The sequence below is a fragment of the Pinus tabuliformis genome, chromosome 8 (genome assembly GCF_031772625.1).
Source record: "Pinus tabuliformis cultivar Carrire ecotype Pingquan chromosome 8, CPIR1, whole genome shotgun sequence".
NCBI lineage: Eukaryota > Viridiplantae > Streptophyta > Pinopsida > Pinales > Pinaceae > Pinus > Pinus tabuliformis.
In genome coordinates, this window is record NC_142294.1 from 977,964,284 (window position 1) to 978,252,641 (window position 288,358).

The window sequence follows — 288,358 nt, forward strand, 5'->3', positions numbered from 1 at the left end:
GCCAGCACGAGGTTATCCTTTAAGAGTTGGAGGACTTGTTGTTGATGTTCGATGTGATGTTCCACTGCCTGAACCTTAGAATTTTCTCTTCAATATGATGTGATGGATGGTGGTTGATACACATAAAGTGCCATAAATGGGGTCATTTTTGTTGTTGTATGGAAGGAAGTGTTATACCACCATTCAGCCAGAGGCAACCATTTGACCCATTGTGTCTGTTTATCAGATACAAAGCAACGAAGATATCCTTCCAAACATTTGTATACTATCTCAGTTTGCCCATCAGATTGAGGATGATAAGATGAGCTATGAGCTAACTGAGTACCAAGACAAGAAAATAATTATGTCCAAAAATTTCCAGTGAAAATGGGATCTCTGTCACTTACAATAATCTTTGGGTTTCAATGTAGCTTTTGAACTATTTCCATAAATGCAGTAGAAACTGTACTGGCTTTAAATGGATGTGATAATGCACAAAAGTGTGCATACTTAGTAAGTCTGTCAACTACCACCATGATGACACTCTTTCCCTCAGACTTGGGTAAACCTGTGATAAAATCCATTGAAACCTCCTCCCAACGTTGGCTTGGAATGGATAAAGGTTGTAATAGACCCGGTGTCTTAATTATTTCAACTTTATTTTGCTGGCAAACCAAACATTCCGCCACAAACTTTTGAATATCTGATTTAAGGCCATCCCAAAAAAATTCCTTCTTAACCCTGTGGTAAGTTTTTAAAAATCCTGAGTGCCCTCCTAAGGGAGAAGTGTGCAATTCCATAAGAATCTTTTGTTTTAGCTGGGAATTCTTACAGAGGTATAAGCGATCTTTGTACCATAACGAATCATTTTGCCAGCTAAATGTATCAGAAGTACTAGAATCTTGTTGTAGCTTTCGAATAAGTGCCCACACTTCTTCGTCATTCTTCCATTCCTCCCTTGCTTCGTTTATCCAATCTGGATGGATAATAGAAATGGCACACAACAATGCTTCCACATCCTCATCCTTTCTTGAGAGTGCATCTGCCACCACATTTTGCTTCCCTTTTTTGTAGATGATTTCAAAGTCATAACCCAACATCTTTGTGACCCACTTTTGTTGCTCTTCAGAGGATAATCTTTGTTCTAAAAAGTATTTAAGGCTATCATGATCCGTTTTTACCTTGAAGTGTCTTCCCATTAGGTAGGGTCGCCATTTCTTAAGTGCATGGAGTATTGCCAACATTTCCTTCTCATAAATAGCTTTGCTTAAGAACTTTCCCTTGATTGGATGACTTTCAAAAGCAATGGGTCTTTCATCTTGCATTAGAACAACACCAATTCCATTTCCTGAAGCATCACATTCCACAATAAAGGTTTTTGTGAAGTCTGGTGTAGCTAAGACTGGTTCTTCGCACATTGCCTCTTTAAGATGTTCAAAGGCCTTTGTTGCTTCCGGAGTCCATGAAAATGAATCTTTCTTCAATAATGATGTTAGAGGTGCTGCTATTCTCCCATAATTCTTAACAAACTTGTGATAGTACCCTGTCAACCCAAGAAATCCTCGCAGATGCTTTATGGATGTGGGGATTTTCCATTCCTTAATGGCTTTAATTTTGCTAGGGTCTACCTTAACTCCTTCATGAGATACAATATGACCCAAATATTCCACCTCCTGGACTCCAAAGAAACATTTGGATCTTTTTGCATATAATTGTTTCTCCTCCAATAGTTGTAGCACCCTGTCAACATGTTCAACATGATCCTTCCAAGACTTGCTGTAGATTAGTATATCATCAAAAAATACTAACACAAATTTTCTAAGGAATGATTTGAAAATTGAATTCATCAAACCTTGAAATGTTGAAGGTGCATTAGTAAGGCCAAAAGGCATGACCAAAATTTCATAATGACCCTCATGAGTTCTAAATGCCGTTTTCGGAATGTCTTCAATCTTCATTCTGATTTGATGATATCCCGAACGAAGATCCAACTTGGTGAAGTAAATTGATCCATGCAATTCATCCAGTAATTCATCAATAACAGGAATGGGGAACTTATCATTAATAGTGAGCTTGTTGAGCTCCCTATAATCCGGACACATGCGCCATGATCCATCCTTCTTGTGCACCAATACTACTGGAGCTGAGAAAGAACTTTGACTCGGTTGAATTATACCAGCCTCTAGCATTTCTGCAACCATACGTTCAATTTCACTTTTTTGGACATAGGGATATCTGTACGGCCTGATGTTTGGAGGAACACTTCCTGGAATCAGATGAATAGCATGATCATGATCACGCATAGGTGGGAGACCTTTTGGAGTCTCAAATACCTTGGAATGATTGTCCAGGACTTTTTTGAGATCTGGAGAAATAGATGATTCCAATGTGGAAACATCTAGCGAAAATAATTGTGCAATTACACCTCTTTGCTCCTTTTTTAGAAGCTTTGTCATGCCATTAGAGCTAATTATCTTTCCTGGTTTCCCTGCAATACCCCTTAATTCAACTTCCTTTCCTTCCGTAGAAAATTTAATGAAAAGTTCTTGAAAATTAAAAGCTATTGTACCCAACGATTGTAGCCATTGGACTCCTAGTACAACATCAGCACCTCCCATTGGATTGGAAAGCATTGGGCTAGTCAATACATATTCTCCCATGGATAGCTTGATATTATGGCACTTTCCAGAGCAATTTATTGTTCCTCCATTTGCAATCATCACTTGACACTCTGGTGCTGGATATAGGAAGCAATTCAATTCTTTTGCCACCCTACAATGAATAAAATTGTGGGTGCTTCCTGAATCAATCAACACTATTACCTTTTTCTTCTTGATTTTTCCTTCTATCTTGATGGTTTGAGGAGTGGTAATTCCCGCCAATGCATTACAAGATATGGTCAGATTTATTTGTTCTTCATCTAGGCTTTGTTCCTAGAGTATATCTTCTTCTTTTGACCTTTCTTGCTCCTTTTCTTCTTCCTCTTCACAATCTATGTAGAATAATTTCTTCTCAGCACACTTATGACCTTTAGTGTATTTGTTATCACAACTGTAACAAAGCCCTTTTGCTCTTTTTTCTTCCAATTGTTGTGGTGTCAACCCTATAGGTTGTGGAAGACTAGGGGCAACAACACTTCTGTCTTTATAGTTGTGAGTGGTATGCTTCCTGGTTGCCATAATTTTGCTTTCCATTTTTCTTGCTAACCTGAATGCCTTCTCTAATGAATCAGGTTCCCAAAGGCGAACATCATGTTGGATATTATCCTTTAAAGACCCTATGAACACATCAATCCTATGCTCCTCTGGAATATATTTTACCCTTATGTTCAATTTTTGGAACTCCTCAATGTGCTCCATTACTGAACCCTTTTGTTTGAGACTTATCAATTGGCTAAAAAAAGTGTTGTTTTTTGTATCTTCATAATGTGCTATCAATTCTTCCGTAAAAATTGCCCAAGTGATAAATTGTTTACGAGAGCAAAGCCATTGATACCATACAAATTGATTTGGTTCCAAATATACAGTTGCCATACGTACCTTTTGTGCGTTTTGCACATTATTGAGATCAAAGAATTGCTCCATCTGTAATATCCATGTGGCGGGATCCTTGCCATCAAACTTCCTCATATCAATTTTTGGAATATGGTGATTCTTTGATCCAACATTAGCATCTATGGAATCATGATTAACATTTCTTTTGTTCTCATCATGAGTTTCCTTTACTACCTTTTCACCATTAGTGACCCTTTCCTGTAGCAACTTCTTCAATTCTTCCATGTCTGTCTTCAAATCTATCTTCAAATCGTCCATCTTAGCTTCCACGCCATTTATCTTAGATTCCACGCCACTTATATTAGTTTTTGTGAGTGTGACATGTGTTGCACTTGTTCTTGTAATTTTGATATATCATGTAGCATTTCTTCCTCTTCTTCATGAGTCATGTTAGAGCTTTCAGGTTCCTTACTAGGTGTTTGCATTTTCTTTCCTTGGGGCATCAGTTACCGATAATAATGCTTTACTATGCCCTTTGAATTCCGTTAAACCAAGCTTACACAAAAATTAAAAAAAAAACTACACACCTTTTTTTCACTTTATAGAAGCCTGATATTGAATCTGATGTATCTCTATAATTTCGGATCATCCAGTTCTGAAATTGCAACCTATAGTAGCCTTCTGTGTCCTCTTTCCAATGCCACAAGTCTAACCCAAATTGGATTCTCCAAGGAAGTGTTATGTGAAATCTCCCACAGTGACTTGCTTTTAGACTAGTTCAGTAGAGCGAACTTGTACGACGTGCCACGAGTCACTATTTCAACCTTTGAGTCTGAAACATGCATACAAGAAACTACAGTCCGTCCTCTTTCTATACCTTCTTATGAAATTTCAATCCGATCCCCAGAGAGAAGGTTATGACAATTTTCCCCAGGTCACCTATTTTGAATGTAATTCAGGAGTCTGCAAAAAGACCAACTTCCTCAAATCATATCTCCGCAAATATCGTGCTAAAAGCTCTGAAATTCGGACCCAAGGTTTAGCACGATTTCTTCTCAAATGGGTTTTTTTGCAATTTCTGAAACGTTACAGGAAAAAATTTATAGCGAAAATTCCACGATGACCTGTTTGGAGCAGCAAAACCCTAGAATCCAAAGCTCTGATACCAAATGTTATGAAACCAGCTCAAGAAAATATAGAAAAGATAGATCAACGCCTTAGAATTCAGCCTCTTCAAGGGGGAAACCTCCTTTACATTACATAAATGAACAATTCTTGGATAATACAAATGACAAAACCTCCTTTCTATATATAGGAGTCTAAGGAGTCACAGTATAATCCAGCCGACCTAACAATAATAATATAAAGCCACAAAAATAACAATAGAGGGATTCTATGGGGCACAGAAATAACAATATGGGGGTAATAGGGGCACAACAATATAAATAAGGGGTATAACTACAATAGTAATGGGGTAATCACTAGTATTATAGGGACCCAATAGAATTTCCTTCAAACTTAGGTAAATCACTCAGGATTTTAGTAGGAATTGGAGGCCAATAAGGCGAATGAAAAATGGGATCATTAGTGAGATTCGAGACATCAGGAAGTTCCAATGTGGCTAAAAGTGGCAATTGTAGGTTGAATGGCATGTAGGGCCTTTAGGGAGGCCCAAACTAAGGGTTCCAACCTTTCTGGTAAGGATTCTTCCCCCACAGTGGATGATTTTGACCATACGGGATTTGACTTTGCCCCCACTAAGGGGTACCTTGACCATAAGGTAGATTTTGTCCAGGGTAGATTTTATATTGGCCTACCATAGGCTGTTGATAAGTGTTATATGTGGCATATATATTGTAAGGTTGTTTCACCTATTGACACTCGACATGAATAGATTGGCCCTGGTGTTGCAGGGCTGAACTTGTGTCTGCAAGGTTTGACCTTGTTGATATACAAGTTGAGCTTGTTGCTACAGAGGTTGACCTTGCTGCTGCAAAGGTTGGCATTGCTGCTACAAAGGTTGACCTTGCTGCCACAAAGGTTGACCTTGCAGATACACAGGTTGAGTAGGCTATTGAGCAAATTGTGTTTGTTGTTGCAAAGGTTGTTGATACTGCTGCAAAGGTTGCCCCTGCTGCTGCAAAGGTTTCCCTTGCTACTGTAATGGTTTCCCTTGTTACTGCAAGGGTTGTTGGACAATTCCTTGAGGTATAACCTATGGGTATTGGTAATTTCCGAATTGGATTTTACCATATCAACCAGGAATAGTGGATTGACCAGGTTGGACATAAGGTCCTTGTTTCCGGGAAAACTAGTGTCCATTCAGAGCTGCTAGTCCCACTAGGACGGGTAGCTATCCTAGAAACAAACAATTCAAAGTAAATTGTGTTTTCCTTTATGAGAGATAGATGAGAGAGAAGCAGAGAGTACCAACCTCAATCTTTCACTTGGCTCTTTGCTTGTTTCCTCTCTCCTTTGATAGAGCTTCACCACTCCTTTCCCACTTGTCCCGCTTCAAAGAACACCTGTAGAGTCAAAGCATCAAAACACCATCAAAGCATAGAGATCTATAACCATAAACAATGTAGAATCAGATGTACATTAACCATACAAATGCATACACAAATACAAGATTCATAATTATACAAGTATATGGAGGAAAACTCAAATAGCTTTATTGATAGAAGTAGTAGAAGAGAGAATTACAACCCAACTATTTGATCCAGTATCATCCTCCTAGCATGAAAGCCCTCTTCAGCTCATGAACAACTAGATCACCCAACAATACAATGTCTCAAAGAGAAATCAACAGTACTTCCTTACAAATTACAAAATTCCAACCTCTGGATCTCTAGGATGAGGGATCCATATATAGATATTTGCAGGGGAGTGAGTTAGCTTCTGGGATTTTGATTAGTGTCATTTCACTGATAGTTCTTGGTTCCACTTGGAGATTTCATGATCTCTTACTCATCCCTGGGCGAATTCAGAGAGGCAAGTGTCATATGAGCAGTTTCTAGAAGATTCTATGAGTTTCCACCTAGAAAAATTCCTCTTCCATTTGTCTGCTCTCGCTCATCACACCCTACAGAAGGGATTTTAAGTATGCAACACACCCTTTGTGTGTAGCACACCCTAAGCATGGAGCAATCTGTATGGTCCAGTTTTGACCAATTTTGAGCAATTTTTCAGGGAGAACTTCTGGGAAATGATGTAATTAGTTGACCTTGATCATTTAGGGCATGAAACAACACTTTTAGGGGTTTGAGAGCTCTTGGTTTATTGACATATGTGATTGGGGTTGCAGTGCCCAAATATGTCTATAATAGTTGCCCCCTAAAGCATGAGGTCGTAAATCTTCTGATGTCGGGTGAAATGCTTTATCATGAGAATCCAAGGTTTTTCGAACTGGAAGGTGACCTGTATAAAATACAATACAATACATTATCTTCATATTATTTTCATGATTTAGCTGAGGCGGACATTCCCATGCTCAGCTTTATAAATTCATTTTCATGTACGTAGGACAGATAATCGTCTGTGTGGCAGACTAATGATTCTAGTAGAGCCATCATCCCTTAGCTTGGATGATTATCTATGCAGCCATGGAGTACATTTGATGTTTTTATTTTCCCAAATGTATCACAGCCCAGATGGATGAAACTAGATCTGGGGTCTTCAAACTCATTCAATCTTCGCCCGATGTACAAGTCGATCCATGTGAAAAGATGTTCTGGTGTCGAACATGGAAAGACATCGCCTGATTACCAACCAATGATGTAAGCTATTAATAGGCACGAGAGGAATCACCAATAATGATAATGACCCTCAAGGTACTATAGTACAATTCACGTGGTGTGAATACATGAGTCCATGTCGAACACCACGTAAAATCTTTCGGTCGAAGGCCATTGATGTAAACCTGTCTCCGAAAGTGAGAAACTTGCCATTGAGGCATGCAAGCTTCAAAGTACTGAAAGGGTTGTTCCTAAGTCGACTTCTTGGATAATGAGCTAATGTCGACAAGAAGTGACCCGTCGTAGGAGGGCCTTAATGAATCCCACATCTACGACATGGAATGGAGCAAATGATTTTGTGGAGGTGAAAACGATCTGATGATACAAGGTTCAGGGTGGCGGTCATGAAAAATGGAGCGCGAAGGTATTGTAGCAGATGAGGTGTTAGCAGGGTTGGTGAATTCTTTGAATGACTTCTCTTGAACATATTGGTGACACTGATATGGACTAGTAGTGCTAACCCCATGGATGGTACGGCGGACCAATGGTGACGGTGAACGGAAACCCAACCCAACTCAATCACGATGATGGAGTGAAAGTGTCATGTTCAAGAGTGACTTGCTACCGATAGAGTTCTTCAAGTTTTCTTCCCATTTTTCCCCAGTCATTGCTGACCAGTACCTATTTATTTTTGACAAGCTTGAGGAGGATAACATATGCTTTGTCTATAATTTTCCCTTCGGGCAAACTTATCGCTTGGTGTTTAGCGAGCCTAGCGTCAGTGAGACTCGTTCTTGTCTAGGTGGACAAGTTTGTTGCTATTGTTTTAATGAGTTTAACAACAAAGATAACTCGGTCCTTTTCTTGTTTAGAGAGTCTGAAAACAGACGAAAAGGAGACTCCAGTAGTCCTTTTTCATGGCATAATCCCTTAAGTATAAAAAAGTGTAAAATAATATGAAAGGGATGACTTTTCGATAGTTTTAACAAGCCGACAAAGACAAGCGCTCGATCTTTTTGTTTAATAATTCCTCAAGTCCAAAAATATTAAAATATATGAGAGGGATAGCGTTCCCCTTACTTTAAAGAGTTGGGAAGGCTAATAGCTCGACGATAATTTTATATTAACAAGTCTAAAAAAAGTTTAAAAGAGGCTCGTTTTTAAGGAACGAGTGATATTTCTAGGCAGCAGCTGGTTCCAAGTAAGTTTGGAACTTCTCAAAACATGGCATTGTGAAGAGGGTGGCAATCAGAATCACTCGTCGCAGATGTTCCTCAAAAGGGTAAACAATCAAGTGGAAGCATATGGTCGGCCGAGTGAAATGGAAGTGACTGAAGGAACACAACCAAAGTTCACAAAGGGCAGATAGCAAAGCGGTCACAAAGGTTATTTACCAAAGGCGGGTTTATTTTTAATGAGCCTGAACCTTGTGCCAACATGTGCTCAATGCAGGTTGATTTTTTAATGAGCTTGAACCTTGCGGGAACATTTCTCTTTTCCTTTTTATGTAAGCTAGGAATGACCAAACTATAAAGCTAAAAATCTAAAAATGAAATTGGTCGTTTTTGCTTGTTTAAAAATGTTTGCATTCCCCTGGCATAAAAAAGTCTTCGATAACCATATGGAAACTTACTGTGGTTAAGCAGGATGATTTTCTGTCAATACTTAGACAAAACACTTCCTTCACTTTGTCAACCAAATAGACAAAACACTTGGTGAAGTTTGCATGCCCCCTAAGCTTCGTTACATCACCAGACTACTCGCAGTAATTAGGTGGATGGAATGAAGGTTCCTTTACGAGATCAAGAGAAAGACTTGACTTGGAACTGTGCTCAACCTTGTTTCATTTTTTAATGAGTGTTTCACAAGACAAGGAATTCTGCTCAGATCCTTGGTTTCATTTTTTAACGAGGTTGACACCAGTCAACGAACTATCCACTGGCGACCTTTGATCACAACTCATAAGGGGTCATGAAGGAAATATCTGGTTCCAATTCCCCCAGTACATAATGTACAACATCATTGAATTGATCGTCAGATGATGTAGGTATGGTAGGGCTTGGGGGCAATACCTCATGATGATCCTAACTATCAAAATAGTCAAAGTTCTTCTTAATATTTGATGATGTAGAAGATATCATATGATAGGTTTCCATTGTGACCACTTCTGCCAAATTACTTGGAGGCGGGAGGGAAAAAGTACCCATTAAGAAAGGGTCTTTTGGGAGACCTACTCCGATATTTTGAAGCGATTGAGAACTTCTATGGATCAATGGAATGCTTCCAGTAACTTACAAACTATTGAGGAGAAAGGTTAGTTGGCCAATGATTGTAATGCCGCCTTGAAAGGGAAATGCAATCTTTCTAAAATACATTGACACAACAATAGCCATATCATAAATCCAGGGTTTGCCTAGTAGGATATTGTAGTCAAGGTTTCCATCAATGACCTCGACTTCAATTTCTATTGTCTTGCCCCCCATTTCGACTTGCAAGTTACTTAATATCGCATACGGCATGTATGTTTTCCCATCAAATTTTTTTAATGTTGTTGATGATCGTGACAAGGGTGGAGAGCCTAAAGTTTTCCAGCAACTCATTGACATAATGCAGGTAGATGCCCCCTCATCAATAATTGTTCGATGAACATTTTTTTGAGGGCTTTCACTTGTATGAGGAAACTGAGTTGAGCTGGTAACTGAGGTTCGTATCCTTTATGATTAAAGGCCACAATATTGGAATCTTCTGGGTGAATCCCACCTATTGTTGATAATAGAGCTTACTTTTGGGAGGGGCAATTTTGCAGTACTTCAAGCGTCGACATAGCAGATGGCGATTGGGCCAGATCCTCTACTATATTATAATTTTGTGTTGCTCGTGCACGAGGATTAAATGTCAATTTGTGTTCCACTCCTTTTGGTGTCTTTATTGTTAGCTCAGGAATGATGGGTGGCACAACTTCTGTCGAATTTTTTGTCGAACTACTAGGTTGATCTGTAGCCTTGTTGTTCGACATCTGTGGATTCCCATAATCTTTATTCCTTGTCGATATCAAAGTATCATTTTGTTGTTTCAAAATGGAAAAAATAAGCACTTGGGATGGGGAATCATTGTCGTTAGCAACCAGATTGGTTTCTAGGTTTGGAAACGGATCAGTCAACACCACTGAGGTATTTGAACTCTTAAAGAACTTCTTAATCTCAACTTTATGCGGACAATCTTTCGTCCAATGGTCCTCATTGCATATGAGACATGGCCGATTAGGTTTCTTTTTCCCATAAGGGTTTCCAGAAGATTTTGCAGGAGTCGAATCTTCCCATTTCTTCTTTTTGTTTTTCCCTTTCTTCTTGCCCCCTGGTTGCTTCGGTACTTTGCCTTTTTCGGTCAACACGGCATTAACCTCCGAGGTAGGAAGTTTGTCATTTGCCTTTTTACTGGAAACTACAAGGGCTTTACCATATGGGGCCTTTGCGGTTTGCGTACTTGAGGTGCCAATCACATCATTGCCAGCATGAGAGTCCCTGTTCGATTTAGGAGGAGGAGGAACGGAAAATTCTGGTCTAGAAGCATCAGGAATTTTGTCATAGAGTGTGCCAAACTGAGTATAGATCAAGTCTAGATATTGTGCACGAGCAATGACTTGCTCTTTAGTGACAACTCCTCCCTTGGCCACATCTTCTGTAATAGAAGGTAACAATGACTTAATAAACCATTCATCTAGAAGCTGATCAGGAACATATGTCTTTACCATTCGATGATGACGTCACCACTCATGAATATGATCAGATATGTGAGTGGTTGTTGTCTATTTAAAATTGGTAAGGAGTTCCATTCCTGTTTCGTACCTTATGGGTAACTGAAAATGGGTTAAAAAGGTGGTGGCAAGGGTGCTGAAGTTATCGAATGAAGCTCTAGGCAATTCAATGTACCATTTCGTTGTCGGACCAGTTAGCGTTCACTGAAAAAGGTGAAGCCTAATCGAATCATCATTGAGGGTGTTGGACGAACACCACAGATGAAATGTCATCACATGATTTGATGGATCTTCACCCATATTTCCATTGAATTTATGAATATCTGAAGGAAGTTTATGAGGAATCGCTAGCCACCAAGGGGCATAAGCAATTGGATAATTTGTTAGTCGATTCAGATCTGGTAATTCTAAATTTGCTACAAAAGGCAACTGTTGATTCAGGTTTGGCAAAGCATACCCAGGATAAGATGGGATCACCTGAGCAGTGGGTCTTTGCATACCAGCATAATGTATTTGATGTTGATAACTTTGATAAGGTTGATGGGCATAACCATTATAATATGATTGTTGGTAACCATTTTGAATATACGGCTGCCCATTACCTGCAAAGCTTTGTTGCTCAGGTCCTCAGTAAGCTTGCTGGAATTGTGGTTGTTGATATTGCACCAGCCATGGCTGTGAGACCATTTGTTGTTGTCCAATATTGGATGTTTGACCAAGATGAGGGGTGATAGTACTCGTTTGAGCCTGAGTCGCTTCAGTTAAGGAGCCACTAATTGGTGGTTGTGATTGAGTTGCGGGGACAAGAGGTTGTTGTATTACGACCTGGGAGACTTGAGGTTGACATACAATAGGCAACGCTTGTACTTGCGACACCGTCACAATAGCCGGTGTAGTGGGAATGTTTGACACGGGTTGATTTTGTTGTATTGAATATACAACTCTTGGTTGTTGAGGCAGTATTGGCACCCAACCACTGGATGTAATTCCATCTTGACCCAAACTTTGTTGTAAACTCTCATATGGTTACTCCCCTAGAGGGAACAATGAAAAGGCATACTTCCCCCCATATGGTAGCAATCCAGTGTTCAAAGGGTAAATTGGTCTTTGGAGACTGGACTGCCCAAATTGATACTGTTGTGATGGATCAATTTGCTGAGTCTCAACATAAAAAACTCCAGATAAGATTCCGGATAAACAAATAGGAACAGACCATGCTGTCAAAAATAGTCCACGGGTGGACTTCATCTAATGGTTGAGAACTATTTGGGACAGATGGCATACCAGTGAACATTGTCGGAGTAGCAGCAGGAAGTTCTGATGCTGCTGTATCAGAGGACACAGTCTTAGATGTCGATGGTTGTTCAGACATATTGAGTCTATCCAAAAGATTTCCTAGCGATTCGACAGGAACTTGCGATGAAGTGTGATCAAAAGAACTAACTTCTATGGTAGAATAATATAGGTGGATCCCAGTTCCAAAACGCAATGGGGTACTAGATGGAAGATCCTCCACAATTTCTTCTATAGCAATCAGTCCGGGTGGAAGAGGTATACCATCAGGTCCGTAAAATATTTCTGGTGCCGAAGAAGGTATAGACTCTGCAGTGACAGATGTTGGAAGAGTGACACCTTTCGAATCAGCCTTACATGGAGATAGCTCAGGAATAGAAGTGTTTACCGTTACACTAGGATCAATTCTAATGTTCTCTTGTAACTGCGGAACTTCTTCTGTAGAGGTAGGGGTACCAGAAATAATTGGAGTAACTGGAGTCTCTGAAGATGTTGAAACACAAGTTTCAAATAAACTAGGAGAATTCGACCCAGTTAAACGATATTTCTTGGCTCGGAATGTTTTCGTTTCCAGAGTCAAAGACGGTTGACTCGTTAGTCTCCGCAAACAACGGGGTTTTGATTGACTTTCTTCCAAAATTGCGGATTACTAGATCAACTCAAAATAAAAAGGGGAAAATGTTATTCTGAATTAAATGAATTTTATGACACTTTGACACAACTTTCTTTTTCAATTTTTAAGAGTCGAGAAAAATCTAAAGATGACTCTAGTCGCCTTTGTTTTTTAATGAGCCTGAAGTGACAAGTGCTCAGATGGACCTTTTCTTTTAAGGAGTCTGAAAATGAACGAAAGTGACTACTCTGGAAATATAGAGAGAGGGATTACCAGACCAATCACAAAATTGCAATATACACCTCGGTGGTAAATTATAGATAAATTACCGAGGACTTTACATATGGTAGTTAATCTTCCCGAATGTTGTGTTCAGTGCATTGCGATCGATAGGGCGACAGACACGGCTTCCTAAGGATAAAGGATATTAGCCTATTGTGGTCTCCCAATATATACTTAACGGTACGTGGGAGCACAAGTTCATACAGGCACTTGTCATATCAAAGAGGAGGAATCACCCAACCTATGATGAAAACTATAGTTACCAGGCTTTACGACGCCAGAATACGTCTCTAACCTAGACTTCTAGATGTTGTGCTTTAGGTTCCAAAGTGTTTTTATGTCCATTGAGGTTTATTTTATAGTTGATCTTTCTTAAGAAGTTTTCCTTTCAAGGTTCATTGTGTAATGTAGATGTAAAACTCCTAAATATGAAATCTAAAATGATAAACAATCGTTTATTTTCTTTTAGCAATGAAAATCCTAGCTACTAAGGAAAGAAAAATATGATTCTTTCAACATAGCGCTGAGAGCACACACTAAATGCACTTTTCCTAAATCAATTTCCGCATGCAGTCTAAATGCAAATGCACATGCATGTATTTGTTTTTTAGTTCCCTTAATGTGAGAATGACAAAAAGAAAACTAAGTACAAATCTGAACTACTTTTCCTTAAAGCGACACTTTAACAATTTCTTTTCAAAAAACAAAAGTAAGACTAAGACGACACTTTCTCTTTCGAATGGAAAACTGTTTTCGACACTTCAAAGACTTGATAATTCAAATCAAATATAAAATCGACTATCTAAAAGAGGAAGACTTTACAACACTCTTTTTCTTGACTGAAAAAAATAGTTGCGACACTTTCGAATCAAAAGACGACAGTTCGATTAAGCTACTGTTTGCAAAGGAGGACTATAAATGATGAAAAATACATTAAAAACATTCACAATTCCTTATCAATGGAGGCTGAATAATGTGAAGGAAGAAGGCTTCAACAGCGATATACTGATCATAGATAGCAAAACTACTGAATAGAGCTGAAAACAATGAAGAAAAAACCAAAATTTGGACATAGAAATAGTCTCATTCAATCGTCACACCTGTCCTTAAGGAAAACAAGGATGCATATCACCTGTAGCACACGGGAGGTGCGATACATCCAGACTGCCAATGAGAGACAGTGCAATGGTCCAGGGATGAGATTGAGCTTGGTTTTCACCCAAAGTTTGTAGCTAAGTTCAGGGATTTAGGCTGAGCTTATGATAGACAGTAAACACAAAGTATAGGGGCTGATCTATTGAGGTTATTGAGCTACCACCAGGGCATTTAGGATGTTTGCAAGTCATATGTTCAATTCATAAACCAACTCAGAGATTGACTGAAGCAGTGTTGATCTACTTTGCAGTTGCATAGCAAAAGCAGTTCGAAGGCTAGCTGGCATAACTTCAGGCTCCGTCTTTAGTTTATAAATTAAACAACAGTATCAAACAAACAAACTATTTGTTCCCTAGTGGAGTCGCATTTTGTTTACGAGAAAACTAGTGTCCATTCAAAGCTGCTAGTCCCACTAAGACGGGTAGTTATATTAGAAACAAACAATTCAAAGTAACTTGTGTTTTCCTTTATGAGAGATAGATGAGAGAGAAGCAGAGAGTACCAACCTCAGTCTTTCACTTGGCTCCTTGCATGTTTCCTCTCTCCTTTGATAGAGCTTCGCCACTCCTTTCTCACTTGTCCTACTTCAAAGAACACCTGTAGAGTCAAAGCAACAAAATACCATCAAAGCATAGAGATCTATAACCATAAACAATGTAGAATCAGATGTACATTAACCATACAAATGCATACACAAATACAAGATTCAAAAATATACAAGTATATGGAGGAAAACTCAAATAGCTTTATTAATAGAAGTAGTAGAAGAGAGGATTACAACCTAGTTGTCTGATCCAGTATCATCCTCCCAGCATGAAAGCCCTCTTTACCTCATGAACAGCTAGATCACCCAACAATACAATGTCTCAAAGAGAAACCAACAGCACTTCCTTACAAATTACAAAATTCCAGCCTCTGGATCTCTAGGATGAGGGATCCATATATAGATATTTACAGGGGAGTGAGTTAACTTTTGGGGTTTTGATTACTGTCATTTCACTGATAGTTCTTGGTTCCACTTGGAGATTTCATGATCTCTTACTCATCCCTGGGAAAATTCAGAGAGGCAAGTGTCATATGAGCAGTTTATAGAAGATTCTCTGAGTTTCCACCTAGAAAACTGCCTTTGCCATTTTTCTGCTCTGGCTCATTGAACCCTACACAAGGGCTTTTCAGTATGCATCGCACCCTTTGTGTGTAGCAGGTGAGATGCATCGCACCCTCAACATGGAGTAGTCTGTATGGTCCAGTTTTGACCAGTTCTGAGCAGTTTTTTAGGGAGAACTTCTGGGAAATGATGTAATTAGTTGACTTTGATCCATTAGGGTATGAAACAACACTTTTAGGGGTTTGATAGCCCTTGGTTTACTGACATATGTGATTGGGTTTGCAGTGCTAAAATATGTCTGTAACAGTCCTGCTTATGGAATGTATGAGGGATTTTGCAAAGCTTACAAGCCATATAGGACATAATCTTGTTGGAGTGGTATCTAAGCCGTGTAAGTCTATTGATACTAGATATTACCTATCCCAAATGGACCAACAGGGTTGGGAATACCACAATGATAAGGTTGATTGACTCCAACCATGTGAGGTTGTGATCCACTCACATGGGTTCCACTTGAAACAAGAGGAATATTCGGATTTTACCCCCCAGTTGGTGGTACATTCTGTCCACTTGATAGAGGGGTGGAGAAAATTATGGAAGCCAGACCTGAAACAGTCGGTTGTACTGGAATGGAAGGTTCAAATGATGGTAAGGTTGTGATGAAATCATTGTTGTATTGGAACTGATATAACAACAGTGTGTACAGGAATTTGAGAGATCGTGTTTGGGACAAATGGACCAGTAGTGGGCATGGCATTTGACGACCAAATAGGATTTTGATACAAAGATAAATCACTAGGAGTTCCTGAAACTAACTAAGCTAAGGTTGTATAACCAGGTGCAAACATAGGCCCACTAGTTTCAAGAAGTGTGTGTGATGGGACTCTTCCTGTAAAAGGAAAGCCTTTTGGAGGAAATTCATACCATATTTCATCATCAACATGAGGAGTATGAGTAGCGGAAACTTCAAATGACCCAGATGAGAGGTTGGGATCTCACCTTCTGAATCCATGGGTAGAAACAAATGATGAGGAGGAATCTGAGATGTATGAGGAGATAACTCCAAAGGAACACCAGGTTGATCGTAAGGACTGTAAGGACGCTAAGGAGATAGCACAACAAGATCAAATAACAGATTTGGCGGACATAAGACAAACCTTTGTGGGCTCTCAATGGTTTCTGGATCAGATTCTTCAAGAGACAAGGAATCCAAAAGTGGTGGATGATAAGTAAGGGGTTGAATTCTTTGGACAATCCCAAGTTAAAAACCTTGAGCTTCAAGTGACTGAGGAAGTTTTGGATGAACTCCTTGTGAATACCCTTCAGTATTAAACAACGAAGGGGAACTTTGGGGTGAACTCAATGGTTCAGCCGCGATAAATTTATCTCAAGAGCAGAAGAAAGAGAGGAGATTCATTGAGTGCTGATTACAATTAAAATTTACAAGGATTAACTCAATATTGAACCAAGAAGCAACTGCATGGGTTTGACATGTTATCATTGGCAATTAACTTTATTGACACAAAATAACAAATAAATCAAAATGGGTAAAATCTGGGAAATAGGGTTTACCAAGTATCTGTGAACTGCAGTGATCTAGGTGGATGTTGGTGGCCACCCACCTATCCCACTTGGACCCCCACAATTGTCCCTTTCATTCTTTCAGTTTCCTTAATTATAGCACAATTTACTATTTTTAGCAGTTTTTCAGGTCCTAAACTTCCAAAACCGTTTTGAGGCCCAAAGTTGTATTCCTTGGATATATATTTCTAACGAGGTATTCTCTACGTCAAATGAAGAACATATGCCAAAGTTGCAACCCCAGGAAGTTGATGTACCAATTTACCCAAAACAGGGCCCATAGTTTGGCGCTTCATCTCCTAGGGTTAAGTTTTTGGATGTTTAGGGTTTTCCATTGTTTCTTAAAAATGAATAAGCCTTCAAGCCTCATTGTAAGACAGTTCAGAGGCATGTAACCACCACATCTCTTCTCAAAGATAAGCTACCATCACCCTAGCTGGTATATTTCCATTTTTGTTTATAAGCATATTTTAGTATTTTACATTAATGAAATGAAGTATTATTTCACTGTATCTCTATATTTATGGTTATTTATGTACTTTATTGCATTATTGTATAAATTCAGATCAATGGTATCAGAGCGGTTTGCTCTTTCTTTATTTTTCTTTGCATGTCCCCAACAAGGTCGGGATATAAGGAGTTAGGGCTTGAACTGGTCGAACCTTTTCAAGACCAGCCTCGCAAATCCCAATAGCCTCCCATGGCAAATGAAAATAAGGATGAGGGGGCAGGAGATCTATCAAAATCTTGCTCGAAGAGGCCATCGAGCAACAAAGGAACGAAATGATGGAAAATTTTGCCAGATCCTTCAGCATCTACCCAGAGGTGACGCATTGGCTTCCAATAGCTACTCTGGAAACGCTACACCTTTTAAGGTACAAGTTAATTTTGAAATCCCCATGTTCGAGGGTTAGATAGACGCAGATGCCATAGATAAATGGTTAAATCTACTAGAAGGGTATTTTTCTGTTCATGATTTTTCCAATCAGGAAAAGATTATTTTCGCTCTTCTCAAAGCAGCCCCCACATCAAGGACTGGTGGGAAACCTACTGCGAGTAGAAGGATGAAAGTACGAGCTCACTATTTTCAGCTGCACCCACTTGGAATTGATTCTAGGATGCCATCAAGGAGCAGTAATACCCTGTAAAAAGCTATGAGGACAAATACATAAAGTGGACCATGCTGCGGCAGGGAAGGGACCAAGATGTGCCAGAGTTCACAAAAAAATTTCATACCCTTCGAACACGAGTGGGTATCAAGGATTCCGAGCTGCATTTGGTACTCAAATACCATGGCTACCTACACATGTACATCTAAGACAAAATGGATTTCCTGAACATCTCCTCACTCAGCACGATGTATCAATACGCTTTCAAAATCAAGCAGAAGTTTAAAAAAAGAAGCGAGACTTTGGATCTGCAAATCCAAAGAATAAAGGACAAATCCAAGGCGGGGTGACCCAAGACAACCTGTCGAAGCTGCAAGAAAAGGACAACACTACGAAGTCAAAGAAAGACGCAGGAAAGTGGTGTGAGTTCCATAAGAGCCCCACTCACAACACAAGTGAGTGTCGAACCAAACAGTCGTTGGTGGCCGAGTTGAAGGCTTCAGAATCAGATGCATGTTCCGACCCTAATTCAGAACCCGACAAGTGGAATTACAAAGGGAAGCAAATCATCGATGTGGAGCCCAGCACCACTGTTGCTACCACCAAGGTCCAAAAGAATGAGCCTGAAGATCCAGAGGAGGGGGAGCAAATTTTCCACTCACAGATGTGGGTGAAGGGTTCATCGCTGCAATTAATTGTTGACAATGGGAGCCAAAAGAACCTCATTTCAAGGTCATGAAGTAGCTAGGACTATCAACCATACCACACTCACAACCGTACATTATCAGGTGGCTTCAGCAAGGACAAGATCTCCGAGTCCGCCAACAATGTCACCTTCCCTACATCATCAAGCCCTTCACAAATGAGTTATTGTGTGATGTTGCACCTCTTGATGTTTGTGATGTATTATTAGGCCAACCATACTTGTGGAGGTGACATGCTATGTATGAGTCAAGGCCTCGCACTGTTATTATTTCTTTGGGTAATTCATTATACATGATATCGGAGGTAGCCCCACCTACCGCCACCTATTTGATCACTGCTAAGAAATTCAGCAAGCTCATCTCCCAAACTAGGAAATTCATTTTCTGTCTATTTCACTCCCAAAGTAAGGGGAAGATCAGCACCACATCCATGGCCCTCGGGAAGGGTTCCTCCACACAGAAACAACAGCAGGTGGATACGGTCATGAAAGAAGATTGGGACATCTTATCCTCACCCACAGGGGTACCGTTTCACTGTTAGGTCAAGCATTCATCCAATCTGACTTCCGGAGCACCTCTACCCAATGGGCCAATCTATTGCCACTCCATTCTGGAAAATTCCAAGTACAAGTAGCAACATGATCAACATCAGGTACCACACAATTTTCAAGTGGGCGAAAAAGTTTGGTTGCATCTATAGAAAGAACGCCTTACAAGAGTCCATCAGAAGCTCAGACCACTCCGATATGGTCCTTACACCAGTACCAAGGTTGTGGGAAACAATGCTTTGGAGCACATCATTCCCCCATTCCTTCGCTTTCACTGATTATTCAATGTGGACCGCTGTCGACCATGCTTCCCACCATCACTGGGCACAACAGAGGTTGCAGAATAGCTCACCGGGGACCAAGTTCAATAGAATTTTCCTCATCTCATGGAGGAACTCAATGCAATGGGGACCATTGCTTCCTAAGTGGGGAGGAATGTTCCAGGTGGATTTTGGTGGCCACCCACATATCCCACTTGGTGTTAGGAAACCAGCTCACAAAAATATAGAAAATATAGATCAACGCCTTAGAATTCAGCCTCTTCAAGGGGGAAACCTCCTTTACATTACACAAATGAAAATATATTGGATGATACAAATGACTAAACCCCCCTTCTATATATAGGAGTCTAAAGGGTCACACTATAATCAAGCCGACATAACAATAATAACATAAGGGCACAAAAAGAACAATAGTGGGTTTCTATGGGGCATACTAATAACAATATGGGGACAATAGGGGCACAATAATAACAATAAGGGATATAATGACAATAGTAATGGGGGAATCACTAGTATTATAGGGGCCTAACATGCCCCTCTCCTTTAGAAAAGCATTTTCCTCAACACTTGAGTAGTTATGGATGCTTCTGTATAAAATTATCATCCTCCCATGTGGAATCTTGAGCGGATAAGTTCTTCCACTTGATGAGATACTCTGAAATTGATCGATTTCGTAGCTGTCGATTTCTCGTTCTATGACTGCTTCCGGTTCCAATATGATTTTTCCTTCCTCGTCAAGTTCTGGCAATATTTTTTTAATTGGGAGCTTGTCACCTATAACATTCTTTAAACAAGAAACATGGAAAACTGGGTGCACTCGGGAAGTTGCAGGAAGCTCCAATTTGTATGTCATAGTACCAATCTTTTGCAACACCTTGTACGAACCATAATACTTTTGTGGTAATTTATTATCCTTCTTAGCTTGCTCGAGGGACATTTGTTTATATGGTTGTATCCATAGGAATACCCAGTCACCTACATCAAAACTTCTTTCGTTGCGATGTTGATCTACATGTTGTTTCATTCTATTCTGCACCAACGTGAGGTTATCCTTTAAGAGTTGGAGAACTTGTTGTTGATACTCGTTGTGATGTTCCATTACTTGAACCTTATAATTTTCTCTTAAATATGATGTGATGGATGGTGGATGATATCCTTAAAGTGTCATAAATGGGGTCATTTTTGCTGCAGTATGGAAGGAATTGTTATACCACCATTCAGCTAGAGGCAACCATTTGACCCATTGTGTCTGTTTATCATATACAAAGCAACAAATATATCCTTCCAAACATTTGTTTACTATCTCTGTTTTCCCATCAGGTTGAGGATGATAAGATGAGTTATGAGCTAACTGAGTACCGAGACAAGAAAATAATTTTGTCCAAAAATTTCAAGTGAAAATGGGATCTCTGTCGCTTACAATAATCTTTAGGTTTCCATGTGTCTTTTGAATTGTTTCCATAAATGCAGTAGAAATTGTATTGGCTTTAAATGGATGTGATAATGCACAAAAGTGTATATAATTGGTAATTCTATCAACTACCACCATGATGACACTCTTTCCTTCAGACTTCGGTAAACCTATGATAAAATCCATTGAAACCTCCTCCCAACGTTGGCTTGGAATGGATAAAGGTTGTAATAGACCTGGGGTCTTAATTGTTTCAACTTTATTTTTTTGAAAAACCAAACATTCCGCCACAAACTTTTGAATATCTGATTTAAGGCCATCCCAAAAAAAATCCTTCTTAACCCTGTGGTAAGTTTTTAAAAATCATGAGTGCCCTCCTAAGGGAGAAGTGTGCAATTCCATCAGAATATTTTGTTCGAGTTGGGAATTCTTACATAGGTATAAGCAATATTTGTACCATAACGAATCATTTTTCCAGCAAAATGTATCAGATGTACTCGGATCTTGTTGTATATTTTGAATGAGCGCCCACACTTCTTCGTTATTCTCCCATTCCTCCCTTGCTTCATTTATCCAATCTGGTTGGATAATAGAAATTGTGCACAACAATGCTTCCACATCCTCATCATTTCTTGAGAGTGCATCTGCCACAACATTTTGCTTCCCTTTTTTGTAGATGATTTCAAAGTCATAACCCAACATCCATGTGACCCATTTTTGTTGCTCTTTAGAGGATAATATTTGTTCTAAAAAGTATTTAAGACGATCATGATCCGTTTTTACCTTGAAGTGTCTTCCCATTAGGTAGGGTCGTCATTTCTTAAGTGCATGTAGTATTGCCAACATTTCCTTCTCATAAATAGTTTTGTGTAAGTACCTTCCCTTGATTGGATGACTTGCGAAAGCAATGGGTCGTTCATATTAAATTAAAACAAAACCAATTCCATTTCCTGAAGCATCACATTCCATAATAAAGGTTTTTGTGAAGTCTGGCGTTGCTAAGACCGGTGCTTGGCACATTGCTTCTTTAAGATGTTCAAAGGCCTTTGTCGCTTCTGGAGTCCATGAAAATGCATCTTTATTCAATAATGTTGTTATAGGTGCTACTATTCTCCCATAATTCTTAACAAACTTGCAATAATACCCTGTCAACCTGAGAAATCCTTGCATACGCTTTATGGATGTGGGGATTTTCCATTCCTTAATGGCTTTAATTTTGCTAGGATCTACCTTAACACCTTCATGAGATACAATATGACCCAGATATTCCACCTCTTGTACTCCAAAGAAACATTTGGAGCTTTTTTCATATAATTGTTTCTCCTCCAATAGTTTGAGCACCTTGTCAACATGTTCAACTTGATCCTTCCAAGACCTATTGCAGATTAGTATATCATCAAAAAATACTAACAAAAATTTTCTAAGGAAGGGTTTGAAAATGGAATTCATAAAACCTTGAAATGTAGAAGGTGCATTGGTAAGGCCAAAAGGCATGACCAAAAATTCATAATGATCCTCATGAGTTCTAAATGTTGTTTTCGGAATGTCTTAAGTCTTAATTCTAATTTGATGATATCCTGAACAAAGGTCCAAATTGGTGAAGTAAATTGATCCATGCAATTCATCCAATAATTCATCAATGACAGGAATGGGAAATTTATCTTTAATAGTGAGCTAGTTGAGCTCCCTATAATCTGGACACATGCGCCATGATCCATCCTTCTTATGCACCAATACTACCAGAGTAGAGAAAGAACTTTTACTAGGTTGAATTATACTAGCCTCTAGCATTTCTACAACCATATGTTCAATTTCACTCTTTTGGGCATAGAGATATATGTACGGCCTGATGTTTGGAGGAACACTTCCTAGAATCAAATGAATAGCATGATCATGATCACGAATAGGTGGGAGACCTTTGGGAGTCTCAAATACCTTGGAATGATTGTCCAAGACTTTTTGGAGATTTGGAGAAATGTATGATTTCGATGTGGGAACCTCTACTGAACATAATTGTGCAATTACACCTCGTTGTTCCTTCTTTAGAAGCTTTCTCATACCATTAGAGCTGGTTATCTTTCCTGATTTCCCTGCAATACCCCTTAATTCAACTTCATTTCCTTCTGCACAAAATTTCATGAAACGTTCTTGAAAATTAAAAGCTATTGTACCCAAGGGTTGTAGCCATTGGACTCCTAATACAACATCAGCACCACCCATTGGAATTGAAAGCATTGGGCTATTCAATACATATTCTCCCATGGATACCTTGATATTATGGTACTTTCCAGAGAAATTCATGATTCCTCCACTTGCAACCATCACTTGACACTCTGGTGCCGGATATAGGAAGCAATTCAATTCCTTTGCTATCTTACAATGAATCAAATTATGGGTACTTCCCAAATAAATCAACACTATTACCTTTTTCTTCTTGATATTTCCTTCTATATTGATAGTTTGAGGAGTGGTAATTCCAGCCAATGCATTACAAAATATGGTCGGATTCATTTCTTCTTTATCTAGGGTTTGTTCCTGGAGTATATCCTCTTCTTTTGACATTTCTTATTCCTTTTCTTCCTCATCTTCACAATCTATGTTGAATAATTTCTTCTCAGCACACGTATGACCTTTAGTGTATTTGCTATCACAACCGTAAAAAAGCCCATTTGCTCTTTTTTCTTCCACTTGTTGTGGTGTCATCCTTGTAAGTTGTGGAAGGCTAGGGGCAACAACACTTCCATCTTTATAGTTGTAAGTGGTAGGCTTCCTGGTTGCCATAATTTTTCTTTCCATTTTTCTTGCTAACCTGAATGCCTTCTCCAATGAACTAGGTTCCCAATGGCGAACCTCATGTTGGATATTATCCTTTAAATTCCCTTTGAACACGTCAATCCTATGCTCCTATGGAATATATTTTACCCTTATGTTCAAATTTTGGAAGTCCTCAATGTGCTCCATCATTGAACCCTTTTGTTTGAGATTTATCAATTGGCTCAAAAGGTGTTTCTTTTTGTATCCTCATAGTGTTCTATCATTCCTTCCGTAAAAATTGCCCAAGTGACAATTTGTTTATGAGAGCAAAGTCATCGATACCATAACAATTGATTTGGTTCCAAATATAAAATTGCAATGCGTACCTTTTGTGTGTTTTGCAATTATGGAGATCGAAAAATTGCTCCATTTGTAGTATCCATGTTCCAGGATCCTTGCCATCAAACTTCCTCATATCTATTTTTGGAACATGGTGGGTCTTCAATCCGACATTAGATTCTACAAAATCATGATTAACATTCCTTTTGTTCTCATCATGAGTTTCCTTTACTACCCTTTCACCATTAGTGACCATTTCTTGTAGCAACTTATTCAAATTTTATCTTCAATTCTTCCATCTTATCATCGATGCCATTCATCTTAGCGTCCATGTCATTCTCTTAGTTTCCATGCCATCCATCTTAACTTGCATGCCATTCATATTAGCTTCCACCCCATTCATCTTGGTTTCATTTACCTTTAGTAGAGTCAAATTTTTTGTACTTGGTCTTGTAATTTTGATATATCATGTTGCATTTCTTCCTCTTCTTCAAGAGTCATGGTAGAGATTTCAGGTTTCTTACTAGGTGTTTCCGTTTTCTTTCTTCCAAGCATTAATTAATGCTAACAATTTTTCACTATTCCCTTTGAATTCCTTCAAACTAATTTTTCAAACCAATCTTATGCAAAATTTAAAAAAAATTACACACCTTTTTTCAATTTGTAAGAGCTTGATATTGAATCTGTTGTATCTTTGTAACTTCAGATCTTAAATATCTGAAATTGTGTCCTCCAGTAGTCCTTTGAGTCCTCTTTCTAACCCGATAAGTCAGATCAAGATTGGATTCTCCAAGCAAGAGTTATGCCAAATATCCCATGGTGACCTGATTATAGACTAGTTCATTAGAGTGAAATTGTACGACATGTCACGTGTCACTCTTTCAACCTTAGTACTTGAAACTGATACACAGAAAAGTACAGGCCACCCTCTTTCTGAAACTTGTTACGAAATTTCAATCTGATTCTCAAAACAAAAGTTATGACGATCTTCCCCAGGTCACCTGTTTGGAATGTAATTCGGGAGTCTGCAAAAATCCTAAATTCCTTAGATCATATCTCCATAAATATAGCAAGACAATCTCTGAAATGTGGACCCAAAGTTCAGAATGATTTCGGCTCAAATGGGTTTTTTTTTAGCTTCTAAAACATCGCAGAAAAAACATAATAGCGAAAATTCCCCGATGACCTATTTGGAGCAGCGAAACCCTATAATCCAAAACTCTGATACCAAATGTTAGGAAACCAGCTCACAAAAAGATAGGAAAGATAGATCAACGCCTTAGAATTTAGCCTCTTCAAGGGGGAAACCTCCTTTACATTACACAAATGAACAATTCTTGGATGATATAAATGACTAAACCTCCCTTCTATATATAGGAGTCTAAGGGGTCACAATATAATCAAGCCAACATAACAGTAATAACATAAGGGCACAAAAATAACAATAGTGGGTTTCTATGGGGCATACTAATAACAATATGGTGACAATAGGGGCACAATAATAACAATAAGGGATACAATGATAACAGTAATGGGGGAATCACTAGTATTATAGGGGCCTAACACTTAGACCCCCACAATTGTCTCTTTCAGTTTTTCAGTTTCCTTAATTGTAGCACAATTTACTATTTTTAGCGGTTTTTCGGGTCCTAAACTTCTGGAGCCGTTTTGAGGCCCTAAACGACGTTTTTTTGGAAAAGTGGGAGCAACATGGGTCCATGGATCGATATTTCTCTTCCCATAGTTGTAGTCCTCGGATAGATATTTCTAACGAGGTATTGTCCGTGTCAAACGGAGATCATATGCCAAAGTTACGACCCCGGGAAGTTGATGTACCAATTTACCCAAAATGGGGCCCATAGTTTGGCACTTCATCTCCTAGGGTTAGGTTTTTAGATGTTTAGGGTTCTCCATTATTTCTCAACAATAAATAGACCTTCGAGCCTCATTGTAAGACAGTTCAGAGGCATGTAGCTGCCACATCTTTTCTTAGAGATAAGCTACGATCGCCCTAGCTGGTTTATTTCCATTTTTGTTTGTAAGCAAATTTCAGTATTTTACATTAATGAAATGAAGTATTATTTATGTTGCATCTCTGTATTTATGGTTATTTCTACACCCTAGTTGAAGCCAAGGACTTAACTTACGACGGCCAATCTCCTCGAATGCTATGTTCTATGTATCACATTTACAAGGCATCTGACTCGGTTACCTGTGGATAAAGGATAGAAACCTAATGGGGTCTCCCAATATATACGAGACGATATGGGGAGTGCAAGTCTGTGTTAACACTGGCTAATGCAGAACCGTTCGATGAGAGCATCTGTATATACTTTTCATACTTAAGTGCCTCTGATATACCCGAATGTGTTGGAGAACCTTCGATATACTTCCATACTGGGACGAGATTTCACCCGCTGGATACAGTGCAGGAAGTTAACGACAGCTTCTATGTTTTAAGATGTCGGAACATGTCTCTAGCCTAGACCTCTAGATATTTGTGTTAAGTGACAAATGCTCCTTAGGTTAATTGAGGTAAATTTTAAGTTAATATTGAATTAAGTTTCAGTTTTGAGGGCTCAACAATGTCACCTATTCCTAGAATGCAACTAAATGATGAAAATTAAACTTTTCATTTGATGAAGGCTATTCTAACAAAGGAAGAGAGAAAAAACCAATCAATTCATCAAACAATTCCAAAAAGCATCAATACAATTTTTTTTAATGCAATATGAAAAAATGAAATCTAACCTTTCATTCTACTAACAAATGCGATGCGATAGAAATGAAAATATTTTTCTTTTCACTGAAGATGCAATAATGATTTTCCTTTCATTTAACTCAATCAATGCAAACGAATGCAAAAAGTAAAGGGAAACGCAAACAACTCACTAATCATGAAAAGTTCTTTCACTTTATGATTTGAATGCAAGAAATGTCTCGAAAATACTTAAATGATATATACTTTCACTTCCGAAACATAATAATGATAACAAGCACCTTCTTTCAATTCAACCAAAGCAAACAATTTGTGATCTATGCTTGACAATGGAGGTAAAATGATCTTCAAAACATCAAAATGGTTCAACACTAATGAAAACAATTTCATACTAAAGAACCAAAAACACTTGTAAAATATGTCCTGATACATAAGACTCTTGAACTAGAGTGATTAATCTCTGAGAGGCAGATCAATCAAAGAGTGGAGGGTGAGCTAGAAACCCTGAGAAGCAAAAAAACTTCAAACACACTAAAAACCAAATCAAGAGACAATTGTAGTTAATCAAGCATGATAATCAGGACAAACACACATAGACACTATGGAAAATCACTGATAAAGGACAAAAATACTAATAACAAGAAGAAAAACCCAATTTTCTCTTATACTCTGGGATCATTGCACCTGTTAAAGGAAAAACAACAATGAAAGCGTAATAATCACGACTATAATTAAAGGATCTGCGATGACATTGTGACTGTGAGAGGAAAACCTGCGATGGGAAAGAAAAATGAAGGAAAAATAAAAAAATCTTCAATACCAGACAAAACTCAATGTCCTCAAGCAATCACCAGCAAGCGAAAATAGTTATTGAAAAGCAAACAAGCTAGAAAACTGACATTTGGTCAAACTCATCACAACTTCAAGGTGAAGGATTGAATGGAAAGGGTTATAGCTTCCCCAGTGGAGTCACCATTTTTTTTTCTAGGAAATCATCTCTGCAGACAAAGACAATCCCTCTAGCCCAATGAGTGGGACTAGCAACCAACGTTGACAATCTACTGGACACTTTCTAAGTTATACTTGAAAAGGGAGACGAGGAAGATGGCCTATCTCATTATGATGCTATCACGTCTTCCTTTGTTGAATACCTTGAATAACCTATGTAACAGGCTTGTTCCTATTGCTCACAACGTTTATGCACCTGCACAAGAGATAAACAGACAACAAGGAATGCAAATACAAAAGCATATTCAAAGGTAAGTTACTTAACGAATCAAGGAGCATTAATCTAAATGATAGATGAGAATACACATTTAGGGAAAATGAACCAGCAGTTGTATATTAATAGAATAAAGAAGGAAGCATACAACCAAGCCTTGATGTCAATAGGCTCTCCTTGAATGATTGTCCAAGTCTAAGCTAGGCTCTCCAAGCACTCCTTCTCCAAGACAAATGAGTAGCAAATAGGCACAATCTTAGCATAAGGGTGAAAACAGACAAAGACCAACCATTTGGGAATGCGAGAAGATGAATATATAGGAAGGGAAAGGGAGTTTGGATCTCTCTAAAGATAGGAGTAGGCCCTCATCTCAAGGAGAAAGCTCGTAGGGATAAGACCAAGAGGCCAAGTTGGGATAACTCGACCTCATATATGTCGAACAACCTCTAGCTTGTCGCTTTGGAAGCTTCTAGATCACGAAGCTTCTCATCCTATTTTGGAACATTCCCTTTTAGGGATCATCACGAGTATACAAGCAAACAGAGCGATGGCATCGCGGGTCTAGTATAGTGCAACAAGTGACCATCATGGTTTTCAATATCATAAGAGCGATGATTCTCAAATTAGGGTTTTAGAGCTATTTCCTTCCGGGGAAGCTCAAGGCATTTTCCAATCAATCTAAGCTACATATATGAATGAGTACATTGCATAATGGTCAACTTTCGGGCACTTCGGGGTATGTCACAGGGAAGTGCGAGAGGTGTGACAAAATAAACTTAACGCTACCACTCAAGGTCACTTTAGCAACAGTTTAATAAGCTCATTGGACAGATTTAATTGGTAACACATGAATTCTTTTTGGAAAGAAAATAGAAAGAGACCAATGGGCATGGAGGCTTTGATAGAAAATTAGGTTAGCCACTGGTTATATGAACAGTTCTAGCAAAGGCAAGATAAATTGTTGTTTCTTAGACAAATCATCATCAAGGAATGTGTTGTCATTTCTACAACACCCTCCAAAATTTTGGCCTACACCTAAATTTAGGAGCCTACCTTGATCTTTCATATTGTCGTCGCAAGAATTAGGACTTGTTATATGTGTTTTCTCAAAGTGTTTTTGTCCCATTTGCAAGAAAATCAAATTGTAACCTTTTTGGATGTCAAGTCTCGCACATCGCATGTCAAATGTTGCAAATTGCATGAAATCTAGTTTTGGTTGTTTCAAGGGGTAATATTTATGTAAATGATTTGTTCTTACCATGTAAACATGTGTCACACTCATTTCCACATTTTTAAGCAATGTAGCACAAGTGTCATCATGGTCGTTGCAAAGTGTATCTTTGGTGTCACATACTTGTCATCACAAAGTTGTCACACTGAGGGAAGTTTGTTGTTCATGTGTTCTGGATGATATATGTTGTGTCGTCAAGTGATATAAGTGTGTGATCACAATCAAGTCTTATCATTGTTCACATCATCTTCCTGGATCCCACACTTAGTCAAATTTGGAAAACTTCCCGACTAAGAAACTTAGCCTCATCAGCCCTCCTGAAATTCATATTGTCCAATTTAGGCCATCAAGCAACAACCCTGCCTCTTGGCACTACGCAATACATAGTTCCTACCTCCAAGGACTGTGCACTGTTCAGTCTCATTGCTCAAGCTCGACCCTTGATCTCCAAAACTACACAATCCATCTCTCCAATCAGGCCTGAACTGCGCATTGCACAGTCTCATTCCTCAAGCCCAGTGCTTGAGCTCTTGAATTGCACAATTATGTAGTCACCTGGCCTCCTTTTCCTTCTAACACCACACAATGGGAAACTTTAGTCATCAAGACCTCATCTTGTCTCCTTGAGATCGCCAACTACACAATCATCAAGTCTAGTATAGCCTACACTGCCCATTGTGCAGTCTCAAGGCTCATACCTAACCCTTGACTGCCTGAGTTGTGCAATTGTGAAGTCACTAGGCCTCTCCTTTAGCCTCCCACTCGGTTCTGGCCTAGTCAATGGATCATCATGTAGAATCTTGGACCATGGGTTTATCGGAATAATATCATCTCGTCATGAGCGAATTGCAAATATGGGAACTCTATCATGTTATGATGGGATGATGAAGAAGGAGATGGAGAAATAGAACATGATAGAAGGCACCTCTATAGCTAAATATGCAATTTTATCAATCAAGAGAATGTAAAGGGACATTAGCTTGCGACTTCAACTCAAGACCTAATAACACTGAAGACTCCTCATCTCTAAGCCATTTGGAGGTGGACAAAAGATCATTCTCAAGAAGACACATAGCAATAAGTGGCAAGAATTACTTAACATTTCCATGTCATTAGTGTCATGTCATGATTGATCATATTCCACATCATTTTGTGGATTATGTATATTCTTATTCGAAAATGTATTCTGAAGTGGAAGTCTAAAGGACATGCACAGAATATGAAGGCTAATGCAAAAGTTGAAAAGTCATAGGGAAGTCAAACAATCATGAGGGTAGTCAAAGAGTCACAAGGGAGGTGAAGGATCACCCCCTTGGTTATATATACACCCTCATTATATAATAAAAATATTTTCACATTGGCTCCTCCCACAAGGTATCACAGAGACAAGTTAGTTCGCTTGGGGAGAAAGTAGTGGCTCCAATGCTCCATTATTGGAGCTAGTGGTGTTTGTTGTATACATGTGTCTTGGTAATTTTACTTAATATATGAATATTGATGGCCAGCACATTCTTCATGCATGGATTATGAATATTTATAATCATGTTCTTTGAATGTTTATAATTCATTTTTTTTTCACCTCTACTAAAGTAGTTAAACTATTTCGATTATTTTAGTGCTTATCTTATTGAGAATGTGTTGTAATGGTTGCAATAACCATCGCATATCTATGGAATATTATGTTGGATGTTAGAAAAATCTTTCTTGTTTGTGTGTGTCTTCGCTAGAGTGGTACTACTACCTATCTCTCTCAGAGGCTCACTTTCTTTTCCACCGCAATAGAAGAATCTCGACACACCTGCAACTGAACACTCACTAGGCACACTCACTTTATTTTCGAAAAAATACATGAATTCCTATCTCTTGCTGACAGTTACAGCCAAGGAAAACCTTTAAGAAAATGGTAATAGTGTCGTATTTTGGATGGGGATCCTATCCCAAACAATGTGAGGTCGAATTGGGACCACATATCAGGTAGGCCCCCTCAAATGTTGGTAGGTATAGCATTGTCAAAATTTCTGGTGCTAGAAGGAGGGTATCCATATTTTTATGGCTAATAACTCCACCACCCTCATCATACTTCATCTTCTCAAGGAAAAAATATTCCTAGCACCTCCCCTTCTCATATTCCTAAATTTGGTGGATCTTCTCAACCCGGTCTCGGAAAAACATGTGAAATATCTTACGAGAAGATCTGGGCCATCTAGCCCATAACCCATAAGTTTGCAAAGGTTGTTGGATTGACCCCTGCAGTACACAATATTCTTTATTTTCAAAAGAAGAATTTAACAACTCCTACTGGGATAGTGGTTTATACAGTCAAAGATTTGGTTCTCGCCACCCTTGAAGAGTTAGCAGAGACTGCAGAAAATGCAGAAAAATTAGAGCATCCTCAATATTTTAATGGTGGTGACAGAGACGAAATTGTACTCTTAGACAACACTTTCCGTGAGTTAGGTGGTTACAAAGATGAGGAGGAAGATCCCTCAGATTCTGAAGAAGAGGAGGAGCATAGAGACAAAGATGTGGCAGACCAGGATCTAGATTGGATTATTCAGGGCCCACTAGCTCTACTGGATGTTTTACACAAGATGCCAAGGCACCCAAAAAACTTGCTAACAAAGTACAACCATGAAAAATTTGTCAAAGCGGAGGACCATTTGGACAACTTCTACCTACATCTGTAAATGCTTGAGGTATGTTACAATGATGTTGCACGTAGGCTTTTCCCGTGTACCTTAGATGGCATAGTAGTTGTATGGTACATGGTATTCCTCCGAACTCAATCCAAAATTGGAAGGGGTTTAAAAAGTTGTTCCTTGAAAAAATTTCGATGAAAAAACCCCAGCCATGCTATTAAAGGAGTTGGGAAATTTGAATATGGATCAGAAATAAAAGGTTAAAGATTTTCAATATAGGTTCAATTACATATTGAACAGATTTCCTATGGATACGAAGCCTCATCATTCCATCACCATTGATTATTATACTTTTGCCTTACTGACAAAAATCACATAGTTCATTAAGAGAACTGTGAAAGGAACTTTGGTTGAAAATTACGAAGAAGCCATTGTGGTTGAAAAGTACTTGTGTTCAATTGGATTCATTTTTGACGATGAATTATCAAATGACTCCAAGGACACGAGTAAAAGGTATTAGGCCTCCTCAAGTAAGGCCATGGATAAAGATGTCATTGATATTGAAAGCTTGACCTCGACCATCAAGTCTTTTTCCAATGAGATGGAAGAGTTAAAATAGAGGTCAAGTGAGACCACCGTCAACAAGAAGCCCCCAAAATTCAACTTCTTGAGAAGGATTGCCAACTCTAGCAACAATAGCAATTAGCCAACCAAGTTTGCACAAAGCTCAAACATCGTGTTAAATGTTGAAAGCATGGGCATGGACCCATATTGTTATTTTCATTAATAATATCATTTAGAAAATTCACACCTGCAGTAGACTGACAACATAAACTCTTTGGCTACACATATCATTGATACTATACATTCATATGAGCAGACTGAGCCAACAAATGAAAAGGATGAAATTACTGTGATTGAAGGAACTTCGAGTGTTGGGCACACAGTGAATTCTTTTAGTTGTGTATTCGAAGATAAAAAGAAAATTGTTGAAGAACCGCCATTGAGTGAAGACCTAACTCAAAAGAAGAATAGTCGATATAAGTTGAGAAACCAAGGTCTAGTTTTTGAACCAAAGTTGACAAGGTAGAAACTAAAAGAACACTTGTTAAGGAAGATCACACCACCCATCAACTCAGCTCAAAACACTCAGAATAAGTCTATAAGTACTACTACAGTGAAATTTACTTCCACCAATGGTAAAAGAAAGTCCACCATTCTGGAAGTATCAGATAGATTCACTCCTCTAGACACTTTGGCGATTCCCATCGCACTTGATTATAACATAGTTGAAGACATGAAGAAATCTCGCGCTAATATTTCAATCTTCAAGCTTAAAATAATTGCAAGTCAGTGAGAATTTCTTGTCCAAGCTCTTGATCAGTCTTCCTCAGGTGATAACTCTTCTTCACATAAGGGATCTGGTAAGTCTTCTGGCCCCCTGGAGTTTGTTCTTAATGCATTAACATTAGAAGCAAACACGCTCTACCCTCCATTTTTATTCACATTTGGAATTTTTAATTACAATGTACACAATTGCTTAGTTGATTTCAGTAAATCTGTAAATGTAATGCCATTGTCCATAGCTAAGAAAATCAATGTTAAATGGGATAAGATAGATGTACATATCATTCATCTAGATAGGACTCTTATCTATGTTATTGGTGAACTCATAAATGTGCTTATTCACCTATCATCTTATCAACAAGTTCACTAGTGCATAAACATAGTAATTGCAGGCATATTGGAAGCTTACGGTGTATTACTGAGCAGGGCCTATCCAGTAAATTACAGGGGTATTTTTCTACTGACTAGTAACATTTATGGCTTCTGTATAAGAGTAGGAATAATTAAATATGGGTAGACTCATATCCTTACATGAAGCACATTGTCACACCCTTCGAGGGAAAGAATGAACCAGTTTCTTTCGCAAATATGATCTTTGGAAATTGCTTCTTGGAGACTGACCTTGCTTAGCATTCCCCAGTCCCACCAAACACACAGTTGCAACTCCTTCCTAGTCCAACTGGAAGAAATGACCTTTGTACAGTAGATAGTAGTAATACTATTGTAGGGCATAGTTCTTATACATATGATGTTTGGAATTTGTTTTTTGATGGTTCTAAGACACAAGAGGGCTCTGGATCTGGTTATGTTTTAATATACCCGTGACAGAGAAAACACTTGATCTCTAGTCACTTGGCATTCAATTGCACTAACAATAATGCAGAATATGAATCACTCATCCTGGGCTTACAGAAGGCCATTGACCCAAAAGTTGGAGTTCTTAAAGCAGTAGGTGACTCTGAGATCGTCGTACAGTAGGTACAAGATACTATACATTATGTATCACCTGATTTAAAAAGTTGTCAATAAGAGGTACAACGTTTAATTTCTCAATTTTAAGATTTTAATATTGTATTTGTTCCTAGAATGTGTAATGCAACTACAGATGCATTAGAAAATTTTCTGCTAGGTTTTCACTACTTAGGGATGGTGTTTCCATTGAAATTATTTATAAACCATTCATCCCTGATAATATCACTAATTTACGCATTTTCAATGATGACCAACAAATATTGCATTTCATGGCGAATGTTGATGTATTCAAAGATGCATCCATTGACATGGACAAGCACGATAGAGCGTTGCAAGATGCATCTCAGGAAAGTAAGGAGAAACCCATGTTGAAGGGTGTGGTATCATTAGAGAAGTTTTATGACTTACAGATTCGCTTTAGAGGACCAGTCAACGTCAAAACCCACAGTTCAACTTTTTTGCATGAGCAGATCAATCTTGGAACAGATAAATATTTGAAGTTTGTTAATATTGGTACTTGTTGCACACCACAAGAGTGGAAAGCATTCATCCTCCTATTCAAGAAGTATCGAGATGTTTTCCTGTGCACATATGATGATCTCAAAAAGTATGACATGTGAATAATCCAACATGTTATCCTAATTAAGGAAGAGGCAAAGCATTTTTTGCAAAAGTTGTGGAAGGTGCATATGATGCTTGAGCACCTAATTTAGAAGGAGTTGAGGAATTTTTTGGATGCTCAATCATCTACAAAGTGTGACATCCAACATGGGTATCTAATCTGGTCCTAGTAAGAAATAAGTTTGGGGAAATTCACTTGTGTATGGTTTCTAAAATCTCAACCGCGCCTCAGACAAAGACAATTACCTTGTGTCATAAATGGAGGATATATTACAGATAGTATCAGGGTCAGAACTTTTTTCTTTACTTGATGGATATTCTCGATACAACCAGGTTCTGGTCTTAGATCCTAATAGACTTAAAACTACCTTTCGAACGAAGTGGGCCACGTTCGCATTAAGAAGAATTCCCTTTCGACTAGTTAATGTTGGTGTAACCTTTCAACGCGCAATGGACATCACATGTCATGAACTAATAGGTCAAATCATGGTGGTGTATCTTGATGGTGTCAGGGAGGTTTTAAAGAAGAGATTCAACCACCTATGCCACTTGAAGCAAATCTTTGAGCAATGTCGAAAATACGGGATATCTCTTAATCCCAATAAGAGAATTTTTATAGTGTCTAAGGGAAACCTCTTGGGCCATATCATAGCGAAAAGTGGGATTAAAGTAGACCCTGAAAGGGTTAGGGCTATTACGTAGATTCCTTTCCCAGTGAACAAGAAATACATGCAGTCCTTCCTGGGGAAGATAAAATTTCTCCACAAGTTCATCTTTGATTACGCTCAAATTGTGAAACATATGAAGGATATGGTGCAGAAGGATGTAATTTAAAAGTGGGACAAAAGGGAAAAGGATGCATTTTCTAGTATTAAGGAAGCTATCATAGAAGCACCATCCTTGTAAAACCCATATTTCAACAAATATTTGTTTCTCTACACCTTTTCTTCGGATAGTTCTCTTGTTCTTTTGCTTACACAAAAGGATGATCAGAATAATGAGCGGCTCATATTTTTCATGAGTGCTAGCCGACAAGGACCTGAACTTAACTATCCCACCATTGATAAATAGGTGTATGCATTATATAAGGCGATGAAGCACTTCCATACCCATCTTTTGAAAAATCATTGTATTATCTTTGTTTTGCACCCAACAATCATATCGTTGTTTGTCCAACAAGAGTTGGCTAAGAGAAGAGTGAATTGGATGATCGATTTACAAGAGTATGATCTAGAATTCAAACTAGCTCACACTATTAAGGGCCATGATCTATGCCGATTAGCAGAAGAAGCAGTGAACACAACAGAAGATCATCCATCCGAGTGGGAGGAGGAAATTGATATGTACAATGTTGAGCGAGCCACCCCCACTACTATCTCAAACTCTTGGTATGAAGATGTGCACTAGTATCTTAAGCATGGAACTGTGCCATCTCACTTATCTACACAATAGAAGAGGGCAATCATATTGAAAGAATTATCTTACCAGTTCGTGCATTGGGTGCTTTTCAGAAAGCACCGTAATGGAGTATTGGTCAAATTCTTGGAAGCAAATGATTCAGAGAAAATGTTGCATGAAATCCATGACAAACCACTTGGAGGACACTTCGTGGGAGACACTACAGCACATAAAGTTATGTGGGTTTGCTTTTATTGGCCCACATTATTCAAATATGCTCACGTGTATGCCCGCAAGTGCTCGGTCTGTCAGAGGTGTGACAGTCGAGGAAAGAAGTCATTCGCCCCGTTGCAGCCTATCGTTGTGGAAGAACCATCTCAACAATGAGGTATGGATGTCATCGGTGAGAATTTCCCACACTCATCGAAGCAGCATCGCTATATTATCACTGCCATAGATTACTTAACACAGTGGATAGAAGTGGTCCCACTCAAGCAAGTGAATGATCAGAAAGTCATCAACTTCCTCAAAAAGAATATCATTTCCAAGTTTGGTGTTCTGACTTCACTTGTTTTTTACAATGCAACGTACTTTTCATCGCTAATATTATATGACTTTGCATTGGAAAATGGTATTGTATTGAAACTTTCTACTAATTACTATCTATGGGGAAATGTTCTTGTTAATTCTATCAGTAAGAAACTCCTCTGCACCATTAAGAAGATTGTTTTCTCTGAAAAAAGGAACTGGAACTCCGCTTTGGTGAATGCCCTATGGGTTGATCAGTTCAAGCCAAAACCTTCTCTAAATACGTGCCCCTACTTCCTGGTGTATGGAAAAGAAGTCATCCTACCCTCAAACATCTATTTTCTTGCCCTTCAACTTACACAAGAATCTTAGGGAAAGCCATGCTTATTGGTTCAGAGTAAGAAAGACACCCTTCACAAGATGCAAGAAGAGAGACAAAAAGCTAAAGAGAAATTTTCTGTTCACCAGAATCATATCAAAAGGTGGTTTGATAAAAATTCTACAGGGAAAAATGATTTCAGTGTGGGTGACCTAGTCTTGAAGTTGGACAAGGCCCATGAAGACGAAGGCAAACACACTAAGTTCCATTCCATGTCAATCAAACCATTTACAGTGCACGAAAAGCCTAGACAACACACATATCATCTTCAATTTAGATGGGAAGATTGACTCTCTTCTTTTTAATGGCCAAGATTAAACAATATTTTCAATGATGGTCTAGGTTTGTGCCCTACCCTATATACATAGTTTTTTTTCTTGTTTCTTTGTTTCTTTGGTCTTGCAATTTCTTTCATTCATGTAAATAAGTGTCATGCGTGAACGTGTTTTCTGGATTCTTTGTGTGTGGATAAGTTGAAAAGATTCTTGTGACACTACAACATTTGGCTAGCCTTTGGTCCTCCTTCTTTGTTTTGGTTACGTCTTTTGGTTAGTGATGTTCCAACAGAAAATACGATCCTTCCATAAGGATATTTTTGTGTTGAACCATGATACCTACATCTATTATGGAAACCTTATGATTGTACTTGGTTCTTTATGTTTCGGTGTTTTCATGCTTATCCAATCAAGTAGACTAGGAAAAGCGGAAAAATATAAACGAGCAAACCTAAATCAAAGGTCTTTGTATGCTTCTCTGAAGGAACAATATCTCCTACTCTCAATAAGTTGGGATCCCTCTTCTTCCCATGAAATGAATAAATGCCTATGCACAGTCCTATATAAATATATAAATAAAGGTAAAACAAGAGAAAGACTTCCTGCGCAAAGTGTTGAAGCAAGAAACTCCGTCGAGGTACTATCTAAGATCGCTAGAAGTGAAGCAGTGTTTCTATAGTGACTCCACCAGGGTACTATCTAGGCATGCTAGTAGCGAGGAAACACCAAAGATGAAAAACTACACTCTGAAAATCTAAATCTTTCGAACTATACTACCCTTTCCTAATTCGAAACATTGTGATATTGTTGATGTTATGTCTTTGTTTAACCAAGAAGGGACAAAGGGGACTATGTTTATTTATAGGGTAAGTGGGTAAACCAAGGTGATCTGCACGATGAATCAATACTCCCTGAAGAACTAGACCCTTCACAAAAGGATCAACTTAGACATAGAGGATGGAATTCTACCACTGTGTCGCCAAGTGTTGTCATTGCTACAACACCCTCCAAAATTTTTGCCTACGCCAAAATTTTGGAGCCTACCTTGATATTTCATATTGTCGTCACAAGCATTAGGACTTGTTACATGTGTTTTCTCAAAGTGTTTCTTTCCTATGTGCAAGAAAATCAAAGTGTTGTCTTTTCACATGTCAACTGTTGCACATCTCATGAAAGTTAGTTTTGTTGGTTTCAAGGGGTAATCATTGTGTAAATGTTTTTTTCTTACTATGTAAACATGTGTTACACTCATTTCCAAAGTTTTAAGCATTGTCACACAAGTTTCATCACCATCATCGCAAAGTGTATCTTTAGTGTCACACTTGTCATCACAAAGTTGATGCCCTTAGGTAAGTTTGTTGTTCATGTGTTCTGGATGACACATGTTGTGTCGTTAAGTGTTATAAGTGTGTTATCACAATCAAGTCTTGTCATTTTTCACATCAACTTCCTGGATCCCACACTTAGTCAAATTCAGAAAACTTCCTGACCAAGAAACTTAGCCTCATCCAAACCTACTGAACTGCATTGAGCAGTCTCATCCCTCAAGTAGTAACCCTGCCTCTTGGCACTATGAAATGCATAGTTCATGCCTCCAAGGACTACGCACTTCGTAATCTCACTGCTCAAGCCATGATGTTGAGCTCCAAAACTGCACAATTCATCTCTCCAGCTAGGCCTGAACTACGCATTGTGCTATCTTAGTCCTCAAGCCTAGGCCTTGAGAACTTGAACTATACAATTTTTCAATCACCTACCCTCCTTTTCCTTCTAGAATTGCATAATGGGAAAATTCAGTCATCATTCCCTCAGCCTGTCTCCTTGAGCTATTCAACTGTGCAATCATCAATTCTAGTCCATTCTAAACTACTCATTGTGTGGTCTCAAGGCTCAGACCTAACCCTTAACTGCCTGAGTTGCACAATTGTGCAATCACTGAGCCTCTCCCTCATCCTACCACCTGGTTTATGCTCAGTTAGCGGATCATCATGCAACATCATATATTAGGGGTTTATCATAATGATCTCGTCTTGACATGAGTGAATCACAGATGTAGGAACTCTATCATGCTATGATATGATGATGAAGAAGGATATGGAGAAGGAGAACATGCTAGAAGACACCTCTGTAGTTGAAGATGCAATTTGATCAATCAGGAGAATGAAAAGGGACATTAGCTTGCGACCGTAGCTCAAGACCTAATAACACTAAAGACTCCTCATCTCTAAGCCATTTGGAGGTGGACAAAAAATCATTCTCAAGAAGAAACATAGCAAGAAGCAGCAAGAATGACTTGAGATTTCCATGTAATTAGTGTCATGTCATGTCATTTATATGCCACATCATTTTGTGGATTATGTAAATTCTTATTCGAAAATGTATGGTAAAGTGGAAGTCCAAAGGACACGTACAGAATATGAAGAGTCATGTAAAAGTTGAAAAGTCATATGGAAGTCAAACAATCATTAGGGTAGTCAAAGAGTCACAAGGGAGGTGAAGGATCACACCATTGGTTATATATACACCCTCATTGTACAAGAAAAATACTTTTCACCTTGGCTCCTCCCACAAGGCATCAAAGAGACAAGCTAGTTCTTTTGGGGAGCAAAGTAGTGGCTCCAATGCTCCACTATTGGAGCTAACAGTGTTCATTGTATACATGTGTATTGGGACTTTTAATTAATATATGAATCTTGATGGACAACACGTTCTTCATGCATGGATTATGAATATTTGTAAGATTGTTTTGTGAATGTTTATAATTCATGTTTGTTTTCACCTGTACTAAAGTAGTTGAAATATTTCAGTTATTTTAGTGTTTATAATATTGATAATGTGTTGTAATGGTTGCAATAACCGTCGCATCTATGTGGATTATTCCACTGGATGTTATACAGATCTTTCTTGTTTGTGTTTTTCTCCACTAGAGTGGTACTACTACACCTCTCTCAGAGGCTCACTTTATTTTCATCTGCAGTAGAAGAACCTCGACACACCTACAACCAAACACTCACTAGGAACACTCACTTTCTTTTCGAAGGAGCATATGCATTCCTCTCTCTTGCTGATAGCTAGAGCCAAGGAAAACCTTTAAGAAATCAGTAATCGGTCATATTCCGGATGGAGCTCCTATCCCAAATGGTGTGAGGTCTAATTGAGACCACATATCGGGGAGATCCCCTTGAATGTTGGCAGGTACATCACTGTCAACAATATGGTAGGAGACTGTAAAATAAATATCAAAAACAGAGTATTATGATTTCTGCAAATGATATCTAAGCTTAAAAACACATAAATTCTTTGAATAACATGAATTTGAGCATTCAGTAAGAAATCCAGTTCATAAATATTTATTCAAACACTAAAGATTTAATGATCAAAGTTTTTACTAAGGAGAAAGAAGCACAGTAGAAAAATGGACAGCAACCATTCACACATGAATCTCTGAAAAATTTCAGATACAACATTGTTGATAGAAAATATATTAATCTCGAAAATGTGTACACAAGCACTATCTTGTCAAATATTCCCAGCCCTTAGTCCTCTTTCATGATCTACTTTATAGAATACTTACAAACTATTCAAGATCCAAAAACAGTTGATCTCAAACCTATTCATCTATCTTTATATTACTGAATCAAAAAAAAAAAAAAAATCAAGGAGGAGATAATATTTGATCCCCAAATCGAATTGAAGAGGTGGCATTTTTCTAAAAATAGAAATATTAACTCTCAAAAATTCCCAAAAAAATAGGCTTGAAAGATCCATTCAAATCTCCCAAACCATGATAGATGTGTAAAAACTGAAAGAAACTTTTGTTAAAGGGTTTAATCCCATCAAAAAACTCTTGGTTTTCAAAAAATTGTTTCAAGTTGTTCAGAAACCGCGCCCAAAATTATTGCCTTTTACAGGAAAAAATAGAGTAAAATAGAGTGTTTCCATTTGATTTGTCAGCGCCACCTATCAGATGTTAATAGGTTATGCTATCAACTGATTTTTCAACACCATATGTCAAATGATGATAGGCTAGGTGGAAATATGATTTTTCAACACTCTAGTTTTTAATTTTTCAAACACTAACAAATTAATTGTCGGCATGCTTGAAATTTTCATGAAAAAAATTCAAAAAATTATTTCAAATCATTACCTCTAAACCATACATCTTGAAACTAAATTGTGATAACAATTGGATCCAATGGGAATGTTGTCACCTTGAGAGGTAGCAAAGAACCCCTGTAGACCTCCCAACTCAAACACTACAACCTGCTTTGTGACCTGACCTGCAACCAAATCCACTGAAAACCATAGAGTTGTAAACTGAAAACTAAACTAAAACAAATGTTGAGAAACAAACTTGAAATTGACATAACTGCTGAAAATCCACTACTATTACAATTAAATCCACACTCTGCAAACTAAAGAAATGCTCGAACAAATTGAGCTTATTTATGTACACTCTTCTAATCTAACTTATTGAAAAATTGTTGAAATCAAGTAATACAAAAATGCCATTAAATCCAATCACATAGCTGCTCAAATAATGTAGTTTCTTGACAATGCTTTAGCAAGGTGAAAACTGAAAAATGTGAAAGATGTGGCAACTCATTTTGAACCATGAATTCAAAACTTGCACTGGTGAACAAAACAGAACCCACCTCCTCGGATGATTGTTTCATATCGACAAAAGGATCTCTGAAATCATGGAAAATCACCCTATCTTGATGATCCAAAGGAAAAGGACAAACTTCACTTATAACTGGTCCTTGTTCTATTTTTTTATGCTTAAGATCATCCTCAAAGAAAATGGAAATAGCAGGTTTGTATATAAATATATCCAAACATTCTTTAGCATATTCAAATATGGAAGCCATATTATGTGCATCGAGACTAATCTCTTGTTCACCAAACAATTTCGATTTGGTCTCATTAAACTTTGGTAACTTTGTTTGATGACTATCATTTTGATTTTCAAAATAATGAAGGGAAACAATTCCTGGCACCTGATCTTCTTGCAAATGTGAAAAGCTACCAACATGAACTATTTCACTGCCTAGAATTTCCATGCAAACAATTTCAGGGATCTGATTTTCATATACTTCTTCATGAGACAAGATTTCAGCAAATAAATGAGACAAAAAGCCTTGGATTGGTTGTCCTTACTTATATTTTGATCACACAAAAGATGACAAACTGGTTGCAGATCATTTCCTATTATAGGAGAAGGAACATCAAGTTGTTGATTCCCTTCATGATTGTTTACAAGACTATGGTTCTCATGTGCTTCACTTTTAGTTGAGATAGAAAACATTGCTTGTTGAAAATGATCATGTGTATCAAGGCAGCTAGTCTCTAATTTATGTTCATGATGTTGAAAAGGATTCTCATTCAAAGCCTCTAGTATCTCTTTATCCATGAGCTCTTTGTCACCATAAAAACTTTCAATATGTTCAATGAAGATTCAAAATATGCAAAACAAATTTTTACCAGCAGCAAGGAAGGATAATGTTTCTTATATTTCTAATAAAATGTTGTGTGAAAATCTCTAAGAGAATGCAAGCTACCAGGTGCCAACCTTTCATATTGTTGAAGAATCTAGGGCATCATAGTTAAGATAGGATTCTTCTGGCTATGATAACAATTTGTGAAGCACTTTTACTTTTTCTTGTTAGATTTATCTTCTTCTTATTATTAGTGTATGTTCTTTTACTTCATCAAATTGCTATCAAAATACAAAATACACGAACACAATATGTTTGCTCTCTGCCAAGTCCAAAACCTCTCTCTTAGAGAGGAAAACCCTTTGGTAAGTTTCTCTTATTGAAACTTATTATTTATTAATGAAAAACCCTAGACCTTTGACTATAATCTCCTCCAAGAACAAGTCAAGTCCTTCCTCTTTTCTGCACTTTGTTCCCTGGCACTTAATCTTCCTTCTTCCATCTCTTTTCTCCTTAGCACTTCATCCTCCTTCTTCATTATTTGACTGGAGATAGACCTAGATTATGTAAGCTCTAGATGAGATGCTTCTCTTCTATGCTTAGTGATATCCTTTTCTCATGTATGCACCTTCCTTCTTTCTACCAAACGAGATCCTTCTTGAGATGTAGATGTAGACTTGGTGTGACTATACAGCAGCCCTAGTTCTTCGAACATGTGGATGGTTTACTTGAATATTATGCTCCGTTGATCTTCACTTATGAGAATATTTCCTTCACTTGAGTAGAAGGCATTATAGGCCTAACTTACTAGCCCAAACAATGATAGATATGGGATCGTTATATTGTTGTTGTTATGACCGCAAAGATGAATCTATTTCTCACATGTGTGACCGTTTTCACCCTAGAAACAGTCCTTTTGACTTTGGTCTTGACTTTTCCTTCTTCGCTACATTATAATATCCTCAAACTCGTCTTCTCTTCACCTTTTCTTGGCTATCCTTCTTCGCTGATTTTTGGAGGTAAGTTAGCTTGACATTGGAGGAGTGGAAAACCTCTATATATAGAGGTTTTTCCCTCCTTTAGGAGGACTTGCTGACTATAGGCCAACTTCACTTATTTACTTCGGATGGCTTCTTTTGATGGTTCCATTGCTTGGAGGAGACTTGACTTTGCTTGCAGGTATATTCTTTTACTCTAATACATAAGTATACATAGTATAGCATTCCCTTAAGGTCTTCCATAATTTATTTAAACTCTTTGACTCACGTATAGCACTTTAACATGTGCTAGACCTATTTCAATGACCAAGAAACTCATTGACAAATATAATAAAAATAATATTCCTTTTCTTGAATAACTACAAATATCATAAGTACATTTATGAAGACCAAACCTAGTTACATTTCCTTCAACACTCCCTCTTAACTAGGGAGGTATTCATACAACATTACAAGGTGTTTGGCTATTTTTCAATCTTGAAGAATTCACATAAGAGAAACCAAATTGGAAATCCATCTATTATAGCATCATAGTAACCAACATTGTTTCCAAATCAAGGCCTTGATTGACAACTCGGTCCCTCAATATATCATAGCACAATGTTGGCGAGACCAATGAATTATAGACACCTTAGTCATTGTCTCTCAAGGTACATACACACCCGGTTGTTCATTGAGTATGACCTTCTAGGAATATTCTTGTCTTGGGTTCCCAGCCCTCAAAGAATATCATTCCTCTTGCCTACTCTTGTCTGGGATTCCCTACACATCCTCAAAGAGTATCAAATGTCAGATGATTACCCAATCCTCCCATTCTTTCTTCCCAAGTGAAGACAAGAATGTTGTGTCTACCTCTTCCTCTCAATTGAGGAAGACATGCCCAAGAATCCTCTGACAAGGTACTTTTCCAAGTTCCTTTATAATTGGGAACTTGTTATAACTCCCTCTTAGCTAGGGACTTGTTCATTCATTATCATCTTCTTCTTTGCGGGTCCTTCAGCTGCTTGATATCCTTCTTTCCTTTGATGTTATGAAGTCTTTATTCGAACTTCTTCTTGGTAGGGCACCATCCATCAATCATTTTCCTTCCTGGTTTGTCATGTCATTGCTTCCTTCATGTAAAGTGGCCTTCTTGTCATATATCAAGTTCTCTTGCCATCTTGTCTATGCTTCGGAATACTTTTTCATATGGATTCTTTGTTGTACTTTCTTGTTTCCATATTTCGATCTAGTAGCCCTTCATGACTTCATCCTGATATTGCTTCAACATTAAATGGTACTTTTGTTATATGGCTTCTTCATCGTGACATCTTTGTAGAGTAGAATTAGTTATTTGCACCTTTCATATCTCTAAGGCCTTCACAGGTGCTAAGGGTCCTTTGATCTTTTTCTTCCTTTGTCAAAGTTGTCATGCCTTCTTTCAAGAGATGTATTCAAAGTGTCTTTTCAGATAGTGATTCTTTGTAACCATTGTGTTCTTCTCATGCTTGATCTCTTTCTTCATTTTCTTCTTCTTGGATAGATTAGTCAACCACCTTCTACTCCTTGTGGGATCACTTCTTCATTGCCTGCTTCTTGGACTAGTCAACATTTCTTCTTGTTTCTTAGTCGGCAATCTTATACTCCTTATGTGAGTATTTCATTTTGTTGACCTTCATGGCATATAAGTACATGCCTTTGAGCATGTCATTGGTAAAATATATTCTTTCATACTTGATCATGTCATATAATGTTATGAAACCAGCTCAAGAAAAGATAGAAAAGATAGATCAACGCCTTAGAATTCAGCCTCTTCGAGGGGGCAACCTCCTTTACATTACATAAATGAACAATTCTTCGATGATTCAAATGACAAAACCTCCTTTCTATATATAGGAGTCTATGGAGTCACAATATAATCCAGCCAACCTAACAATAATAATATAAAGCCACAAAAATAACAATAGAGGGATTCTATGGGCACATTAATAACAATATGGGGGCAATGAAGGCACAACAATATAAATAATGGGTATAACTACAATAGTAATGGGGTAATCACTAGTATTATAGGGACCCAACATATAACTATTCCCATGACTCAATAATATACATGACTTAACTTTGATGCATACATATGTCAACTTGATTCTCCTTTGATCATATTAGCTTCATTTGGTTTTCCTTGGTGTGGACCTTCTTACTTCATCATAGCTTGCCTGCATATCATCCTTTTCTTGAATCCCATGAATGGGACTCCCAATGAGACATCTGCTTTTGTTTATGAATCTTCTTTTGAAGATTCCATCAGAGGGTCTTGAAAACCCTTACCCTACAAATGTTTCTTTCTTTTGATGATGGAGGCATTCTAAGATTCTTACTCATGATCAACTTTTTTTTCATAGTGGATGAGGTCCTATAATAGGTATTCTCCTTCTATATGAATATCTTGATCTATATGTACAATATGCTCCTTATTCTAGAAGATATTTCTAACCATGCATTTTGTTCTATTTCTAAATTCTCCTTATACATAAATATTTTGAACTTTATGTACATCATGCTTCTTGATTCTAGAATATATTTCTAGCCATGCAATTTTTTTCTATTCCTACATGCTCCTATACTATTCAAAACTTTGAAAGAAGGCTTTAAGTAAAGAAGTAGACTTAGTCATAGTAGAGATCTGGAGGATCTTCCTTCTTTTTCTTCTTTTCTTCTTCTTTCACCTATTGAGGTATGTGAGTTTCTTCCCTTTTTATTTTGTTGTTGTTGTCCTTCTTAAGTTTTGGACAATTCCTTTTGTAGTGTCCATATTCTTGGCATCCAAAGCATTGGATTTTGGACATATCTTTATTGCTTGTTCTTTATGGACCAAATTTTCCAAATTTTCCCTTTCTGTTGGCCATGGTAGCAAATGCTTGCTCCTTTGATCCCACGTCTTCCTTTTCTTTGAGTATTGTTTCCTCTATCTTGCATAGAGACCACATTTCACTTAGTGGGGTGGCTTCCCTTTTGGCATATATGCTTGATGTGAAGTTGCCCCAATCCTCAGGTAGAGCATTGAGTACTACAGTTGTCATTTCCCTGTCGGACATGACTTCACCTAGCTCTTGAAGTTGATCCCTCATCTCAGAGATCTTCGTGAAGTAGGTAGTTATTCCTTCCTTTGATATCTTTGTTTTGTACAATTCATTTTGTAGAGATATCACTTCTCCACTTGTGGTTACCGAGAATGGCTCTACTAGTTTATCATAGATTTCTTTTGACGTTTCATGTTTGGAGACATAAGGAATGAGAGATTCCTTGATATATTTTATTAGAATCCTTTGAGCTCTTGTCTCATCCTTATTGTAATTTTCTAAGGCTTGAGTTTGTTCCTTAGCAGGTATAGTGATATTCCTTTGATGTGTTCTAGAAGTTCATTCTCCTTGAGAGGTAAATCATTCATCTTCTCAATGCAAGAAAGTTATTGTTACCTACCAATTTGTTGCTTTCCTTGCAAAAATACATTGATGTATATTCAGAAGGGGACATATACTTACTTGATATATTTTGAGATGTAATGGAATTTCTTTCTCCTTGAAGACTTGATGGCTTGCCTTCCTTAGATCTTAATGTTCTTCAAGTTTCTTTCTCCACGTGGACTTGCTTGATGATGAGATTTTCTTGATGGCTTGTAGATGATGTAGGTCCTTCTTTGATTTTCTCTTCTTGTATGTTCCTTTATATAAGACTCTTCTTCTTGCTTTGTAGTCTTCCTTGATGAATGATAAATGGTAGACCTTCTTGTCCTTGAAGTGATTGAGACTTCTTGGCTTGATGCTTCAGCTTTTCTATATGTCCTTGAGATGTTCTTCCTTGATGAATCACCTTATGAGTGTTCTTGAGATGCCCTTTCCTTGATGAGCTGTGATACCATGTTGAATAATCTAGGGCATCATAGTTAAGATAAGATTATTTTGGCTATGATAAAAATTTGTGAAGCACGTTTACTTTTTATTGTTAGCTTGATCTTCTTATTATTATTAGTGTATGTTATTTTACTTCATAAAAATTCTATCAAAAGACAAAAGACAAGAACACAATATGTTGGCTCTCTGCCAAGGCTAAAACCTCTTTCTCTTAGAGGGGAAAACCCTTTGGTAAGTTTCTCTTATTGAAGCTTCTTATTGATTAATGCCAAACCCTAGACCCTTAATTATAATTTCCTCCAAGCACAAGTCAAGTCCTTCCTCCTTTCTGCACTTTGTTCCCCTGCACTTAGTCTTTCTTCTTCCAGCACTTTTCTCCCCGGAACTTCATCCTCCTTCGTTCTTTGACTGGAGATAGAACTAGCTTATGTGAGCTCTAGATGAGATGCTTATCTTCTATTCTTAGTGATATCCTTTAATCATGTAGACACCTTCCTTCTTTCTACCAAATGAGATCCTTCTTGAGATGTAGATGTAGACTTGGTTTGACTGTACAGTAGCCCTAGTTCTTCGCACATGTGGATTGTTTACTTGAATATTATGCTCCTTTGATCTTCGCTTAGGAGAATCTTTCCTTCTATTGAGTAGAAGGCCTTATATGCCTAACTTACAAGCCCAAACAACGATAGATATCGGACTATTATATTGTTGCCATTATGACCGCAGAGATGAATCTGTTTCTCACATGTGTGACTATTTTTCAGCCTAAAAATAGTGCTTTTGACTTTGGTCTTGACTTCACCTTCTTCATTGCACTAGAGGCTCCTCAAAATTGTCTTCTCTTCACCTTTTCTTGGCTATCCTTATTTGATGATTTTTGGAGGTAAGTTAGCTTAGCATTAGAGGAGTGGACAGCCTCTATATATAGAGGTTTGTCCCTTCTTTAGGCCGACTTGAAGGCTGACTTACTAACTTTAGGCCAGCTTGACTTCTTTTCTTTGGATGTCTTCTTTTGATGGTTCCATTTCTTGGAGGAGACTTGACTTTGCTTGGAGGTATATTATTTTACTCTAATACATAAGTATACATATTGTAACATGCCCTTAAGGTATTCCACAATTTCTTTTGACTCTTTGACTCACCTATAACACGTTATCATGTGCTAGACCTATTTCAATGAGCAAGAAACTCATTGACAAATATAATAAAAATAATATTTCTTTTCTTGAATAAATACAAATATCAAAAGTACATTTATGAAGACCAAAACTAGTTACATTTCCTTCAACACATACCATGACCTTGCATTTTCTTCTAAAGATATCATGGACATTTTCATCAAGGAATCCTCATGCTATTTAACCCTAACTCTACGTACATGCATGTGAAATTTAAACAAATAAATCACAACATCATCCCCATTATGATCTCTAAATTTTGGCAAATATGATTGTCAATCTGTGCACGGAATGCGATTTGGAAAACATGTTATATGTGCATAGTTCATCGGAGCATACCTTGTCATCTTGATTAATTAGGAAATTGCATCTACAATTATGCTTTGGATTCATCGGATAATGGAGTAACCATTTGTGTTTCGAGCTCAAGATATTTTGACAATGGAGTCTTCAGGTGAATGGTACACAACCACTTTGTGTTTGACATTTGTTCACCATCAGAAGTCAAATATGATTATTTGTTGTACTACCCAAGGATGATATCATCTTCATTCCCTGGAAACAGCGCTAATATGTTATCACTCAGAAGTTTTCCTTGGCTGTGAAAGAAAACTCACTAAAGAAACCATTCAAACCGATTTCGGATTGAAAGTTGGCCCTTCAATCTGGAGAGGGATTCCTCCTTAACTCTACCACTCAAGGTCACTTTAGCAGCAGGTTAATAAGTTAATTAACCAGATTTAATTGGTAACACATGAAATTGGTTTGGAAATAAAAGATAAAGAGATCATTGGGCATATATTCTTTGACAGAAAAAGATGCTAGCCACAAGTTATATGAACAGTCCTAGCAAAGGCAAAATAGATTCTGGTTTCTTAGACAAATCATCATCAAGGTATGGTAGGAGGTTGTAGAAAATAAATATCAAAAATAGAGCAATGTGATTTTTGAAAATGATATCTAAGCTGGAAAACACATAAATGATTTAAATAAAATGAACTTGAGCATTTAGTAAGAATTTCAATTCATAAATCTTTATTGAAACACTGAAGATTTCATGATCAAAGTTTTGAATAAGGAAAAAGAAGCACTGCAAAAAAACGGAAAGGAAACCATTCACACATGAATCTCGGGAAATTTGCACATATAACATTGCTAATATAAAATATATTAATCGCAAAAAAGTGTACACAAGGTTTGTCTCTTCAGAAAATTCCCAACAATTTTTCCACTTTCATTATCTACTTTATAGAATACTTACAAAATTGTTCAATATCCAAAAATAATGGATCTCAAACCTCTTCATCTATATTTATCTCACTAAATGAAAAAAAAAAAATCAAGGAGGAGATAATATATGATCCCCAAGTCGAATTGATGAGGTGGTATTTTTCTTAAAATAGAAGAAAAAATCTGTTAAATTCCTAAAAAAAATAGGCTTCAAAGATGTTAAAATTGGAAACCAGGCCAAAACTTCATGTGGGTCATCTTATTCATGGTTGATAATATTTTTATTAGATTCCTCTCATCGAGAGGTGTAGGATTGATATAAAGATCATCCGATTCCGATAAGTATTCATGGAGATATGAATTTATTTTGATTATGGAATTATTATCAAGTCGAACTACAACTCATGTAGGCTCAGAAGCCCAACAGTCGCATCTATTCACCCACCAACGTTGTGTATAAATAGAAGAGGAATTTTCCTCATTTTCACTCACTCATCTCATCACATCTCTCTCTCTCTACTACGCAGAAATGAGTCTCTTCTCTACTGCGCTGAAATGGGTCTCTCTCTCACACATGTGAAGCCGAAAACTGCTGAAACTGAAGCTGCAACTGCAGAAGTAAAGATTGACTTGCATGGCCTATAAGATCTCCTCTTTGAACTGCACTGTAGGTTCATCTGAACCTCCTCTAAAAGCCGCAACTTTTGGTGGTGGAATGAAGTCAATCCGATGAACAGTTTGCAAAATATCGACTGCCCTAGTTTGAAGCCGGAAATGGCTGAAACTGAAGCTGCAACTGCAGAAGTAAAGATTGACTTGCATGGCCTAGAATATCTCCTCTTTGGAACTTCTCTGTAGGTTCATCTGAACCTCCTCTGAAAGCCGCAACTTTTGGTGGTGGAATGAAGTCAATCCGATGAACGGTTTGCAAAATATCGACTGCCCTAGTTTGAAGCTGAAAACTGCTGAAACTGAAGCTGCAACTACAGAAGTAAAGATTGACTTGCATGGCCTAGAAGATCTCCTCTTTGGAACTGTGCTGTAGTTTCATCTGAACCTCCTCCGAAAGCTACAACTTTTGTGGTGGAATGAAGTCAATTCGACGAACGGTTTGCAAGATATCGTCTGCCCTAGTTTGATAATGAAGCTGCTAATGCTAATGCTATTGATCTAGGTTTTGCTACTGCTAATATGAATCAGATTTATTGTACTATTTCTCTCTGCTGAATTATTGAAGATAAAAGAAGATTTGATCAAAGGGTTTCCCCACACATTATGGGGTTTGTCCCTGGCTAGCCGCCACATCTTGTGTCTCTTGTCTTGGCTTGTTTTCTGTCGATCGTTTAATGTTCTATCTGCACTTTACTTTATGTACGTGTGATTGCTAATCTTTGGAATATAATAAGGAAAAGAAGTAAATTGTTATAAGCATAGAACATACCATAACTTAACATGGTATAGGAGCTGAGGTGAAGACAAATCCCGAGCAAGAGCAAGAGCAATCATCGAAGAGAATATTGGCAAGGCTATCCTAAAAGAACTATGGGGTCCTCAACACTCTTTCCTGCTGAAGACAAGCTCCGTGAGAAAGCTGACTATCACGAATGGAAGATGTCTATCGATCTAACCCTTGATAATCAAGGAGTGTTGGATCATGTGAGAGGCAATATTGTTGAGCCTCCATCAAATGCATCCGCTGCTGCCTGGAACAAATGAAAAAATGGAGAAGTCAAAACAATAGAAGATCATCAGGGACTCTATCGACAAGCACTTGGTGGCCTACATCTCTGAACTGGACACCTCCAGGGAAATCTACGATAGACTGGTGAGTTTATTTAATGTTAATGATGCAAATCAAGTTTTGTTTCTTAGAAATAAGCTGAGGGAAATCAAGAAGGGTAAAGATGAAAGTATGCAAGCATACTTCTTAAGAATCACCGAGATCAAGAACGATCTCCTATCTATTGGGGAAACTATTACTGACAGAGAAATGGCACTCACAACTCTTGGAGGATTGCCATTTGAATGGTATGTGTTCAAGACTACTCTTTTGAACTATAATGTAATTCCTGGTTTCGAGGAATTAATGGCTAGATGCATTCAAGAAGAAACAAGGGAAGAAGTGCAAGAAATGTCCATGCCTAAAGGTCCTCCTGCTGCCTTTTCTTCTCATGCAAAGAAAAGAAATAATTTCGGGACTAAATCAAAAGGAAAGGCTGGACCTAAGGCTAGAAGAAAATGACGATGTTACATTTGCGATAAAGGGAAACATGAGTGTCAAGCGGAAAGAGTCGATTGTGCGGACACAACCAACCTCCCTAGGAGCCTAAGACTCTCTAGTGACAAACAAGACAAACAAGAGCAATCCTTCTCTAAACATGCATTTACTATATAAGAAATCAAGTGTTTAGATCCTACCTGTAATCGAACGTTGTTGTAGCAGTCCAGCTCCGCTGATCCGGATGAGCTCCTCCTTCACTTTGAAACCTGCATACACTAACAATCAAACGATTAAATAGCACTTGATAATCTCATAAAATAAAACATATTTAACACATCGACCAAGGAGTACATGAAACAACTCATAAATAACAAGTTATTGAGAAGAATGGACTCATTTTCATTAATAGGTAACAAAAGGAACAAATACAACCTGAGCCTTGGTGTTGTGCAAGTCCCTCCCAGGGTCCATCAAGAGTTCTCCTTTACTTTGACAAAGCTCACCCACTTCCAAATAGAACAAGCAAAGATGGCAATCTCTCCTCACAAGCTTCTAAATGGGAGTCCTAATTCCTGCAGCATTTACCCTTAGAAATGTATAGCTTTCAACCTCCTCTCCTTCTGGCCCAATGCCTGTATTTATAGTGCTCAAGAGGAAGTTAATCAGGTCCACCATCAATGGGATAATCCCCTCTTTGGATGGGATAGCTCCCTTATTGATGGGATAAGTTCCTCTTTGGTAGGAGTGCATGAACCATCTGGAGGCGCTCAATACACGTCGAACAACCTTCTAGAATGCTCTAGAAATGACCACAAGTGACTTTTTAAAGATGAAACTTGCGCATTTTAACCTTTACAGGGGGACGCACCTGCCCCTTTACATACAGAGCGTCCAAAGACGCAGCTTTTGTGAACATTGGGTGCGTCCCCGCAGGTAAGGTTGAGAGAACCTGCGTCCCCAGAGATAAATACATTTATAAAAGACTTTCTCTCTTTTGGAGTTTGACATGGAGAGCAAAGGCATAAGACTTGCCTAAGAGGATAGCATGACTGTTGATTGAGCCATACTAACTGTAAATAGTCATGGTGACATTTTTTAGTGTAACAGATTGCCCCCTAAAGTGCGAAGTCTGTAATAGATTAGGGTTTTGTATTATCTAGGAAGGGTGAAGCGCTTTATCATTTCAAGGATTATCTCGTGGAGAGCCTGGTCAGAACCTGCAATTTTCAACACAAAATACATGTATAAGATTATATCATCACTGAGGTAGGCATTCCCATACTCAGATTAAAACTTTAACTAACAGACTAACTACTCTGATACAGGAATAATCTTGCAATACATCATAATCATAGACTTTTGTAGACACAGTATGGGTGCAGCCATCTGTTTATGATTAGTCTACTTAGATAATGAATACAAAACTCCTCGCAGCCTGGATGGTGGAAACTAGATCCAGGGTCTTCATTTCTACTTCTCGAATTGGTACGATTCTAGCCATGCGAATAAATGAGTTGATGTCGAACATGGTAGAAACCACTTGATTACCAGTCGATGATGTAAACTGTTAACAAGCGTGAGAGAGACCACCAGTAATGTCAATGGTTCTCAAAGTACCCAGTACAATCCATGAGATGTGAATGAATGAGTTGATGTCGAACATTTCACGGAATCCTTCGATCGAAAGTCAATGATGTAAACTGACGTCAAAGGCGAGAAACCTGCCATTGATGCATGCAGACTTCAAGGCACTGACGATTTCTAAGTCATCTCTCTAGATAATGTGCTGATGTCGATAGAAAGCGACCCGTTGCGGGCAAGCCCACAACACGAAATCATTGTTCAAGTTGAAGAAATGTTGCTGTAAGGACTGACTCAGGGATGGTCAAATGGATGACAAGTATTTTGCAGATGAAAGTTTTGCTTGCAGACCTCTTGAACACATAACGACACAACAGATGGCTTGGTGATAAACGACTCAAAGTTAATCCCCGGAACCCGGCTGAAGACTTTCAAAGTGGTTTGATCAACTGTGAGGTAAAGGATTTCCCAACCCAGGTGAATGAAAAGTGTCGTGTTCAAGAGTGGTAATAAAGTTTCTTCTGAGACAAAAGGTAACAAATAGGCTCATTCTTCTCTCTTTTCCCCCACCATTTCTGGCAAGTACCTCTTTATTTTTAACAAGCTTGAGGAGGATAACATATGCTTGATTATAAGCTCATCCTTCGGATGAGTCCAACCTAGTTTTGATTCGAACCCTAGGAAGGAGCGGTTCGTTCCTGTTTGTAATTGAACAGGTCCTTTACTGTGAAATGTTTAACGAGCCCAGTATAGGAGAAACTCGGCGTTTTTCAATTTTAGAGAGTCTGAAAAACTTAAGAAGACTCCAAGTTGAACTTTTTCGTAGATTTGTGTCCCTCAAGCCCGAAAAAGTATAAAATAATACCTGGGGGAACCGCTTGATCTTGCGACCAAGGAGTACTTTCATAATTAGTGCCACTGACCTGAAAAGTAAAAAGCGATCAAGGACACGTCGTTTTATTTCCGTATCGAGTTTGAAACGACAAAAACCAGACAATCTTTTCATGATTTTACGGTCAGAAAAGGGCTATAAGGGGACCGTCTTTTAATTTCGTTTTAACGAGTGTAAAAGAAACGCTCGGCAATCTTTTCATATTTTAGGAGTCAGAAAAGGGCTTAAAAGAGAACTCCAAGGTTTCACTTTTTCGTAAATTTTAACGAGTTCGAAAAAATGATAAAAATGTACTCATGGTTTTCATTTTTTCGTAAGTTTTAATGAGTTTGAAAAAATGATAAAAATGTACTCATATGGCCGACTTTCAATTTAATTTACGAGCAGGAAAAGACGGAAAGAACTCGACATTTTTCATTTGTTTTACGAGAATGAAAGATAGCAAAATAATCTCGGTATTTTCATGAGTTTAACGAGTCTTGAAAATAACTGAAATTGACTCGAGATAGGTTTCATTTTTACAAAATCTTGAAACAGAGAAAAACTATGCTTCGAAGTAGTTTCATTTTTTCACGATCTTGAAACAGAGAGAAAACTGTGCTTGATGCCCCCTAAGCATAACTGCTAGAGGGCATGCCCCCCAACTTCCTTTCATTCAACCAGTTGGATGAAATGAAGGTTGAGTTACGAGATCATTTGAAAGACTCGACCTAGAACTGTAAGAAAATTATGCAAAACACTGAAATAACTAACCTAAATATACAACTTAACATTTACGAGATCTAGTCAATCTCTCGACTCAAGTAGAGGAGGATTTGTTTCATTTTTTAATGAGCTTGACACAGGAAAAGAACTATGCTCAGATTCGGTTTCATGTTTACGCAAGCTTGAAACGAAAAACTATGCTTGTTATAAGTTCACATGCCCCCAGCATAATGACGCAAATCAAGGTACATGCCCCCCAAGCTTCATTGCATTCAATGAGGTGGATGGAATGAAGCTTTACTTTCAAGATCTTGGAAAGACTTGTGGGAGTTGTTTTATTTTTTAGTGAGGTTGACACAGGAAAAGAACTATCCTCAAAACCTTTGTTTCATTTTTTAAACGAGCTTGACACAAGATAAGGAACTATGCTCATAACTACTCTCTACAATCTACCTAACAAAAAACTTTACTCTAAAAACCTTGATTCATTTTTTAACGAGCTTGACACAAGACAAGGAACTATGCTCTAAAATCCTTGATTCATTTTTTAATGAGCTTGACACAAGACAAGGAACTATGCTCATGACTACTCTCTACAATCTACCTACTTAACCTACCCTTGTTTCATTTTTTAACGAGCTTGACACAAGACAAGGAACTATGCTCAAGACTCCTTGTTTCATTTTTTAACGAGCTTGACACAAGACAAAGAACTATGCTCAAAAAGTTCGCATGCCCCCAGTATAATGATGCAAAGCGAGGTACATGCCCCCCAGGCTTCATTGCATTCAACCAGATGGATGGAATGAAGGTTTACTTTCAAGATTAAACTTGAAAAGGGAGTTGTTTCATTTTTAAGGAGGTTGACACAAGAAAAGAACTATCCTCATACCTGATTCATTTTTTAACGAGGTTGACTCAGTAACGGGAACTGTCCTCAAAACCTTACTTTCTACAATCTACCTACATAACCTAAAATCTACCTGATTCATTTTTTAATGAGGTTGACTCAGTAAAAGAACTATCCTCATACTAGCCTGTTTCATTTTTTAACGAGGTTGATACAGGAAAAAACTATCCTCGTACTCACTGATTCATTTTTTAATGAGGTTGACACAGTAAAAGGAACTTTCCTCACTACATCCAGTTTCATTTTTTAATGAGGTTGAGACGGGAACAAACGATCCTCACACACACTGATTCATTTTTTAACGAGGTTGCCACAGTAAAAGGAACTTTCCTCACTACATCCAGTTTCATTTTTTAACGAGGTTGAGAGAGGAACAAACTATCCTCGTTCTCACTGATCATGACTTCCAACTGGAGGAATGACATGTCAATGGACACACCTTGATCATGGCTTCCAAGAGGTCTTCATCAGAAGGAAGAATAGTTCTCTGGAAGGAACACATGTCAAGGGACTCAAAAGGGAGAAGAACATCGTGTTCAAGTAATCCCATAGAGTTTTCCGTGTCAATTATCGGATCTAAATCAACAGTGAGAGGTTCACTTACATCGGTAACTGAAAACATGGGACCAGTTGCCACATAATTAACCCGTGGCAGGGTAGATACCACTTTAGAATCAGGAACATTTAGGGGTGTCACATTATTGGTAGTTGAGACAAGACTAGGGAACGAAAGCTGGTCTACAGTCACAATGTTTCCATTGTGAGGGAAAGACATCACGTGAAAGAGTGTCGATACGACAGCTTTCATTGCATAAACATAGTCTCGCCCAAGGAGTAAATTGAAATCCAAGGGACCTCGAACTACCATAAGATCAATACAGACAGTTTTACCTTCCAAGGTAATAGAAAACTTAGGAAGGATCCCTAAAGGTTCACTAATGGTTCTGTTAAAAGCTTTCAGATTCTGCGTAATAGGCGCAAGCTGAGGGGAACCCAAAGCTTTCCAAACAGTTGAGGATAAAATACTAACAGAAGCACCTTCATCTACCTGAGTACGATGTATGTCCCTACCACCAGCCTTGACAATGATTTGGAAAGGGATGGAGGAAGGAAGACGAGGTTCTGTCAGTCTATTCCAATCAAAGGAAAAGACCTCAGTGCTTGGAGGGGGTTCTGTAGAAACAGGTGAAATGCCCCCCGATATAGAAGAATCTGATGTAACAAGAAGAACCTGAGTGGTATGAAGTTCACTCTCTAAAGGGAAAGTGGGATCGACTGAATGTGAAATTGAATCGACCACTTGATCAACTAATTGATCATCAACCTGAGTGACATGAGTTTCACTCTCCAATGGAAGAGTGTGATTGACTGTACTTGAATTTTGATCAATCACTCCGTCAGTTGATGGTAGGTTGGGAGAAAGTTTACGGTAACCAGTTGGAAATTCTTGCTGTGGAACAGTAAGGTTTTCCAACAATGTTGAGGCTTCATCCATGTGAGGGCAAATGTGAGTTTGATGACTCCCTTTGCATAACTTACAAGGAAACCTAACTTTACCCTTTTTCCCAGGAACCTGACTATCACTGGTTGATGGATCAACAGAAAGTTGATGAGATTTTTCTGACCATACTTCCAAGACCTTTGGTATACCAGGACAATTGACAAGGAAGTGGTCACCCTTACAAAGCCTGCAAGGGTATTTGGGTTTACGATGCATGTCGGAATTTTCCTCAACACAACTAACACTTACAGCCATGGTTGGTTGGTTGACTTCTTTCTTATCTTGCTTCTTCTTCTTCTTCTTCTTCTTCTTCCCTTTCTTCTTCTTCTTAGCCTCCTGGTTACTAGCATCAAGGCTTTTACCAGGCGAAGAGTAAGAAATGGAGGAAGAAAAATTAGGCGAAGAAGGTAAAGGGTCAACAGAAGGTTGGTGATGTTGAGATGGTGAACTCTGTTGAGGTGAAGCATCCGGTTGAGATGGAAGAATTGGAATACTTTGGGCCAACGAAGTTGAAAATAACCATATCGGTAAACCTATTGTAAATCCAGGTAATGACAAAGTAGCCATATAAGGAGGACCAACATTTCCAAAGTAAGGAAAATTACTAGGATTCTCGTTAGGAGGGGTTCCTAGGTTGGTAAATTCCGGAACATTTTCCATTATATTCAACTTCAGTGAATTTTATTAACAATTTAAAACTAAAATTAACAATTCACAATTCACACCTAACAATTAAAATTCACAGTTCACACCTATGGTCTCTAAAAGTAAAAACAAACAAATTAACATGCGCTATCAAATCTAGGAGTCAAACCATACACAAACAGTAGCCTTCCGGACCGAAAACACTAGTTGGTGATGAAGCCCAACATCGCCGAATTCAGTACAGAAGTGGTGGGTGGAACAGTTACCCCGGCAACCTACTTAATGAATAGACTGGACCAAGTTCCTCCACTTTTAACCGTCTCAAGTGAAGTGAACCCCCCAGAAAATCCAAGTGAGTCTAGCCGACGTCTGCTCCAGGTACAGTGGGATCTTCCCTCCACCGTCACCTTGGGTAGAACCCTAAAGATAATGGTCACTAAGGTTACCAACAGCAACAAATGCACCTGGGAGAACAGTCTACACTCCGACAGCACGCAAGGGCAGAGTATCAAGCTCAATCCCCTTGCCGGCTCCTTGACAATAATCCAAGGTTTACCGCAAAGTGACCCCTGGCTCCTCGACAATGGTTAATCCGAGGTTTACCGTTTGTAATACGTGTGTGTCTGGCGTCGTTCCCAACGAGGGAGGATTGATCCCCTCACTGGTTCGGACACGAGCTCGTGCTTCTCCTTTAAGAGGAGCTTTCCCAGAGTACAAATGAAACAGTTGGATTTATCCTACCACAAGATGAGCTACTTGTTTGGTTTTGCTGTCTTGGAGAGTTAATTACTCTCCTACTCCAAGACACTAGCCTGATCTATATTGGTGTTTCAGAACCCTAGAAATGTAAAAATTACTAGATGAATTTTAATTAAGCGCTGTGTTATTAAGGCTGTTATTACTCAAATGGGTAAATGGATATGAAACCAATGGTGTTATGACCCGACTCAACTGAATGCAATCGAATATGATAATGTAATCTTTTCAATTCGATGAATCCTAACTAAAGTAAGGAGAGAGTTTCCATTCACTTCCAACAATGCAAAAAATTGATCACTAAGAGAAAATATGACAAATTCTCTAATGCACTAATTTTATCAAGAAAAACTAATGCAAATCAATTCCAAACCATTTTTTTATTTTTATTTTTTGTGTAAATTCAAATCAAAGAAAGCTGATCTAAATCTATGATTGATTTTTCAGAATGTAAACTATGCAATGGTAATCTAAGCACAATTCACTTGAAAAGTATGCAAATGTAATCTATGCACATTTTTCATTCATATTCTGAAAATGAGAATTCTAATTATGCAAATGTGATCTATGCAAGAGAATTCTCAAACACAAGACGATTCTAATGTGATCTAAGAACCAATCAAGTGCAAATTGAGAAAATTGGGTGAGAGTTCCAAAGATCAAAAATAAAAACACTCAAAGGCGATTAACACTCATACACAATTTAGCCCCCCCGGCGAATGAGGGGGAAATTTTTTTGCAAAAACGAAAGCAAAAAGATGCAAAATTGTGAAAGGACTGAGAGAAACCTCCAAGTAATGACCAAAGGAAATCAAATCAAGAATTTCTCAAAAAAGAGACTCAAAACACCCAATTGATGAAAGCTTAAAGCAGGAATGCCAATGAAACAAGCTTAGGTGAAGATCTTTGACAAGAGACTAATGGATCTGGGCAGTAAAAACTAAGAAAAAGCAAAATCTAAGAGAAAAAATGCAAAAAATAGAATTTTCTCAAATTTTAGCAGGGGACGCAGGCAACCCGTTAAGACAGGTGCGGGCCCGCTCTGTGCACACAGCGACAGTGCGTCCAGGGACGCACTGTGCAATACTCAGAGGGTGCGTCCTACTGGAAAATTCAAGAAAAACAAAAATGAATCTAACCCTAAGCTAACCCACCCAAAAACAAAGTCACAGAGCCAAAAACCAGAAAAATAAACCAATTTTCTCAGAGCAAAGTTCATACAAAGGAAAAGACTTTCACATCAATGGATTCCCCAGTGGAGTCGCCAATTTGTCAAGCGGAAAGAGTCGATTGTGCGAACACAACCAACCTCCCTAGGATCCTAATACTCTCTAGTGACAAACAAGACAAACAAGAGCAATCCTTCTCTAAACATGCATTTACTATATAAGAAATCAAGTGTTTAGATCCTACCTGTAATCCAACGTTGTTGTAGCAGTCCAGCTCCGCTGATCCGGATGAGCTCCTCCTTCACTTTGAAACCTGCATACACTAACAATCAAATGATTAAATAGCACTTGATAATCTCATAAAATAAAACATATTTAACACATAGACCAAGGAGTACATGAAACAACTCATAAATAACAAGTTATTGAGAAGAATGGACTCATTTGCATTAATAGGTAACAAAAGGAACAAATACAACCTGAGCCTTGGTGTTGTGCAAGTCCCTCCCAGGGTCCATCAAGAGTTCTCCTTTACTTTGACAAAGCTCACCCACTTCCAAATAGAACAAGCAAAGATGGCAATCTCTCCTCACAAGCTTCTAAATGGGAGTCCTAATTCCTGCAGCATTTACCCTTAGAAATGTATAGCTTTCAACCTCCTCTCCTTCTGGCCCAATGCCTGTATTTATAGTGCTCAAGAGGAAGTTAATCAGGTCCACCATCAATGGGATAATCCCATCTTTGGATGGGATAGCTCCCTTATTGATGGGATAAGTTCCTCTTTGGTAGGAGTGCATGAACCATCTGGAGGCGCTCAATACACGTCGAACAACCTTCTAGAATGCTCTAGAAATGACCACAAGTGACTTTTTAAAGATGAAACTTGCGCATTTTAACCTTTACAGGGGGACGCACCTGCCCCTTTACATACAGAGCGTCCAAAGACGCAGCTTTTGTGAACATTGGGTGCGTCCCCGCAGGTAAGGTTGAGAGAACCTGCGTCCCCAGAGATAAATAGATTTATAAAAGACTTTCTCTCTTTTGGAGTTTGACATGGAGAGCAGAGGCATAAGACTTGCCTAAGAGGATAGCATGACTGTTGATTGAGCCATACTAACTGTAAATAGTCATGGTGACATTTTTTAGTGTAACAATGAGATCATGGAAATATAGGATAGAATGATGATGATGCACACTAGTTTGAGCAGCATTATGATGGATAAAATCATGGACATGGGCAGCATGATGATAATCATGATTAGAGAAGAATGGTATAGTATGTAGTGGTGCAACTCGAAATCCCTTTGATGGCAATCAAAGGAATGACAAATTCAACAGCAAAGGTAAGAGGAAAGTTGGGAATCAAGGAAGAGGACAAGCATTCAAGAAGGCTAGAAATTATAGGATGTATTAAATGCACCTGACCTCAAAAGGAACCTAGTGTCCATCTTGGCAATGGAAGACAGAGGCTACAAGGTAACCTTCAGCAATGGCAAGGTATGTATATGGAAAAATAATGTTAAAGATGCCTCTACTCTTGGGTTTAGTGTTGATTCATTATATCAGGTCGATGGAAGTCCGCTAGGTGTCATGTCTTGTGACACAACTCTTTAGTCCAAACTTTGGCATCGGAGGTTTGCCCACCTTCATTACAAAGCTCTACCCGATGTAAGACAGATGGTAACAGGGATGCCCGAATTCCATGTAGAGAAAGAAGGTGTATGTCCGAGATGTGCCAAAGGAAAGCTCAAAAGGGGACCATTCCCCTCAAGCCAAAGCAAGACCTCCAATATATTACAATTGGTTTACTCAGGCATACCTAAGGTTGGCATTAAGAGGGAGACTACTACACCACATACTCCTGAGTAGAATGGTGTGGTGGGAAGGAAGAACCACACGATGATGGAAGCTGTCCGGGCCATGCTACATGATCAAAGACTTCCAAAGTTTCTATGGGCTGAAACTACAATCACTGCCGTATATGTACAAAATCGATGCCCTCATCAAGCATTGGGTTCCTAAACTCCTGAATAAATGTTCACCACCGGTCAAAGGGAAGTCGTGATTAGTCATGATGTCACCTTTGACAAAGATATGGCTCTCAGCAAGGTGGACAATCTGTTGACTTTGAGTAGCTCTCAAGAGGCCGACACCAGGGAACCGAAAGAAAAGGATGATGAATCAATGCTTGATGTAGAAGAACCCATGGATCCGATTGATCCTCATCCACATGAGCCTTCCTCTTCTAGGAAGAGGCCTTCATGGCTTAGGGGGATACTTGATGATGCTGAAGGATATGCTGCACCCTGAGGAACCTTCCATCAAAGTAAGAAACTTAACAGGTATCAGGGATACCTGACCATCATGAGCACGATCATACAAAATGAACCTTCATCATTCTCAGATGTCATCAAGCATTAACTATGGAAGGATGCTATGACCATAGAATATAAGCCTATTATGGAGAATGATGACTGGGAAGTAGTTCCCAGACCCTGGACAAGACAATTGTTACTTCAAAATGGCTTTACAAGATAAATCATGCAGCAAAGTATAAGGTTCATTTTGTTGCTCGTGGTTTATCCCAGAAGGGAGGTATAGACTATGATATTTGCACCTGTTTCCAGATATACGACCATCCGCTTGATCATAGCCCTTGTGTCTTCACAAGGATGGAACCTACATCAGATGGATGTTAAGACCGCGTTCTTGCATGGTTCTATCAAAGAAGAGGTCTATGTGGAGCAACCTGAAGGATTTGAGATTTATGATTGAAAATCTCATGTATGCAGGTTGAATAAGGCCCTCTATGGGCTGAAGCAAGCACCCTGAGCATGGTATGAGAGGATCAATAGCTACTTGATGAAGCTGGGATTCACTAGGAGTGAAGTTGATCCTAACCTTTACTTTAAGGTTGAAGATGACAAGCCTCTCATATTGGTGTTGTATGTGGATGACCTCTTTCTAACAGGTGCAAACCCTCTCATTCACAAATGTAAGAGGGAGATGGCTTCTGAATTTGAAATGAAGGACCAAGGACTTGAAGTGTGGCAGAAGCCAAGGGAAATTTTCCTATCTCAAGGAAATATGTGGTAAATATATTGGAAATATTCGGTATCATGGACTGCAAGCCTGTGACTACCTCGAGGATCTTAACTTTTAGAAGTTATATGGTAGTGATGTCGGACCAGACTTGGGAAATGCCTCTGAGTTTCAAAAACCCATTCGCATTGATGTTCTTGGTGAACCTCCGTCCGAACATATGTTTTGCAGTTAGCATTGTGAGCTCATATTTGGTTGAGCCTCACTGTATTGATGCCAAGAATCTTTTGAGATGTCTTCAGGACACAATCTTTCATGGATTAAGATACACTGCCGGAGATGTGAGACTACTTGGATATACTGATGTTGATTGGGCAGGCAGTGTGGTGGACCGTAAGAGCACTTCCGGGTACTGTTTCACCTTGGGATCTGCTTCGATATCCTGGATGAGCAGGAAGCAGAAGTCGGTGGCTTTGAGCACCGCTGAAGCAGGATATATTGTTGCTAGCATAACCTCGTGTGAGGCAGACTGGTTGCGAAAGCTCTTCAGTGAGCTGTTTGGATTTACATTGGATACCACTGTGATTCTCTGTAACAACCAGAGGTGGGATTCGATTATTGAGGAATCCCGTATTCGTCAGCAGATAGACATCATCTGGGATATGGTAAGTCGATGAGCAAGGAAGCTCCATCACATTAAGATGATGTACAGGTTGATACACCTTGTCAAAGCCCCGAGGAAAGATCTAATATGTGATTTTCCCAAACGACTTGGAGTCGGCAAGAAACCCTTGTACAAGGGTCCTGCATGTTGCATACATTGAGCTCTGGGAGCTCTGAGGGCTTGCGGTTCCTACTGGAGCAACATATGACCACAGGGTGACACACCCTCCCCTAGTGGTGCACATTGGAACAAGATGATTCGCTCTCTTGTGGGACAAGATGATTCGCTCTCTTGTGGAACAGGATGATTCGCTCTCCTATGTAGCAGGATGATTAGTTCTCCTGTGAGGCCTGGATTGATGTGTTCTCCATGGCAGCCTAGATTGATGTGTTCTCCACGGCGATTGTAGCAGGATTGATGTGTTCTCCTGTGAGGACAGGATTGATTAGTTCTCCTATTGAGGCATCCTACCCATGCAGTCAGGGACTCATGGGAAGTACCTCTCATCTGATCAATGAGCAGGGAAATGAAGTTAGGGACCATAGTAGTACCGATGGACGCATCATTGTATCTACCGTACTCCCTACGCTAGGATGACCTCCATTGATCTGGGATCAATGATACTGGTCTGGGACCAGTGGTAGGAGTTGTACCATACTATGACGCTGACTTCGTGTCGGTTGAGACTAGTCTGGGACCAGTGGTACATACTCTTAGACTGACTTCGTGTCAGTGCAGTACTGGTCTGGGACCAGTGAGAGTGGTACATACTATGACGCTGACTTCAGGTCGGTTGAGACTGGTCTGGGATCAATGGTACACTCTCTGAGACTGCGATATTGGTCTGGGACCAGTGGTAGGATTTGTACCATACTATGACGCTGACTTCAGGTCGGTTGAGACTGGTCTGGGACCAGTGGTACATACTCCGAGACTGACTTCGTGTCAGTGCAGTACTGGTCAGGGACCAGTGAGAGTGGTACATACTATGACGCTGACTTCGGGTCGATTGAGACTGGTCTGGGACCAGAGGTACACTCTCTGAGACTGCAATACTGGTCTGGGACCAGTGGTAAGAGTTGTATCATACTATGACGCTGACTTCGGGTCGGTTGAGACTAGTCTGGGACCAGTGGTACATACTCCGAGACTGACTTCGTGTCAGTGCAGTACTGGTCTGGGACCAGTGAGAGTGGTACATACTATGACGCTGACTTCAGGTCGGTTGAGATTGGTCTGGGACCAGTGGTACACTCTCTAAGACTGCGATACTGGTCTGGGACCAGTGGTAGGAGTGGTACTTACAATGAAGCTGACTTCGGGTCACTGAGACTGGTCTGGGACCAGTGGTACGCACTCTAAGACTGACTTTGAGTTAGTGGAGGATGATACTGGTCTAGGACCAGTGGAGTTGTACTCACTATGACGCTGACTTCGGGTTGGTTGAGACTGGTCTGGGACCAGTGGTACATACTCTGGGACTGACTTTGAGTCAGTATGATACATCCTCAATCATTTCTTCTTCTTCATAATTCGGACAAAATCAGAGTAGAACAGAACAATGCAAGAGCAGAGGAGAACAGAGAAAAACAGTACAGATCAGTGCAAGGCATAATAAGACAAAGAAGAACAGGAAGAATAGAGCAGAGCAGGGCAAGGGTCAGGTTGTATAGGGCAGTGCATTTGATGGATGAATAGTAACGATCGATAGACAGATTGCAGATGAAGTTCTCCATGGTTGAGAGGGAGTGTTAAAATTGGCAACCAGGGAAAAACTTCATGTGGATCATCTTATTCATGGATGATAATATTTTTATTAGATTCCTCTCATTGAGAGGTGTAGGATTGATATAAAGATCATCCGATTCCGATAAGTATTCATGGAGATATGAATTTATTTTGATTATGGAATTATTATCAAGCCGACCTAAAACTCATGTAGGCTCAGAAGCCCAACAGTCGCATCTATTCACCCACCAACGTTGTGTATAAATAGAAGAGGACTTTTCCTCATTTTCACTCACTCATCGCATCACATCTCTCTCTCTCTCTACTACGCAGAAATGAGTCTCTTCTCTACTGCGCTGAAATGGGTCTCTCTCTCACACATGTGAAGCCAGAAACTGCTGAAACTGAGGCTGCAACTGCAGAAGTAAAGATTGACTTGCGTGGCCTAGAAGATCTCCTCTTTGGAACTACGCCGTAGGTTCATCTGAACCTCCTCTGAAAGCCGCAACTTTTGGTGGTGGAATGAAGTCAATCCGATGAACGGTTTGCAAGATATCGCTGCCCTAGTTTGAAGCCAGAAACCGCTGAAATTGAAGCTGCAACTGCAGAAGTAAAGATTGACTTGCGTGGCCTAGAAGATCTCCTCTTTGGAACTACGCTGTAAGTTCATCTGAACCTCCTCTAAAAGCCGCAAGTTTTGGTGGTGGAATGAAGTCAATCCGACGAACGGTTTGCAAGATATCGTCTGCCCTAGTTTGATAATGAAGCTGCTAATGCTGATGCTATTGATCTAGGGTTTGCTACTGCTGATATGAATCAGATTTATTGTACTATTTCTCTCTGCTGAATTATTGAAGATAAAAGAAGATTTGATCAAAGGGTTTCCCCACACATTGTGGGGTTTGTCCCTGGCTAGCCGCCACATCTTGTGTCTCTTGTCTTGGCTTGTTTTCTGTCAATCGTTTAATGTTCTATCTGCACTTTACTTTATGTACGTGTGATTGCTAATCTTTGGAATATAATAAGGAAAAGAAGTAAACTGTTATAAGCATAGAACATACCATAACTTAACAAAATATCTATTTGAATCTCTCAAACCGTGATAGTTAGGTAAAAACAAAAAGATTTTTTGTTAATGGGTCTGTTCCCAACAAAAACCTCTTTTGTTTTCAAAAATTCATTTCCAGTTGTTCTGAAATCTGCCCAAAGTTACTACCTTTTATAGGAAAAAACAAAATAAAACACAATGATATCATTTGATTTGTCAACCATCTGCCGGATGATGATAGGCTATGATACCAATCGATTTTTCAATGTCATCTATCAAATGATGATGGGCTAGGTGGCAATATCATTTTCCAATGCTCTCGTTTTAAATTTTTCGAACCGACACTGACAAATTAATTGTTAGCATGCTTGAAATTTTCATGAAAAACTTAAAACCATTGTTTCAAGGCATTACCTCTGAACCATCCATCCGGAAACTAAACTTTGATAACAGGATGCTTCTAAATGACAAGAGACTATTGTCAGTGACTCAAAATCTCTAAATTATGCATGTGCCTTCATTGATTAACTATTCTCTATATTTTCATTTATCTAAGCATATTTTGTTTCAACTTGGTTATGAACCAATTTTGTGACATGGAAGTGCTCTTATCAATCAAATCACTCCACTTCAAGAGGGAGTTGAGAGGGTCCAATTAGAATCCATTTCTAAAGAAGTGGGACTTTTCTCCTCGTTATTGATTTGATTTTTAGATTGTGTTATTTGCTACTTTCACAAGGATTCAATTGATTGCATTTTTCATATTGCATTTACCTACATTTCATTTCCCACATCCACTCTATATCCATTTGCATTATGCATTTTCTTGTTAAGTTAAGATTAGATTAAAGGGAATTAAATTATATTACCTTACATACAATAATTAGGTTGTAACCACAAGGTTTACCATTTTAATGAAGAAAGGCCTAATTGGACCCTTACACTTGGTAAGTTTGTGTGGTTGACAAGGGTCATTTTTCCACATCAACACTTCCTCTTATCTCAATGTAGGAAACATTTATTTCCCCAATATGAGAATATTTCAATTAATATAGTCATATAAATAGCATTAAAATCAAAATCATTGAGCTAGGACATTGTCAATGGTGGTATTTGTTTTACCAAAGTTTCCTAAGACTTGCAATTTGCCTAAACCATATGTCATAGCCTTTTTGCACCTATTATATTACCCACAAGGGAGAAGCAAACAATCGTTTACATGCATGAATGCACTAGCCCATGAGTATAACATACAAATAGTCTTTATGTGTGACGAAATAGCCCTTTTTTCAATCACATAGAATAATGAGAGGGGAAGTCAACAATTTGTACCTAAAATCTGACATGAATCATGTTGGAATGATGGAATCACATATATCAAAGGTTAAGATTTCACAATCCAATTGCGATATGGGTATTCAAGGGTTTGGAATCGATTTAACAATCTCATCAAATGTAAAATTACAATTCAACAAAGATTCTCTAACCAAATTCTAGCAATGGTAAAATGAAGAAGGTCAAAATCATAGAATGTTTAAGGCTTCTTCATATAACCTCACCTTGAGAATTTGTACTTTGGTGTCAAGAGAAATGATCACCCCACTAAATGATCAAACCAAAACCCCATTAATGTTAGTTTCATTCAAAAAACACTAAACTCTAATCTACTTAACAAGCCTTTCCCATCTCCTCTTCCTTGTTTTGTTGATTTTTCCCAAACTAGATGGTGACTTCATCTACCTCGTCTATCATGCTAGCTAGGATAGCATTATTTAGTAGGTATTTTCCTTCATGTTCACAACAATTTTATTTCCCCATCTTATGCAACACTCCTAAGGTATTTGGCCTCCTAAGGATGTAGTCTATACCCAACTGCTTTGTCTAGGTTGGTTTTACTTATTTCTTCCTTAGGTTTCCCAAGCACACCTACAAATCATATTCCTTGTCTTACCTCTATTAATATGTAGGAAGTCAATATACACATGTACAATTTGCATACACTTTTTACTTGAGCCACACGTCATTCTCTTAGGTTGTTTATGTTGTGTGCATTTATAAGAAGGGAAATTAGTTATTACCTTAGATTGATTACCTTCACGATATTTATGATGTGATGTGATAACCTACTTGGTCGGTGCCTACAATATGATAAACAAATCACATCCAATACCATTTCATGGGGTCACATATTTCTCCAGAGCTTTTAGAAAAAGAAATTGGCAGCAAGGAAAGAGTTTCTCCCAAATTTTCATATCCTTAATATCATGACCTTCAAAATATAACTCTTTCAAGCTTTTAAATGTTCAGGCAAACTTGCATTCATATAATGTTACCTGATGATATGCTACATCCCACTGATTTTCTTCTTGCAACATCATTACTTATCTTTTTGTCAGTGCATATAATATCTCCATTCTCATCTTCAATAATAACATGTGAACTTTACATGCATGCATCACTCAATATAGTCATGTGATCTTAAGACCCAATTTTTATATATTTGTAAAATTGGCATGACCAATGACATTCTCATGGGAAAAAACATCACCTTTTCTCATTATAATCTTATCCTTAGATTCCTTTTCTCTATCATGATAATTGTTGTCGATCCAACCTCCAAGGCGTAGGAACAAGCTATATGAGCATCCAACGACATTGCAAAATCTGTAACCATTTTTAAAGATGACAGGTTGTTTGGTTGATGTTGTTGGAAATGCTGAGAGGGGGGATGAATCAGTATTTCTTTTCAATTATTATTTTTATCAGTTAAAAACATTTATATTTGGAACACATAAATAGTTAACAGGAATAGATGCTTTTATTAATGTGATATTTGCAATAAATCAAGTACAATATATATATATATATATATATATATATATATATATATATATATATATATGGTTTCAATTAGTTGCCAAGAACCAACTTGGACTCTTTGTGAGGCTCCAACCTCCAGAGCACCAACTTTGTCTTGTCAAGGCACCAACCTTGAATTTAGGAGCTCCAACTCCTAGGACACCAATCCTTTTAGTTCTGAGGCACCAACCTAAAGGGCTCCAACCCTCTGCTATAAACTGTCTAGATCTGTTTGGTTCTAATTCTCTGCTCCCAACCCTGCTGGACCTATTACTTACTTCTATCCTCCTCTTCCTTCCACTTCTTCCAGAACTTTGGCTTCCTTTTTTTTCTTACAGTTCACCAGAAACTCTAAACTTTCCTTGTTCTCTATTTTATATGCCTTATACGCCTGACCTTTGGCTTCCTCCTTGCTCGCTTGAACTTCGGCTTCCTTAATGCTCGCTTGATCTTTCAACTTCCTTTGCGCTCACTCTTCGGCTTCCTCTGTCTCTTCGAATTCATCAATACTCATAGGACGTGTTAATTAGGAAGAGAGGCCATCTTTATTATTATTCAAACAATAGACTTATTATTTACGGCAATCGCAACATTCATGAACAATCGGATTTATTCCTTTAAACCCACAATCGCAATCGCAACATTTTGGAGGTCTTTATAAGTTGTGCCCATAGTATAGCTGATTCCCCTGCTGCCGATGGAGTGGATGCGATTATGTTATTAACCAGTTGTTAATAACTCTGTTGGATCCATCGCCTTATCGCAATCGGCAGTTTATATCGTTACACTCCTTCAATACTTACAATTGAATCGGATGTAATATTACATTAAACAGAAGTTAATACACCCGTCAGGTTCGGATATATATATATATATCACAATCGCAGGTTTGCATCCATTTGAGACTTGCGATATCACAATCGGAAATTTAATATGACAAGGCCTTAAACACTTGCAGTACATAACTCCCGACGCGGTGGACACGATATAACATTAGGGCGTATTACAATGGTGCAATCGGGTCCATTATCCACTGAAGTTTTTAACCCCCAAAATCTGATGATCTACAGCGCTTTCGGGTGGAATACTTGCACGAGAGTTACCTGGCCGAAATGAGCGGCTTTTCTCTCTCCTCTAGTTGCTACTTGTCAACCATTGAATGGAATCGGGCACTCTCCTCTAAATACCACTTACCATTTTGCATCCACCTGAAATCCCGCTTATAGCTTTAAATCCGCCCTTCATCTTGGTTAATGCCCCAAATTGATTCGCTTCCAATGACTATATATCTTCTATCATCGACGGCTCCACGGCTCTCCTCCGGATTCCTTTTCCACTAGAACGAAAACTCATCTCCGTCATTCATCTCTTAATGCCACCCACTACGACTCCACGGCTGAAAAATTCCAATATTCTCTGCTCTGATATGTTCCTCTTTGCTTCCAATGACCTCTTCCTCTTACGCTTTGGCTTTATGATGGCTTTCGATAACCTGTTTCTGATGAACTCTTCCAATATGCTTCTCTTGATAGCTCCTGTGACTTTTGATATTCTCTGCTCTGATATTCTGCAATACTCCTCTAATGTGTTCCTCTTCTGATGGCTTCCCTGATGGCTTTGCTCCTTGGCTTCTTGCTCCTATTTCTTCATGGATCCGCTCTGCTTGGCTTCACATCATTGTTTACTCATCCAGAATATTTCCATATTGACATCAATGACAATCTAGGTCAACAATCTCCCCCTTTGTCATTGATGGAAATATTCTTCTTTTCTCCCCCTTTGACATCAGTGGCAAAGGAGTGCACAAGGACTCCCCCTGTCCTGCAACATCTTTATGAATTAACTTAAGTGATGCTAAAGAGATAACTCCCATCTTTTGACAAAGATGTTCAAATGCTTCTCGAGGAAGAGGTTTTGTGAAAATATCATCTATCTGCTCCTTAGTATTGATATATTCCAAGATGATGTTTTGTTCAGCTACTTGTTCACGAAGGAAATGATACTTGATTGGTATATTTTTGGTCTTTGAGTGCATCACTAGATTTTTGTTGAGGCTGATCGCACTTGTGTTATCACAATAGATGGTAATTGGTTGATTTGTACCTGTGTTGACATCTTTTAGAGCTTTCTTGAATCTTCATCCATAGTATTTGAGTACAACAATTTGTGGCAGCTATATACTCGGCTTCAGTTGTAGATAGCGATATGGATGTCTGTTTTTTGTTGAGCCAAGATACTAAACAGTGTCCCAGGAAGAATGCATTTCCACTAGTACTTTTCCGATCATCGACACTTCTGGCCCAATTAGCATCGGTGTTTGCAGTCAAAGTAAGAGTTGAGCTCTTAGGGTACCAAAGACCGAAATTAGGAGTTCCTTTCGGGTATCTAAGAATTCTTTTTACAGCCAACAAATGGGATTTTTTAGGAGCTGATTGAAATCTTCCCACCATTGCTACTGCTTGCATAATTTCGGGTCTCGTAGCAGTTAAGTACAGAAGGGCTCCAATTATGGACCTGTAATGAGTTACATCTACCGGAGGGGAGTCATCATTTTTTCTCAATTTGCAACTTGTGGTCATAGGTGTGCTCATGGGTGCACAGTCTTCCATTCCACATCTTTTAAGCATGTCTTTAAGATATTTGGCTTGAGATATAAACATGCCTGTCGTGGTTTGAGATACTTGTAGTCCAATGAAGTGAGATAACTCTCCTATCATTGACATCTCGAACTCTTTTGACATATTTTGAGAAAACTCATGGCTCATCTCATCATTATTACTAGCAAAAATCAGATCATCAACATAAACAAGTGTGACTAGTAACTTATCCTCATCCGTCATTATGTAGAGATTACTTCCTGCCACCACCTTCTTGAAGCCTTGTTGTTGTAGATAGTGATCCAATCTTGCGTACCAAGCTCTAGGACCTTGTTTCAACCCATATAATGCCTTTTTCAACTTACAAACATAGTCTTTTCCTTTTGTTAGATTAAACCCTTCTGGTTGCTCCATGTAGACTTCTTCCTTGAGTTCCGCATTCAGAAATGTTGATTTTACGTCCATTTGATAGATTTTGAATCCTTTTGAGCAAGCCAATGCCAAGAACATCCTGATAGCTTCCACATGAGCTACTTGTGCAAATGTTTCTTCAAAGTCAATTCCTTTAATTTGTGAATAGCCTTTCAAACAAGCCTTGCCTTGTTTTTGATGATTTGTCCATCTTCATTCATTTTGTTTTTAAACACCCACTTGGTTCCTATGATGTTTTTGTCTTTTGGACGAGGTACCAGCTCCCAGGTCTCATTCTTCTCAATTTGAGACATTTCTTCTTCCATGGCTTTTACCCAATGAGGATCCTTCCTTGAGTAAATGTTTTTGGTTCTATCATGGATAGAAGAGCAATATCATTTTTCTTTGGTGCACTTGTCATCCTTCTTCAGGTTTGCATCCCTTCATCTATATTGCCAATAATCTGATCTTCTGGGTGATGTTTTTGGAGAAGTTTCATCTTTGAAGGAGTTTGAGATGGTTCTTTTTCCTTGGGTATTTCTTGATTTTTTTTCTACTTCTTCAAGTTCTTCTTCTTTAATGAGAGGATCAACTTCATGTTCTTCAATTTCTTTCTTTGTAAGGTCTTCATCAATCTTCACATCAATGATTTCCACTATTTTCCGTAGTCATTTGTTGTAGCACTTGTAGGCTTTGCTCCATGTAGAATATCCAAGGAAGATCCCTTCGTCAACCCGAGAATCAAACTTTCCTGGTGAGCCATCATTGATTTTTATGAAGCACTTGCTTCCAAAAATCTTGAAGTATTTTACTGAAGCAGGTCTTCCTTTCCATAATTCATAAGGAGTCTTTTCATTATTCGGTCTTAATTGAGTTCGATTCAAGGTATAGACAGTTGTCCTGACTGCTTCTCTCCAGAATTTTCACTGCAAGTCAGCTGCTATTAACATTGTTCTTACTATTTCTTGAACTGTTCGGTTTCTTCTTTCAACTACCCCATTTTGCTTGAGTGTTCTCGCAGTAGAGAGTTCTCTTTTAATTCCATGTATTTTACAGAATTCATTAAATTCTTTCGATGTGAATTCTCCCCCTCTTATCTATTATGAGGCACTTAATCTTTGAGTCTTTTTCATTTTCTACAAGAGCTTTAAGATTCTTAAAACACTCAAATTCTTTGGATTTATATTTTATAAAATATATCCACATCATTCCAGTATAGTCATCAACAAATAAAGCAAAGTACCTTTCTCCTTGGAGTGTCGGAGTTCTAGTTGGTCCACATAAATCAGCATGGATGATTTCCAAAGGATTTGATGTAGAAAACTCTTTGTTCTTGTCGCTGGTTCTGGTTTGCTTTCCATGTTGACATGGACCACATATTCCTTGATTTGGTTTGAATAACTTTGGAATATCTCGTATTGCTTTAATCTTTTTGATATTGATCAAGTTATCGAAGCTTGTATGTCCAAGTCGCTTGTGCCACAACCAACTTTCATCTATTTGAATTAAGTAGCATTTGTCTTCTTGAATCTTGTTCAGAATGTAGATGTTGTTTGGTGTTCTAACCCCTTACGCCACAAGTTCCCCTGAGGAAGAGTTCCTTATTTCACAGTCTTTGGTGCTAAAGACAACATTATGTCCTTGATCACAGATTTGGCTAACACTCAGGAGGTTGTGTTGAGCGCGTTTACTAGCAAAGCATTTTGAGCTTTTCCTTTTCCATTAATAAGAGTAACAGTTCCTTGTCCAGCAACTTTGGCAGATACATTTCCTTCCTTTTTGTTCAATGAGACAAACTTCCTTTTGTCCCTTGTCATGTGTCTGGAGCACCCACTATCCACAAACCAATGATTTTCATTATTTTGAGCACATAGAGCTAGGCCACATTTATCCGTGTTGGGATTCTCACTTCTTACTTTTCCTCTTTTGAGTGGGCAATTTTGTTCATTGTGTCCATTATTATTACATAATGAGAAAATCAGATCAAATTTGGCCAAGGGATCAAAATAATTGTAGGTCTTGATTTGTCCTTGCCCTTTGGGGCCATATGGTTTGTTTATTTGATCCTTCAGTTTTGGTGTGTCATTCTTATGAGCCATGCAATGTGATGACCAAAATTTTTACAATGGAAACAATGCCCAAAAAAGATAGTTTTGTACGTGTTGTAATAGCCATGATTTGAATCAACATTCTTCCTTGGAGTTACTCTCTCTTCATTCTTTGGATCTGGGATGAGCCTTTGATGAAATAATCTTTCTTCTTTTGGGTTGCTGGAAAGTACGTCGACATAGCTTTTCGCATTATTCTTAGTACTTGATGATTCTCCTTTAAAATCTATTCCAGATTTGTCATGTTGAGGTTTTTGATTATTTAGGATAGTGTCAAGTATTTGAGAGCTTTTCCAACCCTTTTTAACTTGCTCCAATTCCTTCCTCAGAGATACTATTTCGGCTTCACATTCTTCGCAAGGTTCTTTTTCTTTTAACTTATTTTTCAGGAGATCTTCCCTTCTTTTTGTTTCCTCGTTTTCTACCTTGAGAGAAATGATTTTATTCAGTAATTTCTCATTTTCTTCAATGGCACTTATTAACAATTCATCTACGTTTCCATCTAGCCCTAAGTCATCATCATTTGTGAATGCCATGAATAATACTTCTTGGCTTCCAGCATGGTCATTTTCTTCATTTAATTCTTCATTACCTCCTTTGCGGTGAGGGAACTGGTCAGTTGAATTCTTTTTGATGACTACAAATTCATCTTCATCGGACTCTTGCTTAGAGAGGAAATTCTTCTTATTGAGCCATTTCTTTTTGTATACCATCCATCTAGAATTTTCTTCATCATCACTATCATGCTTATGAGGACATTTTGCAGCATAATGACCTATTTTTCCACATTTGAAACAAATAAGAGGGTATTTACCTTTTATCTTAGATCCTTTCTTCAACCTTCGTACAAATTGCGCCATTTCGGATTCAACATCGGAGTCATCACTACTAACATTCCTTTCTTTCCCCTTTTTTGATTTTGAGGCCTTGAATGTTGCATCTTTGGAACTTGGGCAACCTTTTCTCATCTCATAGGCAATGAGGATTCCATGGAGTTCATCCATCTTGAGAGTATCTAGATCCTTCATTTCTTCTATGGCACTTACTTTGGAGTCAAATCTGTCTAGGAGAGATCTTAAAACCTTTTGAACAATGGTGCTTTCTTCAATGTTTTCTTCCAATCCTTTAAGAGAGTTGACCACTTCAGCTACTCGGAGAAAGTATGATGCAATATCTTCTTCATCATCCATTTTCAGACTTTCAAATTGCCTTCTATGAGTTTGAAGCTTTGCCTTCTTGACTTTGGAGTCCTTGTCGTATAAGCTAATTAGCTTATCCCATACTTCTTTGGCAGAGTTACAATTCATGACTTTTGTAAATTCAGAATCAGTGATTCCACTAGTGATGGAGTTTAAGGCTTTTGCATTTGCAACGTAGACTTTCCTCTTGTCTTGATCTGTTGGAAGAGTGGAAGGAGCTATTTACTCATTTAATATCGAATGCCAAACTTCAGGTCCAGGGACATTAATTTGCAACGTAGACTTTCCTCTCATCTTGATCTATTGGAAGAGTGGAAGGAGCTATGTACTCATTTAAGACCGAATGCCAAAGTTTAGGTCCAAGGGACATTAAGTAGTAGGACATTCTCTTTTTCCAGAAACCAAAATTTGTGCCATCAAACAGAGGAGGTCTTCCTGACACTTCTTGATTTCTCATCATGACTAAGAATCCTTCTTCAAGTTGTTAGGTTGATATGAAGAAGCCCGCTCTGATACCAATTGTTGGAAATACTGGGGGGGTGAATCAGTGTTTCTTTTCAATTATTATTTTTATCAGTTAAAAACATTTATATTTGGAACACAGAAATAGATAACAGGAATAGATGCTTTTATTAATGTGATATTTGCAATAAATCAAATACTATATATATATATAATTTCAATCAGTTGCCAAGCACCAAGTTGGACTCTTTGTGAGGCTCCAACCTCCAGATCACCAACTCTGTCTTATGAAGGCACCAACTTTGAATTTAGGAGCACCAACTCCCAAGACACCAATTCTTTCAGTTCTGAGGCACCAACCTCAAGGGCTCCAACCCTCTGTTGTAAACTTTCTGGATCTGTTTGGTTCTAATTCTTTGCTCCCAACCCTGCTGGACTTATGACTTACTTTTGTCCTCCTGTTCCTTCCACTTTAGCCAGAACTTCGGCTTCCTTTTTTTTTTTTTACAGTTCGCCAGCAACTCTAAACTTTCCTTGTTCTCTGTTTGATATGCTTGATATGCCTGACCTTTGGCTTCCTCCTCGCTCGCTTGAACTTTGGCTTCCTCAACGCTCGCTTGATTTTTCAACTTCCTCTGCGCTCACTCTTCGGCTTCCTCTGTCTCTTCGAATTCATCAATACTCACAGGACATGTTAATTAGGAAGAGAGGCCATCTTTATTATTATTCAAACAATAGACTTATTCTTTACGGCAATCACAACATTCATGAATAGTGGGAGTTATTCCTTTAAACCCACAATCGCAATCACAACATTCTGGAGGTCTTTATAAGTCGTGCCCATAGTACAGTCGATGGCTGATAGCCGATTCCCCTACTGCCGACGAAGTGGATGTGATTATGTTATTAACCAGTTGTTAATAACTTCGTCAGGTCCATCGCCTTATTGCAATCGGCAGTTTATATCGTTACACTCCTTCAAGACTTGCGATTGAACCAGATGTGATATTACATTAAACAGAAGTTAATACACCTGTCGGGTCCATATATATATATATATATATATATATATATATATATATATATATATATATATGCAATTGCAGGTTTGCATCCTCCCTTTGAGACTTGCGATATCGCAATCAAAGCTTTAATATGACAAGGCCTTAAACACTTGCGGTACATAACTCCCGACGCGACGGACACGACATAACATTAGGGTGTATTACAATGGTGCAGTTGGGTCCATTCTCCACCGTAGATTTCAACCCCCAAAATCCGACGGTCTACAACGATTTTGGGTGGACTACTTGCACGAGAGTTACCCGCCCGAAATGAGCGGTTTTTCTCTCTCCTCTAGTTGCTACGTGTCAACCATTGAATGGAATCGGGCGCTCTCCTCTATATACCACTTACCATTTTGCATCCGCCCAAAATCCCGCTTATAGCTTTAAATCCGCCCTTCGTCTTAGTTAACACCCCAAATTGATTCGCTTCCAATGACCATAGATATTTTATCATCGACAGCTCCACGACTCTCCTCCGGATTCCTTTTCCACTAGAATGAAAACTCATCTCTGTCGTTCATCTCTTAACGCCATCCAATACGACTCCACGGCTAACAACTTCGAATATTCTCTGCTCTAATATGTTCCTCTTTGCTTCCAATGACCTCTTCCTCTTACGCTTTGGCTTCATGATGGCTTCCGATAACCTGTTTCTGATGAACTCTTCAGATATGCTTCTCTTGATAGCTCTTGTGACTTCCGATATTCTCTGCTTTGATATTCTGCAATACTCCTCTGATGTGTTCCTCTTCTGATGGCTTCCCTGATGCCTTTGCTCCTTGGCTTCTTGCTCCTATGTTTTCATGGATCCGCTCTGCTTGGCTTCACATCATTGTTTACTCATCCAGAGTATTGCCATATTGACATCAATGACAATCTAGGTCAACAGATGCTTACCAACCTTCTTAAAGTGATACCTTTTAATAAAAGATTCTTTAACATTAACTTATGCAATAACCCTTTTTAGCTCATAGAAATAATATAAAATCTCCAAGTACAATGTGACTTTGAATACCACCATATTCTTGTAATTATATGTTCTCAAACATCAACCAATAAACTTAAACCACATCTTGAATCAATTTACTACTTGTTAATTAGGTCTAGCCTGGATTGTTGACAAAAAAATTGTAATCTCTAGCCAAGTTCAAATCCTATTTGTGACTTGTTTGCTCTTATTGAGCTAATTATTGATTAGGACTAACAATGTGCCAATAAACTAATCCTCATTTACGGGCTTGAAGGTGGGAAGAAATGTCACTATGTTGTTAAAAATAAATAAAAATTGCAAAAAATGAGCCAAATGGATTTTTTGACCTTTTAGAGCATAGGGCCAATCTTTGACCTAGGTTAACCTAATCATCCCTTAGATGATGATACCGCTGCAAAGGGAGTATAATAAATTATACTTTGCCACTTCATGAACTTACCTTTTAGAACATAGGGTCACTCTTTGACCTAGGTTAACCCAATCATCCCTTAGATGATGGCATCATTGCAAAGGGAGTATAATAGACGATCTTATGCCACTTCATGAACTTTTATCATCGTTCACTTGTACTAATTTTCAAAATCAAGACCCATATTTACCTTGGTTCTCCCATTTCTTCCACAGTTCAAGCCCCCAATAACTACCTCTGCATCCCTCAAAGTAGCATCAATATCTAATTTATTCAAATCATTAACAACATTGTTTCCTTAATCCTAAAGAACAATGGAAACATCGGCAACAACTCCCATGGGAAAACCATAATGTCACAATGTTAAAAATAAAAAATATTGCAGAAACATGTGAAAACTAGATTAATGGATAAACACATTTGCACTAATAATTAGATGCAACAAAAAAAAAATCCTCAAGAATATGCTTAGAAATCAACAATAATCAAATCAAAAAGAATGAAAGTCATTTAAAAACTGAGGAATAGGAAATTGAGAGTATTATAACAAAAAAAAACACAAAATGCTAGTCTTGTTTAGAAACCTTACCTTGACAAAACTTCTCAAATAAGCAAAGTACATACAAGAAATAAATTAATAAAAACGAAAACAGCTAACCATAAAAACTTATTAAATTAAGGAGTTGACTTAGTGACCCTTTAAATGATAAACCATAAAAACTTATAAAATTAGAGAGTTGACATAGTGACCCTTTAAATGATGATATTATTGCAAAGAGCGTGGAATAAATTATTTTATCACTTGATAGCCCTGAGTCATCATTTGAAATCTGTATAAAATTCAAAATCAACATACATATTTTTCTTCTTTCCCTATTTGTGCTTAATTCACAACACCAACAATCATATCTTTTGCATCTTGCGAAGTAGCATCAATCTTTCAACTTACGATCCTCAACATCGTCTATTGTACATAGCATAAACAATTTGTACATATACATAACTCAAGATCCTCAATATAAAGTATATTGTACATAGCATACACAACATATTAAGCAAACTGTTATAGTTCAAAACAACATGATCATAGAGTCTGTGTTGATGTTGGTGATGGTATTATAAATGCTTTGAAATTGAAAAGTTCCTACATAGAACCCTACAATAAAATAAAATATTATTTAATAGTAGATATCGCTTTGCAATAATATGACACTACATAGTGCAAAAATCATGTAAATAAAATGATTACATGTTTAAATTTCATTTGAATTATTCATCATTAAGTAATTTAATTTGTGGAAGTTTTACCACTTTTTCCCAAAAGAAAGATCACTTTGATTTTCCGGATGAGGTCAACCACGTGAAAGTATAATTTTCAAACATGTCAATCTTGTATCCTGCGTCAAAACAAATTGGAAGTCATAGATTATTAATGCCCCTTACAAGCCTCCAAGATTTGCATTGGTGTGCAAATCTATTAGATTGTAAAACACCAACGCAAACCAAGAGGAATGGTAAATATAAAAGGAGTAGTCTAACCCTTAGATATTTTGCCTTTTTCCACTGAAATTTGGTGATAATTTTTTGGTGAGATTTTGATTTTTCATTGTTTAAAATGCAATTTGAATGTATAGATGGATTCAGCCCCCTTAAAAACCTATAGGACACCAAAATTGTATAGATCACACAGCTCAAACTTCTGATTCCAACAAATTCCTTAGATTGTACAGATCGTGTAGCTCAAACTTCTGATTCCAACAAATCCTGATTAAATTTTGAACAAAATTAACCAAACAATATACCTAAAAGAAAACCAAAACATCTGATAATTAAGTTGCAGTAGTATAAAAATCAAAAAGCAAAGAGAATCAAACAGAAAATCAAAACAATATACCAGGGAGGAAAAAAAAAATACAAAGAAATTTATTAACACAATATTTACAACTAAACATAGAAAAATGATTAATAAAAACATAAACAACCATTCAAAACTTCCCATAACTGCTGTAAACACTGGATTTAACACATCAATGACGGACTTTGAAGCTCATTGCATAAGGAAATGCAAGGAAAGATATAAAAGTGTAAAATCTCAATTCCTTCCATCGTGATGTCATCGCTTAACTTTTCTTTATCCATCAACCACATGCGCACCGACCAAATATATGAAGAGGAGAATCACAAAAAAGAGGGATAGTTTTCGTCTGTGTAAAAGGCTAGCTGGATAGCATTTTAAAAAAGGCCCATCTGTCCTCTCTCTTTTTGCATAAATTGTGTAAATCATCATTTTCATCCATGAACAAATTCATCATTCAGTGGATGTACTATCAACCATCCATCAAAGTGCGATTACCATCGCATGTTTTGTCATAACAGTTAGCACTATCGCTTATCAAAACATATATCACAAATAATATTTCCTATCGTAATATAACAGATGACCATGATTAATAGACAGTGATAATGAATTTTGGCATCGTAGTTTTAAATTTTTTTATGTTATAATATGAGATGGTAAGTATACCTTATATTAGTACCATTCAATAAAATGTATAACCCCTATTAGTAACATTTAATGAAAAGTATACGCTATATCGGTAACCCGCAAAGTTCCAGAATGAAAGAAATCAACATGAACACACGCTTCCAGAAATACCCAACTGTAAATACAAAATAATTAAAGGCAACAAAACGAAATAATGGGAGAAGAGATTATTTTGTTGCAATAAAAGGCATTACGCTTTCAAAATTTATCCTGCAGAACTCAGTTGTGGTACACTTTCAGAATTCTGATTTCACCATCTTTTCAAAACAATTGTTAAGGCTCATATCTGTTATTATTTATGTTTACAAAGATAGTTACGCACCATCACAAAAACAAAGTATGCTTTCAAAGAACATATTTCCGCTGTGTAACTTATTTAGTGTAGAACAATAAATTGAGACCAGCATCATCAACAGCAGATGCACATCCAAACATTGTAAGTCTAAAGGAAAATGGTTCGAAAAATAGTGAAACACCTGACCAAGCCTTATTTCGTTTGTAACCGCATTTGTAACCTCAATAAATGAAATCGTGCATAGCAATGGATCTCAATCTCCATGTTTCCAACTAATAAATATTTTTTTTCCACACTAAGCTGAGCCAAGCCAGGGCAACATTGATGGAAGAATGATCTGCCCACTTGCAAGATGTTGTCACCAGGATTGTGTGAAGCTCAGCCGAGCCTAGACACACCGTGAGATAGTTTATATCCCCACAGATGGCTCCACCCTCAACCCCTCTCCGTGAATTTTGAAACAGTAACCTGATGGGGACTAAACATGCAGAAACTGACTAATCTATACCTCATGGGCTCCCACACTCAATCTCCAATTGTTGAATGACAAAGGATTTAGTTTTCATTTATGATTTAGAAACTCGAGTCAAATCCAAATAGAACGATCAAGCAAATAACGGTGATATACTGTCACTTTACTACAGGAAATGCATAGGTAACATACTTCACAAGTCAGTCATAAGTCTCCCATTCAACCTTGACATGAATTAACTACACCGTAACTCTAAGACATAAGTTTGACAAATAGTAAATAGAACCAATAATAAACTTTGAAAGCAGTGGTGATCTTTGTCTGGTCGAACTCAGGCTTCCATATAAATCATTCTCCAATAAAAATAAATTTACAATTGACAAATCAAAATACCAGGTGTTAATCATAGATGACTTGAGTCGGTGATTTCACATATCACTTTTTAACATGCATAATATTACTTTAGTCTTCAAAAGAATGTTGTAGAAATAAAAATTAGAGTTCCTACAGACTCCTTCCCCATAATACAGAGATTTGCCCTGCTTTGTCCACTTTCTAGTTATTTTACTAGTTGATTATTTCAACCCTGAGCAGATGTGTGATTTCCGTTAGAAAATGAATTAACCGCTACATTGTTATCTGGATTTGAAGTATCTGCACCACCTGCATGCTGTACAAACTCACTAGTTGACATATGCCTGCCATGGCAGGCACAGACAATTTTAACTTGATTTCTATTGTACCTGTACATCACACCAGAAATGGTTTTTCCATTTGGACCAGCCCCACTTGTTGTTACCCAAGGCAGGTCTGGTGAATTACCAGTACCACCAAACTTCAGTCCTGGAGCTATCCCCGGCCTTAAATTCCAAATTTCTTGAGAAAAACCCTCTGTGATAGGAAGATGGTCTGCACCATGTCCCTTGGCATCATCATCTACAGCCTTTGAATATAAGGAGGTACCTCCTACATCTGAACCTGTTCTTTCCAGCTGTTGTTCCTCTTTCAGTAAAGATTTTGCCGACTCTAGCTTTTGACCTTCATGGGATGCACTCTCCGAAGAGGCTGACCTTAAACCACCTAGAGCACCCTGAGGTCCTTGAATAGAAGCTGCCAAACATAATTAGGATCATCTGGTCAGGGGAAAATACAATTTACTCATCTCTGCACAAAGCAAATCCATTGCAGCTCACTTTGTTCAAAACCATGTACATCACTCAATCCCAGTAACAAAGGTATATGATGTATTTTTTGTCGAAACGTTATGTTATGATACTCATAAGGGCAATGTTACTGAAGCTAAGTTTCTAAGAAAATTTTCATTGGTTTATCTGGACCTTGCACAAAATATCTCATCCCACACATAGCAGATAAGTTTAAATGATACGGACAAGAAATTTCACCAAATAAATGTACAAATAATCCCCGTAGGAGCTGTAACAGAGTAAGGTGCTGCAGGTAAATGCCAGGGAAAAATATATCATCAAAACAAGTTGCGATATGCCATGTCCAATCATTCCCTTCAATAACATATGCAAATTAATAAAACCTTTTGGCAAGACAATAGTAAAAAATGGAACAATGAAAATCAAGTAAATGATACAGCGCAGAGACATGTTCACCATCCAATCACGTGTAGTATGCAATCAAATTAAAGTTTCCAAGAGTTTATGTTAGAAGAAACATAAATTTTACATTCCAGAACTCATATAGCCGCAGTCTGCACAAGAGAAAATTATGTCCAGAATGGCTAATACTAAAATCATAATGCTGGAATTTAAAATGCTGAACATGCTGACACCCAGATAGAAATAGAACAGATAATGTTTTAAATTACTCTAGTAGCATATTGTGTCTACAAAACCACTGTCAGTTCAAGTTGAATGAATGACCAGACAATAGACTTCGCTTTAATGGAATTGCAAAACTAGATTTTCTGAACTACAATGCATGTTATTTTACCAGATGACATTCAACATAGATGATAGGACTTAATATCACAAGCTGATTTCATTGCAAGGTAAGTACTTTAGATAAATTGCCACTTCATTTTCCCAACAGCTGAGTCATATATTATGGTGCCTTTCCATTTGTTTGAAACTTTTAAAACTACACAATAAAAGATATTTGCTCCTTTTCTGCTTCTCTATTTTGGGCTTTATATCTCTCACACGTGTGAAATTATAGGGTTTTTGGTCCTGCAGACGGAGGTCAAAATTACAGGTCCAAGTTGAAGGAGGACGAAGTGCAGTATTTTGAATCTGGAAAGAAGAAACCCTATCTTGACCTCGCTGACCTTGTTACGAGCTATCTAGCTCTAGGAAGGTCTCGGGAGGAAGGTGGATTAGGGTTTCTGTGGAAGCTGCAAGGCCGAAATTGCAGAGTCAAAGTAGCAATACGAGTTGCAGTATTGAAGTTGGCAGGTCGAAGTTGCAATATTGAAGCTAGTTGTTGCGGGATCAAAGAAAGACTTGTTGGAGGGTTGAATTGGTACTTGGAGGAGGACTCGGTCTAGGGTTTGGGTCTTTGTGTCTCAATCGAAACAGATTCTATAAGAAGAGAAGGTTTTTCCGGGTTCCCCCCTTGGAGGGCTTTTTCCCTGGCTGAGAACCTAATTTCTATCTCCTCTATTGTTGGTGTTTCGTTCTTGATACTTGTTTGATGAAAAGATCTAACTAAAGAACAGAAGAAAATTAACTAAGTTCACAAGCAAATATTAAGGTTACGGAAAATAAGGCTTGATAAGTTGCCATCGCACATTTTCCAATGGAGTGGGCAATGGGTTATATTCCCCCGAAAGGGTTTCTCTTCCACTTAGTCACTTAAACCTACACTAGAATCGATGCTCCAAGGGTGGAGTTTAAACATTCTATGTTTTGGCATCTTTCATCAGAATTCAATGACACAATTCTTAGCGAGATCACAATTTTTCATTGTAATGCATTTTTTAATGCATAACCAAATTCAGTGCCCTAAAATCCCCCTGTAGCACTCAGGTTGTACAAACAAACTCAACAACTCAAACTGCAATTCCAACAAATTATGGTCTCATTTTGGGAAAAAATTGATCAGAAAATTTGATCCAAAAACGACCAAAATGTAGAACATTTAAACTACATAATGCTCCAAACAACTTGGCAGACTTTGATGACAATCTTCAATTTCCACTGAGCAACTACCTAACTATCATGTCATTTGAATTAAGCATTTCAATGGATTGTTGACCAATTGCTTAGTTCCTATATGTTATGGAGAATTTTGGAACGTTGTGATTGGCTCTTTGGCAACCTTACAAATGGAAAAACAATTCTTTGAATAGTTGCTTACAAAGGACAATCTTCAATTTCCATTGAGCAACTACCTCACTATCATGTCATTTGAATTAAGCATTTGATGGATTGTTGACCAATTGCTAGGTTCCTACACATTATGGAGAATTTTGGAATGTTTTGATTGGCTCTTTAGCGACCTAACAAATGGAATGATGTATCTTTGAATAGTTGCTTACAAATGGAACAATGCTTTCACCAATTTCCACAACAATATTTATCCCCTTCTTAACTATCAGTTTTGACTTGACCATCGATTGTTGTCATCCTATTCATCTCAAGTCAATTTTAGCTTGATTATGCCCTCATCCTTCGAACAAAGATGTGTCATTTGCAAAGTCTACACAATGTTGTTTCTGACTATGATATCGTTACTACCATATGTTGAAGTTGTAGCTAGGTTTGGTCTCCATAATGTATATTTGTCATTATGATTCTGTAAAAGAGTCAAAAAGAATTTTATTTGAGTCAAAAGAAAAAGAATTATTATAATGTCCAATTTGGACATTGAAAAGAAAAGAAAAAAAATGAAATTTTAAAATATATTTTATGTCCCCAAGTTGACCAAGTTGGCCCTCCAGAAGCCAAGTCAGCTCAGCCTTTAGAGGCATCTTTTCGGACATGGAAACAACTATACATTGGCATCTATTCTCCACATTTGGCAACCAATTCGGATCTTATCTGTGGAAATGAATTCAGACTAGTATATTTGTGGAATGCGAGCTACATGAGGACTAACATATCTGAAGTATGCAAGCTCCCTATAGCACTATATCTCTGAACTATGCAAGCATCTTTGAGGCGGTTCGTAGAGCATCTCTGAGGCGGTTCGTAGAGCATCTCTGAGGCAATTCGTACACTATCTCTGAGGCAATTCATAGAGCATCTCTATGGAAGTTCGTACACCATCTCTGAGGCAGAAATAAGGACATTTCTTAGGCAAGCCATACGAAATTTCTGAGCAGTACTATGGACAAACATGTGATATATCTTGGACAGACTTGTCACAAACTTCTTGTGGACTGTTGAGGGCTATTGTTTCTTGGAGGGCTGACTTGGCACTTGGGCTTCTGGTTAGTTTATCTATGACTTGGATTCCTCTTGTTGACAAAGATTCTACAAGGAAAAAATTGGTGGGATTTCCCCTTGTGGGTTTTGCACTGGCTTTTGCCCTAATTCATGGTGTGTCTTGTCTCTTGTGCATTGTAATCTCTATACTTTTGAATGTATAATTGCTTAATGACATAACTAAAAGAAATAAATACTAAAAGGAAACATATAAATCAGTCACAAGTAATTATCATGATCAGAAATTTGAGTTTGCAATCAAATTTCAACACCATCCTGTTGATCTCAAGTCAATTTTAGTTTGATTATGCCTTCTTCCTCCAAACAAAAATGTGTCATCTACAAGGTCTACACAATGTCATTTCTCACTATGATTTTCTTTCTTTCTATCTAGCAAAATGAAAAGAAGAAAATTATAACAAAATCTCTTGAACTTAAAATGGCCAAAAGCTAGTTGTGGTCAAAGATCAGAATCACAAACTCTAATAAAAAGTGGGTGTGGCCAAAAGCCAGATCAGAATGTGGCTCTAATACCAAATGAACTCTGATATTAGATGAACAACAGTTCATTCACTAAGGAATATCCAACATAAGAAGGATAATCAGCTAAAATCCATGTAGAATCAATCACATATATTTAAGAATGAAGAAGATAGATGGTCTGAAGATTGATATAATTACACGTGATGGTATTACTTTTATTATTAACTAATCACAATGGTTGAAACTTGACAGGTCATGTCTCTTAGGATATGTCATGTTAGACTGTGAGTACCTAGATAATCCTAAAGTTCTAGAGCACACTGATATGAGTTGTAGACCTTATCTATTGATGAGGAGTTGTCATGATCCATTAATGAGTTGTTAGTTAGATCTAAATCTAGAATTGTCAAATTCATGTACTATAAATTCATATATTGTGATCAATACAATGTGTTGAAGATGGCATAAACCCTTTTCTACCATAATTTGTCTCGTTTATGGTTGTGCTCAATTCTTAACATAGTATCAGACAATGAAACAGCCGTCGTCGATCACTCGCGAGTGCTCATGATTCTGACTCGGATCAACAGCCAAACGAGCAAATCAAAGTCTTCGCGAGTCAAACTCGCATTCATAGAGTTTGACTCATGGTCAACATGAGTTTGACTTGCAACTCGGCGATTTCAACGATTTGCAGACGACTCGCATGATCCACTCAAAATATTCAGTTGAAAGTCCACAGTTTTTTTTTTGTGGTTTTACATTTTGCCTTTTCTTCTTGCCGCTATGCCCTTAGAGTTCGCTTGTTCGTTTTCTCTTACTGCTGCCGCACTTGGAGACTGGAGTTCGGCTTTCACTTCTCTTGTTGCTCGCCTATCTGGAGACGCTGTGGACCAAACACCATTGTCACATTCACGCTGCACGGTAGTAATTCGTCAAGGTCACAGTAACAGTGATGGTGATTGTAACAGTGGTTATTTTTTAATAGAATCATGGGTTTTCATCAGTTATACATTAAATCTGCCGCCTGCAATTCTTATTTAATATAGCACACATGAAGAAGTTTAACAACCATTTTCAGTTCACAGACAAGTGGCAATCTTGAGATAGGGGTTGGAAACTTAGTTCGAAATCTGGATTCATCCTCCTTGGTATGCCTTTAATCTATTTGTGCTTTTGTTGGTTCTATGATGCCAAATTTGATGTTTCCTATCTTTTTTGCAAAAAAAAAAATTGCTATTCTAGGAAAAATTATATTGACAACCGCAATCTCACATGTTCAGTACTTTATAATGATTCACATTTACACCTTCCTGTCCATGGAACTATATTCCAAAGAAAGACATATCTATAACCGTGATATTTGATCATTGTCATCTTGCGATGCATATCTTCTTGTCACTATATGGTTTGGTATGTTCCATGGATGTCCCACTCGGAAGTGAAACAATTCATTTTGCTCACTTACCAAATCAATCTTAGAACATCACAAATACATTTTCATTTACAATCAGATGAAGTCATGAGAGCCTCTATATTTTTGTTGCACCACATCACATGTAATATGATGTTGCATAGTATTATATTTTTACCTACAGAAACAAATTAGGCCTAAGATCTAGTTGCTAAACATTGCATGTTTCTGAATTGTAAATAAAAATATTACAAACAATGAGGTTATGTACAAATGTCAAATACATTACATGTTTCATGTCAGTGTTGAATATCAATAAATGCATTTTGCTGCTACATAATTTTTTTTACTACATAAATTTGGAACAGATTAGGGAACATAATTTTTTTATACTGAGATTCCAAAGTTAAAACAAAAAATAAAATATATATGTATCTTTTAACGTCTTCATTATGATTGAGAAGGTTTGAAGGTTTGCTTTGATTTCATTTAATTTTTCAGATCTCTCGATCATTTTTTTTTTTTTTTTTTTTGTCTATTACAGCCTACAGGAGCCACAAATTAAACACAACTCCAAAACAGCAATAATGCCGAGAGAGGACTTTGCTTGGGCTTATTGTGACAACATTCTCAGAGACCCCAGGCTCCTCTGTAAATTTTGCAAAGCGAAATGTAGTGGAGGCATTTATAGATTTAAGTACCACCTTGTACAGATACCTGATCATGATAGGTCTTTGCAACAAGGTTGACCAAAATGTCAAACACCAAGCAATCTTGGCCCTTGATATGTTGAGACAGCATAATGCCAAGAAAGCAAAACAAAATGAAGAAATAGGAACACTTGGAGCTGGCCATTCTTCTTCCAGTACCCCCTTGTCATCTCCCTCTGTTTAATCCTCAATGTCGGGCCCAAGTTTCCCATTTATGCCTCAAAATCCAAGTCAAACTCAAGGCCAAACGAATCCTCCTGCATTCAACACTAGAGGTGGAAACATAAATACTTTTTTTGCTCCCTGCACAAAACCTGGTTCCCAACCTACCTTAGATGCACTAGTTGGAAAAAAATGTCCATAGTCAGGCAAGGAAGGCCATTGCTAACTTTTGGTACTATTATGACATACCTTTCCACAGTGCCAGAAGTCTTTATTGGCAAGCTATGACTGATGCAGTTGCTATTGCAGGGTCAGGTTTCAAAGCCCCTTTATCAGACAACCTTAGGACAGACTTGTTGTTAGAGAGTGTTGAAGATGTCATGCTTGTGCTATATGAGTTTTGTTCATCATGGATAGAAACAGGGTGCACCATCATGAGTGATGAATGGACAAATCAGAGGAATAAAGCTTTAATAAATTTCCTTGTATCTTGTCCAGCAGGCACAATGTTTCTTAAATTAGTGGATGCCTCAGACAAGGTTAAGACTGCCCAGCTTATTTGTGAAATGATGGAGGAAGTCGTACAAGAAGTGGGAGAAAAACATGTTGTACAAATTGTCACCAACAATGTAGCTAATTATATGGTTGCTGGTAGACATTTTGAGATTAGGCACCCCACCTAAGTTGCAGGAAACGTTGCCCAAGGGTCCGTTTCCGGCCAGAAATGAAACGGAAACAAGGAAACTCGTACCGTACGCTCTGGAAACTCATTTCCGGCCGTACTGGCCCGTTTCACGCTGGGGAAACATGGCCAGTACAGTCGGAAACGAGTTTCCAGGCCATATGGCGGAGCTTCCAGTTAACACTTGACGTTTTCTTTAATTTATTTTTTTATTTTTTCGCTTCTAAGTTTTTATTGGACAACTAAAATATCTTCTAGATGCTTCTAGATGCCTCTCTCAAGTTATAAAAAAGAGGATTTTTTTGAGTGGGGCAACCTAATGTTCAAGCCTATAGCCCTAGTGCTGATATGCAATTCATGGTAATGTTAAATTCTCCTTTATCTTTCATTTTCATCATTTTACTTAAATTTTTAACATTAGCATGAAATGACTCAGGATATTTGAGAGTGGTTTCGCCCTCATTGGATTTCATATGGAGAAAGTAGAATTTTAGATCTTACTCAAAATCCAGCAGACTTATCTGTTTTTCAGGATTTCAGGATTGGGGGGATTGCAATGTTTCCATTGGATTTTGTCATGTACTACGGTATGGAATTTGTATTTAATCAAGAGAACTAAGCCCTCTATACAGGGGAGACTCCCAATAATCAAGAGCACCTATGGTACTTGGGTATAGAACTTGTATTTAATCAAGAGCACTAAGTTGGTTCGACTATGTAGGAGGAGACTCCCAATTAAGCACGAGACAAGAAATTAGAAATTTCTCGTGGCTGATTTTGGATATTGCTATTTTCATTATGTGATCATTCATGAGTAAACGTGATGTAAATAAAGAGACTTTTATGCATTGACAATTGACAAATTTAATCATAATGTAATAAATTAGAATGCATCATGTATGCTTTGTAATTGCACATATTTCTTAAATGTCCTAATATATATATATATATATAAGAAATATGTGCAATTACAAAGCATACATGATGCATTCTAATTTATTACATTATGATTAAATTTGTCAATTGTCAATGCATAAAAGTCTCTTTATTTACATCACGTTTACTCATGAATGATCACATAATGAAAATAGCAATATCCAAAATCAGCCACGAGAAATTTCTAATTTCTTGTCTCGTGCTTAATTGGGAGTCTCCTCCTACATAGTCGAACCAACTTAGTGCTCTTGATTAAATACAAGTTCTATACCCTATATATATATATATATATATATATATATTGTGTTTCCCCGTTTCCAAAATTTGAGGGGACCATGTTTCGTACCCATTCCCATTTTGGAAACTCATACTCGTTTCCCCATATCGTGCAACTTAGCACCCCACTAATTTCTAGACCCCTTGTGCCCATTGCATAGATTTAATGCTTGAGGACAGTGGTAAACTTCCTTGGATACATGAGGTTGTGGAGAAGGCAAAATTCATAACCAAATATCTGTACAATCACACTATTGTCCTAAACACTATGAGAAAATACACTGAAGGTAAAGAAATTGTTCGACCTATAGTGACCAAATTTGCAACAAATTTCATAACTTTGCAATTTGTGGTTGAGCAAAAGATAAATCTGAAGAGAATGTTCTTGGAAGCTGAGTGGATGGCACCTAAACATTCCAAGGCCCTTAAAGGCATTGAAATTGTTGCACTTGTGTTTAATGATGATTTTCGGAAAGATGTCGAAGAGAATATTGGTGTGTCGGAGTTCCTTGTCAGAGTTCTTGGGTACTTCAAGTCTTTTAACATTTTCATTTTCAAAATTTCATTTCAAGCCACTAAGGTGATAGTGGTCGTTGATCTCATTGTTGCCATAGACGTAGAGTTCCTAGTGAGGCTTTGCACTAAGCTGCTACATTTTGTGGTAATAGGCACTGTTACCCACCATTTTGTGGGTGATATCCCTAGGAGGAAAAATTTCTCCATGATGGTCCTCAGCCACCAGCTAGCTCATTGTGACTTTTCTCCGCCACCTGAGCCAGCCATGTGGTCCCTCGCCCATCTGCCATGATCGTATGTTTGAAGGTGGGTCTCCCGAACCTAAAGGTATGCCTTGTCATTTGGTAATTGAGTATTGTAGTTTGCTTATCATAGACTCTTCTGGGTATGGATTAATGGGGGGATTCAACAGAAAGAATGGGTTAGGTCTGTGCCCTTGTCCCCTACACCCCTTTTGGATATTAACCTTGCATTCTAGTCCTGTGCGTTGAGAAATCTAGGGCATCAATAGTTAGGAGATTTCTCTACTTATGATAATTGCTTGTGATAGTCTTTTTACTTCTTGAGTTATTATTGTGTTCTTTTCATAAAGGCAATTACCAAATCATGAACAATAAAGAGACAAGAGACATAGTATATAGGCTGTCAACTAGGGCCAAAACCTCTCACTCTTTGAGAGGAAAACCCAAACAAAATCTTCTTATAGAACCTTCAATTGACGAATACCAAGACCATGACAAAGACCCTTAACACTAGAGCCCTTCCAAGACCAAGTCACAGCTTCCTCTTCAACGTTGCTCTTCCTCTCCCTTTCTCGGCTTCCTTCAAAATTTCGACCTCTTCTTGTCGACCTACAATCCTTTTTCTTTACAACAGAAACCCTAGATCAGATTTTCTTCTTGAATAGTCTCCTCAAGAGGGAGACTCTTTTCTCTCTCTTACTCAGCTTCCTTCAGCGAAATTTTCTACCCAAACAAGATCACCTTTGTATCACTGCCACCTTCGATCTATCCTTGCCAACTTCGGACCTACAACCTTCGCACGAAAATCGTCCACCAACGATGTCATTTCCTTCGCTCTCTTCTCTTCTTCCTTCATTGATCTTGAGGCTCCTTCTAGTATGACTTTTGCACCTTTTATTAGAGACTTGCTTCACCGAATTGATATACTCCAAATGAGACCAAGCACTACTATATATAGTGGTTGGTTCATCACTGTTAGGCCGACATGATCCCTTGAAGTAAGCCGACTTCATCTCTCTAGAATTATCCTTCCTTTGTAGACCGACTTGAATGAGGGCTAATGACAAGGTCTTAAAGGGTGACTTACAAAACAAATATGACTCTTTACAATGTGTAACATGCCTTCACTACATGACAATGCCTCTTTAGACTTTTATGACTAGATGACAAAATCCCTAAGGGCTCACAATGGGAGCCTTAACTAAAAATAAAACCCCTTACTCATAAAACCCGTGATGCAAGCATTACAATTATTTTATTTTTCTTCTTTACATCTTTTACATAAAATCATAATTACATGTCATTATGAAGACCAAACATAGTTACACTTTTCAACACTCCCTCTTAACTAGGGAGGTATTCATAATGGTACTTGGTCATTCTCAATCTGAAGAATTTTTCATAACAAGAATTGGATTGGTAACCCATCTATATAGCATCATATCAACCAGCATTGTCACATAGCAAGGCCTTGACTAACAGCGCTATCTCTCCACAAGATCTGAGCTCAATGCTGGCGAGACCAATGATTTACAGACACTCTCATCATTGTCTCTCCCGGAACATACCCCACCCGAGTTTTCAAGGTGTGTTCCATTAGGACTATTCTTATCTTGGATTCTCAATCCTCAAAGAATATCGGTCCTCTACAACTACTCTTGTCTTGGATGCCCTATCTCATCCTCAAAAGAGCATCAGATGCCAAATGATTACCCAATCCACCATTCTGTCTTCCCAAGTGAAGACTAGAATGATGTGTCTATCTCTCCCTCTCAATTAGGGAGGGCATATCTATTCAAATAAAGGAATGTACCCAGTGTTGCGGGGGAGCACCCCCCCCCCCGATCCCACTCCCAATCCGCGCTCTGGGTGGGAGCAGCTTGGGAGCGCACTCCCGATAAAAAAATTGTGCTCCCTGCCAAGTCCGAGAGCGACTTTGGGACCGTCGCTCCAGGAGAAAAATTTAAAGACCGGCAACGATCAAGGAGCGATCGCTCTCGATCGCTCTCGGGCTTTAAATTTCGCTCCTGGAGCGACGCGCGCAGAGGCCAAGAGCGAATGCGGCGGACAATAAAACAATAGAAGGAAAAAAACAAAACAAATAATTTAAAAACAAAGGAAAAAAAAACGCGCAGCTTAAAAATCGATTTTTTCTTTATATAATGAGGGAGGGAGGGCTTTTATGAATCATTGTGACTTGAGTGAGACTGAGAGCAAGGTGCCAAGGAGCAAGGAGTCTTGGACGCATTTGAGGTAGGTTAGCAATTTTTTTAATGTTTATTAATTTACTCCTAATTTCTAAATAAATAAATAAATTTTTCTCTATTTCGGTTTCCCATTAGGCCACTCCCATTCCATTTTATTAAATTTTGCATATTCAAAACTACAAATTTCAAACATCATGGTTATATTTCTTGGCATTTTCTTCTTCTTGGTTCCTTTTTTGGTTATTATGGTGCTGGAGAGTAGGAAAAGAAGGGTTCAAAATGAAAAAGGGGATGAAGAAGGGGGACAAAGTGGATTTGATGAAAACCTCAGTGAGGAGGAGCTGGAGGAGGGTGAACATGATTCAGCAGCTGAAAAAACTAAACAAGACCAAACCCCACTGTGGAAATATGTTAACAGGCCTGAAGCAGGGAAAGGGGGTGGAACCACTAAATTTCATTGCCCCCATTGCAACAATAATTACACAGGTTCATACACTCGTGCCAGAAAACACCTCTGCGGGAAAATGCCATGGGATGGAGATAAACAAATAGGAATCAAAACTTGTGCAGGTGTGTCAGCAGCAGATAGAGCCAAATACACAAGGGAAGAGGAGGAAGCCCAATACGAATCTAAAAAATCAAGGGGTTTCTTTGAACCAAGCTCACAATCACAAGCACAAAGAACTCCTTCAGCATCCTCCCAAGGCAGCGGATATGGAGGCACAGGGTCACCAACTTTAAGGCGTAGAACCATATCAGATTTCCTTGATGAAGGGTGTAGGAATGATGTGGATTCAAAAGTTTACAGGTTTCTCTATGCATGTGGGATACCATTCAATGTTCTTCGCTCACCTTATTAGCACGAAATGGTTTCTGCCATAAATGATGCCCCTAAAGGATACAAGAGCCCTAGGTATGACAAGGCAAGAACCGTTGGACTTGATCATGAAAAAGCAAAAATATCACATTCTTTGAATAGAATGACAAGTTCTTGGACTGACCATGGGGTGTCCATTGTATCTGAAGGATGGACAAATGTAAAAGGCAAGCCATTGATAAGTGTTCTTGCTGAGTCTGTTAGTGGTGCCATCTTTCTAAATGCATATGATTACTCAGAGAAGTTCAACACTGGCATCAACATTGCAGAAGCATTACTTGAAACAATTGACCATATTGGGCCATACAATGTCATCCAAGTCATCACTGATAATGCTCCTAATTGTAAGTCAGCGAGAGCAATTATTGAGGATAAATACCCCAACATATTTTGCTCTGGGTGTTTGGTTCACACATTGAACCTTTTGATGCATGATGTTGTTAAGAACAAAAATGAACAATACAAATGGATTAGTGATTTGTACAAGAAAGGCAAACAAATGATAAAATTTATTACAAATCATAGCAATACCCATGGCCTTTTCCGCAATCACTCAAGATTGGAGTTGTTGAAGATTGCAAGGACTAGATTTGGTAGCTATTACCTCACCTTCAGGCGCCTTTTGAAGGTAAGAGAGTCATTGGCTAGCATGGTATCAAGTCCACACTGGCAAGTATTAAAGGAAAGGGCTACAAATGCAGCTGACATACGAGGTTTTGAGCTGGTGGAGAGGTTTTGAACTGGTGGAGGAGACCGCTCTTAATGGTATGTTTTGGGCACATGTGAGGCAAGTATTGGATTTCATGAAGCCCATTTATCACATGATTCGATTTGCAGATACAGATAAACCAGTGATTGGCGAGGTGTATGAGCAGATGGATACCATGTTGGGGCAAATAAAAAATATTATTCATAACAATGATCCCGACTTGTACAAACTGATTCGCGATTGTGTGTGTGTACGGTGGAATAAACTTAATCTTCCATTACATTGCTTGGCGTATATCCTTACCAAAATACTACTCTACATCTTGGTTGGGCCAACCTACACTAGGGGGTGGGGTTAGGAACAAACCCCATATAGATGAAGAGGTATCTAAAGGATATTTGGAAGCATTAGAAAAGTTGATACTTGACAGGGAGGAATGTGCTAGTGTGCGCCTTGAAATAGGAAAATACTTCAGTGGCACTGGTTTGTTTGGTACCTTCCATACAATGGAAGACAGAGACAGATTTGATGCTCTCATATGGTGGGAAACATATGGCGGCCATGGTCTTTTGCCAAAATTGGAAAAAAAAGTTCTATCACGGGTTGTAAATACTTCTTCTGCAAAGAGGTGTTGGAGCACCTACAACTTCATACATAATGTGAAAAGAAACAGACTCAATGTAAATCGGACAAAAAGCTTGGTTTATGTGCACTACAACTTGAGGTTGTTGAGTCATCATTGTGATCAGGCTTATGAGGATCCAACATATAAAATCTAGGACAACCACCCAGAGGATGACAATTTGGAGCATGGCACTATACATCTTGAAGAACTGAAAGAGGAACTTATAAGGGAGGAAGATGAAGCAGCAGCCATGCCACCTCCACCATCCAGTAGCAGTGCTCGAGTTCCGAGTCTTGTTCCTTTGCTGTCACCACCTCCATCTACACCCTCACGTGGAGGGCATGTGCCTTCTAGTTCTGGTCATCGGTCTGTGCGGGAGACTCCTAGAAGACCACCACAACCTACTCATACATTAGACTCTCGTGGCAAGGGCCACATGCAGTAGTAGATAATAGATTTATAGTTTACTTGTCTTTTCTAGTTTCTATTAGTTTTCATAACTGTTGAGTCTTGACTCTTGACTCTTTCATATCATAATGATATTTTTTGTAAACAATATATGACTGTGACAATGAAAGTTTGAAGTTTGAAGTTGGCAATTATAACTCATTGGTAATGATTCTGAATTATGAATATGATGCTTCGTGAAAGTTGTTTCATTTCATTTCATAATTCATTTTATAACATTTCATTTCATGTTAACAGTTAGATATTATTTCTTGTAATGGTTAAACTTAGCTTACAAGTACAACTTTGGTGATCAATGATGATAAATGTTATATATTGAATTTTCAATTTTGAAAGCTTGAAGTTGAAACTTTAAGATTGATGAATCATGATTCACGAGACTCAATATGTTGTAATATGTATGTTACTAACTTGTGGACGTGGTTGATGAAGATTATAACTTCTAGATGATTGATGTGATATGGTTCAATGATCAATCTATGTTTTTTTATGTTTTTTATATCTAATTCATCATTCTACATGTTTTTGTTGACATATATGTATCAAAATATAAAAATAGATATATTTTTAAAAAAATGCTCTGGGATTCGCTCCCAAACCTGGAGCTTTTGAAAATGTCGCTCCCACTCCCAAGTAACATTGAATGTACCTAAGCTCCCTCTTGGCTTAGGAATTTCCAAGTTTCTTGCAAGTAAGAAACTTGTTTCCAGGCTCCCTCTTAATTAGGGACCTACAGCATCTCCTCAAGTGGAGATGAGAAGGCAACCAGCGGCTTGAGCTCCTTCTTAGATGTCATGAATTTCTGTCATAGAATCTTCATCTTTTGGACTTCTTCATAGGGCATAGACCATCCATCACTTTCATCCATGAAGCTGTAATATTCCTAATTAGCCGTGGCTAATTGAAATATTCGATTTTGCTCAATTTTGCCTTCTATAGCTATTTATAAATAAAAAGGTGAGGAGAGGGGGACATACTCACTTCATGAATAAAGACACTCCCTAGTAGCACAACGTTGTAACTTAAAAGGTGAGCTGAGGGGGGCCAGAGAACTACGTAGTGGAGGGACCCACGTAGACACTTGGAGTGACTACGCAGATGGTGAGAAACACATGGCAAGAGGAGCTACGTTGGAGGAGGTGAACCTTGGGATTGAAAGAGGCCAACGCTATAAAGGAGAGAGGAGCCTCCTCATTTTGGCACTGGAATATATTCATTTGAGCTAGTCACTTCGACTTAGAGCACGCTCGTTGTTTAGCTAGTCTGCAGCACTGTTTAGTGCATTGAGTGTCTCCGTTCGGAGATCTCACCCTTAGCCCCGGGGGACTTCGAGTGCCTGCTTGGGCAAGGTATTCCCATTAGTATTTTTGCAGTAGTTTCATCAGCATTTTGGCAGGAGGATTGAGCATCTTGGATCACTGTGTAGTCTTGAGAGGGATGACACAGTGCTTTTTGGCAGGAGTTCTGGATTGAGGTTTTGCAGGGGGATTTGTGCTGGGAGGTTGAGCAAGGGATCAGCCCTTGCATATTGGAGGATTTTGGCTGAGTTTCAGGCAGAGTTGTGGTGGGTTTATTTCAGTAGCAATGCAGAGCCTTGAGGGATTGCTTGGGTCCTCAAGGGGGCGATTTTCGGGGGTTGGCCATTTCAGAAAAGCTTCCTGGGTTTTTCTGGGTTTCTTGGGTAGAATTCGATTCCAGAGTTTCAACATTTTCTTGGGAGGGTGTTAACACCCAGGTTGTTCCCTTTGACTCCCAAGGGAATACGGCCGAGGTAACCACTAACCAAGCTTTGGATTACAGATCCTAGCCAAACTGTAATCAGAGAGGGCTCTCTCTTTAAGATTTATCTCTGTTTTGTGAAGATTTTAGGCTAGTTATGAGTTCAGTTTTTGTTTGAGGTTTTGGTTGTGAACTGTTGATTGAGAAGGGCATGAAATGTTTGAGGGATTTCTAGTCCATTGGGCTTATGGAGTCAGAGTTTGAGCAGGTCCTGATGTCTGTGATGGAGAAGGATTTACTGTAGAGCTAGACAGCTATTCATGATACAAATTTTTGGTTGATAAATTAAACAGAGTGAAATGGAAACTTATATATAGTGTGACTGTATGTCGAGGAAGGGCAGAATGTGTTCAGTAGCATCTAAGAATTACTGCACATATACTGTCAAAGATTTATAGTAATTTGGAGCATTTAAGAATTCCAATTTAACAGATAAACCTGAAGAAAACATTTATAACAATGAAAGATTGAATTCAGGGTGCCTCCATGGACAAATCCTGAGTTATTCTTCTACTTTCTTGTTAAGATTAGATCACATAAATGAGAAATGAAATACAAAAATAACACATAGACAGAGATAGAGAAACTTATTGTATCAAGATATAGCACTAGAATTCTGCAGCATTCAATAGTTCCAACACAGTATACACCAGAAAAAACAATCTCTGAATTTCCAAAAGCTCCTTTGTATTATCTCTCCAAAATACAGCCGTGTTCTCTTTCTGAACCAGTAACAACAACCCCTGCAAGCTTATGCCAGGGGGAATATATACAATCGGTTCTACAAATATCTGAACCGCATGAGTCACTATGATAATTAAATACGCTCACCAACTTTACAAAATAGCAGATAAGGAAGTTATTGCTGCTCTTAATACAAAATGAATGCTCTTTAATTCTGTCAGAAGACTTTTTGACCTTTGGAGGCCACTGAGTCGGTTTAGCGTTCTGAATAAATGTTGAATGATGTGTCTTTATGCTCTGGCATCCTGTAGCTTTCTCGGCCCTGTCATTCGCAGCTGTCAGTATTGCTTTGGTGGCCGAATCTTTCTGCTGAGTTGGCTCAGCCCACTCTTCTTCATTCATATTGAATGCATCAAATTCTCCTGTATATGATAACTTATGTTTTTTGATGAAAAAACTTGATGAGAGCATCTTGTTCACAGTATCACCTGTATCATTTTGGTCCACCATTCCTGTGTGGGCAATTGATGTCTCAAAATTGCATCTAAGGTCTCATCTGCCTCTGTATATTTATAGAAGTTTGGAGGCACTTCAAACAAATGCTTGATCTCATTCATAATAAAAAATAAATTCTCTACTCTATCATAGAGATTTTGCCCAGATGCTGGCCTTGTTTCTTCTGAAGTACTTGGTGTTACAGTGATCTGATTTGTAGCAAATGTGTTGACCCTCTTTGCATAGTTCTCATGTGAAAGTAGCCTACCTGCGCTGTTCAGTAAGCCAGGAAGACCTCTGCCTTGTAGTACTGCAAATTTGTCCATGAACCTGTTTACTTCTGTCTGCATGTCCTGGCTTCTTCTTTCCAGTGTTTGTACCAGGGTTCTTAATGTAAGGACCCTCTTTATCAACAAAATGGTTTCAGTTCTGTTGGGAATTCCCATTGCTGCCAGCTGAGGACCTGTACGGTTATTGAGCACATTAATCATTCTATTGGCTACCTCAGGCATGTTGCCTAGAGATGCCCTTGATCTCTGGACTTCTCTGTGTGCTTTTCCTATGAGCTCTATTTGCTCATGAATAGTCTCAATATATTGCCACTGATCTGTGATTGATTGGCCAATGTTGGCCCATAAAACTGTCTTAAGCTCAGCGACCACTTTGTCAAGGGTGAGCTCCTTCTCCAGCTCCTTTATCTTCTCCTTAAGGGCCTTTATTTCCCTCCCTTTTTCTGCCACATTCTGCTTGGATTTGTCATATCTTTCATTGAGCTTAGCTAGACTCTCCCTAGCCTCATTTAGTTCTGCCATTTGGGCTTCCAGGGCTTGGATTTCACTCTTCAGCTTTGCATGTCAAGGCTTGGAGCCTGCTCTGTTGTTGGTGCTGGTGCTGATGTAGATGGTGTTGTCTGTTCTGTGGGAGGAGCAGTAGTTTGAGGCGGTTCCTCAAGATTGATTATCTCTGGAGGGGGCTGAGAAGTTTGGCCTATTTCCCTCTGTTGTAATGCTGCCTGCAGCGCAGCCTCTGACTCTCCCAATTTCTCCTGTGTCTGGATCAGCTGTTTGTATAACGATACCAGCATAGCTGCTGCATCTTGATCATGTCTCAGCTGAGCAACCTCTTATGTTTGTGCGTGAATAGTTGCTGGGATCTTAATCATTTTCCTCAGTGCTGCCATGTCTGCATCCCTTAGTTTCAATAGTGCTTGAACAGCCTTGATGTCCTTGGGATCATGCCCAAGCTCTATGATGATGTCCTCCAGCGCTTTGATTCGGTTGTCCTTTGCCTGGGAGGAAGCTTTTTCCAACTCAAGTTGGGCAGCTGTACTATTTAGGCTATTTCCCATCCTAAGATTCACCAATGTTTTGTCTGCGAGAGTGGCATACACCATCTCACCCGTTTGCTTGTGCAATTCTATTTGATCCATAGGGTGGATGTCTTTGGCTAGGACCTCAAGGTTGGTCCTTATGTAGTCTGCAGCTGACTGGGGCTGCAACATGGTTGGCATGAAATGACTCATCACCATTTTGCCCTCATGTACATCATAGGCAGACATCAATCTTTGCTGGTTTGTAGGAGCCATCTTTAACAAGTGATTGTAGAGTTGTATCTTGATTGGCTCGTTCCTCTTTTTGATATCAATAAACTGTTGTTTGATGCCTACTTCAGCTCCCTTTTGGTGGCTTGAGGAGCTGACTTCTCCTCCAACTGTCCTTTCATGTTCCTGCTGAAAGGAACTTGCAGATGCCTCCATACTCGGTGGGCCCATGCCCAAAGATTGCCCAATAGGCATTTCTTCCTCAGAGAGGGGATTCATTCTGTGCCTTTTCTCCCCATGACTTATAGATGTGGTGAGGGGAGTCTCCTGCTCTCTGTCCCTCTTTTTTCCCTTTTCTTCTTGTTGTGGAGTTTGTAGCACTGAGGCCTCCACTGTCTTTTCTTACCTAGGAGGCAGAGTTTCTTGTGCCTGCTGCCCAGTGGATATTGGAGCTTCAGATGTTTGCTCTTGCTGCCCTGGTTGCTCTTGTTCTTGCTGTTTTTTCTGATGTGCCTCTTGCTGTTGTACTTCCTGCTGCTGTTCTGTAGGAGCTAGCTGTTTGGGCTCCATCTGTTTCTCTTTGCCTTTGTTGGAAGTTTAATGAGTAGTTCTGGCTGCTTGTTGATGTGCTGTTGAAGATGATGCAGCTGCTCCAAGCTGCCTTTGATATGAAGAGGAAACCTGCCCACAAGTTTCCAAGTCAGCCTCTTTCTCAATATTTTTTGCTTCTCTTTGTAGTATTTGCTCTCTAGTCATTGGCTCTTCTAGGGTGCCCTCTTTCCAACTTAGTTGATTGGCATATTTCTCAATATGAGGCAATTTAGTGTGAGCATAGCCACCCAATTTATGTTTTATCCTTCTAAGAGAAATGAAATGATTAGGGTCATAAGGTATCCATTTGAAACTAGTTTCAAATCGGAGGGCCTCTAGCATGCCATCTGCTTCCTTCCATCCCTCCTCCCTTGTGTTGTAAACGAAAGGGCCTAGCTGGTTCCTGACTTTTAGTTGCACTTTCTTGTTCTTACTATGGAAATGGATCATGTCTGCATTTCCAAACTGCCTGAAATACTCCAAGGCAAATAGTCTCATAGGGACATATCTTGGCAGCCTATAAGGGTCCAACTCACAGCCATATATTCTGATTACTGTGTGGTGTTGGTAAAAGTACCAATCACCAATGCTGTAGGACTTAGAAAGATGGAGAATTCTTTGCATTTCATCTGTTAATCTTGGAGGAGGAACACCATATAACAAGGTCAAAGCTGGATGAATGAAAAGGTCTATGAATTCAGAGTATGTGTATGGTGAGCAAGAGGTGTGATGAAAAACTGAGGTCCAAAACACAACTGACCTTGGATTTCCCTGGGCATCAAGTTTCTTGAGAGGAATAGGGAAACTGTTAGGTTGATAGAATAAGAACAGATGATATATGTATCTGGTGTATCTAAACACCTTTTCCCTTTCTAGATTCAACAGTTGCTCATGAATCTTGTTTGCAATGTATGTAGCATAATCATAGTGCACAGCAGGAGGCTTTCCAGGAGAAAATATGGACAGCATAGCCATAATGGTGTCATCAACATCCTCAGTTCCCTTGTAGCCCAAGACATAGCTGATCAAATCTACAAGCATTTTTCCCAAGTCATTGAGGTATGGATTTCCAATAGGAGGCGTTCTCACAGTTTCAGAGCTCGGTTGTACAAATAACTGATTGATTTTGATGATCTGGGCACTGGACAAGTTCCCTCCCTTCTTTAGTAAATCTAGCATGGAGAGAGGAGTCAATGGTCTTGCAGGATGAAAGTTGAGCATTTGATTTATGGCCTCAGGGGTGATATGGAACAAGACTGCACCTGAGGGATTGAGAACAGCTCTCTGACATGGATCATAGCATTCACAGCATCTATGGATCAAGTCTGGTAGGGAATTGACTTGAGGAAGGTTAAAAATGGGCAAGTTGGAGTCCCAAATCCCTAAAATATCAGCTCCACTGAGGTGTTGGGCCTTTAACTCATTCAGCAGATGGATGTTAAATTTGGAATTCATTGAAAATGAGTCTATCATCTGATAATCCTTATCCCCCAGGGCCTTCCATTCCAATTCTCTTTGTGGGGCATTCAGAGGTTGAATATTCAATGCTATTGGTGTTTCCATGGCTAATAAGGCCTCTGATTTGTATGTGAAGTGGTTTTACTGAACAGAGCAACACAGAGGGGTATCTTTACAATAGAGAGGTGAATTGCAAGGAGCAGAGGGTAAATTGTAACAGCAGCAGTTGAAATACTGCACAGAGGACTGATAGAACTAATATCAGGACTGATTCAAGTGTCTCCACGGTGAATTATTATAGTTTCGGGGTCTAAGTCCACGAATGCGCGGACAGACTGCAGGTTTGGTGAAAACTCGGACAAACAAGGCTCTGCAGGTGAATTTGGACTCAACAGTTAAAAAAGGAAGCTAGCCACCGGGATTTACTGGTAGATACTGTGTTTTTTCACTCTTTTAAGCTATTCTTGGAGAATTATGGAGAAAACCAGGCGCAGAGGGAATGACTGGGATAAATACCTGGTAAACTGTCGGCAATGGCTACAAGTGCAGGTGGGATGGCAGCGCCGGTGGTCTCTGGGTCGATTTCTGCAAGTTGGCAACGAATGAACGTAATTTGCATGCAGAGCAGAATAGTTCCTGTTTTTGCAAAAAGTGAGAAAAACCGCATTTTTCGACAAAAATATGGACTTTTGGGATTTTGACGCTTTTTTTGGATGACGTTAGCATGATGTCATCAGGTGGGGTCAGGGTCGGATGACATCAGCATGACGCCATCGAGTGACGTGGCGGCCTATGAGTGGTCCGCGGGGATGGTGAGGTGGCGGACAGGTTAGAGCAGTGGCGGACAGGGGCGCTGGCGCGGCGGTGATGTAGCAATGACGTGGGCCTGACGTGGTAATGACGTTGGCATGGCAGGTTCACACAAAACCAGAAACGGTAAGTGGATTTTCTCGGACCGCCCTCGATACGGAAGTTGTTTTGTCAGAGGGTGACCCGAGAAATTGTGGGGGCGACGCGTGGCAGAGGCCTGACGTCACCCTCTGACAGTTTCTCGGGTGCTATCTTACGGACGTCGGGCCCGACCCGATATGCATGTGGGCCGTCGGATGAAAAGAGCCAGATCCGACGGTCGACGGATCGCTAAGGCGCCAGGACGATACGGCAGCGGGCGGGGATTATTTTAATATTTCTTTTGAAATGTGTGCCCGGCGGGGACTTAGGATTTCGGCGGATAATATGGGTTTTCAATGTAATTTTTTATAAAAATGTGTATTGGCGCCAAACTTTGGATAAAGCCGAAAAGTGGGTTTTTGATGTGTTTTTACAAATAAAGCGGGTTAGGGGTGAAAGTGGGGTTTTTTACAAGGTTCTTTTGCAAATGAAGGGGCAAATGGTTTAAATGATTTCTGAAGGGAAAAGAGGGGTAATGCTTAGGCTGTTAAACTGACCAAAGGTCAATTTAATCCCTGACTTTGGACATATGGCTATAATGCCAAGGGGAAGGGAATATTTATACATTGCTTGGGATTTATACACCATAGTGTTTATAATAGTAGGGAAAGGGGAACATAGGGATTTAGATAATAAGAAGTTAGGGGTTAGTATGGGTGGAAAAGGTGAATGAGGAGTGATAACATTAAGTTTGTATGGAATCAACTTAGTTTTAGGGAGTAGATCAAAATGAAAAGATTTTTAGACAAGAAATGTGGCTTTTAAAGAAACAAGAACCACCATAAGACCTTGAATTCTTCCATGAACATGGCTGGCAATTGGATGTTAGCAATGAATGTGAGGGGGGAGATTAGGAAGTTAGACATGCTCTTTTGCTGCAAATGATAGGGAAGAGGAGCTTCTCCTATCCATTGATGCTTGCTTCCTTTGTGTTAGACCAGCAAAATTCAGTTGAAAGGAATGACATTTCTGCAACCCCATCTACCTACCCATCTACTTGCCTAACATTTTTTGTTTTCTTCATGGAGGGTGCACTTAGACTTGCAGACCCTCATGTGCCTTTTCTTTTCTTTTGGCTTTTTCTTTTAATTTTCTATCTAGAACTACCCTTATTGCTTCCAAGGTCCCAGATTAAGCAGTTGGGAACCTTAATTCTCTACCTAACTACTGGTCTGCCAAGATTAAACAGTTTGGACAGACTTCTTTCTCTATTCTACAACAAAAAATTGAAACATGGCATGATCCAGATTAGGCTGTTGGACCATCCATCCAAAATTGAGTCAACATCAAGCTTATGTACACACATTGTCTTCTCATGGAAATATGGGATCTTTGAATCACCAAAGCAGAGCATATTTGGAACTTTCATTTGCCAATCATGAAATATGAAACCTATTGGTATAGGTAGCTAACAGAGGGGAACAACCCCAAATCCTCATTTGATTTCCAGCAGCAGCAGCAACACGGCAGTTCTCCAGCAGCTTGGACGCAGTTCAGAGAGAAGCCATTCCTTTGCTATTCTGAGTGTATTTCTTCACTTGCCTTGTGCAAGTTGAGGTGCCATCTTTCTGATCACCTTCTGTACTCATTCCATTACTCAGTATAATAAAATGGCTTAGCATTTCTTGAGTATCTGCTTTTATCTCATGCTTATATTATTATATGTTACACCACTGTTATTTTTATCATTCTAAGCTTCCTGGTTATTATATCATTTATACGTATTTGGTTGGAGTTTACTGGGGTTTGGGAATATCTCGGAAACGGGATATTACAGTGGTATCAGAGCATAGATCTGGCTCACCCTGTGGAGCTAGCAATCTATGACACCAAGGGAAAGCCCTACATCTGTTACAAAGGTAGGAGATACAAAGACACTGGGCGTAGGTTGGAGAACACTTACGGAGAGGGAGACTGTGTTACGGTGGTGGACGCAAAATAGGAGGAGCCTGTGGTGGACACAAAACAAAAGGAGCCAGTGGTGGACACAGAGCAGAAGGATCCGATGGCAGATGAGAACAGGAAGAGATTTGTGGACATGCTCCTCAAATCAGTACAGGATCTGTCGAGGCAGATTGAGGTGATGGGGCATAGATTCACGGCAGTAGAGGCTAGACAGCGTGAGAGCCCATGGGTTTTCCAAGTTGGTGAGGGATCGGGTGCATCCCACCATTTGCCAGAGCAGCGTGATACTATTCAGCAGGTGGCATGCCCCTACACACTCTACCATGCCTACTTTCTTAGGAGCAGACACGGGGGCCGGAGCCCAGCAAGAGGCAGAGCCCGGTCATATGGGCGATTATTTTGCAAAATACCAGGCCTATGGGCAGGAGTTCAGGGAGGCTCTCTCATTCAGAGACTTTGTTCAGCTCCAGCGGGATAGTAGACCCCGCGACCATCACAGAGGGTACCGGCATTATCATGATGGTGACACCCACCGTGCAGCTAGTAGATTCCACTTGCCTACGTTTGATGGTTCATCAAACAGTTCGGCAAAGTCTTGGGTGGAGAAGCTAGACATTTACTTCCAGCTTAACCAGATGTCGGAGACGGAGGCCATCAAGGTGGCGACATTACATTTGGATGGTGAGGCCCAAGATTGGTGGTTCCATGGGATGGTTACACTCGGACACTCCACAGTGACGACATATGCCGAGTTCACCAGGAGATTGATGGAGAGGTTTGACCGGAGGGATCCGGAACAACACTTTGTGGAGCTGACGAGGCTCAAACAGACTGGGAGCCCAGAGACCTACATTTCAGATTTCTTGAGGGTTTCAGTGATGGTGCCAGATCTATCCGCAGCACGGAGGATCTACATGTATGTTGAGGGGTTAGCAGAGCCACTTCGGGGTCTAGTCAGATCCGCTAGACCAACCACCCTTCAAGATGCTATTAGCAGGACCCAGGACTTATAGGATGTCTTACCCAGGACCCGGACACCTTACCCCCAGCGACAGGCTTTTTAGCCTAAGGGGAAGGATGTGAGGATTTCGCCTCCGAAGGGGAATCCAGGACGAGTACAGATTGATGATGATGCCAGGAGGGAGTTGACGAAGAAGTGGTTGTGCTTCACCTGTCAGGAGACGTGGGCACCGGGACAAAGATGTGCTACTAGCAAAGCACATTTTATTGAGGTCTTCTCCGAGAGCAGAGGGGAAGAGGATGAGGAGGATGATGTGGAGGCAAGAGGTAGTCATGCCGCGCAGGATCATTTGCACCTCCACCACTACCATCGAATGGTGCAGCGTTTGCACCTACTGGAGGGGCCTTTGCAGCATTGCGAGGAGTTCCCAAGTATTTGACGTTGCACGTACGGGGGACAGTACGTGGCCAACGAGTATCAGTTTTGGTTGACAGTGGAGCAACCCACAACTTCATCGATGCACAGATGGTTGAGCGGAGAGGTATACAAACAGAGAGCTTCGATGGCTTTTCAGTTTTGGTCCCAAGAGATCAGACCATGGTGTGTGCTCGTTATGTTCCAGAGTTATCAGTGACGATGGGCACCTACACACTGACTGACCATTTTTTCGTGGTTGATATTGCGGACACCAACATGATATTGGATGTTAAGTGGCTTATCACTCTAGGGAAGGTCACGACAAATTGGAAGACCCTAGAGATGGAGTGGGATGATGCGAAGACAGGGAGGCATGAGAAGATACAGGGATAGCACACATATCCGCCTCAGACTGTTTCGGCTCATCGGATGGAGGCAGTCTTTTGGAAGGGAGGCGTTTTGTGGGCAGTGGAGCTGCGTGCATCAGAGGCAGGGACTACAGGGTAGACAATGCACCCAGAGATACAGTCCATCCTTGACCAGTATGCCATAGTATTTGGGGAGATTCCGCCAAGACAGCCACCGGACCGGAGGTTTGAGCACACCATTGAGCTTGAACAGGGCATACAGGCAGTGATTACTACCCCCTATAGGCATCCCAAGGCCTATCAGGATGAGATTGAGCGGGCCATTCAGGAGTTGCTGGCTCTTGGGCAGATTCGGCCAAGCACGAGTCCTTTTGCTTCTTCCGTGGTGTTGGTGAAGAAGAAGGACGGCACATTGAGGATGTGCATTGACTACAGGGCCCTGAACAAGAAGACCCCGAAGAACAGGTACCCCATACCCAGGATTGATGACTTGACGGATGAGTTGAGAGGAGCCCGGTTCTTCTCAAAGATTGATTTGAGATCCGGGTACCATCAGATTCGCATGAGGGAACAGGACATTCCCAAGACCGCCTTCAGGTGTCACTATGGACACTTCAAGTTTTTGGTGATGCCCTTCGGGCTAACCAACGCCCCAGCTACATTCCAATCTTGCATGAATCATATCTTCTGCAGTCACTTGAGGAAGTTTGTGTTTGTATTCTTTGATGACATACTCATTTACAGCAGGACTTGGGAGGAGCATCTCCAACACATTGAGACAGTGTTGCGCATCTTGGAGGAGCAACAGTTCTATGCCAAGCTCTCCAAGTGTGAGTTTGGATTGACAGAGATGTTGTACTTGGGACACATCAGAGGGGTGGACGGAGTGAGAGTCCACGAAGAGAAGATTAGGGCCATCAGAGATTGGCCGGAGCCGAGGAACGTGACGGAACTTTGGGGATTCATTGGTATTTGTACTTACTACCGGAAGTTCGTCAAGGATTTCTCACAGCTTGCTGCACCCCTGACGGATTTGACGAGGAAGGGGGCATTCAGTTGGTCGGATACAGCGCAGCGAGCCTTTGACAGGCTCAAGGAGGTGATGAGCAGCTGCCCAATGCTTGTATTGCCAGATTTTTCGTAGCCATTTGTTTTGGAGTGTGATGCGTCGGGAGAAGGAATCGGCGCAGTATTGATGCAGGGAGGTCACCCTATAGCCTTTAAGAACCGGAAGCTCCTTCCGCACAAGGTTGTATTCTATATACGACAAGGAGATGCTGGCCATCATGCATGCATTGGCCAAGTTCCGGCAGTATCTAGTGGGTAACAGGTTCAGGGTGAGGACTAATCACAACAGCCTCAGGTTCTTTTTGGAGCAGAAGCAGCTACAGGAGAGGCAGCAGAAGTGTATCAGTAAGATCCAAGCATATGACTTTGACAGTGAGTATGTCAAGGGTAAGAACAATGTGGTAGCAGATGCCCTTTCACGTAGACCAGCCACATTGTCTCTTATGAGCTTGGACGCCGACTGGAGGGCTTGAATCTTAGTAAAGTACTCCAAAGACAGAGTTGCATGTGAGGTTCTGGATGGGCAGGTGGTGGATGACAGGTACAGGGTGGTCGATGAGATCATCTGCTACAGGGACCGGATCTTCATGACTAAGAGATCTTAGAACAAGAAGAAGATACTGCAGGCATCACATGATTCACCATTGGCAGGCCATCAGGGGTTTACCAAAACCTACAGGGCCATTAGAGAGAGGTTCTCATGGAAGGGCCTCAAGGAGGACGTACCCCAGCATGTCCGGGAGTGCAACGTTTGCCAGAGGAACAAAGGGGAGATGAGCCATCCCGCAGGATTATTGCAGCCTCTTCCCATTCCAGAGGGGAAATGGGAGAGTATTTCGATGGACTTCATCACAAGGTTGCCCATGGTGCAGGGCAAGGATTGTATCTTTGTCGTCGTTGATCGACTGACAAAGTACGCACATTTTTTCGCCATATCCACACACTACACAGCAGCACAGGTGGCTGAGTTGTTCTTCAGAGAGGTATTCAAGCTACATGGTCTTCGTAAAACCATCATCAGTGACAGGGACAGTCGTTTCATGGGCAGGTTTTGGCAGGAGCTTTTCCGGTTGGTGGGGACAGAGTTGACGTCGAGTACCAGTTATCACCCACAGACGGACGAGCAGACAGAGATAGTTAACAAGTGGCTGGAGGGCTACTTGCGTAACTATGTCAGTGGACAGCGGAGAGCATGGCTGAAGTGGCTACATCTGGGGGAGTACTGCTACAACACTACACATCACATGTCCATTGATATGTCACCATTCTATGCTTTGTATGGATATCATCCTTTATCTTTTGCTGACGTGATGTTTGGTGCTAGCAAGGCTCCGAGAGCCAAGATTTGGATCCAAGAGAGTCAGGATATTCCCCGAGCTCTCAATGATAATATGGCTACAGCGCAAAGCCAGCAAAAGCTGTATGCTGACAGGGGTCGGGTGGAGAGATTTTGAGGTAGGGGACCTGGTCTACCTACGATTATAGCCATACCAACAGTCGTCACTGAAGCAGAAGGGGGTTGAGAAGCTCAAGCCCCGCTTTTATGGGCCATACAAGGTGATACGCAGGATTGGACAGGTTGCATATGAGTTGGAGCTACCCCAAGGCAGCAAGATTCATAACATTTTTCATGTACCATGCCTGAAGAAGGCATTGGGACAGCATGTGACAGTGACAGATGAGCTACCGCTCACGATGATGAGGGGCATTTGGTGTTGCAGCCAGAGGCTATTATTGATACCAGGGAGAGGCAGCTACGGAGCAAGACCGTCTGGGAATTCTTGGTGAGGTGAAAGAATTTACCGGATGAGGATGCCACTTGGGAGAGTGAGAAAATTTTGCAGCATCCATCACTTCAGTTGCTTGAGGACAAGCAACATTTTTCCGGGGGAGACTGTAATATTCCTAATTAGCCGTGGCTAATTGGAATATTCAATTTTGCTCAATTTTGCCTTCTATATCTATTTATAAATAAAAAGGTGAGGATAGGAGGACATACTCACTTCATGAATAAAGACACTCCCTAGTAGCACAACGTTGTAATTTAAAAGGTGAGCCAAGGCGGGCCAAAGAACCACGTAGAGGAGGGGCCCACGTAGACACTTGGAGTGATTGCGCAGATGGTGAGAAACACGTGGCAAGAGGAAAGCTACGTTAGAGGAGGTGAGCCTTGGGATTGAGAGAGGCCGATGTTATAAAGGAGAGAGGAGCCTCTTCATTTTGGCATTGGATTATGTGCATTTGAGCTAGTCACTTCGACTTAGAGCACGCTGGCTGTTTAGCTAGTCTGCAGCACTGTTTAGTGCATTGAGTGTCTCCGTTCGAAGATCTCACCCTTAGCCCCGGGGGACTTCGGGTGCCTGCTCGGGCAAGGTATTTCCATCAGTATTTTTGCAGTAGTTTCATCAACATTTTGGCAGGAGGATTGAGCATCTTGGATGACTACACAGTCTTAAGAGGGATGACACAGTTCTTTCTGGCAAGAGTTCTAGATTGAGGTTTTGCAGGGGAATTTGTGCTGGGAGGTTGAGCAAGGGATCAGCCCTTGCATATTGGAGGATTTTGGCTAAGTTTCAGGCAAAGTTGTGGTGGTTTTATTTCAGTAGCAGCGCAGAGCCTTGAGGGATTGGGTGGGTCCTCAAGGGGGCGATTCTCGGGGGTCGACCATTTCAAAAAAGCTTCCCGATTTTTTCTGGGTTTCTCAAGTAGAATCGGATTCCATAGTTTCAGCATTTTCTGAGGAGGGAAACAGCCCCAAATCCTCATTTGATTTCCAGCAGCATGGCAGTTCTCCAACAACTTGGACACAGTTCAGAGAGAGGTCATTCCTTTGTTATTCTGAGTGTATTTCTTCACTTGCCTTGTGCAAGTCGAGGTGCCATCTTTTTGATCACCTCCTGTACTCATTCCATTACTCAGTATAATAAAATGGCTTAGCATTTCTCTCTGCATTTCTTGAGTATCTACTTTTATCTCATGCTTATATTATTATATGTTACACCACTGTTATTTTTATCATTCTGAGCTTCCTGGTTATTATATCATTTATACGTATTTAGTTAGAGTTTACTGGGGTTTGGGGAATATCTCAGAAATGGGATATTACAGAAGAAGTCATGTCATCATTCCTTTCATCAGAAAGTGATCCATCATTGTACATCTAGCCTTGCTTCATGTTATGTTGCCTTCTTCATAATATTTTCTTCGAAAGGATCTTACAACCTTCTACATGGTCCTCTGGGAAGACGTCCACAGTTCTTCCTTTGGCAGTCCTGCATAAGCCCATCCAGATATTTGTTCAAGAATAAGAAATGAACACTTAAATCAAAAATTACCTTTGTTATGGTCTTTCATCATGACATCTTCCAGTTTGCATCAGCATCATGCATACATGTTGACATATCTCCCAAAGATATCCATTGTCAAGGGTCTCCATCTTTTTCATACTTCCATCAGAGTCTTCATATCTTTCCAGGAGATTTCCTAGTCAAATATTCTAGTCCTCATATGTTGATTGCCTTTTCCATGGTTGCATAGTCCACAATCTTTTCCTTCCTTTCTTCATTCCCAAGAACTTCAAATCAGAGTTCCTCTAATTACTGTCAACCACCTCATTTTCATATGAGGACATATTATGTTGATTTCATCTAATGTGACTCATGCCTTCCGACATCTTTCATAGGAGGAGATTCCTTTCCTTTGCGCATGCTTCTCAAGATAGAGCAGTGATCCATGTTATCTGCAACCATACAAAATGACTTTATAATATCGAATACAAGCATACATACCTCATTTACCTTTAGGTCATCTAGGGTTCTTTCAGCAACTTCCTTGATTGCAAAGAGCTTATACCCCTTGATCGGATTCATCTCTTATGTCATCATACCATCATCCCATGAATTCCACAAGTTGGAGTTCCTGATGAAACATTTGCTTCCTCTCTAGATTGGTGAACCTTCCAATGAAGATTCCATCAGAGAATCTTGAGGATCTTGCATATCCATATCCAGCAGATGTTACCCTTTGATGTATCATGAGCCTTGTCCTGGATGACTTCTTCTTTTCCTCAAGTTTCCAATAAGGTTCCCAAGAGCTATATCCTTCATATTTGACCGCCATAGATTTTGTTCCAGTTATCCTCCATCTTACAAGCTCTTAATGCTTCTACCATGATGCCATTAATATGATGCATCCTATCTTATTCACAATGCTTCCTATCTCGATAGCTATAATTTACACAACTGAAGAGTACTTTCAGTGAAGGACATTATCTCAGTCATAGTAGAGATCTCTCACTTCCTCATTCTTAGGCTTCTTCGTCTCAGGTTCTTCCACTTCTTCGGTAATATGGGCTTCTTGCTTATTTCTCTTGTTGTTGTCCCTTTTAAGCTTAGAACAATCGCTTCTATAGTGCCCATATTCTTGACATCCATAGCACTGAACCTTAGCCATGTTCTTCTTTTTCCTCTGAGGACCAAATTTACCAAACATTCCTTTTCTTTTTGTCATAGCAACATATGCTTGATTTTGCTCATTTGATCCTATATCAATTTTTGCCTTCAGTCTGGTTTCTTCGATCTTGCGCAATGACCATAGATCCTGGAAAGGAGTAGCTTCTTTCTTCCAATAAATACTTTGAAGTGAAGTTGCCCCATTCCTCTAGTAGTGCATTTAATACTATGATGGTCATTTCTCTGTCAGACATTATTTCACCCAGATCTAGGAGTTGATCTCTAATTTCTGAAATCCTCATGAAATATGAAGCTATTCCTTCTTACTTTGAGATCTTCAATTTGTAGAGTTCTTGCCTTAGAGAGAAAACTTCTCCTGTAGTACTTACAGAAAACAACTCAACCAATTTGTCATATATTTCTTTTGAAGTGTTTAATTTTGATACATATGGGATGAGAGAGTCCTTGATAGATTCTATGAGAATCCTTTGGGTCCTCACTTCCCCTTTCATGTATTTGGCAAGTGCTTGAGCATCTTCCTTGGAAGGTTGGGTTATTGACCCCTTGATGTGTTCCATGACTTCATTCTCAATAAGGTTTAGATTTGTTCTTTTCTTCCATGCAAGAAAATTTGAAGCCCCAACTAATTTGTTGCTCTCCTTGCAAAAAGCCATTTCAATAGATTCATATGAAATCATATACTTACTTGAGTAGGTGTTGCTTTCTCCACTTGCTTCCTTCTTTAACTTGATAGTGATATAGATAGTAGAAGACTATTTCTTGATAGATTCTTTTATACAAGAGTGATCCTTGATCTCTTTGAGAGGGAGATCACTTTGATGGAGTTCTTCAGAGGTTAAACCTTTGCTTTAATGAGAGAGAGATTGCTTTACAAACCCTTTTGAAGATGATGACAATGTTCTTCGATCTAGCCTTCTTTAGTCTTCAAAAAAAAAAGCTTCCACTCCTTAGATGATGGATGAGTGATGATCTCGGAAATGTTTCTAGGGTTTTGTTCTTTCTTTCTGCTTCCTCCTTGATGATGATTCCAAGACTCTTGTTGAAGTAGATTTCTTTGATCTAGGGTTTTGGTATGATGTAGATCTTGAACTTTTGTTTTGGTAATCTTCGACTCGCTTTGATCCTTGTTTGTCTCTTTGAATAGATGCCCCTCCTCAACTTTGTCACATTAACGTTGATACCGTGTTGAGAAATCTAGGGCATCAATAGTTAGGAGATTTCTCTACTTATGATAATTGCTTGTGATAGTCGTTTTACTTCTTGATTATGATCTTCTCTTCTTGATTTATTATTGTGTTCTTTTCATCAAGACAATTACCAAATCATGAACAATAAAGAGACAAGAGACACAATATATAGGTTGTCAGCCAGGGCAAAAACCTCTCACTCTGAGAGGAAAACCCAAACAAATTCTTCTTATAGAACCTTTTATTGACGAATATCAAGACCATGACAAAGACCCTTGACACTAGAGCCCTTCTAAGACCAATTCAAAAGCCTCCTCTTCAACGATGCTCTTCCTCTTCCCTTTCTCGGCTTCGTTCAAAATGTTGGCCTCTTCTTGTAGATTTGCAATCCTTTTTCTATACAATAGAAATCCTAGATCAAATTTGCTTCTTGAATAGTCTCCTCAAGAGGGAGCCTCTTTTCTCTCTCTTACTCGGCTTCCTTCAACGAAGTTTTCTACCCAAACAAGATCACCTTTGTATGACTACCACCTTCGATCTATCCTTGCGAACTTCAGACTTGCAACCTTCGCACGTGTGAGGATAAACTAGCCCGAAAACAGGCCACCAACGATGTCACTTCCTTTGCTGATCTTGAGACTCCTTCTAGTATGACTTTCACACCTTTTATTAGAGACTTGCTTCACTAAATTGATATCCTCCAAATGAGGTCGAGCACTGCTATCTATAGTGGTTGGTTCATCATTGTTAGGCCAACATGATCCCTTGAAGTAAGCTAACTTCATCTCTCTAGAATTATCCTTCCTTTATAGGCTGACTTGAGTGAGGGCTAGTGACAAGGTCTTGAAGGGTGACTTACAAAACAAATATGACTCTTTATAATGTGTAACATGCCTTTATTACATGATAACGACTCTTTAGTCTTTTATGACTAGATGACAAAATCCCTAAGAGCTCACAATGGGAGCCTTAACTAAAAATAAAATCCCTTACTCATCAAACCCATGACGCAAGCATTACAATAATTTTATTTTTCTTCTTTACGTCTTTTAAATAAAATCACAATTACATGTCATTGTGAAGACCAAACCTAGTTGCACTTTTCAACACCGTGGGATCTCTTTTACTGACCATTTAGCTTTAGGGATGGTATATCATGGGAAACCCCGATTTTGGTTGTGTGGTCCCGCTCCCTTATCCGCTTATATTACCCCCTTTCCACTCATTATTACCCCATTCATCATCTCTCCCACCTGGGTCCACATTCCTCCACTAGGTCCACATAGGGTTAGCTCGCCCCTTCCCCTTGCCCACACCTTGGGTCATGGCCTGGAATGATGCTCGGAGGTTGATGCAGCTAAAAAGAAAGATAAAAACATATTTGGCCACATTCAACAAGGAAATGTACCACAAAATGCAAAAGATGGTCGGGACAAACACATTTAGCACGTGGGCAAAAGCCAATACATGAGCTCTACCCCATCATCATGGCCATCACCCTAGTTCCTACAGGTTCTATGAACCTCCTTCATCATATAGGAACCCATGATTGTCCCAACCCCTGGTGGGCAATGAACCGCCCTACCTTAAAAGGGGGTATTCACTGTTATATCTTATACATCATGCTCTTACCCCTTGAGCCCCGAGCAATTAATCAAAGAAAATCATAAAAAGGCAAAAGGCATATAAAGAAGGGTGGAAAAATCAAGGTCAAGGCACCTCATGTACCACGATTGCTCCCTCCTATACATTATAAAATATAAACTCAAGTGTGGGCTTCCCTTTTATTAGCTACCCTTGTACCCCAGCATGTGGCCCAAGGCTAACCCTTCTCACCCACTACTTCATTCACATGCCACCACCTTTTGAAGGATGTACCTTGAAAATATTATCCCCTTTAGAAGTAGAAACCATCTAATAGGATACTTGATTAACCCCATTTCGAGTTTAGGAGACATTGGCACGTCTCGGAGCCCATTATGGAAGGGCAGGCCATTATGAAGTCCCCACCTGTGGTCCATGATTCGTAAGCTCATTTACTCGATTTCTCTTATGACTTCTTGTACTAGAAGGCTAGGGGACGCATTGGATCTTATGTAGGATTGCAGATGGTCTCCATTTTGGGTTTGGTCTCCCTATACGGGGTCGTAATCCTCCAGAGGGCTACATTGGCACATGTAGGGTGTGCGTTGAGAGCCATGGGCCTCCACAGCAACAGACAACACTCCATGGATCCCCACAGCCATTCAGGGATCACTCATGGTTCACTTATTTGACAAAGAAGATGCACTTGACCCATCATGCCCAACTGGCCCCAGAGTTGCACCATACACTTGGCAGATGATCTAGGACTTACAAGATGATGTGGCATCCCATCATCCTAGCCCTTCCGCACGATCTACAAGTATCTTTGATTTGTTTGGAGACCCATGAGGACACGTGTGCCCCCACATGTCATTTGGAGTACCATAGGTTATTACAAGGGGCCAACCCCTTGTCCACTACTTTTGAGTGTCCTATTCTTCATTGTGGCACCCATGGACCTCATTAGGCCTCTTAAAAGACCCTATGACATGCATAGATTATTATTTGACCTCTTGAGAGGCTTACTTTTTCATTCATGAGCTAGTTTGGTGGGCTTGTCACCAAAAGTTGAATTATTAGAACATTATTTTATTTCTGGGGCTTATGTAGGCCAAGGAGGCTAATTCAAACTCCTAATTTGTGTATAAATACAAGTGAGATGAGCTCATTTGCTCATCATCACTTTGGATTGGATCTTTTCTCTCTCTTGAGAATTTCACACTTTTTCTAGAGGATGAATTGGAGCTTTATGAATGAATTTTGATCTGTGGTTATTGGTCTATCTTCTCTTGGAGCTTCTCTTTTGTCAATTGTGGATAGTTGGATATATTATGTTACATGTAAGTATGTGCTTTTAATGTTATTATTGTTTTACTTTGTCATATACATTGGATTGGCATTTTCGCTATTTTTAAGGCTAATTGCTGCATGCATTTATTGCTTAAAATTGTGGAATTTTGTCTCTATTATAGCATCTCTCAATGTAAGGGCCGTGTAATGTGAAAGAAATCTCCTAGGGGTAATTCTATCAATGAATTGACCTTGATAAGCCATTTCCTTTGCACATCAAAGTATAAAAGCTGCAAGATTTCTTCTCCTTGACGTAGAAGGCCTCCTTGACTGGGAATCAAAGATCCTCACTCATATTCATCATAGACTCCATTCTCCCAAGACTAAGGCACTGATCTACCAAGAGGTGGTCACCTAAAAACATATATTTTTCACCTTTCTCTAGGTCTAGCCAAGTTGGGTCACCTAGGGCATCGTTTTCCTGACAAACTACCCATCCCAAAAGTTCGATCTCTGGGGTGCTCATGCGTTGGTGTTTCCTCAAGCCCTCCTCCAAATTTGAGGCCATTGTTACAATGGAGTTGTGAGAAAATCCAAGCCCTAGCTCTAGGATCAAACTTTGCCCTAGCATCCCCAAAGGCTAGTACATTATTGGATCAATTCAAACCTTTATGTGGATACTCTTTCTTTGATTCATTTCCATACCCTGTCCAAGTTAGGTTTAATCATTGGTTGCCATATTTTTCTCCCCTACTCTAGATTGGGTACACTTGGTCCCGTGTGGTCTCATTCCTTTGAAAAGACATTTCTTCAAGAACCATCTGAGATACCAATTTCATATAAGGATTTTAGGGATTGGAAAATTCTTTCATAAATGATATCCCATAAACCTAACCCTCAAATCCTCCTTTCCTTTCCCTAGAAGACAGTGTACCTTGCTTAGAAAGCAAGCAAGCTCTATCCTTCTAACTCTTCCAGGAAAAGGATTATTTGGGTCACTCCACATCATTTCATTGAGTTATCCTGCATCAGTAACTCCATAATATACCGAGTCTCCTCCCATCTGTGAAAGTCCATAAATACACGGGATCCTTAGTTGAAGTGACAATGGGCTAAGTCTCCATTTGTTGCCCTTGGCCTAGAATTTTCCCTTTAGGAATCCCCTTTAGGTCCCCTGATAGTTTGAGCGGTAACATTTTTGTCGTCGTTGTCGGGGACACGAAATGTGTGTTTTGTTCCATATACGACATATTGACATATCGTTATTGGCGACTCCATAGGAAGAACGAAGCCCTAGTTCTTCATTGAATTTTAAGGTCGTTGCTTGTAGGGTGAAGGAAGCATTTTTCTAGGCGTTTTTTAACTTCACCCTAGCAACTCCTACATATTTTTCATGCATACCTCAAATAGGTTGTCTTTCTTTGATAAATTTCCCGCTTTGGACATTGCTAGCATCCCTGGGCATCTTGATCATGTCGCGAGAAGGATAGTACGTGGTGTGCACGTGTTTGATGGTGATCCACTCTACGCAATTGACCACGTAGAAAGATTTAATGCACATGCTTCAAGAGAGAAGGCTGTCCACCAAGATGTCCTTATGTTATTGTTCATGGGATCTCTCGGTAGTCATAACTCATGGTTGCATGATCATGAACCTAGGAGCATCTCATCTATTGAAGAGTTCGTTGATGGCTTTCTTGAACATTTTCAAGTACACCCAGCGTTAAGCATCCAAGAGGAAGCCTTCATCGGGCATCATCAAGACATTAAGAATCTAGGTAATGAGCAAGAAGACGAGTCCTCCTTGGGTCCACATGATGAAAATGATGATTTTGAGGACACGTGTGCTGGGAAGGATGAATTTATGGAAAGTGAAATTGAGACCAACCTTACCTTTCTCGAGGATATTACTCTCGATGAATCCTCTTTTGAAAACCTTGAAAAAGATGGTCCCATTAGCCCCTTGCAAGATGACATTGAAGATTATTTTCACATTGGAAAGGCAAAATGGGAAATTACTGGTCCTCAATTTGATTGTGCTCCCATTTACAACACCGACAAGGAGGATAAGGATGAGATTGGTCTTCCCTTCCCCTCAGGCACTATTTATGATAACATACCCATTGATACCCTTGGGAAGGAGAATCTTCATTTCCCTTTGCATAAAGAGGGGAAGTTGGAAGTGATCAATTTTCCCTTTAGGACAGACCCAATCTTTGATACAGAGGAAATTGATAAAGCTCCCACTTCTCCTAAGTATGAATCTATGTTCAAATCACTTGAGCCTTTAGATTATGATTTTGAGAAAGCGCAATCGGTTGAATACAATACTTCTTTCTCCCTTTTTCCTATTGAGTCTTCATCAAATGATTCCCTCATGAGACGTCGCAAAAGCATGTTGCACCGTGTTTTTCCATCTATTGTATGTGCAGGTGACAGGTCTACGATAACCAACAGATTGTTGGAGTTCTCGTGACCTCCCATTCGAGTAGCTTCATCCATTTCTTTGAGAGATCACATCCCAATTGGAGCCAGATGTTACCCACCATTTGTGGGTGATATCCCTAGGAGAAAAAATTCTCCAATATGGTCCTCAGCAAGCAGCCAGCGACCCCTTACAACCACCAGCTAGCTCATTATGCCTTTTCTCCGCCACCTGAGCCAAGCCATGTGGTCCCTCACCCATCTACCATGATCGTATGTTTGAAGGTGGGCCTCCTGAACCTAAAGGTATGCCTTGTCATTTGGTAATTGAGTATTGTAGTTTTCTTATCATGGATACTTCTGGGTATGGATTAATGGGGGGATTCGACCAAAAGAATGGGTTAGGTCTGTGCCCTTATCCCCTAGACCCCTTTTGGATATTAACATTACATTCTAGTCACGTGGGATCTCTTTTACTAACCATTTGGCTTTGGGGATGGTATATCACAGGAAACCCTGATTTTTGTTGTGTGGTCCTACTCCCTTATTTGCTTATATTACCCCCTTTCCACTCATTATTACCCCATTAATCATCTTTCCCATCTAGGTCCACATTCCTCCACTAGGTCCACATAGGGTTAGCTCGCCCCTTCACCTTTCCCACACCTTGGGTCATGGCCTGGAATGATGCCCAGAGGTTGATGCAACTAAAAAGAAGATAAAAGCATATTTTGCCACATTCAACAGGGAAATGTACCACAAAATGCAAAAGATGGTCGGGAAAAACACATTTAGCACTTGGGCAAAAGCCAATACACGAGCTCTGTTGGAAATTGTTACTAGGTTCGTTCTTCATTTGATGTATTTGAGTCATCATGAAATGTAATTGTCAAAAGAATAAAGAAAAGAATTTTTATTATTGTAACAATGATTTATTAAAGCATGGGTTTCATTCTTGGGTCATTATTATATTAGTCAAAGTCCCCATTGTGGACTCCTAGGATTAATATTGAGTTTATAGAGTCATTGTACATTCAAAGAGACACTTCTTGGGCTTTTGAATCATGTAAAAAGGTTAAATGTTGAGTCAAATATGATTTATGTATCCTCCACACCAAGTCGACCTAGAAGAGATCAAGTCAACCTAAGAACACTTATTCGACCCACAAGAAGCCTATAAATACAAGCTAGTCGAAGTCATTTAGAGCATCACATCTCAAGCTAGTTCGATATCTCAAGAGTAGCTGGGGAAGTGTAAAGTCTGTTGTCGGGAAGCCAAAGAAAGTGTGAGTTTGAGAAAGTCTAAAGAGAAGAAGAAAATCGAACTTTTGGTGCCTCTCTCTCTGTTTCGTGCTCTAGATTAGGAGATCGAAGTCCTCCAAGTTTCACTTGTTGCCGGAAGCTGCCTGATGTCGAAATCTGCTGCCTAATCGAAGTTGTTGGAAAGGAGTCGAAGATCTGGGAGGCTGACTTGGTGTGGAGGAAAGGTTTGGTCTTTGTCTAGGGTGAAGAGTCTCAAAGAATACTATTGAAAAGAAGAATTATCTTGACTTGGTTTTCCCCTCGAGGGGGGTTTTGCCCTGGCATAATGCCTACATCTTGTGTCTCTTGTTTTGTGATCTTCATACACACATAATATGGTAATTGCTTGATGAAAGATAATATAATAAATAAGTAAAAGAAGCCAACACACTCACAAGTAATTATCAAGAAAGGAGAATCAAACCCTAATATAACTACTTTGATTTTCCAACATGGTATCAGAGCTAAGGTCAGGAAGAGTCGAAGATCACTTTGTTGGCATGGATTCTCCCTCTTTGATGAACTACATAAGAATGGGTATCAACACTACTGGAAGCTAGATCAAGAAGGTCATCTACTACTTATTCAACAAGGTCAAAAGTCAAGGATTCTTGGTTGCTCTTACAGGTTCTCTTAATGATGACAATGCATGGATCATTGATAGTGGAGCATCGAGACACATGACAAGAGAAAGTAAGCAACTTCATACTATCAAAGGAGCCATCTTCTCATGCAATGGAATTGGGTGACAACAAAAGCTATGTTGTTAGAGGCCTGGGATCAACATCGTTGAAGCTGGATAATGGATCGAAGCTGCATCTCAACAACATTCTATATGTTCCAAGTTTGAAAAAGAATTTGCTTTCTATTTCTTGTTTAGAAGATAAAAGGGAAAGAATTGCTTTTGTTGATGGAAAAGTATTGGTTTGGGGAAAAGACTCTAACATTGATAAAGCTAGGGTTATTGGAGTTCGTGAAGGAAGTCTTTATAGAGTCATTACACCACCTCCTCAAGCTTTGGTTCATATGGAAATAAGTCCCATTGAGTTATGGCATAGGAGGTATGGTCATCTACATTATAAGATCATCCTTACTCTTAGTCAATTGATTCATGGTATTTCTAATATGAAGTTGGATCATGAAGGTGTGCGCAAGGGATGCTCTTTGGGAAAACATACAAGAAAGCCATTTCATAATAGTGAAACTAGGTCTAAAGAGAAATTAGACCTCATCCATTCCCATGTGTGTGGGCCCATGTCTGACAAATCACTTGGGGGTCATCTCTACTATGTGACATTCATTGATGACCATTCTAGAAAGACATGGCTTTACCTCCTCAAAACAAAAGATGAAGTATTTGATAAATTCAAGGAGTTTAAGGCTAAAGTGGAAACCCTAACCGGAAAAAAAGATAAGAACTTTGAGGTCTGACAATGGTGGGGAATACACCTTAAGGAATTGATTGCATATTGTAAGGAAGCAGGTATTAAGAGGGAGCTCAATGTTCCCTATTATCCTGAACAAAATGGATTGGTCGAAAGGAATAATAGGTCAATTGACGAAGGCATTCGAACTATGCTCCTTGATCAAGATCTACCAAAGTTCTTATGGGGAGAAGCAACAATGGCAGCCGTATACATTCAAAATAGAAGTCCTCATAAGAGTCTTGATAATACAACACCTGAAGAAGTATTCACAAGAAAGAAGCCAAGTGTGGATCACCTTCGAATCTTTGGAAGTCCAGCATATATCCATGTTCCGAAAGACAAGCGAAAGAAGTTGGACTCTACAAGTATCAAGGGAATATTCGTTGGATATAGTCTCTCTTCAAAAGCATATAGAATCTACATCAAGGAAGGAAGATATATTGAAGTAAGCAGGGATGTCATATTTGATGAGAATCAAGCATACAAGAAATCAAAGGATATTCCTATTGATTTTGATGACGAAGAAGTTCCCATATTTGAAGAAGAAGAAGTTCATCATGAAAACTCTACTACAAATCTTGAAGAAGAAGGACCAAGTGAGCCTATTCAATCGATGGTCATCCCAACCACGAGGAAGAGGTCAAATTGGTTGAAAGCTACATTGGAAGACGTTGAAGGACATGAAGTTGTGAAAGGAACCTTCAAGGAAAGAAAGAGACCAAATAGATATTTTGCTTATGCTACATATATTACAAAATTGATTGAAGTCGAACCATCTACATTCAAGGATGTTGCGCATCAAGAGGTTTGGAAGAAAGCAATGCAGGAAGAATATCAATCCATCATTAAGAATGGGGTTTGGGAAACCGTTCCTAGACCTAGTGACAAATCGGTTGTCGCATCTAAATGGATCTATAAGAGCAAACATCCAGTTGATGGAAGTATAGACAAGTATAAAGCAATATTCATTGCAAGGGGTTTCTCTCAAAAGGAAGGCATTGATTATCAAGAAACCTTTGCACCTACAGCAAGGTACACTACCATTAGATAGTTGATTTCATTCGCTGCTACAATGGGGTGGAATATCCATCAAATGGATGTGAAGACCGCATCTCTGAATGGGAACATTGATGAGGAAGTGTACATTGAACAACCTGAAGGCTTTGAAGTTAATAGCAGGGACTCTCATGTTTGCAGACTTAAGAAGGCCCTATATGGTTTGAAGCAAGCACCTAGGGCATGGTATGCAAGGATGGATGCATATCTACTTAGAATTGGGTTCGTGAAGAGTTATGTTGATCCGAATCTCTACATCAAGGTCGTGAATGATGAGCCCATCATTATTCTACTATATGTGGATGATCTATTCATCACAAGTGTGAAGTGAAGTATTCAAGAATGCAAGAAGATGTTGGCAGCTGAATTTGAAATGTAGGATATAGCATTGATGCACTATTACCTGTGAAAATATCTGAATCTAACACATCAGAAACCCCTACTGCAATTACTGGTTTACAATCTCCTACTTGCTCTTTACATTAACAAGTTATTTGATTGCATAAACATCGAAGTAAACACTATTTCAGCCTTCACAAATATACAAATCATGCCCTGAAATAAACAGAGACATTAACACAAGGGACACCGTTCTTTTTGGACAATCGTCCCCGAGAAAACCCAATTCGGGAAAACCGGTGCAGCATATAGAGGGTTTGTATTATTAAGCAGATTTCGTGAATACAACTAGGGTACCAGAAATGCCCAACCGAGAATATCCCTGGCAGTAGTACCTCTATCCGGAGCCAGATATTCTAGCAAATCAGCAATCGAATGATCAAACCCCACAAAGACTTTGGTTGTTCCCTATGTTGGACAGCGAAAGCTGCTCCAAGCACTGCTCTGGAACTGCGTCACTCCTCCAGGAACTACGTCACCGTCTCCTGGCTTAGAATCTGTTGATCTGCTCCCAGTCTGCCCCACAAAATCTCCTCAGCGCTGCCTCTGAGGCCCAGCTTCATCCTCTGCAGTTTTTGCGTCTCACAGTGTTAGTCCTCTGCGTCCTCTACGTCAGCCCTTCTAGGGCTTGCGTTGTCTCTACCGGCACTGCACTGCCTCTCTGTTATGTATTCTTCAGCCTCATATGAAAATCCCTTGCTGAACTGCCCCTCATGCAACTCTGATCACTAAATCGATTTCCTCAGCGAACCTCACCCCAGAAAATCGAATTCTTTGATATCTTATTGTATCTCCAACTGACCCTCAAGCCTCCTCTTATACTTTTTTTGTTGAGTCTTCAACGACCGAGATTAAGTCCCTAATCAACGACTAAGATTAGAACTAGCTTGATCCTCGTCACTTAGAACTTTCTCACCCATATTTTATTAATACACATTAATATTTTTATTTTCCTAAGTTTAGACTTAGGAACTCATTATAAATAATAATTATTTTAATAACTCCTCATCCGAATGGAATTTATCCAAATGATTTCTAGGTCTTGGAGATCTCATGTGCCTTAGCCTCTCCACCAATTTTCAAGGCTAGAGCACATCCGATGCTACCCAAAATCAACACTCACTCTTAGCGAGGAATGTGCTCTAGCAATGCTTCAACATAGAAGCATCACACTGATCCTTTGCATCAGTCCTCTGTGTTGATGCTTGGCCTGTTGCCCCACATCCATTGCACTATTGCTTCATGTACTGCTGCCCATGACACTACCACTGCCACTGCTACATCGTTATTGCAACTCCCTCTCAAAAATGTTGCCCATGTTGCCCATAACACTGCCACTGCTAACTGCTGCACTGCAACTTAGTTACCGAGAAGTAAGTAACTGAATTCACCCAAATACTATCATCCTGGTCAGTCTAGAAGCCTCGTGATGTTGAAGCTACCTCTGTTGCTATCCTGTCCTCCCTCCGCTGCCACTACGTTGCTGCAACCTCTTCTATGCCTCTCGCACTGCTACAACCTCCACTGCGCTGCTACAAACTTCTACACTCTAGCACTGCCTTGCCACTCCATCGCACCGTTGCTCCCCCCGACACCTGTCATCATGCTACTGTCTTTAAGGGATCCCGGAGCCGTGTGATCCAAGAGTTTGGGCACCTCAAGGATCCTGCCCCCTTCAGTAGTCCTCTCAACTACAACTCTAAGTCTCCCCACCTCTTCTCTAGAGGTGCATGAGCACTCATGGCACAATCTTCATCAGTCTCGACATCCTTCTTCGCCTTTGCTGGAGCAGCCTTTATGTCGAAAGCTTCTCCCTTGCCTTACTTCCTAGGCCACTGAGAGGCATAAAGTCCTAGCTCCCCACAATTGAAGCACTTGACCTTGGAGATGTCTTTCTTCTTCCTCTTTTGTAGCCCCTACTGTCCCGCTAATGCAAGAGTTGCATCCTCCTCCTCCTCCTTCTTGATTCGAACTCCGTTACCACTACTCCCTACCTTGGTCAATCTCCTAAGCTCTTCCTATCGAAGAGTTGCCCACATTTCCTCCCAACGGGGGAGAGTTGCTCTGCCCAAAATGCTTCGGACAAACGTCTCCCATTCCTCGGAGACTACATTCAGGGTAGTCCATGAACTCTGGATCCGGTGCAGACCCCACGAAAGTAAGTTGGTCGCGAATCCCTTGCAACCCAAGAAAGAAGAGATCTATCTCCTCTCCTTTCTGCATCTGATACTATCTCAACTGATTTTCCAATAGCATCTTCAATTGCAAGAAAGAGCCTTGATACAAGATGGTTAGGGTCTCCCACATTTCCCTTGATGTGTTCTTCTCAACAATGTGTGGTACTACATGATCTTTGACCCTGTCTAGGATCATGCACTTGGCCTTTACCTGGGCCTCCTCATATTTCTTCAATGGATCAGCGTCGACCGGTTCAGCAACAACCTTCAAGGCAAAGCCCTTGATGCGATGTTTGTCTAGGATTATCAGGATCCTGGCCTTCCAGATGACAAAGTTGGATGCTCCGTCCAATCTGTCATGATCCCTCAACCCATTCATTGCCATCTTTGCTCCTCTTCTCTAGACTCCCTCTGAGTCCTGATTTCCCTCTCGGAAATCCTCTGGCCAACCGTCAAATCACTCCTCTCCAATCCTCCTTTGTCGTTGCACCTGGATCTCGATTTCTTGGCTAGAAATCTGTCGAGCTAGTGCTTCCCTCTACCTTGGTTCAATCTCCTTAAACATTGTTCTGCGGCGATAGAAGCAGCCTCCCACTAGCTCCTCAATTCAAAAATCTTCATAGCTCCCTTAGCCCTGGCAACTCGAAGAATCTGAGCCCTTCAAGCTCTGCACAATCTCTACATGGACTGAATCTGCTCCTCCCGGCCAACTGCGTCAATCCTTCTTGGCTCAAAAAGATGATGTGGCTCTGCGTGAGCCTAATCTACCCTTCTCTGACTCTGCATTGACCCTGATGGCTAACGCAGCTACTATGTGGGCTCCTCCCAGCTATTGTGTCCTCCTCTCCAGGCTTAGAATGATGACACAGCATTGCGTGAGCCTCTGCGTCACTCCTCCTTCTACCTCTTCGGCTCTAGAACAACGTTGTCTCTCAGGACAATTGCTTTTCTGCTGCAAACTCTCATATTGCTTGGCTGGTGTCTTCAGTCGCCCATGATCTGCAATCGCTCTGATACCATGTGAAAAAAACTGAATCTAACACATCAAAAACCCCTACTACAATTACTGGTTTATAATCTCCTACTTGTTCTCTACATTAACAAGTTATTTAATTGCATAAACATCGAAGTAAACACTATTGCAACCTTCACAAATATACAGGTCATGCATTGAAATAAAAAAAGACAATAACACACGGGACACCATTATTTTTGGACAATCGTCCCCGGAAAAAACCAAAATCGGGAAAACCGGTGCAGCATATAGAGGGTTTGTATTATTAAGCAAATTTCGTGAATACAACTAAAGTGCCAAAAATGGCACACCCAACAGAGAATATCCTTGGCAGTAGTACCTCTATCCGGAGACAGATCTTCCGGCAAATCAGCAATTGGATGATCAAACCCCACAGTGACTATGGTTGTTCCCTATGCTGGACAGCGAAAACTGCTCGAAGCATTGCTTTAGAACTGCGTCACTCCTCCAAGAGCTGTGTCACCCTCTCCTGGCTCAGAATCTCCTGATTTGCGCCCAGTCTGCCCCACAAAATCTCCTACGCGCTGCCTCTAAGGCCCAGCGTCAGCCTCTGCAGTTTTTGCGTCTCACAGTGTTAGTCCTCTGCGTCCTCTACGTCAGCTTTACGCCTCTACATCAACCCTTCTAGGGCTTGCGTTGTCTCTACTGGCGCTGCGCTGCCTCTCTACTATGTCTTCTTCAGCCTCGGATGAAAATCCCTTGCCGAACTGCCCCTCGCTGCAACTCTGATCACTAACTCAATTTCCTCACCGAACCTCACCCTAGAAAATCGAATTTTTTTTTCTCTTAGTGTATCTTCAACTGACCCTCAAGCCTCCTCTTATACTTTTCCTGTTGAGTCTTCAACAGCGAAGATTAAGTCCTTAATCAAGGCTAAGATTAGAACTGGCTTGATCCTCGTCACTTAGAACTTTCTCACCCATATTTTATTAATACACATTAATATTTTTATTTTCCTTAGTTTAGACTTAGGAACTCATTATAAATGTTAATTATTTTAATAACACCTCATCCGGGTGGAATTTCTCCAAACGATTTTTGGGTCTTGTAGATCTCATGTGCCTTAGCTTCTCCACCAACTTTCAAGGCTAGAGCACACCCAATGCTACCCAAATTCAACATTACCTAGGTCTAGAAGTATGGTAGAGACCTGGAGAGATATATTTGAGGCAATAAAAGTACATCATCAAGTTGTTGCAAAACTTTGGGATGATGGATTCCAACCCAATGACTACTCCTATGATCACCAACCTAAAGAAGTTGAGGGACTCTAACTCTAGTTTCATGGATCCTACCTCCTACCGACAGTTGGTGGGTTCCCTAATGTATCTGGTAAATACTAAGCCAAATATATATTTCGCAGTAAACATTCTTAGTCAGTGTCAATTGGAGCACCATCATGATCACTAGATCGCTACTAAACATATACTAAGGTATCTTCGTGGCACTATATATCACTGCCTAAACTATGATAGTAAGGAAGTCAAGCTAATTGGCTTCACAAAGTTTGATTGGGGCGGCAGTGAGACCGATGGAAGGAGCACCACCAAAGGATGTTTTAGTCTGGTAACCATTATGATCTCATGGATGAGTAGGAAGCAAGATCTCGTTGCATTAAGTAGTGTCGAGGCAGAATATGTGGCTGCATGTGAAGTAGGAAAGGAGGTTGTTTGGTTAAGGAAGCTTTTGACAGATATGTTCGAGAAGTCTCTTGGTCCTACTGTGATTAATTGTGACAATCAAAGTTGTATCAAGATGTCTGGAGATCCCGTGTTTCATTCGAGAACGATGCATATCAATAATAAGTCCCACTTTATTAGGAACTTGGTGTAGGATGGGATCATGAAGTTGGAGTATGTCTCGACAGATGAACAGGTAGCAGACATACTAACAAAGGCTCTTCCAAATAAGAAGTTCGAGTATCTGAGAAACCTGTTGGGTTTGGTACACATTGTTGATTGTATTGATGATAAGGAAATGGAAGAGATTTGTTGAGGCTTTGCAAGTGTAGCATTGCCTGGGAGGACATCTAGCCGGCACTTTGTGTTGATGTCTAGGTCCCAAAGTACGGAAGGGTGGCATACGTCTTAGAGCTCTAACCATGGATACGCACCTAGGTCCTTGGGTTGGTGGTTAGCGAGTAACACTGATGGTACCTAGAGGGGCTGAAAGCTTGACTCCACATTATTCCCATTTGGATATATTGCCCTAGTCAAAAATCTAATCTGTGGCATTGCAGTGCCTAAATTGTTAAGAGACCAATGGATAGATTGCCCTGGTCAGGAATCTAGTCCATGGCATTGCGGTGCCTAAAGTTCTTCATTGTTTATATAGTTTGAGATCTTCTATTGTATTTGTATATGATGAATACCTCCCTAGTTAAGAGGGAGTGTTGGAAATTGTAACTAGGTTCGGTCTTCATTTGATGTATTTGAGTCATCATGAAATGTACTTGTCAAAAGAATAAAGAAAAGAATTTTTATTATTGTAACAATGACTTATTAAAGCATGGGTTTCATGCTTGGGTCATCATTATATTAGTCAAAGTCCCCATTGTGGACTCCTAGGATTAATATTGAGTTTATAGAGTCATTTTACATTCAAAGAGACCCTTTTGGAGCTTTTGAATCATGTAAAAAGGTTAAATATTGAGTCAAATATGATTTATGTATCCTCCACACCAAGTCAGCCTAGAAGAGATCAAGTCGGCCTAAGGACACCTATTCGACCCACAAGAAGCCTATAAATACAAGCTAGTCGAAGTCATTTGGAGCATCACATCTCAAGCTAGTTCAATATCTCAAGAGTAGCTGGGGAAGTGCGAAGTCTGTTGCCGGGAAGCCAAAGGAAGTGCGAGTTTGGGGAAGTCTAAGGAGAAGAAGAAAATCGAACTTTTGGTGCCTCTCTCTCTGTCTATTTCGTGCCCTAGATTGGGAGATCGAAGTCCTTCAAGTTTCACTGTTGTCGGAAGCTACCCGATGCCAGAAGCTGCTGCCTAATCGAAGTTGCTAGAAAGGAGTCGAAGATTTGGGAGGCTGACTTGGTGTGGAGGGAAGGTTTGGTCTTTGTCTAAGGTGAAGAGTCTCAAAGAATACTATTGAAAGGAAGAATTATCTTGACTGGGTTTTCCCCTCGAGGGGGGTTTTGCCCTGGCATAGTACCTACATCTTGTGTCTCTTGTTTTGTGATCTTCATACACAGAATATGTTAATTGTTTGATGAAAGATAAAATAATAAAAAATTAAAAGAAGCCAACACACTCACAAGTAATTATCAATAAACGAAAATCAAACCCTAATATAACTACTTTGATTTTCCAACAAGCTCTACCCCATCATCATGGCCATCACCCTGGTTCCTACATGTTCTCTGAACCTCCTTCTATTGAAGAAAGTGTAACTAGGTTCGGTCTTCATGACATTGTAATTGTGACTTTGTAAACAAGAAAATGAATTTAATTATTGTCTTGTTGCATGGGTTTCATGAGAAAGAGGTTTATTTTAAAGAGGGGGGTTGCATGGGTTTCATTGAGAGCCTTAGGATTTATTTTAAAGAGTCAATGTAATGCTCTTCTTGAGCCTATGTGTAATGTATACAAGTCTGTATAAAGGTTTAGAACATCCATCCAAGACAAGCATAATCCACCTAAAGACATCAGCCAGCAAAACGATGAAGAGAGCAGCTATGTCGACCTCAAAATATATATTAATAGTCATGTCGACTCAATAAAGAGACACATCGGTTCACATTGACACGTCAGCTAAATATGGGAGACTAACCACTATAAATATGCGGCTAGAGTCACCATAGAGACAGATTTTCTGACATACCTCTACAACTTCAGATGGCACAGTGAGTGCAGGAATCTCGGACAAGTACAGTGGATAGTATTTTCGGATGGATAAGGTGGTACAGGAATCTCGGATGAAGACAATATTACAGTGATTCGGTTGGAGAAACTGTCTATGGTTTTCGAATAGGTATGACAGGGGTATATACTCTCAGCATACTTATGAAGAGGAGAGTCATGGAGAGACACTCTTTGTCTTGGCCTACTCTCTAGATACAATCACAGTCTCTGCATAATCATGAGGAAAAGGATTACAATGATCTCACAATAATAAACTTTGTCTCATGATATCAGTCATGATCCTAATGAAGACAAAGTCAAGATAATGATGAAGATCTCAGTGAAGGTGCAGTCATGGTGCAGCAGTAATGAAGATCTCCGTAGTGCAGTAGTGATGGACTCAGTGGTGCAGCAATGATGATGATCTCAACAGTGACAAAGAAGAGGATTGGTGTCTTGGTCTTGGAGTGGCTTCATAGGTCAAGGGTCATGGTCTTGGTATTCGTCAATTGGAATCTCTATAAGAAGAATTTTGTGCGGGTTTTCCTCTCCAAGAGGGAGAGGTTTTGGCCCTGGTAGAAAGCCAACATCTTGTGTTCTTGTCTCTTTGTTTTTGGTAACTATTTGATGAATATAAGAAGACACACTCTAATAAGAACAAGTGAAGATTGTGCTAAGAAGAAAAATTAAAATACCTCACAAGTAGTTATCATGCTAGAAGAATCTCATTAATTCTAACTGCCCTAGATTCTTCAACATGGTATCAGAGCTAAGGTGTTGAAGTCAAAGGAAGGGCAACAAAATAGACATACAAGGATCAATCTTCAAGAAGGGTATAAAAGCAAGGTTGAAGAGCTTTATCAAGATTGAATGATTAGTCTACAACAGCAATCAAGAATCAATATACAACAGCAAGACCTTGTATCTCCACAGTCATCATCAAAAGGCCACCAAGACCCTCATTAAGATGTCTACAAAGCAAGGTAACTCAAAGGACCTCAAAATCAAAGATCACATAATCTTGGAATAGGTTGAAATCCTAAAAGCAGTCCTAATCTACACTACAAAAGAAGGCAAATCATATTGAAGGCAAGAAAGCATTGTCATCTCCAAGGCTATAAAATCAAGCAAGGATCATCTCCTTGCCCTACAAGAAGATCATTCGAGAAAACAACAAATCATCCTCATCAAAAGGAGCAACCTCTTCTATTGAGGAAAGATTCTCTCATTCAAAAGAAGGTCATCCAAAAAAAAGAACTAATATATTTTATTCAACCATCATCAAAGCAATCAAGGTGAAGATTTCATCTTCACATGACAAGTATCTTTTCAATTTATAAATTTGGTTAAATGACTTCATAATTGCAAGGACATCTATATGTTGGATGGGCCATCAAGATTCCTTGCATGAAGAAAGAGGATAGTCATAGTCCTCTAAGTAGCTGAAGTCATTAAACATATCAAAAGGTCTCCTCTGAATTTATGGAAAGGGATACTTATGAAAGATCCCCTCACATAACAATATTGGAGACATCAAAGAGATGAAGATGATAAACTCATTCTCGGAAGGTGCAATGAAGAAAATCACATGAAAATCTGATCTACGTGAAAGTAAAGGGTATCAAAGTATGTAGGATATCCTCATAAGGTCCCACCTACAAGATCTAGGAAGAAAGATAACCATCACTGATCTATAATGCACTAACAGATAATCAAGGTAACAAATATCCATGGGATAAGAAAGTTACCTCATTCGGCAACTTGTGGTCTCTATGCTAAATAGAGAAAGACAAGTTGATGGCAAAAGTATTGAAGGTCAAAGGACTAAGACGTGTAGAAAATAAAGGGAAGTTTGGTCCTCAAACAAGACAAGATAGTATAGCTAAAACTATGGAAAGATTATGGAAGCTCATATCATCGAATACATGGAAGAAGTTGAAGAAAAGGACCAAGGAAAGAGGGAGTAACAAATCTCTACTATGATTGGGATAGTATCCCTCTCAAAAGGGTCTTATCATAAGCTTCTGTTATAAGACATGAAAATGATAATAAGATGCACATTGGCATCATGGAAGCACTAGAAACAAGAGCTCATGACATCACCATGGGAATCATGAAGGACAAAATCCAAGGCAGACAAACATGAAGGATATGGCTCTTGAGAACCTCAGTGGACATTAAAGGAAAGTAAGGAGTCATCTAAGACAAGGCTCATCATACATAAAGTCAAAAAGAAACATCTGCCAGTTGGGGATATACAAGATCCTCAAAATTCTCTGATGGAATCCTCATCGGAGGGTTCACTAATCTAGAGAGGAAGCAAGTGTTTCATCAAAACTCCAACTTATGGAACTCATGGATGATGGTATGGTGACATAAGAGAAGACGCAGATCAAGGGGTTGAAGACTCTTCAATCAAGGAAGCTGTTGAAAGAAACCTAGATGACCTAAAGGTAAAACGAGGTATGTATGCTTGTATTTAATATTATAAAGTCATGTCGTATGGTTGCAGGTAACATGGATCATCACTTCTATCTTAAGAAGCATGATCAAGAGAAAAAGGATCTTCTGTTCTGAAAAGATGCAGGAAGGCATAAGACACACTAGATGAAATCAACATGATATGTCATCATATGAAGTATGAGGTGGGTGACTACAATTAAGAAACTTTGATTGAAAGCTCCTGGGAATGGAATGTGTGAGGAAGGAAGAGATCGTGAGATATGCAACCATGATGAAGGCAATCAACATCCAAAAGACCAAGAAGATTTGACTAGGAAATCTCCCGGAAAGATATGAAGACTCTGATGGAAGTCTGAAAAAGATGAAGACCCTTGACAATGGATATTTATGGGAGATGTATCAATATGTATGCAGGACGTTGATACCTACAAGAAGATGTCATGATCAACAGCGATCTCGTAAGGTACTATTTGATTTAATGTTATGTTTTGATTCTTCAATAATATCTAGATGAGTTCATGCAGGGCTATTGGAACAAGAGTTGTAAGTACAAGTACAACTAGTATTCATGCAATGGATGGAAATCCTTGAAAGAAACATGATGAGAAAGAATTAGCCATATGACGAAGGTTCTAGATATGTATCAAGAAGGCTACTTTCCATGAAGAAAGGAATGACATGACGAACCAAGAAGGAAAGTGATGGATGCCTAATGCCCTACAAGGAAAAAGCTCGACTGAATTTCATGACATCAATGAAAGAAATTGATCAAGTAGCCGAAGGACCCACGAAGAAGAAGTTGATGATGAAAAGGAGAGTCCCTAGTTAAAAGGGAGCTCTGACAAGTCCCTAATTACGAGGGAGTTTGGACAAGTTCCTAGTCAAAGTGAACTTGGGTACATTCCTTTACAGGAATGGGCATATCCTCCCTAATTGAGAGGGAGAGATAGACACAACATTCTTGTCTTCGTTGGGCAAGAAAGAATGGAGGATTGGGTAATCATCTAGCATCTGATGCTCTTTGAGGATGTGTAGGGCATCCAAGATAAGAATAGGCAAGAGGACCGATATTCTTTGAGGGTTGGGAACCCAAGATAAGAATAGTCCTAGAAGGTCATACTCAGGTAACACTCGAATGGGTATGTACCTTGAGAGACAATGATGAAGGTGTCTATAATTATTGGTCTCACCAGCATTTTGCTCTGATCTAATGAGAGACAGAGTTGTCAATCAAGGCCTTGATGTGGAAACAATGTTGGTTACTATGACGCTATACAATTACCAATCTGATTCTTCTTATGAGAAATTCTTCAGATTGAAAATGACCAAGTACCACTGTGAATACCTCCCTAGTTAAGAGCGAGTGTTGAAGAAACTGTAACTAGGTTCGGTCTTCATGACATTGTAATTGTGATTTTTGTAAACAAGAAAATGAATTTAATTATTATGCCTTGTTGCATGGGTTTCATGAGCAAGAGGTTTTAGTGGCTCCCATTGAGAGCCTTAGGATTTATTTTAAAGAGTCAATGTCATGCTCTTCTTGAGCCTATGTGTAATGTATACAAGTCTATATAAAGGTCTAGAACAACCCTCCAAGACAAGCACAATCCACCTGAAGACATTAGCCACCAAAACGATGAAGAGAGCAGCTATGTCAGCCTCAAAATATATATTAATAGTCATGTCGGCTCAATAAAGAGACACATCGGTTCACATTGACACATCAGCTAAATATGGGAGACTAACCACTATAAATATGCGGCTAGAGTCACCACAAAGACAGATTTTCGAACATACCTCTGCAACTTCGAATGGCACAGTGAGTGCAGGAATCTCGGACAAGTACAGTGGACAGTATTTTCAAATGGATAAGGTGGTACAGGAATCTCGAATGAAGACAATATTACAGTGATTTGGTTGGAGAAAGAGTCTATGGTTTTTGGATAGGTATGACAGGGGTATATACTCTCAGCATACAGTCTCGACATACTTATGAAGAGGAGAGTCATGGAGAGACACTCTTTGTCTCGACCTACTCTCTAGATACAATCACAGACTCAGCATAATCATGAGGAAAAGGATTACAGTGATCTCACAATAATAAACTCTATCTCATGAATACAGTCATGACCTCGACATAGTTGCAGTCATGATATCAGTCATGATCCTAATGAAGACAAAGTCAAGACAGTGATGATTATCTTGGTGAAGGTGCAATCATGGTGCAGCAATAATGAAGATCTTCATAGTGCAGTGGTGATGGACTCAGTGGTGCAGCAATGATGATGATCTCAACAGTGACAAATAAGTGGATTGGTGTCTTGGTCTTGGAGTAGCTTCATAGGTCAAGGGCCATGGTCTTGGTATTCGTCAATTGGAATCTCTATAAGAAGAATTTTGTGTGGGTTTTCCTCTCCAGGAGGGAGAAGTTTTGGCACTAGCAGAAATCCAACATCTTGTGTTATCGTCTCTTTGTTTTTGGTAACTATTTGATGAATATAGAAGACACACTCTAATAAGAACAAGTGAAGATTGTGCTAAGAAGAAAAATTAAAATACCTCACAAGTAGTTGTCAAGAAGAATCTCATTAATTCTAACTGCCCTAGATTCTTCAACACCTTCATCATATAGGAACCCATGATTGTCCCAACCCCTGGTGAGCAATAAACTATACTACCTTAAAAGGGGGTATTCACTGTTATATCTTATACATCATGCTCTTACCCCTTGAGCCTCGAGCAGTTAATAAAAGAAAATCATAAAAAGGGAAAAGGCATATAAATAAAAGTGGAAAAATCAAGGTCAAGGCACCTCATATACCAAGATTGCTCCCTCCTATACATTAAAAACCCAAGTGTGGGCTTCCCTTTTATTAGCTACCCTTGTACCCCAGCATGTGGCCCAGGGCTACCCCTTCTCATCCCTACTTCATTCACCTATCTGGCACATGCCACCACCTTTTGAAGGATGTACCTTGAATATATTATCCCCTTTAGAAGTAAAAACCACCTAATAGGATACTTGTTTAACCCCATTTGGAGTTTAGGAGACATTGGCACATCCCGGAGCCCATTATAGAAGGGCGGGCCATTATGAAGTCCCCACCTATGGTCCATGATTGGTAAGCTCATTTACTTGATTTCTCTAATGATTTGTTGTACTACAAGGCTAGGGGATGCATTGGATCTTATGCAAGATTATACATGGTCTCCATTTTGGGTTTGGTCTCCCTATACGTGGTCCTAATCCTCCAGAGAGCTACATTGGCACATGTAGGGTGTGCGTTGAGAGCCATGGGCCTCCGTAACAGCAGACAGCACTCCATGGATCCCCACAGCCATTCAGAGATCGCTCGTGGTTCACTTATTGGACAAGGAAGATGTACCTGATCCATCATGCCCAACTTACCCTAGACTTGGACCATACACTTGGCAGATGATCCAGGACTTGCACGATGATGTGGCATCACCCACACCATCATCCTAGCCCTTGCGCATGATTTACAAGCATTTTCTATTTGTTAGGAGACCCATGAGAACACTTGTGTGCCCCCACATGTCATTTGGAGCACCACATGTTATTACAAGGGGCCAACCCCTTGTCCACTGCTTTTGAGGGTCCTATTCTTCATTGTGGCACCCATGGACTTCATTAGGCATCTTAGAGAGCCCTATGACATACATAGATTATTATTTGACCTCTTGAGAGGCTTACTTTTTCATTTATGAGCTAGTTTGGTGGACTTGTCACCAAAAGTTGAATTATTAGAACATTATTTTATTTTTGGGGCTTATGTAGGCCAAGGAGGCTAATTCGAACTCCTAATTTGTGTATAAATACAAGTGAGATGAATTCATTTGCTCATCATCACTTTGGATTGGATCTTTTCTCTCTCTTGAGAATTTCGCACTTTTTCTAGAGGATGAATTGGAGCTTTATGGATGAATTTTGATGTGCGGATATTGGTCTATCTTCTTTTGGAGCTTCTCTTTTGTCAATTGTGGATGGTTGGATATATTTTGTTACATGTAAATATGTGACTTTAATGTTCTTCTTCTTTTACTTTGTCATATACATTGGACTGGGATTTTCGCTATTTCTAGGGTTAATTGTTGCATGCATTTATTGTTCAAAATTGTGGAATTTTGTCTCTATTATAACATCTCTCAATGTATGGGCCATGTAATGTGAACAAAATCTCCTAGAGTAATCCTATCAACGAATTGACCTTGATAAATCATTTCCTTTGCACATCGAAGTATAAAAGCTGCAAGATTGCTTCTCCTTGACCTAGACGACTAGCCTAGTGGTCTTGAGGCCTCCTTGACTAGGAATCAAATATCCTCACTCATATTCATCATAGAGTCCATTCTCCCAAGACCAAGGCACTGATCTACCAAGAGGTGGTCACCTAAAAACATATATTTTTCACCTTTCTTTAGGTTTAGCCAAGTTGGGTCACCTAGGGCATTGTTTTCACAACAACCCATGCCAAAAGTTCGATCTCTGGGGGTCTCCTGCGTTGCTATTTCCTCAAGCCCTCATCCAAATTTGAGGCCATTACGACGGTGCTCCTTAACTGGGAATCAAAGATCCTCACTCATATTCATCATAGACTCCATTCTCCCAAGACTAAGGCACTAATCTACCAAGAGTTGGTCACCTAAAAACATATATTTTTCGCCTTTCTTTAGGTCTAGCCAAGTTGGGTCACCTAGGGTATTGTTTTCACGACAAACTACCCATCCCAAGAGTTCAATCTCTGGGGGTCTCCTACGTTGGTGTTTCCTCAAGCCCTCATCCAAATTTGAGGCCATTACGACAGTGGATTTGTGAGAAAATCGAAGTCCTAGCTTTGGGATCAAACTTTGCCCTAGCATCCACAAAGGCTAGTACCTTATTGGATCAATTCAAACCTTTAAGTGGATATTATTTCTTTGATCCATTTCCATACCTTGTCCAGGTTAGGGATAATCATTGGTTGCCATACGCTTCTCCCCTACCCTAGATTGGTCCACTTGGTCCCGTGTGGTCCATTGCTTTGAAAAGTCAATTCTTCAAGAACCATCCGGGATACCAATTTCTTATAACGATTTTAGGGATTGGGAAATTCCTTCATAATCCATATCCCATAAACCTAACCCTCAAATCCTCCTTTCCTTTCCCTAGTAGACATTGTACCTTGCTTAGAAAGCAAGCAAGCTCTATCCTTCTAACTCTTCCAGGAAAGGGATTATTTGGGTCACTCCACATCATTTCATTGACTTACCCTGCATCAGTGACTCCATAATATACTTGGTCTCCTCCCATCTGTTAGTGTCAATCTTTGCAGCCTTCCTCTGGTGATCAAACATGCTCTTACAAAATGATTTTAAGGTGTCAAGGTCAAATTTTATCATTTCAACGAGTCTTCAAGTAAAATTTGGTCACTAGGCATTAGGTCTAGGGTTTGCTTTTACTCCTTTCAAAGTTGTCCAAATGTCGGTCCATGTCACCATTCAGCTGAGTGCACCATCATTCAAAGGGTTGTCATCATCATGTCAAGGTCCCATGGCACTCATTCAAAGGGTTGTCATCATCATGTCAAGGTCCCATGGGTCATTTACACCTTGTTCATGCTTCAGTTGTGCCTAGGTAAAGTTCATTTCCCTCTCCTAGGGTTTTGAAGGTAATTTCTCTTGGATGATCAAATCATTAGCAAAACTTGTATCTGGATGTTCATACACCTTCCCCTATCCTTAATGTACCTTATTAAACGCTTCCCATCACTGAGATCCCCCGAATTTCTCATTTTTGCACAAACCCTAGTTTCTTGCTACAACTTGACAATTTTCTAGACTAGGCTTGTGTTTTGCCCTTTTGGACCCCTTCCCCTCACTCAATCTTTAAAATTCCACTTTCCCCTACTTTCTAACATCCCTCTCTACTTCCCAAAATTTTCTCAAGAATTTAAAAGCCCTTTATCCCCTTCATTTCACTTCATTTCGACAAATCCCCTGTTCCACACATCGGGATAGGTTTTACTCCAATGATGTTTCTGAGCAATAAAAGATGAATTTGGGAAAACTGAGAGAGGTTTTTGTCCATAATAGCCCAAGGAAGAAAAACGTCCTTCACTTTTTACACAGGTGTCATGGTTTTAGAGAAATGTCAAAATAAAGTTGTCGCGGGAGAATTGATGCACTTCTGAAGTGACCTTGGGAAAATCAAGTTTTCTCCTAGTTTGGTCAGCCAAATGACTTGCTTGATGAGTCAAATGATAACTAGACACAAAGAGCTTTCCAATGAGCTATCATGAGCTCAATTTGGAGTTGAGGAAGACCTTCAAAAGTTGACTGCAACAGCACTCTGCCTTTAGGCAGCCTCATTTGGCACATTTTGACCAGTCTTGGGAGATTTGATTTTTGATAGGGCAAATGAACTCCAAATTGAAAAATTCCAGTTGGGTTGGAAAGTAGACTCAAAGATCTTTCCAACGAGCTATCCCGCACCCAATTTGGACATCGGGAAGGCCTCCAAAAGTCTTCTGCAAAAAGAGCTACACACTGGGTGGTGGCGCGGTGCATTGGGCAACTGGCGCAGCACATTGGGCTGCAATTTCCAATGCAAATTTACACTGGCGTGGCACATAGAGAAGGCGCGGCGCGTTGGGTTTGAGGTGCAGCGTGTAGAGCTGCCAAGCCCAAAATCTTCACCAATTCATTCCAAATTGCCCAATATGCTTGGATCATCATTTTTGCAAGTAGGTTGAGCCTCTATCACTGCTTTTCATCCAATTTTGGTGCTTGTTTGATGGTGGTTGTCTTATGGTGGTTGGCTAAGAAAATCAAACCCTACCTCTCTCTCCAAAGAAAACAGTGCTAGGGTTTGTATCAATTATTTGGCTGCCAAGTTATTCCCTCACTTTTCTACTCCCTCACTCCATTTTTCCTCATTTCCCTATTCCTTAAACCTACATATCCCTAAATTCACTAATCCCATATCCCCATTCCCATTTCCCAAAATCCCACATGCAAATTCCCAAACCCTAGTCCTATACTAAAAACTCCCAAACTATTCTCTAATTCCCTATTCCCTTAATTAAACCCTACCCCAACAATCCCTAAATCCCTCACTGTTTTCTCCCTCCACAATCCCTTATCTCACTTTTCCCTTGGTGGCAAAAGTAAAGAAACATCACAATCACTTACTTCTCATCGAGGTAGCTCCAAGACAATTCATCCACTAGAAGAGATGGCATCTGATCCTTCACATGACCATGATGAAGAGACATACACTGGAGCAAAGAAATAAGCAGCTTGAAGATCAGCAAGCAATCATGGAGTTACAAAACATACGGGAAAATCGCCAAGCTGCCCAAAGGAGGAGGGTGGAGTTCACTTCACTTGAACGAGAGATCAATGCCGATCAGGAGTCATGGCTTGAAAGAGCCAACATCCACTTAGAGAGATTGTTGGAGAAGGCCAACAAAGAGAAAAACTTATTGAGACACATGGTTGTTCATTACATGGCGAGGAACAAAGTTTGCAAAGCGAGAATCAAGAATTTGAAAGCAAAATTGAAGAAGGCATCAAAGAGGCAAAAGGAGCATGATCAACTTCAGATATTGGTTGAGGTTTCCTTGGCCCAACATTTGGAGCAATTTTTGCATTTTGGAAATTTTTGGCACAAAAAATAGGGTTTTCTGCCCTATGCGCCGCGCCATGTGGCGCTCGCTTTTGCTAGGGGCCTCCAAATCACAAAAACTCAACATTTTTGGATTTGGTATGAAAAAATATGTTTGCCTACCAATGGCCAAGAAATTTGGACAAGTTTTGAGCCCTCAAAAAGGTCAAAAACACTCAAAAAATGACCTTACTGCCCCTATTTTGACACGCAGAGAGCAGTGTTGGGAGAACTAACTTTTGGAGGGGCAAATGGAGGCCAAATTGAAAAACTCCACTTGGGTTGGAAAGTAGACAGGCAGACCTTTCCAACAAGCACACTTGGAGCTCATTTGGACATCAAGAAGGCCTCCAAAAGTGGGTCCAAATAGGTGCTACACATGGAGAATCAGGCGCGGTGCATAGAGGAAAAATTGCTAGTTTGACCAAGTATTACTTTGTTTTTCGCCCAGCGTTGGCCAGTTTGACATTTTCACTTTTCTAATGGCAAATTTGTGATGTAATTTAATGTACAATGATGGATCATGATGTAAATATGTCAAATTTTCACTTATGGGGGTAGATTCATCAATTAAAAAGTTGTTTGAAACTGAATGAATCAATTCCCTTGTTTCTAGAGGCATGTTGTTTCAATGCCTGATTTCTAGTTCTCAGTTTAGAATTAGTTGAAATAGCTCCTAAACTTGTGAGCTCGACCCCTAGAGGTTAGGATGACTTATGCTTTGTCTATATCTTGTGATCTTTCAGTCATTAGCATTGTTGGACTTTTGAGAAAGCCTTGAGCTTCATTGTACACTCATATCAGCATTTTGGCTAAGGAATTGAGACCAGGGTTTGCAGCACTCTTTGGGATTCATGTGGCAATTTGTCTTGGTACAGTGCTTCTCTTTGTAATTGTGAATTTGCTTATATGTCATGTATGCCATTCTCTATCTTGTTTCTTCTGAACTAAACAAACAAGAGTGTAAGTAGAATCCATTGAAAGTGCAGTGCTTTACTTGAAGTTTGCTTTAGTTTCTTGATGTTTTCAGCTGTTTGGGGAGGATCCATGATTGCTTTTGCCCTCTTCAACACCTCACCTGTCTATTCCTTCCATCTCATTCAATTCTAAGTGCCAAAAACAATTGCCTGCCTTGCCCCATTGAGATCTCTGCAGGACTAAACCTCAATCCCCGCACCCAAAATCTACCTTTCCATCTGAGCCAACAAAACACCATTTTATTAAATCAAACTCTCTTGCACTTATACCTAGCCTAAGATCGGTAGATATTTCAGTCATCTCAAGCCCTCATCGATCATAATTTGCTAAGATTGACCTGGAGAGAGCCCTCTCCTAACTTGGTAGGGCTACCTACCAGGCTGAAAGTGGTTTGATGTTGGCCCTGGATCTTACCTTTTCAGCCTAAGGTAAATCTAGGCACTAACACCATCGGTGAAAATCGTAAATAGAAGGGAGTCTTAGCTGAGGTGACAGTGGGCTAAGTCTCCATTTGTTGCCCTTGGCCTAGCATTTGCCCTTTAGGAATCCCCTTTAGGTCCCCTGCTAGTTTGAGTGGTAACAGGCACCATAAACAAGATCATGTTGGCATTATGATACAGATGTTGTCCTTGATGGCAACTCACTCAAATGAAAAATCACAGTGCAGCATGTCAACAGCGAAGAATTACAAAGCACACTACAGAGAATGAAGAAAGAGAGGTATACGCAGGTTCACCTTGACCAAGTTGCGCATACACACAGGTTCCATGAACACAAGTAGCGTATATGTACACACGCACTTTCACAGAAGGAAAAGCGTGTATATGTTGGAAAACTAAGTTTTTAGTCCGAGGTATTTGGTCCAAGGTATTTTGATCCATGGTATTGGTCCAAGGTATTGACCCTAGGTATTTGGTCCAAGGTATTGGTCCTAAGTGGTTTTGATTCATGGTATTGAGAAAAAGCCTAAAAACTATATAAGGAGGAGAAGATCATTAGGCCAAGGTGTGCAAGCATCGAATATCTGATGAAGTGTGAGATCTAGTATGCAGGTTATTGGCTTATGGTGCTTTGCTTGATCTGAACCAAAGATGAACCTTAGCGGTTGATGAGGGATAAGATCTAATGATGGATCGGGATCTTAAGACTTGAAATGAATTATCATTATGTGGTTTGATCACGTATAGTCTAGATATGAATACTGACGCATGTGATATTCTGTAAATGTTATGATCTGGGTATAACTGAAGTCTGAAATAGTTGCAAAATAATGAATTAATATTTACAGATGTGTATGCTGGTTGGCTTTGATAAAAGCGCGTATACATGCTGGTTAGACATATGGAAGTAGCGTATACCTTATGAAGTATGTTTCTGTTTGCTGTTGCAGAGTTTTGGGTTCTGTTTTGGGTTCTGGTGACTGTATTTTGGTGACAGTGTTCTGACAGATCAAATTCAGGTTATGGTGATTGAGTTTCAGTGATTAGTTGATGCAGATGTACTTGATGATTGTATTACAGTTATGATGTTGTTGATGGGTCCAGTATGAAAATTGAATGAAACGTGGCCTTCAAATTGTGGTGTTGTGTTCCAGGAGTATCCAGTCTAAAAATTCATCAAACGTGGTCCCTGATAGAAAAGTGGAGCTTTCTGTAGGCTGGCACATACGTACTAGTAAACATATTGGCTAGTACAAGAGCTAGGGGGTTGTAGCTCCCTAACAGTAGTAGCTGGAGAACGAGAGAAGGCTGTAGCCTTCTGCAGGTGGGTGCCTGCGTACTGATATGAGTCTGCACCAGTACAAGATTGTAAACATATTTTCTTATTATTAAAAGAAGACAAAGACGACAGCAGCAGGTGGTTTTTACCCACATTGGGTTTCCACCTTATATCTTGGTGTTCATGTGTGTTGCTTATGTGTGATGCTTTATTCTGCTTTTACTGCATTGTCTAATAAATCTCTGATATACTGGTTAAAGTTCAATACATGATAAACCGTCTAAATCAAAAGTTCTCTGCATATATGCGGGACGCTTTAAGTACAGTCGCATGTACACGCTAGTTCACTTAGCTGAAGTAGCATATATAAATTTGTTTGGGAAATTAAAATATTGATCTAATAATACTAATTCACCCCCCTCTCAGTATTATTTCCAACAATTGGTATCAGAGCAGGGCCTTCAGAAGAAGCTTGATCGCTTGAAGGGAGATCCATGATAATCAAGAAAGCGTGGGATCCATCAGACCACCAATCTTTGATGGGAGCAACTTTGTTTATTGGAAAATAAGAACCACTACCTATCTACAATCACTTGGAACGGATGTCTGGGAAATTGTGGAAGGAGGATATACATTTCCAACAGCAATTCCTAAAGATACAGCAAGTAAAAAACAATATGAAACCAATGCCAGAGCTGTCAATACCTTATTGGGAAGTTTGTCACAATCAAAGTTTGTCAAAGTCATGCAGCTCAAATCAGCCAAAGAAATATGGAACAAAATCGTTCTGAGCTATGAAAGAGAGTCTCAGGTAAAACGTGCTAAACTTCAAACTCTTAGAATTCAGTATGAAACTCTTAAGATGCACAGTGATGAAAGTATAGCTAGTTACTTCTTACGTATATATGAGGTTGTTAATTGTATGAAGAATCTGGGTGAAGATATAAAGGAAGTTACCTTAGTTGAAAAAGTTTTGAGATCCTTATTTGCTAAATTTCAATCAAAAGTATCTGCCATAGAAGAAAAACAAGATCTGCAAACTATCACTATGACACAGCTTCACGGAATCTTAACTGCCTTTGAGATGAGAAAAGGAGGTCCATCAGATATGAGAGAAGCCGCATTTAAAGCTTCAGCAAAAGGAAAGGAAGAACACAATGAATCGGGACATATTTCAGAAGAAGAAGATGAGGTAAACTTTGTCAAGAAGCTTCAACGAGGTTCCAGAAGATTTAGAGGTAAGCTACCCTTCAAATGCTTTGCCTGTGGCAGGGTCAATCATTATGCTGCCAAATGTCCTCATAAAGATAAACATGAAAAAGGGAAGGAACATGAAAAATGGAATAGAAAACAAGTTGTAAATAAAAGAAGTTACTATACTCATGAAGATAGCGATGGTTTATCAAATAGTGATGAATATGAAAATAGTAATGACTATAGGCTTCTAATGGCTTATGACGATGATAATTTTTGGGATGCTTTAGAAGAAGACGACCTTCATGAAGAAATTTCTAAACTCAAAATATGCTTAAAAGAAAAGAATATGATTATAGATACCTTGACATACCAACTCGCTGAAAAAGAAAAACACAATGAAAAACTAGAATGTGAAATTGTGAGTATAAGAAAGGATCTTGAGAAGACGAAATCTCTCAATCTTAGATTTGCTAAAGGATCAGAAACCTTAGATGAAATTATCTAAGTACAATGTTCTCTTATGATAAAGACAGGTCTTGGATATACTGAAGAAGCATCTCAATCACAAAAGCCGTCAACTTTCACTAAAAGCTATCTTGATGCAACAAAGACTAGTGAACAGTATGACAATCGTCAGCAAAAGCATAAAGCAAATCACCAGGTAAATCAGATTCAATTTATTCCAAGGATGAATAGAAGCCACAATCAATCTCAGGTAAATCATACTCAATTTGCTCCAAAAATGAATATCAATAGAAACTACAATCACCAGGTCAATAGATTCGATAGTCGCAGGAACTTCTTTAATGGGCAATGTTTTTCATGTCATAATTTTGGACACAAAGCTGCACAATGTGTTGCTTATAAAACCATCATGACTAGAGAAGCACGAAATCAAAGGAATGTAACAGGGGTCAAGAAAAATTCCTCTAATAACTTTTCTCTTCTTGAAAATGAAATAAAACGCTCAATCTGTAACAACTTTGGTCATGAAGAATCTGAATGCAAGAGAAAATTTCGCAAATCATCTCAAAAGGATCAAACTCTATTAAATCCCAAGATATGGAGAAGTAAAGAATCTCAAACAGAAAGATGTGGTATAGCCTTGTATGCAGAAGGACAAGAAAATCAGTGATACATCGACAGTGGATGCTCAAAACACATGGCAGGTGACAAAGAAAAACTTCACTCATATAATGCCGTAGAAAAGGAAAAGAATGTCTCATTTGGAAACGACACTCCTGCTGTCATAAAAGGTAAAGGATTTGCTTTCTTGAAAGAAAAGGTTAAAACTGGAAAATGTTATGTATGTAGAGGGTTTAAAGCATAACCTGTTGAGTGTCAGTCAAATGTGTGATCAAGGAAATGAAGTGGTGTTTTGATCAAACGGATGTGTTGTTCGTGAACTTGATACAGGAGAGACCGTGATCAAAGGTACAAGAACTCCTAACAACTTATACATACTCAAGGGAGGACAACAACAGTGTTATCTAAGCAAAAATGATGAAAACTGGCTGTGGCATAGAAGATTGGGACGTCTAAGCTTTTCTCAAATAAGAAAAGCATGCAAATTCAAGGTTGTTCGCAATCTTCCAGATGTCAGCATCCCTGAAAATACAATATGCAAACCATGTCAATTCGGTAAGCAAACCAGAGCTCACTTCATTGAAAAAGAAGGGTCAGCTAGTAAGCCTCTTGAACTTGTTCATACTGATTTATGTGGACCATCAAGGAAAAAGTCACCTCGTGGAGAAGAATACTTTATTTTGTTCATTGATGATTTTTCCAGAATGTGTTGGATAGGTCTGCTAAAGCATAAAGATGAAGCATTTGAAAAGTTCCAAGCCTTCAAAGCTTTGGTTGAAAATGAATCAGATCGAAAAATCAAATGCCTCAGATCTGATCGAGGAGGGGAATTTACCTCGGATGAATTCTTTGACTTTTGTGAACAACATGGAATAAAAAGGCAATTCTCCACCGCAAGGACTCCTCAGCAAAATGGAGTGGTAGAAAGAATGAACAGAACTGTTCAACAAATGGCTCGAGCTATGCTAGATGAATCTGGAACTCCTGCAACCTTCTGGGGTGAAGCTGCATTTGCCACCGTAACTATTCTCAACCAAGCAAATGTTCGGGTAAATAGCACTCAAACTCCACATGAACTTTGGTATGGTAAGACTCCTACTGTAAAATACTTTAAAGTTTTTGGAAGCAAATGTTATATCAAAAGGACTGATGAAAAACTTGGTAAGTTTGAGCCCATAGCAGATGAAGGTATTCTTCTTGGTTACTCTCCTTGAAGTAAAGAATATAAATGTTATAATAAAAGACTTGGGAAAATTGATGAAAGTATTGATGTTGTAGTTGATGAAGCATGCAAAAATCCAAAACAAACAAAAACAGAAGATTATGACAATGAATAAGATGGGGAGTATTTTCCCACATCAAATCACGATGATATTGAAGAAGAAACCAATGAAGCACCAAAAGAAGAGATAACGGTAGAAGAAAAGGTTCCGTCCAGGTATGTTCAGAAAAATCATCCAGAAACTCAAATTTTAGGGGAAAAAGAGGCAGGTGTACAGACAAGAAGAACTATTACCAAAACATCAAGCTATCTAGCATTACTATCATCTACTGAACCTCAAAATGTAAATGAAGCATGCAAAGATGAATGTTGGGTCAAGGCCATGAATGAAGAACTTGAGCAAATTGAAAAGAATAATACTTGGGAATTAGTTCCTAGACCTCATGATAAAAATATTATAAGAACTAAATGGGTATTCAAAAACAAACTGAATGAAAATGGAGAAGTCATTAGAAATAAGGCCAGACTTGTTTGTAAAGGGTATGCTCAACAAGAAGGTAAAGATTTTGAAGAAACTTTTGCACCAGTTGCTAGACTTGAAGCCATAAGAATGTTTCTTACTCTTTCTAGCTTTCAGAAATTCAAAGTATACCAAATGGATGTAAAATCTGCCTTCCTTAATGTAGATTTAGAAGAACAAGTTTATATTGAACAACCAAAAAGATTCATTCTTGGAAATTATGCAAAACTTGTATGCAGACTCAAAAAGGCTCTCCAAGGGCCTAGTATTATCGTCTTGACAAATATCTACACCAAGAAGGTTTTTCAAAAGGTTCAGCAGATAGCAATCTATATATAAAGATTGACACTGACAAATTGCTAATTATTGTTGTTTATGTTGATTATATCATTTTTGGTAGCAATGAAGAATCCATGAGTCGGAATTTTGCTTCAGTAATGCAGCAAGAATTTGAAATGTCCTTGCTTGGTGAACTTACCTATTTTCTTGGTCTACAAGTTCAACAAAAGAAAGATGGTATTTTTCTTTTACAAACCAAATATCTCAAATAGATCTTGAAAAGGTACGGCATGGAAGATTCTAAACCTATATGTACCCCAATGGTAACAGGATGCAGTCTCAGTTCAAATGATGAATCAGCAGCAATATATCAACCAACTTACAAATCCATGATTGGCAATCTGCTTTATCTAACAGGTACCCGACCTGACATCATGCATGCAGTAGGAATAGTTGGAAGATTCCAAGCAAATCCAAAGGAATCACACCTTCAGGCAATCAAAAGAATTTTCAAATATCTTCAAGGAACACAAAAATTTGGTTTATGGTATCCTAGAGATACAGATCTCACTCTTCATGCATATCCAGATGCAGATTGGGTAGGAAATGTTGATGACAAAAGAAGCACTAGTGGTGGTGCATTCTATAGGTTCCAGGTCAGTGTCTTGGTTCAGCAAGAAACAAAGTTCAATTGCGCTATCTACCGCTGAAGCAAAATATGTGGTTGTTGCATCTTGTTTCACACAACTTCTTTGGATGATGCAAACCTTGCAAAGCATTCAGATCACATGCACTCCACCCATCTCCATTCTATGTGATAATACAAGTGCCATCAGTATTTCAACGAATCTAGTCATGCACTCCAAGACCAAGCACATACCCATCAAATACCATTTTCTACGTGAACAAGTGCTTGAACAAAAGGTCAAATTGGAGTATGTTCCCTCCAAAGAACAGGTTGCTGATATATTCACTAAACCACTGCCCAAAGAGACATTTGAATATCTCAAACAAAAGCTGGGAGTAGTTGTTGCATCATCCTGTTGTTAAATCCAATTTTTTAAGAAAAAAGCTATTATACGCGTGTTTCATGAAGTATAGTCACGTACACACACGGGTTTCTATGGGTAAAGAAGCGTACATGTGTTTCAGATAAGAAAACAGTGGGGCAGGATCTGATATGGGTGCTCTGACTGATATTGATGATTAATGTCTATATGCTCTGTTCATTAATTTTATCTGACTGACAAAGATGCCTTGATCATTGACCTGTTAACAATGCACAGGTAGCATAGGTTTAGGGGGAGCATTAGCCTTCACGTACATCAACATTGTTGGCATTATGGTTGTTGAGTCTAGCCATGGCTTCAGATATTTATACCATTTGTTACTCAAGTCATGTAAAAATCTAAGAAGTGATATGAGTCCTCTTCGACAAATTTGTATCCCCACTTTACATGGGATGGATGATGTAATATTTCTTGTTTTTGTCATGTATAAACAATTGGTATATCCCCACTTGGTTGGGTGGATGAGTCAAATTTGGTATATCCCCACTCGGTTGGGAGATGGATGTATGTATGAGTCATTGGTGATAGGAAGGTCATCCTCACATAGTTGAGTTATAGAGTCATGTTATTCTTTTAGAAAAAAAAAAAAAATTGCAGACTTGCTTGTACTCAGGAAGAGCATGGACGGTTTCAGTACATCTCAACATGTACAAAATGGAAGCTCAATCAGAGATTTCAGCATGTACTCAGGGGGAGCATGACCAGCATAATGTATGTCAAAGGGAGAAATTATCTTGGTCCACCCTTTGCCCTTGATGTCAAAGGGGGAGAGTGACTTGGTGTTGTTGCCATTAAGTCCAAAGGGTGAGATTGTTGGCATTATGATACAGGTGTTGTCATTGATGGCAACTCACTCAGATGAAAGATCACGGTGCAGCATGTCAACAGCAAAGAATTACAGATCAGACTACAAAGGATGAAGAAAGAGAGGTATACGCAGGTTCACCTTGACCACGCTGCGTATACACGCAGGTCACTGAACAAAAGTAGCGTATACATACACATGCACTTTCACAGAAGGAAAAGTGAGTATATGTTGGAAAACTAAATTTTTGGTCCGAGGTATTTGGTCCAAGGTATTTTGATCCATGGTATTGGTCCAAGGTATTGACCCTAGGTATTTGGTCCAAAGTATTGGTCCTAAGTGGTTTTGATCCATGGTATTGAAAAAGGCATAAAAACTATATAAGGAGGAGAAGATCATTAGGCCAAGGTGTGCAAATATTGAATATCTGATGAAGTGTGAGATCTAGCATGCAGGTTATTGGCTTATGGTGCTTTGCTTGTTCTGAACCAAGAATGAACCTTAGCGGTTGATGAGGGATAAGATCTAATGATAGATCAGAACCTTAAGACTTGAAATGAATTATCATTATGTGGTTTGATCATGTATAGTCTAGATCTGAATACTGACTCATGTGTTATTCTGTAAATGTTATGATTTGGGTATCACTGAAGTCTGGAATAGCTACAAAATTATGAATTAATATTTAAAGATGTGTACGCTGGTTGGCTTTGATAAAAGAGCGTATATACGTTGGTTAGACATATGGAAGTAGCGTATACCTTATGAAGTATGTTTCAGTTGTTTCTGTTTGCTGTTGCAGGGTTCTGGGTTCTGTTTTGGGTTCTGGTGACTGTACTCTGGTGACAGTGTTATGAATGATCATATTCAAGTTATGGTAATTGAGTTTCAATGATTGGTTGATGCAGATGTACTTGACGACTGTATTGCATTTATGATGTTGATGGGTCCAGTATGAAAATTGAATGAAACATGGCCTTCAGATTGTGGTGTTGTGTTCCAGGAGTATCCAATCTGAAAATTCATGAAAGGTGGTCCCTGGTAGAAGAGTGGAGTTTTCTGTAGGCTGGCACATAGGTACTAGTAAACATATTGGCTAGTACAATTGTAGCTCCCTTCCAGTGGTAGCTAGAGAACGAGAGAAGGTTGTAGCCTTCTGCAGGTGGATGCCTGCATACTGGTATGAGTCTGCACCAGTACAAGATTGTAAACAGATTTTCTTATTATTAAAAGAAGACAGAGACGACAGCAGCGGATGGTTTTTACCCACATTGGGTTTCCACCTTATATCTTGGTGTTCATGTGTGTTGCTTATGTGTGATGCTTTATTCTGCTTTTACTGCACTGTCTAATAAATCTCTGATATACTGGTTAAAGTTCAATACATGATAAACTGTCTAAATCAAAAGTTCTCTGCATATACGTTGGTTGCTTTAAGTACAGTCACGTGTACACGCTAGTTCACTTAGCTGAAGTAGCGTATATAAATATGTTTGGGAAATTAAAATATTGATCTAATAATATTGATTCACCCCCCTCTCAGTGTTATTTCCAACAGATCATTTACGGAGACAACATTGAATATTCAAATTAGTGTTGCGGGGGAGCGCCCCCCTCCTCGATCCCGCTCCCAATCCGCACTCCGGGTGGGAGCGACTCGAGAGCGGGTCGAGAGCGCCCTCCCTAAAAAAAATTTCGCTCCCTACCTTTTTGGGAGCATTTTGCCTTTTTTGCAATTTTTTTTTGTAGTGATGTTCGAAATGCAATTTTTTTTGAAAGAAACAAATAATTTTTGAGTGGGGCAACTTAATGATCAAGTCTATGGCCCTAGTATTGACATGCTATTCATGATAATGTTAAATTCTTAAAGTAAAAGTGACATTCTCCTTAATCTTCATTTTCATCATTTTACTTAAATTTTTAACATTACCATGAAATGACTCGGGATGTTTGAGAGTGGTTCCGGCCTCATTGGATTTCATATGGAGAAAGTAGAATTTTAGATTTCATTCAAAATCCAGCAGACTTATTAGTTTTTCAGGATTTCAAGATTAGGGGATTGCAGTGTTTCCATTGAATTTTGTCATGTATTAGGGTATGGAACTCGTATTTAATCAAGAGCACCAATCCCTATATGTACCTTGATGTTAGTGACATTGGTTGTCTAACTCCTCTATCATGACCCTCCTAAAAATGTATGCATCACTCAAACAAAATCTTGACTTGACATGCTATACTTTTTCTATCTTATGTTAATGCTTAGAGGGTGATATTAATGACAAAGATCCCTATACAAATACAGAGATAATGACAAAGATACCTCGGATATTAATGCTTAGAGGGTGATATTAATGACAAAGATCCTGATTTTCCAACAAGACTAAAAAATAGACATTTCTCGTGGTGGCAAGAGGCCCAAGCATAAGAAATAGATAATAGATTTACTTCTCTTTTCTAGTTTCTAGTAGTTTTTATAGCTATTGACTCTTTCATATTTTTTATGATATTTTTTTAAACAATATATGACAATTTAAGTTTGAAGGTGGCAATTATAACTCATTAGTAATGAATTATGAATATGATGCTTCATGAAAGTTGAAAGTTGTTTCATTTCATTATTTTATAACATCTCATTTCATGTTAGATATTATTTGTTGTAATGGTTACACTTAGCTTACAAGTACAACTTTGGTGATCAATGATGATAAATGTTATATATTGAATTTGGAAGCTTGAAACTTTAAGATTGATGAATCATGAGACTCAATATGTTGTATGTTACTATGTTACTAACTTGTGGACGTGGTTGATGAAGATTATAACTTCTAGATGATTGTTGTTATATGGTTCAATTTATGTTTTTTATATCTAATTCATTATTCTACATGTTTTTGTTGACATATATGTATCAAAATATAAAAAATATATATATTATATTAAAAACACTCCGGGATTCGCTCCCAAACCGGGAGCTTCTGAAAATGTCGCTCCCGCTCCCAAGTAACACTGATTCAAAATTAGGAAAACAGACCACAATAAACATCCAGCCTCAAATTATGACTCAACAAGTGATGTTGTACTACAAGCCCATTGGGTGATTTTGAAGTGATGGATTATGGAAAAAGCACTTGGACATATATTTTATTCCAAAGGATACAATCTTTTATACAATATGACCTGAATTTGTGCCTCGGTCGTAATTAACGTTGTTGTTTGTATTCCTTTTACTCATATGACAAGAATCCCTTCCACCAGTCTACTGACACCATTGGTCAGGAGCAGAGCTTAAATTTCGGAGCCACGAAACACTTCCCTTTCACACAAATCAATAAAAAGGGATAGACAAAATAGGAAAGCTCCTTCTCGAACTTGAAGGGCAACTGCCATACACATTAGAAGCTCTACATAAGCATGCATTACTCTCTCTCTCTCTCTCCCCATTGTCTTGATCAAGCCTTGGATGATAGAATATAAACATCTTTCTCATCATGAGTTGCCCAACTTTCACCCAACATTGCACAAGACACCACATGACTACAAACTCTTCTCTAGAAGATAACATTAAGCATCTCCCAGGGACAGTATGGCAATTGAAAATGAAGGGCAGCACTGGTGACCTCTGAACATAATGGCAGTTACACAGCATTACACAATGTATGATTTATTGCTTGCAGTTCTATATTTCCTTTTTCTGCATTTAGCTGGGATATGCCTTGGGCACCTCCTTGTCCTACAGAACATGATTTATTTAATCATCCCATTGCTTTTTGGTCATCCATGGGTATTAATTTAATATAAAAATTAAAAAAGAAAAAAATTAGAAGATTAAAAAAAATAACTGTCACGAGATTGTGGTGAAAAAATTAATAGGTAAGTGTCGCAACTCACAGCATTCTGGCACTTCGTTCTACTAACTATTCACCTCATCTTTTATTTCTAAATATTATGGAAACTGTGTATGTGGATTATCGATAAAATATTGCTACAAACAGTTTACAATATGATGATGCAAGTTGCATATGAAATTTGTTCATATGCTACACCATGTAGAACTGGAAAAGGAAACTCGCATGTAAATTTCACCTTTATTTGGTGATTCTTGAAAAAGTAGTTTTATATAATCACTACTCGACAACCAAAACATAGAACATTCACACGTGTAATACATATATATATAGGCTGCAAAAACATGCAGAGCATACCACCTTATGGCAAGACATATGGCATAAAATTCAGTCCAAGCTTGGTACAAGAATGTAGAGATTGATCTTAAGTGCAAGTTTATATATGAATATACAATTTTGATATAAATGTCCCTATAAAGTTTTGTAAGCATTGAATGAAAAGGCATCCAAGTAAACAGACACCTTTTGCATACAATTTCTAAGTATGATTGTTCCATAAGAAAATCCTAATGTTTGGCAATCTGTATAAACTTTAAAGCACTTTGTGCAGGATTATGGAACCAATCATTAGGCTCTCTAAGGAGGAAGAATGCTAGGCTTCTCAAAGGCTCAAACTGCATTATTTGCAAGCTTAATAGTGTATGCATGAATGCAGGCAGCCACATTGAGCCATGAATTCTGCTGCTCTGTTATATGATCATGCTTAAGTATACCAACACTAGCTGCAGATTCAGAAAGAGAAGGTTAAAAGATCAATCATAACGAGTAAATAGTAGAGTTCCAACAACGATCTGGAAGTACATATATGCACAAGGAGAAAAAAAATAACAAAGGAAGCATTTGTGACTGCTTCTCGCAATTGTAACATTTTATAGATTAAATTTTAAAATAAGACAACCAAGTCGGGCATATAGACAGTTACAGCCTTGTTTTGCTTCAACTGCTATCTTTATATTTGGGTTAAATTAAGGATATTACTTTTCTGTCTTGAAACTTACACCATAGTTATGTGCTATGAATCCATCTGTGCCTCTCTGCCCATATGTATATAGATGGTTTCCTTGATTGTTGCACAACCATAGCCCATATTTCAAGACAGTGAGCCAACAGGTGTTGAAGTTGTAACTAGGTTCGGTCTTAATAATGTAAATTTATCATTGATATATCTATAATATTTATCATATTTTTCTCAAAGCATGTTCTTCATGCTTAGACAGTCAAAAAGAGTCAAAAAGAATTTATTGAGTCAAAAGAACATGTATTTGAGTCATGTCCCATTTGGACATTTGGAAGAAAACGGAATTTGAATTTTATGCTGAGTCATTAGTCCACAAGATGACCAAGTTGGCCCTCCTTGGACAAGTCGGCCTGGTCCTCTTGAGTGACACGCATTCGACCCTCCTGGACAGCTATATATAAGAGACAGTCTGACCTACTTGGAAAACATTCATTCATCACAACAAGAATTTCAGAACCTAGCGAAGGAAAGAAGAAGGCCGAAGTCAACGGAGAGAGAAAAGCAAGTCAAAACCTAGAAGAATATTCGTTGTCGACCTACTGCAGCTTGCACGTGTGAAAGAGGCCAAAAATTCTGAACTATTGAAGGCTGAATTTCGCCCCGTCCGGCCCCCCCTTGTTGCAGGACCCAAAATTTCAGAAGTTTGACCAGATTGGAGCAGATTTTACCAGCATTGACTTTGACTCTTGGAGGTGATTTGGAGGACGGTTGGTCTTGGTATCTTGGTGGAAGTTTGGTCTTGGTAACTTGGTATCTTGGATATCTCTCATTTTGATCTGATTCTATAGAAGGATTGTTGGGTTTCCCCCTTGTGGATTTTGCCCTGGCTAGCAGCCTAATTTTGGTGTCCCTTGTCTCTTTGTGATCTCTATATTTTCCTGAAAGATTGAACATTTGTATAAATTGCATTACACTTGGTTACTCAACAACAGGCAACTGTCTAAGATAAAGTTTTCACATGGTCAATATATAGCAAGACAAGACCTTGCTACTTTGCCATATATATTCAAGTTCCAAGTAGAGGAATTAATGTCATCTTTTCAAGACATGGATATCTTTACCAGATAAGCTCTCCCACTAGAGTGCATTGGTTGTCACCTTCAGGAGTCCAGCCACTTTCTTTGCACAATTCGTATATTGTATTACTATATGTACTAATTCTCTGAGCCTTGTTCTCCCCAGATAGTATTTACACTAGCTGTAATTTTGAGTTCCATTGACCTACTATTGTGGCCATTGACATCAACAAAATTATGTCTTATCTAGTGTTCTGTTGTTTTTCTGTTCATAAGCACTTCACCTACATTCCATGACTGGTATGTAGGTTTGGTTGTTGTTTTGGTTGTGCCTAAAGTGACCAATATGTGACAGTCATGATGACATGTCACATCTGTATATTTTATTCATGTTTGAAGGCTATATGTGATGCTTTTCAGTTTCTTTTCAAGCTATCATTAGCTTCATTCAGACGATTGCAGAACACCTATTATTAGAGTAATAAAGCACATGGTGAAAAGCAAGTGTTGCACCTAGTTTCTGTGAAGGTTACTGGGGAGTAATAAAATGATTCCAGATGATATAGCCAAACAAAACAGCAGAAGACAATTACAAATGTGCAAGATGAATATAACCAAAAGCAACGGAACTTAATTGTTGCTGTCTTAGGCTTCACCCTTGACGAATGCAATTGTATAAATACTGGTGTAAGCCCGTCTTCAAAAAAGATGTTGCTATAAGACATTTAAAATGATATAATGAATACTCCATGATGTTTTTCAGAGGAGGACTGAGATTATACCTTGAGATATTCTCGGTTCATCATCTACATGCTCCAAAGAGGTCCTTGCACCTCCAATGTTTCTTGGACCAAATATAAGAGGTTGATGAGAATGAGAAACTGAAACCCGAGATGATGATGTTTCAAGTGTTGGAAGTTGGAATGGCGCATAACCAAGAGGCAACTGAAAACCACTGGAGTTCATAGGACGAACAGCAGACCGATCTGCTCCATTGACAGTTGGTGGCATAAATTGCATCATGTATGGTAATGAGAACCCAGCTGGAACTGGAGGACCTGGAGAGTTAGACACCTGAATTGGATGAGTATAAGGTAGATGCCCCACAGGAAAGGACTGAAGAGAATAGGGTGGTGTTGTGTTGGTGGTGCCACCTGGATTCATAAATATTGCATTGCTGTGCTCTGAAATAGATTCGTTTCCAGTTGCAGTGGTTCTTTGAACTAAAATTTGATTTTCCTTTTTCTCTGAGACATCAGTTCCTGTAGGCATGGATTGCTTCACAGAGTCTTTTACAATAGGAGACACCATCCTGGATGATGAACCCTCTACTTCAGAGTCTGCAGTATCTTCATCAGGTGAAGAAACATCTTGTGTGGCTGCAGAAATGGGAGAGCTTTTCAATTGACATGGAATCGCTGAAGAAAGCCTACTAGTTTGGTCAGCCCTATCATCTTCCATCTCACCTTTAGTCTGCTGCTTCTGTTCCTCAACAACTTTTTGACGTTTATTTCTGGCCTCTTGCCACTTTTGATCAGCTATCTCTCTTGTACGTTGCTGTTCCAATACTTCCTGTTGCTGGCTCAATATTGTCTGTCTTTGTTGTTGGTCCATATTCGTTTTTTCCATGTTTAAAGACATGTCTTGAACCTGGGTAGAATTCTCCCCTACAAACCATGACTCTCTGAATCCCGGAAATTGCATCTGATTGATATGCATTTCCATGGAATTCTCGTGTTCCTTTGCAGGATTCTTTCCTAGGTTTGTCCAAAAATTTTGCTGCGATTGAGGAATAGGATCATTTGATTGCTTAATCTCAGTATCCCGTTCCGTAACACTTCCTGGAGGAAATGCTTCATAGATGTATCTCCAATACTCAGTTTTCCATTTTTCGCTTTGTCGCCACCTCCTTGCTCTGTATTAATCTCTTTTGTACCATCCTTACCCTTTGGTTTGCTAATAGACCCCCCACAAGAGAGGCCCAAGCTCAGCTCAAGCCCACTTTCATCATCTACCTCATCTGAGACAGGATTCTGACTGTGCTCTCTACTGTCTCCCATTCTTTTGCACTGTTTTTCACAAACTCCTTATTTTATAGACTTGCATATTTATCAGGAGAAACCCTCTGCAAAAATAAAATATAGCAATGTCAATTTCCAGCTTGAGAAAACCAATGATAAGGTTATCTTTGAAAGTTCCAACTTGACAGCTAAATTTCTATTCAAGAAAACATATCTCGTATTTTTTTAAAGTTCCATTTACCTCTACTTCTCCAAATGTAACACCAGATCCTCCGTATGGATGTACACACCCAGAAAGATAAACTTGAAATATATGTGGTATATATGAAATCTACTACCACGCATTTAAGAAATTGAAAAGTAATGACAGAAGTCTAGAAAAATGATTGAAAGGAAGATTAAAGAGAGACGCATCAGCAGATTGGATAGAAACCCCCTATTGAAGCCATAGAAACTCCCTATTGAATAAGACTAACTTTCAAGTTCAGTAAAAGCTTGGAGTTAGTTTGTTAAAGTCGTCCATGCCAATTTCAAGAGAGCTACTCATTATTTGGGGCAACTTACCAAATCTACTACCACGCATGTAAGAAATTGAAAGGTAATAACAGAAGTCTAGAAAAATGATTGAAAAATTAGGAAGATTAAAGAGAGACGCATCAGCAGATTGGATAGAAACCCCCTATTGAAACCATAGAAACTCCCTATTGAATAAGACTCACTTTCAAGTTCAGTAAAAGCTTAGAGTTAGTTTGTTAAAGTCGTCCATGCCAATTTCAAGAGAGATACTCATTATTTGGGGCAACTTACCAAGTTACACCAAAAAGGCTCAGTCATCGAATATAGAGTAGCCTTTGAGCAATAAGCCATCAGTACAAAAAAATTTAATAGATTGCTTTTACAAAGAATGTTTAATTTGTGGCATCATGGAGGAAATTTGGGCACAGGCCAGAAAGCAAAGTTCTGCTACATGGTTAGAAGCAACCGAGAGAGCCATAGAAGCCAATATGGTGATTAATGCACAAATTAAAAAACAAGAATTCATTCCCCACACTTGTCCTCCCCAAGGTAATTTACCAAGCGAAAATCCTACTCATCCCTTAAAAGTACAAAAGTTGTGTCCAACAAAAATGGTAGACTGCCAAAGACGTCAACTCTACTATAATTGTGATGAAAAATACATTCCAGATCATATCTGTGAAGAACAGAAATTTTTCCAAATTGACATGGTCAATCCAGCCCTGCCCAAAGATATAACTGTTTAGAAATCTAGGGCATTAGGATTAGGATCTTTCTTTTCTTAGATTATTATGGTGTTCTTCTTCATCAAACAGTTACCAAAGCATGAACAATAAAGAGACAAGAGACACAATGTAGGCGATCAGCCAGGGCCAAAACCTCTTCAACTTGAGAGGAAAACCCGAACGAATTATTCTTCTTATAGAGACTTCAATTGACGAATACCAAGACCAAGACCCTTGACTCAACAACCTCTCCAAGACCAAGTCAACTTACTTCAAGTCAAAGTTAATCCTTTGATGATTCAGCTGCAATTTCTTCTTCAATGTTTAGCCTTCACTCCTGCAACACAGATCTGAATTTCTTGGCCTCCTTGCCAGTAATCTTTGGCCTTCTGCAGTAGACTATTCTTCTCACTCGTGTGACAGATTTAGGGTAAATTCTGTCCCTTCTTTCTTTGCTTAACTACAGAGGATCTCTTTGTTATCTCAGCATGAAGTATAGATCAGTTTCTTACCTTAGCTCGGTTTCTTGAAGTTCTGCAATTTGGCTTCTCTGCAATATGTGTATGCCTTAACCCTTCCTCGCACGTGTGACAACTTTGCGTAAAACATACCTGCAACTTCTTTGATTTTCCCTTCGATCTTGATCTCCTTCCTTTGCTTGGATATAAGACTTCTATTGATCCTTGATCGAACTCCTTGTTGTGCAATCTACGTGTCCCCTTGAATGAGGATGAGGGACCTATATATAGGCTTCTTCCTTCATCTTGTAGGCCGACTTGACTGGGTTCTAGGCCAACATGTCTCCTTGGTGTAGGCTCATTGCCCCATCTTAAGGCCGACTTGCTAGAAGTGCTTCAGCGTGGTCTTGGAGGGTCTTTTGACTCTTATAGTGACTCAAGTACATATGTAACATGCCCAAGAAGGGTCTTTCATACATGACATTGATTTCCAAGACTTTAGGACTTGATGGCCAACCCTAAAGACTCACAATGGGAGCCTTAACTATAAAATAAAATTCCTTGATCATGAAACGCATGATTCAAGCATTACAAAAAATAATTTTATTTTCTTATTTACATCAATTACATAAAATCACAATTACACATGTCATTATGAAGACCGAACCTAGTTACACTTTTCAACAATAACTACTGAAGAAACACCAGAATTACAAGTTGAAGTCACCAACATTCAAACTCAAGCAAATATTGAATCTCCATTTTCCTACAGAAGAACCCCTAATCCCCCTGCATGTGTTATCAGGCATTTCAACTCCACAAAAATTGAAACTATGGGCTACATCAAGAACCAAAAAGTTATAATCTTAGGATGGTTCTGACTCTAAAAAGCAAGCAATGATCGATGGAGAGCTCCCGCTCCCTGCCGCGTCCCTGACTCTCTCTGAGCGCGCCCGAGCCTGGCAGCTCTGCTGCTGGGCTGCAGCATCCTGCTGCTGACCCCCTTCGCCTAGGGCCTCCTGCCCTCTCCTCAACCGGGCCTCCTGCCCGGACCCTTCCTGAACGCGCCCGTGCTAGGCAGCCCTGCCGCTGGCTGCAGCCTCCCGCTGCTACCTCCCTTTTGCTTAGGGCCTCCTGCCATTTCCTCATTCGGGTCTCCTGGCCTTCTTGTTAGTTGTCTGAGCGCCCCTGCGTGACCCAATGGATCAACCATCTCAAGAGCAGGCAGAACTGGAGAAAGCCTTTGCTTCTCTTATTCCAGAGAACATCACGGAAAGGATTCGCCCTTCAGCCTCAAAGTTTGTCAAAAAGCTGGATGAAATCCCGGAAGTCTCTCTTCCCCCAGCACTTCCAAGGAGAGCTGTTGTGGCCCTTGCTGAACGTGGCCTGGTTGGTCAGTTCACGGGGTTATGGCCTTCCCCTCGCACGGTCCAGCGCTGGGTGGAAAGAAACTGGAATGCTATGGTCCAAGGAAAAATTGCAATAAGGTTTTGCGGAAGGGGGTTCTTTACCTTCCTATTTGAAACAGTGGAGGACCGTAACCTCATTTTCAGAAACGGACCCTATTTCATGGACACCAGAGGCCTTTATCTCAATCGCTGGACTCCTGACTTTGATCCAGAAATGGACGTCCCCAATGCGGTCCCCGTCTGGGTACGCCTTCCACACCTACCGCTCCACTGTTGGGGAGATGAATCTGTACGTGCCATCGGGAACGCAGTAGGGAAATACGTTGACAGATCGGAGCCAAAGGAGAATATGCATGCATGCGCAAGGATATGTGTAGAAGTGGATTTGGGCAAAGGCTTACCAGAGGCAATCAAACTCAAAGTAGATCAGTGGACGCACATTCAGCAGGTGGACTACGAGCAGCTCCCTTTCAAGTGTAAGGTATGTCATGAATACGGACATTTTGCTAATAGGTGCAGTAAATCTAGATCAGAAGATAATAGCAATAATGAAGCCCCTGAGGAAGCATGGGAAATAGTCAGGAAAAAAAAAAAGACAAACCCTCCCCCTGAATCAACAGAGCCCTCCTCTGAAACCCCAATCCTCTCCACTCACCCATCCAGTTCTGGCCCTCCCATCCCCCCCTCCTCCAATCCCTTTGAATCCCTGGCTCCAGAGGAGCCTTCATCCCCCCCTCCGTCTCCCAAGGGCCCCAGAACCTCCCCCTCTTCTCCCCTCCAGGCCTCCCCCCCTCCAACAGTGGAAAGAATTCTAACTAGAAATAAAACAAAGGAAAACATCTCAGCCACGGATCCCCCAAGAAAAGTAGGAAGGAAATCAAACAAAGAAATAAGAGATGAGAATGCGGCTAAAGAAATGGCCACAGGGACCCAGCAACCAATGGACACCTAGAGAGCTCCTCGAGAGTTGGGTGAGCAGGCGATCATGGAGGCGACTAGGGTTTCGAAACCTGGAAGCTGTTTGGAAACTCGCAAGGGACACGGTTAGTCTGCATGGTCAGAGGGATGCAGAACAGCTGCCGGCGCGGGTTCAAGGTTGACTGGCAGCTGGAGGTTAATCACTGCGACGGATTAGGCCTGTTAACATATCCCCGAGAAGCTTTTCATTTTGTTTTTATTACAGTTTGAACTACCGCCCTTGTTTCGTTTCTCCCAACAAGAACCGTGAGGTTTTCGCCATTGACCAGCAACTGCTCCTAGATAACCATGGTTAACCCCGCAGATTTTGTCGATTTGGACCCAGCATTAGAAGACATTTTGTCCATGTGGGGGAAAGACACTAATGCTCAGGCTGTGGAGCATTATTTTGGGGCTTTCGACCTGTCGAGGCTTGGAGAAATAAATCCGAATGATACCCCTCTGTTTCCTTTAGTGGACAAGGCGGCGGAAAATGCGGAACTTCTTTCAAGCATAGCAGACGGTTCCAAGCAGAGTGACGGCGTTTCGATTCCTAGAGGAGCAGCTGAAGAAGGATTACCCTTGGACCCAAAAGGTAAAAAAGACACTCCGCGTTTTCAGCTGACTAAGGGTTTTGAAGATTTTCCAATTCTAGGGCTCGCTGCAAGTAACAGCCCTTTAAGGGCCTCTGAGGGGCTTCCCCCGATTACTAGGGCTTCGCTGCCAAGGGTATCCCATACCCTTGAAGGGTCGGTTGTTCAGGGTCCCGGAGAGCTACCTGGTGAGGTGCGGGCAGTTTCTGATGGACCGACTAAGGGACTGTCATCTTCTGGGAACGGGGAAGCAGTCTTGGCGATCCAAAATCCGCCTCAGCCGGAGATAACAGCCAGTGGGGGCTTTCCGCAGATAAACACAGAAAGGAACGTCAGCCGTAAGGGTTATGGTACCCAGGTGGAAGATTTAGGATTCAAAGGGGCGAAGAGGAAGTCTCAAAGACCTATTGGATCTCAGGCGATAGAGGGCAATCTGGTCCTTGGAATGGAGGTAACTATTGAAGAAACCCTAGCTGTTGCAGAATGCACGCTGGTAGGAAGAGTTCGAGGTAAGAAATACTCCTCAGAATTTCTGCAAGTGTGGGGAGAATCCTGTTTTGTTTCAGACAGACCACTTCAGTTTGAAGCTCAAGTCCTAGGGAAGGGCTGGTTTAAGCTCGTTTTTGTAGATAAAGCTTCGGCAGAATGGGTTTTCCAACGCAACTGGCATATTGGGAACATTCCCATTCTACTAAAGAAATGGACACCCATGTTTGATGCTTACAAGGAGAGAGCCGATGAGTTTCCTGTGTGGATTCGTGTCCCGGGTTTGCCTTCCTTCCTGTGGACTGAAGAAGTGTTTAAATCCATTGGTAACCGGTTGGGGAAATATCTGGAGGCAGATATGACCTTTTTGCACACAAAGGATCGATCGATGGCGCGTATATTGGCCACCCTTAATCCGAGCAGAGGCTTAGCAAAAACAATTAATCTCCAGTATAAGGATTACGTTTTCGAGCAGATGTTAGATTATGAATATCTTCCGTTCCGATGCCATCTCTGTCATGAGTATGGGCATCTGGCTAAAGAATGCCCATTGATGCGAAGGAGGCGACACTTTCGGCGGGCCTCAGCGAATAGAGGAATTGTCCAAGACCCTGATCAGCTATCCATGGAGAACGAAATCCCGGAGACGCACGGAGGAGCGGATATGGAGGCAGAGGAAACTGATAAAGTCCCAGTGGATGAAAATGTCCCGAACCAAGAAGGAAATCAGGGAATTGCAAACTTCTCAACAGTGCATGTGGTGGAACCTGTCAATGATACGGTGATCGTGGAGGAGCATGTCAAGACAGTCCCGGCTATACAAGCTCATTGCGAAGACGAAGAAAAGGGTATGTCAAGAACCTTTACTTCAACACATCTCTTGCCTGAGCATGTTCCTGTTTCCACGCATGTTACACCTCAATCCTGTAATGAACATGAATATAATATTTATGAATCCATGGAACATAATTCCGTTATGCTTAAATCCGGTAATGTTCATGAAAATAATGCTGATAAATCCGTGGGAAATAATCCTATATCCCCTTCCATAGACCTTATTGCTGATGCTTTACCAGCTCTGGATATTAATCGTGAAGACCATTGGCCCCCCCTCTCTCTTTCGGTTGCCAGATCTCCCTGTCCATATAACCTGAGATCTTTGGGAGGGAAACTTAGTGATCCTGGGACTGTAGGTGGATTGGGACAAACCTCTGAACAAAGCTGCCTCAAAAATAAGCGAGGTAGGAAGTCGGATATGTCCAAAGCAAAGATTAAAGCCAAGCTTGACGTTGCAGACGGCAAACAATATTCTATACCGGGGGTTCTTAGAGCAGCCCATCCCCCTGAGAATGTTATAAAATGATCTTGACATCATGGAATTGTAGAGGGTTGGCCAGCAAACCCAAAAAACTGGCATTAAAAGAGTGGATAAACAATTCTAATCTGGATGTAATCTTTCTGCAAGAAACTTTGGGTAAGGCCGTAGAGGTTGAGGCCTTGCTAAAAACTCTTTTACCAGGATGGTTATTTACTGTTGTTGACTCTTCTGGTCATTCGGGGGGCATTTCCATTGGAATTAAAGAAGGACGGATTAAAATTATAAACCAATGGGCTATGAAATCTGTATTGGGAATGGAGGTTCTTTCCCCAGATTTCTCTTTCCCTATTACCTTGGTAAATGTGTATGGGCCCTGTCAGGGCAGGGAATCCTTTTGGGATAATCTGATGATGAAATCGGTGATGAAGACTCCTTTCTTGCTCCTGGGTGGTGACTTAAATTTCTCCATTGGCAGAGCTGAAGCTTGGGGGCCATCTGCCAGAGAAGACCCTCTTTCTGATTTCTTCCTTAAGCTCATATCGGATAACAATTTCACTGATCCTTCTCCGATCAAATTAAAGCCTTCTTGGAGAAATCGAAGAATGGGTGAGGATCGAATTGCCAAAAGACTTGACCGTTTCCTGATAGCTGAGCCCCTGTTAACAAAAATCCCCATGATCAAACAGTGGGTTGAGGAAAGAGGAAACTCGGACCATTTCCCTGTTTTTCTTGACCTTTTCCTCCCTCCCCCCAAGCCTCCCGCCCCTTTCAAGTTCAATCCTGCTTGGCTTCAAGATCCCTCTTTCTGCAATCTGTTTAATAATACATGGAGCCGCCCTGCTCCTAACTCTGATGAGGATAGGAGTTTTTTGTTCATGGAGAACCTTAAAAATATGAAGAAAGCCACAATCTCCTGGGCAAAGGAAAGAAAGCTGAAGCAAAATGAGGAGTTGGGAAATATTAGGGAGGAACTGAAGCAGTTGGAAAGTATGGAGGTTGATGGTTACTCCTCTCAGTCATCCAAAGACAGAATCCTCCATTTGGAGAAACAACAAAATAAAATGCTACTGGATAAGGAAGAAGAATGGAGGATAAAAAGTAGGGCAGTCTGGATAAAATCGGGGGATGAGAATACTAAGTTTTTTCATAACTTTGCTAAAGGTAGGAAAGCTGCAAATACTATATGGCGCCTTAAAAACGAAGAAGGGAGGATGGTCAATTCCTTCTCAGAGCTCTCTGGGTTAGGGAAAAGACACTTTCAAAACATTTTCTCAGAATCTGGGGAGGCTACGATTGCAGAAGTCCTCCAAACGGCACAAAGCTTTCCTAGGTTCATTGAGGAAGATGAATCAGAAGCTCTGTCCTCCCCGGTCTCAAAGGAGGAGGTTGAAGCAGCTATGAAGCTCATGGGCAAAGACAAGAGCCCAGGCCCAGATGGCTGGACAATAGAGCTGTTCCTCCATTTTTTTGAACAATTGGGAACAGAAATAACTGAAGTAGTTGAAGAGTCGAGACAGAAAGGAGAAATCTATAGACCCTTCAACTCTACTTTTATAGCTCTTATTCCGAAGAAGGATGATCCGGATAGTTTCGAAGACTTCAGGCCAATATCCTTGTGTAACTGCATCTACAAGATCATTGCAAAGGTTATTGCTCTCAGATTAGCACCAATCCTATCACAAAACATATCGATGGAACAATTTGGATTCCTGGATGGAAGACAAATTCATGAAGCCATTGGGGTCGCCCAGGAGGTTATTCATAGTATCAGGATGAAGAATAAGAAGGGAGTTGTGCTCAAAATTGATTTATCCAAAGCATATGACCGGATCAGTTGGCTCTATTTGCGAATGTTGCTTACACATCTCGGCTTCAACTATTCTTTTGTTAGTTGGGTCATGGGGTGCATCACAAATGTCAGTTTTGCAGTTTTGGTTAACGGTGCGGCCTCCTCTTTCTTCAACAGTCAGAGGGGATTAAGGCAAGGGTGCCCTTTATCTCCCCTTCTGTTCCTTCTTGTGGCAGAAGGACTAAGCAGACTAATTCATAAAGCCAGAAGGTCGGGAAAGGTAAAGGGTATAGAGGTAGCAATCAATCTCTTCATCACTCACCTCCTATTTGTTGATGATATTTTGATTTTCACTAATGGCTCCCCTGATGAACTAAAGGAATTAAAATGTATTTTTGATCTCTTTCTTAAAGCCACTGGAATGCAGATTAACTCAGGAAAGTCCCAAGCTTGTGTGGCAGATTTTGAAAGAAGGGAAAGGAACAGTCTGGCTAATTTATTCCCATTCCCTATTCAGCCCCTGGATACTCCTTTCAAATATTTGGGTTTTTGGCTAAAGCCTGTTGGCTACAAAAAAGAGGATTGGAACTGGCTCATAGCCAAAATTGAAGCTAGAATATCACATTGGAGTTTCAGGTGGCTCTCCAGAGCTGGGAGGCTGACTCTTATTAAATCTGTTCTCCTAGCTATTCCGGTATACTGGGCTGCCCTGACATGGATCCCCAAAGGAGTGCTGGAGAAAATCAGGAAAATATGTAGTAGATTTCTTTGGGCTGGCACTAAGGAGTCCTCAGTGCTGCCTTGGGTGGCTTGGGACAAAGTGGCCAGACCAAAAGAATGGGGAGGATGGGGCATTAAAAGACTTCCAGAATTCAGTCTCTCTTTAGCTGCTAAATCCGGATGGAGACTAATAACTATGGAAAACTTATGGACAAGAGTGGTAAAAAGGAAATACATTGACCCCATCCCCTTGGAAGACTGGATCCGGAGTCAAAACAAGAAGATAAAAAATGCTTCTGCCATATGGAAGGCCACGGTGGAAGCTTTCTCCGTGATCGAACAAGGCTTAGCTTGGAAAGTTGGTGATGGTAGACTCATCAGGATTGGCAGAGACCCTTGGGTAGGATGCAATGAAGATTATGCTCTGTCACCTGGACTTCTCAGACATCTGGACAGCAAAGGCATTACATCACTAAATCAAGTGGAGAAGGTTGGACAGTCTACTATCTGGGGACAGGCTTGGAAGGATGATGTCGAATTGGGAATCAATGTCAGGTGGAAGGCTGAGTGGGAGGTTTTCATAAAAGAACTTCAACGTTCAAATGTCAGGATAAAAGATGAACCTGACTGCCTGCTTTGGGCCCAGAGTAAAACAGGGGATTACTCGCCTAAAGATGGATACCTTTTCTTGATGGGAAAGAAAGGCTGGGGCATTCCGGACTGGTGGGCCAAAAAATTGTGGAAACTCAAAAGCCCAGCAAAGGCCAGACTGTTTCTATGGTGTATCTTAAAAAGGAAGATCCCAACTTGGGAAATTCTACAGGCAAGATTCTTAGTTGGGCCTGGTAGATGCCCACTGTGCAAGTCGGATGATGAATCCATAAACCACCTTTTCATATCTTGTGCTTTCTCTAGACAGATCTGGGAGGAGGTCACTGCGCTGCTCAAGATAAATGCTAGGTGGGGCCTCGATTCTTTGGAGTCAGCTTGGAGAAAATGGTGGCAAGAATTCCCTGATGGAAACCTGAGAAACCTGCCTCTCATATTCTGCTGGGGAATATGGCTTGCCCGGAATAAAAGCATTTTTCAAGACAAGGACATTCCCTCTTTCGTCATTGCCACTAACATTGCGGCCATTTACTCTGCATTACCGCCCCCTGAGCAAAAAGATCCTAAGCAAAAGCAAAAACAAATCAACATACAAGAAGGCATTCCTTGGGGTTTTTTTGATGGGGCTTCTCAAAATAACAGGGCAGGAGCTGGCCTGTGCATTCATATCGATCCTGATCACTCACTAAAAGCTTCTGTTGGGCTGGGTTATGGCACTAATAACTATGCGGAATTATCAGCTCTTCGTTACCTTTTATGCTGGCTTCTTCACAGAAACATAAACATGATACAGATTTTTGGGGACTCTCTTAATGTCATTAATTGGGTCAATGGAAAAGCATCTTGTCATAATCAGATATTGAGAACACTAGTGGAAGAAATTTTCTTATTAAAGGCATCTTTTAATATTTTTTCTATCTGCCACATTTACAGGGACAAGAATGAAGAAGCAGACCAGCTATCTAAAGCTGGTGTACAACAGGATATGGGCAACTGGGTCATAGAAGAGATCAGACAGGGGCATTCAGTCAGATCAGATATGCCTCCTTATGCACAGCCTCTTTGACTTCTGTCGTCCAGCTTCATTTTGACAGCAGTTTTGCAGCGGCATTATATATTATATGTATATTCATGTATTTTCCAGCTCTGTTTTATTTAGTTCTTGATATCAGTAGCAGCATTTTTAATACACAGCAAACAGACTTTTTTACTTTCTCTCCTTTTTGGAACTGCACACGGGCTTTGAGACATCTATATTTTTTGTTTATGGGGTTGTTTTCCTTCTGTTGAAGGAGACCCCAGTTTTTGTTTCGCATATATGATACATGGTTGTTATTGCACCTCCGTTAGGAGGTTGATTGTAAAGGTTTTGTGTCCTACAGAACAGCAGAACAGCTCCTTAAATGTTGAGCAGAACAGCAGACTTATGAGCCAGATGTGGTGGCATATGATTCAATCGCTTGTAAAACTTTTTATCGCTCTTAATAAAAAGTTGTGATTTTTTCCCCGGAAAAAAAAAAAAAACCAATGGACACCTATCTTGACAGGAACAAAGGAAGCGGGGAGAAGATGAAGGAGAAAAGTGGGATCCACATCAAATCAGGTAAATGATGATTTTGGTCTCTTGGAACTGTAGGGGGATGGGCTCCTCCCTAAAAGCAAATGCAGTCCGAGACCTTATTAAAGCAGAACATCCAGACTTCCTCCTACTCCAGGAGACCAAAATCAGTGAACAAGAATTTCAAAACAGCCTGATAAGAAATAGAAAGTATGAAGGAATAGCCATGAGTGCAATAGGAGCCTCAGGAGGTATAGGGGCAATATGGAACAAAAGTAATTGGAATCTCACAGATAACAGGCAAAATAGATGGTGGATCAGAATAGATATGCAAAGCACAGACAAGAAGGAGGAATACACAATTTATAACGTATATGCTCCCCCACACTTCAGGGACAAAGCTTCTTGTTGGGATTCTCTAATTGCAGACCTTGAGACTGCCCAAGGGAGGAATATTTTCCTAGGAGGAGATCTTAACTTAATAAGGAATGCAGAGGAGAAACTAGGAGGGAAATTTTTTATTGATCCCTCTAGAGAAAAACTGGAAGATATCATTCAAACACACAATCTCATAGACATCCCTCCTCAAAATGGTCGCTACACTTGGTCAAATAAAAGAACAGGCAGGAACAATATCAAAGAGAGACTTGATAGAATTTTAGTACAGGAGAGAACAGTTGCCAACTTTCCGAGGATTCGCAGCACAATTATACAGGGCTTCATTTCTGACCACAAACCAGTGGCGCTGTATTTAGACAGAGGGGAAGACATGGGTCCGCTGCCATTCAAATACAACAGAGCATGGGATTCCAGCGAGGACTTCAAAATCATGATAAAAGAAGCCTGGACAACGGAGATAACAGGCTCCCCACACTTCGTTTGGGAAACAAAGATCAAATTGCTGCGGATTGCCATAAAGAAGTGGGCGAGGAATCACGTGACCGAGGAAAGGAAGGAAAAAAATGATCTGCAAATGAAATTAGAGCAATGGAATCAGGAAAAGGAAGTCGTCCAAGAAACGGAAGAAGACCAAAGGAAAGAAAGTGAGCTATATAAAGCGCTTTACAATCAGCACCGTAAAGAAGAGGAAGAGCTAAGACAGAAGTCAAGATGTCTCTGGCTCAATTCTGGGGATAAAAACACCTCGTTTTTCCATAACAGTCTTAAAGTAAGGAGAGCTGGAAATAACATTGAAAGGATAACGTTTGAAGGCAAAGAGCTTACGGACCAGGGGGAAATCAAGGAGGCTGCCACTAAACACTTCCAATCTCTACTCACAGCTGATCCTCACTATCAAGAAAATCCAGAATTCGCCAACATCATTGAGAGAAAGGTCTCAGAAGCACAAAATTGTGAGCTGGACAAAGAAATCTCAATAGAGGAGATTGAATGGTCAATCAATAGTATGCCTCTAGACAAAGCCCCCGGGCCTGATGGCTTCACGGTGAGCTTCTACAAAACCCACTGGGATATTATCAAGAAAGATTACATAAGAATGGTGAAAAATTTCCACTCAAAATGTAAAATGGGCAGCAGTATCAAATCTTCGCATTTAGCGCTAATCCCAAAAGAGCCCAACCCCCAATCCTTTGACAGGTTCAGACCTATTTCATTATGCAATGTCTCATACAAAATTATCACTAAGATACTGGCAAATAGGCTCAAAAAAATCCTTCCCTCTCTTATTTCGGATAACCAAGGAGGATTCCTCCCCAAGAGACATATAACAGATAATGTTATTCTGGTCCAGGAGGCGATACACAGTAGCGTAGCTAGAAATGAGAGGGGTATGATAATCAAGCTGGACATGGCGAACGCCTTTGACAGGGTAAACCACACATTTCTGCGGACTGTCCTAGAGAAGTTCGGTGTCTCAGAGCTCTTCATCAGCAGGATTATGGAATGCGTATCCCATAATTGGACAGCCCCTTTAATCAATGGTAGACCCTGCAGCGCCTTCAAGAGCACAAGAGGCTTGAGGCAAGGATGCCCTCTTTCTCCTTTCCTCTATATCATCATGGCAGAAACTTTAAGTTTGCACCTGGAAAACAAGCGAAAGTTAAAGGAAATAACAGGAGTGGACATCATTCGAGGAGCCAAGGGGATCAATCACTCATTATTTGCAGACGATACTCTTTTAATCGGTGGTGCTTCAAGCCTCATGGCCAGGAGATTCAAGATCATCCTGGACCTCTTCCTTCAAGCCTCGGGGGGCAAATTAAACAACAACAAGTGCATGATTTACACCTGGAATGCACCAGGATACATAACTCAAAGAATCTCTATAATCATGGAAATCCCAGCTCAATCTAACTGGTCTCACTTCATGTACTTAGGACTGCCTCTGGCCAAAGAGACAATCAAAAACGAAGTTTGGGTCAAGCTAATTGAGAAGCTGAGAGGGAAACTGCAGAGCTGGGGGATGTATTGGCTTAACTTGGCGGGCAGAACAATTCTCATCAAAGCCATTCTTTCAGCCCTCCCTATCTACCAATTTGCCATTACCCTCGCCCCTTCAAGCATTCATAAACATTTGGAGCTGATTATAAGAAGCTTCCTATGGAAGGGGGGAAAGCAAGACACTAAAAAATTCAGCTTGGTGAAATGGGAAAAGGTCATCCTACCTCTAGAAAATGGGGGACTAGGAATTAGAATTCCTAGGTTGGCAAATATGGCAATGGGCTTCAAGCTAACCTGGAGAATCTTAAAAGAGAAAGGGACCTGGTGGACAGAGGTCATCAAAAGGAAATATCTGAATGGGATCAATAGCAACATCCTCTCTGAAGCAATCACTGACAGACACTGTACCCCTGTTTGGAAATTGATCAAAAAAACTCTACCCCTCCTCAAGTCTCACATCTCTAAAGTCCCAGGTAATGGAAAGCATATCAGCATATGGAAGGATAGAATTATGGGCACGGAAGCCAGGGAAAAGTCCATCAATTTCAGACCCCTGCAGCAGTGGATGTCAGAAGCTAATCTTAAAACCCTTTTCGACATCTCACTCTGGGATCAAAACAGCTGGAAAGGATGGAAAACACTGCACCTACCTAAAGAATTAGAGAATCTCTGGAACGACCTTAAGCTCTCTCTCACAGGGTCAGCCCCTACAAGCAGAATGATAGATGATAATTACGTTTGGGACCCAACCGGAGGCAATTACACAGTGAAAGAAGGTTACAAGACACTCCAAAATTCAACAGCAATCAACAACTGGCAACTCTACAAAGCAGCATGGAGAATTGAAAGCCTGCCGAAGATAAAACTATTCAATTGGACCTTGCTTCATGGCAAAATCCTAACTGCAGAAAATCTTAGGAAAAAGGGAATTCAGGGTCCCTCACTTTGTTTCATGTGCAGGGAGGCGGAGGAAAACATCAACCACCTTTTCATTGACTGTCCAGTAGCAAGGTCCTGTTGGAAACTTATAACTAGTCCTCTCAATATTGGAGACTTCCCCAATCAGACTTCCCTCCTTCAGAAAGGTTGGGGGAAAACCTTCCCTTACGCCAGCAAGAACATGACTCTAGCTAAGAGGATATGGACCAGCATCCCTTCAAACCTCTGTTGGCAGTTATGGTTAGCCAGGAACGAAAGTATATTCAAAAACAAGAAACCTAGTATATCCAGCATTATGGCTAAAACAACTGCTCTCATCGCAGAAACAATAGAAGCTAATGGGATCTCCCATGCTGACCCGGAATACACAGATGATAGGGTGAAGGAATGGGTCCGGAGATTCAACTATAAACCAAGAACAAAAAACAAATCAATAACAGGAACAGGGCAGAAGGATTGGAAACTCAGAGGGACAAAGGAGGAAATCAACAGTTGGATCCAAAATCAAAAGCGGTTCACGCTTCACTTCGACGGGGCTTCAAAAAACAACCCAGGCAGAGCTGGAGCCGGGGGAATAATTAGAGATCCTCAAGGGAAAACAATTGTCACTTATGAGTGGGGTTTGGGTACCATGACGAACAATAAGGCTGAAGCTTACAGCCTTCTATTGGGGACCTCCATCGCCCTGAAGCTAGGCATTCAAAATCTCTTAGTTTTGGGAGACTCAGCAATCATTATAGCAGCTATGAACTCCGGAAAAGATTTCAACCAAATCGCCTTAAACAGAATCAAAGGCAGAATTGAGGATCAGATCAGGGGCATCAGCAAAGTGACTTTCAAGCACGTTCTAAGAAGTAACAACGGGGAAGCGGACGAGCAGGCAAACAAAGCCACGGGAAGACTCACGGGCCAGGTAAAGGAAAACAATGATTCTTATGACAGGGATATTCCATAGACAGGACGCTCTCCCTTCGCACCAGATAATCGGTCACCTCAGGCATCCGTTTCAATGCTGTTGGCCCGCGTATACCTTATCCTCATCATATCATATCCTTCTCGACTGTCAAAACAGGTGTTATAGGACAGTGTATCGTCCTCTGGAATCGAGGAATGCAGGCACGGTTGGGATTCTCTCAAAGAACAACACAGACAATATCAGAGGGTGTGATCACGCCCATGCTGGTGACAGGCTCCAAGGACAGGTAAAAATCAACTCCAAAGATCTCAAGGACACCAAGAACAGATACACCACAGCTCGAAACAAGCGCGAGCAAGCCCTCTTCGCTCTTATAAATTACAACGAGTATCTCAGGACTATCACAACTCAAGGCAATCTGAGACAGAGGCGAAGGGCTCTTTACAGGCGGGGGCTTCAGTCAGAAGGCTCCTCTCAGGATCATAAGATCAGTATCTTGTTCAAAGAAAATACCGAGCTCCTCTCGGTTTGCAGCCAAGACTACCAGATTCCCACAGCTCATATTGCCCTCCCAAATCTCAGGCATCGTTTGAAGGCGCCCCGCTCGACCCGGAATCTAGTCGCTCCTCCACTGTCCTGGGTAACCGATTTTCTTCATTACTGTGCTTTTATTATTGCTAACAGTTTTGTTTATGTCCTTAGCCGTGCCCTTACTCATCATCTGAGCCCCTCGTCACTTAATCCAACGAGCAAGCAGCTCTGTGGCATCGTCCTCACGCCCTCTGCCACTTCAGACATTCCTCGGGGCACTGCTGATCCTGATTCCCAAATAGCCAGGATGGCGGAGCAGCAAAATCAACCTGCCAATCAGGGAAATCCTATGGGAAATATTTTCAACAACAAGGAGTGTAACATGTGTAAAGCCCATGTAATCATGATCAATGCCCTGAACAAACAGATGAAGGAGCTGACAGAGGACTATCACTCTGATAGAAATTCCAAGCGCAAAAAACTTGAGAAAAGGAAGAAAGAGATCGAAGATTTAAAGGACCGTTGCATACATATGGAAGCTGCCATAGACCACCTTCGCTCCCTCACTGAAAGCCAGCAGGCCGAAGCCTCAACCAGAGCAAGCAGGAGGGAACAGCTCCCGGATGACTCTGTCACCCAGCACTCCCCTTGATATTTATGCATTGTAAATTCAGTTGGCTAGGAGGCTCTTTTGTCAGGCAATATAGCCGTTTGTTTCTAGTTTTGTGTTTAATCAAGAGAAGCTTCGAGGATTATGGGTCTGCGAACCCACTTTTGAACCTCAGCTCTCAGAGCTTCCCCCTTCTGTACTAGAACACTGGATTGTTGGTTTTATAATATACGAGTAGACGACTTTGTTAAAAAAAAAAAAAGTTATAATCTTAGTTCATAGTGGCAGTACACTATTTCATTCACAAGAGAGAGGCAAAAGAAAACCATTGTTTTGTACACCTAGTGCACAAATTTCAAATCATGACTGCTAATGGAGGTATGATGAAATGTGGGGGCAGATGTGAAAATGTGAAACTCTAATGGGAGACTATCAACTCAAAATCCATCTATTTGCCATCAACATGGGTGGTTGTGATATAGTATTGGTGCAAAATGGCTACACACGTTGGGACCAGTGATTGAATTTCAAAGAACTTTATATGAGTTTCATTAGGAACATGTACACACCTTTCAAGTGCTTAGGGTCGACTCCTCTGAAATAGTCAACTCTCATCTTAAGGTGAAGTTAATAAAGAAATGTCACTCTAGCATTATTTCCTAATCTAATGCCACATAAGTTACAAATAATATGACAAAAGAAATCCACCCAGATTTGCAACTAGTCCTTCACAAACATCATCAAGCCTTTGAGACACCAAAAGGTTTACCCCCTTCTCATGGAGAGCATAACTATGGCATTCCCCTAATTCCAGGAAGTCAACCACCAAATCTACATACTTTTGACACCCTTTTGCACAAAAGAATGAAATAGAAAAGATTATTCAAGAATTATTGGAGGCAAGGGTCATATGTCCCAATACAAGCCCTTACTCATCACCAATAGTCATGGTGTTAAAGAAGGAAGGCACTTGGCACATGTGTCATGATTTTAGGGCTCTCAATAAGTTGACAATCAAGGACAAATTTCCTATCCCAATTATTGATGATCTCTTGGATGAACTTCATGGAGCAAAGTTTTTCACTAAGCTTGATCTACATTCAAGATACCACCAAATCAAGATGTAAGAAACAAACATCTTTTAGACAGTTTTCAAAACAAAAAAAGATCATTATGAGTTTCTAGTGACGCCATTCGATCTTTGTAATGCTCCAACCACCTTCTCGAGCCTCATGAACAATATTTTCAAACGCTTATTATGCAAGTTTGTGTTGGCCTTCTTCAGTGATATCTTGACCTACAATGAAGCATGGAATCACGCATATAGAGCAGATTGATAAGTCCTTGCAACTCTTGAGAGACAACTAATGTGCTTTTGTGGCTCCTCAGGTTGAATATTTGGGTGACATTGTAAGTCAAGGAGTATGAGTTGATCGCAAGAAAGTGGAAGCTATGCAAGATTCTCCCAGTCCCAAAACACTGAAGAGCTTGAGGGGATTTTTAGGATTTACAAGCTACTACAACAAATTTTGAAAAGTTATGGCAAGATTGCAACTCCCCTAACTTCATTCCTTGCCTTTGTCTAGACTGAGGTAATTGTTGAAAAAATGTAAATAGTGTCAATATTCATAATTGTATTTGAGTCATAATGTAATTTATTTCTCAAAAGAAAGAAAAAAGAAATTTTATTGCAAGAGAAATTGACTTATTAAAGCATGGGTTTCATGCTTGGGTCAATGATTTTTAGGTCAAAGCCTCCATTGTAGGCTTTTAGGGTTTATGTCTATGTGTAAAAGACCCTTCTTGGGCTTCATCTATCAAGAAAGAAAATGAATTTCATGTAAACTAGGTCTTTTAGATCTCCTCCACCAAATCAACCTCAACCTGGACAAATCGGCCTAACTGAGAGGAAGAAACCACTATATAAAGGCAGCAACTCGACCTCATTTGTAGTACATCCACAATAAGTTCGATCAGCGGTTGTTGGTGAAAAAAAAGGGTTTGAAATTCAAATAATAGGAAGAAAACCCTAGCAAAGGAGAAAGAAGTCTTTGTCAAGCAAAAGGAAGTCGAATTTTCTCTCTCTACCCGCACACGTGTGAAATTCTGAAGCTACTAGGGAGGCCGAAATTTCAGATCTGCAGTAGGGCCGAAATTCTGGAAGTTGGGGGTCGAAATTTTGGATTGTTGCTAGGCTAAAGCTATTGGACAAGAAGAGACTACTGCAGTTTGTTGAATCACCTTGGAAGGCTGACTTGGTGGAGGAGGAATGTCTTTTGGGTCTAAGGTCTTGGTCTATCTCAATTTGATTTACTAGTGGAAGATTTTGACTGGGTTTTCTCCTATAGAAGGATTTTAGCCCTGGCAGAGTACCTACATCTGGTGTTGTTGGTCTTCATGATTTGATTTGTTGATTGCTTGATGAAACAAAGATAAAAGAAGAACATAAAGAGAAGATAATAAGACTACAAGAATATCACAAGTAATTATCAATATAAGAAAACCTTTCTGCCTTTCTGATTTTCTAACATGGTATCAGAGCTAAGGAGAAGGAGGAAAGAAAAAGGCAGCAAGAAGATCTCCTGAAAGAACCAAAGGATAAGGATCATATAAGAATAAGGTCTACTATATCAGGAAAAGAGGACATGACAATGAAGTCTAAAAACAAGTTGGAAGAAGCCTCCAACTACAGGGCATGGAAGAAGAGGATAGATCTTATTCTCGCTAAGCATAAAATTGTGGATCTTGTTCAAGAAAAAGTTAAGAAGCCTACATATGATTTAGGAAAGGAGAAATTCAAGGAAACCGACATCTTGGCCATGAATCTAATAGTATACTGAGTGAAGGACAATTTAATCCCATACATATCCAATATAGATTCCACTCGAGAAATGTATGAAGCCCTCTCCAAGTTATTTACCATTAAGAACATTCGTGAAATAGCTAGTCTCACGAATGAACTAAGAACAATAAAGATGACAAAAGATGATATTGTTTCATCATATTTTGTAAGGATCTCTAGAATAAGAGATGAACTCCAAGCTATAGATGAAGTTGTACCATTGAAAGAACTCACACTTGTTGCACTACTAGGTCTACCAAAATCTTGGAGAACTTTTGCATCAGGAATTAGCAGTTGGAAAGATACTCTAACCTTTGAACAAATGTGGAATGCATGCAGTCAAGAAGAAGCTCGTATCTCATTAGTAAGTAATAAGAAGAAGGATGAAGAAGACAACATTTCAAATGCCTACTCTGCTCATCACAAGAAAAAGGGAGCATATAAGAAGTTCAAAGGTCCAGAGAAGAAGGTTGATCTATCAAAGATTGAATGCTACAATTGTCATAAGTTGGGAGACTACTGAAGTCAATGTCCTGAAAGTCCAAGGAATAAGAAGAAAGAAAGAAAACATGCAAATGTTGCCAATGAAGCTCCACCCAAAAAGAACAAAACTGAAGAGTCTTGTGAAAATTTGGAAGCCCAAATTTCTACTGCAGCAATTGATTATGTTTCTTCTATTTGTTAATTACTGAACAAAATTATTTATTGTTTTCTACAGTAGACACCGAAACTAATACACTGCAACCTTCACCATTTAAATAAAATACGGAAGCAAGAAACTGAGCAAGAAAGAAATACAACACATCTACACAGTTATTTTTGCACAAATGTCCTCAAAAAAACCCAATGCGGGAAAATCGGTGCAGCAGCTAAGCGTTTTATTATTATGCAGTAGTAATTTCTGAGTACAATTTGTTGGATCCCCAACTGGCTATCTGATACAGAGAGAAACTGGACAAAACAAGCAGTGAGATGCCTCATCCTATTACTGGAAGAATCTGGCACTGATCTCGCTGGAGAAGAGCCTCTCCGTCCCTTCTGCGTCAACCTCTGCGCAAAACTGTGTCAGCCTCTGCGCAGAACAGCGTCAATCTTTGTGTCACCTCTGTTGGGGACCGCGTTGCTCCTCCTTCAGACCCTATGTTGGCTGGAAACTTCGATTTTCTACCTCCCAATCTCACATCCCGACTCCTAGCTTCTGAAACTCGATTTCCTAAGAAGGATTCGATCTCCCTCTAGGCTCTATGCTACCACTGCATCAGCTCTACATGGGTCAGCGTCAGCCTCTCTGGATGTCGTCTTGCCCTCTCTGCCTTGTACTCTCCGACCAAGAAAAATTCCCTTCTGATACTATCCCTACCCCTCACTACAAAAGATCACTTTGAATTTCTCTTTGGCAGCTACTTTGCTTCAAAAATTCGATCTTCTGATCTTTACTCACTATATTCTCCAAGTGCACATTAATGTCCTTCTTATAATCCTCTAGTTGAGAACCAACGGCCTAGATTAGATTCTAATCAATGGCTCAGATCATTTGGACTCGATCTTCGTCTTCTTCTAGAACTTTCACCCACAGTTAGGTTAATACCCTTTAATTATTTTAATTTCCTAAGTTTAGACTTAGGCACCCATTAAAAATAATTAATTATTTTAATAAAACTGTCTCCGTGTGGAATTTCCCAAAATGATTTCTGGGTATTGGAGAATGCATGTGTCTAAGCCTCCCTGCAAATTTTGAGACTTAGAGCACATCCGATGCTACCAAAAATCAACACTCCCTCTTAGTGAGGAATGTGCTCTAGTAATGCAACCTGTTGAAGCATCACTCTGATTCTAAAACATCTCCCTTTGCGCGGCTGATATCTGACATTGCTACCCACCAACTACTACGCAAATGTTTCATATGTATTGTTGTTGGCCCTATCACTGCCAACATTGCATTTGTACTGCAACTCCCTCTCAAATTCTGCATCCGTGTTGTTGTTGGCACTACCACTACTAACACTACATCTGCACTGCAACCTTCTCCAACTGTTGTTGCTACTACATCAGCAACAACAAAGCTTCCCAAATTACTGAACAAGTGTTCAGTATGATGCATCTCGTTGTTGGAGTATGATTGTTGCTAGTCTCTATGTTGACCCTTTGAAGCCTCTGCGTTGCTGCTGACCTCTGCTTTGTGCCAACTGCATTGTTGCCAACTCTACTCTGTGTTGCTCAGTCTCTGGCGCTCCTAGCCACTGCAACTGTCACTTTGGCACTCCTCTGCACCAACTGACACTGGTCCATCCTGCTACTTCTGATCTGGGCTCCCGTAGCAAGGAATTGATCCGAGAGGTGGGCTCCTCAAGGATCCTACCCATCTGTAGTCCTTTCGAACTACAACTCTAGATCACCCCACCTCCCTCCTGGAGGTATCTGGGCTATCATGGCAAACTCCTCCTCCTCGATCTTCACGGGTGCAGCCTTCGGATCATGCTTCTCATCTTTGTCCTTCTTTCTGAGAGGACATTGTGTTGTGTAGTGACTAAATTCACCACACCTTAAGCATTTAATCTTCAAGACGTCCTTCTTCCACCTCCACTACTCCTGCTGCCACTTGGATACGATGGTTGCATTCTCTTCCTCCTCCTTGGGCTTCGACCCACTATTGTTGCTTTTGTCAAGTTTACACTTGACCAAGTCTCTCCTCAGCTTGTAATGTTCCAAACTAGGAAAAGTAATGCTATGCAAAGTGGACAATAAAAATAACACCACAAAATTAAATCAGACCATCAGACCACAAAATTGGCAAACAAATTGCGTTGTCTACTCAATTTATTAAATGGGAAGAGGTGTATAGCAAGGTGCTGGAATGTGTGCACCTGGGTTTTCTCTAGGCAAGCTAGCAAAAGCCCAAAATGAATAATGGAACACCCTCCTCAAATTTGTCAGTAATCCGGTCAAGAGTTGCGATGTTACTGCCCAGAGAGGTGTTGCTGCCTAAAATGATCTACTGTTAGAGCCTTCCCTGTTGCTCAGAAAATTATGGGAAATTAATCCTAGCCTCTACACAAGAAACCCAGAATAAGCCACGAAAGAATTAGCCAAATGTTGACCTCGGACTTTTGGCCCAAATTCCCCTTAGCTCCTCTAGTTGCTGGCTGAGTTGGGACCCCTGTTTGACCCCTCAAATTTGCCCAGAAAATTCTATAAAATTAAGAGTGTGATCCTTGCCCAAAACCCAAAAAACCCCAGAGAGGGTTTCCCTTGGTTCCAACCTTCAAAAATTGACCTTTCACAACTGTGCCCTCCTCGAAATAAGAATTTTGTTGTGGCGACTACTCCTGTCAGCCCCTGCACTCCCAACTCCAGCAATCCTCCTCAAATGGCCCTCCAAATGATCTCCTAGCTCCCCAGCTTCAAAATCCCCTGGATAATGTTGCCCCAACTAATTTCACTCCAATGACTGCGCAGCACCTGCGCTGTTGTTACTCTCCCTATTTTGCATTGTTGTTACTCTCCCTGTTCTACGTTGCTGCTACTCTCCCTGTTGTTGGAACTCAACCTCCTTGCTATTATTCGTCCTCCTACTGCTCCTTTCACTGTGACTATAACTCGGTTCTGCGCTGCTGTTACTCTCCCTGCTCTGCACTGTTGCTACTCCCCCAGCTGCTGGAACTCAACCTCCTGCTACTGTACTTGGCCCTCCTGCTTCTACTTTCCCGCTGCTATAACTCAGCCCTTCTGTTGCTCCTTTCCTTGTGGCTGTAACTCGGCCTCCTTGTTGTTGTAACTCGACTTGCTGTTGTTGCAACTCGACTCACTGGTACTAGTACATCTTGGAACAAAATAGTACTCCCTCCTAGGGCTGGCACTTGAAGTCCACCGAAGCAAGGATTGAGATCTTCACTCGAAGACACTCGTGTGCTAAGCAGCACAGTAACCTGGCTAAGCAGCTCGAACAACTAAGATTGAGTTCAATATGTCAAAAAGATACCAAATGAGGTTGAGCCTCCTCTATTTATAATTTGTGGGCCTCTTTTCCCATGTGGGCCCCCTCCAACTAGCAATTTGACTTTCCCTCCTTAGTCTTTCGAACTTCCCTCTAAGGAGGTGCGTATTTCCTCATGTGGGTGGCCCCCACGCTATGCCAACAAAGCATTTCGGCCCCTTTTTCCATCCTAAGTCTTTTTCAAAAATCACATGGGTTCCATGGCCTCCAAAATTGTCAAAATTGTAGAAAAAATAACCCTGTAACAATTTAATTTCGAAAGGGACATTACAGTCCTCCCCTCCCAAATGTTGCTTGTCCCCAAGCAACTTTAGCATCGGATGCTCACGTATGTGTTCACCCTCCCAGGTGGCATCCTCACTCGGCAAGTTCATCCAATGCACCAAAAATCGCTTGTCCTCCAACAATACCTAAACAAGTGCCTCTTCTGTCTACTAATCACCCCTATAACCATCGGTAATATCGAGGTCCCAAACGTGCCACTGAGTCATCCTAGGTCCCTGCATTGTCCTGACATGAAAGAATCCCTCAATATCAGGATCCCAATCCATCTTGTCCCACCTGAAGCTCCCCTCGCTTGACTCACTATCTTGTCCAGTATAAATACCAGAAGTCCCTTGCTCCATCAGTGACTCGCTAAAGCCCAATGGTAGATCTGTATGATCTCCCCTTGCAATAGTCGGTGCATCCCTAAAGGTTATTGAGTTGTGAAGAGTTGTGATGCCCCAATTCCCTGCTAGTCCCAGAGTGGTGCCACTATGCTAACGTTGTGCGACTCTAACTATGTCATACTCCCCATCGTGCGCAAACAATATCCTCCTCTCCTGGAACTCCATGATGGAATACTGAAAAAGGCGAGACACATCCTGCCTAGGCATCTCCATGGCGCCAAGGCCTACCCATCCAAATCTAACTCTAAACCTGTGCAACAACAGAGAATGCGGCATGCCTACCTCCCCATATGATGAAGCCCTCTGTGAACCCCCATGTGTCATCCTCGGAGTGAACTATATCACTCTCTACCACAACTCCGCTCAACATGAGTCATCTATCGATCAACTGAATCCCTGCATCCCATAGCCAAACCTGTTGCGGCTAGCCCTAACAACTGGTGGAATCCCTCTGGCCCTCATCTCTAGTCCCTGCATGCCACCCATATAGGCCCCATACATCATGAACTCATCTGAGGCATGCTAAATTGTCCTGTGCTTGCCACTGTGTAGTACTGATGAACACTGGAAACCACGTGTGCCAAGTAGCCACCCCCTGAACGCAACCAATAGATAGGTATCTGATACGCACAATCGAGTCAATGTATGTGGATCCATCCTGCTCCTGTCGACCATCACCATTGGTTCGGCTACCCGCCCTCTGGAAAATGTGTCGATACAATGTCGGGAATCCGGATACACACTGTACAACTATCTTACTCGTACACGATATCCTCTTGATCCGGATTTAAAAAGGTACGCAACAAATTAGAGATATAACCATAAATACAGAGATGTAGCAGAAATAATACTTCATTTCATTAATGTAAAACACTAAAATATGCTTACAAACAGAAATGGAAATAAACCAGCTAGGGCAATGGTAGCTTATCTCTAAGAAGAGATGTGGCGACTACATGCCTCTGAACTGTGTTACAATGAGGCTCGAAGGCCTGTTTATTGTTGAGAAACAATGGAAAACTCTAAACATCCAAAAACCTAACCCTAGGAGATGAAGCGCCAAACTATGGACCCCATTTGGGTAAATCGGTACATCAACTTCCCAGGGTCATAACTTTGGCATACAATCTCTGTTTGATGCACACAATACCTCGTTAGAAAGATCTATCCGAGGACTACAACTTTTGAGTGAGCAACATCACTCCATGGACCCATGTTGCTCCCAATTTTCCCAAAAAAACGTCGTTTAGGGCCTCAAAACGGCTCTGGAAGTTCAGGACCCGAAAAATTGAAAGAGACGGCTGTGGGGGTCCAAGTGAGATAGGTGGGTGGCCACCAACATCCACCTGGATCACCTCTACTCACGCTTGGTCCAGACATGCCTTGTGGAAAGAGTGACACATGTCCCCCTCGTGACCAACTCCCCAAGCATAGGATCAGTGATGAATGATATGCCATCCTTGTCGGTGATCACCTCATCCCTCGACTTGTGGCTATCAACTCGTGCATCGACCCGATGCCCCTGCTAAGAAGCCTCTCCTCTATCGCACCAAGTGTCATCCAAATATTTCAGGTGAGCTCCCCATCCCATGCTGCTCGTGCCCAGAGTGTCGAAGGACAACAACCAAATCACCCATTCCTATAAGTGATGTAGAAGAGTGTCAGGCATGTGAGTCCCCGTGGATACCATCAAGTATCGCTAATTTTTGTCCCCATTGATCCTGGGTGAACTACACCCAAAGGTATGCCCGGTGTCTCCGTCCATGGGTGTCCCTGGAGGCAACACTCCAAGAACTCATCGTGCAGCACCATACACCCCTGCATATCGCCGATCATCCAAGTACTCCTGGACATGCCACTGTACACCACGGCCTACCCCTATACATGGTTGGATACCCTCAGCTACAGCTATACCACACTGTACCGTCCTGCTTCCCACTTGTGTAGCTGCACTTGTCACTCCCCGGATGTACTCAATGTGATGTGAGGCACTCCCACTCCACAACGCAGTCCAACACACTACAACACACCACCATGCATCTCCATGCCCACTGTAGACCACTGCTCAACACTACATGCTCCCACACATCCCTGGATGTGATGGCCTAGAGCTATGTCGCTATGTGTCAAGCCACACCTGATCAGTATTATCACCTCCACCATTGCATCACTATACCTGTCGATGAGTGGATCTCCTCTCCAAACCCCCCTAAGGGATCCGTGAAGCGACTCTCCCTATGTGTCAGCAATGATGCCACCACTGCTCTGCTCCTCTGTGTCCCACTCAAAAGTGAAGAGTCCCCAACTCCATACAAGGCATCGTCTAGTGGCCTGTCAATGCCACCTCCTCCGACAAACTCCTGCCAAAGTATGTTGATCACCCAGTGATCCCATGTACAAATGCCATACCAAGAAAACCAAAAGAGCCTGTCCATAAGTTGGTCAGCCACTGATGCTGACTGAGACTCCCCTAGCGATGTGCACGCTCAACTGCTAGGTCAACTGTACCATCCCAGTTGTAGTCAACCGACATACCTAGGAAATGATAGGTAATCCCACCCGGAACCTAATGTCAGTCTGCGTTGCTAGTATCCCCAGAGCCTGGAAGCTCTTGCTGAGCTACACCCAAGTCCACCACCATCTCCATAGCCCACTCCACAAGGTACCAACTCATAATCGCTCACCATCCAACCCCAAGAGAGGGATCGAATGCACAAACTCCCACATATAAAACAACCCCTGCATGCGGGAGGTGCACCCTGTGCAACTCAGGTCGTCTCATCTCGCTATCCTGGTCAACACATGAAATCTGACTAGGTAGCTCTATCTCTCTTTGTCCAATGGGCAAATGTAACCTAACAGTGATGCCAGCCCCGTCTATGTATGCCCGAAAAGGGCTGCTCTCACGCCCCAACATGCACTCCAGCTGCACCAGTAGAGAGTCCAACCGCTCCCCAACGTGAGTTAATTTGGTCATGGACTTGGCACAAACCACTCTCATGCCCTCCAGCTCCTCGTTCTGTGGCAGAATAGCCTCTTGCACTAATACGACCTTCCTTTTTAATGCTAGAAGGTCGGCCTGAAACTGATGGAACTGTCGTGGGCATCTATCACTTGTAAACTCAGTCATAGCTCTGGATACCTCAAAAATTATCGGCATCTCGTTCATGGGTGGCACCCACTCAACAGATGGCTCTATGTGTGTAGGTTCTATCCTCTCCACCAAGGTGTCAACTGGGGCTATTGAAGAGGTCTCTAATAAAGGTGATTCCTGCGCCACACCGAGTATATCGACGTGCTCCTCGCCATCCTGTGGGTTCTCAGCATCATGCTCAACCTCCTCCTCAGCTCTTAATATCTAAAGCCAGGTCTCCACCAACAAAAGCGCCCCCTGGTCTCACCCTATAATCGTCTTTGTCCTGCCTGCTCCTTTTCAGGAGATTTGGTGCCCTGATCTGGTCAGCTTTCCCCACATGATGTAGATGGTTACACCCCCACGACCTGCTCACCTCTAACGTCTCTGTTGTAAAGGTGAGTATGTGTTTGGTATATCACCCTCCTCAACTAGGCCAACCTCTCATCATCCCAATGAATTCTACCCCAGAATTTATGCAAACTGGATTTCCCTTGAGCCATGGGTTTGTCTCCCATTTCACCCGTCATTGTGCACTCATACCCAAAGCTTCCATGATCTTCTAGCTAATTTCCCACAACTAGGCCAAGATCATGCTCTGGTACCACTGTAATGCTCCAAACTAGGAAAAAAGTGCTATGCAAAGCGGACAATAAAAATAACACCATAAAATTAAATCAGACCATCAAACCACAAAATTAGCAACCAAACTGCGTTGTCTACTCATTTTATTAAATGGGAAGAGGTGTACAACAAGGTGTTGGAATGTGTGCACCTAGGCTTGCTCTAGGCAAGCTAGCAAAAGCCCAAAATGAACAATGGAACACCCTCCTCAAATCTGCTAGTAATCCGGCCCAAGAGTTGCGTTGTTACTGCCCAGAAAGGTGTTGTCGCTTGAAATGATCTACTGTTAGAGCCTTCCTTGTTGCTCAGAATATTCTGGAAAATTAATCACGACCTCTACACAAGAAACCTAGAATAACCCATGAAGGAATTGGCCAAATGTTGACCTCGGAATTTTGGCCCAAATTCCTCTTAGCTCCTTCAGCTGTTGGCTGAGTTAGGACCCTGTTTGACGCCTCAGATCTGCCTAGAAAATTCTATAAAATTAGGAGTGTGATCCTTGCCCAAAACCCAAAAAAACCCAAAAAGGCTTTCCCTTGGTTCCAACCTTCAAAAATTGACCCTTCACAACTTGGGCCTCCTCCAAATACGAATTTTGTTGTTGTGACTGCTCCTGTCAATCTTTGCACTCCCAACGCCAGCAATCCTTCTCAAATGGCCCTCCAAATGATCTCCCAGCTTGAAAACCCCCTGGATAATGTTGCCCCAACGAATTTCACTCCAATGACTATGCAGATCCTGCGTTGTTGTTACTTTACCTGTTTTGCGCTATTGGTACTCTCCTTATTCTGCGTTGCTGCTACTCTCTCTGTTCTACGTTGCTACTACTCTCCTTGTTCTGCGTTGTTGCTACTCTCCATACGGCTGGAACTCAACCTCCTTGTTGTTACTCGGCCTCTTGCTGCTCCTTTCACTACAACTGTAACTCGGTTCTGTGTTGTTGTTACTTTCCCTGCTTTGCGTTGCTGCTACTCCCCCAGCTGCTGGAACTCAGCCTCCTGTTGTTGTACTCGGCCCTCCTGCTTCTACTTTCCCATTGCTGTAACTCAGCCCTTCTGCTGCTCCTTTCCTTGCGGCTATAACTCGGCCTCCTTCTTGTTACTTCCTCTTGCTATTGTAACTCGACTTCTTGTTGTTGCAACTCGACTCACTATTGCTGGTACTTCTTGGAACGAAGTAGTATTCCCTCCTAGGGTTGGCACTCAAAGTCCACTGAAGCAAGGGTTGAGATCTCCGCTCGGAGACACTCGTGTGCTAAACAGCGCAGTAACCCAACTAAGCAACTCGAGCAACTAAGATTGAGTTCAATATGTCAAAAAGATACCAAATGAAACTGAGCCTCCTCTATTTATAATTCGTGGGCCTCCTTTCCCATGTGGGCCCCCTCCAACTAGCAATTCGACTTTCCCTCCTTAGTCATTCGAACTTCCCTCTAAGGTGGTGCGTATTTCCTCATGTGGGTGGCAGGTGGTGCGTATTTCCTCATGTGGGTGGCCCCCACGCTATGCCAAAAAAACATTTTTGCCCCTTTTTCCTTTCCTAAGTCTTTTCCAAAAATAACATGGATCCCATGCAGTGAAGCACCAACCCTATAAAACCCGTGAGTAAGAACGGGTCATAAGGGCAGACGGGAAAAACTTCATCAAACCCTCAGTCTTTACCCTTACCCCTCGGGTTTAGTGCTAGACCCTCTTACCCTTGTAAGACTCACAGGTTTAATACAAGACCCCTATAAGACCCTTCAGACAGCAAAACGTTTAAACTGTCCAAAAATTCGATGTTTTTTTAATTTTTTTTCTTTTTTGGAGATGAGGTGCAAGAAAAGGGAAATTGGAGGGAAAAAAACTTTATAAGCACCTCTCTCCCTTCTATTTCTCATTCACTTGTCATTTGACTGTTTGGCTAATTTGTGTGAGAGAGAGTGAAGCTAAAGGAGCGTGAAGGAGCTGTTTGAGGAGGCTAAAGGAGGCTTCATCGAATCAAACTAAGCAACAAATTGGCTTCATGAACCTAGTTAGAATGTTTTCCATGTATTTTTTTATTTTTTTTTTGCAAAGTTTTTTTGATTGGGAATGCCTGTGGGTGAGAAACTCAGCCACACAACGACCTTGTGACCAAAAAAAAAATTGCAAATTAAAAAAAAATCAAAACCAAAAAAAAAAAATTAATAAATAAATAAAATATATATATATATATATATATATATATATTTTCTTCCAGATTTTGTTACCATGCCACCAAAGGGTTTCAAACAGTCTTGTGATTCGGCATGGGCACATGGTCAACGACTCATTCCCGGTAATGACCACAATATCAAGTGCAATTATTGCAATGCCACAATGTATGCAAGCATAAACAAGCTGGAATAGCACCTAACCAAAATTCCTGGGCATGGTGTGGGTGCTTGTCAAAGTTGCCCTGATGAAGTCACTACTGAAATGGTAGTTGCTTTGGAAGCCATTAAAGAAGCAAGTTCTAAGAGGAAAAGAATGAAGGATGAGATTGTTGGGATAGGTAGATCTTCACCTCAGAGTGAAACACAGTTTCAAAGTCCAGGTATTGGTAACTCCTCTTCAACTGCTATGCCAAACAAGAGTATAACCTCTTCTTTCTTCAATCCTCGTACAAATCCATGATCTCAACCAACCTTGGACAGTTTCAATGATAAGAAGAGGAAGGAGCCAGATATGACAGTGAGGAGGTTTTGGTACTATAACAGTCTTCCATTCAACTATGCAAAGTCTTATTTTTATCAGCCCATGGTGGATGCCATTGCATGTGCTGGCCTTGGATACAAAGCCCCAACTTATAATGCACATAGGGGGAAAGAGCTAGATGAGGAGCTTGAGTGTGTCGAGGAACAGCTGGAGAGCATTAAAAGCTAATGGAAAATTACAGGTTGTACCCTTATGTCTGATGGGTGGACAAATCAGAGAGGTAAAACAATAATAAATTTTGTTGTAGCTTGCCCTAAAGGAACCATGTTCCTAAAATCCATTGATGCATCTGCAAATGTAAAAGATGCACATTTGATTTTTTCATTGTTGGCTGATGTGGTGGAGGAAGTTGGGGTTGCAAATGTTGTCCAAGTAATCACGGACAATGCAACAAATTGTGGCAACTGGAAGGTTGCTTTGTGCCAAATATCCCACCATTTATTGGACTCCATGTGCTGCCCATTGCATATACTTGACGCTAGAGGACATTGGGAAGTTGGAGTGGGTGCAAGACATTGTGCAAGAATGCAAGCATATTACCAAGTATATTTATAATCATGCTTGGGCGTTGAACCTTATGAGGGAATTCACACAGGGTGAGTTTAGTCGCCCAGCTGTCACACAGTTTGCTACAAACTTTTTTTCCCTCCAAAGCCTTTTGTATGAGTACCAAGCTTTGAGAAGAATGTTTTGTAGCCAGTAATGGTTATTCTGGAAAGATAGCACAAAACTGGAAGCAATGTTTGTGAAAACATCTGTCTTTGCTGATAGTTTGTGGGACAAAGTGACTGAGATTGTCAGCTTCACTGAGCCCGTTGTTAAAGTCTTGAGAGTGATGGATGGAAAGAAACCTGCAATGGGATATATTTATGAGGGCATGGACAAGGCCAAAGAGGCCATCAAGACTTTTTATAAGGGAATAAATCTAAATATATCCCTATATGGCAAATTATTGATTCCAGTGGGACAGGCAACTACATTCACCATTGCATGCAGCAGGAGCATATCTCAATCCGAGCTTATTCTATAATAAGGGGTCTAGCATTCAAAGAGATCCCGATGTGATGAGAGGTGTCATGATATGCATTGAGAAGATGTTCGCGGATGTAGACATTCAGGGCAAAATCAACTTACAACAAGATATGTACAAGGAAGCATCTGGCATGTTTGGATTCAACTCAAGCCAACGTCTCAAGGACAAGAAAATGCCTTGTAAGTGCAAATTGTTAGAATTTAGCTTGTAATTTTGCTAGTTCTCTTTTATATGTTTGGCATTGCAAACTAATAATCTTTGCTGTTATTTTTTTACAGCTCATTGGTGGATAGCTTGTGGCACTGAGGCACCACAATTACAAGAATTCGCCATCAGAGTTCTGAGTCAACCCTGCAGTGCTTCTTCTTGTGGGCGCAATTAGTCAGTGTTTGAGCACATCCACAGAAAAAAGAGAAGCAGGTTGGAGCATGAGAGGTTGGAGAAGTTGGTTTTCATCTACTACAACCTTTGAATGCTGACAAAACAAGTGCAACCTAATTTGAGTAATTCATAACATCATCTCAAATGGAGACTCCAAATACACCTGCCTCACAGTTGCTTCAGCCTTCTAATGTTAGAACTAGCTCCATGAGGGCTTATTGTAGGCGTAGTCGTCCATGAGTGATGAGACACAAGATTGTTATGAGACAATCATTTATCATTTATGACATATGTATTTGAATTTTGAACTTGCTGACATTTTTTATTTTAATTATGGAATCATGAGTCATTTTCTTATTCAGTATCTAAATGTTTTGCTTACAAAAATTGAATATGTTATGTTGTACTTTTATAGATATGAGATGATGTTATGAATTATTGCATATATTGTGGTTTTTATAACTTAAAAGGATTGGAATTGTCATCAGTTTCTATTTTGTGCTTAAAATTTACCACATTTTAAGTTTTTTTGTATTTTGACGAGTCTTATACGAGTCTTATAAGGGTCATTCCCGAATCTTATACGAGTAGACGAGTCGATACCTCGCTAAGTCTTATACGAGTACGAGTCGTGCAACATTGCATATGACCAAGAATCACATATACAACCCTCCTAAAATATAGGCAGTAACAAAGTCGATTGAGCGTTAAGAGAGAATCAAGAGCACCAATATTGAACTTTTTGTATTATGTGTCGTGAGAAAAGATATTAATGAGAAGTAATTGTCTCCAAAATTGTGAGCAAGTTCTGAATGTGTGAATGTTTCTTTATGTATTACAAGTAGTTAGCGCTATTTGTGAGACCACTAATTTGCAAGTTGTTGCATGAAAAAGATGGTGCTTCAAGAACACCAATTTCTGAATGTGTGAATATGTCTTTACGTACTATAAGTAGTTAGCGCTATTTGTGAGACCACTAATTTGTAAGTTGTTGCATGAAAAAGTTGCTTCTTCAAGAACACCTGTTAAATTGGCAACTAGGGCCAAACTCCATGTAGGTCGGCTTATTTGTCGCAGTTGATATTTTTATTGGATCCCTCTCGTCGAGAGGTGTAGGATTGATCCAAAGATCATCCGATTCCAATAAGTATTTATGGAGATATGAATTTATTTTGTTTATGTAATTATAGTCAAGCCGACCAGCACATATGTAGGCTCTAGAAGCCCAACCGACGTGTCTATTCAACCTCTACATCTTTAGTATAAATCAGAGAGGATTTTGGAGTCATTAGCACAACACATTCTCCAGGTGAATTCCTCCTCTCCACGTCTTGGGTTTTTGGAGAGGGAGAAGACACATAAAGAGAATACGTTGAATGGACTAGCTACAGATATAGTTGTAATAGAATGAGCTGCAGTCCATACGCTATGATGAGGGCACATCCACGCAGTAGAGGAGGTCTTAGCTACGTTGGCAAATGAAGATCTATCTACGCATACGCAGCAATGAAAGACTTCTACACTCGGTCAATGTAAGGCCATATACGCCGTTCATGAAACGTGATGAATCTCCCTACGTGTAGTTCATGACAACGTGATGCCCTCAGTCAACGTAAGGATGATATACACTGTTGTCAAAGCAGAGTTCATGCAGACAATTACACGCAAATCATACAGCTAATGTGATGCCCTAAACTCTGGACAAAGATCAATATAGACGCAGCTAAATCTATGAAGCCGCAGTACATTGCAGTCATGGTCCTGGAGATACTTACACGCAGACAATTACATGCAAATCATACAGCTAATGTGATGCCCTAAACTCTGGACAGAGATCAATATAGACGCAGCTAAATCTATGAAGTCGCAGTACATCACAGTCATGGTCCTGGAGATACTTACACGCAGATAATACACATTTATATAGTGTTCATGATTACGTTCATATGCTGGGTATAGACTAAGCTGCGGTTAGAAGAAGCACTGTCACCGTTATATGCATGACACAGAAACAGTTCAAGAAGACTTGTTATCCGCAGTGAATACGTTGTACAAAGAAGGGAAAATGAGGAACCCTAATCTGCCAAGATACACAGTCAAAAGAACGTTGCCTGTAGAAGCCTAATCAGAGTGCTCTAACGCAGTTAATGAACCTATTCACGCAATCAAGGATGGAAGAATCGCAGTCATTATAGCAGTGACTTAATATATGAAGTCACTTATCAAAGATCATAGGCAGCAGTGTAAACGCTGGACAATCATGTATATATGCTGCAGTCATGGTTAGTAATCACAAGTATGGGTTGTATGATGAAATCATGAAGCAGCACGACACATGGGCAACATGAAGTATGAGGTCATGGACAACTCAATGTATGGGCAGCACAAAGATCATGAGCAACATGAAGATGCATGATGCAGCATGATGGCGCTATACGGCAAGGTGTGACAAATGAACGAAATGGATAGGTAAAGTCGTCACTTGGGAGATTCAGTTGAAGCAGAATGTCTTCAACTGATCTCATTGTTATAGAAGATGATCTATGCTTAGATCTAGACAAGTCAAAGTGTTGACTTCTGTTGTAATTGTTCTCTCTCTCTCTCTCTCTCTCTTTCTCTGCTGAACTTTGAAGATAAAAGAAGATTTGATCAAAGGGTTTCCCCACACATTGTGGGGTTGTCCCTGGCTCGCACCACATCTTGTGTCCTCTTGTCTTGGCTTGTCTTCTGCGTTTTATATTTATGTTCTATCTGCAGTTTATCTTAATGCTGATGTGATAGCTAACTGTGAAAATTTAAATAAATTGCTCTAGCATAGAACATACCTAAACTTAACATGGTATCAGAGCTGAGGTGAAGACAATGCCCAAGCAAGAGTGAAAGAGCAATCACCGAAGACAGTTGGGACGAGACAGAAGGATCAATGGGTTCCTCATAATTCACCTAGAGTGAAGCCGAAGCAGAGCATATTATCAGAATGGCGCAGCTGAACTTCTGATGGCATGCCTAAAGATCACTTCATTGGGAAGTTCAGATCTAAGGGTGGAAGGAAAGGTAGATGTCTTAGTTATGAGTTCGGCCCTTATGCGAAGGAGTGTCCGAATGACAGAGATGCAGGTCATCAAAGACACGGTCGACTCTTCAAGGCACTTCATTGGATAGAAGGGTGCACTCTCTAATTTGGTAGAGATGGAAACAATCGTGGGATTACACTTGGAGCCGATGTCACCTATCCCGAAAAGGGAATGGAAGTCAAAGGTTTTATGGTGGCATTCGTCAATGGAAAGGTACGTGTTTGAAAATTTAATTTTCGAAGATGTTTTTGAGTTCAAGGTTGTATCAAGTTGCAGGAAGTCCATTGGGGACCATGTCCATTGACTCAGCACCGGAGGTCTGTGAGTCAGATGGTGACTAGGATGCCTGAATTCAAAAAGAAGCATGAAGGTACATGTCTGAAATGTACCGAAGGAAAATATTATAAGGGGACCATTCCCCTCATGCAGCAGGTTCACAAGTTTGAACAACCCGAGGAGTTTGAGAATCATGATCAAGGAATCTCATGTATACAGGTGGAAGAAATCCCTCTATGGCTTGAAGAAAAACACCTCGGGCATAGTATGAGAGGATTGATAGCTGTCTAATGCAGCTGAGATTCACTAGGAGTGAAACCGATCCAAACCATTACTCGAAGGTTGTGGATGATAAACCTCTCATACCGGCACCTATGTCTGACAGGTGCAGACCCTCTCATTTATAGGAGACAAAGGGAGTTGGATTATGAATGTGGGAAGATAAGATGCAAGCTTGTGACTGCCTCGAGGATCTTAACTTTCAGAAGTTATATGGTAATGATGTCGGACCAGATTTGGGAAATGCCTCTGAGTTTCATAAACTCATTCGCGTTGATGTTCTTGGAGAACCTCCGTCCGGACATCTGTGTTGCAGTTAGCATGGTGAGCTCATATTTGGTTGAGCCTCACTAGATTGGTGCCAAGAATCTTCTAAGATATCTTCAGGGCACAATCTCTCATGAATTGAGATACACTGCCGGAAATATGAAACCACATGATTATTCGAATGATGAGTGGGCAGGAAGTATGGAGGATCACTAGAGCACTTCTCAGTGCTGTTTGGAATCTGCCTTGATATCCTGGATAAGCAGGAAGCAGAATTCGGTGACTCTGAGCACCACCAACGCAGAATACATTGTTGATAATATGGCCTTCTGTGAGGCAGTCTGGTTGCTGAAGCTCTTCAGTGAGTTGTTGTGAATCTTTGTGACAACCAGAGATGGGATTCGATTATTGAGGAATCCTGTATTTGACAATTGCTCCAGCAGATAGACATCAATCACTGCCTTATCTGGGTATGGTAAGTCGATGATCAAGGAGGCTCCATCACACTGAGATGATGTACAAGACAGAGCCCTGAGGAAAGATCAAATTTGTGATTTTCCCGAACGACTTGGAGTCGTCGAGAGACCTTTGTAAAAGGGTCCTGCATGCTGCATACATTGAGCTCTAGGAGCTTTGGGGGGCTTGCAGTTCTATTGGAGCAACATACGACCACAGGGTGACTCACCCTCCCCTGGTGGTGCGCACTGAAACAAGATGATTCGCTCTCTTGTGGGACAAGATGATTCGCTCTCTATTGTAGCAGGATTGATGTGTTCTCCTATGAGGCCTGGATTGATGTGTTCTCCATGGCGATTGTAGCAGGATTGATGTGTTCTCCTGTGAGGCCTGGATTGATGTGTTCTCCATGGCGATTGTAGCAGGATTGATGTGTTCTCCTGTGAGGCCTGGATTGATGTGTTCTCCATGGCGATTGTAGCAGGATTGATGTGTTCTCCTGTGAGGCCTAGATTGATGTGTTCTCCATGGCAGCCTGGATTGATGTGCTCTCCTGTGAGGCCTGGATTGATGTGTTCTCCATGGCAGCCTGGATTGATGTGTTCTCCATGGCGATTGTAGCAGGATTGATGTGTTCTCCTGTGAGGCCTGGATTGATGTGTTCTCCATGGCGATTGTAGCAGGATTGATGTGTTCTCCTGTGAGGCCTGCATTGATGTGTTCTCCATGGCGATTGTAGCAGGATTGATGTGTTCTCCTGTGAGGCCTGGATTGATGTGTTCTCCATGGCAGCTTGGATTTGATGTGTTCTCCATGGCGATTGTAGCAGGATTGATGTGTTCTCCTGTGAGGACAGGATTGATTAAGTTCTCCTGTCGAGGCTTCCTACCCATGCAGTCTGGGACTCATGGGAAGTACTTCTCATCTGATCAATGAGCAGGGAAATGAAGTTAGGGACCATAGTAATACCGATGGATGCATCGTTGTATCTACCGTACTCCCTACGCTAGGATGTCCTCCATTGATCTGGGATCAATGATACTGGTCTGGGACAAGTGGTAGGAGTTGTACATGCTATGACGCCGACTTCGGGTCGGCTGAGACTGGTCTGGGACCAGTGGTACATACTCCGAGACTGACTTCGTGTCAGTGCAGTACTGGTCTGGACCAGTGAGAGTGGTACATACTATGACGCTGACTTCGGGTCGGTTGAGACTGGTCTGGGACCAGTGGTACACTCTCTGAGACTGCGATACTGGTCTGGGACCAGTGGTAGGAGTGGTACTTACTATGAAGCTGACTTCGGGTCAGTTGAGACTGGTCTGGGACTAGTGGTATGCACTCTGAGACTGACTTCAGGTCAGTGGAGAATGATATGACTCATTCTCGATCAATTCTTCTTCTTCATAGTTCAGCGAAGATGAGCAGAGCAGAGCAAAGCCAGCAGAGCTGAGTAGAGCCAGCAGAGCTAGGCAGAGTAGTGCAAGGCACTAATGGCAGAGATAGTACAGTCGTACATATGGATCAGCGGATGGAGTTCTCCCTAGTTGAGAGGGAGTGTTAAATTGGAAACGAGGGCCAAACTCCATGTAGGTTGGCTTATTTATGGCAGCTGATATTTTTATTAGATCCCTCTCGTCGAGAGGTGTAGGATTGATCCAAAGATCATCCGATTCCGATAAGTATTTATGGAGATATGAATTTATTTTGTTTATGTAATTATAGTCAAGCCGACCAGCACATATGTAGGCTCTAGAAGCCCAACCGACGTGTCTATTCAACCTCTACATCTTTAGTATAAATCAGAGAGGATTTTGGAGTCATTAGCACAACACATTCTCCAGGTGAATTCCTCCTCTCCACGTCTTGGGTTTTTGGAGAGGGAGAAGACACATAAAGAGAATACGTTGAATGGACTAGCTACAGATATAGCTGTAATAGAATGAGCCGCAGTCCATACGCTATGATGAGGGCACATCCACGCAGCAGATGAGGTCTTAGCTACGTTGGCAAATGAAGATCTATCTACGCATACGCAGCAATGGAAGACTTCTACACTCGGTCAATGTAAGGCCATATACGCCGTTCATGAAACGTGATGAATCTCCCTACGTGCAGTTCATGACAACGTGATGCCCTCAGTCAACGTAAGGATGATATACACTGTTGTCAAAGCAGAGTTCATGCAGACAATTACACGCAAATCATACAGCTAATGTGATGCCCTAAACTCTGGACAGAGATCAATATAGACGCAGCTAAATCTATGAAGCCGCAGTACATTGCAGTCATGGTCCTGGAGATACTTACACGCAGACAATTACACGCAAATCATACAGCTAATGTGATGCCCTAAACTCTGGACAGAGATCAATATAGACGCAGCTAAATCTATGAAGCCGCAGTACATCGCAGTCATGGTCCTGGAGATACTTACACGCAGATAATACACATTTATATAGTGTTCATGATTACGTTCATATGCTGGGTATAGACTAAGCTGCGGTTAGAAGAAGCACTGTCACCGTTATATGCATGACATAGAAACAGTTCAAGAATACTTGCTATCCGCAGTGAATACGTTGTACAAAGAAGGGAAAATGAGGAACCCTAATCTGCCAAGATACACAGTCAAAAGAACGTTGCCTGTTGAAGCCTAATCAGAGTGCTCTAACGCAGTTAATGAACCTGTTCACGCAATCAAGGATGGAAGAATCGCAGTCATTATCGCAGTGACTTAATATATGCAGTCACTTATCAAAGATCATAGGCAGCAGTGTAAACGCTGGACAATCATGTATATATGCTGCAGTCATGGTTAGTAATCACAAGTATGGGTTGTATGATGAAATCATGAAGTAGCACGACACATGGGCAACATGAAGTATGAGGTCATGGACAACTCAATGTATGGGCAGCACAAAGATCATGAGCAACATGAAGATGCATGATGCAGCATGATGGCGCTATACGGCAAGGTGTGACAGATGAACGAAATGGATAGGTAAAGTCGTCACTTGGGAGATTCAGTTGAAGCAGAATGTCTTCAACTGATCTCATTGTTATAGAAGATGATCTATGCTTAGATCTAGACAAGTCAAAGTGTTGACTTCTGTTGTAATTGTTCTCTCTCTCTCTCTCTTTCTCTACTGAACTTTGAAGATAAAAGAAGATTTGATCAAAGGGTTTCCCCACACATTGTGGGGTTTGTCCCTGGCTCGCGCCACATCTTGTGTCCTCTTGTCTTGGCTTGTCTTCTGCGTTTTATATTTATGTTCTATCTGCAGTTTATCTTAATGCTGATGTGATAGCTAACTGTGAAAATCTAAATAAATTGCTCTAGCATAGAACATACCTAAACTTAACAACACCACATCCAAGCTATGTCACTTTCCCTTTTTAATTGAATTGTCAAGGCTTCATAGAACAATGGGAAATCAGGCATGTTGTTTGAAAGATATAAAAGTAAAGATATAAAAATGCAAAGGCTTGCAAGACATCGAGAATGTCCCTACAAGTGAAGACAACTAGTCAAATCTTCAATATCTCCAATGTTATACTCCTCATATTTTGCCAAATAGTTGCAAGGCACACAACATCCCTAACAACAAGACCAAAAACATTTGGTAAGTTCTTGGTGCTCAAATCCTAATGTTCAATACACCATGTAGAACCTTGCCAATGTATCAATCTAAGGACATAATGTTAAAATTGGCAACTAGGGCCAAACTCCATGTGCGTCATCTTATTTATGGCAGCTGATATTTTTCTTGGATCCCTCTCATCGAGAGGTGTAGGATTGATCTAAAGATCATCCGATTCCGATAAGAATTCATGGAGATATGAATTTATTAGTGTTATGGGACAATTCGTCAAGGTCGGCCAACACCCAAATAAACCCCACTTGTGCTCAACATTTTAGTATAAATAAAGGAGGACTTCAATTTATTAGTGTTATGGGACAATTCGTCAAGGTCGGCCAACACCCAAATAAACCCCACTTGTGCTCAACATTTTAGTATAAATAAAGGAGGACTTCAAGTCATTTATACTCATCTCTTGTGATCTCACTTTCCACTTGTTTTGAGTCTTTGGTGGAAGAGGAGGTCTAGAGGAGATGCCTTCTACACAGCCCAAAGAAGGGTCATCTAGGAGAGCCCTAGCCGCAGACTTGTAGGAGATCTGGCCACAGATCTAAGAGGCCCTAATCCGCAGCTAAAGGGAGCCCTAATCCGCAGCTAGAGGAAGCCCTATGCTGCCCTACTTAAGGGTGGTATGAAGATGCCCTAGCCGCAACAAGAGAGGATCAAGAAGAGGACAGTTTGTTGGGTTGATTTGTGGACTGTCCTATGACTATTTGAGGGCTATCAATACAAGTCCAAGTTGTTGTTCAAGGGCCGAGTTGTTGGGTAGTGAAGGCCGAAGAGCTAGAGGGACAAAACGTTGAAGAAGAAGGTGTGTTTGGGCATGCGTAGGGACTGTCTCATGACAGTGCTAGGCCACAGGCCTTAGCACACAGAAAGAGTTGTGTAGAGGGTTGTTAAGGTGGACTAGCCCCTCAGAAGGCAGTATGGACAAAGAGGAGGCTTCACTAGGAATGCTGCACACCTTTGAGGGTTGGTTTGTGGACTGTCATAAGGGTTTAGGGCTGCAACACGTGCCTTAACCAGGGTTGTCACAAACGTAGAAGTAAACATCAGTTCAACAGTGTTTTGCAGGGGTGTTGGATCCTAGTTTAGGATCAATACTACAGTTGGTTGATGTCCTGAAACGTCACCTAGCTGCTATTGTTGTAGGTGACAGCAGGGTCATGTTTGGGTATGATATGTTGGACATGTTATGGGACAGAAGAAATATGTACAGTAGCATGTATAGGTACAACTATTGCAGTGGAAGCCGTATGTACAGCAGCATGTATAGGTACAACTATAAAGATTGCAGCATAGTGGAGGCAATATGTACAGCAATATGTATGGGTACAACTGTGAGTGGTGCAACATAGTGCACCGTGATGGGTACAACCATGACTGGTTGCATTTCTGTGACAAGAGCAGCTCAATGAATGGGTGCAGCACTATGTTGCAGGAAACATAGGGCAAGGGGGCGTTTTCGTACGGAAACGGGTACAAAACGCTGAAATGCGTATGGTACAGCCCTGAAACGCGTTTCAAGGCGTACTACGGCCTGAAACACGTTTCAGGGCCGTACGACTCACGTTTCAGCTTTTTCCCTGTGTTTTTTTTAATTTTTTTTCTAATTTATTTTTAGGTTATCCTAGTGACTTCTAGTTGCTTCTAGATGCCTGTCTAAAGTTATAAAAGTGAACTTTTGCCCTAGTGTTGATATGCAGTTCATGGTAATGTTAAATTCTTAAAATAAAAGTGCATTACCATGAAATGACTCAGGATGTTTGAGAGTGGTTTCGCCCTCATTGGATTTCATATGGAGAAAGTAGAATTTTAGATCTCACTCAAAATCCAGTAGACTTATCTGTTTTTCAAGATTTTAGGATAGGGGGGATTGCAATGTTTCCATTGGAATTTATCATGTACTAGGGTATGGAACTTGTATTTAATCAAGAGAACTAAGCCCTCTATGCAGGGGAGACTCCCAATAATGAAGAGCATGTAGGGTACTAGGGTATGAAACTTGTATTTAATCAAGAGCACTAAGGTCGTTCGACTATGTAGGAGGAGACTCCCAATCAAGCACGAGACAAGAAATTAGCATTTCTCGTGGCTGATTTTGGATATTTCTATTTTCATTATGTGATCATTCATGAGTAAATGTGATATAAATTTAGAAACTTATAGTTTATGCATTGACAATTGACAATTTTATCATAATGTAAGAAATTAGAATGTATCATATATGCTTTATGATTGCACATATTTCTTAAATGTCCTCATATATATATATATATATATATATATATATATATATATATATATATATATATATATATTCGCGTTTCCCCATTTCCAAAATTTGGGGAGGTCGCGTTTCGTATCGGTTCCCATTTCGGAAACTCGTACCCGTTTCCCCGTTTCGTGCAACCTAGGTGCAGCATGATGACGAGATGCAGCACGATGGAGAATCAGTTGAAGCAACTTGTCTTCCACTGATCTCATGTATCATCTTCTTAGAGATGATCTATGCTCTTATCTAGACAATTCAAAGTGTTGACTTCTGTTGTAAATGTACTATCTCTCTCTCTCTCTCTGTTGAACTATTGAAGAACATATAAGAAGAATTGATCAAGGGTTTCCCCACATTGGGGTTTGTCCCTGGCTAGCACCACATCTTGTGTCCTCTTGTCTTGGCTTGTCTTCTGCGATTTATGTTTATGTTCTATCTGCAGCTTACTTTAATGCTGATGTGAGTGCTAATTTGGAAAAGATATTGAGCTAACTATGAAAATTGAAATAAATTGCTCTAAGCATAGAACATACCTAAACTTAACATGGTAACAGAGCTGAGGTGAAGACAATGCCCAAGCAAGAGTGAAAGAGCAATCACCGAAGACTATTAGGAAAGGACAAAAGGATCAATGAGTTCCTCATCCCTCTTCAAATTCACTGAAGGTGAAATCGAAGAAGAGAATATTATCAGAATGGCGCAGCGGAATATGGCCTAACTAAAGGTCACTTCATTGGGATGACCAGATCTCAAGGTGGAAGGAAAGGCAGATAACTAGTTCGGCCATTATGCGAAGGAGTGTCTGAATGGCAAGGACACATCACTTGATGATGATAACAATCATTCCAGGGACATCTTCAATGGTCAGAGGAATGACAGATAATGCAAGTCATCAAGGAAACGACCGACTCTTTAGAGAAAGCAAGGAACCCCAGGTATGAATAATCAAATGTTGTTTATGATAAGATAAAGAAGCGCTACCTTGTATTGGCCCTCTCCTTTAGATTCTTTGGGAATCTGGCTTATCGATTATAGTGCTTCAAGGCACTTCATCAGATAGAAGGGTGCTCTCTCTAATTTGGTAGAGATGGAAACAATCGTGGGATTATACTTGGAGCCGATGCCACCTATCCCAGAAAGGGTGTAGGGAATGTTACCCCTCAATTGAATGAGGGTAACTCGATTCATTTACAGAATCTCTTTTATGTAACTTGATCACAAGAAGTACTTGGTGTCCATTTCGACAATGGAAGTCAAAGGTTACAGGGTGGCATTCATTGATGGAAAGGTACGTCTTTGAAAATGAAATTTTCAAAGATGCTTTTACTCATGGGTTCAGGGTTGGCAATTTGTGTCAAGTTGCAGGATGGTCCATTGGGGATCATGACATATCTCATCACCTGAGATCTACTTTATGAGGCCCTAACCGATATGAGACAGATGGTGACTCAGATACCTAAATTCAAGAAGAGCATGAAGGTACATGTCTGAGATGTACCGAAGGAAAATCTTACAAGGGGACCATTCCCCTCATGTAGCAAGTCCACAGGTTTGGAACAACCCGAGGGATTTGAGATTCATGATTAGGAATCTCATGTATGCAGGTGGAAGAAAGCCCTTTATGGCTTGAAGTAAAACACCCCGAGCCTAATATGAGAGGATTGATAGTTGTCTGATGAAGCTAAGATTCACTAAAAGTGAAGTCGATCCAAACCATTGTTTGAAGGTTGTGGATGACAGACCTCTCATATCAGCAACTTCTGAAAAACGACCTATTTCTGACAGGTGCAGACCCTCTCACTTGCAGAGGTAAGAGGGAGTTGGATTCTAGATATGGAATGGTAAACTGCAAGCTCGTGACTACCTCAAGGATCTTAACTTTCAGAAGTTATATGGTGATGATGCCAGACCAGATTTGGGAAATGCCTCTGAGTTTCATAAACTCATCTACATTGATGTCCTTGGTGAACTTCCGTCCGTATATATGCTTTGCAGTCAGCATGGTGAGCTCATATTTGGTTGAGCCTCACTAGATTGGTGCCAAGAATCTTATGAGATATCTTCAAGGCACAATCTCTCCTGGATTGAGATACACTGCTGGAAATATGAAGCTGCATGATTATTTGAATGTTCACTGGGCAGGCAGTGTGGAGGATCGCTAGAGCACTTCTCAGTGTTGGTTCTCTGTGGATTTTGCTTCGATATCATGGATGCGCAAGAAGCAGAAGTCGGTTGCTATAAGCACCGCCGACATCGAATACATAGCTACGAGTATGATCTCGTGTGAAGCTGCCTGGTTGCGGAAGCTCATCAGTGAGCTGTTTGTACACATGATGAATACCATTGTGATTCTTTGTGACAACCAGGAGGGGATTCGATTATTGAGGAATCCAGTATTCGATGATTGCTCCAGCAGATAGACATCACGTACTACCTTTTCTGCGATATGGTAAGTCGATGAGCGAGGAGGCTCCATCGCATTGAGACTGATGTACAGGTCGCAGACACTTTGTTACAGCCCCGGGGAAAGGTCAAATCTGTGACTTTCCCGAACGACTTGGAATCGTTGAGAGACCTTCATATAAGGGTCCTACATGTTGCATGCACTGAGCTCTGGGAGCTCTGGGGGGCTTGGGGTACTTACTAGAGCGACATACAACCACAGGGCCACTCACTCTCTCCCCTAGTGGTGCGCTATGTACAGGTTGACAGGTTCAACCTTTCCCTGTGATACCTCGTGGCGAGTATGGAACAGGAAGATTAGTTCTCCTGTGGCGACTGTGAGCCAGGATGATTAGTTCTCCTGTGGGCCAGAATGATTAGTTCTCTTGTGGCCACCAATGGACAGGATGATTCGTTCTCTTGTGGACAGGATGATTAGTTCTCTTGTCGAGGCATCTTACCCATGCAGTCCGGGACTCATGAGAAGTACCTCTCATCTGATAAATAAGCAGGGAAATGGGGTTAGGAACCATAGTAGTAATATCGATGGACGCATCATTGTATCTACCGTACTCCCTATGCTAGAATGACCTCCAACTTATCTGGGATCAGTATGAGTGGTTTGAGACACTCTCTTGTGATATTGATCTGGGATCAATAAAACTGACTTCGGGTCGGTAAGAGTGATATGACACACTCTCTTCAAATGAAATTGACTTTGGGTTAGTAGAGAATGGTATGAGTCATTCTCGATCAATTCTTCTTCTTCATGGTTCAGCAGAGCAGAGCAGAACTGAGCAAAGCTCAACAGAGCAGAGCAGAACTGAGCAGAGCTCAACAGAGCAGAGCAGAACTGAACAGAGCAGAGCAGAGTAGTGCAAGGCACTGATGGCAGAGATAGTACAGTCGAACATATGGATCAGCGGATGGAGTTCTCCCTAGTTGAGAGGGAGTGTTAAATTTGGCAACTAGGGCCAAACTCCATGTGCGTCATCTTATTTATGGCAGTTGATATTTTTCTTGGATCCCTCTCATCAAGAGGTGTAGGATTGATCTAAAGATCATCCGATTCCGATAAGTATTCATGGAGATATGAATTTATTAGTGTTATGGGACAATTCGTCAAGGTTGGCCAACAACCAAATAAAACCCACTTGTGTTCAATGTTTTAGTATAAATAAAGGAGAACTTCAAGTCATTTATACTCATCTCTTGTGATCTCACTTTCCACTTGTTTTGGGTTTTTGGTGGAAGAGGAGGTCTAGAAGAGATGCCTTCTACGCAGCCCAAAGAAGGGTCATCTAGGAGAGCCCTAGCCGCAGACTTGTAGGAGATCTGGCCGCAGATCTAAGAGGCCCTAATCCGCAACTAGAAGGGCTCTAATCTGCAGCTAAAGCAAGCCCTAATCTGCAGCTAGAGGAAGCCCTACATTGCCCTACCTAAGGGTAGTATGAAGATGCCCTAGCCGCAGCAAGAGAGGATCAAGAAGAGGACAGTTTTCTGGGTTGATTTGGGGACTGTCCTAGGACTGTTTGAGGGCTATCAAGACAAGTCCAAGTTGTTGTTCAAGGGCCGAGTTGCTGGGTAGTGAAGGCCGAAGAGCTAGAGAGACAAAACACTGAAGAAGATGTGTTTGGGCATGCGTAGGGACTGTCTCATGACAGTGCTAGGCCGCAGGCCTTAGCACACAGAAAGAGTTGTGTAGAGGGTTGTTAAGGTGGACTAGCCCCTCAGAAGGTAGCGTGGACAAAGAGGAGGCTTCACTAGGAATGTTGCAAACCTTTGAGGGTTGGTTTGTGGACTATCATAAGGGTTTAGGGCTGCAGCACGTGCCCTAACCAGGGCTGTCACAAACATAGAAGCAAACATCAGTTCAACAGTGTTTTGCAGGGGTGTTGGATCCTAGTTTAGGATCAATACTACAGTTGGTTGTTGTCCTCAAAGGTCACCTAGCTGCTGTTGTTATAGGTGACAGCGGGGTCATGTTTGGGTATGATATGCTAGACATATTATGGGACAGAAGCAGTGTGTACAGCAGCATGTATAGGTACAACTGTTGCAGTGGAAGCAGTATGTACAGCAGCATGTACAGGTATAACTGTAATGATTGCAACATAGTGGAGGAAGTATGTATAGCAACATGTATGGGTACAACTGTGAATGGTGCAGCATAGTGCACCGTGATGGGTACAACCATCACCGGTTGCATTTTCGTGACAAGAGCAGCTCAGTGAATGGGTGCAGCATGATGACGAGATGCAGCACGATGGAGAATCAGTTGAAGCAGCTTGTCTTCAACTGATCTCATGTATCATCTTCTTAGAGATGATCTATATGCTCTTATCTAGATAAGTCAAAGTGTTGACTTCTGTTGTAAATGTATTCTCTCTCTCTCTCTCTCTCTCTCTGTTGAACTACTGAAGAACATGCAAGAAGAATTGATCAAGGGTTTCTCCACATTGGGGTTTGTTCTTGGCTAGCGCCACATCTTGTGTCCTCTTGTCTTGGCTTGTCTTCTGCGATTTATGTTTATGTTCTATCTGCAGCTTATTTTAATGCTGATGTGATTGCTAATCAGGAAAAGATATTGAGCTAACTATGAAAATTGAAATAAATTGCTCTAAGCATAGAACATACCTAAACTTAACACATAAACTTCAAATGCCACTTTCAACTCACCATTCTTCAGAATAATGTAGTGTCTTTGGCATTTTCTGTGTGAATGCCATAAAGCAAAGAAACACTACCTACTTTAAAAGGAAATTGTTGTTATAGTTGTGCTATCATTTCATACACTTGATATCTACCATCTACTTGTTGAAATAAAGAAATAGGAATTACCAACTCATCAAACTAATCGCTGAAATAAAAGAAACAAACTCAAAAAAAATTAGAGAGAAGAAGTAACTTGTCCCATGTGAAAATGAAGACCCATCCAAATGACAATTTGAATCACTAAACACACCCAGACAAACCACATAAAAGGAGAAAAATAGAGTTAATCCAAAAACTCAATTGATTACTTGCCCTCTTCTGCCTACCAAGGTGGAAAGGGGAAAGTATTTGATACAAAAATATGTGAATAGCCATTGTGGTTTATGATAACCTTTCAGATCACGCACTTTACTAATTAATACTCACTAATTATAGTGTGACTAAGATATTAAGTCATATACATGTCAATTGGGTGTAGCTCAAATTGTTGTAACGAAAAATTGTTACCCTCCCCACTGGGATTCAAATCCCACTGTGTGGCATGTTTGTTGTTAATGAGCCGATTGTTGATGAGTTATATTTGATCTATTCATGAGCCGTAGATATGGCCTTGTGACCTAAACAATCTAGGGTTTACCCTATGTACTGTCCTCCAAATGAGGGTAAGTGCCTAAAAGGTTTCCCTTGTGATATATCAACTAAAAAAACAAATTAAGTCATATAAATATGCATCTCAAATTACATTTCCTTGTAAACAAACACAAAAAGGAAACATAATGGCAATGATGAAGACAACAACAAGATATAGCTTCACCATACAAATGTAAAATTAGATGTCTCATTATCTCATATCTTATCAAAAATTGTGGATTCATCATCAAAATATGTTGGTGTCATTCCAATTGGTCTTGGTCTTTAAAAATTTCCTTTTTTGTGCTCAGAATGGTCCTTAAAGCACTTGCAGGTATACAAACTAGGTGTTAAGATGGCTATATGGTGGACCCTTTTGGAGGCCCATCATAATTCTTGTTGATCTAAGTAACTATTCCCAAAGGAGGTAAATAAGAACATTGGTGGTGAGTCAAACAAGAGTGTTAGATCTCTACTTCCTCACTCCTCCACCTAGTGACCAAAAGTTCAACAATCTAATGACTCCAACAGACTTCATAAATTATTGAGGGGGAAGAGATGTTATTAGGAGTCCTATGGTTAAAAGGATCGCAATAAATGTGAATGACCCCACATTAAATATAGGTTAGTTGAGGAGGTAGTTAAATAACCTATCATTTTATGTATGAATCTCCCTTTCTAAGGGTGTGTCACTTACTTAATCACTTAATGTATTTAGGACAAAGTATATAATTATTAGTTAGGATATCTTAGATAACTAATTGGTCAACTCTTTGCAGGGAAACTACTTTAATTCATTGTAAAGAACACAAGTACATAAATAAACATCAATAATAATAATAATAAGTCTAATATGCAGCGTTGCTGCTTAGTACCTGCCTCTTATGCAAAAAGTAAAAAGTAATTGACAACCGAAGTTATTGATACCAGAAGTTATCCATATTAGTTGCCTATTGTTCAGGCACGAAAGTACAGTGGTCTGTCTATCTTAAATATTTGCATAGTTCATTATATATATATAGACACACACCTAAGAAATTAGTATTTAAAATGCTTTTTAAAATTTTATTAACTCCAAATCAATAGAGCATGAATGGATTTTATTAAAATTATGGAAATATAAAAAAATTTATAGTTATTAACATTTTACTATTTGAGAGTTTTAACATGTTTTGAAATGCCTTTGCAACTAGTAAACAGATAGTGAAAATATATGCAATTAGGAATTCCTTTAAAATTAGAAAATTTAAAATGAGAAGGAAATAAATTGAAATAGAAAAAGCAAGCAAAAAGACTTATGACTAATGAAAAAGCTTGAAATTTCTAATCTTGCGGCCCCCAGGGGTGTGGCTTGTTGGCTAGCAAACGCACTACTAAGGTGTTTGTGCCACTGTGTAGGTCATGGGTTCAATCCTCGACTTACTCGTGCGTTGTGCTTGGAGGCGCTGCAGTTGTGCCTGGAGGTTATAGTGGCAGCCGTCGGGGTTTGACCCCGTGTCACGTGAGTACGAGAGTCAGCACATTACCAATTTCGCCTGTCATAGAATAGAAGAAACTAAAAAACAAATCTAATCTTACGAATATTTTTTGCATAAAAAATGGTGGGGAGCTATTCACATGACATTCTGTTGTTGTGTAAAGTTATGACAATTGGCCAATAGAAACTCTTTTTAGATTTTTATTTTTTAATATAATTTTTATATCTCATAATTCAATTTAAAACAACATAAAAATAGCCATCAACCAATTTAAAGAAAATACAATTTACATTTTAAAAAATTAAAAATTATTTTTTAATTTTCAAAATATTCAGTTTAATATATTTTTTTTCAAAATTTTAATAAACTTTATAAAATCTGTTTAAAATTTTCAAAACTAATTGAAAGTCAAAGATTTTTTACGAAAATCAAAAACAGTATATCCTACCTTCGGCAGGTATAATAATAATAAATGAAATGGCACATCCCAACTATGGGACATGACCCATCAACCGTCATTACTAGTCAACACATATAAGTATACCATCACATGACATTGTAATCATCTGCTCATCGATCTATCTCATATTCATTGTATTCAGTTATATAATGATTATCCTGTATGGATTTCAACTATTGTCCTTCTTGTGTTGGATATTTTTCAGAAAATAAGCTATAGTTCATTTCAGTGTTGCATGCATTTTGATTTTATCACGAAAAAATCACGAATTTGCAATATTTTGGCCTAGCCAATGTTTGCCGAAGTTTACCGATATTTTGGTGGTATCTTAATTTTGCTGATGTTTGCCGATTTTTACAGATATTTGTTCAATTTTCACAATTTTTGGGTTTTCTGGATGATGCCGATGTTTGCAACATTGGTTCATTTCAGATTCTCATGAGTGTGTGGACACCACCCAGCATGTGCTCACAAATAGAATAACTTCCTTGAACAGAAGCTTTTGGACAAAGAGACAGCCTTAACCAGATTGAATGAAAGAAAAAGTATCACTGCAGAACAGATTACAGGAATGGCTGGATACACCTGAACCAGCAAATAGAGAATTAGTTGAACTTAAGGCTGAAAATGAAAATAACGCTAATTTAGTTTTCCAACTTTCAACACAGCACAAGCACATACAATATACAGTAATAGACGGGGATCCAACTATAAGTGCTTTCTAAGGTCATTGAGACAAAATGAATATCCTGCTCTGCCACCTCTCATCCTACCAGTAAAGGTGACTTACCAGCAGAAGAAGAGGAAGACCACAGATCAGCCTGATCCCCTTGCCAATGCAAGAAGTGACAGAGAACAATCAGGTTTAAAAAGTTGTGCAGATAGAGACTTTATACAGGGCACTGGATCAACTCCTGGCCTAGATAGAATTTCAGTGGAGAACACTGATGTTTCTTGGAGAGGGGAAATGATGACACTTGTTTGTGCTTAGCTCATTTTGTTCACTTCTTTTTGCCATTTGCAGATCAATAACAGCAGCATTGGCAGTGTTCTGACCTGGCTAGCAGAAGAAAAGAACTGCAGAGGTTTTTGTCCAAAATAGTGACTCTGTGCAACTCCAACCCATTCCTGGTGACTTTGTGTTATACAGGATTCCAGGTTTTGTTTGCAAAAAACCTTCTTTCACCATGGGACTCCATTCTATGCCATCATTCCAAGTTTTGGTTAAGTCATCATTCCATGGAAATACAAGGCTGGGAACACTCCGGGTCACATTGGCACTTCACTTCAACATGATTCACTTTTGCCTGTTTTCCATCTCCTTTCAAAACTCAGTAGACTCCAAGATGAATTGGTACTGTTGATTCCATTTGGCGCTTGGGTTAGCTCTCTATGCTCTGCCCACCATATTCAGTTCATATTCCAACTTTGAATGAATACACACGGACTACAAGCCTCATTCAACCTCATTTCAAAAACAATCTGTAATTCACACTCTTCCACGTTGCTCACCATAACTTTGTTTCCCCTGCATTTCCTTCATATTTTGCCTCAACCCCTCACAGCCCGCAACATACTCCACTATTCCTCCTCCTGATTTGCTACATTGCTTTCTTACATAATGCCATCTGCCCACCTTCTTATTAAAGATGGAATCCACATTCAATTTGGATGGAATTTTCCCCTGGCCCAATGAAATATTCAGAGATTCACCACTCCACTGATTCCATTGACAAGTTAAGATTCAATTGCAACTACTACATTGCTTTCTTACATAATGCTATCTGCCCACCTTCTTATTAAAAATAGAATCCACACTCAATTTGGATGGAATTTTCCCCTGGCCCAATGAAAAATTCAGAGATTCACCACTCCACTGATTCCATTGACAAGTTAAGATTCAATTGCAACTAATGGACAGATGAAAGATTCCTATCAGTAGCTCAGCAGAATATTCTGAGAAACTTTAATGTCGTTGATAAAAAAGTAGGGTGCAATTCAATTGAAGATTATTAAATCCTTTGATCATTATAGAATAGTAACACCTCTAAAGTAGGTAATGGAAGTCTCAGAGTTTTCAGTTCCTTGGTTTAGCAGTAACCAAGCATACATTTCATTTGTAAATTTCTAGTTCCTGTTGCATTTCCATTACCAAGTCCTCTTACAATTGTACTTTTAATTCCTGCAGTGATGTAATTAAGCTAGCAGCACTTAGATCTGAATTCTTGTCTTTATTTCAGCAGACAATTTACATTGAGTCCTGTGGGTTTGAGTTATTGTACAATTCTTTCCAGAGCTTTTTGTCAGCAATCTTTCAGATCTGGACAATTAAGTTATTGGATAGGTTATTCTTCTGATGTACTTTTCAATGTCCATCATCTGAACGAAAGTTGTTTTTCCTTCTGCTTCAACGGAACTATATCGGCCGCAAAACTTTCAAAATGTGTTTTGATAATAAATCTGTGTATCCAATTTTCTCATTATCTCAAGATTATTCAAAAGATTTATTTCATTTTTGGCTTAGTCACTATAGTTTATTTGCTTAGAGCTTCTAATGCCCAATTCTTAACACTGTGCTCTTCAGGAGTGGATGAAAATGTTTCACTACACTCTCTACTCCTCCCTCTAGAGTCTAGATGAAAGACAAATAAGAAAATTAACATTGAAGCCATTATGGCATAAGAAAATAACAATTGAACTAGGCATCGTAAAATCAATCAACTAGCATTTGCACCGGTATAAAATTGTACTCTCGCTACTGTACAAATCAATACACCAATCTGCTCCGATTAGGTACTACCAACAGCCATACCATGTCCAATTTTTAGAAATGACCAAAACCAGTTGTCCTAAACTGTGAACTTCAAGTAGCATTAGTATTGCCCAAATAATGAATGCTGAACTTCGACTTGTGCCTCACAACCTTTACCTGAGATCAAAACTAACCTAAATAATACCATCTCCTTTACCTGAGATCAAAACTACCTAAATAATACCATATCTGTATAAACAGCAGACAGAATCTCATTTTCTGAAGCACAAATGCATCCCGTAAGACACATGAGAGGAAGCAATCGATCTGGGCAATGTGGATGTAAATTTAGAGTACAGAACACATTAAGAATAGTTACAAGGCATGCACAGAGTTCTAGATTTGCATATTAGATATTACTTTATTTAGTGTACAAAAGCTTCTCACTTACCAAAAGATATGAGTTCAATTAATACAAGACCATATGTTCTGACAACTAAAATCGTGTTAGACCATAAGCACTCAAGTTTTGTAACTGAAATTTGAACTAGTTAATGAAATCTTAAGATTACCTATTCACATCTAAACGTTAACTGTATAACTTTAACAACTCATGGTTTGTCTTTTCATTAAAATTTGATTTATGAATATTAGCTTCATTTCATATGGCAGATTTTTGTCTGGTTGTTGATATATTTTTCTATGACTTTTCATATCAAAACATTCTGCACTATAGTTTCTCATGCTTGTCTAGTACCTTTACATCACGTACCTTATAACTATGACAACAAGCTAGCAAATCGCCCTTTATTGAAGTCTACATTGTGTAAGAGATAAGCCAATGGAAATTTAATCGCCATTGTTCAGCGGCTAAAAGTGATAACATTATAAATTTGCATTTATCCATCAAGAGAAAACGAAGCCAATTTGATGTTAATAGACACCCGAGCAGGTTAGATGTAGGAACAAAAGAAAACAACTACTATACAACCATGACCCCAAACCCATTTGGACACGATGCCAAATCTGATGAGTGAGGAAGTACGTGCTACACACTCTTCCAGGAGTTTGCTATTAAGAGATCCTAGTCTTAATCCTATATCTGTATTTGTGTGTGGCTGGTGCAGACCTCCCAAGCCAAAGTGAGAACGGGTTAGTTCATTAGCTTAGCTTAATAAGCATAGAGGTATGTCCTCTGATAGCGGAAAATAAAAATTAGAAAAACAAAATATACATGAAAATTGACGGCTCAGGGCATAATAGCCGTCACAGAAAACCTACTTGGTAAATTGTGAACCGTGTGTTACCAGGTACAAGACAAAATGAGTTTCAATACTGATCAACGGTTGACGCTGATAGTTACAGACAAATCATCTCTATGACAATTCAATTCATGAAGACTTACCACTACTGCAATATACAACAGTACATAAGCCCACCCCTTGTTCCAAACCCAATCGTCGTAAACGTAAACGTAATAATGGAAGCTGGAACCTTGATCCCCAATTGACCTCAGCTCGCCATGTCTCCGTTTTATTTGGCTCCGGGGTAAGAAAAACAATCTTGAGGTGCGGAAATAAGTATGCAGAAATCACCCATACCCACTAAGACAAAATCTTTTTTAAAGCAGAATTAGCCTACCCACTAGAACACAGGGCAGGTGGAATTTAAAGCTATGTTTCCATAGTCATTGAAATCAGAATCTTGCCACTAGAACACAGGGCAGGTGGAATTTAAAGCTATGTTTCCATAGTCATTGAAATCAGAATCTTGCCACTAGAACACAGGGCAGGTGGAATTTAAAGCTATGTTTCCATAGTCATTGAAATCAGAATCTTGCTCTTCAATTGCACAGATCAGGACTATTAGTGTGAAGATAAAAAGGGCAGGTGGAATTTAAAGCTATGTTTCCATAGTCATTGAAATCAGAATCTTGCCACTAGAACACAGGGCAGGTGGAATTTAAAGCTATGTTTCCATAGTCATTGAAATCAGAATCTTGAAATCAGAATCTTGCTCTTTAATTGCACAGATCAGGACTATTAGTGTGAAGATAAAAAGGGTATTAGGGTCTTTCAAACATCGTTTTCTGAAGCCAAACTGACATGTTCTAGGGACCCAAAAGTCAAGATTGTCGAAAACAACAACTATTTAAAAAAAAAAAAAAAAAAAAAACATTTTCAGATATAGTTGTCAGAGATTCGAACCTAAGACTAACCAGCACAGAAGATTACAGAAATCCACGCAATAAATCTTCCATGGCTGCTAACTAGGGATCGCCCATGTCAATCTGCGCTTCCATAACCTCCTTCTCCTGCTGATGATGGTGATGGTATTGTGAATACAGTTCGACCCATTAAGCTCCACTCATTTGGCTTTTACGGAAGGCCTATTTTAAACGTAATTCTCGGATTTATTGTGTTTACTTGATTCAGAGGGTGTGAAAGAAGGATCGAAGGTGAATTAGGTCACCGCAGCATCAAGGGAATGTGGGAATCTAATCACAAAACTGATAACAAAATTTGGTTAAAATAGTAAATGCACGCTTATCAGGTGCGTAATTTGGAGCGCATTAAGTGAGGTTTAAATAAAATGTCGACTCGAGTGTTTTAAGTCGTTACATGCGACATCTTTAGGTTCCTTGCTTTTGTATCATACCTGGTTCTTTACTTTTGTATCGTGTCTGCTTTGGAAACGCACGAGGGATTTAAAAATAATTGAAATGTAAATTTTCATGGTTTACAAAGGTAATTGATATGCAGATTTTCATCAGTTTACTAGAGGTGTTAAAGTGTATTTAAATTGATTTCTTTTCCTTTATATATTTGTTAATATATGATTTTGTGTTTTTATATATTTGTTATTGTATAATTTTGTGTGAAAAAATAAAGTTAAAGAATTACAATATATAAATTAAATGGTTGATAAATTTTTGAGATAAGTTTTCGTCGATAATCACATAAATCAAATGGTTGATAAATGTTGATAAATATTGATTTAGATATTATTTTGGAATTCAACTGCGTTAAGTAGGTCAATTAAATTTGGGATTCAACTGCTTTAAGTAAGTCAATCATCTATGACCATTTCCATGAGAAATCCTCTCACGGAAATGGTTATAGATGATTGACTTACTTAACACACTTGAATCCCAAAATGATATTTAATATAATGCATTGTGGAAACCCCTCAATATTTTAAAAAAAAAAAAAAAATATATATATATATATATATATATATATTAATTTATTAAACATTTATTTTATTACACATTTCATATTGTCCATATTAAAATAAAATCATAAAAGTTAATTAAATTTAGTTTAGATTCATTTTAATTCTTGATCTACCAAGCTCCCAAAAAGATCAAACATTTTTTCACTCTAAAAGAGGTTTGCACCTCAAGAGATTTGATTGTTCTTGACGCTTGGAGAGTTAAGATAGATGAAAACTAATTTAATTATTAATTATAATTATAATTATTTATTTTATTATATTATATTATTTCTTATTTAATTATTTTTGTTTATTTATTATTCTATTATTTTATTTTTATTTAAGATGTTTTATCAATAATTATAATCATTAACTTTTTATTTTATTTTATCTTATTTATCTTTTTATGTAATTTGATTGAGTCAAAATGTTAGATAGGACATTACATTACAACATCTCCATTATAATGGGTTGGTATTACTATTAATTATTAAAATAATGATAATAGTAATAATATATGAGTTAAACATAATTACATTTTAAAAAACACGTAACAATATTCTTAACTATGGAGCTTGACCCCACTTTACCACGTAAATTCTTATCTTAACTTGTAAATAACGCTCTTACAGTACCAAGATTTGCCCAACATAACGTGTTGATATGACATTTTCTTTAATTAATTAATTTGAGATAAATTAATTAAATGAGCATAACCAACTTGCAAATAAATCTTAACCTTTGATTTGTGAATATTACTATGAATATTCTAACATATTTCATGGAGGTTAAATCTCTAGGATAATATTCATAGATCAAAAGGTTATCTCCAAGTTAGTTATGCTCATTTTTACTAATTTATCTTAAATTAATTAATTAAAGAAAATCCCATATGAATACATGTTATATTGGGCATGTGGTATTGATAAGCCATGGTATTGGCACAAGGTATTGTAAGAAGAGCTATTTACAAATTAAGAATTTTCATGGTAAAATGGGGATGAATCTTTATAGTAAAGAATATTGTTACATGTTTTTTAAAATGTATATATGTTTCCCAAATATTAATTCTTTAAATAATTAATAATAATGATGATGATTTATGGGGTGGCAAGAGGGGGAGGGATTCTCTTAAATCCCTAAGAAAAACCAAGTAGTAAATTATTCTTGGGGTCTTGGCAAGAGGGCGAATAATTTGGCTGAAATGTATGGGCCCATGTTTGGTCTTCACCTGGATATGGATAGGGACCTCTCCAAGATAGTAATTTTGGGAGATTCTCTTATCACAGTTCAACATTTACACAATCGCTCGTCCTAAGAATAACCATCTAAGTCTTCTTCTTCGAAGAATTCTTAGGGCCATGGATTCCTTCCATAGCAAGGCCTTCTATCACATCTTATGAAGTCAAAACAAAGATGTTAGTGAACAAGAAAATCACATCTGTCTTCTGGAGCCAAGATAGATAATCATCAATGGCAGGATCGGATGGAAAATTATCCCATGACGAACACCATGCCAGTGCCTAATCATTGCTTCATCTTTGATATTCATGAGTTTGGGAGCATAGAGAATTATTTTGAAGGAGACCTTAAGGTTCTTTCTCATAAGCTCAATATTTCCTTCAACAATTTGAATAATATATTAGTAGGTATGTGGTAGGGGCTCGTGGCCAGAGCTAAGGTGGTAGGTTCCAGGCATGCATGCCATGTGCCTCTCCATTCGCATATGGTGAACTCAACAGCAAGAAATTTTTTCATTTACTCTTATTCATTCATAACTGGTCCATTCATATCTACAGTGAAGCGATCGTTAATGAAATCCATGGTTGATAAAAAATTTGTCGTGTGAGTTCTCAAGTCCAAAAATTATATTCGTGGAGGGTGGTAATGAGGTGAATAACAAGGTTTAGGCTTCTAGTGTCTGTATGGGAACCCGGTTTGCCTTTTGTGGACGTTGGGGTATCCTTAAAGTTTGCACAATCTCCAGAGGCATTGTGAAATTCGACATTAAAGAGGGACTCTTGCTCTGTGTCATGAATGGTGTATGGCTCAACACTCTCAGGTTCATAGTTTAGGGGCCTCTCCTACATGCTTTTGTTAGTGATCCTTTCAACTTTCTAGCGTGGAGTTGGGTATTGCTTTCCTTTGGCTCGACAAAAGTTCCTCAAGCAATTCTGTTGGCCAATTATAATCTCCTTCGTGTATGCTCTTTCATCCCCTCATTTGCATTTGAGGCCCCTTAGTCATTATGTGTGCTCCTAACCCTCGTTTCTTTGGTTAGAGATGTTTTTTTGGATGGAAGCTGCCGCATGCAAATTTTCATGCCAATTTGGGAACATTAATGTTAGGTACCGATTTTCAATTTAGCAGTTAATTTTAATATTGTTCTTTGGCTTGTCCTACTTTCGACACATTGTTGGATTTTATTATGTTCTTCTTCTTGTCTAAGGATTCCTTTGCTCCTCGTCGAGTCTAGCCCTCCCTTAGCCTCGATCATCCATTCTTCTAGTCCCTCAAATTCCTTCTTCAGGCCCAATTATTGTTCGGAAACTAACCCCTATTCCTTCCTTCTGACTACTATGGGGAGCAAAGGGTATAATCCTGAGAACTCAAATTGTAACAATGCATGCGGCCTCTTCCTGCACCCCCTATCAATTTCCATGATGAAAGCAAAGACCTCGAAAGACATATTCTCCAGCACTCCAACACTATTATGTTCTTGGTTGAGGAAATGTAAAGACTTCAAACTTGAGTGAATTGTTAAGGAGATGAGATTGATGCCCTTTGTAGACAATTGGTTGGGCTTCAAATTCAGAGGAATGAAGGAGATCAACGCAGCACTGCAAGCATCTCCTTTGGAGGCTTGTCTGATAAAATGTCGATATACCCCCCCCCGTCTCATGATCTCATTCTGCAAAGTTGTATTTTTATCTAGTCAATTTTGTCATGTTTATAATTGTCGCAAAGTTGGCATAATGTATGTGAGTAATAGCTTGTTTGTTGAAGATTTTGGTTCTTCTATGTTGTCCTCCCCTAAAGAACCTGCATCTTAGATTATAATGTAAATTTTCTCAAGTATTTTGTTGTGACTAAATGCAGATTTAATAAAAAACTACCCATTATTGTCAAAAATAAATAAATAAGTAAATTAATTAATTAAAATAAAGTTATAATTTAGTGAATTTTTCTTATATTTTTTAAATCTAAACAATGTGAGATGTGTAATGGGATAAGTGTTTTGGTTCTTATCATAGATTGATGTTTATGGTTTACCGCCCATTTAATTTTTATGGTAGCACTAATAATTACTCATAATTAAATTAAAATTATGAAAATTTTATTTTAACTTACACTTATAGATATAATTATTTTACATAATAATAAATAGAAATAATTATATTATATTTATTGTTTTAATAATTAATATAATTTTAATTTTTAATATTCATTTTATATTCTGGTCGGAGGATTCTTCTCTCAACCTAGGATAAAGATTGAAAGAAGAACTGTCAATCTGCAATATATTCTAGTCAGAGGATTCTTCTCTCAAACTAGGATAAAGATTGAAAGAACTGCCGACTTGCAATATATTCTGGTCGGAGGATTCTTCTCTCAAACTAGGATAAAGATTGGAAGAAGAACTGCCGACCTACAATATATTCTGGTCGGAGGATTCTTCTCTCAAATTAGGACAAATATTGGAAGAAGAACTGCCGACCTGCAATATATTATGGTCGGAGGATTCTTCTCCCAAACTAGGATAAAGATTGGAAGAAGAACAGTCGACCTGAAATATATTCTGGTCGGAGGATTCTTCTCTCAAACTAGGATAAAGATTGGAAGAAGAACTGCCGACCTGCAATATATTTTGGTCGGAGGATTCTTCTCTCAAACTAGGATAAATATTGGAAGAAGAACTGCCGACCTGCAATATATTCTGGTCGGAGGATTCTTCTCTCAAACTAGGATAAAGATTGGAAGAAGAACTACCGACCTGCAATATATTCTGGTCGGAGGATTCTTCTCTCAAACTAGGATAAAGATTGGAAGAAGAATTGTCGACCTGCAATATATTCTGGTCGGAGGATTCTTCTCTCAAACAAGGATAAAGATTGGAAGAAGAACTACCGACCTGCAATATATTCTGGTTGGAGGATTCTTCTCTCAAACTAGGATAAAGATTGGAAGAAGAACTGCCGACCTGCAATATATTCTGGTCTGAGGGTTCTTCTCTCAAACTAGGATAAAGATTGGAAGAAGAACTGGTGACCTGCAATATATTCTGGTCGGAGGGTTCTTCTCTCAAACTAGGATAAAGATTGGAAGAAGAATTGTCGACCTGCAATATATTATGGTCGGAGGGTTCTTCTCTCAAACTAGGATAAAGATTGGAAGAAGAGTTGCCGACCTGTAATATATTATAATCGGAGGGTTCTTCTCTCAAACTAAGATAAAGATTGGAAGAAGAGCGACCGACTTGCAATATATTCTGGTCAGAGGGTTCTTCTCTCAAACTAGGATAAATATTGGAAGAAGAATTGTCGACCTGCAATATATTCTGGTCGGAGGGTTCTTCTCTCAAACTAGGATAAAGATTGGAAGAAGAACTGCCGACCTGCAATATATTCTGGTCGGAGGGTTCTTCTCTCAAACTAGGATAAAGATTGAAAGAAAAACTGTCGACCTGCAATATATTTTGGTCAGAGGATTCTCTCAAACTAGGATAAAGATTGAAAGAAGAACTGTCGACCTACAATATATTCTGGTCGAAGGGTTCTTCTCTCAAACTAGGATAAAGATTGAAAGAAGAACTGTCGACCTGCAATATATTATGGTCAGAGGTTTCTTCTCTCAAACTAGGATAAAGATTGAAAGAAGAACTGTTGACCTGCAATATATTATGGTCGGAGGATTCTTCTCTCAAACTAGGATAAAGATTGAAAGAAGAATTGTCGACCTGCAGTATATTCTGGTCGGATGATTCTTCTCTCAAACTAGGATAAATATTGAAAGAAGAACTGTCGACCTGCAATATATTCTAGTCGGAGGATTCTTCTCTCAAACTAGGATAAAGATTGAAAGAAGAACTGTCGACTTGCAATATATTCTGGTTGGAGGATTCTTCTCTCAAACTATCATTCATAATCTATCATGATGATGGACCCCCTTTCAGGTTCGAAACTTCGACATAATGGTCTAACATAACTTCCATGTACGGAGGGGATACATGGAATGAGATATGTCTTCTCGAAATCTCAAGGATAAAGATTGAAAGAAGAACTGTCGACCTGCAATATATTATGGTCGGAGGATTTTTCTCTTAAACTATCATTCATAATCCATCATTTTCGGTCCTGATGATGGACCCCCTTTCGGGTTCGAAACGTCAACATAATAAACATAATATTGTGGATAATCCGGATCATACTACTCCAAATAACCACCACATAAGCTTAAATTCTAACATAACTTCCTTGTACGGAGGGGATACATGGAATGAGATATGTCTTCTTGAAATCTCAAGGATAAAGATTGAAAGAAGAACTACCGACCTGCAATATATTCTGGTCAGAGGATTCTGCTCTCAAACTATCATTCATAATCTATCATTTTCGGTCCTGATGATGGACCCCCTTTCGGGTTTGAACGTCGACATAATGAACATAATACTGTGGATAATCCAGATCATACTACTCCAAATAACCACCATAGAAGCTTAAAGTCTAACATAACTTCCCTGTACGGAGGGGATACATGGAATGAGATATGTCTTCTCTAAATCTCAAGGATAAAGATTAAAAGAAGAACTGTCGACCTGCAATATATTCTGGTCGGAGGATTCTTCTCTCAAACTATCATTCATAATCTATCATTTTCGATTCTGATGATGAACCCCTTTCGGGTTCGAAACATCGACATAATGAACATAATATTGTGGATAATCCGGATCATACTACTCTATATTATAATTTGTTAATATATTTTTAATTGCGTGTAACATATTACGTTAAATAATCCAATATTAATGCGAATAATAAATTAATATTATACTTTATTTAATACCAAATTATAGAATGCAATTCACTTCTTTCTATCAAGTACTTAATTATTTATTTTCACGTTTATCTTCTATTTACATCTTAAAATGCATTTTATCCTTACATCATTTTTTTCACAAAATAACCCTACACACGAAAAAAAATTCACCATGTGAATGACTATCAAACTCTAAAGTTTATTTAATTTACATTATTGTTGCACTTTGTTATTGTTATTTATACTATATTTAAAATTCAAACATTGAAACTAGAGCTTCATCCTTTATGGAATGGGTAGTGGCATTAGTAGTGGTATTAGTTAGTGGGCTATGAACATATATGCGGAGTTAACCAATTACCTTCATCTCATTTTTTTTAAGAAATTTGTGGATAAGGTTGGTTATGAGCGTATCTCATTTCCCTTTTATATCAATTCAAAGGCTAGTGTAAAAAGCTTCAATTTTATTGTGCATTAGGGTTCATACTTACTTACTAGTGGGGTGTTAGTGTGTTGTATGGATTTAGTTTATCATTATTATAATTGCTTTTTAAAGTGATTTTTTTTTAAAGAAAATTAGCTATAAAATTCTATAATTTTTATTTTCTTTCTCTTTCAAATCATGAAACCAAAACCAAATGAAATTTGTGGATAAAGTTGGTTATGAGTCTATGTTATTTCTCTTTTATATCAATTCAAATGCTAGTGTAAGAGCTTTATTCTTATTGAGCATGAGGGTTTATACTCACTAGTTGGGTGTTAGTGTGTTGCATGGGCTTAGCCTATTATTATTGAATTGCTTTTTAAAATGATATTTTTAAGAAAATTGGTTATAAGAATTTACAATTTTTATTTTGTTTCTAGTTCAAATCATGAAACAAGAACTTTAATCTCCCTTGGCAATAATAGTTATCCTAATTTGTTAGGTGCATGCATGTTACACTTTTCTTTATATATAATGAATGTTTGTAATTGAAACTTGTCAAACTCAATTAACTTATAATCTAAAATCTTATATATATATATATATATATCATGTGAGAAGTCATATTTGATTAAAATGCATGTGCTATTTGGAGAGAAATCTTTCATACCTTTAAATATCGTCATTTATTAAAGTATAAATTTGATTTTATATGTTGTTGATGTTTTTATAAAGTCTTTTGTATATAAGTTCAAATTCAAATAGGGGTAGAGTATGTACTTACATAAACTAAACTTGTCAAATTGTTATATGGTGGTGATCCCATATCCGACAAATAATAAGAACTCTTAAGTTAATTTGGTTTTTAGCTAGATCGGTGACCTTAAATTAAATTATTATTATTCTTCACATTAATATCAAATATTATCATAAACAAGAATATACATGTCACAGGTTGGTATTATAATGTTGTTCTAACTACCTCATCGTATTGTATATGTTAATATAGTTAAACTAGCATAAAACTGAGTGAAGCGAGTTTAGAACTCTAATTACTTTATGCCATTGTATATGTAACCATATAATCATATGTACATGCTTTGCTTCAAATTGCCTTTTTTTTTGCTTAATTTGATATTCATTTATCACATGAGGTTTTTGTTATGCTTTCCGTGTGGAGTAAATTTTATGTTGTGTTGTGTTTTTAGACAACCTAACATCACTAATTACAAATCCATGAGTTTTTATTTTTATTTTTTAAGCTCATTATTTTATATGTAAGGCTATAAGGTTATTGCTAGGCGTGATAGGTGCCAAGGGGATCATTCTTGATCCCAAAGAAAACACAAAAATACCTTCAAGTGGGGATTGTGTAGAGTTTCAAACAATCAAGCAAAGACATTAACTTTGTTTCAGGGGTTGAGGATTATTGATGAAAAGTACATTAAACGGCTAGTCGTCATATGGGATTTAACTTTAATCATGAAAGTGATGTTAAATTCCTCCTTCCCAGGTGATGGCATGTTAGTAAGAAAGATCAAGACAATCAAGAAAGAAGTCATCGAGTTCGAGAGAGTAGAGATCTTTCAGATTCTCTAGTTGCTTAATCACCAAGGAGATAATCTAGCCAACAAATCTATTCTTTTGGAATGAGGTAAATCAAAGTTAAAAAGAGGGGAGGTTTATTACCTCATCCCCTAAGCAGTAAGCCATCAACATGCTTGCATGGTAAACATTTGGCATGTCATCACACATTAGGTGGTTGAGTATCATTCACAACACCCAAGGTATATTTAGTCCACAGTACCCTCGATACTTAAAGGTCGATGTGGGCTCAAATTCATCAAACACTTTGAAAAAATATTTTTGTTGTAGGTGGAATAATGGATCTCAATGTCAATTTATTCCCTAAGGATTTGTGGTATTTTATTGGTTTGTGGTTCATCGGTGTACTTTGACCTAGTATGTATTATGGCTAAGCATTAGATTGTAGTTCTTCTGGTCTTTCTCCATGGGATCTTAACTCTGCATATTTGTTTGATTTAGTCTTTGTTGGATCTAGTACATAAGGATTTAGTTTTATTTATGGCTCTAAATAGTGGGTCGTGAACCTTGGTGGCTTGGCATCTCAAGTTCGTGTAGTCTGGGTTGCATTAGTTTGAAAGGCTCTCCAATTATTGGATTATGTTTATTGCTTGGGGTTTCTCTATTTTAGAGGTCCTTATTGCTCCAAAAATCCCCTGCTTCCATCAACTCATAAAAATACCTTCTTTGATCCCAAAGAAAACACAAAAATACCTTCAAGTGGGGATTGTGTAGAGTTTCAAACAATCAAGCAAAGACATTAACTTTGTTTCAGGGGTTGAGGATTATTGATGAAAAGTACATTAAACGGCTAGTCGTCATATGGGATTTAACTTTAATCATGAAAGTGATGTTAAATTCCTCCTTCCCAGGTGATGGCATGTTAGTAAGAAAGATCAAGACAATCAAGAAAGAAGTCATCGAGTTCGAGAGAGTAGAGATCTTTCAGATTCTCTAGTTGCTTAATCACCAAGGAGATAATCTAGCCAACAAATCTATTCTTTTGGAATGAGGTAAATCAAAGTTAAAAAGAGGGGAGGTTTATTACCTCATCCCCTAAGCAGTAAGCCATCAACATGCTTGCATGGTAAACATTTGGCATGTCATCACACATTAGGTGGTTGAGTATCATTCACAACACCCAAGGTATATTTAGTCCACAGTACCCTCGATACTTAAAGGTCGATGTGGGCTCAAATTCATCAAACACTTTGAAAAAATATTTTTGTTGTAGGTGGAATAATGGATCTCAATGTCAATTTATTCCCTAAGGATTTGTGGTATTTTATTGGTTTGTGGTTCATCGGTGTACTTTGACCTAGTATGTATTATGGCTAAGCATTAGATTGTAGTTCTTCTGGTCTTTCTCCATGGGATCTTAACTCTGCATATTTGTTTGATTTAGTCTTTGTTGGATTTAGTACATAAGGATTTAGTTTTATTTATGGCTCTAAATAGTGGGTCGTGAACCTTGGTGGCTTGGCATCTCAAGTTCGTGTAGTCTGGGTTGCATTAGTTTGAAAGGCTCTCCAATTATTGGATTATGTTTATTGCTTGGGGTTTCTCTATTTTAGAGGTCCTTATTGCTCCAAAAATCCCCTGCTTCCATCAACTCATAAAAATTTAGCATTCCATCCTCCATATTTGTTTAAAATAGGCTTACTAGTATGAGTGTTGTGACTAGAGACAAAGGGTTTGCTTAGGTGTTATTTCAAGGTATCAACATAGATCATGGGTATTCTATGAGATGTCCACTCAGTGAAACCATTGAAATTCATAGAACTTTAAGGAGATAAGAGAAATACATCACTAATAATTGAAACTAAATATTTTCAATAACTAGTGGAATGCACTTCTAGGAGAAGGCTAGGAAGTCTAAAGTTGCTTTCATTTTGGAAACCTTACATAGTTAGAAGAAGTAGATAGAGGAACTTCAAGTAGAGTGTGTTGCTCTCTGACGCCTAGTTGCTGGTCTAATAAGAAATAATTTCCCAGCACATTCAATTGTGAGGTTGTCTGTTAAGTATACAATGAAGGAGTTCAAAGAAGAAGAACCAATACAATAATAGTAATGGGATGTGGAAATGCTTGAAGTAGATCAGAATTTGATCATGACCAATATAGAGTACTAAGAGGGATCTCACTTTAAAAATGTTTTTATTGAGTTATATATATATATATATATATATTTAATTGTACCAAATATTAGGATTATTTGTTCAAATATATATATACTTGTAGTAGTTTTTAAGAATCCTCTAATAAGGATATTTTTGTTTTCGTAGACAATCAATACCAAATTTTGGATATTTCTATGAATGTTTTGTTGGGTAGTCATTTTGATTCATAAACTTTCAATGGATATTCCATTGGACAATTTGTCACAACATATATACTTAAATAGAATATAAAATATGAAATCTACACTATGAGCGTTTATTTCTCCTTAGATTTCTAGATCTGTTAATTAGTGTTTATTTTGTATGCATGCAAATAATACTTATGCAAAAAATAAAGCACAAGAAAACAAAAACTCACAAACCACAATTGACACAAGATATATCCTAGGAAACCCTTTCGAGAGAAAACCTAGCTGGAAGGTGAGGGCACTCTACTTTTTTTCTCTAAATAAAAGATGGATGCAAGTATAAAGAAGTAAGGCTTATGTCATGTGGGAAAATATAGTACATAAATCCTCTTTGTGTGCTCTCTCCTTATCCTTCTCAACTACTATGCTCGTTTATGGAACAAAATGAACTCAAAAAGAATGGAACCCCTCTTCCTCCTTGTGGCCTAGTTATAACACAACCTAATAGCCTACTAGTGGTTAGGTTTGACTAACTCAACTCTTAACTAGAGTTACAATATTGACTCTTCTAGAATTTTATTCATCATGGTCACATGGCTAGCCCCTTCTCCATAAATAACAGGGGTTGATGTGGCATCCTCTTGAATTATGGTGGTCAAAGCAGGGAGGTCAACTTCTAAGTGGCATGACTTTTGCATACAGACTCTGATTGAGGCAATTTTTGCACCATTGGAAAGGTCCTTATGTGTAGAATAGGAAAGAAAGGTGTCGCACTTATAAGACAAAGTTTTACCCCTAGAAAATGTAATTTAATGCATCAAACTTCTCCTAGAAGGTTTCAGACCCAATTTGCCAAACTGGGTCTTACCGATAAAAATGGCCTTATGAGTTGGTCCCTCCACTTGTTTCTACTCTAAAAGAATCAAAATGGAATATAAACAACATGATGATGCAATATGGGTCATACCTCCTCATTTTGGGAGGATTTTGGTCCCCAAAAGTTTCTACTAAATGAGGTGAAGAATTTTTTCTTCCACCTTCTCTCAGTTGTACCTTTTAGCCTTGCCTAGAATCTATCCTTTCAACTGAATATGCCAAAGGTCATTTTTCCCCTATCTTGTATTTCTGGACCTCTTTTGTAAAATTATATGTTTTGTCAACTTGGGTGGTGTGTGATACAAAACCCAACATGTTGTAGTTGAGTTGGCCCCCACCTACCTCTATTGATCTTAGTGCCCTCGTACTTCCACTTTTCCTTGTCAATAGTAAGCGAAAATGACCTACTTTTTAAATTATCCCCTGATTTTTTCTTATTCACCCTCACATGTGTGGAGAAATGTTAGAAAAAGTGGATTTTCTGCCAAATTTGACTAAGGCCTTTACTAGTCTTAATTGGCTATAAAACCATTCACTTTTTGCACTCATAACATTTCCTAACGCTTCGAATGAATTCAAAGGGTAAGTGTAAGAGATCCTCATACCTAATGTTTTACCTTTTTGTGATGTTGGAGGTAGCTTGATGTATTTGCAGGTGTTCTCATGTTATTGTTGTTGTTGAATAAGTAATCCTGCAATAGTCTACAGGAAATCATGTAGGTTCCTGAGGTCATTTTTTAGAACTAGAGGGGGTGTTTAAATTGTTGATGTTGCTTTGGAGATGTAGGATTTTATGGCATGCTTTGATATTTCTCAAGAAAATTGGAGACTTAGGCCAGTAGGATTTATGTAGGCTACTGCAGGACTGTGTAGTCTCCTGTGGTAGCCACAAAGATCCCTCATGCTCACCAAATGTTAGGAAAAATAATGAGGGGGAGGGGGTGAATCAGTATTTTAAACTACTTAATCTTTTCTTTTCTTATTCAGATTTATGTACACGACTGTTATGAAGTAAACCTACGTATGTACGCGATTGTGATGAAGACAAGTAGCGTATATCCTATTCACTAACTCTTTCACTTAATTCATCATTTGTTTAACTTAAACCAGTATATTAGTACTTTATTAAACATTAATTAAATAGTAACCATGTGCAGTAAGAACATAATAAGTCATCACACACAAGCAACACATGAACACCGAGATTTTTTAGGTGGAAACCCAATCTGGGAAAAAACCAATAGTAATGTCGTTTTTGTCTTCTTCTTTTATTATAAAGAGAAATTTCTTACAAACTTGTACTGGCATAGACTCATACCAGTATGTAGACACCCACCTGTAGAAGGCTACAACCTTCTCTCATTTTCCATCTTCTATTGGAAGGGAGCTACAACCCCCTTATCCTCTGTTCTTTGTGGATCACTTTTCAGAATGTTTCAAATTGGATCCATTCCAAATATCAGACAACAATACTGAAACCAACATTGTACCAAGTCACTTAATCACTGAACCAACTGTATCACCAGAAATAACTTGTGCAAACGACCAGACCAACTTATATCATTGTATACCCATTCATTAGAATACCATACCACATATTGTTCATCACTGAAACTAGATTCTATCACTACAAACTCTATCTAAACACATGTCATAATATATACGCTATTATTCTTACTCTTACCTACGTATATACATGTTTCCCCTGAAGCATACTCACCTACAGGTCACAAAATATTGATATCTGTACCACTGAATCAATCACCCAAACAGATATTGAAGCCAACATAAATCACTGAACCAAATACAGATTATCACCTAGCAACATCATCACAAGTCAATACTTTACTTCATAATCAATTCAAGCCAAATAGTATTGTCAAACATAGATAATTATAAGAGACTTCATCGACAGACAACAACAAACATAACATAATAGATCAACCATTATCATTAGCTCATATTGCAGAACCTTAGTAGATATACGCGACTCTTATAAATCACTTCCGCATATGTATGTGCCTTTTATACTTGACATCAGCGTATAGATTTGTCTATTCTGTTGAATGTATATGGGTTATCCATAATCAAATATGCATATGTACGTGATTTTTCTATAGCACACCTGTGTACATATTTGTAATTATTGAGTCAAACCTTCATTGCAGGACCCCTGCCAAACCCAAATATCGGCACACACACCATAATAGATACACAACATAAAATCATCATCATAGATCTATCAAACCATATGTATATTATTCAATATATAGTCATTTCAGATCTAATAAATTTGATCCATCATCATACTCCTTGGTGCACACTTATTTTAGATAAAATCAATCATAAAAAAACCCAATACATGCACACCTAGCACTTTGATCTCCATTTCCTTATATAGCTTAGGCCTTGGCCAATACCTTAGGCCAATTTCGTAGTTATGTCGATGGTATTCTTTGATAGGATCAAATATTGCACTCACTACTATGGGCCAATACCATGGTAAAGACACTTGGTATTGAGAATACTATGGTGCAAAAACTGTATGCAACTTTGCTTTACCATACCCACATATGTACACAACCTTTGTTCATAGGACACACGTATATTTCTCAAAACAACATCTTTATCAATCCTCTGTCTTTGAACTGGTAATCTTTCTGTCACATTTGTACTGGCCTGAATACTTAGCCTGCTATTATCTTGTTGAAATCTTTATTAAGTAGGTTGCCATCATGGAAAACACATTTGTGATAATGCCAACAATCTCCCCCTTTGGACTTGATGGCAACCACTTTGGTATTTGTTCACCACCACCTGTAAACACATCTGTAGATATACCAAGTTTCTCTCCCAAGTCACCAAGCTTCTCTCCCCCTTTGACATCAATGGAAAAGGCCTAACTAATGTTGAATGAAGGCTTCTCTTCCTTTGTTGACATGAGCGTTGTAGATATGAATTATTGAGTAAGAACATTGAATACTGACCATGCTCCCCCTGATCACATGCTGAATTGTCTGAAGATAGACAAAGAAGTACATGATTCTATGACTCAACCAAACATGACCTTTCCTATCACCAATTACTCATGTTTACATTGATCACCCAACATAGTGGGGTTACATATTTGTTTCAACATTACATCACATGCCCAAAATTATAGGATTACATGACTTAACGACAATAGTCCATACATGACTTAATTTTACAATGATTTATAACATAGGTCTTTACATGACGTTTACATCAAGAGACATATATGGCATTTGTAACTAAAACAAAAGACCTAAATAAGACCATGACAGTCATCATCAACTATCATACACCAAATAGGATCTGCACCATAAGCATTAAGTGTGACAAAAAACACTTCAACAACATATGTGTCTTTCGCAGCATCATCCAGATATATACCTATCCAAAATGCTAAAGAAATCATAACGCCGAAAAATGCATTATTGGAACCATAGCTCCCCCTGAACCTGTGTCAATTATTCATCGTCATATTTGATCACATTAACTTAGGCCATCAAGTTATCTTCATCAATTAGTAAGTTCATCAAAGCATCAATGTCATATTGTAGCAACTCATAAACCATCATAATATAATACCACTTCTAAGTAGCATCTAAGCAATAACATACTATAACCAATCAACATCAGAACCGGAATGCCAAATAATAATTATCTGAAGCATATCAGAGCATTTCTCTAAGCCTTTCTCACTGTTTATGCATCATAGAGAAACACATGCGACTATCTAGATTAGAACTGACCAATATACATGATTGTCCTTCATAATATCCACGCACAGAAAGAAAAATGTTGATTTTTTTCATAACTAGAGCTCCCCCTGAGCCTATATTGTCTATACCTATTCACTGATACTATATCAGATGTAGTGTCAATAATATAAGCAACATGAATATCAAAACAACCATGGGAGACATCATCAAAACAACATATGTATTGCTTCCCCTGAATATGAAAGATCTGTTAGAATAATTAATGAAGTGATGAAGCAGAGACCACTCCTAGTTTATGTCTGAGATATTCAAAGGAATCACGTGGAAGAGGCTTTGTAAATATATTTGTAACTTGTTCCTTTGAGGGAACATACTCCAATTTGACCTTTTTTTCATTTACCTGTTCTCTTAGAAATGATATTTGATTGGAATATGCTTGGTTTTTTAGTGCATGACATGATTTTTAGAAATACTTATGGCACTAGTATTATCACACAAAATAGGTATAGGTTGAGGACAAGTGATTTGAATATCTTGTAATGTTTGCATCATCCATAGAAGTTGAGTACAACAAGATGCAACATCAACATATTCTGCCTCAATAGTAGATAAAGAAATGGAGCTTTATTTTTTGTTGAACCATGATACCAAGCGGGGTCCCAAATAGAATGCTCCTCCACTAGTACTTTTCTGATCATCAACATTACCTACCCAATCTGCATCTATGTAAGCATGAAGAGAAAAATATGCATTTTTGGGATACCATAGACCATAATCTTGAGTTCCTTGTAGGTACTTGAATATTCTCTTGACTGCATGGAGATGAGTTTCTTTAGGATTTGCTTGAAACCGTCCAACAATCCCAATTGCATGCATGATGTTTGGTCTTGTGCCTGTAAGGTAGAGCAAGCTCCTGATCATAGATTTGTATTCTGGTTGATTTACTGAAGGAGAATCATCATGTGAATTGAGATTAAAACAAGTTACCATTGGTGTGCATACATGTTTGCAGTCTTCCATTCCATACTTCTTTAAAATCTGCTTGAGGTACTTAGTCTGCGAGAGAAAGATTCCATTCTTTGCTTGTTGAACTTGAAGACCAAGAAAGTATGTTAGTTCACCAAGTAATGACATTTCAAATTCTTGTTGCATGACTGAGGCAAAACTTTGACTCATAGAATCTTCATTGCTTCCAAATATGATGTCATCTATGTAAACAACAACTATTAAAAGTTTACCATCATCCATCTTTATATATAGATTGTTATTTGTAGATCCCTTAGTGAAACCTTATTTTTGAAGGTATTTTTCAGGGCAATAATACCATACAAGAGGAGCTCGTTTTAGCCCATACAATGCCTTATTGAGTTTGAAAACAAGGTTTTTATCATTTCCTAGAATGAACCCTTCAAGTTGCTCAATATAAACTTCTTCTTCTAGGTCCCCATTCAGAAATGCAGATTTAACATCCATTTGATATACTTTAAAGTTATGAAAGATTGAAAATACAAGGAACATTCTTACAGCTTCAAGCCTGGCTACGAGTGCAAATGTTTCTTCAAATTCTATTCCTTCTTGTTTTGCATAGCCTTTGCATAAAAGTATTGCTTTGTTTTTGAATACCCACTTTGTCCCAATAACATTTGTATCATGAGGTCTTGGTACTAATTCCCATGTATGGTTCTTTTCTATTTGGTCAACTTCTTCATCCATAACCTTAAGCGAACATTCATCTTTTCTAGCTTGATTTACATTTTGTGGTTCAATTGTGGATAATAAGGCTAAATAACTAGAAGTTCCAACAAGAGTTCTTCTAGTTTGTACTCTAGCTTCCTTATCACCTATAATTTGAGATTTTAGATGATTTTTCTAAGCATAACTTGATGGAGTATTTTTTGATGCTTATGTATTGTCAATTCCTTCTTTTTATGCTTCATTGATTCCTTCTCCAACATCCTTTTGGCTTGTTGTAGGAATATCTTCGTCATCTATTGTTGCTTCCATTTTGGTACATGTGGATTCTTCATCAATCAAAACATCAATGCATTCAACAATATTTTGAAGTATTTTATTGTAGCATTTATATCCTTTGCTTCTAGAAGAGTATCTAAGGAGAATTCATTCATCAGCTCTAGCTTCAAACTTTCCAAGTTTATCATCATTATTCTTTATGTAAAATTTGCTTCCAAAGACTCTAAAATGCTTGATAGTTGGAGGTTTACCAAACCATAGTTTATGAGGAATTTTGTCACTGTTTACCGAATATGATCTTTGTTGAGGATATTTACTGTTGTATGTGTTGCTTCTCCCCAGAAGGTATGAGGTGTTCCAGACTCATCAAGCATGGCACGTGCCATTTGTTGGATTATTCAATTCATTCTTTTTGCCATTCTGTTTTGTTGAGGAGTTTTAGCTATAGAAAATTACCTCTTGATGCCATGTTGTTCGCAAAAGTAAAAAAAAATCATGTGATATAAATTCTCCTCCTCTATTGGATCTAAGACATTTGATTTTCAAATCTAACTCATTTTCTACTAGAGCTTTGAAGACTTTAAATTTATAAAACGCTTCATTGTAATGTTTTAATAAGCCAATCCAACACATATGAGTAAAATCATCAATGAATAATATGAAGTATTGTCCCCCCCGAGGATACTTCTTTCTCATAGGACCACACAAATTAGTATGAATAAGTTCAAGTGGCTTACTTGAAGTACCTTCTTTGGCATTAAATTGTACCCTAGTTTGTTTACCAAATTGACATGATTTGCATATGGTACTTTTTGGTAGAGAGATGTTAGTCAAATCGCGAATTGCTCCCATTTTGCTTGACTTATATAGTTAACTGAAGCTTGGGTGTCCTAGTATTCTGTGCTAGAGCCAACTTTCTTCTGATTTTCTCAAGTAACAATATTCTAAACTACCATCCAAGACATAGACATTACCTGGAGTTCTCGTTCCCTTTATTATGATCTTACATGTATCGAGATTTTGTACCAAACAATTCTTTGATCTAAAAATCACCTTATGCCACTGATCACACATCTGACTAACACTCAATAAGTTATGTTTTAATCCATAAACAAAGAAAACTTTTCCAGCTTTAACCTTTTCTTTCAGAAAAATAATTCCTTTTCCTTTGATAACATCAAGTGAATTATTTCCAAATGTTAATTTTTTTTTCTTCTTTATTTCATTAAAGGACATAAACTTATCTTTATTTAAAAATCTTACTTTTATCCCTTGAAGATAAGTGAGGAGGAAATTGGGCAGTAGCTACGAAGTTGGCAATGTCAATGTACCATGAAAATAAAAGTGATATGGAAAAAAGATGCTCATGAGGGAGATAGTCATCCATAACTTCTTCGTCATCTACAAACAAGGTTAGTCTTGAAAGAAAATCTGCAATAACATTCTCTTTTTTAGTTTTGTCAATGATAGTTAAATCAAATTGTTACAACAACATTAACCACCTAATTATGTGAGCATTCACATCTAGTTTAGTATTTGATTGTTGCATGGTCACTATGCACAAAGAGATAACTAGTAATGTAATGCCTAAATTTGTTTAAAGAATGTACAACAACAAGGATTTCTTTTTTCAGTAATTGTATAGTTAAGTTCAACCTTGGGCAAATTTTATCTAATAAAATAAATTACATAGGGGATTTTACCTTTGAGTTGTCCCAGTATTGCCCCAACTACTTTATCCGATGCATTTGTATGGATATGAAAGGGAAAATTCCAATTTGTACCTTTGAGCACACATGTTGTCAATAGTTTTTTTGTTACTTCCTCAAATGATTTTTGGTGTAAATATGTCTAGCAAAATTTTGCATCCTTTGGTAGTAATGAAAATAAAGGAGAAGCAATCTTGCTAATTTTTTTATGAATCTTTAATAATACCTAGCAAGGCCCAAAAACCTTCTAACATTTTTGTTTTGTTTTTTAGGAACAAAAACCTTTTTGATGATGGTTATTTTGTTAGGGCCCACTTGGATTCCTTTTAAAGAGAGAAAGTGCTCTAAGATAATCCCCTCGTTCATAAAAAACTGTCATTTCTCATGGCTCAGGGAGAGGTTCATTTATTTACACCTCTACAAGACTTTACATAGGTTGGAGAGAGCCTCTTGGAAATCATCCCCGTATGGTGTAAAATCATCCATGTAGATTTCGACTAAATCATGCACAAGGTCTGAGAATATGCTCAACACAACCCTCTGGAAGGTGGCAAGGGAATTACACAGACCAAATGGGATAACTTTGTAAGAAAAAGTTCCCCATGGATATGTGATGGTGGGTTTACCTTGATATTTAGGGTTGATCTAGTTTTGGTTGTACCCATTAAAACCATCCATGAAGGAGAAGAACCTTTTCCCTGCAAGGACATCAAAAACTTGGTTAATAAAGGGCAAGGGAAATTGGTACTTTCTAGTGGCTTTGTTGAGTTCTCTATAATCAACACAAATTCTCCATTTGCCATTTTTTTTAGGGACAATGACTAGGGGAGACACCCATTCACTATCTGAGATTGGATAGATGAATCTTGCATCCAACAATTTATGTAATTCATCTTTCACAATGTCTTTTAATGTAGGGTTCATAACATGTTTATGATCCTCCTTGATATATATATATATATATATATATATATATATATATATATATATATATGGTGAGTGCACACAAAAGGATGTACTCCCTTCATCCCTTTATAGTCCCATGCAAATGCATCAACACGTTGTTTTAAGACAGTGAGCAATTGATATTCTTGATCAACTGATAGAAAGGGTTGATTTTCAGAGTTTTGGAGGGGATGATTTCTATGGTTTTCACATTATTTTTCTCAGAACTTGTTAGGTCCCTATAATACTAGTGTATTCCCTTGTTATTATTGTCATTATAGTTCCTTATTGTTATCTTTGTGTCCATGTTGTCCCCATATTGTTATTATTGTGCCCCATAGAGGAGGTCCCCCCCTTGAAGAGGTTAATTTTGAAGTCGTTGATCTATCTCATTATTCTATTTTGTGAGCTGGTTGCATAACAATTGGTATCAAAGATTTGGATTCTAGGGTTTTGCCGCTTCAAACAGGTCACCGTGGAATTTCTGCTATAACTTTTTTTTCTACGAAGCTTCATAAGCTTAAATCAAAACCCATTTGAGATGAAACCGTGATGAGCCTTGGGACCAAATTTCACATATTTTCTCGCAATATTTTCGGATATGTGAACTGCGGAAGTTAGGGTTTTTGCAGGCTCCCGAATTTGATCTCAAATAGGTCATGTTACACAGTAATTTGTCACTGTCTTCACTCCAATCTTCCTACTGTGTCATGTTTCCAAGTTGTACATGCTCATGTTAGGCAAATGCTCTCTAATGTTGCCAAATGACCCACTTTGCCAAAGTTTCTTCCTCATCGCATCTGTTGGCTAAATAAACGCGCTGATGAGCGCTCCAAAATAGTCCAGAAGCGTTGCCGTCGCGGAAGTACATGTGATTCCCACGATGGTCGAATTTCATGTGCCAGCGCAACTATTGCTTGTAGTTTCCCGCGATGACATGACTATATCCGTTATGTAATAGCAATGTCAGCGCGACAGACCAGTTATGTGCCCACGATGATCCAGTTTGGGCAAGTTTGTTCCAACAGTCGGCCTTCCAAATGACTCCAGACCTGGTTGTTGGTCTTGTTTATGTCGCCCTCCTCTCTCTAGCATGGCTATTCTGTCATTTGTGCTACCTTCCTTGGAGATAAGCTCATCCTCCCACCTTTCATGGAGACTCCTTCCCCTATTTAAACTCTCACCATTGCTATGAGCTGCTAGTTTGGAATTCTTAGTCTTTGGAGTGTTGCTGATAGTACTGTGAGTTTGCTAGATAGCTGGTGTGAGTGTGACAAGTGTGGTTTGTTGATAGCTTGAGGAAGGTTGTGAAGTGCCTTTGATCTTGTGTAAAACTTGTGAGTGAGAGAGACTTGTGCATTGGGAGATCCACTTTCAAGAGTGAATGCTTGAGGAACATGCTGGCCGGATCCCTCTGAGAAGGCTTGTGACGTCAAGACCTTGGTTGTAAGCTTACTCTATTTCATTATTAATGCAATCAATGATGTTTTCTTATGTCTTGTATGTAATGTACTAGATAGCTCATGACTTCTTGACTTTATGAGTAAATAGATCATTGTTGTTCGGGTTACATGCTTTGTTGTATTTCCTTTGCATTGTTTCAGGTTGATTACTCATTAGGAGAAGGAAGCGGAAACTGGAGCAGCGCAACGGAACTCCATCGACCACCGGTTGAGGTAGGCCTCCAACTTGAAAGATTTAAGGAAAATTGTTGTTGATTTGTCCTTGTTTCTGACTAGACCCACTCTAGGGCTAGAGGGATTGCCTCTGTCCGCATAGGGAACACTTTCCTGTGTCACAAATTGGCGACTCCACTGGGGAGCTGGCCTTTGTTCTTTTCTTGTTTATTCTTGCCTTGAGTTTTTGTTTTGGTCTCTTTTGAAGTTTTGGGGATTAGTTACCTGTTTTCTGAGTTTCCTGGCCTAATCTGGGGAATGTCCTTATTTGATTATAGATTGACTATTTTTGATTTGGGAGTTTTTGGCTCGCCTGTTGCTGTTTTGAACATCATCGCGGCTTTTAATTTAACAGTCGCGCTGTCATCGTGTCACCCCTTTTGTAATATCCTGTCCATTGCGTAATTACGCTTAACAGTCGCGAAGGTTCTGTAAATCGGACCATCGCGGAAAAGGCGTGTACTTCTGCGCTGACATCGCTTTGTTGCTGCGTATTGTTCCTTATCAGTGCTTTATTGCTAGTGTATTGCCCGCGCTGATTGGTGTAGAATTGAATTTTTCAATTCTGCCTCCTAAATCCGTTAGTCTTGCTAGTCCCTTATTGTTCTCACTTGTTTGATGACTTGTTTTTCACTGTTTAGAGGTTGAAGCACTCTCTTGTGAGCTTTGTTGAGCGAATCTTGTCTTTTTCTTGCTTTCTGACCTAGTTTTATTGTTTCAAGTTCTTTGGATCAGTTTTGCTTGGTTGCTTGTTTGTAAAGATTCGTTTGCTGCTTGCTGTTGGTTTGATTGAGCCTTCCCCTTTGCTTACTTTTGGTTGATTGTTTAGTGATTGTTATTGGACCAATCTTGGCATTGTTTCAATTTCTCTTCACTACCCGGACATAGATTACAATTGTTTGGATCAACCATTTTTCCACATTTGTTTGTTGCTTATTGGTTTCTTTAGATTAGAGGCATCAAATAAAAAAGATTGCATTTCATTTGGCATGCGAAAGTGAAAGTGAATTTGTATTTCAAGTTGCATATTGAAAAGCGAATGATTAGATCTCTCATTAGTAGTATCCGTGCACTTTAAGAATTGATGTCTGCTTGCATTGAGTGACTGTTTGTTGCCTTGGTTTTCTTGGTTTGGGAATGATCTCTCTACCCTCCCATAGGTAGGTGTTCATTGAAGAAAAAGGATATTTCATTCATTTTAGCTGCATCCTAGGTTTTGTTATATACATACGGTAAGGCCTGAAAACTGAAACATAATCCAAGATCAACTTTAAAATGAACTGAATAAATCTAACAACGCATTGGAACATAACGCACACATTTAGAGGTCTAGGCTAGAGACGTGCTCCGGCGTTGTTAAACCTAGTCACTTTTGTTTCCACTCAAGGTTGGGTGATTCCTCCTTTTGTGACTCAATAGTGGTCTAGCACGGATTTGTGCTCCCACGTACTGTTGAGTATATGGGGAGACCCCACTAGGTTATCATCCTTTATCCATAGGAAGTCGTGTCTGCCGCCTTACAAGCCGTAACGCACCAAACACAGTATTCAGGAAGATTGACTGCCGTACGGAAAGTCCTTGGTTTTCATATGATTGCCAAGGTGTATATGCAGTTTTACGGATTTGTCTGGTAAACCTTTTGCCTAGTTCTCCAGAGTAGTCACTTTTGTTCCTTTTCAGACTCCCTAAAAGAAAAGGTCCATCTGAGCACTTGTCACTTCAGTCTCATTAAATATTCGAAGGCGACTAGAGTCATATTTTGTCCTTTTCTCGACTCTTTAAAGATGAAAAGGTCAAGTTCTGTTCATGTGTCTTAAAATTTATTCGGCCACGATTCACATTTACCCGGTTAGATCTTGTTTGTGTTAGCTTGAGTAAGGTTCTTTCTCGTTCTCGATGGTGACATCCCCTGAGCCTACCGGCCAAGGTTTTCCTTCAGATGGAAATCCTGGTCTGTTTCCTTTCTTTGGAAATGTCGGTGCTCCGTATATGGCAACATTGTCGTTGCTTCGGATAACCATTGGTTTGCCCGTATGGTTGTTTTCAACCTCGGTGGTCCCGAGTGTCATGACTCCTGTTCCACCGTCTCCTTCGTCCGAACCAAGACATGTTGATTCCAAGGTCGAGCCTACGCCTTCTTCTCCTGTTTCTTCCTCCTCCTCTCCTCCTTTTCCTTGGTGAAAGCTTCACATCCAGTAACCAGGAGCCTAAGAAGAAGCAAAAGAAGACGAAAAAGAAGAAGAAGGCCGATAAATCCAAGGCCACCTGTGCAGTTATTGCTCCGAGTCCATCCCAGGTCGAACCACCTTCTGCTACTTCGCGGAAGGTTAAGTTTCCTTGTAGGTTATGCAAGGGTGACCATCTTCTTCGTGATTGTCCTGGCATTCCAAAGATCCTAGAAGTATGGTCTCACAATCTGGCTCGCCCCTCATCGTCCTCTGAAGCTCAAGGCGATGTTATCCTAGCAACTAGCAACAGTTAGAAGGAAGGGAAGATTCGATTCCCCTATAGACTGTGTGAAGGCATCCACCCCCTTCACCTTTTTCCGCTCATGGATAAAGCTTCCATCGTTTTGGAAAGTCTTACAGCTTCTTCACCCCAACTTCCCGTTGGTTATCAGCGGCTCTCTTCAGACCCTCCCTCCATTGATAAAGAGACTGACTTAGATTCTTCTCTTGTCCGTCCTCCTCCTTCCGAGCCTGGCTGTGCTAAGCCTGCTCCAGACCAACCATTGGTCGGAGAGAGTGTCAACTCGGGTCCACCGCTTGTTGATCACTCTGTTTCGGAAGAGCGTCGTGCTCATGTTCTTCTCGTCTCATCAGATTCTCCAGCGTTTGAAAACGACTCTCCTATTCCAGCTAATACCGAGAGTCCTTTTTCGGTTCCTGGGGGGCAGGGGGGCAATCATACGATTCCCCCACCAAGTAGTTTGGCCACTACTTTTGATTGGAGTCACTTGACTACTTTCCGCCTTCCATCCTATGTGCCTTTCGAGATTACAGTACACTCCTATGATAAGGCAGTACCTGGCAATGTCCTGGATGAAGGTGCGTCTGTGAGTCTTATGCCTTCCACTACTTAGCAAGCTTTGGGTTCCCCACAACTTGTGCCGGTCACACAGAATCTGTTAGCATTCGATGGAGAACCCTGTCAACCTCTCGGTATCCTCCCAAAGTTTCCTATTACTTTGGGGGGCAAAACCGTCTATATAGACGCCATGGTTTTCTAAGGTGAAAATTTCAGTCTTCTCCTTGGCCGTGATTATATTTATGCCATGGGGGCCCTCGTTTCTTCCCTGTTCCGCGTGGTTTGTTTCCCACACGACGGAAGAATAGTGACTATAGATCAATTATTGTTCTTTAGTCCCCCAGTGCCTCTTGCGCAGCAGTCATCCCCTCTCGGTTCTTGCTCGCAAGCAGTACCTTCCTTGCCACAGGTTAATTATGTGGCTACCCGTTCCGTCTCCGCCTCTGCTGATGATCACACAGATGGTTTGGTACATCATGTACTGGGGGCATTGGAACCCGACTTGTCATTGGTGCATCTTGACATGGGCTCCCCCCAGAGTGCGTTTCTTCCATCCTGTGAAGACCTCTTGGGAGCCACGTTCTTAGATGGCCCATGAACAAGGGTATGAGGATAGTTTTTTCCTATGTCAACCTCGTTAAAAAATGAAATAAGGAGTGACGAGGATAGTTTGTTTCTGTCTCAACCTCGTCAAAAAATGAAACAAGGTGCACGAGGATAGTTTGTTCCTGTGTCAACCTTGTTAAAAAATGAAATAAGGATCCTGGAGCATAGTTCCTTGTGTCGAGCTTGTTAAAAAATGAAACAAGGGTTATGAGGATAGTTCTTTTACTGTGTCAACCTCATTGAAAAATGAAACAACTCCCTTTCCAAATCGAGTCTTTGATTAAGATCTCATAAAATCCAAGTCGAGTCTTTCCAAGATCTCGAATGTGAACCTTCATTCCATCCACCTCGTTGAACGCAATGAAGCTTGGGGGGCATGTACCTCGATTTGTGTCATTATGCTGGGGGCATGCGAACTTATAACAAGCATAGTTTTTTGTTTCAAGCTTGTGTAAACATGAAACTGAATCCAAGCAGAGTTCTCCATATTTCAAGCTTGTGTAAAAATGAACCCAGACCTGATTTACACCTAGTGATTGCCATTTTTATCTACTAAATTCTACTAGATGAGCCTTGGTTGTTTCATTCCATCGCCACCATCTCTTTGGCCGATCATATGCTTTCACTTGGTTGTTTATCCTTTCTTGAGGAACCGCAGTGATGAGTGGTTTTATTAGCCAGCCTCTTGACCATTACATGTTTTGAGCAGTTCCACCATTGTTGGAACCAATCGCTACCCTTTATACCACTCGTTCCTCTAGGACAAGTCTTATTTAAGCTCTTTTCTGACTCGTAAAAGATGAAAAGATTGCCGAGTATTTTTTCCCTTTTTAACTCGTTAAATGGAATAAAAATGGCGGTCGCCTTTAAGCTCTTTTCCGACTGTTTAAACACAAAAAGATTGCCGGGTTTTTGTCATTTCAAGCTCGTTATTGGTTGCGAAACAACGTGATTCTGACCTCTTTTCTACTTTTTTCGGGTCGAAGTCACTAGTTACGAAAAGTACTTCTCGATTGCAATGGTCAGGTAGTTCTTTCGAGTACCATTTTATACTTTTTCGGGCTCGAGAGACACAACTCTACGAAAAAGGACTCCCCTAGAGTTTTCTTTTCCGTGTCTTTTTCAAACTCTCTAAACATGAAAAGGCTTTGAGTTTTACCTATGTCGGACTCGTTAAATCCTGACGACATTGGACTTGTCACCATGACGAGACTCGAGCTTCTCCTTCCCAGGGCTCGTTAAAATATTACTAGGTTGGATTCAACAACAAGTTTATCATTGATTGTTTATGGCAGCTAGTCACTCTTGAACATCGACACTTTTGCTTCTTGTCGGGTTGGGACATCCATACATCGTCATTTGGCCTTCCACGGGTTTGGGTTATCATTCTAGCCTCATTCCATTCGATTCATGCCGTCTCCTTCGGGCCTCTGATCCCTTGGTGCTTGAATGTTGCACCCCCCTCTAGAGTCGTGTCGCCGACGTGTTCAAGAGTATAATCCTTCTGTAGTTTACACCATCACTTTTTCCTCTGATTCTCTATTTCGCCATCTGCCTCTTGTTCCTTATCTCGTGTCGTTGATGGGGGAAACATTATGGCCCTCTTGCGACGGGTCGTCTCCTGTCGACATCAGCTCTTTATCCAGGAGATTGACCTAGAGATCCCCTTTGGTACCTTAGAGCTTGCATGCCTCAATGGCAAGTTCTTCACACCTGACAGTCGACTTTCATCATTGGTCGTCGATTGGGTGATTCCACGAGTGTTTGACTTCAGCTCCTTTTTCACACTTCGTGGATTATGCTGGACAGTACCTTGAGAGCCATCGACATTATTGGTGGTTCCTCTCGTGCTTGTTAACGGTTTTCATCATTGACCGGTAATCAAGCGATTTTCTATCATGCTCGACCTCAGCACATCTATTCACATGTTAGGATTTGTACTATGATCGGATGGGTTCAAGACCCCGAACTCAGATTACACATGTTTGGGCTGCGTGGATTGGTTTTATGATTACATGACCCATTGATGGATGGCTGCAACCATACCTTTATCATCATCATGGTCTCATTAGCTGGATGGCTGTGTCCATACCACAAACCTGTTTCGTATGTATTTTGGATGGTTGTACCCATGCCTAGACTACATGTAATTCATTATCAGAGATATCAGTTGTCCTTGCGTACAGGTTCTTCCGGATGGTGTTCCAGCTCAGTCAGTTTCGTAAAGCATTTCACCCCTCCCTCTCTCTCGGGCTTCATACTTTAGGGGGAATCTATTACACAGTAATTTGTCACTGTCTTCACTCCAATCTTCCTACTGTGTCATGTGTCCAAGTTGTACATGCTCATGTTAGGCAAATGATCTCTGATGTTTCCAAATGACCCAAATGCCAAAGTTTCTTCCTCATCGTGTCTGTTGTCTAAATAAATGCGCTGATGAGCACTCGAAAATAGTCCAGAAGCTCTGTCGTGGCGGAAGTACACGTGATTCCCGCGATGGTCGAATTTCATGTGCCAGCACAGCTATTGCTTGTAGTTTCCCGCGATGACATGACTATCTCCGTTATGTAATAGCGATGTCAGCGTGACAAACCAATTATGTGCCCATGATGATCCAGTTTGGGCGAGTTTGTTCCAATAGTCGGCCTTCCAGATGACTCCAGACCTGGTTGTTGGTCTTGTTTATGTTGCCCTCCTTTCTCTGGCATGGCCGTTCCGTCATTTGTGCTACCTTCCTTGGAGATAAGCTCATCCTCCCACCTTTCATGGAGACTCCTTCTCCTATTTAAACTCTCACCATTGCTATGAGCTGCTAGTTTGGAATTCTTAGTCTTTGGAGTGTTGTTGATAGTACTGTGAGTTTGCTAGATAGCTGGTGTGAGTGTGACAAGTGTGGTTTGTTGATAGCTTGAGGAAGGTTGTGAAGTGCCTTTGATCTTGTGTAAAACTTGTGAGTGAGAGAGACTTGTGCATTGGGAGATCCACTTTCAAGAGTGAATGCTTGAGGAACATGTTGGCTGGATCCCTCTGAGAAGGCTTGTGACATCAAGACCTTGGTTGTAAGCTTATTCTATTTCATGATTAATGCAATCAATGATGTTTTCCTATGTCTTGTATGTAATGTACTAGATAGCTCATGACTTCTTGACTTTATGAGTAAATAGATCATTGTTGTTCTTGTTACGTGCTTTGTTATATTTCCTTTGCATTGTTTCAGGTTGATTACTCATTAGGAGAAGGAAGCGGAAGCTGGAGCAGCGCAATAGAACTCCATCAACCACCGGTTGAGGTAGGCCTCTAACTTGAACTATTTAAGGAAAATTGTTGTTGATTTGTCCTTGTTTGTGACTAGACCCACTCTAGGGCTAGAGGGGTTGCCTCTGTCTGCAGAGGGAACACTTTCCTGCATCACAAGTCACCTTGGGAAAATCATTATAACTTTTTTCTCTAAGCATTAGATTGAAATTTTGTCAATAGTTACAGAAAGAGGACGGACTTTAGTTTTCTGTGTATCAGTTTTAGGTTCGAAGGTCGAAACAGTGACATGTGGCACTTCGTACACGTTCGCTCTACTTAACCAGTCTATAGTCAGGTCATCATGGGAGATTTTACATAACTCATTCTTGGAGAATCCAATATGGATCTGACTTGTGGGGTTGGAAAGAGGACCTAGAGGGCTATCACAGGATGAAATTTCAAACCTTGGAGATCTGAAATTACAAATATTCAACAAATTCAATATCAAACTCCTACAAAGCGAAAAAAGTTGTGTAGTCATTTCAATTTTTTTGCATAAGTTTGGTTTGGAAATTTTGTTTGAAGTGATTCAAAGGGCACAATGAAGCATATTTATCATTAATTGATGCCCCTAAGAAATAAAATGGAGACACCTAGTAAGCAACCTGAAAGCTCTAGCATGACTCACGAAGAAGAGGAAGAAATGCAACATGATATATCAAATTTACGAGACCAAGTGCAACAAATTTCACTCTCACAAAAAGTAACATAAGCTAAGATGGATGGTTTAAAGAAAGACGTGGAAGTTGTTATCACTCCTTCGGATCTCTAAGGCTGAGGAAGAGTCCAATTGAGGTAATCACAGACCAATATTTTGACTTGGTAGCTAGCCCTACCAAGCCGGAGAGGGCTCTCTCCAAAGGATCACAACCCAAAAGGGATGGATGGATTAGGGTTTTATGATAGATATAGTAGCTCAAGGTTTTGATTTGATTTGATTGGGTTAGTCACGTGATGAGTGAATTAGGTCAGAGAGTGAACTAGGTCAGGGCAAAAGAAAATCAGAATTGCAGACATTTGATGGGGAAAAGGTAGGCAAGTACTTTAACACTTTGTAGTATATTGATGAAACAATTTAGACTGACGAGGTGTTAAAAAGAGCATGAAAATCATGAATTCTTTTTAAACTGAAGAAACGAAACAAATTATGATGATTTTCCGAAAACAGAGCATAAAAGATGTATTCTTCTTATCACACCTTGAAAACCAAACATATCTAGAAGTGAAATGGATAATGGAAGATACAAAACATTCACACACATGTAACTGAAGAGGAAACAATATCAAAATACCATGCCACAGGAATCCCACTAGAATAGCTCCAACTCATCCAATATATTCCATGCCAAATTCTGAAACACTAGTACAACATCCAATGGAGTCCAACTTGTAGAATGAATGAAAAAGTACATGATATAGGCCTCAAACAAACTCCTCCCAGCCTCAGGGGTCGAATCCATGAGAGGAGGAGTAGTTCCACCAAAAACTAAATTGATAGCTAGAGTGTAGGGTGGTCAAAGTGACTCATCCCTCACTTTTTGGAAACTGATTCATTACATCACAAAAAGAGTTTTCACCTAATGTATTTACCCTAGGTAATAGTAAAAACATCATTATTACATTTACATCCATCAATTACATTGGTAAAAACATGATTTGTCAAGGTGAAACTGTCAAAACTGAGAAAATTTACAAAATGAAGAAACTCAGAAAATTTGTGTCAAAAGCGCAACGCCAACTTCAACTCCACTTTTGAGGGGGTTACCAGTGTCCAAATTGAGCCCAGGATAGCTCATTGGAAATCTTGTCATGTCTAGTTTCCATATCTACCTTTAGTTTCCAAAATGGTCAAGTTTTGACCCTCCAAAAGTTGATTCTCCCAAGACTGGTCAAAAGCGTAGTGCCAGCCTCCAAAACAGGGCAAAAACATGATTTTTTGGGTGTTTTTTGACCTTTTGACTGCCTAGTTGACCCAAAAAAGCTTAGAAAAGTGGTTTTCCTGATTATATTTGGCCTTATAAATCTAATGGTGGTGGCCATTTTGCATTTGGAGGCCTCTAGGAAAAGCGCAGTGCCTAGGGCGCTGCGCTTTTGGCAGTGTGACTAGTGCAAAAATTGCCAAAAATGCAAAAAACTCCAAAATTTTCCAAAATTGCTCAAACTTCTTCAAAATTTGATCTGTGGAAGGCTGATGAGGTATGTTAGGAAATGAGTGAAGCCTCAGCAAGGATTTCAAGCTTGTCTTCCTTCTTTTGGTTGGCTAGGGTTTCAAGTCTTGTTTTGACCTTTTGGAGCTTGGACCTTGCAATTTGATTTTTCTTGAAGTAATGTTTGGCCATCTTTCTTTGTAAGTCATTGTCCCTATTTGACTTCTTCAAGAGCTTCTCAAGATGCTGGTTAATCCTTCCTCCTTATATGGCCTTCTCTCTTCCTTCTCTTCTTCCTCCATGAAATCTATGTTTCTCTTCTTCCATAGTGTCTTGGCTAGAAACCCTAGGGAGATGAATTGGGAGTGAAATGTAGGTTTAGGGAGTGGGGAATGGGATGGAAAAAATTAGGGAGATGGGGGAAGGGATTATCAAATTGAGGGAGGTGATAGGGAGGAGAAATGTTGTGGGATTTGGGAGCCTAGGGAATTGAGATACCTAGGTCTTAGGGTTTAGAGGATAAAGGGCTCTGGGCAAAGGGAATGGTAGTGTAAGGGTAGGGATAGTTTTTTTAGATAAGTAGGGAGGGTGGTGAAAGTCTTAGGAACTATTTTGGGAAATTTGGAATGGAACTATGGTTTTTAGGAAGGAAGACACTAAATTTTTATAAAAGATTCAAACACCACTAAAATTTGCCTTTAGGAATGCTAAGAGGTGGCATTAGATGTTACTTACTTTCTAGGAGGTGGAAATAAGACTTTGTTGAAGTTTTGAGAGAATTTGGAGGCGTTTTGGTGCTTTGGGGGCTCACTGGGCAAAAGCGGAGCGCCTTGCCCAGAACCGCAGCGCTTGTGTTAAAGAAGGCGGCAAGCACTGCTCTAAGTGCAGCGCCAACTTCATATCCACTTTTGAGTGGGTTCCCAGTGTCCAAAATGAGCACATGATAGGTCGTTGGAAATACATCTCTCTTGGCTACATAATAGACCTATCAAACACTGAAAATCATCAAGTATAGCCCCTCAAAAACCAATTCTCCCAAGACTGGTCAAAAAGTGCAGAATGGGGGTGCAAAAATGTAGTGTGCTCTTGCATGCAACTTTTGGAGGACTTCCTCAACTCAAAATTGAGTTCATGATAGCTCATTGGAAAGATGTTCCAGTCTAGTTATCATTGGACTCATTAAGAAAGTCATTTGGACACTCAAGATAGGAGAAAAATGGATTTTCACAAGGTCACTCCAGAAATGCAGAAAACCTCTTGTAGCACGTGTATGTTTTACATTTCTCCAAAACCATAATACTTGTGTAAAAACTGAAGGAGGTTTTTCATCCTTGGCCTATGATGGAAAGAAACCTCTCTCACTATTGTCAAATTCATCTCTGTTTGGTCAGAAACACAGTTTGAAGAAAAATTGGCCTTATGTGTGGCAAATGATGTGTCCTTTGGAATGACTTCTTGAAAAATGATGGAGACATGATGCTTATGAGTTGGAATGGCTTCATACTTGCTGAAATGACCTCCCTTATTGTTACAGGGAAAAATGTCTATACAAAACTGCTCATCCCACTAAGGTGTGGTAGCTACCTTAGAAACAAACAAAGTAAAGCTACTTTCGTTTTTCCTTTATGAAATATAGATGAGAGAAGAAAAAAGGAGACCAACCTCTGTCTTGCACTTATCTCCTAATTCGATTCCTCTCTCTCCTGATAGTCCTTCGATACTTGCTTCCTTGTATGCCCAACTTCACAGAGTACCTGTAGGATCAAAGTAGCATAACACTATACAAGAACATGGATCTATAATCATAAACAATCTAGGATCAAATGTAAATTGACCATACAAATGCATAAAACATAAATGACACAAGAGTATGGAGGAAAACTTGAATAGCTTTTATTGATAATCAAGAAAGAGCCAAGGGAGTTACAACCAATTGTTCTGACCCAGCATCATCCTCTTAGCAAGTAAGCCCTTCTTCACCTCATACAAAACTTAGATCACCCAACACTATGATGTTGTCTCAAGAAACCAACAGCGATTCCTTACAAGATGCAAAATTCCAGCCTCCGGATCTCTAGGATGAGGGATCCATATATAGATATCTCTAAGGGAGATGATTCAGCTTGTGATTTGATTAGTGTCCTCCCTCTGATAGTTCTTGCTTTCACTTGGAGATTGATGATCTCTTACTCATCCTTGGTCGAATTCAGAGAGGCAAGTGTCACAGGAGAAGTTTCTGGAAGATTCCATGCCTCTCCACCTCGCGGATTGACACTTCCATTTGTCACTTCTCGCCCATCGCACCCCATAGAAGGGCTTTTTGAAATGCAACGCACCCACAAAGTGTACTTAGGTGAGATGCAACGCACTTTGCCTATGGAGCAGCTGAAATGATCCTGTTTTGACCAGTTTTTCATGGAGAACTTCTGGGAGAAGTTGTAATCAGTTGACCTTGTTCCTTTAGGGGTTAGAACGACACTTTTAGGGACTTAGGAGCCTTTGGTTTATGGACATTTTATGCTTGGGGTTGCAGTGCCCAAAAATGTCTATAACACTTATGCCTCCTCTTCTCAGCTGTCTCTGATTCCATAGCCAACCCTAGCTCAGTGGGAGAGAAAATTAGGGTTTAGTGCTTGTGGAAAATGATGATTTGGGCACCCTTGGGAAAAGACAACTCCCTTTGGCATTCACTTAACTTTTGAAACTTTACCCTTTCACTTGACTATTTCCTTTGAACTTGATCTTCTGATTTGATCTTCTTGGTGGATTTGGAAACATAATGACTTTGAAACTCTTCCTTTTGGCTGATGGAACTTTGAACTTACAACACTTGGAACCATGAGAATTATTACATATTAAAACCGTAAAATTACATTTTTTCTTGAATATTCAAATTACAAACTATTTTGCTGATGAAATCTTGTTTATTCTTACTCCTTCACTTGCTGGTATTTTATGTAGGAGATGGTGTTTTAGTGGACCTTGGAAACCCTAAGACCTAATGGAGACTTTGAGTGGCTGTGACCATGATGAAAATGACTATCATGACAAATACAAGTCATGACTAATGTTATACTTCAGCAAAAGATGAAATGAGCCAACAAGGGGTAAATTTATAGGAGTAAAGGAAACCTTAATTCAACCTTCAGTGACCAAATTTTTGCATGATGACCTATTGGAATGACAAAAATTTCAGAATGGGACCCTAATATGAAATGAAAATAGGATTTTGATCGCTGATGGTAGTATGTAAATACTGACTCTAACATCAGCCTTATTGGGGATGGAAGCTCCCTGGACGTGTCAAGAACATCGTAGACCAAGTGCCTAACCATGTGGGCCAATACGGTAAAAAATTAACAACCAAACTGAACACTGAAAACTTCAATCCAGAATATTAGATCACCAGAGCCTTAGGACCTTCTCCTTGGGCATCAAACCTTGATGAATTCTATCATCACTTGCTGAAAACTGAACTTGAAAGAAAGTTGCTGCTGAAACAAAATCCACACCTTATTCTATTCTAACTGGTAAAAATGACTGCTAAATCAAGTAAAGCTAAAATGCCAATGAAGCCAATCAAGAAACTGGATACCTGATTGTCCTCTATTTACACTATCTACAAAAAACTTGAAGATTGGAAACTCATCATACAACTGAAGCTGAAAATTATGATTCAAAACAAGATAACCATCATGATCTGATGACTGCAACAAACTGGTAAAAGGATCTTGAAAAGAATGTGCAAAGGATAGATCTTGATGATCAATAAAAAGATTAGAACAATTGTCAAGTTGAATTGTTTCCTCTTCATGAGCCAAAGGCAACACATTGGCATGTTCCTCCACTTTTTTCCCTTCTTCCACCATTGCTGATTGGGTGAAATGATCCTTCCAGTGTAACCAATCCAGTAGATGGTTACTTACTGAAATTCTGCTCTCACTTACCTCGAGCAAGCAGAATGATGTATATGTAGGCAACTCATAATGAAAACTGAAACCAAGATTTATGCTAATAAACAAAACAACATTCATCTTCTCCAATGCTTGCAAAAGACTGTCCAAGGGATCATGAAAATTATGAAGCATTACCTTTTGTGAATCAGTAAAAGGAGAAGAATAAGCATTATTTCCATATGGCTGTAACAAATTAGCAAAAGGATCCTCCATAATATTTTCAACATCATAAGTGTCCATATCTATAGGATCTGGGGCAAACTCCTTTTCATCAACAGACCTTTCATTTTCTGAACCTTTAGGAAGATTTGTATCTGCAAGGGGCTCTAAAACAACTTCTTCTTTATCACTGTTCTCCTCTTCATAATCACTTGGAAACTCACAAGACTGTACAATAATATCATCATTCTTAATGGATGGAATATGGATATGCAAATTAAGAATATGATTTATTTCTTCTTCAATCACAGGAGGAAGTACTCTTTGTTTTCTTTGGACAAAACAACAATTTTCTTCTTTCCCAACTAAAGTTTGACAAGGATGTTGAATATCTTCATTAATTTCAAGCAAAGGAGTATATAGATTTTCATCATACTGCTGATTCATTTCATGTGATTCATGTTGACTATCAAGATGAAAAATTCCTTCATCTTCAAGCAAAGAGGAAGCTACTATATGCTGACTATGATCTTGTGTATCGAAGTGACTGGCTTCTTCAGACTGTTGTTGAAGGGAAAAGTTAGAGAAGGCTTCAATGATTTCTTCATCATCCATACATTCGATATCATCAATAATTTCAAGATATGCAATGAAACCTTCACTATAATCACAACAGCTTTGTAAAGAAAGATAAGACTTTACATAATGGTTGGAGAACACATTATGGAAATCTTTTAGAGAACATAAGATTCCTTCTGATAACCCTTCATACCAAACCCTTTAATTTATCTTCAAGGGTAGCCATAAACAACTTCATGAGAAAGTCCTCGGGAAACTCAACTCTTAGTCTACATACATGTACATGAAACCTTACTAAATGCAAAGTAGCATCATCTTCTTGTTTATTTTTAAATATAGGAAGATTTGTAAACCAGTCAACATGAGGCATATGATGTGGAAATTAAGGGATATGAGATCGATCCATAGGAGCATACCTGGGATTTCTTCTTGCAGTAGAACTCATCTTGACAACCACGAAGTCACCAAGAAGGTTTTCAAACTATTGGTTCTCGGAAAGTGGAATCGCCATGAAAATTCTGAACCTTCAGATTCGTCGACACTAGAGTCATCGGGTGAATGATTTCAGCCCTCTTATGTGTCCAACTGCTCTTCACCATCAACAATTATATATAAATCATTGTAGTTCTTTCCCGAGGAAGATAAAGCTTTCGATCCCCGACAATGGTGCTAGTATGTTATCACTCCTCTGTATCTCTAAGGTTGAGGAAGAGTCTAGTTGAGGTAACCACAGACCAATCTTTTGACTTGGTAGCTAGCCCTACCAAGCCGGAGAGGGCTCTCTCCAAAGGATCACAACCCAAAAGGGTTGGATGGATTAGGGTTTTAGGCTAGATATAGTAGCTCAGGGTTTTGATTTGATTTGATTGGGGTAGTCACTGGATGAGTGAATTAGGTCAGAGAGTGAACTAGGTCAGGGCAAAAGAAAATCAGAATTGTAGACATCTGATGGGGAAAGGTAGGAAAGTACTTTAACACCTCATAGTATATTGATGAAATGGTTTAGATTGATGAGGTGCTAAAAAGAGCATGAATATCATGAATTCTTTTTAAATTGAAGAAACAAAACAAATTATGATGATTTTTCGAAAACAGAGCATAGAAGATGTATTGTTCTTATCACACCTTGAAAATCAAACATATTTAGAAGTGAAATGGATCATGGAAGATACAAAAAATTCACACACATGTAACTGAAGAGGAAACAATATCAAAATACCATGCCATAGGAATCCCACCAGAATAGCTGCAACTAATCCAATATATTCCATGCCAAAGTCTGAAACACTAGTACAACATCCAATGGAGTCCAACCTATAGAATGACTGAAAAAGTACATGATATATGCCTCAAACAAACTCCTCCTAGACTTAGGGGTCGAATCCATGAGAGGAGAAGCAGTTCCACCAAAAACTAAACTCATAGCTAGAGTGTAGGGTGGTGAAAGTGACTCATCCCTCACTTTTTGGAAACTGATTCGTTACATCACAAAAAGGGTTTTCACCTGATGTATTTATGCTAGGTAATAGTAAAAACATCATTATTACATTTACATCCATCAATTACATTGGTAAAAACATGATTTGTCAAGGTGAAACTGTCAAAACTAAGAAAATTTACAAAATGAAGAAACTTAGAAAATTTGTGTCAAAAGCGCAGCGCCACTGTCCTAAACGCAATGCTAACTTCAACTCCACTTTTGAGGGGGTGAACAGTGTCCAAATTGAGAAAAAGATAGCTCATTGGAAATCCTGTCCTGTCCAGTTTCCAGATATACCTTTAGTTTCCAAAACAGTCAAGTTTTTACCCTCCAAAAGTTGATTCTCCCAAGACTAGTCAAAAGCGCAACGCCAGCCTCCAAAACAGGGCAGAAACATGATTTTTTGGGTGTTTTTTTTACCTTTTGACTGCCCAATTGACCCAAAAAATCTTAGTAAAGTGGTTTTCCTGACTATATTTTGCATTATGAATCCGATGGTAGTGGCCATTTTGCATTTGGAGGCCTTTAGGAAAATTGCAGCACCTAGGGTGTTGCGCTTTTAGCAGTGTGACTGGTGCAACGAATGCCAAAAATGAAAGGAACTCCAAAATTTTCCAAAATTGCTCAAACTTCTTCAAAATTTGATTTGTGGAAGGATGATGAGGTATGTTAGGAAATGAGTGAAGCGTCATCAAGTATTTCAAGCTTGTCTTCCTTCTTTTGGTTGGCTAGGGTTTCAAGTCTTGTTTTGACCTTTTGGAGCTTGGACCTTGCAATTTGATTTTTCTTGAAGTAATGTTTGGCCATATTTATTTGTAAGTCATTGTCCCTCTTTGACTTCTTCAAGAGCTTCTCAAGATGATGGTTAATCCTTCCTCCCTTGTGTGGCCTTCTCTCTTCCCTCTCTTCTTCCTCCATGAAATCTATGTTTCTCTTCTTCCATAGTGTCTTGGCTAGAAACCCTTGGGAGATGAATTGGGAGTGAAATGTAGTTTTAGGGTGTGGGGAATGGATGGAAAAAATTTGGGAGATGGGGGAAGGTATTATCAAATTCAGGGAGGTGACAGGGAGGAGAAATGTTGTGGGATTTGAGAGCTTAGGGAATTGAGATACCTAGGTCTTAGTGTTTAGAGGATAAAGGTCTCTGGGCAAAGGGAATGGTAGTGTAAGGGTAGGGATAGGTTTTTAAGATATCTAGGAAGGGTAGTGAAAGTATTAGGAAGTATATTTGGAAATTGGGAATGAAACTATGATTTTTAGCAAGGAAGACACCAAATTTTTATAGAAGATTCAAACACCACTAAAATTTTCCTTTAGGAATGCTAAGAGGTGGCATTAGATGTTACTTAATTTCTAGGAGGTGGAAACAAGACTTTGTTGAAGTTTTGAGAGAATTTGGAGGCATTTTGGTGCTCTGGGGGCTCACTGGGCAAAAGCGCAGCGCCTTGCCTAAAAGCGCAGTGCCTGTGCTAAAAAAGGTAGTTACCACTGCTCTAAGCATAACACCAACTTCATCTCCACTTTTGAGTGGGTTCCCAATGTCTAAATTGAGCTCATGATAGCTCGTTGGAAATATATCTCTCTTGGCTACACAATGGACCTATCAAGCACTGAAAATGATCAAGTATAGCCCCTCAAAAATCAATTCTCCCAAGACTGGTCAAAAAGTGCAGAATGGGGGTGCAAAAATGCAGTGTGCTCTTGCAGGAAACTTTTGGAGGCCTTCCTCAACTCCAAATTGAGCTCATGATAGCTCATTGGAAATATCTTCCAGTCTAGTTGTCATTTGACTCATCAAGAAAGTCATTTGGACACTCAAGCTAGGAGAAAAATTGATTTTCCCAAGGTCACTCTAGAAATGCATAAAACCTCTTGTAGCACCTGTATGTTTTACATTTCTCCAAAACCATAACACCTGTGTAAAAACTGAAGGAGTTTTTTCATCCTTGGCCTATGATGGACAAAAACCTCTCTCACTATTGTCAAATTCATCTCTGTTTGGTCAGAAACACAGTTTGAAGAAAAATTGGCCCTGTTATGGCCTAAATCTACCTCAAGCTGAAGGAAGGCAGGTCTAGGGTAACATCAAACCACGCTTAGCCTGGTAGCTAGCCCTACCAAGTCGAGAGAGGGCTCTCTCCTTGTAAATCTCAGGAAAATATAGCAAGTGAGGCTTGAGATGACTGCTGTAAATACTAATTTTAGGCTAGGTATATGCTCAGAGGAGTTTGATTAAATTTTATGGTGGTTTGCTGGATCAGATGTGAAAGGCAGTTTTGGGTCTGGGGAATGAGCTCAACTTTGTAGAGGTTTCTGTGGGGCGAGGTAGGCAAATGCTTTAGTACTTTGAATTAAGTGAAATGGAGAGTCCTAAGACCGGTGAGGAGTTGGAGAGGGCATGGAAGTGTCATGAGTCCTCTTCAAACAGTAGAAAACATGTAAAGCTAAATAAATCCTAAGGCAGAGCACTGAAACATCAATGAATTCCACCTTTAGACTTGATTCATTTAGTGATGCAGAAAAAGAGAGATAATGGCACACATAAAAATATGATAACTTGAATCACAGAGGACAAAACAATACTAAAGTCACCTTGACACGAGAATCCTACAAATGCTGCAAACCCTAGTTTATTTCCTTTCCAAACTGCAGAAATGATGTACAATAGTGCTCAAAACATCCACAAGAGTCCAACCCTAACAAATGCCTAAGAAAACACATGATATAGACCTCCAAACCACCTGTGCTAACCATCAAGGGTCGAATCCATGAGAAGATGAGTGGTTTCAACAAGATCTAAACTAGGAACTGAAAAATAGGCAGTGGAACAACTTGCCTCTAAAACTTAGGAAACTGATTCATTCAACTCAAAACCACCTACAACTTATGTATCTACCTCCATGAGTCAATTTTCATCATTTTTACATCATAGTCCATGAATTTACATCATATCACATCATGAATTTTACCATAAGAGAGAAAAAGTCAAACTGGAAGAAAACTAGGCAAAAATCTGAGTTTACACGCAAAATTGGCACTTTTTCATCCTGTGCGTAGTGCTATTTTTCTGTGCGTAGTGATTTTTCTAAGCTAATTTTGGAAGGATTTTTGAGGTCCAAATCAGGTGCAGGATAGCTTGTTCGAAATCCTGGTGAGTCTACTTTCTGGAGCAATTTGAATTTTTTGATTTGGAGTCCATTTGCCCCTCCAAAATTGCAATCTCCCAAGGCTGCTTCTTGTGTGGCCAAAAATTGGCAGAGAAGGCATTTTTTGGGTGTTTTTGGCCCTTTTTTGAGAATGCATAAATTTTCATGAGGAATCCAAAAGTGCAAAGTTTTCTTCAAATGGAGGTCCCCATCTCATGCATAGCACCGGTGGCGCTACGCACCTGCCGGAAAAACCTGTTTTTTGCCTGAATATTCAAAAATGCCAAAAAGTTCACCAAATTTCTTGAAATTTGGCATGAATGATCTATGTTAGGTGCTATGCTGGGCCAATGAAGCTTCATCCAAGATCTTGAGCTTATCTTGCTCTTTCTTGTTTCTCAAAGTTCTCCTTAACTTGGCTTTTAGGCTTCTTATCCTTGTTTTACAAATTTTGTTTCGGGCAAAATAGTGATAAGCCACGTGGCACAACATCTTTTTCTCCTTGTTGGCTTTCTCAAGCAGCTTCTCCAAGTGCATATTCACCTTCTCTAACAAATATTCCCCGTCATTGTCCTTTTGTTCAATGGATGTCAACTTGCCCTTTGCCCTCTTGGACTTTTGCTGGTTTTCTTTGATGACTTGTAGCTCTAGGAGTTCTTGTTTGTCGGTAAGTTGCTTATTTTCTTACTCAAGGAATTTGATAATACACTTAGCCCTCTCAAGGTCAAGTGATAAGGCATGGATGTCAGCTTCTTTATCTTTGATGACCTCCTTGAGTCTTGAGCTTTGGGAGCCCAAATCAGTATCTTCCTTCTGAATCAAAACAAAATCTCTCTCTTGACTTTCAGAAGGCCCTTCATCATGCAATGGTTGCTTCCCTTTATCCGGTACTTGTACTGCTGAAGAAGAAGGCAAAGCCCCTTTCACCCCAGGTGAAGATAGCAATTGCCTATGGTCTGTTGAAGGAAACGAGACCCCTTCCACCCCAAGTGGAGATAATACTTGTTTGGAAGCTGCAAATAGTCTCCTTGTGCCCTTTTCGTAAGTGACAAATACTGGCATTTCTGTAGTTTGAGTCTCATGAACCTCTGGCTGATTTGAAGGCCTTCCTTCCTCTTGAAACACTGATAGGGTCACCTGAGGGCCTTTGAAAACCTCATGTGAAATGAAGGTATCCCAAGAAATATTCAACAAGCTCAGCTGAGGCAAAACAACAATTTTGATCAATGAAAAATGATAAATGCTATTGAATTGTTGAGGAAGAGGTTTCCTTTGCACTAATGCAGCCATCTTCTCAATATTTCTCATATGAAATAGGGGAGGTTCATCATCCTCACTCTAGTAAAGTGCATCAACAATCTAACATGGTAAGTATACAAGCGAGAAAACCTCCCTTCATAGGTGAAATATTTGATAATAAGCTTCATGAGTCGAGCATAAGTGTCTTGTAGGTATCTGAAAGGAAAGACCCTACTGATTTTCCTTTGATAACTAGCCTTGATGTAAGGCTCATAATGCTCTTTGCCCACAGGCTGTCCTTTGTTCCACTGTTCACCCACATTAGGAATACCTGTTGTTGCAGCAATAGTTTCAAGTGTCAAAGTGAAAGATACACCAGATAAGTTCACCTGGCCATTGTGAAGATGAAGGACAAATAGCCTAACAAGTTCATGGTGGTATTTCACCCTCTCCACCATCTCACAAAACTGGTAGCAAGACTGATGTTTAAAGCATGTTACTACAAGAGGGCAAGCTAGTAACTCTGTGAGAGTGGTGGGCTCTTCCCAGATGTGTTTTCCTCCCTTATGTGGTTTTCTTGGTGCATGTACTTCTTGGGAAGAATCACTCACAGTTTCCTCATCCCTTTCATAAGCTGAATCTGTTTCCATACTTGCAAATATGGAGTGTAAAATGATGAGTATGAAGAGATTTTCTTGAAATATAGATGATTGTTGTTTTCATTTTTTGGGATTTGATAGGTTGACTGATAATATAAGTGCAAAGGAGGGTTTTGATGATAACAGTAGGGTTTTTAGGGAATGATAGGGTTTAGGAAAAGGGAATTAGGGTTTGGGGAATAGTAGGAAATATGTATAGGGTTTAGGGTTTGGTGATAGGGGGTAAGGTGAGTGTCAATGGGAGAGGGAAAGGGGAAGGGAATTAGGGAAATTTAGTGTAGGGGGATGGGATGTGGGAAAATCATACAAGGGAGTGAAAACAACAAGAATAACAAAAACCCTAGACAGTTTTGCAAGACAACTTTGAAGCAACTAGGGTTTGATTTTTCACCATTCAAATCACTATGATGGATGATAAATTCTCTTGCTAGGGCAGATGGGAGGGTTTACTTACTTGAAGAGATGATATTTGCAAATTTGGAGGCTTGGAAAATCGATGGAATGAGTTTTTGAGCTTAGCTGACAGATGCGCCGCGCCAACACCAGGTGCCTAGTGCACTTCCTTTGCGTAGCGCGTGTTGAATTCCTTTGCAAATCCTGCACCCAGGGCATAGCGCCTGGCAGGTCTGTCGTGCCAGTGCCCAAGTGCATCGCATCGGTGAAAATTAGAGTTTTTTGCTGCAACTTTCACTTGTTTCTCCTCAAATGCGATTTTTCCTCTTTCTCTCTCTCTTTAGCACAAAATGAAGTCTTCTAACACAATGGATCACTTTATATACATTTTGACTTTAATTTTTCATTTAGGAAAAACCCACTTTCTAAAGTTCCTTTTCACTTTGCTTTTAAAAAACCCTGTTTTTGCAGTTTGGCTCTTTTTGTCATTTGATGAATTGATGCTTGGATGTTTTTTGTTTCTTTTGCAGGAGCTGGAGTGCTGGAGTTTGTCAAGGTGACCAAGGGCTGCAGATGATGCTTTATTACATATAAAATTACATAATTTTTTTACATGAAATAGAAAAACTCTGTTTTCACCTCAAAACAAAGTTTTGAGGTAAAAACTCTTTGTGGAGCAAATCATAAGTGCAATTTGTGATTTTATGAACTTATTAAACATTCTCATGTGCCTGCTAACCTCTTATTGAGCTTTTGAAGACCATGGTGGCAAACCCTAGACCTAATGAGACCTAAAAACCCAAAAATGACTTTCTGCAAATGAAATGAAATAAAAATGACAACAGACGACCTGTACAGATGAAAATAGGCCAACATATAAAAGGAATGAGGGAAATTGACAAAGAATCACTACAATCAGATGATCCATGACCTAATGGAGTGCAGTTGATCGGATGAGACACCTAATATGCATGCAAAAAGAGAAATTTTGATCACTGATGGAGGGATGAAGATACCGACACTAACATTGGCTCTAATGGGGATGGTAGCTTCTGGGAGGTGACAAGAACCATAGATCTCTGAAAAGTATATGAGTGCCTTCTTCCATTGGGCAAAGGAGTCAATAACTTCCGCAAACTAAAACCAATATGTTGACTCAAAACTAACTCAATTATAAAGACTGAAAACTGACTCAAAACAGACTCAAACAACTGACACTAAACAACCCAAAAACTGAAGTCAGACATTCAGCTTTATAGCCTTCACTTCGGGCCCCAAACTAAATGAATGACATCAGTACACACTTTGCAATGAGAGAAATAAAATGGTATGTACAATGACATATGTGACAGCAGAAAATATCTCAGAGATAATACCATTTTAGAAGCCGACCATTGACCGGCCCTCCTGGACAATCTTCCCCGTTCATTTCTTTCAGTAGAAAGGCATTTTGACCCCAATATGCAGCAATTCTGTATGGTCCCTTCCAAAGATTCTTGAACTTGCCATGCTTGCCTTTATCCTCGTTTCTAGCATCCCATTTTAGCACTATGTCTTCAATTTGAAATTTGTCTGCCTTTGCCTTCTGATCATAAATTTTCTTAATTCTCTCTTGCAGCCTGAAGGTATTCTGAAAAACTTCCTCTCTCATTTGCTGTAAATGGATCATTTGGCTTATTCTTCGCTGTAAATGATTTTCCTCGCTACCAGATTCCTGTAGAAGTTTAACAACCAGGACTGTGAGAGATGTCAGAAACACCGTGTCAACACCATATACAATCTCGAAAGGAGACATGCCTATTGAATTTTTTTGACTTACTTTATCTGCTCATAGTGCATTAACCAGTTTCTTATGCCAACTCTTTTTGTTTGTTTCCAGCAGCTTTTTAATGATGTTGACCAATGATTTGTTTGAAGATTCCGCCAATCCGTTACCTTGTGGATAGTATGCAGTAGAATGTCCCAAGGTAATGTTGTATTTGCTACAAAAATCAATCATCCTTTTGGACTTGAAAGTTGTTGCGTTATCTGTAATCAATTTGTTAGGACAACCAAAACGTGACAAAATATTATTTTCAAGAAACTGAATTATTACCAAGTCGGTGGCCTACCGAGTGGGAATCGCCTCAATCCATTTTGTGAAATAATATGTCACTGTTAAGATCCACTTGTGCTAAGCTGAAGATGTAGGATGAATCTCGCCAATAAAATCTAGGCCCCACTGCTGAAATGGAGCACTAACTTTGACCGGCTTGAGAGGTAGAGGCTGCAACTTTCTCCTTCCCTGAAAAATCTGGCATTCATGACAGCTGGTAACAATTTTATAAACATCAGAAAAGAGAGTAGGCCAATAGTATCCTGCTCTCAAAATCTTAGTGGCTGTCATCTTCCAGAATAGGTGACCTCCACAATCTCCCTTGTGAAAATCATCCACGACCTGTTTTGCTTCCTCTTCAACCAAACAATTCAACAAAATACCGTTGGGATCTTTCCAATAAAGTGCATTGTTCATAATTCAAAATTTAGCAGCCTTCAATTTCAGAGTTCTACCTTTATTTTCGGCCATCTACGATGGCGGTGAAAGGTGCTGAAGGACATATACAATATCTGAATACCAAGGAGAATGGAGAAAAATTTCAGATACCTGAACAAGCGAACTTTCTTCATCTTCTTCGGACATAGCAACAATCAAATTTTTGTCCAAGGCATGCAAATTAGAATTGGCCATCAACTTTGCTAGACCCTGCCCCTTGATTAGCTTTATTGGCTTTATCTCCAAGTCATATTCTAGCAACACTGCAATTCATTTACCTCTCCTCCCTTCTGGATCTGTTTGTATCAAAACATCCTTTATGGCTGCATTAGGGACGTAAGCAAGAATATGAGAATGCAGAATACATACCCGGAAGTCTTTCAAAGCTTTCACCAAGGCAAGAGCTTGCTTCTCAATAACGTTGTATTCTAAGGCTGCGTCTCTTATTGTCCTGCTGAAAAAGGCAATTAGCTTTTCAAGCTGCTATCTTTTCTACATTAGCACTGCTGCCATAGTATGATTAGAAGTGAATGAAAACAATATAAAATCCAGGGAATAATCCGGGCTGATTAAAATCGGAGCTGAAGAAAGAGCCAACTTTACCAGGTTGAAAGACTTCATGGCTTCTTTGGTCCACTTGACCACACTATCCTTCTTCAACATATTTGTAATCTCCCTCAAGTGTTCAGCTAGATTTGGCACAAAATGACGTAAGAAGTTCATCTTACCATTAAATGCTTGGATCTCTTTCTTACTACGAGGAAAATCAATTTTCTGAATAGCTTCCACTCGAGTAGGATCAATGCAGATGCCTTCTTTGGATATTATGTGACCAAGAAGCTTTCCCTCGTCCATGGCAAACAAGCTCTTTTTGGGATTGAGAGATATGCCATATTTTCTGCAACACTGAAAGACAATTTTCAGATGGTAAAGATGCTCCTCATTTGAATTTGAAAAGACAGTCAAATCATCAAGATATACTACTAGAAACACATCTTTTTCATTTGCGAAGGCGATGTCCATGGCCCGCTGAAATGTTGCACCAACATTCTTTAAACCGAACGACATCTTGGCATAATGGAATGTCCCCCATGGAGTGGTGAATGTTGTTTTGTCCCTGTCATCCTCATGGACCAGAATTTGATTGTAGCTAGAATACCCATCGAGCAGCGACATACGAGATGCCCCAACTACTCTTTGGAGTATGTGGTCCATTTTTGGCAACGGATAATTATCTTTCAAGGACACCTTATTCAAATTTCTGAAATCAATGCATAATCTAATCTCACCTGTCTTCTTCCGCACGGGCACCAAGTTGGAGATCCAATCTGAAAATCTTATTGGAACGATTATACCAACTTTGTACAATCGATTCACCTCTTTCTCTATTGATGGCAGCAACTTCGGATTTATCCTTCTCAACTTTTGGCGAAATGGCTTCTAGTTTGGCTTGATTGGAATGATATGCTGAATTATACTCTTATCATACTCCTTCAAATCTGTATAGTCCCATGCAAATACATCAGAAAATGAAGAAAATAAACTAATGTATTTTGCTTTTACCTGAAGAGGTAATGCTTTTGACAACTTCACCATCTTAGGATTTTTGCTACTCCAATATTCACATCCTCAACTCCCTTCTCGGTTGGCACCAAACTTGGTTTCCGGGCTACATCATCTTGATCAAACAATTCCTCTAAAAGTATAAGGCCTTTAGGGATGACATTGTATTTCAACTGCAAAACTTCCATCTGATTTATCTCTATGTCTGGTTCGCCATCGTCTTGATCACCATCTATAGAAGTGTCTTTATATTTGCCTTCATTTTGCAGAAATTCTTCAATCTCTTTGTCATCCTGAAACACCTGCTAATATCTTTGATTATCAGGGACAGCTGAGCGATGTTTCACATGAATTTCAAACTTATTGTTTGAATTCATTGGGGTCTTTAAGTTACTTACAACGGTAGCAAGGGAATTTGTAATAACATTTTGTACACGAGGGACACATGTCAAAGTATAATCTGGAAACAACCTCAAAATATCTAAAACCACATTATGGTAAGCCCTCATTCGAGGATGTTTGGCTTGGTATTCACCCTTGACTTGTTTGATTACTAATTCGGAGTCGCCATAAACTGAAATTCTCTTTGCATTCAACTTCTTGAGGATTTTCAAACCAGCAATCAGTGCCTCATATTCAGCTTCATTATTGGAACAATCAAAAGCCAATTTATATGAACAAACTCTTACATTACTCGGGACTTTATTTGGTAGGAAAACAGGGCTGCGTATCCAAATACCAATTCCTGCACCATCCTTACCTACTGCTCCATCAAAGTCCATACTCCACAAGCCTGCTTCGTCTTCCAAGTGCTGAAATTCTGCCTGCTCTTCTACCTTTGGCTGCTGTCCATCAATTTTCTGCTGCTGGCGGAATGTTGACTATTCAACGGTACTATCAAGCCTTTGTCTCTCTTGATCAAGTACGGCTCTGAAATTTTCTGTTATTTCTAGAATATCTTCTACTTCAACTAATTGACTATTTACATCATTAAAACCACTGTCAGAATAAAGAACAAAAGATTCTAAATCTATATGTACATAATTAATTGGATGATTCAAAGGTTTCTCCTTGCTTGTGATCATATACTTCATCTTTTTCTCCTGATATAATTTCCTCAATTGACCAAACACGAGAATAGTGGCATAGGAGAAATCTAACTGCAATGTCCCTTTGAGTTTTGCGCCCCACGATCTAGATAAAAGCATGGCAAATCTAAGGGGAATGTCGGCCACAACCACATCCATGAGAACATTCCTTGGTGGAATCTGATTTAAAGTGAAAACCAAATCCTTAATGAGACCAATACATCTGACCCTACCAGAATCAAAGGAATAAAGATCATGATATTTGCGAGTGATATCTAAACCCAATTTTTCCATAATTGCCTTTGGCATCAGATTATGAGATGCTCCTGAATCAAACATGGTGTTGTGCAAGACATAATTATGCAATCTAAGGCTGATGTAAAAAGGGGCTACATCACTATACTCAGATTGAACTTCTAATGCCGGACCAAAGATAAGCTTGGGCTGGTCATCCTCCACATTAACCATATCAGACAAGGGATTTATATTCAAAATCTTTGACACTTGACCTTTATAAATGCTATTCTTCATTAATTCTGTCAAAGGTATTAACACTTTTAACTTAGCAATCTCATTCTCTAAGTTAAAGGCTGTAATTTTCCCTACCTCTTTGAGTGGAGCATCCTTCTTTTCTGTCTTCTCCTTTGCTGCACTTGGCTGATTTGATTTTTCATTTGCTGATTGTGTTTTGTTGGAGGTAGGATCTGCTGGTTCCTTTCCTTTCTTCTGAACATTTGGAGAATCATTCTTTGGTGGTGTTGCTTCCTTCCGCTTTTGAATTGGATTGATTGGTATATCCCTGCTTCTGATAGAATATTGTCTTTTCTATGCTGTCAATGAATTCATATATCCCCTTTGATATTCATCTGATTCTTCTTCTAGGACTATTTCATTGGCTAAGATAAAATCTTCATCTTTTTGTACAACTGGGTTTTCTGAATACTCCTCATCTTCTGTAATATAAATTAGAAAACCATCAGGTGTAAAAAAGTGATTCTCCTCTCCAATCGGATTATCATCATCATCTGAGTCGGGCCATGTACAAAATTCTGCTGTATGGTGTTTTAACTTGCTACTGTGCTGTTTGGTCTTGTGCTCTTTGCTCTTGTTGTTTAATCTTGAACTATGGTTGTTTGGATTTCTGATCTGTGTCTTGGGCTTATTTGCAATAGTTAATCTATCAAACATCTTTTCAATCTTGTGAAGCAAATGATCTGAGGAAGAAGCTTCTTCCTTTATGGTCACCTTCTTCTCGGTCTTCGCTCTAGCTCTTTTAGCTAGCAGATTTGCTTCCATACTCACTGCAATTTTCTGCATAACCTCCATTGTAGCCAGGTCTCTTTCTATCAATTGATATGCCATGTTGGGATCAAAGCCATCGGGAAATTTTATCAAATCCAGCCCCTTTGGTGGCTTTATATCAACTGGAATAGTATTATAAACAGTATTGAATCTAACACAATAATCCTGGACACTTTCACCAACATTCCTCTTTATGTTTTCATACTCAGAAAGAATTTGGAGTGGATTTTTCTTTACCTCCCAACGATCCAGAAATTGTCTATGAAGAACCACCAATGTATTGATAGTCCCAGCTGGCAATGCTCTGAACCACTTTCGCACTTCGCCTCCAAAAGTTTGTACAAATAATCTCATAGTCACATTTTCTTCATCTATCTCATGAAGGTCAAAGAAATCATTCATCCTATCAACTTGCTACTACGCTGTGATACCTTGGGCAGCATCAAACAATGGAATTTTACTTTGGTAATCAACAAGCATAGCATCCAAGTTTTGTGGCAAAACGAGAGGTGCATATCGGGCAACCATTTCTCTAGGTGGATTTGAAACTGGCCTTGGGGATGTAGGAGGAGTCAGAACAACAATAGCAGTCGATGTAATGGGTGTATGAGGTGTAGAAGGAGGGGAATAAATGTGAGATGTTTGAGGTGTTGAAGGGGTTGATGGGGGAGAAGAGACAGGGGGTCTCTGATTAGATATGGTGGACTACACGGGAATGGTGGGGATAAAAGGAGTTTCAATAGGAATTTCTGAACTATATACAACAGCAGATGATCCAAGAGTAGCGGATGTAGATTCCAAGAACTCAGGAATATTTGTAGCCACAATGGAAGTTTGAAGATTCAAGATATAATCATCAATTGATCTATTAGCCCTTTCAGTTTCAAGATCTTTGACAAACTCTGGATTTAGAACAATAGAACCAACTGCACTTTCAGATTTAGTTTCAAACAACGATAGATCAAAATGTTCATCAAACTCAAGATCTTCAAGGTATTCAAAAACAATTAGACATGAATGAGATCTAAAAACCGGTATCACAGAACTTGATTGCCGGAGAATTCTTGGAATGAGATTTGGGTTTTCATACACAGGAGGAGGATCAGGATCAGGATTGGCCATGGTGTATCGTCTGGAAGCTAGTATGTTGAATTATTCCCAAAAATCAAATGCACATTACCAATTTGTCAGCTTATCAAATTCTAAACTCAACATCCAAAAGTCTAGAATTGCTTTAAGATACTGGGGAAATTCTTTCAAGTCAGATGTTCAATTCATAAACTTATACCGGATATTGACAGAAGCAACATTCATCTACTTATGCACTTGCAAAGCAAGAGTAGTTCAAAGGCTACCTGGCTAACTTCAAGTTCCGTCTGTAGTTCATAAAGCAAACAATAATAATAAACAAACTTTTCTTCCCCAATATGGTCGTCAATATGTTATGGCCTAAATCTACCTCAGGCCGAAGGAATGCAGGTCTAGGGTAACATCAAACCATGCTTAACCTGGTAGCTAGTCCTACCAGGTAGGGAGAGGGCTCTCTCCTTGTCAATATCAGGAAAATATAGCAAGTGAGGCTTGAGATGACTGATGTAAAGACTAATTTTAGGCTAGGTATATGCTCAGAGGAGTTTGATTAAATTTTATGGTCGTTTGTTGGATCAGATGTGAAAGGTAGTTTTGGGTTCGTGGAATGAGCTCAGGTTTGCAAAGGTTTCTGTGGGGCGAGGTAGGCAAGTGCTTTAGTACTTTGAATTAAGTGAAATGGAGAGTCTTAAGACTGGTGAGGAGTTGGAGAGGGCATGGAAGTGTCATTAGGCCTCTTCAAACAGTAGAAAACGTGTAAAGCTAAATAAACCCTAAGGCAGAGCACTGAAACATTAATGAATTCCACCTTTACACTTGATTCATTTAGTGATGCAGAAAAAGAGAGATAATGGCACACATAAACATATGATAACTTGAATCACAGAGGAAAAAACAATACTAAAGTCACCTTGACACAAGAATCCCACAAAATTCTGCAAACCCTGGTCTATTTCCTTGCCAAACTGCAGAAATGATGTACAATAGTGCTCAAAGCATCCACAAGAGTCCAACCCTGACAAATGATTAAGAAAACACATGATATAGACCTCCAAAACACCTGTGCTATCCATCAGGGGTCGAATCCATGAGAAGAGGAGTGGTTTCAACAAGATCTAAACTAGGAACTGAAAAATAGGCAATGGAACAACTTGCCTCTAAAACTTAGGAAACTGATTCATTCAACTCAAAACCACCTACAACTGATGTATCTACCTCCATGAGTCAATTTTTATCATTTTTACATCATAGTACATGAATTTACATCATATCACATCATGAATTTGACCATAAGAGAGGAAAAGTCAAACTGGAAGAAAATTAGGCGAAAATATGAGTTTACAAGCAAAATTAGCACTTTTTCATCTTGTGCGTAGCGCCATTTTTTCTGTGCGTAGTGATTTTTCCAAGCTGCTTTTGGAAGGCTTCCCGAGGTCCAAATCAGGTGCAAGATAGCTTGTTGGAAAGCCTGATGAGTCTAATTTCTGGAGCAACTTGAATTTTTTGATTTGGAGTCTATTTGCCCCTCCAAAATTGCAATCTCCCAAGCCTACTTCCTGTGTGGCCAAAAAGTGGCATAGAGGGCATTTTTTGGGTGTTTTTGGCCCTTTTGAAGGCCCAAAACTTGTCAAAATTTCATAGCAATTTATGAGAATGCAAAACTTTTCATGAGGAATCCACAAATGTAAATTTTTCTTCAAATGGAGGTCCCCATCTCATGCGTAGCACCGGTGGCGCTACGCACCTGTTGGAAAAACCTGTTTTTTGCCTGAAAAATTCAAGAATGCCAAAAAGTTCACCAAATTTCTTGAAATTTGGCATGAATGATCTATGTTAGGTGCTATGTTGGGCCAATGAAGCTTCAACCAAGATCTTGATCTTATCTTGCTCTTTCTTGCTTCTCAAAGTTCTCCTTAACTTGGCTTTTAGGCTTCTTATCCTTGTTTTACAAATTTTGTTTCGAGCCAAATAGTGATAAGCCATATGGCGCAACATCTTATTCTCCTTATTGGCTTTCTCAAGCAGCTTCTCCAAGTGCATATTCACCTTCTCCAACAAGTATTCCTGGTCATTGTCCTTTTGTTTGATGGATGTCAACTTGCCCTTTGCCCTCTTGGACTTTTGCCGGTTTTCTTTGATGACTTGCAGCTCTAGGAGTTCTTGTTTGTCGGTAAGCTGCTTGTTTTCTTGCTCAAGGAAGTTGATAATCCACTTAGCCCTCTCAAGGTCAAGTGATAAGGCATGGATGTCAGCTTCTTTCTCTTTGATGACCTCCTTGAGTCTTGAGATTTGGGAGCCCAAATCAATATCCTCCTCTTGAATCAAAACAAAATCTCTCCCTTGACCTTTAGAAGGCCCTTCATCATGTAATGGTTGCTTCCCTTTATCCGGTACCTGTATTGCTAAAGAAGAAGGAAAAGCCCCTTTCACCCGAAGTGAAGATAGCATTTGTCTGTGGTTTGTTGAAGGAAACGAGACCCCTTCCACCCCAGGTGGAGATAATACTCGTTTGGTAGCTACAAATAGTCTCCTTGTGCCCTTTTCATAAGTGACCAATACTGGCATTTCTGTATTTTGAGTCTCATGAACCTCTGGCTTATTTGAAGGCCCTCCTTCCTCTTGAAACACTGATGGGGTCACCTGAGGGCCTTTGAAAACGTCATGTGAAATGAATGTATCCCAAGAAATATTCAGCAAGCTCAACTGATGCAAAACAACACTTTTGATCAATGAAAAATGATAAATGATACTGAACTATTGAGGAAGAGGTTTCCTTTGCACCAATGTAGCCATATTCTCAATATTTCTTCATATGAAATAGGGGAGGTTCATCATCCTCACTCTAGTAAAGTGCATCAGCAATTTAACATGGTAAGTATACAAGCGAGAAAACCTCCCTTCACAGGTGAAATATTTGATAATGAGCTTCACGAGTCGAGCATAAGTGTCTTGTAGGTATCTGAAAGGAAAGACCCTACTAATTTGCCTTTGATAACAAGCCTTTATGTAAGGCTCACAATGCTCTTTGCCTACAAGCTGTCCTTTGTTCCACTGTTCACCCACCTTAGGAATACCTGTTGCTGCAACAATAGTTTCAGGTGTCAAAGTGAAAGATACACCAGCTAAGTTCACTTGGCCATTGTGAAGATGAAGGACAAATAGCCTAGAAAGTTCATGGTGGTATTTCACCCTCTCCACCATCTGACAAAACTTGTAGCAAGACTGATGTTTCAAGCATGTTACTGCAAGAGGGCAAGCTAGTAACCCTGTGAGAGTGGTGGGCTCTTCCCGGATGTGTTTTCATCCCTTATATGGTTTCTTGGTGCATATACCTCTAGGGAAGAATCACTCATAGTTTCCTCATCCCTTTCATAAGTTGAATTTGTTTCCATACTTGCAAATGTGGAGTGTAAAATGATGAGTATGAAGAGATTTTCTTGAAATATAGGTGGCTGCTGTTTTTTTTTTGGGATTTGATAGGTTGACTGATAATATAAGTGCAAAGGAGGGTTTTTATGATAGCAGTAGGGTCTTTAGGGAATGATAGGGTTTAGGAAAAGAGAATTAGGGTTCGGGGAATAGTAGAAATTATGTATAGGGTTTAGGGTTTGGTGATAGGGGGTAAGGTGAGTGTCAATGGGAGAGGGGAAGGTGAAGGGAATTAGGGAAATTTAGTGCAGGGGGATGGGATGTGGGAAAATCATACAAAGGAGTGAAAAAAAAAGAATAACAAAAACCCTAGGCAGTTTTGCAAGACAACTTTGAAGTAACTAGGGTTTGATTTTTCACCATTCAAATCACTATGATGGATAACAAATTCTCTCGCTGGGGCAGATGGGAGGGTGTACTTACTTGAAGAGACAATATTTGAAAATTTTGAGGCTTGGAAAATCGATGGAATGAGTTTTTGAGCTTAGTTGACAGATGCACCACGCCAACGCCCACGTGCGTAGCGCGCGTTGAAATTCCTTTGCAAATCCCGCGCCCAGTGCGTAGCGCCTGGCAGGTGTGTCGCGCCGGTGAAAATTGGAGTTTTTTGCTACAACTTTCACTTGTTTCTCCTAAAATGCGATTTTCCCTCTTTCTCCCTCTCTTTAGCACAAAATGAGGTCTTCTAACACAAAGGATCACTTTATATACATTTTGACTTTAATTTTTCATTTAGAAAAAACCCACTTTCTAAAGTTCCTTTTCACTTTGCTTTGAAAAAACCCTGTTTTTGTAGTTGTGCTCTTTTTGTCATTTGATGAACTGATGCTTGGAGGTTTTTTGTTTCTTTTGCAAGAGCTGGAGTGCTAGAGTTTGGAAAGGTGACCAAGGGTTACAGATGATGCTTTATTACATATGAAAACAATAAAATTACATAATTTTTTTACATGAAATAGAAAAACTTTGTTTTCACCTCAAAACAGAGTTTTTAGGTAAAAACCCTTTATGGAGCAAATCATCAGTGAAATTTGTGATTTTATGAACTTATTAAACATCCTCATGTGCCTGCTGACTTCTTATTGAGCTTTTGAAGACCATGGTGGCAAACCCTAGACCTAATGAGACCTAAAACCCTAAAATGACTTTCTGCCAATGAAATGAAATATAAATGATAGCAGATGACTTGTACAAACGAAAATAGGCTAGCAGATAAAAGGCATGAGGGAAATTGACAAAGAACCGCTACCATCAGATAATCCATGACCTAATGGAGTGCAGATGATTGGATGAAACACCTAATATGCACGCAAAAAGAGAAATTTTGATCACTGATGGAGGGATGAAGATACCGACACTAACAGGCCCTATGTGTGGCAAATGATGTGTCCCTTGGAATGACTTCTTGAAAAATGATGGAGACATGATGTTTATGAGTTGGAATGGATCCATACTTGCTGAAATGACCTCTCTTATGACTCCTCTGATTAGATGTCTCTGATTCCATAGCCAACCCTAGCTCAGTGGGAGAGAAAACTAGGGTTTAGTGCTTGTGGAAAATGATGATTTGGGCACCCTTAGGAAAAGACAACTCCCTTTGGAATTCACTTAACCTTTTTACCCTTTCACTCGACTATTTCCTTTGAACTTGATCTTTTGATTTTATCTTCTTGGTGGGTTTGGAAACATAATGACTTTTAAACTCTTTCTTTTGGCTGATGGAACTTTGAACTTACAACACTTGGAACCATGAGAATTATTACATATTAAAACCATAAAATTACATTTTTGCTTGAATATTCAAATTACAAACTATTTTGTTGATGAAATCTTGTTTATTATTACTCCTTCACTTGTTGGTATTTTATGCAGGAGATGGGTTTTTAGTGGACCTTGGAAACCCTAAGACCTAATGGAGACTTTGAATGGTTGTGACCATGATGAAAATGACTGTCATGATGAAGACAAGTCATGACTAATGGTATAATTTAGTGAAAGGTGAAATGAGTCAGAAAGGGGTAAATTTCTAAAAGGATTAAAGGAAACCTTAATTCAACCTTTGAGTGACCAAAATTTTGCATGATGACCTAGTGGAATGAAGAAAAATTCAGAATGGGACCCTAATATGATATGAAAAGAAGATTTTGATCATCGATGGCAGTATGCAAATACTGACTCTAATAGAAGCTAAGATGGATGGCATGGAAGCTAATATGGATAGTTTAAAAGTAAACATTGAATATTTGAAGAAATACATGGAAGGTTTGAAAGGAGGTTTGACAAAGTTGCTATAAGAAATGCTTCAATGGCGAAAAGGTAGTAGAGGAAACTCATGATGAGAACAAAAGAAATGCTAGTCATGATTTCATAGAGTCTAATGTTGGATTGAAGACCCACCATGTTCCAAAGATCTATATGAGGAAGTTTGATGGTAAGGATCCCATAACATGGATACTACAGATGGAGCAATATTTCGATCTCCATAATGTGCAAAACACACAAAAGGTACGCATTGCGACTTTTTATTTGGAACCCAATTAGTTTGTATGGTTTTGATGGATTTTCTCTCATAAACAAATTGTCACTTGGGCAATTTTTAAAGAAGAAATGATAGCACATTATGAGGATACAAAAAGAAACACCTTTTTTATCCAATTGATAATTCTCAAAGAAAAGGGTTCAATGGTGGAGCACATTCAGGACTTCCAAAAATTGAATATGAGCGTAAAAGATATTCTAGAGGAGCATAGGATTGATGTGTTCATAGGGACTTTAAAGGATAACATCCAACATGAGGTTCGCCTTTGGGAACCTAATTCATTGGAGAAGGCATTCAGGTTGGCAAGAAAAATTGAAAGCAAAATTATGGCAACAAGGAAGCCTACTAATCACAATTATAAAGATGGAAGTGTTGTTTCCCCTAGAATTCCACAACCTACAAGGTTGACACCATGAAAATTGGAAGAAAAAAGAGCAAAAGGGCTTTTTTACAATTGTGATAGCAAATACACTAAAGGTCATAAGTGTGCTGAGAAGAAATTATTTTACATATATTGTGAAGAGGAAGAAGAAAATGGATAAGAAACATCAAAAGAAGAGGATACACACCAGGAAAAAACCCTAGAGAAAGAAGAAATGAATTTGACCATATCTTGTAATGCATTGGCTAGAATTACCACTCCTCAAATTATCAAGTTAGAAGGACATATCAAGCAGAAAAAGGTAATAGTGTTGATTGATTCGAGTAGTCGATAATTATATTCATTGTAAGATAGCGAAGGAATTGAATTTCTTCCTATATCCAACACTAGAGTGTCAAGTGATGGTTGAAAATGGAGGAACCATAAAATGCTTTGGAAAGTGCCATAATATCAAGCTATCCATGGGAGAATATATGTTGAATAGTCCAATACTTTCCATTCCAATGGGTGGTGGTCATGTTGTAATAGGAGTCCAATGGCTACAATCTTTGGGTATGATAGCTTTTAATTTTCAAGAACTTTTCTTGAATTTTTTTCACAAGGAAAGGAAGTTGAATTAAGAGGTGTCATAGGGAAACCGAGAAAGATAATCAGCTCTAACGGCATGAAAAAAGAGGTTCCCACATCGAAATCATATATTTCTCCAGATCTCCAAAAAGTCTTGGACAATCATTCCAAAGTATTTGAGACTCCTAAAGGCCTCCCACCTATTCGTGATCATGATCATGCTATTCATTTTATTCCAGGAAGTGTTCCTCCAAACATTAGGCCTTACAGATATCCCTATGCCCAAAAGAGTGAAATTGCACGCATCATTGTAGAAATGTTAGAGGTTGATATATAATTCAACCTAGTCAAAGTTCTTTCTTTGCTCCTATAGTATTGGTGCACAAGAAGGATGGATCATGGTGCATGTTTCCGGATTATAGGGAGATCAACAAGCTTACTATTAAAGATAAATTTCCCATTCCTGCCATTGATGAATTATTGGATGAATTGCATGGAGCAATTTACTTCACCCAGTTGGACCTTCGTTCAGGATATCATCAAGCAGAAAAGAAGACTGAAGACATTCTGCAAAAAAAAAGAAAAAAAAAAGAAAAAAAAAACATTTAGAACTCATGAGGGTCATTATGAATTTTTGGTCATGCCTTTTGGCCTTACCAATGCACTTTCTACATTTCAAGGTTGATGAATTCCATTTTCAAACCCTTCCTTAGAAAATTTGTGTTAGTATATTTTGATAATATACTAATCTACAACAAGTCTTGGAAGGATCATGTTCAACATGTTGATAAAGTGCTCAAACTATTGGAGGAGAAATGGTTATATGCAAAAACCTCCAAATGTTTCTTTGGAGTACAAGAGGTGGAATATTTGGGTGATATTGTATCTCATGAAGGTGTTAAGATATACCATAGCGAAATTAAAGCCATTAAGGAATGGAAAATCCCCACATCCATAAAGCATCTGCGAGGATTTCTTGGGTTGATAGGATATTATTGCAAGTTTGTTAAGAATTATGGGAGAATAGCAACACCTCTAACAACATTACTGAAGAAAGATGCATTTTCTTGGACTCCAAAAGCAACGAAAGCCTTTGAACATCTTAAAGAGGCAATGTGCCACCCACCGGTCTTAGCTACGCCAGAATTCACAAAAACTTTTCTTTGCGGAATGTGACGCCTCAAGAAATGGAATTGGTGTTGTTTTAATGCAAGAAGAAAGACCCATTTCTTTTGAAAGTTGTCCAATCAAAGGAAAGTATTTACACAAAGCTATTTATGAGAAGGAAATGTATGCAATACTACATGCACTTAAGAAATGGTGACCTTACCTAATGGGAAGACACTTCAAGATAAAAAAGGATCATGATAGTCTTGAATACTTTTTAGAAGACTATCTTCAGAAGAGCAACAAAAATGGGTCACAAGGATGTTGGGTTATGACTTTGAAATCATCTACAAAAAAGGGAAGCAAAATGTTGTTGCAGATGCACTCTCAAGAAAGGATGTGGATGTGGAAGCATTGCTTTGTGCCATTTTTATTATCCAACTAGATTGGATAAATGAAGCAAGGGATGAATGGAAGAATGACGAAGAAGTGTGGAAACTCATTCACAAGTTGCAGCAAGATCCCAATACATCTGATACATTTAGCTAGAAAATTGATTCGTTATGGTACAAAGATCACTTATACCTTTGTAAGAATTCCCATCTCAAACAAAAGGTTCTTCTCGAATTTCACACCTGTCCCTTAGGAGGGCATTCAATACTTTTAAAAACTTACCACAGGGTTAAGAAGGAATTTTTTGGGATGGCCTTAAATATGATATTCAAAATTTTGTGGAAGAATGTTTGGTTTGCCAACAAAATAAAGTTGAGACAATTAAGACCCCAGGTCTATTACAACTTTATCCATTCCAAGTCAACGTTGGGAGGAGGTTTCAATGGATTTTATCACAGGTTTACCCAAGTCTGAAGGAAAGAGTGTCATCATGGTGGTAGTTGATAGACTTACAAAGTATGCACACTTTTGTTCATTATATCATCCATTTAAAGCCAATATAGTTGCTATTGCATTTATGGAAACAATTCAAAAGCTACATGGAAACCCAAAGATTATTGTAAGCAATAGAGACCCTATTTTACTGGAATTTTTTGAACAAAATTATTTTCTTGTCTGGGTACTCAGTTAGCTCATAGCTCATCTTATCATCCTCAATCTAGTGGGCAAACTGAAATAGTGAACAAATGTTTGGAAGGATATCTTTGTTGCTTTGTATCTAATAAACAGACACAATGGGTCAAATGGCTGCCTCTGGCTGAATGGTGGTATAACAATTCCTTCCATACTGCAACAAAAATGACCCCATTTATGGCACTTTATGGATGTCATCCACCGTCAATCACATCATATTTAAGAGAAAATTCTAAGGTTCAAGTAGTGGAAGATCACATCGAGCATCAACAAAAAGTTCTCCAACTCTTAAAGGAAAACCTGACTTTGGCGCATAATAGAATGAAACGATATGAAAATCAACATTGCAACGAAAGAAGTTTTGATGTAGGTGACTGGGTATTTCTATGACTACAACCATACAATAAAATGTCCCTCAAGCAAGCTAAGAAGGATAATAAATTATCACCAAAGTATTATGGTCCGTACAAGGTGTTGCAAAATATTGGTACTATGGCATAGAAATTGGAACTTCCTGCGTCTTCCCGATTGCACCCAGTTTTCCATGTTTCACACTTAAAGAAGGTTATAGGCGACAAGCTTCTAGTTCAAACAATATTGCCAGAACTTGACAAGGAAGGAAAAATCATATGGGAACATGAAGCAGTCACTAAAACTAGAACTCAACAGCTATGAAATTGATGAATTTCAGAGTATCTCATCAAGTGGAAGAACTTACCTGCTGAATATTCCACATGGGAGGATGAGAAATTTATACAGAAGCATCGAGAACTACTCCAACGTTGAGGACAACACTTTTTTGAAGGAGAGGGGCATGTTAGGTCCCTATAATACTAGTGCATTCCCTTATTATTATTGTCATTGTAGCCCCTTATTGTTATTGTTGTGCCCATGTTGTCCCCATTTTTTTATTGTTGTGCCCCATAGAAACCCACTATTGTTATTATTGTGCCCTTACATTATTATTGTTATGTTGGCTCTAATTATATTGTGACACCTTAGACTCTTATATATAGAAAGGAGGTCTTATCATTTGTATCATCCAAGAATTTTTCATTTGTGTAATGTAAAGGAGGTTGCCCCCTTGAAGAGGCTACTTTTGAAGTCGTTGATCTATCTCATTCTTCTATTTTGTGAGCTGGTTGAATAATAGAACTAGGAGTAATCAAATCTTCTGATGAACTGTCTTGAGAGTAGCTAGGTTGTCCTCTAGATTAATCTTCTAAGCCATCAATATTCATGGAAACAAGGTACTTATTTTGTAGAAATTTATTAATCTGATTATCTTCATCAATTTGTCTGTGGCCAATAGTGGTTTCTATTGTACATATAGGGTGGGATGATGATACAAAAAAGTCATCATTTGATTCTTCTTCTACCCAAATAGGAAAGTCATGCTCAATGAGGGGTTGAGCAGGTGGATATAATATAAGTTATTTTTTAGATTTCCCATTGGTAATAGTCATATTTCTAGCCCTATGATTGATGTAGCAATCAACAATGGCTAACCAAGGTCTTCTTAAGATGAGAGGGTATCCATTAAACTTGGTCTTGGGCTAAAGGACAAGGAAATATGTGGGATACTCTAAGGAATGAATAGAGACCATAGCATCTTCAATGATACCTTTAGGTGTTACTGTGGATCTATGAAAGAGTCGTAGCACAATGGCGGTCTTTCTTAGAGATTCTTGGAGATTGAATTCGAGCATAGTCTCCTTAGTCATGACATTTATTTCAACTCCTAACTCAATGAGAGTGTTAAGAACTACAACATCATTGATGTTGACATCTACTAGTAATCTAAGTACTTGGGGATGATGACTCTCCAAATCATAAGATCAACTCACTGCCCTATGATATTGATAATAGGGGCATATTTTTTCCTCCTCCCTGGTCTTCTAAGACATTCCCTTTTAACAAACTTATTATGGATAGGAGCATCCTTGATGGCTTGAAGGAGAGGGATATTGACACACAAATTCTTCAATTCTCCCACAAGTTCAACTTATTCCGGGGTGTGTGTTTTGGTGGGTGGTTAACCTTTCAAGATAGGGAGGCTTTGTTTGGGTGACTTGAGATATGTGATCTTCATTCTCTTTCTTTGAATTCTCTATTGGATAAGGTGGGTGAGCATCTAAAAGGACCTTCTTAGACCTAAGGTTTATTTCTTGAATCTCTACAACATAAGTTGGACAGGCGGTTTCTCCACTATATATTGGTTGAGCCTACTTATTGGTGGGATTTGGTTTGGTTGGGTAGGCGTCTGAGGCTATTTTGGGTGATTATTTCTGGGTACTTGTGGTTGAGGAGGAGGCATCAAGATAGATGGTTGGGTTCCCTGAGACCTCCATCCAAGAGATGGATTACCCCATTTAGGAGGTTGATGTCGATATGGTTGAAAAGAAGGAATATCATTTAGGGGATAATAATGCCATGCAGTAAGCATAGACTAGGGTGAAGGGTTAGGAGGACACCAAGGTTGATAATGTGCATTATAATTTGTATTTAGAGGAGGCGTAGTTCATACCTTGGTGAAACTGCCTAGGGGCTTGGGGCCTTTTTTAATTGACAAAGCTTAACTGCTCCATACTCCCTTCTTCTCCTTGGTATACAACTTTCAAACCTGGAAAAGACAAACATTTTCTAGTCAAGTGATTTTATTCACATAGAAAACATATTTCTATGACATCTAAATTACACTTATTCATAGGATGCCTTTTAGTGCATTTAGGGAAAAATGTAACTAATGCCCTTTCTTCTTCTTGTATCCTCTTGATCTGTAGTGTATCCAAATGCATAGTAAAGGTGTGTAAGATATTGGTCTTCATGTCCTCTAACATACCTCTTATCTCTTTGTTAGTAATCAAGGAGGAGTAAGAGAGACTTACCAAAATTATTTTTTCTCTACCTCATTTCTAGCAGCCCTTGAGTGATTTTTGAATATCGTTTTGATATCATCGTAGTTGAGTTGATATATGTCTCCATTGGCTAGTAGGTTGAATGTTTCCATAAGTTCTTCTTTAACTCCTCGTAGTAGAACTAACTTCAAGGAATCTAGATCTATAATGGAGTTATGCACTCTTTTGTAACTCAACTGAAATATTTCTAAAATCCTCGAGAGATTCGTCTACTACTTGAGTCATTCTGAATATCTCATCTTTGATGTATCTTGCTTTGCAATAATCATGGTACTTGTTATTGAAAGCCTACTACATTTTCTCCCATGAGGTGATGTTTTCCACTTTTAGGCTCATGAACCATCGAAGGATTGCATCCTTAAAAGTGGAAGGGAACAATTGGAGCTTCTGCTCATCAATCGTGTAGTATAAGTCTTGCATACTAACACAAACTCAAACATAAAGGTGTTAGGATATTCAATAGTTAAACCATAAAAGTGTGGGCAAAAATATGTATTGATGCTTTTCATTTTGGACTTTCTATATGTTTCTAAAAAAGGAAATGTGAACACTTATGGTTGTATATTTTTAGACATGGTATTGGTGGATTGTAAAGTTCTTTCTCCTTCTGAAATCTCCTCAAAAATCCTCGCTTTCTCACCAACAATGGCCTCAATAGTCCCTATGGACAAGGTAGGAGCTTGAATTCAACAAAAATAGGTTGGATGCTAGTGGAAGTGGAGGCTTTTCGTATGAACTTTCCATTTTGAAATGAAAAATGTTAATGCGTTTTTGTTAGGTCCTGATAATACTAGTGTATTCCCCTTATTGTTATTGTTAGTGTAGCCCCCTATTGTTATTGTTGTGCCCATGTATCCCCCATGTTGTTATTGTTGTGCCCCATATAAGCATGCTATTGTTATTATTGTTCCCTTTCATTATTAATGCTATGTAGGCTCTGATTATATTGTGACCCCTTAGACTCCTATATATACCAAGGAGGTCTTATCATTTGTATCATCCAAGAATTGTATATTTATGTAATGTAAAGGAGGTTTCCCCCTTGAAGAGGATAATTTTTAAGTCTTTGATCTATCTTTTCTTATGTTCTTTGAGTTGCTTGCATAACATTTAGTATCAGAGCTTTAGATTCTAGGGTTTCGCTTCTTCAAACATCCCATATTTCCATTTTCGCTACAATTTTTTTTCTACGAGCCTTCAAAATCTGAAATTTCAACCATGCGGAGTTGAAATATTGGTGAAATTCATGTATGAATTTCAAAGATTCATTCACTAATTTTTGGACATATGATCCAAGGAAGTTATGGTTTTTGCAAACTCCATAATTCCATCTTAAACAAGTGACCTAGGGAAAATTATCATAACTTTCTCTTTGAGTATCACATTTGAATTTTTAAAAAAGTGATTGAAAGCACACAGACTGTATTTTTTTAGTTATCATTTTTAATGTCAAAGGTCAAAAAAATGACACATGGCACCCCGTACAAGATTGATCTACTGGAGTAGTCTATAATCAGGTCATCGTGGGAGATTGGGCATAACTCTTTCTTAAAGAATCCAATCTCAGTCTAACTTGTGGGGTTGGAAAGAAGACCCAGAGGGATACCATAGGACGAAATTTCAGATCTTGAAGATTTGAAATTACAAAGATACAATAGTTTCAATATCAAGCTCCTAAAACACAAGAAAAATGTGTGTATTTTTTAAAAAATTGCATAACTTTTGTTTGAAAAATCAGTTTTAAGTGATTCAAAGGGCATAGTGAAGAATAGATATCATTGTTTGATTCCAAAATTCCTCAAACCAAAAAATGGACACATATAGTAAGCAATCGTAAAGCTCTTCTATGACACATGAAGAAGAGGAAGAAATGTAACATTATATATCAAATTTACAAGACCAAGTGCAACAAATTTCACTCTCGCAAAAAGGAATAAAAAATGAATTGGAAGCCATGATATAGATGGTATAAAAAGGGACTGGGAGTTTTGAATGATGGTTTAAAAGCAAACATGGAAGCAATGATGAATGTCAAGATAGAGGGGTTGAAGGAAGTTTTGTCAAAGTTGTTAGAAGAAAGGCTTCCTAGTGGTGACAAGGTAATCCAAGAAAATCATGACGAGGAAAAAAATAATATGAATTATAATTTTAGAGATTCCATCAGGGGGTTTAGGAACCACCACATTCTAAATATTGATATGAGGAAGTTTGATGGCAAGGATTCAGTAACATGGATACTACAGATGGAGCAATATTTTGATCTCAATGATGTGAAACACACACGAAAGGTACACATTGCATCTTTATATTTAGAACCTAATTAGTTTGTATGGTATTGATGAATTTTTCCTCGTAAACCACTTGTCACTTGGTTAATTTTTATGGAGGAAATGATAACATATTATGAGTATACACAGAGCAACACCCTTTTTAGTTAATTGATAAATCTCAAACAAAAGGGTTCAATGGTGGAGCACATTGAGGACTTCCAAAATTGAATATCATGATAACTAATATTCTAGAGGAGCAAAGGATTGATGTCTTTATAGGTACTTTGAGGGATAAAATCCCACATGAGGTTCACCTTTGGGAACTTGATTCATTGGAGAAGGCATTCAGAGTGGCAAGAAAAGTTCAAAGACAAATTATGGCAACAGGGAAGTCTAACACTCACAACTATAAATATGGAAGTGTTGTTTCTCCTAGCCTTCCACAACCCACAAGGTTGACACCACAATAATTGGAGGTAAAAAGAGCAAAAGGGATTTGTTACAATTGTGATAGCAAATACACTAAAGGTCATAAGTGTGTTGAGAATAAATTATTCTACATAGATTGTGAAGAGGAGGAAGAAAAGGAACAAGAAAAATCAAAAGAGGAAGATATACACCAGGAACCAACCCCATAGAAAGAAGAAATGAATTCGGTCGTGTCTTGCAATGCATTGGTAGTAATTACCACTCCTAAAACTCTCAAGTTAGAATGATATATCAAGAAGAAAATGGTAATAATTTTGATTGATGAAAGTAGTACTCATAATTTTATTCATTGTAAGATAACCAAGGAATTGAATTGCTTCTTATATTTAGCAACAGAGTGTCAAGTGATGGTTGCAAATGGAGGAACTATAAATTGCTCTAGAAACTTCCATAATATCAAACTAACCATGGGGGAATATGTATTTAATAGTCCAATGCTTTCCATTCCAATGGATGGTGCTGATGTTGTATTGGAAGTCCAATGGTTACAATCTCTGGTAACGATAGCTTTTAATTTTCAAGAAATTTTCTTGAAATTTTTTTGGGAAGGAAAGGAAGTTGAATTAAGGAGTATTACAGACAAACCAAGAAATATAATCAACTCTAATGGCATGACAAAGCTTCTGAAGAAAGAACAACGTGTTGTAATTGCACAATTATGCTCACTAGAGGTTCAAACATCAAAATCATATATTTCTGTAGATCTCCAAAAAGTCTTGGACAATCATTCTAAGGTATTTGAGACTCCCAAAGGCCTCTCACCTATTCGTGATCGTGATCATGCTATTCATTTGATTCCAGGAAGTTTTCCTCCAAACATCAGACCTTACATATATCCCTATGCCCAAAAGAGTGTGAACGCATGGTTGTAGGAATGCTAGAGGCTGCTATAATTCAACCTAGTCAAAGTTCTTTCCTTGCTCCAATAGTATTGGTGCACAAGAAGGATGGATCATGGCGTATGTGTCCAGATTATAGGGAGCTCAACAAGCTCACTATTAAAGATAAATTTTCCGTTCCTGTCATTGATGAATTGTTGGATGAATTACATGGAGTAATTTACTTCACCAAGTTGGATCTTCATTCAGGATATCATCAAGTTCGAATGAAGACTAAAGACATTCTGAAAAAAACATTCATAACTCATGAGGGTCATTATGAATTTTTGGTCATGCCTTTTGGCCTTACTAATTCACCTTCAACATTTCAAGGTTTGATGAATTCCATTTTCAAACCCTTCCTTAGAAAATTTGTGTTAGTATTTTTTGATGATATACTAATGTACAATAAGTCTTGGAAGGATCATGTTCAACATGTTGAGAGGGTGCTCAAACTATTGGAGGAGAAACAATTATATGCAAAAACCCCCAATTGTTTCTTTAGAGTACAAGAGGTGGAATATTTGGGTCATATTGTATCTCATGAGGGTGTTAAGGTAGACCCTAACAAAATTAAATCCATTAAGGAATGGAAAATACCCACAACCATAAAGTATCTTCGAGGATTTCTCAGGTTGACAGGGTATTATCACAAGTTTGTTAAGAATTATGGGAGAATAACAACACCTCTAATAACATTACTAAATAAAGATGCATTTTCTTAGACTCCAAAAGAGGCTAAGGCCTTTGAACATGTTAAAGAGGCAATGTGCCAAGCACCGGTGTTTTCTACGCATGATTTCACAAAAACCTTTATTATGGAATGTGACGCCTTGTGAAATGGAATTGGTGTTGTTTTAATGCAACAAGGAAGACCCGTTGCTTTTGAAATTCATCCAATCAAAGGAAAGTATTTACAAAAATCTATTTATGAGAAGGAAATTTTGGCAATACCACATGCACTAAAGCAATGGAGATATTACCTAATGGGAAGACACTTCATGGTAAAAACATATCATGATAGTCTTAAATAGTTTTTGGAACAAATATTATCTTCAAAAGACTAATAAAAATGGGTCACAAAGATGTTGGGTTATCACTTTGAAATCATCTACAAAAAAGGGAAGCAAAATGTTGTTGCAGATGCACTCTCAATAAAGGATGAGGATGTGGAAGCATTTCTTTGTGCCATTTCTATTATCCAACTTGATTGGATAACAGAAGGAAGGGATGAATGTAAGAATGACGAATAGGTGCAGACACTCATTCAAAAGCTGCATCAAGATCCCAATACATCTAACACGTGTAGCTGGACAAATGATTCATTATGGTACAAATATCACTTATATCTTTGTAAGAATTCCCAACTCAAGCAAAATATTCTTTTGGAATTGCGCACCTCCCCCTTAGGAGGGAACTCAGGATTTTTAAAAACTTACCACAGGGTCAAGAAGGATTATTCTTTTTTTTTTTTTTTGTGATGGCCTTAAATCTGATATTTAGGAGTTTGTGGTAGAATGTTTGGTCTACCAACAAAACAAAGATGAGACAATTAAGACACCAAGCTTGTTACAACCTTTAGCCATTCTAATTCAGCGTTAGGAGGAGGTCTTAATGGGTTTTATCATAGGTTTACACAAGTATGAAGGAAAGAGTGTCATCATGGTGGTAGTTGATAGAATTACCAAGTATGCACACTTTTATGTGTTATTTTATCCTTTTAAAGGCAATATAATTACTACTACATTTACAGAAACAATTCAAAAGCTACATGGAAACCCAAAGATGATTGTAAGTGATAGAGATCCCATTTTCACTAGAAATTTTTGGACATAATTATTTTCTTGTCTTGGTACTCAATTAGCTCATAACTCATCTTATCATCGTCAATCTAATGGGAAAACTGAGACAGTGAACAAATTTTTAGAAGGATATCTTCATTTCTTTGTATCTAGTAAACAAACACAATGTGTCAAGTGGTTACCTCTAGCTGAATGGTGGTATAACACTTCCTTCCATACTACAAAAAAATGACCCCATTGATGGCACTGCATGGATATCATCCACCATCCACCACATCGAGAAAATTCTAAGGTTCAAGTAATGGAAGATCACACCAAGCATCAACAACAAGTGCTCCAACTCTTAAAGGATAACCTCACTCTGCCGCATAATATAATGAAACAACATGCATATCAACATTGCAATGAAAGAAGTTTTGATGTAGGTGACTGGGTATTTTTACGGCTACAACCATACAAACAAATGTCCCTCAAGAAAGCTAAGAAGGATAATAAATTATCACCCAAGTATTATGGTCCTTACAAGGTGTTGTAAAATATTGGTACTATGGCATACAAATTAGAGTTGCCTAGATCTTCCCGAGTACACCCAGTTTTCCATGTTTCATGCTTAAAGAAGGTTATCGGTGAAAAGCTCCCAGTTCAAATAGTGTTGCCAAAACTTGACAAAGAAGGAAAAATCATATTTGAGCCTGAAGCAGTCACATAAACAAGTACCCAAGATCAACAAAATGGATTAATTCAGAGTATCTCATTAAGTGGAAGAACTTACCCACTGAGATTCCACATGGGAGGATGAAAATTTTATACAGAAGCGTCTAGAACTACCTAAGTGTTTATGGCAACACTTTTTTGAAGGAGAGGGGCATGTTAAGTCCCTATAATACTAGTGTATTCCCCTTATTGTTATTGTTAGTGTAGCCCCTTATTGTTATTGTTATGCCCATGTATCCCCCATGTTGTTATTATTGTGCCAAATAGAAGCCCACTATTGTTATTATTGTCCCCTTACATTATTATTATTATGTAGGTTCTGATTATATTGAGACCCCTTAGACTCCTATATATACCAAGGAGGTTTTATCGTTTGTATCATCCAAGAATTGTTCATTTATGTAATGTAGAGGAGGTTTCCCCGTCGAAGAGGACAATTTTTAAGTCGTTGATCTATCTTTTCTTCTGTTCTTTGAGCTGGTGGAATAACATATGTAATTTTTTTTCTTCTATTTTTTGTAAAAAAAAAATTGAAATGAAAATGCTAATGAAAATTTTCTTTTGTGTAGAAAGTGAAACGAGAGAAAGAATAAGTCAACTAGGGAGGAATACAGTACATACTTTTACACCTACCCGACAACGACACCAAAAATTGATATCCCTCAATATTGTAGAAACAATGTTGCAACTCCCATTCATACAAACTTAAGATGGGTCAACACTATGTGTCTAGCAAGACCTATCTCTTACTTTTGTAGACTTATATGAGTTGAAGTGATGAGATGAGATATGGTTACATAGAGACCATTCTAACTATTCTATGCTATAGGAAAAACTTGAAATTGTAGGAAACGAAAGACAACAAGCAAATCTATGATAACTGTAGTGAATGAAGGCAAACCATCTTAATTATAATGAAATGAAAGAATCTCTATTCTATTGCGCAAAGAAAGAAAACACACAACTAAAGTAAAAGCTTGTAAATAAAAAACCCTAATTCTGCAGGAAAATGCCAATTTCTACTACAAAGTAGATCAAAGCATATACTTGGTATCTATTCTTCTAAATTTCATCTTTAGGGTTCCAGGGACATTGTGATACATCAAAGAATGTGAATCATGTGTTAGATTCAAGTTTGGATAAGTTTTGGAAGCAAAATGCAAACTGCTACAAGAGTCTCTATTTTTCTACAAGAGATAGTCCAGTGAGAAAAAGCATGTGCTAAAGGCAAGGTTGAGAAGAATAATAAGCTAAGTAAGTGGTAAGAAATGATAAAGCACTCATGTCCACATCATCACATTAGTGGTAGAAGGATTTATTTAGCAAAAGGTGTGGTTGTCGAGTCTCTTGTAGCTGCAAAAGCAAGGGACTGTGTAATCATGAGGAATCAATAATGATGGATAACAACTGAATAATAGTAACTAAGGTGAACTAAAATGCATAAAAATAATTATATTGAACAATATAACCACTACCAATGCTACCATCTAATGCTTAGAAGCTTTGCAAAGAAATACTATTCATAAATAATTTAACTTAACCATGCATAAAAACAATATTCAAAAATAAATTGTAGAAATGAACAAATGCATAAAGAATAATGGTACAAAAGGGGTCTTGAGCACCTGGGGTGGGCCCTAACCTAAGGAAGCTCAGATCCCTGAAGGAGAAGTAGACTAAAAATTGGAACCAAAGATGACTTCCATTAATTGAAGAATTGCTTGTACATGGTAAAAAGTTGTAAAACTTGAAAACTAAACTTTCTAATTCTCTCTACTATTATTCGCATGCTTTTGCTTGCCTGCTAACAGACTATTTGATCCCTCTATTTATACAAAACGAATGAGGGGAAACCTCCTAGAAAGAAGGATTGTTTTCCCTCCAAAACTCATAGAAAACTGGACTGTGTTCTCTGAGTGATATTGCAACAACAAGAAGTAGTATTTAATGTCTCACGTTAGCCAAGATTGAACCTTCTGTAGTAGGGGGTAGGTCCCATGAATCTCTCTAGCTGAATATCCTCATAATCTGTGCAAAAAATTCTTAATATGTTGCGCAATAATCATATTAGGCACATAAAGCATGAAAAATCTTTTGAACCATCCTAGGAACTCATTCAAGCTAAGAAAATGTTATTAAGTTTAGAAAGGAAGGTCTAATACAACCTTTATGTGCCTAGGAAATGTTAGATGGGCCTCATGTTTTACCTAATTGGGATGTCGATCACCAGGATTTGTGTAGTGGTGGATCTTGATAAGGGACTCCTAACAAAAATAAATCTCCAACTAGATAATTGGACTCGTTATCAGGAAGTGGATTATGATCAATTACCATTTAAATGTAAGTATCGTCATGAATATGGACATTTTACCCAAATATGCCCAAAAGTGGAAGAAATGCACATAAATAATGATAAAGGAGAACAATGCAACAACCAAAAAGAAAAATGGTTGTCCTCTAGCAAGATATAGCCACAAGGGCACATGAAGGAAATGGATTGGGAGCTAAAGGCCCTCCCTCTACAAAGAACTTTGATACAAATGATCAAATAACAAATGACATCTTATGGATGAAATTATGAAATTACCATGCAAATTATCAAATAACAAATTGCATCATGTAGATACATGGTTAAAATTTAAAATACTTAAATCCTATATAATATAAGAACAATTAAACCTAAAAGAACTCATGAATGATGTTTGAAACTTAATGGCCTATCAACATTTTGAAACTATAATTTTTTGTGCCTTTGCTAATAATACTTGACAACCACAATTTTGTATTGTTGCGCTAATAATAACTGATGACCACACTTTTGATCGTTATGCTATTAATACTTTGCAAGATAAAATAAATCTAAAATTATTATATACATTAAGTTTGCAAAGCATACTTTAGTATTTTAATGACTATAATTAAATTTCATTTCCTGTGGATATTTTTTATGAGTAATGCGTAATTGAAAGTAAATTTGAGTGACGACCCTCTCATGATGATCCAGGTGGACCTTTAGATACAATGTCATCGAAAATATCAAAATGTAAAGTGGCAGAAAAGTAAGTATCCTGACATTAGATCGAAGTACTCGTCGCCTTGATTCCACGGTGTGAACAACACTCCAATCCGAGTCCGGATGATGAAGTTGTGGCAGAAAGAGTTTGCCTTAGTTCCTTTGGAAAATGAGGCTTTTTCTTATAAAAATGGGTTTTTAGCCTTATGAAGGCAAATCACAATCGGAGGGTCTAGAGGGGCGGACTTAAGAAGCATCAACAAAACCCCTATCAACGATCTTCGATTTGATTGGAGTTGGGGGCAAGTGATTAGCGATCTCCGATATCGGGACTTAAGGAAGGCGACATGCGATCGACATCGGCAATCGGAGGATCATCGGATCGGCGGATCAGGTCGGCGAAATCCAAGGGATAGAACCGGGACCCTGGACTGCAGCAATGCGATATGCCGATGCGACACGCCGATGTCAGCGGATCGGTGATTGACGTATCGGTGATCGATCGGTACAGTCAGAAGAACGACCCCAGGGCCATTACGATTTGCGATCAACACGGAAACGATTATGTTCTAAAGCCCGATTTCATATAATTTGAAATCCAGGTAAAGGCTATCGGTCGAGTTTTCCAATATTTTTTGTGTATTATCCGTTTAAATGAAAAAAAAAGCCAATTTTAGTGTTTTTGTGAGGGAAGGGTGGATTCATCACGCCCAATTGATCCATCCATTAGAATAGCCTTCTATTCTAATCGGACAACCCCCGATTTAAGTGCGCTTGTAACAAAACAAGGGTTATAAAGCCCGATGATTGGAAAAGTGCAGAAGGGAAGGATTTTCAGCAAGCAGTTCAAGGTAGGAGAGTTTTCAGGAGGGCCGATAGCGTACTTTGTCTGATTTGGAAAAATCTTACATGTTTTCAGCCTCTTTCATCGCCATGGACGCATTGGTGCTATCCATTTCTCCATCTGAGGTCTCCATTTCACAACCATTATCCAGAATCGAGGTATAGCCTCTTTTTATGTAAACTAATGAATGTATTCTCTTCTTTTCATACCATTTAATATATGAAGGCCTGCCCATCGATCAAGCAGGGCTCAGAGATGTAGTCCGAGTTGGACGAACTCCATTATCAAGTCTTGTTGTCTTCTTTTTGTTCCTTTGTGTGTTTTCTTCTTCTTCTCTTGTGTGCACATTATATTTCTGTGTTAAGTTGCAATTTTCACATGTGATTCTTTTCATACATCTATAAGCAAAAGATCCATGGATCAAGTAGTATCAGAGCAGGTCTTTTTAGATGTGAATTACATGTTTTTATGCTAACAAGAGACAGAATCCCTAGAGGCGAAGGGGAATTAGAGCCTTTCGATCCTGAAGCAAGGCATGCACAACGAAGGAGAAACATGGTAGAAGATGAAGCTCATCTTGAAGAGGAGCACAATTTCCGCAAGACTTTCTATTCAATGGCAGAGAATATCAGTCAGCTAGTTATAAGGGCGGAGAAAGAAGAGGAGAGAAACCTAGAAGGACAAGGTTCAACACATGGGAATGGTGGAGAAAAACCCCCTCCTTCTCCTTCTTGGAGTGAAGGTTCTCCTTCCTCTCACCACCATAACCGTAGAAATTCAAAGGATGAATCTAAGAAACCTTTCTTTAAATTAGATGTTAAATTTGATCTTCCCATGTTTAATGGTGAATGTAATGCAAAGAAGCTTAATAATTGGATTAGTCAAATTGAGGTCTACTGTAGGATTCAGCAGATTGTGGAGGATGAGGCAAAGATTCAGCTGGCCTCTCTACGACTGAGCAACATTGCTCTCATTTGGTGGGAGAGCACATTGCAACTTAGTAAGAATGTGGGTAACCTCTTTTCCTCATGGCCTGATTTTATTTCTGCATTAAAGGAACAATTTTATCCCTTAGTATACAAGCAAAAAGCTTTAATGAATTGGCAATATTTAAGGCAAGGCAAAGATCAGGATGTTCAGATTTTTACAGAGGAGTTTAGGAAGCAAGCACTGAATTTGGGTATTGCACTTGATACACCTAAAGTTGTAACTAAGTATATTGGTTCATTGCATAGCTACATTAGGCATTCGTTGTTATTGTTTGAACCAACCACTATTGATTCGGCCAACGTATAGGAAATTCATATTGAGAACAGGGGCAAAAATGAAAGAGATGATCAGTCCAGAAAACCACCGTTCAAACCTCCCAATGGCAAATCCAAAGCGAAATGGAAAGGAAAGGAGAAGAAGAGGCAATAGCCAAAGAAGGAGAAAGGCTGTATTGCAATCACTGCAAAAAGGAAGGCCACAATGATGATCACTGTTGGAAGCAGCACCAAAAAAAGCGTCCAAAGAAGTATGGAGGAAAAGGGAAGCAGAACACTGTGGCAGTTGTGTAGCAAGACCTTGGATCGGATTCAAAAGATGAAGCATTAATCACAGTCGCAGGAACAAGAGGTACTCTTACACCTCATGTTAATTCTGAATCACATGAAGGCACCAGTTTTTTAAATGAGTCCCTTCCTAAGCAAATTGAACTGTTTCATATCAGAGTTGTTGTAAATCATACTAAAGTTGAAACTTTGTTTGATACTAGATCACAAGCAAACTTCATTGCAGAATCTCTGGTAAAGAAACTCGGCTTAGAAACAAAACCACACCGAAAACCTTACTCGCTTGGATGGATACATGATAAAGCAAAACTGAATGTAACCAAGCAATGTAAAGTCAAATTTGTAATCGCTCCCAAGCTAGTGGATGAAGTAGAACTGGATGTAATACCATTGGATATCTGTGGCATGGTGTTAGGGATCCCATATTTGTATGATAGAAAGGCAATATTTTTCCGTCATGAAAACAAATACCAAATCACAAAAGATGGGGTAGAATATATAGTAAGGGCTCATCAAAATAAAATCAATGCCAACGTTGTAAGCGTCAGACAAATGAAAATACTGGTGAATTCTAGTAAGGGTTGCATGCTTATGGTTGTAAGGGAAAAAGAGGCAGAATTCGCTGATGCTTTCCAAGGCTGTGATTAGGAACATAAACAGGAATTATTTGAATTAATTTCTAATTATGATGAGTTGTTTCAGGAACCGAAGGGATTACCTTCGAAGAGGGAAATCCAACATGAAATCCATTTGCAGCATGGC

General features: G+C 39.3%; 2 protein-coding genes across 2 annotated transcripts; one reads left to right on the forward strand and one right to left on the reverse strand.

Moving 5' to 3' along the window:
* Nucleotides 1–82,798: 82,798 nt before the first annotated feature.
* On the reverse strand, nucleotides 82,799–213,872 carry LOC149238704 (ninja-family protein 7-like). Its single transcript, XM_089373163.1, is given in 4 exon segments — nucleotides 82,799–83,597; nucleotides 157,339–158,400; nucleotides 158,403–158,681; nucleotides 213,473–213,872. Coding segments are annotated over 3 exon segments (1,806 nt in total). The 5' UTR covers nucleotides 158,617–158,681; nucleotides 213,473–213,872; the 3' UTR covers nucleotides 82,799–83,067.
* LOC149238705 (uncharacterized) lies at nucleotides 169,798–175,153 on the forward strand. The gene is made up of 2 exons (XM_089369648.1): nucleotides 169,798–173,967; nucleotides 174,257–175,153. The coding sequence occupies exons 1-2, from the start codon at nucleotides 169,798–169,800 to the stop codon at nucleotides 175,151–175,153; spliced, it is 5,067 nt and encodes a 1,688-aa protein (XP_089225774.1).
* Nucleotides 213,873–288,358: the final 74,486 nt, after the last annotated feature.

What these genes read in the sequence shown, in the direction of transcription:
- LOC149238705 (XM_089369648.1), top strand. Translation starts at nt 169,798, where the DNA reads ATGGGCTCCTCCCTAAAAGCAAATGCAGTCCGAGACCTTATTAAAGCA. An exon ending in CGGGAAGACTCACGGGCCAG is followed by an intron (nt 173,968 to 174,256) that starts GTAAAGGAAAAC and finishes CTCCAAGGACAG; the next exon opens with GTAAAAATCAACTCCAAAGA.